General features: G+C 45.4%; 1 protein-coding gene and 1 non-coding gene across 5 annotated transcripts; both read right to left on the reverse strand.

Moving 5' to 3' along the window:
* Positions 1 to 36,474: 36,474 nt before the first annotated feature.
* DAAM1 (dishevelled associated activator of morphogenesis 1) lies at positions 36,475 to 230,810 on the reverse strand. Of its 4 annotated transcripts, XM_075531933.1 has the most exons (26): positions 230,678 to 230,757; positions 205,555 to 205,594; positions 157,736 to 157,955; positions 135,392 to 135,481; positions 99,618 to 99,689; positions 91,754 to 91,848; positions 89,966 to 90,299; positions 89,322 to 89,432; positions 89,100 to 89,203; positions 87,560 to 87,626; positions 87,207 to 87,324; positions 86,654 to 86,792; positions 86,324 to 86,382; positions 83,377 to 83,564; positions 82,571 to 82,867; positions 82,116 to 82,223; positions 72,985 to 73,091; positions 65,270 to 65,354; positions 59,874 to 59,980; positions 57,346 to 57,434; positions 56,358 to 56,526; positions 51,118 to 51,225; positions 49,470 to 49,530; positions 45,095 to 45,226; positions 39,673 to 39,843; positions 36,475 to 38,793 (listed from the first exon to the last, which is right to left on the reverse strand). In XM_075531933.1, exons 3-26 carry the CDS (start codon positions 157,916 to 157,918, stop codon positions 38,584 to 38,586), a joined length of 3,204 nt encoding a protein of 1,067 aa, XP_075388048.1. In that variant the 5' UTR covers positions 157,919 to 157,955; positions 205,555 to 205,594; positions 230,678 to 230,757; the 3' UTR covers positions 36,475 to 38,583. The 4 variants fall into 4 exon arrangements, with proteins under 4 accessions (XP_075388048.1, XP_075388046.1, XP_075388047.1 ...); XM_075531931.1 differs by lacking the exon at positions 205,555 to 205,594 and having other exon boundaries at positions 230,678 to 230,810; XM_075531932.1 differs by lacking the exons at positions 205,555 to 205,594; positions 230,678 to 230,757 and adding an exon at positions 230,531 to 230,671.
* Positions 230,811 to 259,692: 28,882 nt separating this feature from the next.
* LOC142427095 (small nucleolar RNA SNORA31) lies at positions 259,693 to 259,825 on the reverse strand. Its single transcript, XR_012779923.1, has one exon. It is a non-coding gene; the product is annotated as a small nucleolar RNA SNORA31 (small nucleolar RNA).
* Between the last annotated feature and the right edge of the window lie 28,533 nt (positions 259,826 to 288,358).

Raw genomic sequence — 288,358 nt, forward strand, 5'->3', positions numbered from 1 at the left:
ATTCCCACTGCCCAGGGGTGGCCCACATACAATTACTCAGCCCGGGGAGGGTCCAAAAGCTAGCCCTCTTGCCTCAGTTTGAAACAACCTGAAGGGTCATCCCGGTTCAGAGCTCTCATGGGAGGAGCTGAAATTGTTCTTGTAATTTTATCAAGTTCCACTTCTCCTTTTGCCCAATCCTACTTCCTTTACTCTCTCACAATTTTTATTCCTGAGATCACCAGACATGAACTTCCTGCACACAAACCTCTGGTTTGGTATCTATTTTTCCTGGGGAAACCAACCGTAGAGAACTTCTTATAAACTCTTTTTAAAATAAGTGGAAATGAATATGTTTGTGACACACTTATCAAAACTATGCTAGAAATGTGCTAAGCTTGGGTTTATGTTCACCAGTTTAGCAAACTTGGTAAAGAAATGCAAAGAGATTGACAATGGAATAACACTTAGGCAGTTAGTTGCAAATCAATGGCAGACATTCTAAACATGCTGTTTTTAAGGCTAGGCTTCATTTTTAAGTAATTTGTGTATGTTTCATCAAATAAAATAAGCCAATTTAGTTCTTTTCAAAACATTTGAGGTACTTATATAAATACCAATGATGGTATTGCTTTCATGTTTTTAATTTATCAAAATTTTTCTTTTAACTGAGCTTTGTAGTCACAAAATGCTTGTTAAGTCCAAGATTTATTATTTCTCAGCCTCAATCTTTCAATACTTTGTTCTACTTTGAAAAGCTCTAGAAATCATTCACAATTATTTTGCTGAAGTTTTATTTTTCTACAAGGGGGGTTGTGCATCAGAACTCACCAGATTTCCATATTGGTGTTAACTTGGAGGTACTAAATAATAAAGTAAAAGTATAATTTAATTTTAAAAATCTAGGCAACAACTTCTCCAGAACTCAGTTTGTTTCCTTTTTTCCTATAAATCACATATCAGATCACAAAATTGAAGGGAGAAGAGTTACTGTTTCCATTGTCATTAAGTATACATGTAGGATCGATATTGCTGGGATGTGATGGCTTACAATTAACATTTTGAGAAGCTGCTAGGTTGTTTTCCAAAACTGGTGCGTTCCGACCAGCAATGGATGTAGGATCCTGTTGGCTGTAATATTAATGGGTGCAGAGGCCAGGCCTTTCTTCCATACCACTGATTAGTGGGCTTGAACTGCCAACCCTTAAGTAACCTGTTTGTACCACCAAGGAACCTTCAAGGTCATTAAGAGTCTGGGGCCCAAGAGAAAGGTTTGGGCTAAAGAAGCAGGTTGTGAATCGTCAGGAGGCCCGTGAGGCTGTAAGTGTGCCCGTCCTTCTTTCCCTCTCCACACACCCTTTCTTTGTGTGCGTGATGATGCTCAAGCCGGGACTCTGCAGACCGAATGTCTGCTCTGCTACCTAACTGGCTCCTTTTGAGGCTTTACCAATGTCAGGGGACTGGGCAACTGGAGAAAAGTACAGGGCAACCAGCCTCAGGAAGCCTTGGTTCCAGCAGTTCATTCCGGTAGCATTTGAAGGGACAAGTATGCAGCTTTTCTAACCCGTCTGAACTGCTTCCTCACACTGGCCCTCAGAAACACAGGTGGGTGGTGTTGTTAGGTGCTGTTAGATCTCTCGTGGGAGAGAGAGATCTCCGTCCTGGGCTTCCAGTGAGAAAGAATTCACTCTGAAAACCGGATTGTGATCCAAGTGAGTTTTATGAAAAGAAGAAGAAATTTCAGGTTTACACAGGCACCGCCATGGTCCTTCACCCCCTTACAGCCTGCCTGGAAACTGCTGGAGAGAGGAAGTCACTCGGTGGGCTCCGGATCCTGCCTTTTCAATTCCTCCGCTGGGAGGCGTGGTTGACAATTCTGGTCCACCCCACTGGCTGAATTGAATTCACCTGGATGGGCCAATCCAGGAGTAATGCCCACCTAGGTGTGCCACCCCTTCCTGGCCATAAGCTTGAGCCTCTGAGCATACACATTGGATGCCCCAGTCCCTATGCTAAGCTCCCTAACAGTACCACTGAATTCGTTCTGACACATAGAACCCTGTGCACAAAAGAACAAAGCACTGCGCAGTCCTGCACCATCCTCACAATTGTTATGCCTGAACCCAGTGATGCAGCCCCTGTGTCAATCTGTCTCACTGAGGGCTGTCCTCTTCCACTGCCCTTCTACTTTACCAAGCATGGTGTTTTTTTCCAGGGACGGGCTCTCCTGATAACATGGTCAAAGAATATAAGATGAAGTCTCATCATCCTTGCCTCTATGAAGCAGTCTGGCTGTACTTCTTCCAAGACAGATCTATCTGTCCTTTTGGCAGGCCAGCCCCACAATTCCAATGCATCAATTCATCGATGGTCTTCTTTCTTCACTGTCCAACTTTCACATGCATGCGAAGCAATTGAAAATACTATGGTTTAGGTCAGGTGCATCTTAGTTCCCAAAGTAACATCCTGGCTTTTCAATACTCTAAAGAAATCTTGTGCAGAAGATGTACCCAGTGCATTGCCTTGTTTAAGCTTTTGACCGGTGCTTCCATGAGCACTGATTGTGGATCCCAGCAAGACAAAATCCTTGACAACTTCAATCTATTCTCCATTGAGATAGTTAGTTTATTGTGCCAGCCTGGCTGATAAACACATGTGGGGTTAATTGAAGGGTGGAGAGATAAATGGCTTGCCAAGCCTCACCTTTGTTTCTTGTTCTTCGATCATCGGACCAGTGTGCAGCTGCCTTGCTTGTTCTGTGCCTCAATTTGCAAGCTACACTACCTGTGGGACACCTAACCTATGGACTGTGTTGCTGTAATTTGAGGTCCCTTTAAGACTTGCCTCACCAGAGAATTGGAATGTACATCTCTGGAGTTGGGGACTGACTGTTGGTGACCTGCCTTGCTGTTTGCTGCCTGTGCCGGGATAGCCTGGATTTCTCTACAGAGGACGACCTGGCAGCTCTCAAGACTTGAAGGACTGCCAGTGTCTCACAACTCTCTTGGGAGTGAGTTGCACTGAGCCATTTGTACTGCTTTATAATTTAAGTGTTCATTTCTTGTATTATATATCTATCTGCATATAATTTAACAGTTCGTTTCTTGTGTTATATATATATTAGCAATCTGGTTTTGTCTCTCTAGAGAACACTGTCTAACACAGACATTTATTATGATGCTCCCCACGGTTCATTTGTGAGGGTTTCGGTCTTCTTGACATTGAGTTGTAATCTACACTGCAGGCTGCGAGCCCTCATCTTCATCAGCAAGTGATGCAAGTCCTCCTCACTTCCAGCAAGCAAGGTGCATCCTCTGTACACCCCAGGTTATTAATAAGCCCTCCTCCTATCCCGATGCCATGCTCCTCTTCATGTAATTCAGCATCTTTCCCTCAGTAAAGCGATCACTTAAAACTAATAAATTATTATTATTATTATTCAGGAACCTGATGATTTGCACATGGTGAAAGATACAACCCTGTCATACATCTTTCCTGATTTTAAACATGTAGTATGTCCTTCTTCTGTTTGCACAAGTAACTCTTGATCCATCTACAAGTTCCACATGGGCACAAGGAAGTGTTCTGGGTTCTCATTCATCTCAGGCCTGTCCATAGATTGTTATGAACCGCACAGTTGAATGGCTTTGCAGTCAATAAAGCACAAGTGAATCTCTGCTTTGAGCCAAGATTCATCTGACGTCAGCAATGACATCCTCTTCTGAAGTCAGCCTGCATCTCTAGCAGCTTCCTGTCAATGCACTAGTGCAACCGCTGTTGGATGATCTTCAGCAAAATTTTACCAGCATGTGTTTTGGGATCTCTGTGTTTATTTGCTGAAACATGAATAGCAGCCAGCCTTATTCCTCTCTGAAGTGCCTTCCTCCAGCCCCCCCCGCCCCCCCCCACACACACCAAAGCATCTTCTCTAAGTTCCAATTTTAATATCCAAACTTTGCCCTCTGCTCCTTCAACCCAAGGGGTGGAAAAGACTTACCCAAGGCATGGCTTCTGCCATGCTTTAGTGTGCTCTCCGCCATTGTACTAACCCAGTTAATTGCTGTGTACCGAGTTACCAAGTCTGTATAGTAATTTCTCTTGGTTTCAATAACTGGTGCTGTCCCGAGTCCTAACTGACTATTACAGAATTAACGTGAGAGGCCTTAGAGCAAGTACAGAGGGGGAAGGAAGGAGAGGGGTTACGAAGAATCGTGGGACCACCAACCCTGTAGACCACAGAGGTGGTGAGAAATCCCAAAACGTCTGCACTGGCTCAAGCAGGAAAGGTGGGGTGTTCAGGCCAGGGAGACCATCATGAATGGAGGACTAGCCTTGGCCCCTGAAATAGCAGGAAAAGACTGAAGGTACTGAGGAAAACATAAGCAGACATGTGGGGGTAAGCCATCCTCCGAGAGTAACGGATGAGACGCGAGGAAGGTGGAGGAGGTTTGCCGGGCCCCAGAGGAGGATAGAAGAGAAACAAGACAGAAGGCCAGAGAATTCAATTTAAAGTGACTTCTATTTATATGACTGTGTTTTATTTGTTTTGTTTTGTTTTGAACAATTAGGGCTTAGCAGACATTTGTAGGGCATGGAAAATGCAGATAATGAGATTAATCTAGGGATGGAATTTGCCAGGTGACCAAAACAGAAGCGAGTGTTGGCCAGAAAAAGATAAACCTGAGGGACCTTTTGACATAGGTTGATTCAAAAATAGGATGGCGCTTATGGGGGATGGTGTGGCTGGGGGAGACATGCATACAAAAGCACACAGCTAGCGTTTCTAAGGGTGTGTGTGTGTGTGTGTGTGTGTGTGTGTGTGTGTGTGTGTGTGTAACCATTGAATTCTTTCCAAGAAGCTGGAGAAGAGTCAGTTTTCAAATGTGCTCAGACTGGAGAGAAGACAATCCCCCACAGAGACAAATACTAGATTTAATTTTCTCAAGAAAATGAGTGTTTCAACCTTAGGTCCAACCTAATTTACACACTGCCCTAATCAAGTGGCATCTGCTGCTGTTCTTGTGAGCCAGTTATTGTGACTTACAGAAACCTGCATGCACCATATGGTGTCCTAGATTTTACTCTCTAAAAGTGGGGATGACACGGCCTTTCCTCCCATGGCGCTGCTGGTGGGTTCAGACCATCAACCTCCCGGTTAGCAAGTAACTGCCTGACCCTTGTGCGGCTAAGACCCCTTAAAAAGAAGACATAAATCTGTAGATTTCAATTCCTTATTTATTCTAGATAAGGGACCCGACATGATTCGCTGTGTAATACTCGCTACATAAATGTGACTGTCGTTATTAGCCAACGATGATCCATGGTGACCATATGTACAATGGAAGAAAAGGTTGCCCGATCCTTCACCATCCTTAGAAGGACCAGCGGGTTCAAGCTCATCGTGACAGCACTCTGGCCCATCCATCTCCCTGTTGGCTCTTCCTCACCCTTGTGGACCCTCTACTTCACCGAACACGAGGTCCCCCTTTAGTAATTGATTCCTCCCCGCTGCTGAGTGTGCAGAGCAAGCAAGCTGGACAGCGTCCTGTTGTGAGCGATAGGTTTTCATTGACTGGGTTTTACAAACAGAGTGCTAGGCCCGTCTTTCCAGCCTGTCTTGGTCTGGAAGCTCCATTGAAACCTCCAGTTTGGGGACCCTGCTGGTATTAGAAATACTGGTGACACCCCCACAGAATCATAGCAACACAATAGCCACCGCAGAACAACAGAAGAACAGCGGGAGGCTGGTAGAAACCCATGATGGTTGTGACCGCTATCAGGACTGTTGAGTCGGTCCGGCCCTAGTGACCGTGCGTGCCTGGGCCTCGGCCGTCCTCACGATCGTTGCCTTGCTTGAGCTGGTGGCAGACACTGTGCCCATGCCCCTCACTGAGGGCCTTTCCTGTTCTCTGACTCTCTCTTTTACCAAACATGAAGTCCTTTGTCCGGGAACTGGTCTCTCCTGATAACATATCCAAAGTAGGAAGTCTCCCCATCCTTGCTTCTAGCTAGTATCCTGACTGTCCTTTGTCCGGGATAACAAAAAACAAAACAGATACAAACTCACGGCCATCAAGTTCATTCTGACTCATGGCCACGCTGTAGGCCAGATAGAACTGCTCCTGGGACTGACTCTCCCTGGGAGAAGGAAGCCTCATCAGCACAGCAGGAGTGAGTGCCTGATGTTTTCAAACTGCTGACCTCGCGGGCAGCAGCCCGACACGTGCTTCACCCGCCCCCAGCTCCTCGTGTCTGAAACCACCACGGCGGCGTCATTGTGCGGATGTGGGTCTGCACGGCCTGTTTCACCACTCTACATTTTCTTTGGATTGACATTAAGTCTGATAAGGACGTTAACTTAGGCAAATGGTGATGGTAATAAAGTATTCTGCCACTGCAAAATAGATGCCCGGGCTACGGAACGTTTCCAGCTGTTCGCGTGTAACTGCATTTGCACGGGGTCACTTTCCCCTAGGACAGACCCTAACTTTGAAAACTTCATTCGCCACAGTCCTGTAAATCACCATTTCCCTCTTATGTTGGCAAGGAGTCACTTATTTTAGTAAAATTGCAAACCTCACTAGGCAGGCTTTGCTGTGGATGTGCTTTCCTAGTGCAAATGGAATTGCTTCAGCATATTGTTAGGAGGCATGAAAGTTATTAAATTAGTAAACAGTTACTCATATGTTTACTATATGTTTATGGCAACATATATTTTGCACAAGATATATTCATATGACAGACACATAAGCAACTAAATAAACAGTCATTGATAATTCCTACACTGTAAAAATAGAGCTTTTAGTTGCTGGGTATTTTAAAATTTACTTTTTGGTAATACTGATGATTGGCTACTTGTCTGTCAGTTGGTCACAGTGTGCTGGCTTGGGTGTTGCTGTGATGCGGGAGCTCTGTCGCTGGGATTTCAAATGCCAGCGGGGTTACGTAAGCCTGCTGCACAGACCTCTTTAGAGGACTGAAAAGCAGCGATGGTACTTTGAGGACTAAGGTGAGTCTGATCCAAGCCGTGCTATTTTCAATTGCTCCACGTGACGATGGAAGCCGGACACTGATATGGAAGACTGAAGAGGAATCCGTGCATTTGAACGGCGGAGCTGGAGAAGAATGGGGAAGGTACCATGGACTGCCGCCCAAGGGACAAATCAATCTTTCGGGAGGAAGTACGGCCAGAGGGCTTCTTGGAGGCAAGGACGGCCAGATTTCATTTGACAGACTTTGGGCATGTTGTCAGGAGAGACCCGTCCCTGGGGAAGGACACCATGCTCAGCAAAGTGGAGGGACAACGAAAAAGAGGAAGGCCCTCAACAAAATGGGCGGACACAGTGGCTGCGCCAATGGGCTCAAGCACAGGAACCATTGTGAGGATGCTCTCAACCAGGCAGTGTCTTGTTCTGTTGTGCATAAGGTCGCTATGGGTCCGAACCAACTCAATGGCACCTAACAACGTGAACAGCAGCAATACCAGTCATAACAAGCCTTTATATGGTAGGCTGGATCAGAGACCCAGAAGTGATTCCTGGCTAGAGCGATTCATACACAGCTACCACCCAACTGTCAGGGGAGACTTGAGTGTTGCAGTGATACTGAACTGGCTTCATCAGAGCTTTCAGACCAAACCAGAATAGGAAGACAGGTCTGGTGAGCTACTTCCCAAAGCCAGGCAGTGAAAACTCTATGGATCACCACAGTCTGATCCAGGATCCATCATGGAGCCAGTACACGATCACGATGCACCTCCCTCTGTCATGTGTGGAGTCCTCATGAGCCGGGAAACTCAATGTCAGCTAACAGAAGCATTTCAAATTAATACCCCCCTTTTTTTTCATTTACATGATATTTATTTTAATCTTTCTTTAGAAGCGGAAGGTTTTCTGGTCTAAGAAGTTTGTAGGAAAGATTAACCAGAGTAGATGCATTTAAAAAAATCAATCACAGAAGCAGTAGAAATGTTACATTTATCCAGAAAAAAACAAGATAAGATAGTGAATTTTTCATTAAACGATAAAGTGCTAAGTTATTTAAGAAAAAAACCCAAAGTTCTAGTGCTGTGAATTGTAGTTCTACATCACCTGCAGGACCCGCGCGTGCCTCTGTGGGTGGGAAACCTCTGCAGCATCCTTCACAAAGTCTGTAGCAAGAAGTTATTTAGTGGGGAAACCATTGCAGTCAACCAAATATAGATTCACTTCCTCACTCAGCCATTTACTATCAACTTGAGCTTGGTCAACTTAACTTTTCTTAGTTACAACAACATTCTGTTCTTAGTCACAATGCCCTTGTTGGATAATTGGCGACCCTGGTAGAGTAAAATCCGTGAAAGCTGGAGCCCTGGTAAAGCAGGAAGCTGTTGGAGAAGGGAGCTCGGATCTTTCCCATGAGGAGGAACATGAGAAAAGTCACATACTTTGAATATGTTATCAGGAGAGACCAGTCTCTGGCGAAAGACATCATGCTTAGTAAAGTAGGGAGTCAGTGAATAAGAAGGCCCGCAATGAAATGGATTGATACAGTGACTATAATAACATACTCAAACATAGGAGAGATATATAATTGATCAAGGATTTGCAAGGGCTCAAGTAGGAAGAAAATGTTTTGGAAATCATGATGGCAACATATGTACAAATGTGCTTGATACAATTGAATTATGAATTGTTAAAAGATCTGTAAGAGCCCCTAAATAAAATGATTAATGAAACAATTATGGCCCTTATTTGTTTTGTCCTCTATATCTGTATATATATATATATATATGTATATATATATATATATATATATATGCATACACACATTTTTACTGTTCTGAATAGCGCAGCTGTGAGCATTCGTGGCCAAGTTCATTTACCTTGGAGATATGTCTAGGGGTAGAACTGCCCCTAATTTGGACTGCCTTCTGGTGTTCCACAGATGCCATGGTGGTGTAGTATCTACATGTTGGGTTATGATCCACAAGGTCTGCAGTTCGAAATCACCAGCAGCTTCTCAGGAGAAAGACAGGACGTTCTACTTTCACAAAGAGTTACAGTCTCGGAAACTCACAGGGGCAGTTCTACCCTGCCCTAGAGGGTTGTTCGGAGTTGGCATTGACTTAATGACAGTGAGGTTGTTTGTTGTTGTTGTTCTATGAGGAGATCTCCAGGTCTCATAACTAATGAACACGGAAGAATGTGATAGTTAACGTTGCTCTCGTACACTTAAAAAGAAGTCCATTTTGTTGCCATTTTCAGACTATAACCCTTTTGTACAAGAACTGGGTCATAACTTACCTTGACTTAGAGCAGAATAAAGGTCGAGCAACCAAATCTACCGATAATCTAATGAAACGCCTACTTAATTAAATGTACAAATACACAAACTAGGTATTTAATGTCAAATCATTTCAGCGAGACTCCTCCTCCTTTGTGCCATATTTTCCACTGCAAAATAGGACTCCATACTTTCCAGGGAAGGCAGGAAGGCTAGGGAGTCTTGGAGATGATTTTGATGACACCGATGTTGCATATTACCTGTTGACTTGTCGAACTATTCAATATTGAGAACCTAGAATATCCCAGGTGCTGTGCCCATGCTCAATGCAGAGTCTAAAAGCTTTACTAAGACATGGCTGCTCTCTTCAAAAATCCCACAGCCCAGTCTGAGGAAAGCTCACAGACAAGGACAGAGCCCGAGCAGTACAGTGACATTGACATATACACTGGAAGATAAGTCAGATTCAGGTAAGCAAATACATTTGGAAGAGACATTGCTGAATTACACACCAAGAAAACATGTGACTGAAGCTGGCTATGGAAGCAAACAGAGTCTATGCTGAGAGTTCACATTTAAATTCTCAGACTCTTACTTTATTGAGTAGTACTTTGGGAAAGTCACTTGAAGTCTCCAAGTCTTAGGTTTTAATTTTAATATGTAAAGTGTGTGAAATAATATCTGGTATATTAAAGACATTCATCTCACTCTCCAAAATGTGGCATTGTTCAGTAACAAGTTGTTTCCAAAGGCTTTGGGGGGAATATAGGGAGTCAGAAGAGATCATCACACAGTGGAGGGGCATCAGAGAAGAGGAAGGCTCTCAACGAGATGGATTGACACATGGCTGCAACAATGGGCTCAAGCCTAGGAACACTTGTGAGGATGGTGCCGGACCAGGCAGTGTTTCCTTCTGTTGTGCATGGGGTTGGAACTGACTCTATGGCATCCAACAACAGCCAGGGAGTCCAGAGTAGACTAACTGCGTCCTGCAGACAGCCTTGATGTGAGAAGGAATCACAAAGATTTGGGAGTAGGGACCCACATCACAGAGCTTTGATTAGCCTGGTGTGTGTGTGTGTGATGGGATGGAATTCTGTTCCTTTTCAAAACAGCACGGCAGTTGACCTGGACAATGGTAATGAGGAGCTAAAATAAAGTGAGGAGCATAGAATTAAGATTAGGGATCAAACGGAGGAGCTTTATAAAGGCCCAGTCAAACACTTGCAGCCATTGAGTCAATTCTGACTCCTAGTACCCCTATAAGACAAGGTAGAGCTGTCCTTGTGGGTTTCTGAGACTGTAACTCTTTGCATGACTATAAAGCCTCATCTTTCTCCCATGGAGCACTTGGTTTCAAACTTCAGACCTGGAGGTTAGCAGATCAATGCACAACTTAAAAAAATTACTGTCAAGTCAGCTTTGACTCACAGCCATCCCATGTGTGTCCGATAAGAACTGTCCCCCCATAGAGTTTCTAACTTCTGATTTTCCAAAACCAGATTGCCAGGCATATCTTCTGAGGCATTTCTGAGTGGACTCGAACCACCGTCCATTTGGTTATCAACTAGATTGTAATCACCTCACAACTCAGGTACTCAATGCAGAACACATATTATTGTTGCTCAGTGCCATGAAGTCCATTCTAACTCATAATAACCTCATTTACTATAGAAAAACTTTGCCTGGCCTTGAGCTATGCATCTCTCCTATGTTTGAGTACATTATTATAGTCACCGTATCAATCCATCTCATTGAGGGTCTTCTTATCACTGACTCCCTACTTTACCAAGCATGATATCTTTCACCAGGGACTGGTCTCTCCTGATAACATATCCGAAGTACTTGAGACAAAGTCTCACCATTCTTGCTTCAAAAGACTATATGGCTTCTATTAGAAAAGGAGAAATATGGAACATAAAATCTAAACTTACTGGACCAGTTGAGATTGAAGGAATTCCCAAGACTGTTGAGATACTCTTTAAACCTTGACAAAACTATCCTCTGAAGCATTGATTCTCAACCCTATTTTGCCTACCACCCCCTTTTCAGAAAACTAAAATTTCTTGGCATATTACTCCACCCCGTGATAATGAAAAAAAACATGTCTACTAGTCTAGGATAAAGTGTAGGCATCTGCTTCTGCAGCCCTTGTGGATTGGTCCATCAGTCCCCAGGGGGTGGTATTGTCCACTTTGGGAAGGATCGTTCAGCTAATAACCACGGAATTCCTAAGATGAAGAATATCGCCTATGAACTGTGCTTCTGTCAAAAATCGTTCACATGAGGCCCATTGGTGAACGAGTACTCTAAAGCAAAGTTGAGAAGACAGGAGGTGAGGGAGACTGGGTTATTGGAAACATAACAACGGTAACAAGTAATAATAAAGATAATGTTGGCACAATGTAAATAATGTAATGAACGGCACTGAACTAATGTTCAGACATTGCTGAATGGGAACCTATTTTGCCGTGTTACAATAAAGTATTATTTAAAAAATAGTAAAAAGGTAGAAGCAACCTAAATATTGTACATCCATAGAGTATTTTCTGTCAGTAAAAAGTAGATGGAGTACTAATGTATGCTCTTACCTAGATGAAACTTTACAATGTTATGCTAAGTGGTCATAAAGGACCACATGTTGTATGGTTTCTTATGGAAAATGCAGAAAGTAGATTAGTGGTTGCTTAAGGACAGGGTAGGTGTAGACCAGGGAGAATTCAGAGTGGCTGCTGCTGAGCACGGGGCTTTTTTTAAGGTGATAAAATAATCTAAACGGATTTGCTGTAAACAGCTTGATGGTTATGCTAGCAACATTGCTTGTACGCTTTAAGTGAGTGAATTGAATGGTTTCTGAATTCTACCTTGATAATGCTGTTTTTAAAGATCAGTCAGTCATTATTAGGAGAGCAGGAGCTATGGGTCCATAAGCCACTGAAGATTCTCTTCAAAAGAAAAAGTAAATATTTGAATGGGAAACTAGCAAAATCTCCCCTTCTCAAAGCAGCTTTTACGAAAGCAACAAGGCACTTGACTTTTGCTCATTTCCATGGGACATGTTACTTCTAGTCAAGATACGGTAGTTACATCATCTGGTGTCAATGTCAGCCGACTAAGAGCGAAGGGGTGGAGTTTAGCCTGTCAATCAGGTCGCCGCTTGATGACCTCATGTGGAGGTGCTACAGTGATAAATGGCTCACTGGAGGCCAGACCCACACTCTCTGCTTCGTCTTCCTGCTGACAAGACACATGGAATTATGCTGATGGAGCTAGAACCCTGTCAGTGCTGGGATGCACTACCACTGGATCCACAAGACTTCCCACCCACTGGCCTGTGATCTTCCTGTATTCAGCATCATTGCATGTGTTTCGTGAGTCTGAAGAGGGATTACATATTGGTGTCAGACACATGGCCTAATACTGGGTTTATGGACTTGATCCGGACTGGGCTGGGATGTTTTCTCGACATACAATTGCTCTTTTATATAAAGCTCTTTCTTATGCACATATGAGTGTCTCTAGATTTGTTTCTCTAGTTAACCCGGAATAACACGCAAGATTATACTTAGATGTAGATTAGTCAGTAAATAGCATTATTATTTCACTCTTCTGTATCTTGAAAAAGCAAAGATGAATGTTTTACCATTTGGGTAATGGGGAACTTTTATTTTCAGCTTCACGATACTTATTTTGAAAGGCACTTAACCAAAACGAGGATCCCTCCATCCGCCCCTCCCCCCCCGGCTGACTAGATACGAGTATTTTAACACAAACACTTTAAAACTTATCTAAGAACTTTTAGCGACTGGGCTGTGCACAGGGCCTCTAAAGCAAGGCAGCCGTGCCGTTCATCACCATGACGCACTCCAGGCCAGCTGGGACTTGACAGCGCATTGGGTCACAGACACCCTGCAGTGAATAGCCTGGGAAGACAGTGTCTGGTTGGGCAATCAATGATTTGCCAAAGCACACGCGGACTGTGGTGTGACCACACAGAGAGGGGCAGAAACACCGATAGGATTTCTGACAAACCGAAGGCACCTTGGACACAAAGACGGCAATCAGATCATCTGTTCTCCTGAACAGATGTCAGGGACTGGCTGAAGAGCCTCCTGTCTTCATTGGGCCGCTTTCCAAATCTCCAGGAAGAGGAAAGGAGCGCCTGGGAATGCCGGCTGCCTGATAGCAAGAGCCGGAACTTGGTGCCAGCTGCCCTGTGCACTCTGACAAGTCACTGGGAGGGATGAGAGGTGGCGGGTTCCAGGTGGCCAGCCTGGTCCCGGGGCCCAGAGATGCTGGAAGAGTCAGGAGAACCGGAGAGCCTTCCTGAGCCGTGGCATCCAAATGGGGTGGTGTTGCTGCCCTGTCGCAAGTCCTCGTAGTTTCCAGATAGAGTTTGCTCGATGTTTCCCTGTTTTGGCACCAACTATGCCTTTTATCAGAGTCTCTGGCTTCTTGTCTGGTCACCTCCTACTCAGCCTGTCCAGCTCACCTCCGCAATTCCCTCAGGCCAAACCAGTCGCCCCTCCACTCCACTCTGACAGCTCCGTCCATCACAGCCCTCCGCCGCACCCTCACCAGACCGGGGGAGCTTCCCACACAAGGAGTATAGCTTCTATCTTCAAATCTCGATCACTTTGCTTATCTGGCATATAATAAGAACGTAATGCATGTTTTGTTATATTGCACTAGATTGAGAGATGAGTCTGTGGCCTGAAAGTACGTCGATGAACAGAGCCAGCTGCTCAGCCCCAGAGAAGCAACAAGAGCATCAAGGGTATGTACGTGAGCAATTAATTAAGAGAATATTAAACTGAACTAAAGCCAGGGCCCAAAAGACGTACTCTCTCTAACAGCAGTGTTCCAGGGGCAAGGAGAGAGAGATGGATTCAAGAGCTGCTGTAAGGTCACTGCCCATTTTGCTTGAGGCTAAGGCTTGCCTTGGGCATCAGTCCTGCCTTGGGCATCAGTCCTGCCATCGCTTATCTTCTTCGAGCTTGCCTTCTCATCTATGTTCAGTGCATGGCCATCAGAACTGCTAACACCGACTGGTGCTTTTCTCAGGACTTGACCAGGGCAGATGGGCTGGGAGGCTCTGGCCTGAGGGGCCCTTCACTCCTGGTACCCTTATGAGCCAGACTCATCCTGTCCCCACGTCTGGACTCAACTCAAGGCTGGCGCCTGCAATAAATAAATAAATAGATCAATGGCTTTCCTCTTTGAGTACTGAACTGCATTTCCAAACAGAAAAGAGTTTTAAAGAGAGACGGTCATAATAAAATTTCAGAGCTGCTCAGAGGGGACACTTCATGGGAAGAGTCAGAAGCAGAAACAAAAAAACCAACCCAAACCACTGTCATTGGGTCACTGATTCCCATTTCACTGCCACCCTAGACAGGGCTTCCTGGACTGTACATCTTTATGGCAGCAGGCAGCCTCATCTTTCTCCCAAGGATCATTTGGATTTGAACCCTCAAACTTGAGGTTGGCAGCCTTATGCTTATCCCACAGTGCTACCAGATTTCTGCATGGAAACAGCAACACTGGAGCAATTTCCTGGGATAAAACAAGTGAATTTCTACAACTGTCACCCTAGAGATGTTCTTCCACTCTTTCCGTTTAGATTTCTCCACTTGAAGTCTCAGCCATCTCCAATGGACTCGCATGGGATTCTTATTTAAAATGTCCATTCCTGTGCCCCCCCCGAATCAGAATCTCTGCGTGAAGTTAGGAGACTGAGTTTTAACTCCCGTCTTGGATAACTCTTATCCACACTAGCAGGTGAGAACCACTCTGTCTGCCTGAAATGTTGGTGAGGCGAGAGAGACCAGGTGCATAGTCTGATCCACGGAGCCTGGAGCACTGAGAGATGAAAACAGCCACCTAGCTCATGCCTAAGTGGTAGGCACTGCCAACCCAGCCCCGATGCAGAGTCTGCGGCTCTGCCCACACAACTTCCTTTTGTCTCTTTCCCTTTGTTCTTCAAAGTCACCGTTTGATCGGTTCTTAGTTTTAAAAATGCCTGAAAGTGTTTTAATCCCGTACTCCTCAGTGGTGCTGATGATGTACGTGGTTAGTAGAGAGAAGCTCTCACATCCAGCTGCTGAGAAGGGAAATGGGTAGATACCTGCCAGAGGGCATTCTGGTGATCTGTAATGAGAAACGATGAATTCTATTTCTAGAAATGACCTTCAAGGGAAAGAAGAGAGTCTCTGAAAGATTTATATTCTAACGTTCTCATCTGGACCTGATTTACAATGGTGGCACATGTCCGTCATGGATAGAATTGTGTCCTACCCCAAATATGTGTCAACTTGGCTGGGCCATGAGGTCAATGGTTTGGCAGTTATGTAATGATGTTATCACCTGCCTCCCCCTGATGTGAGGGGGTGCGGGTGGAATGCAACAAACACCCTTAATTGGGTCACAGCCCGGATTCATGGAAAGGGAATTTGCCTGCATCGCTTTGTATCTGATCAGAGGAAAACAAGGAGAGAGAGAAGCATGTAGCGCTGGACGGGCCTGGCTCCCACCGAGAAAGAAGGGTTGGGAGCAGAGCATGCCCTTTGCACCCACCGTGTCTGCCCTGAGAACTCTGAGACCCAGGAGAGGATGGATGGGAGCACACATGTCACTTCCCAAGGAAGGTCTAGCCCAAAGACATTAAAAGGAGACAAGGGCCTTCTTCTGTAGAGCCGCCAGACGAGAGTCTTCCCGAGAGCTGGCACTCAGAGCTTGGACTTCTAGCTCCAACCATGAAGGAATAACTGTCTGTTTGCTAACGCCACTCACTGGGGTATATCTGTCCCAGCAGCACTAAACAGCCAAGACAATATGGTATAGAGAAGGGATTGGTTAAATACATAATATAAAAATATCAGGTACCCAACACCTAAACCTACAGCTACGGACTTACTTCCCACTCACAGCTACCCTACGTGGGGTTTCCAAGGTGGTAAATCTTTATGGGAACAGGTAACCTCATCTTCTTGTGGGCAGAGTGGCTGGTGGGTTTGAACTACCGACCTTGTGGTTAGCAGTCCAAGGCTTACCCAACAGCATCACCAGGGTTTCTGAAAATATTAGGCCTCAAACCAAACTCATTGCCATTGAGGTGACTATGGTTCATAGTGGCCCTATAGGGTAGGATGGAACTACCTCATATGGGTTTCTGAGGCTGTACCTCTTTTTTTTATTTCTATTTTATTGGGAGCTCCTACAGATATATGACAAAAATCCATACTTCAGCTAGATCAAGCATGATTGTACAATTGTTGCCACCATCATTTTCAAAGCATTTTCTTTTAATAAATCATTTTAATGGGGGCTCTTATAAAAATCCATACATCAATTGTATCAAGCACATTTGTACATAGGTTGCCATCATTATTTGCAAAACATTTTCTCTCTACTTGAGCCCTTGGTATCAGATCTTCTTCCCCCACCCCATCCCACCCTTGTGAACCCTTCATAATTTATAAATTATTTCTATTTTCATATTTTACACCATCCACTGTCTCCCTTTACCCATGTTTCTGTTGTTCATCTCCCCCCCCCCCCCCACCGAGGCTGTAACTCTTTACAGGAGTAGAAAAACCTCATCTTTGACCCACTGAGCGGCTGGTGTGTTTGAACTGCTGACCTTGGGGTTAGCAGCCCAGTGAGTAACCACTACTATGTCTACTTGTTAGAAATGGTCCAGGGTTTCACAGGGAAAGAAAAAGGCCATCATCTCAATCTTCAATAAATGCAAGTTAATCCATTGCTTTCTTCTTCACTACAGCCAACTTGAATTTGGAAGTGGGAAATTAGATACTAAAACACTTAGGGCAGTAGCTAAAAAAAATTTAAGTGTGTATAAGAATCATCTGGGGAAAATACAAATTCCTTGGCTCCACTTCTAGAAATTTCAGAGCGGTCCGGGTGGAGCTTAGTAATCCTGATTTTTAAAAGCATCTGAGGTAATTTTGCTACAAATGACTTAAGGATCACCCCTGAGGGAAGTTCAAGTCTGACAAAAGCCCAGGGGAAACCCAGAGAAGCAAAGAGTCATGGGAAGCTGGGGTAAAGGACAGCGAAGTGATGCCAAATTTTAAAATCTTCCCTTTCTTTCCCATTAAAACCTTTACAAGGAGTGCTAGAACAGGGCTGTCTGGGATACTTGTGGAGGGTAAACTTGAGGACACAATCATCATGTTAACATGATCTCAGTGGAAATATGCTCGAAGTTTTAACCAACCAACTCCCATCTGAACGTTCATCATTTGACTCATTCCTGTGTGTTAGCCCGGATGGACGAGAGAAACAAATTCATAGGGACACATACGTGTATAAGAAAGAGCTTTATGTAAAAGGGTAATCATATATTAAGAAAACATCCCAACCCAGTCCAGAGCAATCCATATGTCTGGTATTAGCCCATATGTCCGATACCAATCTATAAGTTCCTCTTCAGACTCACACAAAACATGCAATCACGCCAAATGCAGCAAGATCACAGACCAGTTGGTGGAAAGTCCTGTGGATCCAGTTGGCGGTGGAAACATCTCAGCGCTGGCAGGGGTCTCCACGTGGCTCCTCCAGCTCCAGAGCTCTAGTGTAGCTCCATGTGTCTCATCGGCAGGAAGACGAAATAGAGAGAGTTTATCTGGCCTCCAGTGAGCTATTATCTCCTTCACGCCTCCCTGTTTGACAGGTGGATTCCACCCCTTTGCAAGTTGACAGGAGATTATGTAACTGCCACGCCGATAGCGGTTACTATTAGCTTTGGCCCCCCCTAACATCACCACCATGTGTCTGTCTCGGTGTGTTCTGCTGTGGGGATTTGCATGTTGCGTGATGCTGGAAGTATTTCAAATGACAGCAGGGCCACCCACGGCGACAGCTTTCAGCAGCGCTTCCCGAGGAACAACATGCACACGACTCCCCCACTGGTAACCTCTTGCATTAGTGTATGGTACATTCGCTACAGTCGAGGACGTCATCATGGATACATTGCTGTTAGCGAGTATCTGTGGTTTATATATTTTTACAAACAATCTTAACCCAGAGCTGTGCCGCGTGTGTCAAAGTTGAATTGTCGAGGGCTGGCTTTGTGGAAGCAGATCACCAGGCCTTCCTTCGTGGAACCACTGGGCGGGCTCGAACCCTCAACCTTTAGGTGAGCAATTGGGTGAAGACTTTGTACTATTTTAATCCACGTCCTGATTGCTATCCAGGTAAAAGACCTCACCTGAGGAGAGGAATCGCAGAAAGTTAAATGGCCGTATTTCAGCAAGTTCATGTCCACAAAGTCATCGAAGCTTGACAACATGCTCAAGATATTCTTGGAGTCTCTACGGCCAAGCCCAGCAGGAGAAGGCACAAGGTTAAGGATCCACCCAACAAGGGATCGCAATTCACTGGGGCTGCAGGACTGTGTTCCTTCAACCCAAAGACGTTGTGCAGGATTGTGGCCAAGCCGTACACCGGACAGCCCCAGGAGCAGCACGATAGAAACGACAGCATGATGACTCATGACATGGAAGAGTCACCCCGGCTTTTCCTGAGCCTCTCCCCAGTGCAGTTCGTGGCCTGGCTGGGGTGCTGTGCTTCTGTGCACATGCCATTCCATCCCGTGGCAGACCAGAGCGGTTGCAGTGACCCTGGTCTACATGCGCTTCAGGCCGACACTGGGAACAGGCATTACGAAACCACAGGCTTCCGGCAGCACCTCACGAACCAGGGCTTGCAAACCAACAAAGCCTCTGAAGTCTGGGGAGAGCTTTCCACACACGTACTTCATCACAAGCACCTTGTGGGGCAGGGGAAGTGGGGAGAGGGGCTGTTCTAATGCATATTTACAAATTGTCCTGGTGTGACCAGAGTTATGTCTGAGAGGAACAGACTCCTGCCGCACCCCCCTCCCCCGCCCTTGACCCCAGGCACTGCCTGGACATACATCCTTCCTGTGGAGGCTGCGACATGGAAACTGCCTTCCCTCCCAGAGATGGACGCACGTATTCCAAATCTCAGTGTCAACCCTCTGGAAGCCACACATCTCGTTTTTTTAAAAATCCCATGACCTTGGTGCCTCGTTCACCACCTGTCTACTCCTAATTCACCCCTCACATCAGTAGGGAATGAAAACCCCTATTTGTGAGTCACCAGCTCCAGAGGGTCCCACAGCTTTCCCAACTTGACCTTGAGCTCAGTCAAACCCTTTCTCGGCTGGAGGAGATTTCAGCACCTCAGGGAACAGGGTCCACATCGGTGACCAGGCGGCCATGTTCAAAGGAACAGGCAATTTATTGAAGTCATTTCGGATGCAGGAAATCCTGTGTTTACTACCTAGGAAATTCTACCTAAGGATTTGGACTTTTTTCGACACCCCTTCTCCCCCACCCACTCACCCTGTGTAATGCTTTTTTGAATTGGAATTTGGCAACAAAGCCACGGCTAATAAGTACTTCATAGGAAATGACAACACGGGCAATAACAGATCATACAGAATGGGCTCTACTTTTTTTGTTGTTGTTCCCAACATTAGTTCTCTGGTTCTCAAAGGCCATTGAGACAATTGTCTTCCTCAGGGGGCCCATTCATTCACAGTTTTTTCCCAGGCCCATGTCTCAAGGACTAGCATTCGCATTAGAGGCACCTTGAAAATACTGAACACCCTTGAGCAGGAACAGGAGAGCGGCAGTGAGCCTCCCTTCGTGGTGTTGTGGTTGTGTGTTGTGAATCAGCTCCAACTCCCAGCGGCCTCCTGCACCACAGAAGGAAACACCGCCTGGGCCCCGGTTGCCTCGCAATTGTTGTTTGCAGCCACTGTCAGTCCATCTCACTGAGAGCCCGCCTCTTTCCCCTGCCCCTCTACTTTACCAAGCATGATGTCCTTCTCCAGGGACTGGTTCCTCCTGATGAAATGCCCGAAGCAGATGAGCTTCCCAGCTTCGAAGAAGCACTCTGGATGTATTTCTTCCAAGACAACTTTGCTTCTGCGGCAGTCCGCGGTATGCAGAGTCAGCGGGCTTCCTTGACACCATACTTTAGGTGCATCAAGTCTTCACCGGCTTTCATCAGCCACTGCGCGGCTTCTGTTAGCTTCTCCGGTGGGGAACACCTCGGCTCTGGGCATCACACCATGAAACAATTCATGCGGAGCTGGAGCCAAGTGTAATCCAAGTGGGCTTTTATGAAGGGCAGGACAAGTTCCAGGTTTTACAGTCCCAACGGGGTCCACAGCTGGCAAGAGCAACCTCGTGGAAATGAACACCTACGTGTGTGGAACTGGTGGGGAGGGGAGATCCCAGGGCCCGAGGGGTGGAGGGAGCAAGGGGCAAGAGCATGGGGACAAGACAGCAAGGGGCCAGAGTGGGGGCAAGAGAGGCCGTGGGCGCCAGGCAGGCCCTGAAGGGGTATGCCCAGGTGGCGCATGTGCACCCCCACTCTCCGACCAGCCACTGACCAGGAGCTGGGGTAAAAAGGGGAGAGTCAGAGAGGCTGTGGGCCCTGAGGAGGCCCGGAGCATGCGCATGTCCCGGTGAGGGTCTCCCTCCCCTGCGGCTAGGAGGCGGTAAGAGAGACAGCGGTTCTCCCACAGCCAGGATATTTCAAGCCTCTGGATGGGGTGGCGTGGTTGATGGTACTGGTTGACCCCATGGGCTGGGTTGAGTCCACCTGAGTGATTTCATGGGCCTGGGCCTAGTTTGGACCACCCAGGTGTGCCTCCCACCTGGCTCGGGTGGGAGCATGCTTGGTTTGGGGTCTTCCTAGGCATTAAACAGTTGTCTGATTTCTTTCCAACCTCCTTGAGGGGGGCCTTTGCAGGCACGGGAGACAACCCCGTTCTGTACATTTGAGACAAAGAATACCCTATTTCAATACATTCTGCACATACAATCCAGCGACATTGTTTATAGTCTACATGACATGAGGTGTATCATTTTAAAATTTTATTAGTATTAAAAAGTTGAACGTACACTGATAAAGATAGGAACTGGAAACACAGGGAATCCAGGACAGATGAACCCGTCAGGACCAGTGGTGAGAGTGGTGATACAGGGAGGGTGGAGGGAAGGTGGGGTAGAAAGGGAGAACCGATTACAAGGATCTACATATAACCCCCTCCCTGGGGGACGGACAGCAGAAAAGTGGGTGCAGGGAGATGTCAGACAGTGTAAGACATGACATAATAATTTGTAAATTATCAAGGGTTCTTGAGGGAGGGAGGAAATGAGGAGCTGATACCAAGGGCTCAAGTAGAAAGCAAATGCTTTGAGAGTGATGAGGGTAACAAATGTGCAAATGTGCTTGACACAATGGATGGATGGATTGTGATAAGAGTTGAACGAGCCCCAATAAAATGATTTAAAAATGTTTAAAATCTTTGCGCTAGTACCTTCCTAATATTGAAAATAAAAAATGAAAGTATATCCCCCCCCCCACATATGCCTCTGGGAAGATTAGGCTTAATCATTTAGTTTCATTTGATTTGGCTCTTCAAAAATGCTAATTACTTGGAAGATGGATTTCCATTTTTAGTCACCCATTCACATCTCTATTTCTGAAAACTCTGTGAGGGCCTGGGATGGATCTCATTTTCTCTGGCTTCCCTATTGCTACAAGGCAGAGGTCAGATAGGCCTCCTTCCTATCTCTCTACCTATTGTGGCACCAACCCTTCCTCCCACAGCACTCTACTGCTGTGCAGTGGCCACACAGACTCAACAATTGTCTAATGCTCACAATTAAGGGGGTTGTGCTGGCTTAATTAATATCCACTATTTTATCTCTCTAGTTTCTCTCATCCATTGCAATGGCTACACAGAACTCCCAGACAACATCCATTATTAAAGAGTTCATTAAGGACGTTAGCAAGTTGTAATGTCCGTGAGAAAGGCTCAGGGTTGAGTGATTTATCAGGAAATGTCACAAAATTCTTTCAGGTCTGCTAATAAATGCCCAAAAGGACAGATCACTGTACCGTAAGCCTCAACTGGAAGGCATTGAGTTCAAGCTCTGTGGGTCAGCAAATCCAACTCCCCCAATTAAATGCCCAGGGACACCCCACTCTGCAAGCAGCATCCTGCACAAAAGCACTCATTTTTTCTTGTTCCATGGGTCGGAGGTTCATCTTTCTGTTCCATGCTCTGGCTTCTGGCTCTGCTGCTGCTCCCCTGATGTTATAGCTGTCTTCTGGATCCAGGAGGTTCACTACACAGGGATCTTGAATCCAGAGGACATGCTACACACACACACACACACACACACACACACACACACACACACACACACACCGCCACCCAATTCTCAGAGCATTCATTTTATTCAAAGCAGGATGGCATCTCACAATTACTCACAGGCAAATCCTATCTATCAGTATCTTCCCCACCTTCTTACCAGATCTACTCAGGAAATGGTGGTTTGATGGGAGTTAATTCACTGCCCTTTATTAGGGAATTTAACAGATTACCCCAAATCAGGATTAGTAAAGATTCAGTCATTGGCCAAAACAACACTTCTCCTCAACCAGTAGTTAAATCTCTCTGGTCCTCAGCCTTTCAGCCACATGGTCCTTGAGTCTCTGCCTCCATGGGACAGGAAGCCCACCCACCCACTGCTCACCTTTGTACAGACTCACAGTCTTAGCAGGGGCTCCTGTGCTTGCCCAGGCTTTGGTCTCTGCCTGGATCCTCTGCTCTATTGCATGGTCTCCATGGGAGTCTATGGTGCCTCTAGACTTGGCCCCTACTCCTTCAGAAAGAGATTCTGAATATGCTAGCCTGGTGGCTCTTCTTCCAATGGCCCTGCGATTTTTCTCTGTGCATACAAGAGCATTGCCAAATGCAGAGGAATGTCTTTGATGGACCCTTTCAGCAGGTCATTCATACCTCACAGCAGCAAAGGGTGGTGACTTAGTGCACAGCCTCCACTAAGGCCAAGACGTCATCTGAGCGTGATCCTGACTATTAGCACAGCAATGAGATAACTCCCTCCAAGTAGGGATTGTAGGCACAGGCATGGATTCCAGAACTGACAACACATCAGATTAGAAATTATGGCTAGAAGGGTCATACGCAATGGGCTATATTTTGAAGTGTACCCTTTCTTAACATTTTTACCTACTCATCTCCTCCCTAAGAATTATTTCAAATTAATCTGTCCTTTCCATATATATTGATTTAGTTGAGTTGAGTTTTCAAAGTTCAGTTTAATTTTGTTGTTTGGATTCTTAACTTTCTCATGAAAATAAATTTTTTTTTTACCAGTTTCCTTTTGTTTCTAGAAACCTCACACTCCATCTTATTTTCATTCATCTGCTATCTTGCTTCCTCTAATGTGATAGCGCCTGCGTTCCTGTAATTTCAGAACGAATGTAAAGTAGGAGCTTTCTAACAAGGACTTGTTTCTTGGAAGGGCCCTCTCAAAGGGCTTTTTTCCTTTTTTATCTCACTTCTGATTCACCAGGACTTCAAGGTACACACATTTTCTAGGTTGTAATACTTAGAGATGAATTCTCTCCAATTACCATTGAAAATGGTATTTTCAATCATCTCCTATGCATCTGAAAGCGGGTCTTTGAATACGGAAGCCGTAATAAGAATTGATGCATTTGGATTAGGGTCCTGGCGAGGAATTTTGAAACTCCCAAGGACTGCCAAAAGGACAAATACGTCTCTCTTGGAAGAAGTGCCACCAGCATGCTCTCTAGAGACAGGCACGCTGACACTTCAGCTCGCACATTTTGGAGAAGGACGTCATGCTTTGTAAATTAGAGGGGAAATAAAAAAAGAGGCCGCATTCCGCCAGATGGGCTGGCATGTTGACTGCAGGAATGGGCTCAAGCACAGGAATAATTGTGAGGATGGTGCAGGACTGGGGGGTGTTTTGTTCTGTTGTGCACAGGGTCGCTATGGGCTTGTGTTAGTCTGGATACATTAGAGAAACAAATCCACAGAAACTCATATGTATAAGAGAGAATTTTATATAAAGGGTAGTGCATATCAAGAAATCATCCCAACCTAGTGCTGCCCAAGCTCACAAGTCCAATATTAATCCATTAACCTATATGTCCGACAACAATCCACCAAGTCCTCCTCCATCTCACAAAACACACACTATGATGCCAACTACAGGAGGAAAGCTGAATCAGTGAATGTGTAAGCATCTCAGCACTGACAGGGGTCTCCACACAGCTACTCCAGCACCCAGGGCTGCATTGGGGTAGGTCCGTGTGGCTTCTCCTTAGGGATGTATTGCAGGAAGTGAGCCTTGCCAGCTGAAGCAGGAAACTGGCTAAGGCAGCTTGCACCCTGGTCCGACCATCAGAAAGCAAGAGACCCAAGAACTAGAAAGGCGAGGCTCATGGAGCCATGTATCCCTCTACCCTTCAATTAACCCACATGTGTTTATCGGCCAGGTTGGCACAATAAACTTTAACTGTCTCAGGGCTGGAACTAACTTGATGCCACCTACCAGCAACAGCAACATCTAGAGGAGCTGCGCACTGGGTAAGTGCTCAGCTGCTAAGCGGAAAGTTAGTGGTTTGAACCTAGCAGTAACTATGGAGAAAGATGCGGCATAACGATGTAAAGCCTCGCCAACCTTATGAGGTGGTTCTACTCTGTCCCACGGGGTCACGATGAGTTCGAATTGACTCAATAACAATGGGTTTGGTTTGGGTTAACTTCATGTTAAGGAAATAAAACATGGGGGCCAAGTAAAATTATGACAGGAATGCAAGGATGGTTGTGTTTTAGGATCTATCTTAATATAACTCACTTGACTAATAGATCTTCGGGAAACTGCCCTGCGATTAGCTCCATAGACACTGAAAAAACCTTTGACAACACCACTCAGATTCACACATTTTTGTGAAAATAGAAATGGATGATTATTTCCTCAGTGCGATAACACACATGCTTCGGTTCTAAGTTTTACCTATTGGCGCAGATCTATTGGGGTTCCCTAATGGTCAGAAGCAAGACATGATTCAGACTGTCTCCACTACGACTGAACACTGTTGAGTAGCAATTAAACTACAAAAGGATAATTAAAGCTTAAAAATAGGAAAAGTAACAGAACCTATTTCTATTTGTAGATGGCATGAGAGTATCCCTGGGAAACTCTAGAGCAAGGGCAGTGAATGCAGAGGGCAGGTCAAATCCAGTTTGGTGCCTGTTTTTTCAAGCAGAGTTTAATTGGAACACAGCCCACACCCACTAGATGTTGTCGATGGCTGCCTTTGCACCACAGGAGCAGAGGTGAACTGCCGTGACAAGACTGGATCGCCTCTAAAGCCTAAGATAGTTAACTATCTGGCCTTTCACAGAAGAAAATGCCAACCCCTGCTCTAGAAATTAATGATAACATTAATGCAAATAACAAACCCATGGATCAAAGTAACAGAATACAAAATTAATATATAAAGAATCACATTAATATGCAATAATAATGGTCGCCAGAAATTAGAAGAAATGAGGAAAATCCATGCATGCGAGCAACAACAAAGGTAATGTTGGAAGGGGCACATTTAACAAGGAATGCTCAAAGTCTACATCAAAGAAAACTACATAACACTCCTGAAAGGCAGACCAGACCTGAAAAATGCAGACACATTTTGTTTTGGGCTAGGATATTTCAATATCAATTTGCAATTTAACATCCAACCCTAATGAGATCCCAATAAAAATGCCAATGAGCATTTTATGGAGCTAGACAAGTTGATCATATGGAAAACTAAACATACAAAAATATCTGGGAAAACAGTAAAAAGCAAAATCTCATCTGGTATTAAAACACACTATAAACTCTCCATAATTACAACAATATGGTACTGGAACACATATAGGTAGAACAGAAAAATCCCCAAATAGAGTCTACTAAATACTGGGAGCTTTTTTCTGTTTCTTTCTTTTTTTTGGGGGGGGGGTAATCTCCTTGTATGCATTTATGAGTTAATTCAGAAAATATGTAACAATTGCCGTATACATATGAAAATATGTCAAATTCACTCATAAAGTAGAGAAATGCAAAATTAAAGTATACTGAGATATGTCTCACACGTCAGACTGATAAACATTCAAAAGCTTGACAAGGTGTTGAGGAAATAGGTGCACTTACATGGTACTGACAGGAACACAAAACGGTAAAACTCTTATGGGGGAATTGGAAATATTTACCAAAACAACATGTGTTTACTCTTTGACCTAGCAATCTCACTTCAAGGAATTCATTCTGGAGCTACCCCTCTTTCTTAGGCTGGGCTCTCTAGAGAAGCAAGACCAGTTCGCTTAAATGTGTATCTACAGGATGCTTATCTAAGGAAATTACTCACACTGTTGTAGAGGCAGGTAAGTTCCATGTCTGTGGGTCAGGTGTCAGACTGAGGAACCCAAGGCCAGCAGGCTAGCTGGCAGGTTTCTGGCAACTCTTAGGATGGGCAGGCAATACATTTCAAGGCAGGCTGCTGGCTCAAGTCCAAAGAACTGGAGGCCAGATGAAGGATACCGGCCCCACAAAGACAAGCAAGCTTTGCGGAAGCATCCTCCTATATTGGAAGCAGGCCACACCTCCAAGGAAACTCCTTTTCAATGGATGGATTGCTCCTAGCAGATCTCATCATGCAAATGTTACATTGTATTGGATCTCGTTGTGGGAAATGATTACATCTTAAATGTCAAAACGCTGAGAATGCTGGCCCAGCCAAGATAACCGTAACTGTCACAACCCCAACAATTTAAGGTACATACGCATCACAAGGCTGCGTGTAAAGTGAAATGTAGGTTACTGCTTAAATAAAAAGAAGACTGAATTAGTTTATTGTGCCAACCTGGCTGATAACCACATGTGGGGTTAATTGAAGAGCGGAGGGATAAATGACTCAGGGAGCCTTGTGTTTCTAGTTCTCAGATCTCTTGCTTTGTGATGGTCGCTCCAGGGTGCAGCTGCCTTAGCCAGTTCCCTGCTTCAGCTTGCAAGGCTGACTTCCTGCAAGACATCCCCAAGGAGAAGCCACATGGACCTACCCCAATACAGTGTTGGGTACTGGAGCAGCCATGTGGAGACCCTTGTCAGCGCTGAGATGCTTAAACTGACTAGACTTTCTTCCTGCAGTCGGCGTCATTGCCTCTGTTTTGTGAGGTGGAGGAGGACTTTGTGGATTGGTGTCAGACATGTGGGTGAATGGATTAATGTTGGACTTGTGAGCTTGGGCAGCACTGGGTTGGGATGTTTTCTTGATGTGCACTTAACCTTTATATAAAACTCTCTCTTACACATGAGTTTCTGTGGATTTGTTTCTCTAAAGTACCCAGACTATTACAAAAATTTAAAACCAATAGAGTACTATACAGTTATGAAAAAGACTGAGTATGAACATAGCTGTGAATTGATATTGAGCAATTACAACAGATATTATTCATTTTAAAAGGCACATTGCAAAACAACACATATTAGATGTCTTAAAATTTTATGGAAATGCATATTATGAAAAATACTATGTGGAGATTTTAGGGTTTTGCACAAAAATAAGCTTTTCTTAAATTATAACATAGCTGACCAGAATTTCGTTTAAGCCACTAATAAAGTTAAGACATCAGTTTGAAAAGAGCCCTTATCAAACCAACATGAATTAAAGCAAGAATAAGCATCAAATCACTAATGAAATCATTGGTGTTTTATGGAAAAAATGGGGGGAGTATTTTCCAAAGAGCCAAGAGCCCTGGTGGCATAATGAGTTATGTCTTGGGTTGCCAACTATAAGACCAGCAGTTCTAATCCACCGGCCGCTCTGTGGGAGACAGATGAGGCTTTCCACTCTTGTGAACAGTGACAATCTCAGGAAACCCACAGGGGTACTTTCCTGTCCTATAAGGTTGCTGTGAGTCGGAACAGACTCAATGGCACTGAGTGTTTGCCCAAAGAAAGCAGCAGTGAACGGATGGATCTCATTCGGAGAAGGGGTCGGAGGGTGTTGAAGATGAAGCCTGCCGCAGCAGATCATTCACATCAGTTTGCACGGTGACACATAATATGGTTCAAGGCCTAATGTACGGGGACCAGCAAGTCACTGCAGGACCAGTAGCCACGACCAGAGGCATGCCGATCAGTCTGGCTCACACAGTCTGACTGGGCATTCACGCTGAGCAAACCATCGCGGTACAGGTGCCAACCGTGCTGCGCTCAGATCAGCCGCAGGCACTTGTTTCAGATTCCATGGGATCAAGATCCCGGAGCAGTTCTTCAAGGAACTGCAGTAGGAGATGAAATGAGATGTTACCAATATAATCCTTGAGACAAAGCACAAAGTAATGATTGCCAGGAGGTGAAATGCTCCAGCCAAAGCAAATGTGGGCAGGTCAATAGGCAAGGTCACGGCAACAGGTTTTTGGGGATGCTCAAGGGACTTTGTGTTGACTTTCTGAAGGTCCAAATAAGAATAACGTCTACCTGTGATGAGCGTGCTTAGAGGTTTGCCAAAGCTTTCACAGAAAAATGCCCAGAAAAGCTTCACCCGAGAGTCCTTCGCCACCTTGACAACAGTCCGTGCAAGCCTCTCACGGGACGAGCAATTTTGTGACAGTTTCACAGGGAAATCTTTAGGCATCCACTTTACAGCCTTGATTTGGCTTCTTCTGATTTCCTTTTCCTTCCTAATCTTAAAAACTCATTAAAGAGCACCCATTTCTCTTCAGTTAACAATTTTTTAAAAAAGACTGTACTGCACTGTTAAATTTCTCAACATAAGTTCCATACAGTCAAAGACATTTATTTCTTATTTAATATTTTTAATAGTTTTATTAGGTGCTCATACAAGTCTTATCACAATCCATACATACATCAATTGTGTAAAGCACATTTGTACATTCATTGCTCTCATCAGTCTCAAAACACTTGCTCTCCACCTAAACCCTTGGCATCAGCTCCTAATTTTCCCCCTCCCTTCCTCCTCCCCACTCCCTCATGAACCCTGATAATTCATAAATTATTATTTTGTCATATCTTGCTCTGTTCAACGTCTCCCTTCACCCACTTTTCTGTTGTCCGTCCCCCAGGGAGGAGGTCACATGTAGATCCTTGTAATCAGTTCCCCCTTTCCAACCCACCCGCCCTCTACCCTCCCAGTATCGCCACTCACCACTGGCCCTGAAGGGATCATCCGCCCTGGATTCCCTGTGTCTCCAGTTGCTATCTGTACCAGTGTACATCCTCTGGTATAGCCAGACTTGTAAGGTAGAATTGGGATCATGATAGTGGGGGGGGGGGAGCATTTAGGAACCAGAGGAAAGTTGTATTTTTCATCGCACCCTGACTAGCTCGTCTCCTCCCCTAGACCCTTCTGTAAGAGGATGTCCAGTGGCCTACAAATGGGCTTTGGGTCTCCACTCCACACTCCTCCACTCATTAACAATGATAAGATTTTTTTGTTCTGATGATGCCTTATACCTGATCCCTTCGACACCTCATGATCACACAGTGGTGTGCTTCTTCCATGTGGGCTTTGTTGCTTCTGAGCTAGATGTCCACTTATTTACCTTCACGCCTTTAAGACGCCAGACTCTATATCTTTTGATAGCCGGGCACCATCAGCTTTCTTCACCACATTTACTTATTCACCCATTTGTCTTCAGCGATCGTGTTGGGAAGGTGAGCATCATAGAATGTCAATCTAATAGAACAAAGTGTTCTTGCATTAAGGGAGTACTTGAGTGGAGGCCCAATGTCCATCTGCTACCTTAATACTGAACCTATAAATATATGCACATAGATCTATTTCCCCATCCTCATATATAATATATTTGCATATGTACATGTCTTTAGACCTCTATAAATGCCCTTTGCCTCTATTTCCCTTGACTTTCCTCTTGTCCCACTATCACGCTCAGTTCCCACCAGGGTTTCAGCAATTCCTCTTTGTTACATTACCCTTGATCATGCCCTACCAGGTCTCCCACACCCACCTCACCACCAATATGGATCACACCCGGAGAAGGGTGCGCCTCCTCTGCAGGCCGGTAGCCCTGAATGTTAGTGAGAGGAAGCCTCAGGCAAGCGTGAGATGAAGACTACAACGCTAAGTCAAAGGCGTTGCAGACCCATAGAATTGTCACCACTGCCATCGAACCCATTCCCGTCACAGCAACAGTTCACAGAGTCTCTGAGGTGGTACATCTTTACCACAGCACAAAGCTTCATCGTTCTCGACCATAGAAATCTGTGTTAAACAAAAACATCAAAATGTGAAGCTATTCTTGCTCAGCACATCCTCCACGTAGGGTACACACTTCTGTAGGCAGAGCTTTCCCCTCTGGAACTTTTCCCAAAGACAGCTGTGCGGTCTCGGCATCCTCCAGGGACTCAGGCATGTTCCCTTGAGATGTCCTTTGAGTTTGGGGGGACAGGAACAATCTGAAGGGGCAAGATGAGGGCTGAAGGGTAGATGGGGTGCAGGTTCTCATCAAGATTCCCCGAGGACAGCCCTTACTTCCCTCTAAGAATGAGAAGGTCCATTGTTGTTGTAGAAGAAAAACAAAACAACCAAAAAACTTCTTTGGCTCAAATTTCCTGGAAACTTTTCTCACCAACACTGTTTCCAACTTTCTTAAAACATCGTCATAATAAGACCCTGCGTCCTAGAAGGACACAAGTTATTCTGCGTCCTTCTAGAAAATCTGTCCCCGAGAATAGTCACCATAAGTTGAGCCGACCTCTCTGTCCGAATGCATCTTTGAACCTTCCCAGCATCCCCACCAGCTCGAGCCACCTGAACATGGCGTTCCAGGAGATGTCACAACGCTTCAGTGATTTGGGGAGACGGCTGTTTGAATGTGCAGTGTCACATCAGTACGATTGGCTGAAATTGATGAATGTACTGAAATCATGGAAGGGCATAGACACGCACACTGGAATCTTCAGCAGTCAGGGCCATGGTGCTTATCAATTATTCTCAAATGGTTAGAACAACAGTGAAACAACACGTATGAAGAGAGCAGAGGGAAAATGCGAAAGTCAACGGGCTACGATCACACTGAGTGAAGTTAGAGAAAGGGCACTGGGTTTTCTGTATACACAGTTGACCTTTGAAGGGCAAAGGCTTGAACTGCTCGCATCCACGTACATCTGGTATGTTGGTGTGTTGGTGAGCTCACGGGGATGAGTGTTCTAATCCTCTCCTCGGGAGCATTTGGTCTTCTCACTGTGAGAAGGGGAGTGTCACGCAGGATGTAAGAGGATACTCACACACTTGAGGCCACAACTGGAGCACAGGAAAAACAGCCTGTGTATAGGTGGGCCCGTGCAGCTCAACGGCATGCTCTTTGAGGTTCAGCTGTATTTTTACTTTCCCTGCTTTTTTCTAACTTTGAAGCTACTTCCAAGGAGGAAGTTAACAATATCATCTCTCCAGCCTGCCCCTTAGTACAGAATCTCTAACAGCATCCCCTGTGATGGACGGACCCAGTCTAGAGGCTTGGGGGCACCCGTCTGTGAGGCAGCCTATTCAATGGCTGCTTGGTTATAGAAGTTTGCGAGTTCACTCAGTTAAGAAAAAGGAGATCAGTTTGTTGGTGACTTTTGCCCATTGGCTGTAGCCCTGCCTTCTGGCAAAATGCAGGACAAACCTTCTCCCTCTTCACGCATTTGAGGACAGCTACCAGATTTTCTGAATAATTGGCTTCCCAGACTCAAGGTCGCTTGGACACTTCTTCACTGGCTAGACCACCGTCTTCAGGACAAGCTTTCGTCAGCCAGTGGGGCTGCTAAAAGGCAGGGTGTGGCAGAACACTGTGGGATGTAGAAGGGCTTTCTCCAAGTTATCGCCCAAATACATGCCAAACCTAAGACGCTGCATGCAACCCATATGCAATGACTGTACCCTCTGAGGTCAGCTCCCTGAGGGTTATCAGCCACCTGGAGCAATCTCTCTCTAGTCTGTCCCACTCCCTTCTGTTATGGATCCTGGGTTGTTTCCCTGAAGGAGAGCCCAGAAACAAGGTCAAGGAGGACCAAGGTTAGGCTGCTATCTTGAATCTAGGGTCCGCCCATCTTGTCACATGCTGCCGATTATATAATCCCTTCTCGTTATGATGTAATCATGGGGGGCTTGCATGTCCCCCAAAGTGTATATATGCCGTGATTAGAAATATATTCTCTCTGCACCTGGCTGCTGAGATCATGGCCATCGGGAGGTGAGCAACTACATGCCTTATATTGTCTGATGTCTAATTTTACCCCTGTTACACAACCGCCCCTGGGACCCGTTCGAATGTGGGGGCTGGTACCCCATAGAACAAAATGCCCCACCGTGACCCCTCCAGTGCAGACAATCGCGCTCTTCCTAGGTTCCCCCCGCCCCGCCCCGGGGAAAGCCATGTGAATGATAAACATCAGGTTTATGGCTAGATCACTCACTGCATGCGCTCTTGTGTGACCAGATGAGTCCCCCCCAAGGATCAGTGTTAGCACGGTCCCCTGATAAAATAAAAGGAAGGCCTGGCGCAGGTCTGCTTACTGCTAACATGCCTGAGAACAGTGCTCCAGGTGATTACCCTTCCGCCTCGACCCTTCCCAAACAGGCGGGGCAAGGGTCCTGGTCTCTGGGTTGGACTGACAATCATTTAATTCTAGTGTGTAAGTTGGCTGTGGTGAATTCCCGTCACCCAGGGACCGGGAGCCTGGGAGACGGGACTGCAGCCTCCTGCAATGGAAAGTTTCAGAGTCACTCTGCTCAGCTCCCATAAAAGGAAGCAAAGCCAGGGAGGAGACTGACCTAGGATGTTATCTCATGCTTGCTGGCAATCGAGACAATCTGCAAACTTGGAGGCCTTAGGCTCCAACGGCTGTTTAGAAATCGGTGCCGCAAGGGACAGAATAGATAGATGCCAAGTCAGGTGGAGCAGACTTTGATGACCGGAAGTAGCAGGACGGGTCAGGGCCACTTTGCCAAGTTCTGGTGTGGGAAAGTCAGTGCCAACTGCACACGTCCTTTACAGAGACCCGGGTTAGGCGGGATCCCCACGGTCCCACTCCCCACGGTGCCTCTAATCCTTGCATCCTAGCAGACATCGGAAGGTCATTCCATTAGCGTGCATTCACCAGCCACAAAACCATCAGGTCACCAAACAGCTGCTGCTTTCCAGGGTCAAGTATATCACATTCAAGGCTGTAGACGACCGATGCAAAAGGCTCGTTCAGAGCGTTCCTCATTCTGAGGCCCTTCTAATGGAGGCTTACCGACGGAGCTGCTTGAGAGAGGGAGGAAAGGGGCCTCCTAGGGAGGGTGAACTTGGTCTCCAAATCTGATTCGACTCACTGACAGCAGATGTGAGGCCACAGAAATGGCTGCAGTGTCCGACCGGCTCAACAGCAGAGATCACCCTTCGAGGGCCAGGCTTCTGGTTGCTGTCCCTTCTCCCAGGGACAGGACCTGGAGTGGAGAACACGTACTTTATTCAGATCAAGAGGGAAATGTATACCCACACACCACGTAGGAATCCCTCTTGCCCATGCAAAGCAAAAACACACCCAAGGTTTAAAAAAATAATAAAATAAAGATCTCTTTTGCCTGAAAACCCTGCTGTGTGGTTCTGTGGGAATGTTTGTTTGATACCATGGACACACGGTTTATTGGTGTCGACAAAAGCATGCCAGGGAGAGACCAAAGGGCAGGTCTGATGTTTCCCCCACAAGCCGGATGACAAATCAGTCTGATTGGTCTCAGCTCGGCAAAACAATAAAACTATAAACATGAAGCCTCCTTCCTCCAGGTGCGCCCAACTTCCTCCAGGAGAGAGTCTGAATCCTGCTTTCTCTCTTAATTATGAACCTGTAGGTTTCTAGAGGAGAAAGGTGGATGTCAGGCACCCCCCCCCCCTGGGGGTACAGTTAATGCTTCCAGCTGTTAACCCACAGGTTGGAGGTTCAAATCCATCTAGAGCAGTGGTTCTCAACCTTCCTACTGCCGCGACCCTTTAATACAATTCCTCATGTTGTGGTGACCTCCAACCATAATTTTCATTGCTGCTTCATCACTCTCATTTTGCTACTGTTATGAACTAGGCGACCCCATGTGAAAGGGTTGTTTGACCCCCAAAGGGCTTGCGACCCACAGGCTGAGAACCGCTGATCTAGAGGCACTTTAGAAGGCAGGCCTCATGATCCACTTCCTCCAAAAATCAGCCTACTCTGTCACACATGAGCTGGGATGGACCCAATGGCAACTGATTTTTTAGTTCATGGTCATGGGGTAACAGGAGATAGTCTTAAAACAGTGTATGCATCGCAGAGAGAAAACAAGCACCTAGCTCATGGTAATCGCACATTATAAAATACCACGATGCAGGCAGCCCTAGAGCCCTCACTAAACTCAGAAGAGCCCAGTGCCATCGAGGTGCTGTCGACTCCTATCAACCCTATTGGACAGTCGAACTGTCCCTCTGGATATCCGGGCTGTACATCTTTCCGGGAGCAGCCAGCTCTCTCCCACGGCGTGACAGGTGGTTTCACATTGTTTATCGTCACTGTGCCTTCAGGGATGCTGAGAACACACAGCCCACAGATCAGTGATGCTTGGGCTTGTGGAACATCGAATAGCTGCCAAACCTTGGAAAGTTCGTAAAGCCTTGGAGAAACTTCTCCAGAAGTCGGCCATTTGAGAACATTCTTGACACATCTGCTTTGCCATACCCACCCTCTTTGCCTTGCGTTTACACACGTTCCCACCACCCACTGCCATCCCATCACGTCCAACTCTCAGCAACCCACCCCGCCGGGCAGTACTTCCCTAGGGTTGACAGGAGCAGAAAGCCTCGTCATTCTCTCATGCAGCAACGGGTGGATTTGAACCACCGACCTTGTGGTAAGCAGCCCGGTGTGCCACCCACAATACCACCTTTACACACAGAAATATGTTCACGTCCCTGACAAAAGCACAACTCCTCCCATGATGATTTCTTGGGGGAAACAGAAGGCATAAAGGCAAGTGTAATCAGCTTTGCCTGCCCATTTCTGCCAGTACTCTCGAGCACAGCCCGGAAGAAAGGTGGCTCTGCCCATAGTTCCACACTCAAATGTAAAATGGGCAATGTCACTGTTGGCATTTCGGATGGAATAGAAAATTCGTCTAGAATGGTCTCTCCCTCCGAGTGGTGGGATCCAAGAACAATGCTGCCTTGGGGCCACAGGCCGTATCCAATGACGAAACGGAAAACGAGAGGGCCCGCAGCCACAAGCTCTGCCCCGTTACCAAGTGCATTCTACCCCGAGTCTTTGCTCCCCAGATTAGAAAGACGGTCACTTGGTGTGCTTGGAGACTCCTCTCCTGGGACAGTTTATTTTGACCCTGGCTCCAAATTGGGTTGTAGGCAGGCAGGCAGAGGGTGTGGGGCCAACTCTCAAGAGGATGTTTATAAAACACACCCTTTGTTGTGCAAGGTGGCACTGCCCACACTGATCTAGATGATTAATTTATTTACGATGAATTTATTTTTGAGAGAAAAGTTTCAAAATAAAAAAGGGTTCTGATTCCAGAGATGAGAGATTTTCTATACCGTCAATTGAATTATTTTACCAGTAGCCCACCACACATAACATAAAACCATGTAACTTGACATAAGTGAATATAGAAATTGGGAGCAAATGCTACCCTGTGCACATACTGAATAACGCTGTAACAGAAAGTTGGCAGCTTCTAAGTCTCTGTAAAGTGAAACACACACGTATTTCTGATTTAGTGAATAATCTGCAGTACTTAACCTCAGTGGGGAGGAGTACAAAGAAGGTTAATGGTATTGTTTTAATAACAGAAATCATATATATACACCCAATGAATTCAACACTTTATTGCATATTGCTATTAAAAATGTACAGTCTCATAACACATACAACATCTTTTCTTCTAGGAACTGTAACGACAGGTCTTGTGCCCGAAGACTAAGTGGATCCAACGACTAAGCTAAGATACAAGACATATCATTAAGATACAAATTATAATGCTGCTGCTTTTTGGCATTAATTTAAAAAAATGAAAACTTTAAAATATACACCCGAGAGAGAAAAGTGGCTGCTTACACCAGCACCGATCTAAAAAGTAGGATTTTCTTTGTTTTGTTTTCTTCAGCAATGGCACATGGGATCACCTGCGCACAGCCTTTGGGGGGAAGGGAACCACCTAAATGGAAGTGGCACAGGAGGCCGGCCAGGATGGGCGTGCCAAAATGAGGACGACGAACAAGGGCAGGAGGGGCGTGTGCTTAACAAACTAGCTCCTTTGTGTGTCTCTCCCTGCACTTGACCATTCCTTAGACTGTGAAACACAGGCATTCCCCAAATACACTTCTCAAATGGAGCTGGACCCATTTTTTTCCTGCTATAAATAGAAAAAAAAAAGAGGCACTTTAAGTTAAGGAATAGATGAAACCTTCCATATATCCCACTCCATCTTGTCTCCAAGCCTTTTTGAGCAAAGTCTGTGCCTGTAACAGAGTGTATTTGCAGACCTTGGGGAAAATAGCAGTCGGAGCGCTTGGCCTCTACCTTATCGTTGTATTTGCTAGAGTCTTTTTACTTTGATAGAATGTGAGAAAGTCGCTAAGTTTGCAATGGGCGGGGGGTGGGGGGGCGTAGAACCACAGCTCTTGACGACTCTTAGAGTGTTATTTCACAGCTTTCGGGTGGCACAGAGACCATGCCGTCTGTGCTGAGCACTAGTTTATGCGCATTACTTACACATAGCAGGACTCCTGCACAGCCAGCACACTGGCATTCTGGTCACCCCTTAGGCTCCCTGCTGGAATCTAAGCTCCTGGGGGCAGGGACTCCGTCTTGTCTACTATTGTAGCCGATGACCGGCACATAGTAGGTGTTCAATAAATATTTAACTGACTGAAAGACTCCATTGAGTGAGTAAATAATGTTCTAGTGCAACAGACACACCACTCTTTCCACAGGAAACCCAACCATATACAACAGGATGGACGGAAAGAAAAGAGAGACCGTCGCCCCCACTGACCACAAATAAATAAAACCAAGCCAAACCAAAGGAAAGTAACAGTCCTCTTTATAGATCTTATAACTTAAGCATATTAAGAGTTTGTAGGTTAATGGTAAGCATCTATATTTTATTTTCTAATGTCTATTGTTTTTATTCATTTCTCCCTGAGAACTTTTTTTTTTTGGACTGAAATATCACAGGTAGCTTTATCGACACACAATTTCAAATGACCACATCTAAACAGCAAACCAGTTCACATGTACAGACAGACAGTCGATGTCAGCATCGCGGCGACTGCCGGGGGCTTGGCACGCACGCACTCCCAACGGGCCCTGTTCCAGGCGTGTATTTACAGAAGATGCAGTTTGTCCTACGGAACAGAAAAGAGGAACCACCCCGCACACCCACCCCCAATATATAATTAAGAAGCACCCCCATTTACAGGGAACCCCCCCCCCCACCTTTTTATAATCATTATCCTTTCAGGGAATTCTTCCTGTTAAGTCGTCGGTGGGAAATTTTGTTTCTAAAGTTGACGCTTCTCTATTGTGAGAACCACAGCACGTTCTAGCAATCGTGTTCTCTTCCCAGGAGCGTGGGCTGTACTGAGACCGCGGCTCTTTCCGAAAGCAATGTAAAGAAACCAGAAGCCCTTGGCAGAGAACTAAAGGAGCTTAGGGAAGGAGGGGCGGGATGGGGGGTGGGTGGGAGATGACGTTCAAGTTTTAAATATATAAACAATCTTGACTGACACTCTACATAATTCAGACTGCGTGTTAAGGTATTCTTAATCCACATTTACAGACGGTATCCCCACACCACCGGCACATAGCCCTAACTGGTCCTGTCACGACCCGTGCGAGATCCCGGCATCACCTTGTCAACAATCAGAAGCCATTTTTAACTCGATTTTTCCAACACCAGTTCCACCAATAATTTCTAAGTATGCCAAGCTTGAAAACCACACGATATTTCACAAGCCGGTTTGCACCTTCTTTTCTTTCTTGCTTTTTTTTTTTTTTGCGTTTGTTTTTTATTTTCTCTAGGAAATGTCTCTGTCATCTCTTTCAGGAGACAGTGTTGTGCTTCTGAACAGTCAATGGTGTTCAGGGAAAGAAAAAGAGTCACACTCAATTCTGAGCACATACATTAACAGAGTTGTTCTTATTAAAACACACATAGAGGCCTCCAGACGACACTCAGACTCTTATATACAAGGTGTGCACGGCGCGTGCGCACGCACACACACACGCACACACACACACAAGAAGGAATTGCCACTGTTTGGATTTCAAGGCAGCGTAATGAAACATTCTAGTCAATTCATAGGGCTGCTAGTGAGCTTTCTAAAAAAGTGTTCCAGGAAAATTAGAAGTTCAGTTTCGTGATGGGCCTCTCCCGGCTGCTGTCTGTCATCTGGTTGGTAATGCGCTTCCGATTCCGTTTCAGCTTCGAAAGGTCCTTGTCAAAGACTTCGCCTGAGCGCAGAGCGGAAACAAGGTCATCGAACTCGCCACCCTCTTCGCTATTCTCCTTTGCTTTCCTCGTCTTGCGCTCCCGTTCCCGTTGCTCTTTGAGCTGCAAGAGATGGAAGGCGCAGAGTGAGCTCAGAGAAGCGTCCAAACGCTTTGCGTCAAGTGGAGGTGATGCGGCTGAGGCGTGGCAACGCCATCGACCACACCAAGGTGTGTTCATCTGCAATCGCTAACGCTCTCAGTTGTCACAGGAGGAAACCCCCCTCCCCCCGCCGGCCCCACAACAACAAATTGTCAGCCTAACAATAGATCGGTCTATAAGGTGACCAATAGCACTAGGGAGGCCCAAACTCCTTAAAAGAATCCATCATTTTGTTATCAAAAAGGTAGCATTTGTCCAGCAACAGAGCTTAGGAGGCAGGAAAGGCTAGAAAACAGACAAGGCTGGACACCAATTCCGATGGTTTATGAAATATTGGTATGGATAGGTCTGCTTTTTTCCTCATGACAATACTGAAGCTGCGGTTTGAGAAGAATATCAGAGTTGATATTTCCTTCTCCTCACATCATGCTAGAAGATACGTGATATCACATGGTTTCTTACTTGTAACGTTGGCCTTGATCACACGTGTCAAGTCTTCCCTTTGGAAATAACAAAGAGTTTCCAAATCCACCGTATTTGTTCAACACCGAGTAGGTGTCCAAAGTTCTGACGGTCAGATCCTTTCCCGCCCACCCCACCTCGTCAATGAGGTTATGTTACATATTTGTCATACAATTTGTCACAGCTGACGTCATATCCTGGGGTCTTCACCATTAAAAAAATATATATTCATGAGAAAAAAAAGAAGGAAGCAAACAAGGAAGGAGGAATAAAAAGCTGCAATTGATTACAAGAAACAAAGTGCATCTAAACTGTTGGGTGGAAAACTGATTACACCTTCCGGGAGGGTGCAAATGGGCCAATTCACTGGTCTTTTACCTGCGCCTCCATGCGGGCTCGCCGCTCTTCCTCTTCCTTCCTCTTCCTCAGGTTCTCATTCTCTTGTTTGGCTTCTGACACTGCTTGAAGAAACTGATCAAAAATGCCAAAGAACTCATCTGGCTGCATTTTGCCGGCCTCTTCTCCAAAGTGCTTCACTGCTTTTGTAAACTAGAAAAAGAAGGGGGTTGGAAGTTCAGAGACGGCAAGGGAATTCCGCGATCGACGCGCTCTCCATCGAGAAGGACCAAGGGTCAGATAGTCTGGTATCAGCTTTCAATGGATTTCAGTGAGCCTGTTCCGTACCGCGGGCTGCTGAACAGATCTAACAAGCATTTTAAAAGTCGACTCTTAATGCTCCTCATCTTTAGGACCAATTCATCGCTGCCCACCTCGTTTCAGTTCAACGTCTACCATTGCCCTGAGATATTTATATATATTTTAATGAACTGACCAGTAGTAAAAAGGAGGAAGTCGGATGCTGTAGGGCAGAGTACCCAGGCCATAAAATTAATGGCAGACTCGGCAGGAGAAGGGAACCATGTACTTTTAACTTTCCTTTGAAGTTGTTTAAGATCCTGCCTCGGTGTCATCTGGCCAATATTGAAAGCAAATGGGTCCAGGGCTTTCTAACAGCGTGTTCTCGACGTAATGATGCTGCTGGCGTCTATGATAGCTCATCGGCTTTGATGAGAAAACAACAACGGATTTTGCCATCATTCATGTCACCGTTTTGGTTTTTAACCGAAGGAAGCCTAGTGGTGTGGTGAGGCTGCCAAATGCAAGGTCAGGGGTTCAGCTCTACCAGCTGCTCTGCAGGAGAAAGGAGAGGCGCTGTACTCCTGAAAAAAACATGCAGCCTTGGAAACTCACAGGCGCAGCTCTACCCTGTCCTACAGGTTTTGAAATCTACTCAATGATAGCGGTTTGTGTGTGTGCGCACACACGTGCACGCATGTGTGTTTGATTTGGGGATAATTATTTCCTACCATGAAATTTATAATATACTGTTCTTTTTACTATGGCCTCTTCACAGAGTTGTTCCTAGTGTTTTACTTATTTGGAAATATTCCACTAGAAAAGAGGTCTTAAGGGAAAAACATTTGTCACATACCAAACAAATGCGGGAGCTTCATCCACTGATTTTACAAGCTAAGTTTTAAACATTTTGGCAAAAACAAAGTATCCAAAAACATTCTGGCTACGACCAAGTTTCTGAGACACACAGCCTGTGCACTGTAGCCATCCTGAATGATCTGTTTATCCAGGCATTCTAGTGATGATGAAGTCATGCACATGTTACTTTTAGAAGTCTAAAGAAAGCTAGGCTCAAACTAAAGTTCTCACACTTGAAAAGAAAAAAGTAGACCTTGGGATTTATTTTACTTAAAAATTAATTATCTAGTTGATTCTTACAAAAGTATTTGATAAAGTAGGTACTTTATTCCCTTACAAAGTACATAACACAAATACCAAAAAAAGAGCACTGCCATCGAATTGATTCCAAGTCACAGCAGCCTTACAGGAGCAGACGGTCTTATCTTTCCTCCAAGGAACTGCTGGTGGGTTCAAACCAGCAACATCATGGTTAGCAGCAATGCTTCCCCTATGGCATCACCAGAACGTATACTGTAAAGTCATACACAGACATGGGTGGGACCCACAAAACATAGCTCACAGTGAAGGCTTGAACCATGGTTGGTGACAAGACTAAAAAATATAATAAAGACCTCTCCGCTCATGAATTGCTCCATGTGCCTACCAAGAACAGAATTGGGAGTAGCAATACCAGGAGGGTAGGAAGGTGGGGGGAGGAAGGGGAAACCGATCACAATGGTTTAATAATTGCCCCCCACCCCAGGGAGATGAACAACAGAAAGGAAAAGGGAGACAGCGGTCAATGTAAGATATGAAAATAATAATTTATCATTTATCAAGGGGTCATGAGGGTGGGGAGGAGGGAGGTTAAAAAAGAGAAGTTGATACCAAGGGCACAAATAGAAAGTAAATGTTTAGAAAATGAGGATGGCAACATATGTACAAATCTGCTTGATACAATTAATGTGTGGAATGTTATAAGAGCTCCCAATAAAATTATTGAAAAAAATATATACATATAATAAATAAAGACATTAGTAGAATGCTTTCAATCATGGAAAATTCTACTGAGATCACCAAACCAAAAGCAAACTCACAGTAACTGTTGACGAGAGCAGAAAGCCAGTGGCTGGTGGCTTCAAACTGCCGACTACGCAGGTCGCAGCTCACCTCATAACCATTACACCACCAGGGACCGCCATTAAACACCCTACTATTCATGAAAGGGTAAAATTCATAACTTCTCAAGTTTGTTTTTAGAATCTATGAATATGGAGCCTTCTCATTAATGTTGCCCTTTAGTGACTGGTAGGACATTCAGTGCCACCTTTACTTCCCACTTTCAGGTTTATGCTGCAGGCAGGGGGCCTGTATAATCATTTAAAATGGAAGAAATTGGCATGTGTAATAAATTACTGTTTAAAAATCACTGTCACCACAGGGCATGACATAAGGGGTCGCATCTTGGAGGTGTGATTGTAGCAAAGGGTTTGTCTCTTTGGGTTTTTGCGCAGCGAGAAGAGCCTTGAGCTGGATTTCTGGGTTCTTGTATGGCATTTGGAGTGCGTTTCTTGAGAAGACTCCGTGTTCGTGTGAGCATGGAATCCTTAGGAGTTGTGGGTTTTGTTGGCACCTGTGGTGGCATCTAGCGGTGATGTCATGTAAAGAGGGACATATGTGTCTCTTATAATATGAGGAGGCTTCAAAAAGTTCACGGAAAAAATATATTATCTTTTGATTTCACTGTTCCATGAAATTGCAGAAGCTCCTTCATAGCTAGTAAAACCCACAATCCTTATGAAAATTCACACACATTCAATGATTCAGCATGCCTTTCACTAGTGAAAAATATTTCACAAACAAAATGTTATTTTAAAATTTGTATTCATCCATGAAAGAGTTAATAATGTTTGAGGGAGGGGGAAGCCAACAAACGCAGGGACAAGGGAACAAAAAGGGATCTAAAATGAAGGCAAGGAGGGCATAGGATTCTTGGTGGGTTTGCTCAAGTGCAGCCGAGAGGAATTACTGAGAACCGAATGAAGGTTGAATATGACAGCGGGACAGTGGGAAAGTAAAGGACTAGAGGAAAGAACTAGGAGGCAAAGGACATTTATAGTGGTATATAAATACAGGCATGTTTATGTAAATACATTAATATATAATGATAGGGATGTAGGTCTATGTACATATAATTATATGTTAAGTATTTAGGGAGCAAACAGACCGTGGGCTTCTACTCAAGTACTCCCTCAACACAAGAACACTTTGTTCTAACCTGGTATTCTGTGATGCTCACCTGACCGACATAATTGCTGAAGACAAAATGAGTGCATAAACAAAGGTGGTAAAGAAAGCTGATGGTGCCTAACTAATAAAAGATCTAGCATCTGGGGTCTTACAAGTTTGAAGTTAAACGAGTGGCCATCTAGCAGGAAAGCAACAAAACCCATATGGAAGAAGCACATCAGCTTGTGTGATCAAAAAGTATCAACAGTATCAGGCATCAGAAGATTCAAAGAAAACAATCAATGCAAACGAGGGGGATTGGAGTGGAGACCCAAAGCCCATCTGTAGACAAGTGGACATCCCACATAGAAGGACCACAGGAAAGGACGAGTCAGCCAGGGTGCAGTATAGCACCAATGAAACACACAACATTCCTCTAGTTCTTTAATGCTCCCCTTCCCCAACTATCATGATCCAGTCTCACCTTACAAATCCAGCTAGCCTGGAACATGAACACTGGTACAGATATGAGCTCTCAACACACAGAATCCAGGGCAGATAAACCACCCAGGAATAGTAAGGGGAGTAGCTATACCAAGAGCTTAGGGGGAAAGTGGTGGCGGGGGGAGGGGAGAGAAAGGAGGAACAGATCACAATGATGGACGTACTAACTGTCTTTCTTACAGAAACATGGGTGAAGGGAGACAGCAGATGGTGTAAGATATGAAAATAATAATAATTTATAATTTATCAAGAGTTCACGAGGAGCGGAGGGGAAGAGAGGGAGGGGGGAAAGAACTGATACCAAGGGCCCAAGTAGAAAGAAAATGTTTTGAAAATGACAATGGGAACATATGTACAAATGTGCTTGATTCAACTGATGTGTGGATTGTTATAAGAGCTGTAGGAGCCCCATCCCATGATTTAAATTAAAAAAATGTTTGCGGGAGAAGGCTGATATTGGGATTAGCTGATATAGCTGAGCATAGTCCACTCCTGAACGTCCCCCACTGTGTACTCTTACATCAGCGGTTCTCATCCTTCCTAATGCTGCGACTCTTTAACACAGTTCCTCATGTATGGTGACCCCCCCAACCGTAACATTATCTTCGTTGCTACTTTATAACTGTAATTTTGGTACTGTTATGAATTAGGCGACCCCTGTGAAAGGGTCGACCCCCCAAAATCATTTTTATAACTGGACAGTTAACCACCGCGCAGTGTCATCTAGTGCTTCCGTCTCTAGGGAGGAATCAGATTAAAAGCAAAATAAAGTTTTGGCAGGACAAGCAGGAACACTAGAGCACCCCCGTCAGGGTGGAGAGAGGGCTTGAGAAACAGCACTCACACAGTAGAAGACGGAGTGAGTGTTTTCCTGTGTGTGTAGATAGGTGTGTGATGTGATGCATTTCAAACAGACAGCAGGTGCTGAGAGCCAGCAATAGAGAAAGCGTAAGAATTTGAGAAACTGAAAAGAATTTAAGGGCCTTGGAATGTTGTTTTTCCCACCCAAAAATAAAATTTTCAAGCAATCTTAAAAATAAATGTTATCGGTGAGGTGTGGGGATGTGGGGAAGACTCTTCTAACAAGGCTGTGGGTTGTAGGACAGGCCATTTAACAAGTTCTCCCAGAGACAGACGGAGACACAAGGAAGACAGAAGAGTACCTCATCTTCTGTGGACTTCTCTAAGGTGAGCATGCTACCTGGAGGCACTGGGCACACTGCTTTGTCTCACCTGACTTCCCATTTCAGCCTGCTCTTGGTTTTCAGAATCTATCCTGACTCCTGGAGCTAAGCACCCAACTGCAGTGTCAACCCAGTAAAAATAGGCTTGACACCATATAGATCTTTGCTGTCTTGCTAATCTAAAGGCAACAGGCCAACAAGATAAGAAGAGTCTCTTTCAATTGCTCAGGGACCTGGGAATGAAAATACACCTGTCATATACCAAACAACGATCTGCACTTTATTTCTTATACTGTGATGCTTGGATCCTACTCTGGAGGTCGCCTGGATGCTCAGAAATCAGGAAGTATCCATTCAAGTCCAACCCTGTCAAACAAGACTCAGCAGGCAGTGGGGAAAAAACTTACCAAATCTTTCGATTCTGCTAGAAGATCTTCAACATCCGAGAAGCTGAAGCTGGCTACTGTGATGAACTGGCTGACCACAGACACAAACTTGTCTCCGGGCTGCAGAGGCTGCAATTTCTGATATTCCAGCTCCTTCAACACAGAAAAGGGGTCATGTCACCAGAGGCTTTGATCCGGGCACACCACGTCACCTATTCCACATGCCTCAAGTCTAATGAATCAGGATGGCCAAGGCATGGAGACTTGCTCTAAGACATCCTGTGGTAGACTAGCCCCCCGTCCTTCCTCTCACCATGCCAGGGCCATGCCCCCACATACATATTTGCCAACAGCACGTCTGCCAGTCTTATGGGTACTTGATCCCTGTGCTGTCTCTTACTGACTGGCTTTAGAAGGCAAGTGGATGAACATTTGGCTAGACCAGAGCATGTACACTGGTACAGATAGGAACGGGAAACACAGGGAATCCAGGGCGGAGGATCCCTTCAGACCAGTGGTGAGAGTGGGGATACCCGGGAGGCTGGAGGGAGGGTGGGGTGGAAAGAAGGAACCAATTACAAGGATCTACATATAACCTCCTCCCTGGGGAACAGACAACAGAAGAGTGGGTAAAGGGAGATGCTGGACAGTGTAAGATATGATGAAATAATAATTAATAAATTATCAAGGGCTCATGAGGGAGGGGGAGCAGGGAGGGAGGGGGAAAATGAGCAGCTGATGTCAGGGGCTTAAGTGGAGAGCAAATGTTTTGAGAATGATTAGGGCAATGAATGTACAGATGTGCTTTACACAATTGATGTATGTATGGATTGTGATAGGAATTGTATGTGCCCCTAATAAAATAATTTGAAAAAAATTTGGGGGGGATCAAATTAAGAGATGAAGAAGTTGAACAAATAATGGGCTAGAGGTGGAAGGGGCAAATTGAACAGGAAGGGTCTGAGAGTGAAGGCGAGAGTTTGATGGTCGCTGCTCTGTGCTGGGAATTCTGCTGCTTTTATTTTCTTCTTCTCTTTTGCCCATGACAAGTCTACTTCCTCCCTTATCCCCGGGCTCAGGGCCAGTGGACTGCCAGCTGTGGGATTTGGCACCTTCATAACCACCGTTTCCTTCTTGCCCATGCTATTCCTTTTTGGTGACTAAGTGGGTGCATGACCCTAATACCCACTGCCGTTGGGCCATTTCTGACTCAGGTCAACTCTGTACAGGGTTTCTGAGGTGGTAAACCTTTACTGAGAGCAGCAGCCTCACCCGTGCAGTTGGTAATCCAACAATCCCCCGACAGCCCCACCAAGACTCCATGGTAGGGGCAAAAGGCTCTTGGTAATTATCCATAGTCTCATTACCACAAGTGATGAAAACACAGATGATTCAAATCTGTCAGCAATGAACTTCAACTGTCTCTGACCGTATTCTTTATGTAATTCCCACAGAAAGACCAGAGGCATCACTGTTCCTATTCGGTAGACCCATCAACTGAAGTTGAAAGCCACTGCTGTTGAGCTGATTCCGACTCACTGTGACCCTACGGGACAGAGCAGACCTGCTGCACAGGGCGACGGAGACGCCAGGCAGCTTCAAGGGTCTCTTGCAGAGGCACGAGCAAACTTGAATGGCTGACCTTGTGGGTGGGTTAGCAGCCCAAGGCTGACTCCACTCTCACCAGGTCTCTTTTAGCTGAACTTTAGAATGATTGCATTCTTTGCCCCAAAGTCAAGTAGCTGGCAAGTGAAAGCGTCAGCATCTGAACGCAGGCCTGCTTGACTTCAGAGCAGCAATAAGAGCTGCTGTATGCTGTGGACTCCCTGATCTTCTGAACCCCGAGACGGACCAGCACTAGGAAGTACAGGGCCCACAGCCTAGGGGTTCTGACACACTCTAGCACTAATTAGGTTCCTAAGCAAGTTGCTCTGGGTCAGTTTCTTCCCTTGGAAACGGAGGGCGAGGTCGGTTTTACTGAGCGAATCCAGTGGAATTAGACAAGTGGAACCTCTCCTAAGTTACCGAGTCAGAGCTCCCAAGGTTCGGACTTTGGCCTGGAGGAGGGAGGGAGGGAGGGAGGGAGTGGCGGTGGTGGAAGGGGTCGGGGAGAGGGAGGATGTGAAGCACAACTCACAGTGTACCACTGATGTATCATTTCATAAGAATTCCTTCAAATAATATTTCAATTTGTGTGGCACATAATTAGACGACATGAATGCCTGGACAGGCCAAAGCCTGCCTCCCAGAGTTGTCTCCCAAGGCCACCTCGTGACATCTAAGCCACCGAAGGTGCTCCTGCAGCAACTACTCCACAGACGGGGACAGGCCCCGGGGCTGGAGAGCACCCAGCTGCAGTGTTTAATCAACCAGAAACGTAGCACTTGGGCAGCTCCCTCTTGGGGCATGCTCTCCGCCAGCTGCTCAGAGCTCACTCTCAAGAGGCTTCCACCGGGCGGAAATGGCAACAGGGTAAAGGTCATCAAAGGAGGGGGGCCTGACCTGTTTCCGGCTGTCCTTATCTAGCCTAGCCTCGGAAAGCCCTGGAGGACGGGCCCTAGGAACTCACATCTCCGACTCTGGGCCCACTGGGGCTGGAGAGAAACCCGTCCACACCATCAGTTCATCTCAGTTCGTTTCTTAAGTAGCCAAAAAAGGAAATAAAACTCACATGCACCTAATTCTAGGAAGACACCACAGATTCTCCCTTATGTTAGCGGTATATCTTTCATGAGTGCTTCCCGAAGGTTGCCTCTGTGAGTAAAAAGGGTGTGTGTGTGGCCTCGTGACCCAACTGAGAAATAAATAGGAACGGTGAAAGATACTTCAGGGAGGGCCCTTTCCCAAGCTGCCTGCTCCTTCACCAGGAGCCAGAGCAGAGCGACTGCACACTCTCCTGACCAGGGTCCCCGGTGATCCATTTGGCCACCTGTCCTCTTCACTGGTGGCACTGTGTGCCCCACAAATGGTCACATTCAGCTTTCCACACCGGACCCCTCTCTGCCTTCAGTAGTCTTACTGGCTTTCTCTTTGTGGAGGCTTGGGCACAGACCTGACCAAACCAGACCAGACTCACTGACATCAAGTCGGTGCCGACGAATAGCGAACCTCAGAGCCAGGGTAGACCTGCCCCTGTGGTGTGAGACCATACCTCTTTTTCAGATGTGAAAGGCTGTCTCATTTACGGGCAACTCTCTCACACCCACACACACCTTAGTGATAGTCCTGTAGGCCAGTGAAAGAAACAAAACCAGACTCGGCCATCGAGCCCATGCTGACCCACAGGCACCATATCTAGGGCTGGGAGAACTGCCTAACTCTTTCTCTCCCGGAGCGGCTGGTGGTTTCAAACTGTTGACTTCGTGGATCTCAGCCCATCGCCTAACCACTGTGCCAACCACGGCTCAGTTCAGAGTGGATTTCTTCCAGAAAGAACCCTGCTTTCTCCAATACACGCCCATCACACCGTAATGCTCTTTCTCACAGGCTTCTTCCTCAAGGCAGTTTTGAAATCACTCTGCTTCTCTCTCGGCCCTTGCAACACCTCGAGGGCAAGGCCACTGCATCACCACGGCCCTCTGCCTTGAGTCCCTCCCCGAGTCTGCTCGTGCACACGCCGCAGAGGACGGACTTTGAAGAGACGAAACTCATTGCCATGGAGTCATTGCTGACTCACAGTGACACCCTAGAAAGCCGTCTCTCTCACAAGGAGCAACTGGTGGTTTTGAACTGTGGACCACGCAGATTGCAGCCCAAGGCATAATCACCACACTACCAGGGCTCCTTTAGAGACAAGGGAGAGGTCTAACTGATTTCTTGAGAATAAACATCATATGCTAATAGAATGTAAGAACTGAAAGAATTCTTGATAATCTAGCCCAGATCACTTAAAAAAAGAAAGAGCATTGTCTTTGTGTACTTTGTGATGTCACTTGACCCTGACGTCCGCCTTGGACTGTGAGCCCAAACCTTTGGGCGCAGTGACTCGCTCCCCACCAGTGTTTGCTTAAGAAGTTTACACACCTTTGCCCTGTTTGCTCTGTGACAGACGTACAACTATCTTTGCAGAAATTATCTGCCAGAGCTATGTATGGTCCTGAGTGTTCAACCCACTCATTTCCACGACTTCTGGCTCACAGGTGGAAAACTGGTGGAAAGCCTGGGTCCTTTCCCAGCTACTGGCCCGTGGGCCTACCCACAACATCCTGCTGCTGCCCATCCGGTTGCCAGGCCACACAGGCCCGCCCTCTGCTTCTTTGTTGCTCTCGCTCTTTTTAGTCACTGTTTACTCCTGGGCAAAGCACATGCCAAGGCAGCCGGTGGTGACTCACGTGCCAAGAGCCACCAGGGCTGGAGCAGGGGAAGGACCAGGAGTTAAGGGGGGGCAAATACTCACTGTCTCCACTGCTTTCAAGCCGCTTCTCAAGGTACTCATTTCTTTGTCCAGCTCAGTCATGCTGTGGTAAAGGGCAACATTTTAGTGATCAATACCTGACTCGTGGGTAAACAAACATTTCTTCCTGGGCGACTCAGGCAAATTACGGGGTCTCTTGCAAAGTTTTAAACTTCAGACCAGTAATAACTGGGGGAGTGACCCTCGGACCCATGGCCAGCCCAAAATGAAAGCCAGGCGGGGCTTTCAACGGCCAGATTTTCAGCTGTCCATCACCCTTCCTTTCTTCTGAGGCCCTTCTCCTTGGCCTCAAATGTCCAGCCTTCATGTTAGCAGTCAAGAGCTGGCGAGCATGGATGGCCCCACCCAGAACTCCACATCAAACACGGGGACATTTTAGAAGGCTGAAATTGAGGGATGGCGTCGTGCTTATTTTTTTCACAGCCAGCAGATGTATTTTCTTGGCTTAAAACAGGAAACTTTCTCATGCATGCATGCATGCAAAAAATTTACATTTACTCTCATAGATCTTAGGCAATTACTGTAGGTGGGCATACACATTTGGAAATAAATTTCTTGCCATGTTTAGTTCCTTTTGAACAAGTGCAAGAAAATGGCTCATCCGCAGCCATGCTCCCATTGCACGTCTCCATCATCCGTGTATTACTCTGCTCTCGAGCGCCGGGAACCTTCCAAGGTAACCGCTTCAGTTTCGATGAACAGACTCTCCCCCACCCCCTAAATGCTGTCCTGAGCAGCTTTACTTTTCTGTGTGTGTGTGTGTGTGTGTATGTGTTCTCTTTAAACAAGGTGCGTTTCCTGGGCTTTCCCCACCATGTTTTCTACTGGGTGGCTTTTAAATGTTAGAGGGGATCTCATCCTTGCGGATAATTCACGACATGTAAACAAATTTACCAGGCCTCCTTTTCACAAATTCCATGCTTTACCCAGCACACTTTCACCCAGCTCCACACACACACACAGAAGGAAAAACTTAGCCTGCTGGTCATGCTCTTCAAATTCCTTACAAGAAAATGTCGTTTGAATGTACGGTCTGCGTTTTGGAATTTGAAAGCGGGGTGGCGGGGAGGGGACACCGCAAGGAAAACGGCCAGCTCCAGGGCTTGGGACTTGGTGTGAAATTTGCGGTTAGGAAAAAAAGAAAAAAGGTTGGCCACTCTCCATTTTATTTTTAGTGTCTTTATTTGCATAAAGACTGCTTTCCATTAAACGGTTGCCTTGGCTCCAGGGAGCGTGTGCATATGTGAAAATGATTGGCAACACCGTACAGTTAGGGTTTCTGTTTGCTTATCCACCTCTCCTTATTTGACTGAAAACGCCACTACCCGTGCTTCAACAGAAAGGCATTTCAACCACTCGGGAAACCAGGGTCCTTTCCTATACTCTTAATAGCTCAGAAAATGAGGCTCGGCGGAAGGTCAAAAACGGCACACAGCACTATTCCAAAGGAGCCAGAACAAAAATCCATTCACAACCTTGACACACACCACATCTGAGTGATTTGTACGTGACTTAAAACTTTCACTTCACCTACAGCTTAGGGGAAAACAAGCCAACGGACCAACCGCCTCTGCGTTAACGCTCGGCCGGCCCAAGTGGCTAAAGCTCCAACAGTTCCCGCAGTACTCACTTCACTTTTGCTGCCGCGGGGATACCCCGCAGTTCTTCATGTAGGCTGAGCACCTTGGGGCATTTCTTTTCCACAATGGTTATGAGATAGTGCAAAAGGGTAATGTTCCTAGAGAGAGAGAGGGAAGAGGATTAACAGTCCGTGCTAAGGTCAGCCTGGGATTTACTTCCACGGGCAAGTGGCTGAACCCACAGTAAGGTCATAGCCCGGCATCAATTTCAAATTTTTGCAAGTCCCTGAAAGGCAGGGCCCTGTGATGAACGACAGGAAGGACTCTGCACTGCTGCTCCCGGGGACCAGCTGAGGCCCACCCTCTGCGTGCAGCCGCCCAAAGGAAGTGTGTCCGCTGCAAGCTCAGAGCAAGCAGTGGGTAGAATGGGCTGGGGCAGGGATTCAAAAATGTCGAATCCTCTCAAGAACGCGGTCGTTTTCTAGCCTTCATGTGCAGAAGAGCATCTCACTGGTGACGACGATTGATCATGCATATTCAAGATTTCTTCCGACTTTTGAAGCTTTGATAACCTCCCCTCACCCCACCCCCACTTGTTTTACTGTTGCAGTCCAGGGTGGTCTGAACGTCAGCATGCCCCTGCCCTTGTAGCTCACGGCTGTGCCTGGAAATACAACATGCGTGTGCAATCATGCGTGTGAGATCCTTGCGGTCGAGAATCCGCTTGCTAATCTTAGCAACTTTTCTTCTCATGACTACATAACCCTCTGTAGTTCTAACAGTTGGCTGTGCCAGCTCCCTCTGCAGTGGAGACAGCGCGGACCCCGGAAACGCCTGGACTGTGAAGGTGGGCATCTGATAACACTATCTATCCAGCAAAGGTGTGAGTCTGGTCCTGTGAGGTGTCCCTGCCACTGCTGAACATAACAAGTACAATCACCTGGCTCCCAGATGCCGGGGCCCACCCCAGGCACCTTTTGAATTGGAAAGAGGTGAGGGCAGGCATGGGGATTTTTCATAACTCCCTGGTGACTCTCACGTACAGCCAGGATCAGGAACCACTAGGCCAGGGGTGGGAACGGCCAGCCCTCAGGCTGTGTAAGGCCCAAGAAACCATCAACACTGGCTAACTCCACACACCTCGCCAGAGAAAAGCAGTCCCAGCCATCACACCGGGGATGCGTTCATGAAATGTGTGACCAAATATAGGCAGCTAATTTTTAAGTTGATCATTTTGTAGGGTTTGAGAATGTTATAAATCCCCCAATGGCCCTTGGCCTTAAACAAACAAACACACAAAGGCCCCCCTCCCACCCCCGCCCTAGTCTATTGGAGTCCCCCAACGAGGCGGCTACAAATGTAGTCTCTAAAAATGCCGCCACGGTTTCCGAGCGTGTGCCATTCTTCAAGGCAGGGCACACTCAGCCACCTACGAATAAACGAGGGGTTTCCAGTTGGCTTAGTTTTTCTGTAACAGTGACCGCCGCAGTGGATCCACACACACAGTGCGGCCCTATTCCTCTCAAGTCTCCCCAGATATGTTTTAGCTCTTTCCCCGCACCCCACTTTGCTGTTCGCAATTAACCACAGCAGCAGCAGAATTGCCCAGTGAAGGAAAACAGTGGCCAATAGTTCTGATCACTTATTGGCAGATGTTCAGGCTGCATCATTCCATTTGTTTTGCCGATCACAGAATGGGAAGGGGCGGAGGGGAGGCCCGGCTACCATGACAAGAAGCACGGGCTGCTTTTCTTCATTATTGAGGGATACTCCGAGGCTGTCAGCTGTCCACGTGCGCCTTCCCTCGGGCAGGGCAGCTTGCTGCCATCAGGCTAGGTCTCTGTACTGGTTTGGCATCCAAACACACCTTGTTTGTCTGAAGGCAAATTCTTGAAGAAGGACTGACAATAACTAGACAGACACACAAATTGGCTTATGCCCTGGTGGCTGCCAGTTACTTAAGGCTTCAACACAGAGTAAATACAAAGGGGTGTCAAAAAGTTCACGGGGGAAAAGTTACATTATCTTTCAACAAGAACTATTGGAGGCCCTGCTTGTAGGTCCTTCATGCCAATTGTCCCACTCTTTGTGTAATTTAATTAGATTCAATTTACCAAACACCTAATGAATGACTGATTATAGCAAGGCACTGTGGGTCTACTATGCTGGTGTCTTTGTAAGACACTGTAGTACTCCTGGGACACTGTAGTACTCCTGGGAACCAGATACCCACCAGTAGGAAGGCTGAACATTTAACGTATTCTTTTAGGCAGCTATTACCCTGGCTAAATTCTGTAGGAACTTCAACAGCAGATCACCATGCAGAACGTTCCAGTGGGAGAGGGAGTTGCTTTCCTGTAACGGCACCGTTGACCTCACTGGTAGTGAGGGTTTCCTTCCTCTCGAGGCTGCACACCCAGTGGAAGAGAATGGCCTTCCGCAGAGAGATGCTGTTTACCTAACAGGCTAACACGACAGGCTCCAAATAACACCCATATGTTGGTCGAGATGTGGGCATACCCACAGAACAGGTGTCACGTCTGCGGGACCCCACGCCTTGCTTGTTGGGACTTGGTTCTTGCTGCTAGGTGCAGGTGGGTCGCTTCCGACACAGAGTGACCCAGGTACCACAGACCCAAAGGTGGCCGGTCCTGCGCTGCCCTCACTGTATCAGCTGCTGTGTCTATGGATCTCATTGAGGTCTTCCTGCTTTTCCCTGACCCTCTACTACTCCAAGCATGGCATCCTTCTCCAGGGACTAGCCTCTCTTCTAGGGACATGTCCAAAGTATGTGCGATGAACTCCTGCCATTCTCACTTTTACGGAGCATTCTGGCTGTACTTCTTCCAAGACAAATTGGCTCTTGAGGCAGTCCATGGTGTATTCATTATTCTTTACCAACACGGTAATTCAAAGTCAGCAACTGTTCTTCACTCTGCCGTATTCGCTGTTCAGCTTTCCCATGCATAGGAGGCAGTTGAAAATACCCCGGGGTTTGGGTTAGACACATCTTATTCCCTGAAGGCACATTTCAAGGGGGTTTTGTGCAGCAGCTTTCCCATGGCAAAAGGAAAGCTAAACTGTGCTGCTTGAGCCTGCCTCGGTTTCATGATCTGACAGCAGGCATCACAGCACTGTCCTGAATACTGTCGGGTGAAAGGGAGGGTGGAAGTGGTCTACAAAGGAGCAAGCGCTTCACGGAAACCCATCGCACGATGCTGCTACCACATAGGGCTGAATGCAGGTGGTTTCAGTCCCAGAGGCACTTAGAACACAAACTCGGCATTCTGCTTCTGCAAGAGCACAGCTCTACTTGCCCCTGTCACGTCCCCAGGACTCGAGCTACATCAATGGCAGCGGCAACAGCAACTGCCAGAAACTGACAGCTGCCCTTCACTCATCTATCGCTACAGGAGGCAAAAGCAGGGTTTGACCTGCACCTTAATAAGCACACGACTGATCTTTTGTCAGATTGATTCAGGTTTCAATCAAAAACCAAGCTCATTGCCATCAAGTCAGTTCTGACTCATAATGACCTTATAGGTCAGGGTAGAGCAGCCCCAGTGGAGGTCTGAGATGGTAACTCTTTATGGGAGTTGAAAGCCTCACGATTGCTATGGGAGTTGGAAGGCCAAAAAAGCCCAGCAATGGGAAACAGTTAGGGTGAATTCAGAAGAATCTCGGTACAGGGAAGCATGCCTTAAGGAAACAATGGTGCAAAGGCCTCTGAAGGCGGTGAGAACTCTGAGAAACAGAGCGCTCAAGGAACTGGCCGAATGGCCTAGCCTGTTATTCACACCAAAGATGCACTTTCACATCGCGGTGAGCAATCTGTTCGTTTTCTAGGGAGCATTTTAATGAGTCTTTGGGTAAGCAACTGAATAGCAACAGCCAAAATGCTTTCATACATCAGATTTCTTTTTTCCGTCACATAGCTGTTTCATACAGGAAAATATAAGATTCCAGCACACACAAGCAGCCCGTTTCTTTCCCCCGGGACCCGGGTCTTGGCTTTGTTTTTAAAGCGCTGCCTGTCAATGGCTTCAGGATGAAGCACGCCCTCCCTGGAGTCCACACACATGGGCCTTCAAACCTCTGTCATACAACATGAGTGGGTAGCGATTGGGGCTGTCCTTGTAGCTAAAGCAAGAGCAGTCCTCACATTAAATAAAACAGCTATCTCAGCAGCTAGAAGGGGAGCCTGGCACTTCTTATGTATAGTCGGAGAGATATAAGTAACTTTTTTTTTGCTTAAATTTTTTAGTTTTATTAGCATATAATCCACATCATACAATTCAAGCATACAATCATGTCAAGAATTGTACAATCATTACCACAATTTCAGAACATTAGCTCCCCTCCCCCTCCCATTACTAAACCACCTATGTCTGTTAGTAGGAATTGGAATATTCAACTTTACAGCTCTAAGCTAGAAAGATGTATATAAAAACACAGTAAGTTGCTGTCAGTGTCTAGCAGGATCTGTATTGAACCTACGTTTGACCCGAGTCTCAGTAACCGGTCACCAACAGGAGATGGCCGCTTAGAAACTGTGGCAAATGGACGCCATCAGCTCCCTGAACACTCACTGCTGCTGCTCAGCGTAAGATTCCTCTCGGAGAATGCTATGAGGATGCAACATACCAGGAGAAACTCATCCCAAACCCAAAGGCACTTGTTTTCCTGAGACAAATTTCCAGGGGGGAGAGAAAATCACGGACTACACGCTCTCCCCCTGTATGACCTGTACCACACCTGTCACGCCCTTGTGGCGGGTTTGCCTTTCTTGGAGCAGTTCGATGCGATGGACACAGGTACACTATTTCCTCTGAACTTCCTCAAAGCCAAAGGTTAGGGCGGCTCTCAGGACTCCAGGACAAACTAACTGCCTCCTGGCTCCCGTCATTTCTGCCACGGCAGAGTTGACTTCTTGCTGTTAGGTAGGTATTGAGTTGAGCACCCCCGTATGGGTTTTCTAGGCTGCAGTCTTTAGAGCCGCAGGTCTCCAAGTCTCTCCTGTGGAGCCACTGGGTGGATTCAAACTGCCAGCCATGAGGCCGGCAACCCAGTGCTTCATTCCCCATGAAAGGCCCTTTCATCACAACCGCCGCAGGGAGGAATCCCAGCCCCACGCCCCTCCCAAGACCAACATTACGCTTAGGAGTAAAGCTCTTCAAGATGCTGAAAGTAAAACGGTCCCCGGATGAGAAAGAATCCCAACAAAACCCAAACTCTCCGTAGCATCAGGACACTGAAGCGGTTGCCCTCAGTTTGGAAAGAATGCACTTACTTGTCAGAACTGGACTTTGTATCTGCGATCTTGTTCAGGCTGGATATCTTGAATCCGTATGCATTGCCTCTTTGGCCTTTATTCATATAATTTCCAAAAGCCAAAACCACTTCGAGCAGCTGCCTCAGGGCACTGCTCCTGAAGATCTCTTCAGAGCCACACCGAATGGCTTCAAAACAAGACAAAAACAGTGACAACCAATACTTCCCAGAGATACCCGTGTTATACCCGCCCACCGCTGCACAGACAGTGAAAGAGGCAAGATTGAGCCACGAGACTACTTGAGAACCCTTTTGATACACCCCAAACTAGAGGCCACAAACAAAGGGGCTGGTGGGACCAGCGACAATTGCTCAAGCTGACCAGAAATGGCCGCAAAAGCCTGCTCTTACTCTGCTGTCGTCTCTGCAGAAGCACCAGACGTGAGCGTTCGGCATCCTACAGTCATGGTTGCCTTTCTGACATTCTTTTGCAAACACTTACTTGCCTGGCTACAGTCAGAGCAACATGATGACAGATCAAGTCCACTGACTAAAACAACACAAAAGGCCACCAGAAGCAAGGTTCCAGCCCCTGTGCTAAGGGTTGTGAGTCAGTTGCTTTGCCCACATTTCGAACCATTACAAATTTAACAGCCTCAAAAGCAAACCATGAAACAGCCTCAAATCTTCCCTTAGGAAAATCTAGTAAGGCAAAGCAACGATGCTAAAGCTAATTATCGGTTTAATAGGCTAAATTCATTCCTTACCACAGGGCAATGTGGTTAAAGGCCCAACAGTGCACAAGAGCCCCAAAGGCGTGTTAGGAGCCCCACAGCCCAGGCCAGAGGAGCACGCCAAGGACTGACCCTCAGTCATTGTTCATCGCAACTTCAAACGCACTCAAGTGACAAGTCACCGAAGGGTTGTGTTTACCATACACACTTGGGTGGCCCTTGTAACTTGGCTTTTCAAACCCACCCCTTCCCCACCTAGGCAGCTTGATTTACCTTCCACTTTAGGTTTGACTTCTGCCACACGCTCTGCAAACTTCTTTTTGAAGTACAGCGATTGCAGCCTCTGCTGATAATGGTTGATTCTGTGAGAGCAAACATGAATGGTAATGATTCATTTCCTACAGATGGAGGGACACAGAGGCACCTTGAAGCACCGCCCCCCCCCACCCCGCGGCAGCTCTTCACCCCACAGGTGCAGATACTCTGAGTGCTGAGCCTACTTTGCCTAGAGAGCCACTTCCACTTAACCAGCAGGCGAACTCAGGTGACTGCAAACACACTTAGCTCCCAAACAAATAACGTGCCTAATGAGAGATTGAGAGCTGGCCACCATTAACTCCCTCGGAATCCTCGTCCCTCTTCCCCCCCACCCAATGAACATGCAACTTGTTTTTCTTTTTAAACAGCTTTATTGGCTGACACTTCACGTATCTGTATTGGCATACAGTTTTAGTCACTCTCTCTGTGGATCACCTATCCTGAATTTCACATACAGAGAATCTCAACCATGGCAACAAAATACAACACAGAAAAACTTCAATCCCAAAGAAAGGAGTATAGAAACGAGAACAAATTAAAAGAGGTCAAAAGGGAAAACAGTACTAAATGTCAATCTCTATATATCTGTAGTGGAGTCCTGGTGGCATAGGCGTTACATGTTGGGCTGTTAACTGCAAGGTCAACAGTTTGAAACCACCAGCCATTCCTTGGGAGAAAGATGAGGCTTTCTGCTTCCGTAAAGAATTACACTTTCAGAAACCCACAGGGGCAGGTCTACTCTGTGCTATCGGTCCTTATGAGTCTGAATCAACACAAAGGCAGTGAGTTTGAGCTGTCTGCAGGAATCTGCGTCCTATTGCACGCTGTAGGAGGGCAAGCTGCTACCTCTTCTGAACACAGATGAAATCAAAGGGGTGAAAACACAAGAGATTCCTCCTCCTGCAGTGTCCTATACACTTCTTCCCGGTTTCCTAACAAGCCCAAGTTTTGTCTTTGGCAGAGGTGTAAAATCAAAATCGTCTCTAGCATCCCGAGTCTACTCACTTTCCTCCCCCATCCTTCTCTCCCTGTTCAGTTCTCTCCTGAGCTTTGGCTTTGAGAGAGCCCCTGGCACTGGCTGCGTCTCCCTCGACCCCCCTCCCCCCGCCCCCGATGACTGCCAAGAGAAGCTGCTCCACGCTGCGGAGGCGGCATGCCCATTCAAGCCTCCAGCACCCATGTCTCCCCTGTCCTGGTCCAGGGAATGAAGAGAACAACTCCTTCCCTAGGCAGGAGGGTCACATGGGATGGATACACTCCAAGATCCCAACAGTCATCAAGTGGCAATGGCAGCGAGTGGCCGCTTATCCGTGCACTCACAGGGCTGGCTGCTTGGGCACGTTTCAAATTTTCACAAAAGTCCTCTGTCCTTTGGTAGCATACACAACTACGAGTCGAGATGTAATAGTAAAAGATGAGACGGGACATGCATGAAGTGAGAGACATGCTCATTCACCTAGGCTTCATGGGAAGGCCAGGCCTTTGGCACGCAGAAGCGGAGCTGTGCCCTGGGGCTGACTGACCGTTTCAGGACCGACCACTGGCCCTTCTCTAATGCAGGCCTAGAATGGCAAACAGACTCCACCTTCACGTCAGACCAAATTACTAAGCAGAGGCTGCCTGGGGGGCATTCTGGAGAAGGGCTCCGAAACCTGCCAAGGTTTGGTGAGGGAGCCTGCCACGATTGATTAATGATGTCTGCAAGTGTCAGGATTTGACATCCTGCCTGAAGCTGCTCAGTAATGTGGGTTCTGAGGTCTGCATCTCTTGAGGCCATCATTCTCCACCCTCTCCCCGCTTTTGTGACAGCCTTGAGATGCCAAGGTGCTAGGAGGTGCAAGAGCATCCCTCGGAGTCCAGGTGGTGAGGGGAGAAACACGGGAGCCAGAAAAAAAAGGCATGTGTTGACTAGGGCAGAGCACATTAGTCTAAGAGGTCCAGAGGTAGAGATGAGAGTGCAGAAACCCTGACCCTGGTCACTCATGGCCAAGGGCTCTGCTGAGTCTGTCTGACAGCCAGTGATCGCACACTGACAGAGCAGAGCGACGTGCCGTAGGGCTTACAGGGGTACGACCTTTCCGAAGCAGCTCTCCAGGCATTACTTCCAAGGCGCCTTGGGGGTGGGGGTGGGGGTTGAACTACCAACTCTTCAATTAATAGTCAGCACTTAATATCGGTGCCACTAGGAAGCACTGGTGGCACATGGCTTAAGCACTTGGCTTGAGCCCACCGGCATTTCTTCGAGAAGTGTGGACATTTGCTTCTCTAAAGCTTTACAACCTTGGCCGCCTTACTGCGGGGAGTGGGGTGTGCTCCTGTCCTAAAGGGGGTCATGCGTTAGAGTCTCCTGACAGCGTTGAGTTTTCAGGGACTCCCGTTAGAATCATAAGAGTTTTCAAAGCCAAGCTAATAGGCCCAAGCCTCGGTTAACTCCTCCTTGAGACAGGGCAGTGGCATTTTTCTTAGAGCGTTCTCAAACTCACCGGCTCATCTCGAAGAGGAATCTGTCAGCCTTGGCCATCCGATCCAGTTCATGCTTGTGCTCCTCCAGCAGGTCAATGTCACTCTTTTCCGGGACAAATTTCAAGAGCTAAAGAGAACGCACACGTATCAAAGGGGAGTCTCTCTGACATTCCTGCGGGAATTTGTCATCCTTGCAGTTCATCTGTCCCAAGATGAAATGTTAACTGTCGTTGGCCTTAGGGGTTCTGCTCACAATATTAAGATACAATCAGAATTATTAAAGGCTTCCGTTTTTTTTTTTTTACCTGAAAATAGTTCAATGGATATGACCCCCTTTCTGGCCACCTTTTCTGCTGGATATTGCCATTCTGATTGGAATGGGGGAAGTTCATGCCCAGGAGAGACACAGACTCCTAGGGAGGTAGGTCTTCAAGACCATTCAATTCTGCTTCTCATTCTAGATGTTGAAACTCAAGTGGGGAGAACCCCACGGCTCCTTTAGGATTACAGAGCACATTCTCACGACGGTCTGTGGGAAAGGGACCTGACTTTGGACTCCTGATGTCAGCTCCACCTTTTTCTGTGACATCATCTTGCAAAAGTCATTCGGTATACATTTTCCCATTTGATCTGCTTATATATCTAGCTTATCTATCTTATTTCTATCTCCCTTTTTAGTTCCATGAAGTGTTAGGGATTTGAACTTTCTGATTCCATCGTTTACTGCACGTGAAATGAAGAAGCAGTGGCAATACTATTTAAAGAGGCAACAGCCCTTGTGTGTGTAGGCTCTCGTGTCTCATGCTGTTCGCTAAATCAGAGACCCCTGGATTTTTCTTTCTCTGTTTCTTCATTTTTTTTTAACACAGTGACCCCCTAAACTCCTGAGATCCCTCCCCATAACGTAATACTGGAAATGGGAAGGAGCCTCAAGAAGTTTGTGGGAAAATGGAATGAAACGATCATGGATTTTTTTCCATAAACATTTCGAAAATCCTCTGTAGAAAATTTGAGGTAGGCAGCCGATCTGGGTGCCACCAGCAGAGAAAGAGATGTAGAATGACAGGGAAGGAGAGAGAGGAAAGAAGTTGGAAATACATCCCAATGAGAAAGCCTTGCTGGGTCCCGGGGGTCTGGTCTACACAGCCTAGCATGTACACAGGGGGCTAATGGTGTCACTGGGGCTGGGGAAGAGCAAGAGGAACAGGGGAGGGGACAGGCCAGGGAGCAGCAAGGAATGAGGAAGAAGATGATAAGGGCCCTATAGGAAGTTTAGACTTTATTTGGGAGACACTGAGATAAAACAGATTTTAAGAAAGGGAACAAGTTTGAATTTTTAAAAGATGACCATACTTACAAAACAGCAATCCGAAAGAATCAAAAGTGCTAAGGGGTATGACTGGGCAACGTGAGCAATCCTAGTGGCCTGGCCTGGGTGAGGGCACTGGAAACATTCTAGAGCCGTTCAGAACCAGCTGTGGTCCAGGTGATTGGGACTCCAGGCAACCCCATGTGCGTCAGGGCAGAACTGTGCTTCGTAGGGCTTGAAAGGTAGTTTTTTAGAAGGAGGTCAACAGGCTTTTCTCCTGAGGCACCTCTGTGTGGATTTGAGCTTGTAGCCTCTTGGTTAACAGCTGAGAGTGTTAACTGTGTGCACCATCTGCTTGTTGCTGTGTCACTCCAGTGGGGAGGCAGTAGTTGAAGCTGAGGTCTGGCCTTCTGCCTTAGGCAACAAAGTGCACTGCAGGTCATAAGGGACTGAGGAAGAGATGGTGGGAAGTGGGGTGGAGTGACAAGAAGATGAGTTTGCTGTGGAAAATCCTAGCAAGGGAAGCAGGTGGTGATTTGTAGCAAAGATAGCCGGATCACTGGGCCTGAAATGTCTGCTGGCCGTGGCATCCAAGAGCCGTGAACGTCCTTCCGGGGAGTGAGGCAGACAGAGTGACGTGGATTGAGGAAGAGGGAATAGCTGGCGAGTGTGGGCAAGCTCCCGAGAGCTTTGGCTGTGTCAGGAAAGAGAGAGGAGGTAGCGATGTGGAGACACTGATTTTGAGGGGTGCTGGCGTGTACTGAAAGGGTGGACAGGGAGGAAAGGCTGATGGAGACGCCGTGGACTGGATTCCTGAGAGAGGTAAAGGAAGGGGGCAGAGGAGAGGCAGCGGACGCCTCCTCTTTCCCTAAAGGGATAGCAGGGTGGTGGAAAACAGAAGTGGCTGCTAGGGAGTCCACAGGTCCGGTGGCAGGAAACTGTGGGTGCTCCAGATGACAGCATCTCCTGTGCATAAAGAATGAGAGAGGACAGGGCGTGTATGTTTTCGGCCCTCTTTGGTGAGGGGAGGAGCAACATAGTAGAGTAAGGACAAGGACAAGGGAGGAGTATGGAAAAAGGAAAAAAGTCTTACCCCCCCCCCACCTTTTGGGGGCTTAGTTTAGATTTCTAGCTACTTAACAGACAAGAAAACCCATTCTGTTCACTGGGATCCTTGCAGTGCTTTACAAACGTCCCCTGGGGCCCTCGTGTCTCCACTCCCGTTAGCTGTGCCCACCCACAGGTGGCAGACCGCATAGCCAGTGGTGTCCTATTGCTGCGTCCACAGGCAGCACAGTAAGAGGCCAGGCCAGAGGCTCATCCTCTCAGAGAAGAGGACAAGGCTGTGCGGATCGTTTTCAGAGGCATGGGGCTTAAGCCAACGCTGGGGCATAGAGAGAAAGGGTTGCATTTGAAATACTAGTGTGTTCATCTCCTCTGAGAGGACCAAACCACAGAAAACGAAACAAATCAAACCCGCTGCCATCAAGTCAGACTGGCCCCTGGGCCCCCCAGGTACAGCAGGAATTGACAGCGGCTGTCATCTTAACAGATCCATCCATCGTCTGTGGGACTGCTGGGTGGATCTGAACTGCCAACCTTTGGATTATAATCAAGGGCCAGTCATTTGCACTACCCAGGCACCTAAAAGTGGGTGGGGCCAACTCCTGCCATCCAAACTCTCTGCCATCAAGTCGAGGCTGATTCACCGCGACCCAAGAGGACAGGGTGGAACTACCCCTGTGCATTTCTGAGACTGATTATGGGAGCAGAAAGCCCGTCATTCTCCCGAGGAGCAGCTGATGGTTTTGAACTGCTGACCTTATAGGTAGCAGCCCAGTGTGTAACCAGTATACCGCCAAGGCTCCCGAGTCGGGGAGGGAGTCAAGAGCGGGCGGAGGGAATGGCACCTCATTCAAGTAGAGAGATGCTGGCTCCTGTGGCCTCGGAGGAGCCAGGACCGGAGGACGAGCAGTCACGATGGAGGGAGGCAGAGCGCAGAGGGAGATGATGAGAGAGAGAGAGAGAGAGAGAGAGAGAGAGAGAGAGAGAGAGAGAGAGAGAGAGAGAGAGAGAGAGCGAAGCACCCAGAACTAGCAGGGGAGACCGGGCCAGAAAGCTCCTTGTTGGCAACAGGCTGCTTTAGTAGGCTACTTTTCCTACGTGTATGTATTTGAAGTCCGTTCTCTTTGCTCTGAAAGCCCTCTTGGCAGGGTCTGGAATCCTTCCCCTCAAGGAGGGATTTTCCTGGATGCAATTTCACAGTAAACAGATTGTGTGGAATTTCAACTCTGGCCTTGTCCACAGAGCCCAGAGGACGAAGCCCGCGAGCAGCTCCACGCACAGTCCTTTACGCTGGCCAGTACCCCCCGCCCCAGTGTCGAGGCCTCGGGTCACCGGCTAGCGCAGGCGGCGGGGGCCCACACTGGCCGCACTCAGGCCTGCTTGGCTGGTCTACAGGGCGGGAGGGGGACGCATGAAGCCCTGGCTTGAATTTCTTTTCATGTTTAGATTTAAGAAGCACTTTGAAACTTCTCACACACAGGGCAAGTGGACTTTAAACAGAGCTATCGGTTATTCTGAAAATGAAGTCAAATTTTGAAAGGACGACATGCGAGCTGTTCCCACGGCTAAGTGTCAGGGGTTGTCTCCCAGCACAGTCGGCCCGGTGACCATGCACCAGCACGTCACCCCTTCTGGCTCAGAGCCCGAGGCCCTGCACGGAGATGCCGTGCACATGCCCACATGCTCCACCCAAGGCGGCCTCACTGCTGAGATCACCCTGACTCTCCCCTGGTGGCGCAGTGGGTAAGGCCAGCAGTGTGTTCCCACCAGCAGCTGCATGGGAGAACGAGGAGGCTTTATACTCCCATGAAGAGTGACAACCTTACAAACCCACAGGGGCAGTTCTCTGCTGTCCTGCAGGGTCGCTCTGAGCTGCACCTCCCGGGGCCAGCGAGTTTTGCCTCTGCTCTGGGAGCTGAGCACCCCGAGGTGCACCAAGCAGGACAAGAAGCTGGAGCACACCTACAGGTGAAGGCCTCAGGGTCAGAAATCAAGCTTGCTTGTGGCCATGGTTGGCCCACAGAGGACCTGGGCCTCCCAAATATAGGCCTCCCGATGCAAGCCGCTCAGAATGTGATTTGGTCCCAAGGAAAGTGGGACTAAACGGCAGGGCCATTATTCTGAGAGGCCTGCCACAAAGCGCCCAGTCTGGGGGACGGTTAGACAGGTGACAATCCCCAGGATACCCGTAAGGTCAACGACACCGTTATCTGAAGGGCAACGAGCAAAGCAGATGACTCTCACATGACACAGCTGGAGTGGCTACAGAGGGCCGGGCGCAGAAACACTGCAGTGAGAGACCAGGCGACCACAGCACACTTGCTACCTGGCCACGGACGGCCATCGCGATGTCCATGTGCCAGGAACAAGCGAGTGCACTGACAGTGGGTGAGACTGCCTACTGGGTAGCCCCGGCATTTGAACCTGTTTGTGTGTATGACACAAGAGGGTGCCACACACCTGAGCCCCAAGAAATGTGCAGCCGGCCTTGCTGTCTTATCTGGAATTTGAGGATCTAGCTGCGGAGGGCAGTGCGGGGCAGTTGGCAGCGGCTTTGTGATTGGGAGGACGGTGAGCCAGGATGCCCTCTCCTGGGTAGAGCAAGAACGTGGAAATAAGTCCATGTACGCAGCACGTACACTGTGAGCTCAGAGCGCTGCTGGGAGTCCAGATATTCCAGTGTTCTGCTTGTGTTTGCAGATTTATACAATGTACCGACCGAGGCAAACGGGAACCCGTTGTCATTGTGGGTTCTCTGTTGTGCTGCCAGCTGCAAGGTTGGTAGGTTAAAACCACCAGCTGCTCTGAGGTCAGACGATGAGGCTCTCTACTCCCATAAAGAGTCATAGGTTCGGAAACCCACAGGGAGGGACCATTCTACTCTGCCGTATAGGGTAGCTGTGAATCAGAATGATCTCTGTGGCAATGAGCATGGTTTTGTTTTTGGGGTTTTTCCCCCATTTTCTCCCGTGTCATCATACCTGGGGCTTGACAGCCAGAATCTGGTAGGGCGGGGCTCATGGGCTCTGTCTGGGAGCTCACCTGTTCCAACATGTCCTTGGGTAGATCTTCCTGCTCATCCATGGTCAGAATTGCCCGTTTGATCTCATCATTGGAGAGTTTTAACCTGGAGAAAGAATATTTTGTTGTTAACCGTGGCTTGAGGACCAACATTTAGCACAAGACCCTTCATCTCACTGCTGCAGCTGCTGGTTTTCACGTAGTTGCCCACCTCGCCCCCCTCAAAATTGTTCAGTGAAAGCTTATTTCCTGACAATATTGCACTGAAAAACAGTGTCCTGAAACAGCTTCCATGTTCTTTCAGGGCTTGGTCAGGTTCTGCTGACACAAGAAGACACAGCTGTTCTGTTCCAACAGTGCATTCTGCAAGGAGAGGAGCCCCGCTCCTTTTTGTTTGACACGAGTGCCAAGAATCGCAGGTGAGATGAATGCTTAACTCCTACCTTGATTATTTTCCAGTAGAGTAGGATTAAGAGAGATTTGAGGCAGTTGAATATGATCGCCGGATAGTTGAGCAATAATCAATGCACAGAATAAAAAGACATCTGCACTTCACATATATTATTCCGCCTGAGCCTCAAACGAATGGTGGTGCTCATGTTTTTAACTGACGAAGAAACTCTGACTCTGAATGGCTCTGTGATTTGTCCCGGTCCAAGCACAACCATCGCTGGACCAACCATGACCTCTGATGGCCAAAACAAAACTCTTTTCACGAATATTGCTTTCCCAATTAATATCTCAGAGGGAAGAATGGAAGCAAAATCGCAAATCAATTGTTCTGTTCTCTGTCCACCCTACGCTTAAAGGATGCATGGATCTATTGAGAGATTTATGTCCTGCCAAGTCAGCACAACAAGGTACAGCAATCTAAGAGTTGTGAACGTGAAAGTCCTTACTGTGCATTTACAATGGGCCACCCGCTGCTTGAGCAGGCAAAGGAATCTTAGTCTAACCATTGGTTGTGAAAAGGGAATCATTTCTTGGTGTTCTTTGGAAGCGGCAGACACAGCATTCTTTTAAAAACCTTACTTCCTTCCAGCCTACTACCACGGATGTGGCATAGTAATGCCACTTGAGCGGCACTTCTACTCTTGGCTCTTCCAGAGGAACCCCACTTAGGATGGAAGATGGAGAAAAACACAGACAGACGTGCAGAGAAAGATGTACACATGTCACATCTGATGCTTGAAAACAAGGGTGTTATCATCAGCCAGGCAGGGCCCCAGTTCTGGCTCTGAAACTTACTGGCCAGCATGACCCTTTGCAAATATTTATGGAGTTTCAGATTTCTTATCTGTAAAATGGGGATCATAACTACATCGGAGGGAAACACAAAAGGAGTTTTTGGTGAGGAGTTGAAGTAATCTGCATAAGATGGCTAGCCATAGAAGGGGCTCTGTAAACGAGTAGGCTGTTAACCAAAACGTTGGTGTTTCCAGTTCACCCAGAAATGCCTGGGTGGAGACGACCCTGGAGAGTTACTTCTAGAACTCAGTCCTCAAGGTCCCACGCGGATCTCAGCTGTACTGACACACATGGGCTCACCACGAGCTAGAATGGACCTAGAATGGACGTGGGCTGGTCTTGGTGGGGTAGGTACAGAGGGAGGGACGGGCAGGAGTACTCTTATAACTTGAATTAAGGTTCGGTCATCTGGTCCTTAAAGAGTGTTATAATATGGTCATGATGAGCATGCCCCAGAGCACGCTTATTCCACTGCATTTCCTTTCTGTACACACTCCTAGGTGGCCCAAGAACTGTTCATGAAATTGGGAAATGTGGTCCTTATTTTAATCTTAGAAGCTCTGGTGGTATCGTGATTACCGCACGGGGCTGCGACCCACAAGGCCAACAGTTCAAAACCACCATGTTCTCCTTGGCAGAAAGACAAGCCTTTCTGCTCCCACAGAGTTAGGTTTTCAGAAACCCACAAGGGCAGTTCTTCTCTGTCCTTACTGGGTTGCCATGAGTTGGATTAGACTTAAGGGCAGTGAGTTTATTTTAATATTTTAAACATTGGGAGAAATCCAACAACAAGCTGAAATACCCTTGATATAAAGTGTTGTACAGTACACACTCACTCACCCATGGTTTCGTGAGAGGATCAAAAGACTGTGTATATGTGTATGGGTGTGTGTGTGTGTGTGTGTGTGTGTATGCACACTGGGCAGGTGATGGCGGAAGTGGGTGCAAACAGTACATGAGGTTCGGTGAAAAGAGGAGTAAAAAGGCCCCGAGGGAGACAAGAACCAGCCAGTGGGGCCAGACAAGCCGTACTCCACTGCAGACAGACCCCTCTGGTTGTCCTTCCCTCCAGATTGGACACGATTTTGTTAAAATCGCCCAGCTGACTACGTAAACTGCCTGCCATTTCCTCTGTCCACAAGTAAGAAAGGACGGAACCAAATTTGGGATCCTGTTGTAAATAGACTATTCCCTTTCTACTTTGTGTTCTTAAATCCAAACATAGAATCCAGCCAAAACGCTGAATGGCCCATGTTAAAGGTAAGGCTGGCCCCATCACCTAACCCTGTCAGACTCCTGTGTGGTATACACCTTCCCTGGGACTGGCCTTGCCTCAGGTGCATGCTCACTAGAACACCTTGGGGGTGAGTGGAAAGGGGGAAGAACCATAGGAAGTTGAGTGGCAGGGCTTTCTCTCACGGAGCAATGGGTGGGCTTGGACCATTGACCTTTCACTTAACCACTGTGCCACCAGGGCCCCCCAGTGAAGGACAACAGGGGAAAAACCAAATCACAGAATCCATCTCTCAGTAGCATGTGCTCTCAGGAGTACTCTTAAAGTCCAGTGCGCTAGCAGGGCAGTGTTTTGTTGTGTCCTACGTCTGTTCGCGGTGAGTCAGACTGATTTGATGGTACCTCACAACAACAGCAAAGACTTATGAGGACTCTAGTGATGCCAAATGGTGCCTAGGTCGGCTGCAAAATGAGAAGTTGTAGGTTCAAGTCTACCCAGAAGCACCTCAGAAGAAAGTCCCGAGAATCTAATTCTAAAGAACTGGCCATTGAGAACCCTATGAAGTATAGTTTTACCCTGAAACACGTGAGCCACTGGGACTCAGAACCAACATAGTGGCCACTGGTTCCTTAGAGGCAATGTAACTACAAACACCATGGTGATCATGAAAGGCGGAGGAAAAACACTACTAGGAAAGGGTTAAACCGCCATTAATGAAAACCAAATAGCTGCGCAGACATCTACAATCACCCTAAGGAACATAAATAGTAAATCAGCTCTGTGTCCTTTTCACACTGGGTTGAAGAAACCATTTTATGGCACCAGTTCTGCTGAGTCCTTCTGTTTTGCATTTAAAAGAAAAGGAGTTGAAGATTGGAGTGAGAACAATACTCCAAGTATCAGATTTGCATTTCATTAGCTCCCCATATGGAGGGCAGAACTCGGAGCTTTTGAAATTGTATATATTTATGCTTCTCGGGCCCCCAGAGGCTGTCTGGACTAAACACTGGCTCTTAATTCATAACAATTTTGGTTTCTCTTAATGTGGTCCACGACGAGACTTGAGACTTTAATGGATGGTACTTAAGGAAATCTACCTGTCAACATGCCGCCTTGCACACGGCCAGTTGGATCAGACAAAGAAATTACCTTCCAGGAAAGTGGAGAAGGATATGCCGCCCTGGGGGTGGGGGTGGGGGTCTGACTTCTATAGGTTGGTGACTTCTTAGTGTCACCTGCCATCCACAGAATGAGTCTCTAATCTCTGTAATTTAAGGACCCTACTAATTCTAACCTCTTAATTGCTTTTAAAGCTTGGCAGCCGTTCTGGTGTGCCGGAGGGCGGGCGGTAACTCCTGAGACTTCACTGGGAAGTTCTTTATGAGGCAGGAAACAAACTAGCCACCTTAAATGGCGTTTAACTCTGCCTTGCTCTACTCAAGTATTGCAAATGTTTGCCAGGAGAATTCGAACATGGAAGCGTAATTGAAAGGTGAATTGCTAGCTCCAGGTTTGGCCTCAGCTTTGCTCTAGTGGACTGAAGCCAAACCTCCCTACTTTAAAGCGGCTTTTTGTGGTTACCGCACTCTAGCTGCTGTGTTAAGTGGGTGTCTGGGAAGAAAACCAACAAGGGCAAGGCATTTTGTAAAATTGTACTTTAAATGAGTTCATCTTGTGGTGCAGCCTGTTTCCAAGTGTCTCTCTAGCTCTTCTTTCTTTCTAAAAGGCGGGCATTTGGAGGGAAGAGAGGACGGTTTTAGAAAACAGAGTAAACTTTAACAGTACTCTCTTCCATCTATGTACGGGCAGAAGGAGCTCAGTATGCCAAGGTCAAGGTCAGTGGGTCTCATTCTAAAGTATGTGTGCCCACTCAACCCCTTGCCCTCTGTGAAAGGCATGGTGCTTTTTCTGTTGCAAATGCTAGCCCTCTGAGCAATCCCGCCCCCCAGCCAGAGCCTTGAGTAACCTTGGCCGTATGCAGGCAGGAGACCTTGACTCTGACATGAGATTCTTTCCCTAGCCTACTCATCTCCTGACCAGGCCATACCAGGTGACCAAAGATGCCACCAACTCTCACATCATGTGGGTAAAGGAGAGCTTCGCAGGACAAGCAGGCACCTAGTGCAAACTGTAGTTACTGACACACACCCTGCAGCAAGGCCTCCAGGGTGGTGGGATTTCAAGTCCTGACTGCATGGCTTGGAAATCAGTTCATAGATAGATAGATAGAGGTTTGTTAGCCTGTGGGGTGAAATAAGCAGGAACGAAAGACAGGGCAGACCCTGGGTAGAAACCTTGATGTCATCTTTGAAACATTCCCATTCATGGCCCTCATGCTGTAAATCCACCACCAAGCCCACTCCAGAGTTCTTCATTCATCCTCCACTCTGTCCCTTACCATGTCTTATCTGGACAACAGGTACAGAGTGCCCTTGCCTCCAGCTTTGTATTCCCCTGGGAGAGTGGCCTTAAAACCCTGTAAAAACAAACACTGTTTTCCTGACCTCATTGCACTGAGTCCATGGAGAGGCCAGTATGGGCTGCCATTGACCCAGCAGCTACTGTGTCCAGGGACCTTCCAAGGTTGTCGGGGCTTATATCCAATATAAACTTATGAGCTCCAGTTTATCGAGCAGAAGGTGCTGACTGGAACCCACCCAGATTTCAGGCTATCCTTCCTACCTAGTCTGATATAACCCACGTGATCTCATGAAACCCAGTAGGCAATTCTCTGCCCCAATCACAGGACTGTCAGCTTTGCCTAGTCCCTTTCCACGGCTTCGCTCCTGAGGCATCCCTTGTCCCCCTCCAGACTCTGCCCTCGCCCCTCAAGGCTGACTCTGGGAAAGCCTGCTGGGCCTCTCTCTGTCTTTGAAATACTCCCTCCCTCTCCTTCTCTTCCGATGACTTGAAGCCCTGCAGGTGGAATCGACCAGCCACTCGTCAGAAGAAAGATGTGGTGGTCTGCGTCTGTCAAGATGTACAGCCTCAGAAACCCTACGGAGCAGCTCCACTCTGACACACTGAGTCAGAACTGAGTCAACAGCCACAGGGAGGGCATCCAACCTAAGGCCAGGCACCGTGCCCCCCCCCAAAAAAAAAGAGAGAGAAAGAGAAGGAAAGAAAAGGAAGCATGCTTCACAGAGGTGGGGATTAGCAAATAAAACCGTTTGGAACATACTTCCATATTAATTCCGGCCTCCTGCACTTCCAGTGAGCACCCAAGCCCCTTCTATGTGCATGAATGCACGATTGCTGAAGAGGGAAATATGTAGTCTAATAAACTGTCTGCTTAAATAAAAACAAATCAAATTCAAAACCGCTGTACTGACGCCACCATTTCCACCACACATGTATCAGTCATGTGCTTTCCTGACAAGACAGTAAGACTAATTAATGGCCACCGACTAGAAAGCCTGGACCCATTGTGAGGGCAGAGGTGGGAGAACCTGATCAATAAGGCTGGATTACTGCAAGGTCAGCTGGGACTCCAGATGATTTATTATGTGCAGTGCATTTATTAATCGTGTTCATTGTGATAGCACTCGCTCATTAAGCTGGATTTTAATTGATACCCTAACAGCTATGAGGCAGTTCTTAACATTGTCTTCCAGGGAGAGTTTAGATACATCCAAGTTCTATGTCCCCTGACACTCTGACACTTTTGAGGTAACGAGGGAATTAGATACCACAAATATGAAACAATTCCTTCTGTAATGGAAGGGGAATTTTCCAGAGAGCGTTGCAAGCTTATCTGCCACCCATGCAATTATCCTGATTGCCCCCTAGCACTGAGAGCGTCTGTCGGTGAGAAACTGGGTCACTCTTTTTACTATTCCGACAGGCGCATAAGTGCTATATTAGGTATAGAGAGATAGATTCCTCTGTTGAGTTGTTTGAATATGTTCTTCTGGACAGCAAAAGCAAACAAAATTAAACAAAACAAAAAAACCCTGTGAGCTGAAAGGTGAGGCACTTTAGAATAAAAAAACTGTGCTTTTATTTATAAATCTGTTACACAGAAGGAAGCAGCATAATCTGCATAAGCAATAGATTAGGGGAAAAAAAGTAGACCTCCATATCATTTGCAGTGGGGCCTTCTTAAGACGGACATTTTGTCTAACCAGACCATGTGCTCATGGGTCTAAAGTGGGAATCATCCCAGGCTCGGCCACGCACACAGCATCCAGCCAGATGCAGAAATGGCCGCTAACAGGACGGTTCATCTTGCCTTACTAGTTGTATCAGAATTCAGTGATCCCACGGCGCTGTGAGTTCTCTTTCGCTAAAAGGAGCACTTGCTTCCTGAAGTCCTATTCATCTGGCTAACAACCAAGCTTCCATTCTGAACACCATGCTGTAGTTCTTCAGGCTCAAAGAAGCGGGCTCAGACCAAGCGGAAAAAGAGAGTGCTGCGGTCCCTCCTCTCTCCTCCCAGCCTCCATGCACATGCGACATTCTTTCTAGACTCTAACTAGTGTGATTTATCTTTAAAGCCCCAAAGCTCCCGGTTCTTTTCATCCACCTCCGCAGCATTAGGTATCTGTGCCCAACGTGAAAGCCCCGTTAGAGGAAAGAAGAAACTGGAGACGGAGCTCCCGGAAGCACTGCACACACGGCCTGGAGCTGCAATCTGACTCCAGGCCCCAGGACTTCCTTTCTTCTTTTCAAGTCCCAAGGCTGTGACGGTTCACTAATTATGAGAAAGGCTTTCAACAGGGCGGAGCTGTATAAATTAGCATTTCATTGAGGTTGAAGATTTACGCATTGTTTTAGTTACAAACCAAGATTCAAAAAGATCATGGAATCCTATAGCCTCTAAGTATCAAAAGGCAATTATCAGAAAGCAAAATAAAGCAGAGAGCCCCCATAACCTTGATGCGGACACTGTTACGAATGGCAAAGAGCTCTCAAGCAGAGAACAGACCAAAGTAAAGTGCTATTATCTGTTTTGTCAATAAAGCCCACTTTACAGGCTCTTGGGGGCAGGGGAATCAATTTGGGACGTTCTGATTTTCAAATTTTAAAATCGGTAGAAATTAAACTCTAAGGTAGTAGCGATTCAGCTATTCTATAGTCCACCGGGAAAACTAAGCACAAGAGTTTCTCCTTGCCACACACAGTAGGAACCCAATTGTACCTCAGTAGAGTACAATTGAAAAAACAACAAACATTACAAACCATGTGGGCATGAGCCAAATAACAGCAAAAAGTTGGTCCAACTACTGAAACGCGTATTCCACAGTAACAGTACCTCGAGAGAAGGATGTTGCAGTTCTGAGCTCTCCGACCATCAATCACCGAAAGCTCCTTGACTTTAAATTTCGAACTCAGTGTGTCATCAATGGCATCTGCTTCTTTCTATAAAGAGCACAAGAGATCCATCAAAGTCAGTGACAGTCGGACTTTAGGCACAGTTTCTTTCCACGTTCTGCTTACACACACACACACACACACACACGAGCGCGCACGCAGAGCTGGTATGATGAGGTGGGGTGTAACAAGGGAGACGGGAATGGAAGGAAACAAAGGCTGAATTCTAGTCGGCAAAGGCAGACAATAAGGAAAGCTGACCACCCACATCTGAGCAGCATTGTTTGGGACTACCAAGTGCTTGGGAGTTGGAGATGTGAAGCGTGCACAAGTTATCAGGCAGTGGTGCCCTCCCTTTGTTCCCCAAGTTCCTCCCCACAGATAGCCAACAAAGCTGTCACTATGAATCAAGCTCAGCAGGGGCTGGGCATCGCTGCTGCAGGCGTTTGCAGGGCGCACTCACCCTAGAACCAGTTGTATCATGAGCACTCACAAAAGCAAAACAAACGCTCCCAAATGTCTTCAAGTACAGCACAAGGCTCCCACGGCCAGGTGGTACCTCTCCTTAAGCTGGGCTTCATAGACCATGAGGGGGTAGGGATAGTTCAAGGCATTCATTCAATTTACCGGAGTTAACAATAAGGCATGAATGGCATCCTCTGCTGCAATCTATACAGAAAGTGATTCGAAAGGATGGCCAGTCATAGTTTCTGGTGTGAAGTAGTATTTAAGTAAAATGAGCATCAGAGGTATTGAGGATCATAATTTTTTAAAATTCAAAGAAAAAATCTACTTTATATTTATCATTGTTTATTGATATATTATCAAGCCTGGTTTTAGTAGAGTTCAGGATCAATGAAAAACCATGAATAGTATTAATAGTTTAGGAAACACACACAATATGGAATTTACCATACAAAGAACCATGGGATCAAATTTCAACTGTCTCTTGCATTGCGATTTCAGGCGTAGCCCCCCCACCACCACCACCCCGCAGATACTCAGTTAAGAGCCAGAAAACCAACATGAACTGACCTATACATTGCGCTCTGCTGTCTAAAACCAAAAGGGATAACCAAGAAATCTCAAGCTTAGGGTGAGCTGAGGTTTACAGTTACCCAAGTGAGGTAGTTAGTTTATTGTGCCAACCTGGCCGATACACACATGTGGGCTTAATTGAAGGGCAAAGAGATAAATGGCTTGGTGAGCCTCGCCTTTCTAGTTCTTGGGTCTCTTGCTTTCTGAATGGTCGGACTAGGGTGCAGCTGCCTTAGCCAGTTCCCTGCTTCAGTTGGCAAGACTCACTTCCATCTCTGAGGAGAAGCCACATGGACCTACCCCGATGCAGCCCTGGGTGCTGGAGCAGCCGTGTGGAGACCCCAGCCAGCATTGAGATGCTTATACGCTCACTGACTGGGCTTTCCCCTACAGTCTGCATCATTGCTTGTGTTTCGTGAGATGGAGGAGGACTTTGTGGATTGGTGTCGGACATATGGGTTGATGTTGAACTTGTGGGCTTGGGCAGCACAGGGTTAGGATATTTTCTTGATGTGCACTTAACCTTAAACTTATACATGAGTTTCTGTCGATTTGTTTCTCTAACGTACACAGACGAATACACCAAGGTTTAGACAGTAGTAGCTCACACTTACCTGCTTGGAGTTACTGTTCACAAAGAAATCCTACAGCCATGGCAGAAGCATGGAAAAGGTAAACCAGACACATGCAGTTCAGAAACGAGAGCCATAACTCCGGGGAACATCCGAGCAGTCAGAGGAATCAGTGCTACTGGGCAAGGGGCGGTTTGTGCCTCTGGGCCCATCTCATGAGAGCTGACGGGGAGAGCCTGAATGAAGATACAGTGACTGGCACTGTATCAGGCATTCAGAGACGTGCAAGAGAAAGGCATTTTGCTCTGCAAGGGGCTCTGTGAGGGCAAAGCAAGGTCAGGAAATGGCTGTAGTTGACCTCGGAAAGACCCAAGCTGAGTAAGGAGCGACACGGGTTCCATTCACTCAACAGGGTGCGTTCCCTGGAAGTAGCACATCAAGCCACGTCACCACCGTGGGGAGACCACTTCCACAGTCATGGATGACCACTGAAACATGCTTTCTTAATTAACAAACAAACATGTTGGTGAGAGTGAGGTGAGGTGGACATGATCTCGTCTTCTCATGTCATAGGAAGGGCGAAGGTACAAAAAGATAATTTCAAGAAGACAGGTCAGTCACACGAAGGGGCTTCAAGGAGTTTGTGGAACAGGAGAATGAAAGAAAAGATCACGGAATCTGTCCACGACCTTTTTTGAAGCCCCTTCATATTAACTCTCTCGAGGGTCAAACAATGTCTTGTGGGCTCTGTGGCACCATCGGTGGGTCCTGGCCCAACAGCCTCGGGAGGGCTCAGGGATGTGCGGGCCACAGCCCCTCCTGAAATCGTTCCTAGGAAAGACATGCAGTGAAGAAAAGGCAAGCGAGACGAGCTGCTGTCCTGTGACAAGGAAGACCCTTTGGTTGCCTGTTTTGGAACGCTGGCATGTGTAAACCGTTAGTGTCTGTGCAAAACACGCCTTGGCTTATGAGCCAAAGGCTTGCACAGGCAGCACGCCGGTCAGCAGATTCCTGGAGTTCTCACTGGTCTTGGCAGCCCAGCCAAGGCCAATTTAACACGGACAAGCCGCTTCACGGAATCCGTCTAGCAGGAAACAAAGCGTGTCTTCCCTTTACTCTGCCTGTCCAAGGGGGGCTGCCTCTCTCAAATGGAACTCTGAGAACACGTGGATCACCAGAAGAAATCTTTCTTCCCTCTGTTGTCCTTTGCCTCAGCTGCAGCTTTCAAGTTTTTACACTCCCAAAGCTCCTTAGAACTTTCCCCTCCAAAAGTGGTTTTCCTTTCACAGGGGAGAAAAGACTTGGTGAAATAAATTCCAGGAAGATTTTTTTTTAAAATCGACTTCTCTTGCTTAGAGAGACAATTGCTTGCTGAATTTAAATCCTGCTCTCACTGGTCTTCAGAGAAGAAACTTGTACAAAATTCTTTGGTAACTCCTATCATTTCAGTTCCCACAGTTAGGAAGTTAAGACTTCTAACCTCTAGTGTGGTGGGTTGTGGAATCAGGCAACTGTCATTACCTGGATGTACGGCCTTGGGCTTGGTCTCTCTGTAAAATGAGGATAGCAACTGATTCTTGTGAGAACTAAATATGGCCATGCAGAAGCACATGAGTTTGTGGGACCCGAGGATTGTAAATAATAACACTCCAATCCAAAGGAGGGAATAGTATCAGAGCTTAAATGGTGAACCTCTGGTTTGCAGAAGCCTATGGATGAAAATAGAAGCCACAAATCCATCAGAAAGGTCCTCCCAAACTCAAGTCTGCAGTGCATCCCCTCCGATCATAGGTGAGAGATAGGAAGAGGCTTGCTATCCTACAGAGAGCATTAGCAAGTCAATGACGGCAGATGTAGTTAGGCTCAAACACCCTACCATTGGATCCCCTTTTGACTCATTTTAAAGATGTTGCAGTGAATTATTTTCTGCTTTCTCTTTGAGGTTTCCTGATGTTTTGTCTGCTCACTGCTATTGGTTTTGTTTGTGTGTTTGCTTTGCATGGTTTTCCGTCTATGGAACCCAGGATAAATAGATGTACACATCCAGCAACTATATAGGGGCATGGCAGGGGAGGACAGGTGGTGGTGGGGAAAGGTAAGCTAACAACTAGTACGAGAAGAAAATGCTTCTTAGTATGATTGAAGAGTTAAAACTGTATGATGTGACGTATATGCCAATGAAATCGTTTTAAAAATAAACATCATGCACAAAAACCATGTTGTATCATACCTGACACACACCCATGAGCTCAATACCTGAAAGCTATCAAACAACACAATGACCTCTTCCAGTTCATGATCAAGTCCCTGTCTTCCCCTTTTGTTGTTTTGTGAAGCATTGAGACTAGCAGGGCATGATACCCTCATTTGTAACCAGCAGCAGCCAGAAGCCTGGCATCGTTGTTTCTGTTGTTGTGTGCCTTCGAGTTAATGCACATTCAGAGTCGCCCCGTGGGATACAATGGAACCTTCCCATAGGGCAGCTTTGCCAGACCACAGTATGCGGTCTCTTCTCTTGCGGAACTGCTGGTCCCTTCAAACTGCCAACCTTTCAGCTAGCAGTCCAGTGCTTAAACCACTGTGCCACCAGGGCTCTTTCAATTGTGCCTGTCAACAGCTCAGAAATGTATCCTCTCTGTCCAGAGGTGGGCTGAGAACTTCATGAGTCGGCGTGGCTGTGTGCTGTTTCCTTCTGGTGTCCTTTGATCGACACACTGGGAGCAGAATTACAAAGCCTCTGAGTTTGAGTAGAAGGGATGTACAAAATGATGCTGCATCCAGGACCATGTCCAAAGAGTTCACCTTCTTTTTGAAATATGAAGTTACTCAAAAACCAAGAGGGAAAGAACGCTACTACTAATTGACTTGGGGCCGAATATACAAGAATCACTTCTATTTGGCTCCACCCCACAAGCTCTCTGCCTTTTCCAGATGATGCCTGGCATCGGACCAGGGCTCCTGTGGGCATCAGGGCTTGGAACACAGGCGGAGAGTTGGGGATTGAGTTTTCAGGAACCTGAAGACAGGGTCCTACAACAGAACAAGGACTGAGCGCTTCGAGGATCCGGGCAACTCCTTGTTCAAACGACTCAATTCTTCGGAGGTTGGTGCAGCTTAAGCCTGAGGTCCCACTGCAGATGATGTCTAGACTCATAATTAATATACAACCCTGTCCTCGACTCATTCTGGCCATGGTGCCCAGTTTTAGAAGCCCTAACCTCTAGCTTTAAGGGATTAAAAAAGAATTCTGTGAGGTGGCTTTTAAAAGTTTCTGAGAAAACGCCTTTATTCTTTCATTCTATCTATCTGTGAACTTTGTGAAGGGCTTTCTTTGTAAGCACAGCGGAGATCCCCTCTGCGCCTTTCAGCGCCAAGCCTCGTGGACATAGTCACTGCAACAAAAATCTTAAGTCATAACCACTTTTTCAATCTGAAAATTGGATGGACTAAATCACTTTTTTTTAAAGAGAGACAACACTCACTGATTATTTAATATCAGAGGATGCCAATGAATGAGGCCAACGAATGGTCCCCAATATTTGCAGATGGTGACGTGGTAGTCAGTGGTAGTCAGTGGGGCGGCAATGCTACCTTATGTGCTCACGGAGCCCTTGTGGAAGGGCTATCCTTAGACAAAGAGGAGACGTGGGTGGAGATAGTGAGCTGCTAATTTGTTGCTAAAGTGATATGGACTCTCGGACCTAAAGCACCCTGCCCGCACTCATTCTTCGTAACACCCTACGCATTATTGCTTGGATCAGGAGAAATTAATTGATAACACCTCGGGATGAAGATTCCCCATAAAAGGAGGTAACTATTATCCAAGTGTACCAGAGCTAGTGCTACAATGTGCTGCCTGCATCTTTGAGCGAGTCTTGTGTGGGTGGGAAGAACATACAGTGTAGTTTAAATGGGAAAGGGGCTCTGAGATTCAAGGAATTGACTTTCAAATGAACTTGTGGAATGTGAGCAGGGGAATGACCACACACTATTAAATTCCACTTCACGGGCACACAAGCTTACACAAGGCGCTCCGCACACCTTTGCTATCCATCCCGGAGAAAGACAGACAGAAAAAGTCTGGAAAGGAGAAAGTGGTCTTGTTCTTAAAACCGGAGTTAAAGAAAATCCTCTACAAAGCTTCGCATTCATAACGACTCAAACCAGGCACCAGTCAGAATAAAAGGGAACTGAGACGTGGGCTGCGTGGAACCTGTGGGGAACCAGCTAAGCCATGTTTCTGGCGTTTTCTGGTGTTAAATAAGGATTAAAAAACAAATAAGTACAAGAGGCTCTGCGGGGGCTAGATGTGAGGCTTGAGAGGGGTTTATGAGGGGACATCAAAAAGCGTGTGGAACGATTCCATTACCTTTCAATCCTATTTTCCATAAGCTTTTTGGAGCCCCGCCCCCCATCTTATTCAGCATCAGGAACGTGCTGACTACTTATACTGATTATCAAATTTTAATCCTGCATTTTGGCTATTTGCAGATTTTTCTCCTCTCTGCTATTAGGTTAGACGTGACTTTGGGAGTGTGGGTGACATTTTAGTACATTCACAACCTTTTAAATTCTTCATAGGGAATCTTGAGTACAAAGCAAACAGTATAGGAATAAAAGCCCGTTTTCACCTCAGTACTATACTGTTTCTCAAATCAACCAGATAGCTTGTTTGTGTGCATGTTCCCTAAGCACCACTCCTTAGAGTTCACAAAAATGATACTAATCTAATAGTTGCTGGGAATTTAAAAAATTTTTATTCTTGGTAGTGTTCCTGATGTGTGCCTCTCTGGGAAACTTAGCTGGCAAAACCCTTGGCTGAAGGACACAGTCTGACCAGGTTTCATAACTGGACAGTAGAACGAGGCAGCACATCGTCGGGGGAGGAAAAGAATAGGTTCCCAATATTCATTTGGGAATGGAAACGGGGGGCAGTTCAAGTGTGATAATTACACAATGTTTTGCCAAATCTGAAATCAAAATGCATACGTCTTTGATGCTGCAATTAACCAGAAGGCGTGGGGACAGTTGACGGCAGCTACCTATGTCCCCCGTGTCTTACTAGCATGCTTGCCTTTTTCTATGCTTAACCCTGCAAGATCGAGCAAATTCAATAACATGGCTCAAAGAACTCAATTGGGAAATGTATTTAATGATCAAAAAATTTTTTTTATCTCAAAATTTTTGCTCCAAGAGGGGAGGCCTACTTGAATTACTCACGCTGAAAAGCTGTGTTGAAATTTCTCCTCAAGAAGTATTATTGAAAATACGGTCACAACTGATTTTTACTTCCAAGTCTGCTTCGTGTTAAGTACAAGTGGAAAGGTTCTCGTCTATCCTGACTGGGATGACTACTGATTACTGAAACACTGACTGGTTGCTAGGAGACAATTACCCAATTGCTAGGCTCTGTGCAACCCTTCCTGCCAGAGCGCTAGAGGACTGTCCACATATTTGTCCCAGAGCATTTTTGGCAGCATCTTTCCGCACCTTCTGCTGAAAGCCAGCTAATGACGAGTCTTGTAAACTTGGGCCTTTCATCCACCTGCCTGCATAATAAGCACAGCCCACATGCTCAGACTTGAACGCTAGGAACAGCTGCTGCGTTCCCTTCTCGCTCATTCGCTCGCTAACTTCCCAGACCTCCATCTCGGGCAACCAGCAAGGACCGGTGTTTGTGACTGAAACAGAAGTGGGGAACCAACAGGTTATACAACTCGGACAGAAGGTTCTTTACACCCACCAGGGAATTTGTCAGCATGGCCTAAGACTTTCCTGCCCTGGGACAGTAGGGAGGGAGGAGGTATCCTGTGGCCGATGAGGAGCGGTCTGGTGCTGAGCACCTGCTTCCTGAAGGCGAGAAGTACCCTTTCTCCCCCTGAAAGCAGGTACCTTGCTTCCCACTGGAAAACGGCTTCTCTCCTGTCTGTGCAGCGCTGCACTACTTTGCCTTTGTGGTTCCCAGGTACCCCAGCACCTGCTGGTGTCTATGCCCCGTGGCAGGTTTTCCACTGGTAGCTTTGTTTTTGTGAAAACAGCACTGTAGGCACCGCAGGGAAACTTGGCGGCCTCTCTTGGATGAAAAGAACATCAGGATTCCCTCCCTCCCTCCCCACTCCAGGTAAAGAAAAACCACTATATAATACACTAAACCATACCACCCTTGGCTTTTGCTGCTCCCCAGCCTTGGGCCCATCTTCTGCCTTGGTGCTTCGCACTACTCTTCTACGATGCTCTCCCTTGGGAGACAAGTCAGGCCTAAGGAACATAGGAAATCTGCTCCCCATCTGAGGATGCTCCACCCTGGACGCGATTCACCGGGAGCTGAGCCCGGGGAAATCCCCAGTGCACACGGCCGGCATCTGTGAGCTCCTGTTGGACACACTCAGCTCTTTGCCCACCACTCTCCTTCTGAGGCATCAAGAACCTTTCCTCTCTCACTCCTGGGTTCCACAGCTCCTTCTCCAGGTCTCGGGTTTACCAGAGCCTGCTTTGATCCCAGTTCCACCTTTTCTCTGTCCCTAGCTGTCTACCCAGATGCCCTTCTGAGGAGTGTGGCATACCACACACACTGGCCTTGGCCTCAGCGGGCATGCGCTCCATCCTGTGCTCGTCTCCCTTTATGAAATCTCCACTTGCTTTTCAGGAACCTGGCTCGAGCCTCTCCTCTCCCCGTCACTCCACCTTTCCTCGAAGCCCTACTTCTGAATCTACCTCATGTTCACGACTGGGAGTGAGCATTGCCCTCCACATCCTTTCCAGATGCCAAATTATATTCACGTAGCAAGCCCCATGCATCCAAAGGGTCTTATCTGCTTCTAAACCCTGCCCACCTGCTGAAAAAAATCCCTGAAAAATTATTATTATTTAAAAATAGCCGTGTGCGGGGACCTGACCTCCTCTAACTTTTCGAGGCGTTCTGTCTACTGCTCTGCTGTGCTGGATAATTTGTTGCAGCGGCCACACAGAACTCATAGCTGTGAGGATTCAATAAGGAAGTAACTAGGTGTAATTCAGGATCAGGGCCTGTTCTTCCATCTAGACAGCTCCCTTTTCAGCTGTCCACACACACCAGGGTATGAAGCCCTTAAATACCATACTTATTTCCCAGACTTATTTGGCCTACGGCCTCCTTTTCAGGAGGAAAACCCCCAAACCTTCTCAGCACCCCTTGGCAATTACAATCCCTTAGCCCAGGATAAAGTGTAGGTATTTGCTATTGCAGCAACACCCCCACCCCCACCCCGGCCGCCAGTCATTCTAGCACACCGCCCCCTGGGGGGGCAACTGGGAAATCCCTTCAACTTGGGACATGCAGTGATGGGCACGCAGACACACACCCATCCTGTGTTTTAGGAAGACAGGCAAACAGTCGAGCACTGAGATGTCTAATCGTATCCGAGCAATGACAGATGGCCCAGAGACCATGGGGATGGCAGTGTCTGGAGGGAACGGCTGTTACCTGCTGTCTTTGGTAGGCGGAGAATGTTCTTTCCAGGTCTTCCAGATCTAGAATTTTATAGACTTTCGTGTCATCGATTTCAGTCCATACTGTTCCTTCCAATTTGTTCTGCAAACATCAAGTTTTATAGTTGTACCAACAAAGAAGATATATGGTTCCCAAAAATGAAAATAAAATTGTTGCTGCCCGTCCCAAATGATCTGTTCTTCCAAATGCTCGAAGTGAGCTGGTTTGGGTAAACCATGAGTCACTGTCCCAGAAGCCGTGTCATGTAGGGATCTGAGCGGTGAGGCCCCTGACACGGATGGGAAGACAGAGTCATCCGATGACAAGGACTGTTCTCTACGGCAAGGAACACCATGAGCTGCCTGTGTGCGTGTGTGTGTGTGTGCGTGTGTGTGTGTGTGTCTGTGTGTGTGTGTTCTACTAGGGGAGAAGCTGAATATGCGACTCACCTCTGGCAGCTTAGCCCAGTTGAAGGATTTCAGGGCATTTGCGGGCTGAGGAACATTCTTCTTCTTCAGGGCCAGACCCAGAGGTGCCCCAGGAGGAGGGAGGATCCCCCCTAGAGGAGGGGGCCCTGGGGGAGGCGGCGGGCCCCCTGGAGGGGGCGGTGGTAGAGGAGGAAGCATTCCGCCTGGTAGAGGTGGAGGGGGTGGAGGAGGAAGGGCAGCCCCCGGCACGGATGAAGGAAAGGGTCCCCCTGGGGCTCCAGGCGAGGGTCCACCTGGGGTGGAAGCACAGACGGCCCTCTGCAGAGACAGAAACAGAACAGGAGGAGATTCTGAGAGGCTGTCACTTGGCCTCAAATGTGGGTTACTGAGAAATTCACTTCTGAAAACACGAGTTTCTGGGAAATGCTTCAGGTAAGTGGACCTTGGGGGGTCTTCATGGATGCTATGACATGACGCCCTTTGAATTGGGGGGGTCCAGCATTTATGTTCAAAGCAGCCACGGCTCTCTCACTGCCTTTTCTAGCAGTTTGGTGTGGACGAACCCAGGCCCTGTTGTAAGATGCTCACGTGATTTCTACTGCTCCCGTCAGAAGATCTGTGTGTCAAACGCTCACAGCAAATCCTCTCGGCTGCCTAACCTACAGTCACGAGTCCCGTAACCCTGGTGATCGACCACACGACACGTTTCAGATCCTGCTCCCCCACCCCATGAGCAGCTCTCTCACGGAGAATGAGGGCTTCAGGGCAGCCAGGTGTGGGCGGCTGCTGGCATGGGCAGGCCGTCTTGGGTGGGCCCTGGTGCTCACCCTGCTGAGCTCCTGGAGCTGGGCCGTGAGGTCGGCCACCTGCTGCTTGACCTGCTTGTGCTCCGTGGTCTCCTTTTCAAGCTTCTCTTTCATCTTGTTCAGGGTCTGCATCATCTCCTCCTTCTCCTGGGTCTTGGCATCACACTCCCGCTCCTTCTTCTCCAGCTTCTGCTGCAGCTCATTGTGCTCTGCACGCGGAGGGGAGACGGGGGGCAATTGGACATGAGAACCCTCAATGCCGAAGCACATTCTCAGACGAAGGAAATTGGACTGGGACGGCTGGGGGAGAGGGCGTGGTGGCTCCACACGAGGTGAATGCCATCCCCTTTCTCCAGGAAGGGGTTCGACTTTCTGGCTAAAAGATGATCATGCTTTGGGGGGCTAGGAACTGGGGGTAGGGGGGCGGTGCGGAAGTTTCGGGCAAATCGTTTACTAATTGCATTTTGGAAAGAGTTGAAGAGAGCCACAGTTTAAAACAGAAAAACAGACAGAAAATGAGGACTGGCTTGGGCAACTGCCTGCCCAGGAGCATGGTGCCCGTGTGTAATTTCATTCACAGTCCCGCCATAGACATGGTGGCCCCTTTCACGACACTAGGAGAAAAGGCCTATTGAGAGGACCTTGTTTCACACATTGAAAACGAGGGGCGAGAGAAGTCCAGCTCTTCCTTGCTGCGTTTGCTGGCTCCAGTGGGACTCACAGAAGGTCTGCGGAGCAGGATCCCTCGCTGCTAGGAAGAGCTGCTGCCAGACCCAGTGTTTGTCCCCAGTCATCTCCCCCATCCCGGCCCCACTCCCCAGGGTCACTGTATGGACTTGAAGCATTTTATGTCTCCAGCAAACAACTGTAAAGCTTGTGAGGAGAGGCTGCTATTGCGGTGTTCAGTAGCTGATTTGGGGTTTGGGGTTGTGCAGGGGGTACTGAGGATCGAGGTCAACGGGGTAAAAAATGAACCCTCACTGTCATTTGACCGGCATCCCTGGCCACTGCCCTCAGGGAACGGAGTTCCGATTCAACAGAGCGCATATTCACACTGCCAGTAAATATGTGCTTGCCGATTCCAGTCGGGACAGGGACAGGAAATGCCGAGCTTTGGAAAACAGAACGAGTGAAGTTTAAGCTGCAGATTTTTACTTCAAATACTTGGCCCCAATTCCTATTCTTTTTATATCAATAAACCCACTAGAGACATAGTCCGCTGGGGCAGAGCTATACAAACTGGTCTCCATTACTGAACTTGATCCCACATTTAAGCCCTTTCCTTCTCTGTCTCTTTCTGTTCCCCCTCAAAATCAGAGGGTGTCGAGAGGGGTTCAAACCGCTAAACACCTTGGATCTTATTTCCAACCTGGCTCTTGACTGAGATAGCTACCAACCCACTTTTGTTTACTCAGACTTCTTCAGAGGGACATCTAGAAACCACTTCACTATTTCCCATTTCATTTCGCTTTGACCCTTTTGAAAACAAAGACCTTGCCTTCTGTGGCCAGCATTAGCCTTTGGTAAATCTGGCTGTGCCTCAGAATCACCGGAGGAGTTCAGGTGTTTGGGGGACCCCCAGGTCCCATTCCCTACACCCCACTCCACAGGGCACGGCAGAACTTCTGAGTCTGTGGATGCAAATGCTGCTTGGAAGATTCTGTTGCACTGCCAAGTATGGTGACTTCCGGCCTAAAGAATTGGTCCCACAAGTAACATCCGTTTACCATGCACTTTCTGAGTTCTTGCTCAATAACTATTCACTGGACGGATGCACGGACCCCAGTGCTTATGTTCTAAGAATTAAGACTCAGCCTGCATGGCCGAGTGCTCACGCTCTGCCTGGAAACATACTGCCAAGAGATCCGCTCATCAGCAAGTTCCTCTTTGGTGTAACAACTCTTTGCCTAATTTTGAGCCGGTGCTTTGCCTGGAATTGGTTTGTGCGAAAGCCTGGGAAGACGTCCCTGATGTGGTAGCAATCTGAGTTCCCAGGAGGCACCCACAATCTAACAGGGCCTCCCACTTGACACTTGTCTGCTGCCGGTGGTGGCTCTGCGTTTCTGCTCAGTGGAAAAGGACAACTGGGGGGAGAGAAAAGGAAGTGCTTCAGCCCCCCCTTGGCACCTCTTTGCAGCCCACCGAACATGGGTGAGAACTGGTGGATTTCACTGGCTGTGTCTGCATAACTTGGACAAGGAAAAGGAAGTCAGTTAACCAGCATGGTCAGAGCACTGGGCTGAGGTCAAGTAGGTCCATTTTCATAAAGGGCCCAGCTTAACTTGCTGGTGTTTGGAAGGGAGAGGGAACGTTGTGTCCATTGCTGTGAGTGGCTGGGGCAGCAAAGGGCACATGGGCCCCATCTGCCATCTGATGCTGAGCAAGACCATCAGAGATAAGTGTGATCACTCTCCAATCGCTGACCAGCTAATGTTTCATAACACAAATATCTGCAAAGGTCAGTGATGTTTCCTCTCAATTTCTCTGTTTATAACTGGTGCCAAATGAAGGGCAGGTGGAGAGTCAGGCTGTTGAAAGGACACTTCCGGAGCTTCTCTTGTGGAGGATCACGAAGCTGCCTAGTCCCCAGGGCCCCAGATGGAGCTTACTAACACCCAGTGTGGTTTACAGAGCAGTGATGGCTCAGGGAGAGGCTTGGCGTGATTCGTAGTTAAGAGGATTTAAATGAATGAATATGGAATAACATGCTTTTCAAAAGACTGTGCGTGGTTATGACAAAAGGGTAAGTTTCTGGACATCGGCATGACAACCAGAATAGCTTGCTGTCAGAAAAGGCAGCACAGAATGTCCTGAAGACATCTTTAGAAAAACAAAGAAGAGAAACGCTGTTGGATGCACTAAAGTCAAGAAGAATCATTAATGCAAATTTCTGAAGCATGCAGAAAGCAGGACATGCGGGACCTCCCAAGGGGCAGGGCCCCAGTCTGCTCGGGGCCTCCTCGTTTACCTTTTCTCATTTTCTCTGCTTGATCTTTCCACTGCTTGACTTCGTTTTCATTAACCAACCTGTACGACAGTTAAAAGAGCAGTTACTACAAAGATCCAAAGGGCCCACGGTCAAGTGCAGAGCTCCCCTGGTTCTCCACAGAACCGAACTGTGCTGCGGGGAAGATCCTGAGCCAGCCTGATGGTAGTTTCAGTCCGGGGGTGACTTAGGGGTGTTGGGCACAGCTCAGGTTGGAACTCTAGAACGAGTCAGTTTCCCCAACTGCCCTTTTTAAATAGGGCAGACTGAAAGCCTTACATCTCACAGGCAGCCAAGGACGGAGAAACTTACATCCGTACAACATTCTTAATGTTAAAGTTTTCCAGCGGTGTGGAGTCGGGGTCTTGCCCTTTGTCGTTCTGGATAACTATTTGCTGTATAATTCTGTCGAGTAGCAGCCAGTACTGAACAGTGTTTCCACTTCTCTTATCTGAAAAAAGAAAGTGATGGTGGGAAAGGATGAAGACACTCAAAACAAGGACTCATCACTGGCTAGAGTGCTCGCCCTCCAGAGGCACAGAACCAGAGAGCGCCGTGCCGTGCCGGCACCCGGGCCTCCTGAGTTCTGACAACCCGCTCATCATTTAATTTACTGGGTGGAGGAGCCCTCTCTACCCCTTGCGAAATGTGTTGCAAGGCAAGTATTTCTTTTGGATATTGAAGTAAATCGATATGTTGAGATTTTCATAACAAGCCGTGTGCTGACATGCGAGGCGCTCTCACAGAACTCCGGCTTGGGATCCCTACTCTGCACCCAGTCTACTCAGCACTGTTCAGAAAACAGGGCTCTGTGGATGTTGCCCAAACTTCCAAGCACACACATGCAACCCGCCAGCGCACTCACAAGGCATTTGCAGGCAGTGGTGTAGGATGGACAGGAAGTGAGGGTAGGCTTCACTGTGCGTCAGCCGCTTCCGGGTCAGCTCAAACATCTGAGTCGCACTCTTTGTGTCGATGTGAACCTAGCTCATATGAAAGGAAATCTAGGTCAAACGTAACAAGTTTCTCCATCCCCGCAGGGTGAGCAAATCCAAGGCAAACAGAAACTAATCCTGACACTTAGGTAGCAGAACAGAGCTTTGATTCGGCTCTTGGGGTAACACTGGTCCATGACAACTCTGTACCACACATTTCAAGGGGATGGTAACCTCTCTGGGAGCCGAGGAGTCGAGTCAGAATACCTGTAAGCGTACGTACCAGTTCAAATCTTTTGGCAAACTCTAGTTCGTCTTCATTTCGGAGCATTTCAAAAAAGTCTAAGTGCCTAAAAGATCGTTAAAGAAAAGTTATTAAAGCTAGAACATGCTACAAAGACAGGCAGATAGGAATCTGGACATTTATACAAGGGGGCTTCAAAACATGTGTGTGTGTGGGGGGGGGTGGAACTAAAAGATGATGGAAGTTCTCCATGGCCTTTTTGAAGCCCCCTCATGCTAAAACTTTCCCTTGATTCTCAGTGATATCTCTAAAAGAAGTACAACAAGATTTTATTGTCTTCACTTAACTGTGCTTTTGGAGGGAAAAGGCCATCAAGGAAAGGAGATCACGAAAGAACATTTGAAAACCTCCCGTGCCTAGCACATACGATCTATTACTGCAATCAGGTCAATTCCGATTCATAGTGACTCTATCTAGCACAGAGTGGAATTGCTCCATAGGGTTTCCAAGACTGAAAATCTCTACCAGAGCAGACAGCCTCCTCTGTCTCCCAAGGCGCATCTGGTGACTTTGAGCGTATAGTTGGTAGCTCCACACTGACCCCCCTGTGCCACCAGGATTCCTCAGCATATGCTTGACATCTACTCAATTGATAAATGACTCTCGAGTGGAAACACAGTGAGGTCTCGATTCTATTCATGGCTCCCTTTATGGAAAAAAACAAAACAAAAACAAACAAGCCCATATGCCATATGACTGACTAGCCACTGAATTAAAAGATCATAAAAAAATTTATGCCATTTGTTTATTCATTCAAATATTGATTGAGCCTCTCCTATGTGTTCTACACACAAGGGACGAGGTAAGTTCTACGAAGACAAAGACAACAGAGCAAATGGAGTAGAGGATGCTGGGAAGTGAGGTGAGTGGCGTGCACACAATGTTTGGAAAAGGCCTCTTTGCTGGGAATAAGGGAAAGAGCCATTTGGATACGTCTGTGGGATCTTTTGGTGCGGAGGAAATAACGCATGCAAAGGCAAAGGCAAGGGTATGTTTGGCATGTTCACTGAATGCCAAGGACAAGAGCACGCCCCAGTATGCGACTGAGAGCGGGGAGTGGTAGATGGAGAGGTCTGGGAGGTAGTGGGACACTTTAGAAAATAGTAAAGTTATTATAAACAAGAGCAAATCAACAGAAGGATGAAAATATGCACGCCAAGTAATTCTACAGGATTTACAGCCAATTTCACAGCAATCATAATCTGCCTCATCCCTATTACTATCTTTTAAGGCTCAGAAAAATCGAGTCACTTGGCCAGGATACATAGCAAGTAAGAGCCAGGCGTAGGATGTGGATTAGACTTCATGCTAAAAGCCATGGCAAGTTCTCTACACAATGTCCTACTTCTTTTATCAAGGCTACGAAAACACTGAACTAACATTTTGGTGCAAGCTCCTAAGTTAACAGGACACAAGAAGGTCATGGGCTGGCATTTGGTGACGTGATGCACTACCCAACACAAAAAAACACGAGCAAAAAAAAACAAACAAACACACGAGCTTTCTTGGTCTGACTTACCTGTCTAATGTAGAGTTTTCATGTTCCCTTAATTTATCTATTATAGGTTGAATTCCTAACATCAGAAATTCATAACGAAGATGAAGTCTAAAGTCCAAACTTTCCTGAAAACAAAAGGAAGGCAAAATATACATTTGTGATTTTTAGGTTATTAAGCGCCACTTTGGAAAATTATTATGCACCAATGGATTTTATTTTTAATGGCAGTACAGAGGTGCTTACCACTCCGGCGCCTTGGCTTAGCACGGCATTGATGAAAGACATGATGGCGGTCTTGAGGCTCACTTCGTCTCGATAGCGCCCAGTGCTTTTATCCAGGTCATTCATTAACGTCTAACAAGCATAGCAGAACCATTACTAACTTGATACTCATTAATTTTTCTGTCCTTATAAATTCATTTTTAGACCCGTGTTTAGCCAGAATTACATTGATCCAGAGAAAGCCATTTAGTTTTTCCTAATGATTAGCCCTAAATGTAGCTATCATATATACATATGTACAAAGGATGGAAGGCTGTGCTTCATTAACTCTACTTGATTCGTATAGTTAAGTAACAACACAGTGACACCCTCCCTGTTTAAATTGACCCTACATCAACTAGGCCAACCTAGAATTTTTTTGTTTAAGAAAAAATACTCACTTAATGGAGTGGAAGGATGTGGGCTCTAAAATAGGAAGCAAGACAAAGGCCCAGACCAATCAGCTGTAGAAAATGTACATTCTACTCTTTGGGCCAGAACTGAAGAGGAAGGAAATGCTGAAAGTCATAGTGTGCGGGATCACAGCAGGGGCATCTCAGGCTTCTCGGGGTCAGAAAAGGCACTGGTAAGGCCGTTCGAGTGGAGAAATCCGAGGGCACACCCACCTGGAAGCGGGTCCTTTCGCTGGCATACTTCTGGTAGTGTAGCATGGCCTGCAGAACCTTCTTGTGGCCCCCGGGAACCAGGCACACGGCGCCCAAGATTTCCAGCACAGCCACCTTCGTTTTAATGTTCTCTGTGCTCAGGCTCTGAGCAATCACGTTAATACTCTCAGAATGAGCCAGCACATGAGCCCGGCCTTGGGAGTTGTTCATGAGGGCCTTTATGCAGCCGATTAGAGAGGTATGTATCCGGGACTCCGAGGTCTCGTAGTCCATGGTCTTCAGGAAGTTGAGAATGCACGACAGGCCATCCAAGTCGATGAATCTTGTTACAAACCTGTTGAGACATCAGATTGAAGTCCTTCTGGAGTTTTGAATGGAAAAATTGGGGGTCAGTCCCTGAAGAATCAAAAGGTTTTTGTTGTGAAGTTTTCTCAGTTCTCTGGCTCATTCTTGGCATACAATATTCATACATGGCCAGGAGAAAAAGCGCCATTTGACAGCAATACATCTCATCTGGTACCAAGAACTGATGGGGTCATGTAGTAACACTGTACTTTTGATGGGCCAGCAAGATTTTGCTAGTCTATATTTTATCATCACATCAAGGAAAGGCATCTTTATTTTCTATCACTTTACCCAGTCACTTGGCCCAGAAACAGCCACACTGGTTAAGCTAGTTGGCTTCCTGTATAGCACCTGTGCTAATGTACTGTACCTTTAAGCAGCCCAAGAAACCACCAGGAATCTTGAGGCATTAGTAGAAAAGGAAGGTGTGGGAGGTACACTGTCATAGCTGATTCATTGTTGCCACAAAGTCTGCTCCTTTTAAAAATAAAAATCTGGGCTCTGATTCACACATACACACACGCGCGCGCGCGCGGCACTCCCTTAAAGTGTACTATCCAATGGTTTTCAGTTCAGCCACTGATGTTTGCACCCATGATGGCCACACTTTCTCACTTGAGAACATTGTCATCACCAATTAACGACTTCCACCCTCTGCCTCCTTCCCCTTGGCAACACGGATTCATTTTTGGTCTCTGGACTGGCCTGCTCTGGGCATTTTGCATAACTGAATCAGACAGTAGGTGATCTTTCCTGACTGGCGTCTTAGGCAGCTCATCCGTGTTGTAGCACGCATGAGTCCTTCATTCCTTTCCCCAGCTGGGTGTACGGATCCATCACATTTGGTTTATCTGTCTGTCAGCTCTCGGGTATTTTTCACTTTGGGGCTAACAACTTGTGTACAAATATGTGTGTACACATGGTCATTTCTCTTGGGAATCTATGCATAAAATTCCTGCATCATAGGATAACTCTATGTTTAACAATGTAAGAAACAGCCCAGTTGGTGTTCCAAAGTGGCTGCAGCATTTTACATCTTGACCACCAATGAAGGAGGGCTTTGATTTCTAACATCTTCACCAACACATTACTGTCTTTTGAATTACAGTCATCTTACCAACCAGTATCTACATCTCTTCTTTCATGACATTAAATTTATTGAATGTTCAATGGTTAAACTATCTCACTCATGGCTCATTTGCATGTTTTAAGTTATAGACTTCCTAGACGATCTGGCTGTGGGAGGTACACTTCCCACCCCCAAGAGATAAAGTGTGCAAAGGGAAAGGGGGAGAGGGAGGAGAAGTGTGCAAAGGGAAAGGGGGTGAGAAGTGCACAAAGGGAAAGGGAAAGGGGAGGAGAAGTGTGCAAAGGGAAAGGGGAGCATGGAGGAGAGGGAGAGAAGGGAGACTCTCAGTCCGAGCTGTCCGGGAAAAGAAGTACCTCATGGGTTTTGTCCTGAGTGCCGTCTTCAGACTCTCTATGGTTTTACTTCTCTCTTCTTCCTCCTCCTTCTCTAGAGCCAGAAGAGATTTTCTCTATGGAGAGAAAACCCAAGTTACTTTCACAAATTCCAGATTTTTTGTTTGTTTTGGTAAAATTACAACAAACCTACAATATATATATATATATATGATACCTTTGATTCAAATAAGCAATTAAGACATCTGTGACTAAGACTGTAAGTCAAAATGTAGAGTAGCAGACGCCACGAAGCCCACAAACCCATTGTCAATTTTAAAGCAAAGCTTTAAGGAAACCCTTAGAAGTCTGCATGAGCAGAGACGCTACCCACATGTCTGTCTAAGTGGGCTACACCTGCACTCAGGGGCAGTGGTTCAGCGATTAGCGCGGGAGTTGAAAACACCATCCTGTTGGTGGCAGTGGATAGCAATATAAGACAGAGGAGCAGGCGGCACCTTGTCCCTCTCTCCCCACCCTTTAGCTCAAAGTGTGACCTGGACCAAGAGGTTTGTTACATGGAATTATTTTTTTAAGGGGAATCATTAAACTGGACCTGATGTGAAGGTGAAATCTAGAAATGAGGTGGAAGTCAGGAGGTGTGTGCGCGCATGCACCTGAACATACATGTATGTGAGTCTGTGGGCATCATCTCACCCAAGGATCTGCCAGAGCAGTGCCTCTCGAGTGTGCATGCGGACAGAATGGCAGGAGCACCCTGTTACAGGGCAGGTTCTGACGCGGCGTGTCTGGTGTGCAGACTGAGAGACTGCATTTTGGACACATTTCCAGGCCAAGTGGATGCTGTAGGTCTTACAAGCTTCCCTTTGAAGAGCCAGGCTCCTCGTAAGCAAATCTAATGTGATAGATTAATCTAAGAGCACAAGGTATTTAATAAAAGCATAAAGACCAGTAAGGTTTAGATCGACCACACCCACTGCTTGAGTCAATTTCAACTCACAGTGGCACCTCTATGGAGTTTCCAAAATGACCCATCTTACTGAAGCAGGCAGCCCCATCTTTCCCACGGAGAGGTTGGTTGGCTTGATCTGCCGACCTTGTGGATAGCAGCCCAACAGCACCACTGGGGCTCCTCAGCAAGGCTAAGAGATGTGTTCTACTCCCCTTCCTGCCATGATAATCTCTACATTAAAACTCTCCTCTGTCTATGCTCTCAGGAGCCTCCACACAAGAGCTACTAGATCCTCCCTTTCAGCGTACTCTCATCACATGCTTCTCGACTTTCAATCTTATTACCTGTGAAGGAATCAGATAAAAGATTTGGCTGGGAAACAGGTTGGGACGAATCTACTTTAAAAGATTCTTTTTAGGTTCTTTCTTATTATCTTTAATCAACAGTATCAGTATTACAACTAAGCTCGGAATGTGACTTTACTGCGAGGAGGAGGGTAGAACCCAAAGCAAACCAACCCATCAGTATCATCTATGACAACTGACATGAAAATCAGTGGGCTCTTTGTTCAACGTGTTATTGTCTCTGCTAACGCTGTCTTGTTGCTGGTGATGGGTCTGGACAGCTGTCACCCGAGGATGGTGGTGGAAGAAGCTGTGTGCAGAAATAGCCAGTCAATTCCACCAGGGCTGCGTGAGACCCATCCACTGGGAAACCCAGCAGAGTAGATCTAATCTCCAGTGGCATCGCTGAACTAGTTTAGAATCTCAAATAATCACTCTGAAGCTGCAATTCACAACCAAATCTTTGATGAATATCATCACTTGTTCCTAGGCTTAATTACACAAACCTAGCCAAAATTTAAGGACACCCTAGTGGCACAGAGATATAAGCACTCAACTGATCACTGAAGGGCTGGTGGTTTCAACACAGCAGCTGTTCTCGCCACTGGAGAAAGGCGTGGCTGTCTGCTTCTGGAAAGGTTATACCCTCGGAACCCCGATGGGGGAGGTCTATTGTCTTGAGAGACGGCTACGAGAAGCTGATGGAAAAACTCTATGATCTTTTAATGTGTTTCCCTCACCAACTTGTCGAAGGCCGCTCGTGTCAGGTCACTAAGGGTCGGAATCAATCCAGTGGTTTTCAATTTGTAACCAAATCCTTAGAACGGCATGTGTTTCTAATGGTGGGTCACTAACAGCTATAAGGACACCTACATTTATTCTCTACACAATCTTGACGAGGATGGACTGCCCGAATAAAGGCAGTCTACATTAAGCCTCTCCCTAGCAGAGTTGAGAGATTTATGAAATGTCAAAGAAAATTATATTACAATTTCCTTTCCTAATATTAGAATGGAACATTATCTTTCTCGGAAAACAGAAGCGACTATAACCTTTTTTTCGGGTATGTGATTCACAATTAGATCTGGATCTAAGATTGAATTTTTTTTTATATATTAAGAAAAAAAAGAAAAGAAAATCAAGGCTAGATGGGTCAACCTGACATCCTAAGATGACTTCAAAATAATGTACATGAACTCTCAAGTTTTCAAGCTTCAGTTTTAGCAGAAAGGCTTAGCTTGCACTGCTTAGCAATAAGGGGCCATGCTTGCATTTCTTATGACTCACCATGCAAGATACCTAGTGTGCACCTTGGCACAGAGGGTCAGAGAAAAGGGTGAAGCCCCGCAGTGAGACAGACTGATGGACGCAGCAGCTTCAACAGTCGGCTGAAACGCAGTGAGTGAGAATGGTGCAGGGCTGAGCAGGGGTGCCGTGGCACAAGGAGTTGCCTGGGGCTGGAGGGACTCCCGCAATGGCCCCGACTAACTGCCACCACCCTGGCTTTTGGTGCTCTCGGCCCTGATGAAGGAGTCTCTGGGAAGTACAAGGGGCCACTCACTAAGAGCCTGGAGGTTCCAGACCACTCAAAGTTCCCCCTAGAAGACAGGCCTGGAGATCTGCTGTGGAAACATCAGAAAACCTTCTGGGGCAGCGTGAAGCCCAGGACCCACATACAGCCACTGTGAGTTGAGATGGAATTTGATGGAAATGGACTTTGCACTTACACAAGCAGTGGGCAAACAACAGAGCGCACTCGGCCAGGGGCCATCCGGTCAAAGATGTAGGAGAACACGAGGGCACATGGGGCCATGCCCAGAGCAGGCACATGGATCGGCCCAGGTTGGACTCTGGAACCAAGTGCCTGCTTTAAACATGGCCTTGTGGAGGGAGAAATAAGCGGGAGCACAAAGTACACGGACGTTCCCGTCACATCCAAAGCAAGCCCAGGTCCTTCTCAAGCCTGCTAGATGGCACTCTTTTATTAGACCATTTTTTCACTCTCTAAAAGCCCACAGATCACTCGGGGCCCCTTAAAGAACAAAGTGTTCTTGTTATGAGGCTTACATAAAGTAACTGAACTTGTTCCACAAATGGCTTGCTGCGGTTCCCAACCAGGATCGTTTACCGCACTCCTGAGGCTGTAAGGAAAACACATGGTTGCCCAAACCTCAGAACCTTGGTGGACCTGGGGGAGGGGGGGTGTTACCGGGCACCTTTTACAAGGCATCGGGTTTTAACAACGGTGTTAGTAATAGCATACGGAAAGGGGATGATTGGAGGTGGGGGAACCAGAATTTAAACCTACCAACAGACTGTACCCTTGGGCGAGGTTCCTTTTGCGGCTCAGATTCCTGATCTATATAAATGGCACAACACCCACCTTGGTGGGTAAAGTGGAGAGGGGCATCAAAAAAAGAGGAAGACCCTTGCTGAGATGGGGCTCAAACGCAATACCGTATGTAATCGACTAGATGCCGACCTGAATAGCAGCTGAGGCACCTAATTTTACCATAAAAACAACATTAAAAACGTGCTGAAAAACTTTGGCTTCTACCTGAGTCTATGCGGTAACCATGGTGCGGGTGGCACAGAGCCGGGCATTACTGCCTTCAGTGGTACACAGGGTCCCTGTGACTTGATGGCATCTAACAACAACAGCAGAGCACTGGCTGCTGGAAAGGGTTAAAACCCACCTGGAAAGGGCCTGCTATTCGGCTGTCACATGATGGGTGACAACCCTGTGGACAACGGATGGTGGCCCTTCAACAACTCTCCTAGGGCCTGGGATTCATAAGAACTGTATGCTTGTTCTTCCAGGCCCTGGGGCCCAATGTCTTGCAGTATTGTGTTGCTTTACAGTATTGTTTTCTCTAGAGGGATTAACCAGAACCATAGGAGGAGGAGGAGGAGAAGCCCTGGGGACCCTGTGGGTTATGCATGGGGATTTTAACAAGGTTGGTGGTTCAAACCCACAAGGAATTCCAAGGGAGAAAGCGAAGGCTGCCTGCTCCCTTAAGAGATTTCGTGTCTTGGAAACCCTATACACATAGGGTCACCAAGAGGTGCACAGGGGCCCTGGTGGCATGGTGGGCATGTGTTGGGCTGAGATCTGCAAGGTCTGCAGCTCAGAAACACCAGCTGCTCTGAAACTCACAGGCAGTTATACCCTGTCTTATAGGGTCACTATGAGGCAGAATTGGCTAGATGGCAGTGACCTCACAGAGAAGTCCGTGTGGGCTAGTGGGTGATGCACTGGGTGCTAACCATGAGGTCAGGAGTTTGAACCCACTTGACACTCCATGGGAGAAAGATGAAGAAAGTTATCAGCTCAGAAACCCCAAGGGCAGTTCGCCTCTGTGCTGAGGGCCTTTAAGAGTCGCCACTGACTCAATGGCAGTAGGCAGGCAGCAGCAGGAAGGGGAAGTGGCAGCAAATACGGCTGGAAGGGCAGAAATGGCATCACAGTGCTTCCGGTCTGGTCAGGCCTCCTCAAGGGCTGTCGGAGTTTGGAGGCCACGTCAGTTCATGGGCTGCTAATGCCTTTAGACGATGCAGACACAATCTGGAGCTTTAGAAAACCGTGCTAGGTGTTTAAAAAGTAAAGCAGACTCAAGTCACTGACAAGGCAGTCGCCAGGAGATGCTCTTAGGGAAGGACTTTGGATTAAGACCGAGCTGCAGACAAGGAAAGAAGCCAACGAAGTATTGCTCAGGGAAAGCTGGACGATGGCAAAGGACGTGCGCGCCATGTATCGGCACGTCACAGACGCCCCAGCACGGCACTAAGCCAGGGCCACTCCAGACAAGGCCAGAAGGGCAGGTCCCTCATGGACAAATGCATCTAACTGTCCTCAAATGTAAAAATCCACAGTGCTTTGTTCTCCACTGATAGGAGGGAATTCACTAACCAAAGAAGTAACTTCTCTTGTTAGACATCAGACAATGCTGACTTAATTAGAAGGAAAGACAGACAGCCTGGCAGTTATTTTTTCTTTTTCTTTTTTAAACCCTTAACAGCCAACAGCAAGAATTCAGAAAACAGCCTTCAGTGCAGGCGGTGTAACCAGCTTTAAAATGATGAGTGGTTAGGTGATGCACAGAGAATTCCTGACGGTCGACCCAAATCTCATCTTCTGTTAGCATCGTCCTACACATGCCGAGCTCGCCCTTTTCTCGCCTTTGGCTTTGTGCAGACTGCCTTGCAGGAGGATTTGATGAGTGCGCTCTGTTCCTTACTGATCTGCTTTTTAGCCGAGAAGCCCTCAGGGCAAACACGCCGTTGCTTTGAGAATTTATACAGCCCTGTTCACATTCACCAGGCTGTTTATTATTCATTGTAGGAAAGCAGGAGGTGTATTTTCAGAGAAAATGCTAGAAAAGAGGAAGTGACTAAACTTCAAGGTCCCTGAAGTTTCACAAAAATAGGAATGGCTCACATACTCTAGTCAGGTTTTAGCTTTGCAGCAGCAGCAAAATCCTGGACCATCTGAAGTGTTTGCTTTTAAGTGAGAAGCACACCATCCTCCACGAGGACTTCGGGGAAGGCAGGGAATAAAGAGAGAGAAGGGCATGATGGATGCTGTCATCCACCTGGATATTTATTTTATGCTCAGAGGTGACCATTAAAACCATGAGTGTTACCTGTTGAGGCAAAGTCTGTACCCCAGTGTGGGCTGCCTCCAATTCTTATCAGCCATAATATCACATAAAGCCACTACAGCTTAACGGCTGGTGATCTGTTTTCTATCTCATCCTTTAGCTGTGATCAATAGGTGCCTGTTATCAAGTTGCTTTCAATATAGACCATGTTATCAGAATTCATACAGTTTAGACACTGAGAATGTATTTTACTCAATTAATGAACCCAAAATCCTGTTGTCCAATCCCCTTACAGAAGGATCACAAGGAAGAGACAAGTCAGTCAGGGTGCAGTGTGGCACCAATGACCGTACAACTTTCCTCTACTTCTCTAATGCTTCCTAACATCCACTATCATGATCCCAGTTCTACCTTACAAATCCGGCTAGACCAGAGAATGTACTCTGGTACAGATAGGAACTGGAAACACAGGGAATCCAGGACACACAAACCCCTCAGGACCAATGATGAGAGTAGCCATACCAGGACGGTGAGGGGAAGGTAGGGACAGAGAGGAGGAACTGATCACAATGATCTACCTATAGCCCCCTCCCATGGGGATGGACAACAGAAAAGTGGGTGAAGGGAGACATCAATCAGTGTAAGACACGAAAATATAATAATTGATAAATTATCAGGGGTTTATGAGGGAGGGAGGTGGGAAGGGAGGGGGGACAAAAGGAGAAGTTGATACCAAGAGCTGAAGTAGAAAGCAAATGTTTTGAAAAGGATGATGCCAACAAATGTACAAATGTGCTTGACACAGTGGATGTGTGTATGGATTGTGATAAGTTGTACGAGACCCCCCAAAATGATTTTTTAAAAAAGGAATAGAAATACCATATGCAAAAACAAATCCGAATGGCCAATGTTTCCAAAGGACACCTCAGAGTCATTATTTTTAATGATCAGTCCTTTTCATTAAACCAGCCACTCCATGAACACCTTGTTATGGAATGTATAAAAGAGCGCCTTATTGCTACTGTCAGGTGTCATCGAGTCGATGCTGCCTGATAGGGGCCCCATGTATGACAGAATGAAATGCTGCCTGGTCCTGTGCTGCCCTTGTGGTAGTTACATAATCTGGTGTCAATTTGAAAGGATTACAAGTGAAGGGGTGGAGTCTGGCCTGTCACTCAAGATATAACCAATGAGGCTTCTGTGTTGGCCTGGCCTATTCCTGAGAACTATGAGAACTCCTGGATTTCCTCCTTGGAGTCAGGAGACTCTCTCTCTGCTGCTCACTCCTGAGAGACGTTCTACTGACAAGACACATGGTGCTATGCCCTGGGAGCTGGAGAAGCCGCATTGACCTACCCTGAGACAACCAGACCTCTGGAGCTGGAGAAGACATGTAGAGACCCCTGCTAGTACTGAGATGCTTATGCCACTGGATCTACCAGACCTCCAATCCACTGGCCTGCGACCCTCCTGCATCCGGCATCATTGCTCGTATTTTGTGAGTCTGAAGAGGCCTGTAGGACCACTGTAGTGTCCAGCAAAAGCAAGAACCAGGAACTGGCAAGTCCCCAGGCAAGAGGAGAATGCGGGGGGAGATGGTGCTGGAACAGTTGAATTACACTACATCGACATGGTATTAACTTTTGGAATAGTGCTGCCAGGCCAGAGCGCCAAATGATCGGCAGGCAAGAGCAACTGCAAGTTGAAAGTTGAACACAGGCCAGATTTAAGATTACATTTCCTTTTATAACATTAAACTCACTTATATTTTAGTGTGTGCTGATTTTATTTAAGACATACTGGAAAAAGCATTTGCCAAGGACCACTTCTGCCCTCTGTCTTCCTCCTGTGCTGGGAGCTGCAAATCACGTTTGGAAAGGCAATGCCACTTGGTTGTTCTTACGCAAAACAAGTTTATTGGGCAACTGTGTGTTCTGCACTAGACTAGTATCTTAAACTGTGTGTCAAGGAACATAAGGTATACCTACAGCAGCCATGGAGTTCAGCTGATCGATGTAGAATTCAGGCCAACTTGTAGCTCCCTTGTTTTCTTCTTGGTCCTAAAAGGAAAAGAAATGAGTTATATACCACGAGATAGACAAATACAACGAGCGCAAACACAGCTGACTTCCAGAGCATCTCAACAATGGCCTACAAAAACCACCAGAAGACCCTGTGATCAGAGAAACTTGTTGTGAACTGCTGGCTGTAAGGCATCAGGCTGTCCATTTGACTAGAGTGGTCTTTCTGATCCAGGTTCTTGGGGCATGTTTAAGAGGTAAGGTAGGTGTGACAAAGGAGCTAATTTCTGGTCATGGGCCAAAGGCAGTTTAAATGGGAACTCGCCACACCATGTTGTAAAGGTAGTGAAACGACAACACATTAGTCCTACACCCAGCTTTTATACCGTGAACGTTCGCGAGTTTAGATATAAAACACAGTGAGCTGAAGAGGAAAATAACTGAACCTAAGGAATTTGGGGACTGATTCCTAACCCGCACCAGCCAGTTTTACATCTTCCAAACCAGGGGTAGCTGGAACTAGACTCAGCGCCCGAGGCTTCTGTGGATGGAAGGCTGTGTTGGCCTGGTGGATGGAAGGCTATGTTGGCCTGAACCACACCTCGAAATCCAAGGAGGCAGCTGTAGCCTCTGCTCCCGGGGGACTTATACACACGCTTGCAAGCCTATGTGGCTACAAGCCATGGGGAAGACCCAGACAGACTGGAGGTGACTCGCTCGGAAAGGAAAATGTGGCTATTCTCTAGCTTCACACTTAGAAGGCAATGGAGATGCCACCACCATCACCCCCACCCCCACTCCCAGGAAGAAGGTGCTACCTCACAAGGAAGTACTTGCTACTCTTTTGTTTTAACACATCATTTAGGAGGTGGAAACACAGCAAAGAACTCTGCTTATTGGTGTCAGAATTCTAGTCCCTAGCACTGTGGTTTGAGACTGGGCTTTTCACTTCAGTCTCAGATTTCACCTCAAACTCCCCCCAAAACAATACTCTCTTCAAGCAAGGCTCACCAGGTAGATCTACTAGGATGGGATAATGGAGGCATGACTTTAAGATTATTATTTTTCAGTAGTCACAAACAGGGCACCGAGTACCTGCTGCCGACAAAGGAGCGAGTGCCCTATAAGCTGGGTGACTGATCTGAACTTGGACCACGGCAGGAATTTCATCTGGAGACCGAACGAGCCAGATGTTGGGGACAAAGTGGTGGCTCTGAAGTTAGACTAGGTTACACTTCCTTGGCTTTAAACAAGTTTAGGAAATGTGATGAGTTTTAGAACAGCCTTTAATGATAGTTTAGCAAGTTAATAGTTAGAACAGTAGTGTAAATGCTGAACTGTTCTCTCCTCTGAAAATGGGGTGCAAAATCTCACTGTTACCATTGCATTGAACCAAGCCAAAACCCACCGTGATGTTCAATGGTATTTGAACCTATAAAACAGAAATATGGGTGTCAGATATTTCTAGTTCTTAAATAAGGGCAAATTTCCAAAGCTAAAACAAAATCAGGGCCCCTGCCTGTAGCCCCATGAGTGCCTCCTCTAAGCTTAATTGTCATGGTTACAGAACAGAGATCATTTTAGAGGCTGAAGATCAATATGTAAAGAAACATCTTAGCACTTTGGAAAAGTCGTGATAATGTCAACAGAGTAAGGCTGAGCCTAGTTCCTGGAGTAAAAATAAGGGAGAGTGGTGCGTGCTTCAGTGCTAAGAAGATCAAACGAGCGACGGTATGTGAAAGCAGCGTGTAGATGTAATAACGACTCTCACTGCACTTGGTGGGGAGTTGATCCTCAGAGTTCTCCACTTGGCAATGCAGCCCTGGGCTCCCTGTGCCACGCCCAGCCTTCTACAGGGATGTGGGTGGTAGCCAAGTGGGACACACATCCCTGACGCAGTTCTCCCCTCCTCCGGGCGGCTGTGAGTCTGTAGTTCTGCAAAGGCAGAGGCCAGCGGAAATGAATGCAATTGGCCTCTGGGGATCCCATAAAGAGCACTGAAAGCTGAGACACGCGGAAGGGCTGGTGTGTGGGTGTGCGGGTGGGGCTCTCCCTAAAAGTCCAGGAAAGAAACTGCTGGCAGAAGTCTAGCACGTACAGCCTTCTATAACATGTCTTACTCTTTGCGCACCCATCTCATTCTATTTATTTGGAATTAGAAAACAGATGGAAAATATAGAAGGTTCTATCAATGCTATTACCGCAGTGGTAACGGAAGCAGCAGACTCTTTCACATCCTACTCCGAGCACCGCATCCTTCATTTACTCTATCCCGTGAGTTGGCTGCGTGGGTTAGAGTGGACTCAAACACCACCACCCATGGGGTCGGGGTGCTCTACCCATTTTATGAAGGAGGTCACGGGCCTGGAGGCTAGGTGAGCCACCAGCGGTAATTACTGCTACAATGTCCAAGGCAGTGGGAGAGCCCTGGGCACCCTCTTTCCTAAGCAATATACATTTAGTGCAAAACTGGCTTTTACTCTTAACTACCTCATATCACAGAATTCAAACACGGCTAGGGCCAAACATGAGTTCATTTTCCCTAAGCCTCATGCTATTTTTGCTATAAACAACATCGCTGATAATTATTCCAAGCAAGAATACTGGCTCCATTTTATTCCTTTATATATATATTTAAATACAGATGGTTGGTACCTAGAGAAAGCTATCCTGTTGATATATAAATTCTAACATTCACATTAAACACTTTTTAATTCTACACACACAATGGAACATTCCTATTAAAGTCTATTTTTTTCTTGAAAATGCTATAGCTTTAAATTTATATACCTATTTGCTGAAGGTTTTGGTTTTATTGAACTGGAATTGTTTGAGCAATTTTGAATATGTCTGCATTTCAGTTTTCTCATCTCCAATATTTGTTTTTAAAATCTCTACATACGTTTTAAGCGTCTAAAATCCACTGCCATCCAGACTCCTAGTAAGCCCAGGAAGTAGAGCCGAACTGCCCGATAGGGTTTCCCAGGCTGTAAATCCCAGGGGAAGCAGACTGCCTCATATTTCTCTTGTGGAGTGGTTACTAGGTTTGAATAATAACCCTCCTCTTTACTCACTACACGTCCAGGGCTCCTTCTTAAGATTCCATATAGCTCTTGAAGGAAGATGTTGTAGAAAACACATCTACTATCCTAACTTGATGTCCCGAAGTCAAACATCAGTCCTCAAAAGGATAGTAGAAAATTCCATCCTCTTTTAATTCCATTTTTCGATAGCCTTTTAGGAAGAAGCCCTGATGGCACTGTGGGTTAGATGCTGGGCTGCTAACGACAAGGTTGGCAGTTCAAAGCTCCATCTCAAGATCAGGTTTACAGTAGTCTTGGGGATCCTTGCTGGGGTGGGGTCACTTGAGGTCAGAATCGATTGTAGTAGGCTTTGGGTATAAACTTTTGGAGGTTCCATGCATTATTTAATGTATGCTGTTCAGACAGTCAATTTTCCATGGTGCTTTGCTTGCATGGTAGTTGAAGGAATGCCCCGTTATTTTTTTTAATTTTGCTAATACAACACTTCTTTTTCCTTTGTGGGATAAATAAACATCGCTGTCAATAGATACAGACAAGAAAAACACCTGCTAGTAAAGGGAACAGGTAGAGAAGGGGAAAGAGACTTTAAAGGGCAATGACAACTTTATGGTTAGTAGTTAAGCCAGGCTTTAATCAGATAAGTCACAGGGTGTGTGCTTAACGGGGCACAATTGCTGAGTGCCAGGCAGCTAAGCCAAAGGTCCGTGGTCGAACCCATCAGCCATTCTGAGGAAGAAATATGTGGCCACCGGTGTCCATGAAGATTACAGTTTTGAAAACCCCTGGGGTGGTTCTACTCTCTTATTAGGGTCACCATGTGTCAAAGTGCATAACAACCCCAGTGTCTGCTCAGTGACTGTGAAAGGCTTCGAATGATCTTCCCCTGCCTGCTTTAAATCACAGCACTATTTATTTTCTTCACATTCCACTGCCCGTAAGACTGCTTCTTAGATTGCAGTCTGTCTGGAGCAAACAGCCCTGGTTCCATCACCAATTCCATGCTGAATGTGCTCTGTGTCTTCCGTCACCACATGAGTACATGCACCAGCTATGTGGCTGATAGGCAGGCAGGTGAAGTAACGTTGTAATTCAGTTTGAGTGTCCTTATCTGTGAAATTGATGGCTACCTCATGGTTCCTGGGAGAATTTAGTACTTTCCAACCTCCAGGGACTGTAAATTGAAGCAGGAACACTGGTGGTGTAGGGGTTATGTATTGGGCTGTGATCCGCATGGTTGGCAGTTGAAAACCACCAGCAGTTCCTTGGGAGAAAGGCTGGGTTTTCGACTCCCATAATCAGCTCCAGCCTTGGAGACCCACAGGGGTTGCCATGAGTCAGCAGTGGTTCTCAGGAAGCCCACAGGGGCTCACTGAGTTAGTATTGGCTCTATGGCAGTGAATTTGTTTTTTTTTTCTTGATAGAGAGGAGCACCCACTGTCGGGGCAAATTTGGCAATCATTGTTCGGATTTAAGGTGGACATAGTCTTTGGTTCTCTAAGTCTTACTTAGAGATTCTTAAGTTTACTGTACATCTATGGGAATTGAGCCCATAATTAGATGCTCCCATCTGCACAAATATGTATTACAAAGATAATTAATTGAAGCATGGCTTTTATAAGTAGATAATGAAAAAGAAAACAAAAGATGTAGTGAGGGAAATGATTGAGTAAATTTATCATAGTAAAAGAATGGAGTAGAGCTATTTAAGATGATATATTTAGAAAAGCTGCAATTTAAACTTGTGTTTTTATTGACTAAGGAAAGGTATTCAACTGTGTGGATCATACAAACTATGTAGCCACAGAAGAATGGGAATTCCAGAATAATTTATTGTGTTCATGTGGGACACATGGACCAAAAGGCAGTTATTTGAACACAACAAAAGAATACTGCAGTCTTAATTGGGCATCCCCTCACAGAAGGGTCACAAGGAAGAGACTAGCCAGTCAGGGTGCAGTATAACAGTGATGAAACATACAACTTTCCTCTAGTTCTTTAATGCCTCCACCCTCCCCACTATCACGACCCCAATTCTACCTTACAAATCCAGCTAGACCAAAGCATGTACACTGATACAGATAAGAGCCTGCAACACAGGGAATCCAGGACAGAAAACCCCTCAGGGAAATTAATGAGAGTAGCGATACCAGGAGGGCAGGGGGAAGTGAGGGGAGAAAGGGGGAACCGATCACAATGATCAACATATAACCTCCCCACCCAGGGGAACGAACAACAGAAAAGAGGGTGGTGGGTGTAAGACATGAAAAAAAATAAAGTATCAAGAGTTCAGGAGGGAAAAGGTGTGGGGGAGGGGGGAAATGAGGAGCCGATACCATGGGCTCAAGCAGAAAGAAAATGTTTTTAAAATGATGGCGGCAACATATGTACTTGTATTTCTTGACACAATGGATGTATATGTGGATTGTGATAAGGGCTGTAAGAGCCCCCAATAAAATGATTTTAAAAAGAGTATTGCAGTCTTTAATGTAGATTACAACTCAATGTAAAGAAAATCAGAATCTTCACAAATGGACCAATAGGTAACATCATGATAAATGGAGAAAAGATTGAAGTCGTCAATGACTTCATCTTACTTGGATCCACAATCAATGAATGCTCATGGAAGGAGCAGTCAAGAAATAAAAGTACACATTGTAGCGGAAAACTCTACTGCACAAGATCTCTTTAAAGGGTTGAAGAGCAAGGGTGCTACTTTGAGGACTAAGGTGTGCTTGACTCAAGCCATGCCATTTTTCAATATCCTTACACGCACATGCAAGTTGGACACGGAATATGGAAGATCAACGAAGAATCCATACATTGGAGTTATGGTGCTGATGAAGTACAATGAGAGTACCATGGGCTGCCAGGAGAATAAACAAATCTGTCTTGCAAGAAGTACAGGTTCACTCTCCTTAGAGGCAAGAATGGCAGGACTTCATCACATGTTATCAAGAGAGACCAGTTCTTGGAAAATGGGCATGATGCTTGGAAAAGCAGAAGAACATTGACAAAGAGGAAGACAAGATGGATTGTCAGAGTAGCTGCAACAATGGACTCAAACTTAACAATGGCACAGGACAGGGCAGTGTTTCGCTCTGTTGCACAGAGGGTTGCTAACAGTGACTACTGACTCAACATTGGATAACATTAAAAACAACAACAACAACACATTTATAAAATGCCAACTATACTAAAATAATTTCCAAAGAGTATCATTAGTTCTCATCTATTGGAAAAATAATGTATGTCCATTTTATATAAATCTATGCAAACATTTGTGAAAATATATACAATAAAACTTAACAATGGCTACCTCTCCATTAACAAACAAACCCTCAACAAAAAACCCTCAACACAAACTCACTGCCATCAAGTTGATTCTGACTTATAGTGACCCAACAGGACAGGGTAGAACTGTAGCCGTGGATTTGAGACTGTAACTCTTTATGGAAGTAGGAAGCCTCATATTTCTCAAGAGCAGCTCGTGGTTTAGAACTGCTGACCTTGTGATTAGCAGCCCAACACATAAATAACCACTACATCAAAGGCAGTATTTTACTTACAAACTTCTGTATAATTAAATTTTTCGTTTTGTCAAGAGCATGCATTATTTCTACAATTAAACTAGGAGTAATTTCTGAAGCATTACCTGCCCTGCTAAGACAAGCACTTGTCCTTTTCTGTCGCTCGGTTGAGAAATGAATTGTGTCATGTGCACCCGATGCATATGGGTCTCTGTTTTCCACTCCGATGCACATAACCGCATACAATAAATTAAAAGAATTAAAAGCTTTTATCTATTGTCTCTGTCACCAAGCTTTCTTTTTCTAAAACACACCCAAACACCAAGACTATTTATGCAGACACAGAAATTATATGCTTTGGACTCTAAGAATTAAGTGCCTGAAGCATGTTGAACATTTCTCGAAACTTCCACAAACATATTTAGGGATTTGTGTGGCAAAGGATTTCTTGGTAGCAGCTGAAGTCTTCCATTGATATAAATAGGACTCAAAGCCCAGTTTAAGAACCCAAGTCTTCTAACAAGAATAACTTCATCTGAGCTCATCACCAGACCAACATTTTAATAGAAGCATCGTCCAAGTATACTAGACAAGCACAGGGAGAGTTGTAGTTCAAATCTTCAGTTTAAGATGCTCGTATATCAAGGCCCGAAATAGGTCAATCAATCATAAAGGACATGTTCTGTGGTTGTTCACTAGACCACAAATCACAGGCTAAAGCAACATTTACTTGGTTCAACTGAAGCCATAAATCTCTATGTGCTTTTAGCTAATACTTTCTCAGTTAGTTTTAGGATAATACTTGTCAGGAAAGACAGACACTCCCTGTCTAGATTGGCTAAAAATTCTCGAGAGCAAAGTACAAGGCAGGCTTTCACTTAATGACCTATTCAAGTTAGGACAAACCATACTGAGAGCCATTTATTTTTCCCCTCTAACAGGGCACCCTCAGGAATATGTACTACATACAACGTCCAGTGTGCCATTCGCTGGTGCCATTGTCCTCAGCTCTTTACGTGCAGATGCTCACTCTGGTAGCTGATCGTTCCATGCCTTACCCGAGAGATTTACTTTTTAAGCCAAACTGGAGGCTGCGGTTGCTTGATGGCAGCAGTCATGAGATCAAATGACCCATTGCATTGAGTAAATCTGCTGAAGACGACCTCTTTACTGTGTTGAAAAGCAAGGAGCGGGAGAAGGATGAGGGAGAAGGTGAGCCTGACCCACCCCAGGGCGTCTTCAATCACTTAATATGCATGTGAAAGTCAGACATTAAGTAAGCAAGACAGAAGAAAAATCAATGCATTTGAGTTATGGTGATGGGGAATGATATTCAAAGTGCCATGGACTGCCAAGAGAACAAATAGATCTCTCTGGCAAGAAGTACAACCAGAATGCTCCTTGGAGGCAAGGTTGGTGAGACTTCGTCTCAAGCACATTGGACGCGCTATGAGAAGAGACTAGTCCTTGGAGAAGGACATCATGTTTGGTAGACTGGAGGGGCAAGGACAAAGAGGAAGGCCCTTGATAAGATGGACTGACACAGTGACTGCACAGATGGGCTCAAACATAAGAACAATTGTGAGGATGCTGCACAGTTGGGTACAGAACAATCTCTTACATTAGGTGTTGGCAAACTTCTGTAAAAGGTTGAGACAGTAAACATTTTAGCTCTACAGCCAGGCAGTCTGTTGCAACTACTCACCCCTGTCATTCTGTTGCAAAAACAGTCACAGAGAACACTTAAAGCACTGACCACTGCTGTGTTCATTAAACTTTATTCACAAAACTAAGTGGAGAGCAAATGCTTTGAGAATGATGAGGGCAATGAATGTACAGATGTGCTTTACACAATTGAGGTGTGTATGGATTGTGGTAAGAGTTGTAGGAGTCCCTAATAAAACAATTAAAAAAATAAAAAATGAAAGTGAGGATATGCTCTGTAAATCTTCAAATCCCAAAACAAAGGACCAAGAGTGGTTTTGTTCTGTTGTAATATGGTCATTGTAAGTCTTAATGGACTTGATGGTACCTAACAACAACAGTTGCTTAAAAATACGGTCCCCAACAGAGCTCACTTTGCCAAAGACAAGAAGCAGTGAGATGGTACTGTTAAATAAAGACAAAAAGGGACCAGACAGGCAACTCTGATGAATACTACAAATGCTATCCCCGTTCTCAGAGTCCCATTCATCCCAGCTGCTCTAGTACCTTCCATAGTGGTGCTATTATTGCCACTGACAATATCCCCACATCATCCAACTCTTCATAGTAAGAATAAATTTTTATCATGTATATTTTTATGTATGTATATATGTAAGTTTACATGAGTCTCCAATGCCAAACAAGCACCAGATGAATAAAGACACTGATACTAAATGACAGGAATAATGAGAAGTGAAAAACAATGAAGTATTTTGACATACATCAGAACCAACTTAGGAGGGAGTTGCTGGGACTGAACTATGATGTAAGCTGGGGGACTTCCTATGAACACAAAACCCAAACCAAACCCACTGCCAGCAAGTCGATGCAAATTCATTGTGACCCAAAATGGGTTAACAAAAAATTCATTGTGGAAGTACTGGTATGGTCTCAATGACCTCTTGGGCAGGGGCTGGTGAGTTTTAGTCCCACACTTCCCGACAGTGCCGCCCTGGAACCTCATCTGTGGGACAGTGCCACCAATTCCAAAGCAGAAAAGACAAAGGAGTTTCATAATATCAAAGAAACACACACACATCTTCTTTAGAAGAATGCATCCATGTGGATCAGTCTAGGTCTAAGCAATGGGGGAGGAAGAGTAAGTAAGATGGAAGATGGAAAAGTATTTCATGGAAGGCCTTGCTAATAACTTCGACTACGGTTCTCTCCCAGTGACTCGTAGTGTGAACGGCATGTTCACAGTAGACGTTCATAATGAGGTACAGAACGGTCTCTCAGACTGGGACTGTTGGATGGCTGTCAAAGGTCAGGCAGTAAATATTTTAGTCTTTACAGCTACATGATCCGTACAGAGGTGCAACTGCTCAATTTTATCATTCTATTGCAAAAACAGTCATGGATACCATTGAAAGAGTTGGACATTGTGGCATCCCATTAAATTTTATTTACAAAAACAAGCAACTAGATAGATATGCCTGACTGGTCATAGTTTGTGGGTCCGTGTGCTAGACTAAGCTTGGCTCTCAAGAGGGCTGGAGAGGTCACTGTGTTCCATGATATCTACTTCTAAAGCCAGTCTACCTCCAGCAAGCCCCAGCTGTTTAAATCAGGACCAGCAGCACCAGTGTTTGGCATTTGCATAGTAACCTGCATGTCTCCCCATCACAACCACTAGTCCCCCCAAGAAGCAACAGTAACCTACCATGCCTGGAAAACCTACTGTTCTGCCACGGTCACTACTCAACGGAAATATTTTGATCCTACTTTTAAACACTGTGGAACCCTGGAGGTGTAGTGGGTCATGCGTTGGGACACTAATCCCAAGGTTAGCAATTCGAAACCACGAGCTGCTCCATGGGAGTAATTGGAGGCTTCCTACTCCTGTAAAGAGTTAGTCTGGGACAAGAGAAAAATAGTAATAATTTGTACATTATCAAAGGTTTGTGAGGGAAGAAGGGTGGTGGAGGAGAGGGGAAATGAGGTGCTGACACCAAGGACTCAAGTAGAAAGAAAATGTTTTGAAATAATGATGGCAACAAATGTAGAAATGTGCTTGACACAATGTCTGTATTGTAGTAAGAGCTGTAAGGCTCTAATAAAATGATTTTTAAACAAAAAGAGTTATTTTTAGAAACCCACAAGGGCAGCTCCGCTCCACCTTACAGGGCTCTCTATTAAGTCAGAATCACTGGAGCAGTTAGTTTGGTTTGGTTTTTCAAATAGTAATAACATTGTTGCAGTTAGCTGTCATCTAGTAGGTTCTACCTCATGAAGGAAACGTTACCCAGGTCTGTGTAATCCTCACAATGTCAAGTCCATCTCGGCAGTTCAGAAAAACTGATGTATTTTGAATTATGGTGTTGGTTAATAATATTGAAACTGCCATGAACTGATTGCCAGAAGAGCAAATAAATCTATCTTGGAAGAACATCGTGCTTGGTACATTCAAAGGGCAGTGAAGAAGGAGAAGATCATCACGGGGAAGGACTGATACAGTGGCTACAACACCAAGTTCAAACCTAACAATTGTGAGGATGGTGCATGGCCAAACAGTGTTTTATTCTTTTGTGCGTAAGGTCACTGTGAGTTGGAACTGACTCGATAGTACCTAACAACATCAGCATCATCTTAGAATTATCTAGCTAGTTTAGTTGTTAAATGTAGAGAAACACCCTAGTCCACATTTCTCCTTGCTGCTGCTGCTAAGTGTCATCGAATTGGCTCCAACCCATAGCAACCGTATTCCCCAAAGAATAAGCACACTGCACGATCTGGCGTCATCTGCACAATTATTCCTATGCCTGAGCCCATTGATGTAGCCACTGTGTCAATCCATCTCAGTGAGGACCTTCTTTCAGGCCGCCCTTCCACTTTACCAATCATGACGTCCTTCTCCAGGGACTGGTCTATCCTGACACTAGGTCCAAAGTATGTAAGATGAAGTCTTGCCATGTTTGCCTCTAAGGAGCACTCTGGGCTTACTTCTTCCAACACAGATTTGTTTGTCCCTTTAGCAGTTCATAATACTTTCAATATTTTTCTCCAGCACCACAGTTCCATCTGGTCTCCTATGGTTTTCCCCATTTGGTGTCCAACTGCACATGATACAATGGAAAATACCATGGCTTGGGTCAGGTGCATCTTAGTCCTCAAATGCAACTTGTTTCTGATCTCTTGACTGCTGCTTCCATGAGCACTGATTGTGGATGCAAATAAGGCAAAAATCCTTGACTTTAATTTGTCCCACTAACATGATGTTACCTGTTGGTCCAGTTGTGAGGACGTTGGTCTTCCTTACACTAAGCTGGAATCTACACGGATGGCTACAAGCCTTGACTTTCATCAGCAAGGGCTTCTCCTTGCAGGACTCCCGTAAACCAATGTTCTACTCAGTCATTGCTAGAAAGTTCACTTCATCCTGAAGTAATATATGCCTTCTTGTAATTTCAGCTTGTTGGTCTTAGTTTTGCTTTTGGGGACTATGAGGAACTGTATTTTCTACGAATAACTAGCAATTTAAAAATAATAATTTGAACAAAGCCATATGCCCTTCATATATCTTTTCTTTACAGTCAGATTTCCTACTGCAGCACAATTTCATTTTTCCCCCTCAATTCAAATACACATTTATGATTTTCCACGAGTTCATTACTATTTGCAAACAAATGTGGCCATTATTTGAAGACAAATCCAATAAATAAACCTAAATTGCCATGGAATAGGCTCTTCTCACATATCAACAAAGCACAACTCTAGACAGTCTCTTACTGAGAGGGCATCCAGAAGATTTCTGGAAACAGAACAGGCTCTCATTATCCTGATAGTCCACAACAAATAATATTTATGATTTATAAAAGACACATGTTATTTGGGCCTCTACTCAAGTACTCCATCAACGCAAGAACACTTTGTTCTAATAACCTGGCATTCAGTGATGCTTAGTTTCCCAACATGAGGACAAAATGGATGCATAAGCAAATGCGGCGAAGAAAGCTGATGGTACCCAGCTATCAAAAGATATAGTGTCTGGGGTCTTAAAGGCTTGACGCCAAACAAGTGGTCATCTAGCTGAGAATCGACAAAATCCACATGGAAGAAGCCTGTGTGATCATGAGGTGTCAATGGGATCAGACTCAGAACAAAAAGTCCTAACAATGTGAATGAGGGGGAGTGCGGAGTGGAGACTCAAAGCCCATCTGTAGACAACTGGACATCCCATTACAGAAGGGTCACAAGGAAGAGACCAGCCAGTCAGGGTGCAGTATAGCACTGATGAAATATACAACTTTCCTCTAGTTCTTTAATGCTTCGTCCTCCCACTAGCATGACCCAATTCTACCTTACAATACAGCTAAACTACAGCATGTACATGGGTACAGATAAGAGCTGGACACATAGGGAATCCAGGACAGATTAAACCCCTCAGGAGCAATGATGAGTAGTCGTACCAGGAGGGGAAGGTGGAGGAAGGTAAGGGTAAGGTGGGGAAAGAAAGGGGAAAACAATCACCATGATCTACATATAATTCCCTCCCAGGGGAATGGGCAACAGGAAAATGGGTGAAGGGAGACATCGGCCAGTGTAAGACATGAAAAAAAGAGATAATTTATAAATTATCAAGGGCTCATGAGAGATGGAGGGTGGGGGAGGGAAGGGGACAAAATGAGGAGCTGTTACCAAGGACTCAAGTAGAAAGGAAATGTTTTGAAAAGGATGATGGCAGCAAATGTACTTGACACAATGGATGGATGGATGGATTGTGATAAGAGCTGTATGAGTCCCAATAAAATGATTTTTAAAAAGACACATGTTGTATTAACTAGAGATAAACATGCATACTTAAGCATGTTAAGAGTTAATAGTTTAATGAATTGAAACATAAACTCAACAGCACAATTAGTTTCTTTTTAAAAAGAAGATCACGGATGCTCTAACTTGGGGTTAAAAGAACTGAAAACAGGAATTTCACTGATGGCCACTACTTGCTAAGAAACATAGCAAGGTTAGGTCCTTTTGGAGCACTGTGGATCTTTTCTTCTCGTGCCTCTGGATTATACTTCTGCTGTCTCTGCCCTCTCCTTTATACTTATCCTCTCAAGCAGAGGAATTTCCTCATTGTATGGCTGTGAAGTCATACCTTTCTGACTCCCAGAGCTCAGCTTCCCTTCTTTTCTGCTCTATGGAAATCTATAAAAACAGTAGAGCTGATATAAAATACATTTTCCCACAAAGAGCCCCTCCATTTAGCATATCATACACGAAAATATTCTGAAAGATCTATCTCAGATCGTTGAGAATGAGTTAACCTCTTTGTATCAATTCTCGTAAGCTTACAATTAGGTACCAACAAAAGGTCTGTGAGACAGGGAGTGATGTGATCTGGATGTTGCGTGAGCACCATATTGTAGGCTGGTCTTGCTTTTTCTTTAAGCCTCACACACAGAAAGTGTTAGGCCTTACCAATGACAGTCAACATGCAGGAAGACTCACTTTTGTGTTCAGCCCTTAAGCCTCATCATTAGGAATGTCTCCACATCTCATAGAGGTTCCTCTTGAATTTCCCTTAGCTTTGTAACTTTCATTGGATCAAATGACTTAGCAGCTTGGATAATTTTTTGTTTGTTTTTGAGGATCAATGCGATTGGAAAGTGCAACATGCCTAAATCATGACGAAGAGCATTCATTGGTTTTTCCACCTTCACGTTATTTAATAACTTTTTACTTCACTTCCAAATCAATAGTCCTCTACTATCTTTTTGGCTGCTGTTATCACTAGTACTGGTTTTTCTGCATTTGGGAGCCATGATGCATTTCCTAGTAACATTTTTGAAAGGAAATTAAACAGAGACAGAGCTACAATACTTGAGATATGCAATATACAGGATAATGTTTTCTAACACAAAATGACAATGATGTCTCTAAGGCAAACCAAAGGCATATATATATATATTTGGATTATGTACCAATAAAATTATTTAAATAGACAGATAAAAAGCCATGTTTCAGAGTCTCTTCCATTACCCACACTGGCCTTTTCCTTCTTTCCTGTCTGATTAATGACCTTTCGCTCTTTTAATGTATAATGTGTTTTATGTCATCCCACAGCTCATTGATCTTTTGTTATTAGTGTTTAATGCATCAAATCTTTTCTTGAGATGTTCTCAAAATTTGGGTGGTATATCCTCAAAAGATCCTATTTCGGCACTTGTGAACTTGTTTTACTTTCTTTCAGCTTCAGCCTAACTTACATAGGTACAATTGAGGGTCTGTTCCATAGTCAGCCCCTGGCCTGGCTTCAGCTGCCGATTGTAGGCTTCTCGATCATTTCTTCCCACAGATGTGCTCAACTTGATTTTCTGATTCAAAATAGCGAGTACCAGTCCATTTTGGCTCACTAATGCTTAGAACATCAATCTTTATGGGTTCCATTTCATTTTTTAGCAATTTCCAATTTTCTGAGATTTATACTTTGCACATTCAAAAGTGTGAGTTATTAATTGGTGCCTGCAGCTGTTTCTTCTCAGCTTGAGTTGTGCCCCATCAGTAATAAAAGGTCTCAAAAACTGTACTCTGGAACACTTTACCCCTTTCAAGTCATAAGGTTGACGCTACGTTGAGAAGGCAGCTCTTCCTCTGTCATATTTTTGTGCCTTCTGAACTGAGGGGTTCAGCTTCTGACATTATCTTGGACAATGTTCTGCTACTATGTGCAAGATTGTCCACGTCTAATGATGTTTCCGTGCGATCATAAGGTTTTCAGTGGCTAATTCCTCTGAAGCGGACAGTGTCGTCCTTCTTGGTGGTCTGTTCTTGATCTGGAAGCTCTGCCGAAACCTGCTCACTTTGGGTGACCCTGCTGGCATTTGAAATACCAGTGACAGACTTGCTAGCATTACAGCAACACACTAGCCACCATAATATGACAAACTGACAGCCAACCGTGGCCATAAAAGTTGACAGCCTTGGAAACCCACAGGGAGCCATTCTATCCTGTTCTATACGATCATTATGAGCCAGAATCAACTTCGTGGCAATGGTTTTTTTGGGGGGAGCCCTGCTGTAGTGGTTATGCATTGGGCTGCCATATGCATGCTTTCTACTCCCCTAAACAGTTACAGTCTCAGACACCCACAGGACTGTTACTATGAATTGGCATTGGCATCAACAAGGCGGCAATGAGTTTAGTTTTGGAGTTTGGTTTAGCAGAATAGGGGGTGCATGATCCGTGCTTCCCAGTTGAGGAGGACACACCTAATGCCTGACAGGCTCAGGCTTAACCAGAGCTCTTGCTCAAAAACATCTACTATGGAGATCTTTCTCCTGTGGAGTGGCTGGTGGTTTGGAGCCACTGAGCTGGAGGCGAGCAGCCAGATGTGCACCACTGTACCACCAGTGTCTTTAGCAAGGACCAGGTGGGGCAGATTGATGCTAGCCGGAGATGGTCAAGGAGCCGAAACTAAAGAGAAACGGGGCCCTCCCCGAGAGCTGCCAGAGAGAGAGCACCTTCTCCTGGACCTAGAGCCTAAATTCAGATTTTCAGCCTCCTGTGAGAAAATTAATGTCTGCTCAGTAAACCCACCCGTCTGAGGTATTGGTGCCAGCAGCAGCACCAAGAAGACACGGTGTGTAGCCTAACTCTATTAGCACTCGTTTGCTGGACATCCCGCTTCATATCCCAAGTATCATCAAGTCGATTCTGACTCAGTGAGACCTTTTAGGGCAGAGGAGAACTGCTCCTGTGGGTTTCTAAGATCATAAACCTTTATGAGAACAGATAGCCTCATCTTTCTTCCTCAGAATGGCTGGTGGGTTTGAACTACTGGCCTTGTGGTTAGTAGCCCAATGCCTAACCCAGTGCCACCAGGACTCCTCAATAGCAAGATAGGGACAAGGCATTACATCTTTGGATCTACAGTACATGGGCTCTGAAGTCACTGGCTTTGCTTCTCATCCTTTTACTCCTTCAGCCAATATTAACTGGTTACTTACAGCGGATGGGGTACGGCTCCAGGTATTGGAACGTGTGAATAAATCACCAGCTTCCCTATTCCATGAGGATGAACCACAAGCACCAAGCAGACTTTTTACAATGTTTTACAGAGTTTAGGAATGAGAACTTCTTAGAACTTCACAAGCTTATTCTGACAATAGGTTCTCAGTCTTTGCAAATATACCTTTAAAGATTTATACCACTTTGAGACTTCATTTCTGCATCGCACAATTCTTTTTTTTTTTTAAGCCAACTATCCTTCGTGTTTGAGAAAATCTTCTAAATCCAAAATCTCAAGGACCAAACTCACTGCCATGGAGTCAATTCCCGCTCAGACCTTCTCTCGAAGGTAAAAAGTCCTGCAAGCACTCCTGGGTTGAAAACAAAAACAAACACCTGCTTTGGCATATTTCTTTGGTAACACAAAACGTCCCGTTAGTAGGTTCTATGTCACACACTTCATTTACACTGACACAAACCCATCAGAATTTTCTGTGGCCTGAAATGAAACAAAAATCGGACTTGTGCTACATCTCAGTGAGCTGTCTTTGCTGCCCCAAATCACACCAGGGGGAGGGGGAGGAGTTGGGGGGGGGGCGGAGAGTGACTCTGTGAAGCGCTGTCGTCACCGTGGGGAACATTAGTAACAGCAACCGCCCAGAGGAGAAGCTGCGTGACCTCAAGATTATGGCAACAGTGGTTCTTCTCACACAGCATAAGGGCCCCCATTTTTTCCACCACACTTTTCTTGCCTGGGGAGCAAGGCGGGGTGGTGGTGGTGTGTGGACACCCTTGGGCTGATTTTATAGCATACGAAATCCTGAAGGTCATATGCTACAGAATCCAGGAGAAGAGTGTATCCCATGCGCAGGCATATCTTACCAGGAACTAAAGAGCTGCGACTTTGAGGTCCGCTTCCCAAACGAGGAGGCATTTATTTATTTTAGCAAGTCAGTTCTTTGGCACAGCACTCGCAGTATGGGATAGACTGAGGCCTGAAAATCCTCAGCGCACAACTCCACCGCCTGAAGCCAATTTCATCTGAGCACTCCCCTCATCTCCAAGGCAAGGGAAAAGCAGCCTTCCCCGACCATTATTTTCAGAAGCGGTACACCGCCACCTTCCCGTGCAGGCAGACATGTTGCCTGTATGCAAAGGTGTACAATGATATCTAACAAATCATGTCTAGGTAGCTTGCGGAGTCCAATCTTTGACCTACATGTCGCCATGGGGTGCTACAGACCCAGGTACAATTTGATCCAGCTGGCGGATGCATTCACGTGTTTGGATACACATCACAAGGCCCTGTGCAGGATGGAAATCCAATCAGTGGTGTCAATGGCCTTTGCTGCCTCACATCTTGCTACCAGATCGGCGGCTACCGGGCCAACTTTTGAGAGTGCCAGAAAGCAGGGTTTGATGTTCTGGAACCTGCTGTGGGGAAAATCATCAAAGCCTGTTTATGGTCTGCAATATAGTGCTTTTACATGAGCCTATAAAGAGACCCCTTGGAAAACAGTAATTAAACTAGAAGAACTGAGAAGAATAGCAGGCACATTAAAGGCATATTCCAGTCAGGGAAGCATTCTCAGGATGGTTGTGAAAATGCTTGTACAGGCTGAATTGTCCCCTAGAAGAGGAGCCATGGCCATACTTCTGATTCTAAGCCAGCATGCATCCTAAGCTGTCCTACTCAGTTCATGACAACGTTTGGGGCAAGAGAAATCAAAAGTGAAACTATCAATGGGAAGATGTCACTGTATCAGGGAAGCCCAAATGTGGGGGTGGGGAAAGCACATTTTCAAAATAAGGAAACATCAAATGCCTTTCCTTACACATAGACAGATAAAAGGGTACCGTTGTAAGTCAAGCACAGCTCTGTTTAACAAAGAGAACTTAAGACACTGTAATTTAGGGTGTTCGTCTGCAGTATACGTTCTAATTGTAAGCCTTTCCGAGTGCCACAAATTACCAGTTCATGGAGAATAAGGAATTTGGAGAGGCTCAAATTAGAAGTATCAGTGGCACCTTCTAACTTGCACTAGACGTGCAAAGCCCTCCCCATTTCTCCAGCCACCACGGCGCTAAAATGCACCCAATGCAGGGTGGCCTCAGTGGCAGCCAGTGCGCCAGGGCAATTAGAGAAAGGAATAAAATGAGTACATACAGGGAGTCTTAGGGAAAATTCTTTTTTTTCTTTGACCTCTCTTCCAAAGTGGGCACTTCCTCCTATTGACGTCTTTCATAAAGTGACCCATCTCCTGAAGACAGGGAAGTCAGGTAAGCAGGGGCAGGCAGTCTGCTGAGAGTCAGGAAGAGGTCCAAGCAAACTAAGCATGAAATGTGCTCCTTAGGGCCAATGGTTATCTAGGGGCAAGGGGAGTCCCTGGAGGAAGAGATGGCCAATCCTTTTTTTTAATGGGATATATTTGCTATCTATGCCACCTTCTCCCATCGTGTACAATGGCAACCAGCGCTAATTAATGAGTGGGCTACATCTTAATAAGACCACTCTTAAGCTCTGGGTGCTTCGCAAAGAAAGGCTTCCACTTTCAATTGTTTGGCCAGCAGTCAAGACAGTCCTTTGGGCTAGCTAGCTACCTGTGAAGTCATTTGCGGTCCAGCTAACTAGGGCAAAAGGCACAATCCTGTGGACGACTGTGCACTGGCCTGGGGAGTCTCCTGTGCTGTATGTCGCTCGGGGGTCACTGCGGCACTAATAACCAGGACGGGCGGCTAGCTGTGGATGCTGAAGTATGAGACATAGTGAGCTCCCCTTGCTATCTGAGATGTGGCTGTCTGACACCACTCACTCAGACTCCCTGCCCGAGCTCCCTAGGCTTCCAGAGACACTACAGCTGCCTGTGGTCATGCCTGGTACAAGTGCACATCTGCAGGCTGCTGGGTTTGGAGCTGAGCCTCTGCATTTCCACGACAGGCCAGGGGCTCGAAGGGCCGTGCGGAGTCACATTTAGAACCCCACTTCCACAATAACACTGTTGACAACCAGCACTCAGTGGCAAAGATTGAGTGCTCTGCGAGAGTCATGTGCTCTGACCTCTGCAATTGATACACAATGGAATGTGTCCGGCACCAGAGCGGCGAAGGGAGCCCTCAAAGGAAACCGCTCACAACATAATGCTTGGCGAGGCAGCGTTAACTCCTCGCTGGCATCTGGGAACCATGGCCCTCCAGGGCTTCCATTCAAATCTAAAGCAACTGGGCTGGAAGCAAGGAGATCTCCCCGCCAGGCAGCAGCAGCAGCAGAAGTGGCATTGGGGGTAAGCACAGTGTGAATTCTGGGGGAGGTGATTTTTCTAACTCCCATTCCAGAAAAATAGAACTCACAAGACACCGCTCCCACTTCCCCGGGTTGCCACATTAGTTGCTTTGTCCAGCTGAGGCATTTTACTTTGGCTCCGTTGTAGGCTCCTTCTTCATTGTTGTGGTTATAGCGCGTGAATACAAACACAGGGTCGGTCTCTCCTCCCCTCCTGGAGGGTGGTGTTCTCCGGCGATGGGGGCAGCAAAAACGCTGATCCAAGGGGAGCAACTAACTGAACAGTATTAGGAAGCAGAACAAGATGGCATCCACAACGCAGATATACGTTCACGGCTGGTACGATGACGCAAAGAACCAAGCAAAGAGTATGTTCAGATGGCAGAATCCACAAGGCCAAAATCCATAGGCTGACTTGCTCATAGTTTAGATATGGGGACAGGCAGCAATCTAACTATCTCACTTTGTCAGTGTCACAGTAAAGCAAGGCGTGTAAGACAGGGGTAGACTCTCAAGATGCTCATAAATGCTCAAGCTAGAGAGGCTCCGGGCCAGTGCTTTTCCATCTTCCTCACGCCGCGGCCCTGTAACACAGCTCCTTCTGTTGTGGTGACCCCCAACCATAGCATTATTTTCGTTGCTACTTCATCCCTGTCATTTTGCTACTATTATGAATTGGGCAGTGCCTGTGAAGGTTTGTTTGACCCCCCCAAAGGGGTTGCTACCCACAGGTTGAGAACTACTGCTCTCGTTAGAAGAGCCAGGAGCCCTGGTGGTGTTGGGCTTAAGCTCTCAGCTGCTGAGGAAAGGTTCCTGAGCCAAACCCATCAGCTGATTCACGTGAGAAAGATGTGGCAGTCTGCTTCTAGGAATATTGACAGCATTGAGAGCCCTGAGGGGCAGCTGTACTCTGCCCCATAGGGTCACTCCCAGTTGGAAGCAACTCATTGGCACTGGGACTCCTGGTTTGGGTTAGAAGAGGAAGAAGAGACCAATTGTGTGATTTCGAGCCACAGGACAGATGCTTGTTTGTGCAGATGTGCTGATTCTGTGCCTGCGCCCCACTAGGGGAAGCCTTAGAGGACCTTCCTCTGTTTGGTGATGACATACATCAGTCAAGAGCTTACTAAAGAGGGAAACACAATTTGCCTGCAGCTGCAGCTGAGGGTTTAGAGGAGAGGAAGTGTGAGCCACACACAGATCAATTTTCCTTTGTGGTCAGTAGTGTCACTAGGGTTGGTACCAGCAGTGTGGTAATTCATGGTGTCACCCACTCTCCATGGACCTCCTCCTCCCATACCAGACCGTGCAGAATCCTTATTACTGTTTATGTTCCATTTCAGTCATAAAAGATTGTGACAACTAGAGTTGTGCACTGCTTAAATCTAACATTTTTTTATCCATCTTTATTACAGTAGTGGTGTAGAACTGAGAGTGTCATGGACTGCCAAAAGAACCACCAAAGTTGTCTTGGAAGAAGTACATCCTTAGAGGAAATGGATGGTGAGACTGTGTCTCATGCACTTTACACATGTTGCCAAGAAAGACCAGTCCTGGAGAAGGGCATCACGCTTGGTAAAGTAGAGGGCAGCGAGGAGGCGGGGGGGCTTTGACAAGACAGACGGACACGGTGGCTGCAACAAGGACTCAGGCATATGAGCAACTGTGAGGACGGCACAGAACTGGGCGGGGTTTGTTCTGTTGTACACGGGCTCGCTGTGACGTGGAACCAACTCGACAGCATCTTCATAGCAACACCAAAATTGTTTGTCAAAGCTTTCTTCAGTGACTGACTGCATGGTAAGTGAATGAGTGGTAGGCAGCCTGCGCTTTTTCCCCTTTTCCTCCAGGTCACCCCCAAGATGAAGCTACCTGGTCCGGTGCAGAATTAGTCTCACACGCCCCAAGACAGCGGTTCTCACCATTCCCCAGCCCGCCACCCTTTCATACAGCTCCTCAGGTTATGGTGATGCCCCCCCACCCGTAAACTTATTTTTGTTGCTACTTCATAACTGTCATCTTGCCACTGTTATGAATCAAGCGACCCCTGTGAAAGGGTCGTTCAATCCCCAAAGGGGTCTCGACCCACAGTTTGGGAACCGCTGCCCTATGAGGAACACTGTGTGAGTCAAAGGCTGGGCGTCTTGGTTTCCTCCCATTGCTACTTCTTCCTCCAAAAAGTTACTGTCATAGGTTAACTACTAACTACTGCAATATTGTAGCTCAAACATCAGGAAGCTTGACGATGCCAACGATTGCAAAAACCCTGGCCACACCAAAGCAGCCTGTAGCGCATGCCGATGAAACCGTATGATGGTCACTGGGTAACAGTGGCAGCCCTGGCTCAAGTGCATCTGAGTTCATGCATCAGCACGGCATTTCAGCCTTGTAAGTGCATTAGTACATGTGAGCTGCCTTACGAAAAGTGCTTTGGTTGCTCTAACTAGCTGCAACAACAAGAGGGTTTCTGTTGAAACACTGCACAAACTATTAGAGACAGTGATTGTCGAGTCACTCGATGAGGCCTGCACCACCACCACCCCTCTCCCTAGCGGTGCCACTGTAACCAAACCAAAGGAACACAACTCGGAGCAAATCGCCCTTTTCGACATACGTCGAACACTTGCATGTAATAAATGGCTTGATGGCTATTTAAGTAAGATGCTTAGCCTTGCTTAAACCTTGGGTTGTTGCTTTTTTAATGCACATTTCCTCATCTATTAATTTTTACTTCTGCTTGATTATGAGACATATGGAGAAAATGGAAGAATTTTTAATGTGTTTCTTCCCCTCCCCCTTTAATACAGCAGTTTATTCAGAGATTATTCACATACCATGCAACCTACCAATTAAATGCACAAGTGAATGGTTTTCAGTGAACAGAGAGGTGTAGTCATGGTCACAAAGTCAGAACAGTTTCATTACCCCCCAAAGTAACAGTGAACCCAGAGCAGCCATGCACCTTTTCCCCCCAGACCTCTAACTTTAAGTGGCCATTCACCTCCTTTCTGCCTCTCTGATGTGCCTATTCTGGATATTTTATATCCGTGAAACTATGCAATGCGGCTTCATGACTGGCTTCTTTCACTATGCATGACATTTCTAGGGTTTTCTAATGTTGTAGGGTATGTTCATACTTAATTTCTTTACTGACAAATATTATTTTTGTAGAAAATCATTTGATGGATATGTTTTTCCTTTCTCTTTCCTACCCTTCACTCCTTGGGTTCATGACAGCCCTTTGATCATGAATGGTTGATTACCATAGCTTGGGATGAGTTCAGGTCTAGATCTGAAGGGTGATTAAGGACCACAGTCCTGGGGGACCCACCAGTCTTTATCCAACCAATGAGTCTGGTCTCTCCTATTTTGAGTTCTGTTTCACACCCTCCACCTCTGTCCACCAGGTTCTAATGAGATTCTTTCAGAGCACATGACTGACGTTTGTGTGGTCAATTATTCCAATGGACTAATTGTCCTCCTGTATCTTCCTCACCCTTCCTTCCTCCAGATGGAGAGACCAAGGTCTGCGCCTTACATGGCTCTCATAAACTTTTAAGACGCTAGTTGCTACCCACTAAAACAGATGTAGAGCACCGTCTGTCAACTATGTTATGCCACTGACTTTAGGGTAATGGCAATTTCTCATACCTGAAATAATGGAACTTCACAGCAACTGATCCAAATAACACACTACCAGTTTCTTCCTCTCAAATGGTACCAACACCTCAGACAGTTAGCAACTAATTCCCTGATGGTGTAAACAGTTAGCAACTAATTCCCTGATGGTGTAAATGGTTATAGCCACTTCAGAGAGCAATTAAAGGTGAGGAAGCCCGTGCTGACCAACCCAACAGTAAACGTCCAGGTGCCTATTCTAGAGCCATTCTTGAATATTTCTATGAGCGAGTTCACTGCAATTTGGGTTTTGTTGTTGTTGTTTTAAATTATGAAAATGTTAGAAAGCATTGTCCCCTGGAGATATAATGGTTTGTTCATGAAACGGACCACTATGACACAATGAAAATGAAGCAATGTGGTACACTGTTTCTGATTAATATATGAAAAACAAGTAAAACGTCAAAAGAAAACACTGCACTTTCAGACTAGATATATCCATTAAGCTTCAACTCTGTAATGATTTTTCTTAAACACTGAAGCAAATAAGGTAAAATGTTAACATTTGTTAAATATGGTTTTTTATGATAGTCTACATTTTTGTATATTTTTAAATTTTCACAATAGAAATAGAATAATTAATCAGGAAATCTCATGACTGGAGGACCAGTTTATCAGAGTTATGATTTTCTTTTTTTTAATGTGAATGTTAGAAAAGGTCAATCTATCTGGACCCCGAGCATCTGTTCTAATCATAAGGCTTCTAACAATAACAATGTCTACAACTTCACTGAATCATCCTTTCATGATCACCCGAGCACTGCTGTTACTTTGTCAGTCGACCTTCAGAAAGCACATAATGCTGCAAATTGGATTGGATTTGGTTGCCAAAACACACATTGGTCAATCTGGCTCATTACAACTTTCTAAGTTACCTATTTATGAAAATTGACTTATTTAGTGGAACTTTTTGGCGTTGCATCCAATAAAGGGATTTTTTTTCTCCTATTGCAAATAACAGCAGTTTTGCATCTAAAACTACTCATTAGTCTTATTTCAAAACCAAAGATATTAGTGGACCCCTTATCTTTTGTAGGCAATAGATAAGGCAAGAATTTTAATTTTATTTTAAAAATAGTTCAACTCGTACACCAACTTCCCAGGCCAAACTAACTGGAGTTCACAACTAACTGTTTGCCAAACTCAGCCAAGTAAGGCTCCTTCCTGTGCTGGGCTTGGTCATCTGAGCAGTATGCAGTGCCCTGATGGGCACAGGAGTGTGAGTTGGAAAGAAGAGTAGTGTCTCATGGCGTTGGTCTTCCCAAATATTACTTGAGGGTGCTCATGAAATTAGATTCAGGACCCGACCCCAAGGGCTATGGACAAGTTTGCTCACTGTTTCTTCACGAAAGACGGGCACCTACTGAGGAGGAACAGCGATTAAAGCCCAAACTGTGAGCTCAGGACCATTCTGTGTGCTATAAGGCAGTGGGATATTAAGAGCTGCTAGATGGCAATGTGAGTTTTGTGTTGAGTTGCTGACGACAAAGTCAGCGGTTCAAACCCAGCAACTTCACTGTGGAAGATATTGCCTGTCTGTACCTGTAAACATTTAATCCAAAACTGAAAGGGGCGGTTCTATTGTGTCCTATAGGATCACCATTAGTCAGAATGACATCGACTCGATGGCAGTGAGTTGGAATTTGAGAATCATCTTTTACTGGAACCATTAACTTTGGTTTATGGATTGTCAGAGAACCTTTGAGTAAAAAATATATTTTGTCCTCCAAATGTAAAATTTGGTGTACATTGTTACCACTGTAATATAAAGAAAATGAGCCACATTGACTTTGGAAATTACACACTAGTGGGGTACCGGGTGGTGAGAAACAGGCCTGCCATGGATTTCTGGGCAGAAAGTTACTGCCTAAGCAGATAACAAACATGGAGTACTAAACACTAAATGACAGATCAATTCTTCCAGGGTGTAAGAGAGGGAGAAAAGAAGCCTGATGTAGAAAAATAAAAAAATGTCAGGGTTATCTTGGGAATAGAAGGGTGTCTCAAACAGTTTATGGGAAACTGGAATGTAAAGACAATGGGATTTCTCTATGAACTTTGTGAAGCCCCCTACTAAATGTATTGGCTCTATTTCAACTAACATCTGCTTGGTTTTTCCCTCCTGATTGTAACAGAAATATGTGATGGCCTTGCTATGTTCGAATTGACCTGGTGGAAGACAGTGTGTTCTATATTTTGTCCCCAGGAAATGTGGGCAGTGAGAGACTTTTGCTGGAGATTTGGGGGAAGATGAAGTGTCACAGCGGTCCTTTGTACAGTCCGTGCATGTCTGCCATCCCTTGGGGCTCACCTTGTTGGTGACTCTGCATTGGCCCCACCTACTAGTTCCACCCCACCCCCTCCAGGAAACTCACAACAAAGGCAGAGGCAACAGAAACACTGGTTTCAGTCCTTGTGCAGGCTGACCAATCCCTGTTCTCCCTCCCTTTACGGATCTTCATCCATCCATCTTCCCTTCCCAACTGCCTCTCTGTGACTCGGAACTCCAGCATTACATGCAAAGACAACAACAGAGACTGCTTAACCAGCTCCTGAAATTTCAGGTAAGTCTCTCTCAAAAAAAAGAAAATCCGTGTGTGTGCGCCCATACCCACGTGCATGTGCATAGAGATCTCATTGCTCTTGCTCACATCTCAGTTAGTGGTCCTGCTCTCTGATTAAAGCCTGATGGATACAAAATATATTATTACATCTTTTTTATTACGAGCATTTTTGATTTTCACATTTATAGAACCAAACTTCAATGTAGAAAGTAAAAATAATACACTGTAGAAATTTTGGAAAAACATTAGAAAATGTAGAAATAAAGATAAATGAAGCCTGGAAATATAGGCTAGCAGTGGTTACATTATGGCAACTGCAATCAATGCTGTGAAACAAACCATGTATTAATTTAGAGTGGAAAACTGATTTGCTCTGTAGGCCTTCCTTTCACTCACAGAAAGTTAAACAAAAAGAAAAACCAAAACAAGATAAATGACCCACAATTCCCGACAACTGCTATTTCATCTGGAAGTTCCAAGAGTGTGAACAAGATCCTTTCTTCTCTGTGTCTTTTAGAATTTGTAGGTAAGTCAGAAGAGGCAGATAAAATGTTTATTTAGCCCTCAGTGCAAATAAAGGCCGAAGGCCTTTTCATTCAATGATTTAAAAGCAGTACTTGCAGCAAGTGAAGGTGATTGTGATGAAAAAAAACTTGTAAAAATGAATGGCAATGATGGCAGCCCATGTACAAATGTGCTGGATACAATGGATGGATGGAGTGTTACTGTGCTCCATACAATGGATGGATGGAGTGTTATTGTGCTGGATACAATGGATGGATGGAGTGTTATTGTGCTCGATACAATGGATGGATGGAGTGTTATTGTGCTCGATACAATGGATGGATGGAGTGTTATTGTGCTCGATACAATGGATGGATGGAGTGCTATTGTGCTTGATACAATGGATGGATGGATGGAGTGTTATTGTGCTCGATACAATGGATGGATGGATGGATGGATGGATGGATGGATGGATGGATGGAGTGCTATTGTGCTCGATACAATGGATGGATGGAGTGCTATAAGAGCCCCCAATATAATGATTTATTAAAATAATTTTAAATGAATGGCACATTAAGGTATTGTCTAAGTCAGAAGTTCATAACCTAGAGACTTTAATCACTCATTATCAGTTGTACACCTTTAGAAAAATTAACGTTTTATGTTGAGCCATTTCCTAGGTCATTAAAGTTTCATTGAAAATATGGCTTTTTAGTGGCTGCAAGATACTGTTATGAACATCCTTCATGAAATTTTTTATAATTACTGGTTTTGAGACACAAAATTGCAAAGGATATTCTTACACATAATTTTGATCACGTCCATGAGGTTGACCCCTAGAAGAAGAAGGTTTAAGGCTCTAGATTAGTGGTTCTCAACCTTCCTACTGCCACGACCCTTTAATACGGTTCCTCGTGTTGTGGTGACCCCCCCAACCATAAAATTATTTTCGTTGCTACTTCTTCATCACTGTAATTTTGCTACTGTTATTAATCGGGTGACCCCTGTGAAAGGGTCATTCGACCCCCCAAAGGGGTCACGCCCCACAGGTTGAGAACTGCTGCTCTAGATACATATTACCAAATAGTTTTGACTACTTTTCAATTACCATAGGTTCAAGTCAATCAATAGTGTATATACTTAGGCCAGTGTTAAAAATATTTACCAAATAATAGCATATCATAGGCATCGATGAGTCAGATCCAATTATGCAATGTGGAAATAGGGAACTAGTCCTCTGCTGTGCTATGCCAGGAATAAGGCCTTTTAGTCCCTGAACCATGAGAAAGGACTGGTCACCTTTTGAGGAAGAGCCAGGGTAGCATGGCAGTTCTTACTGCAGGGCAGAGGGATTGAGGCAGTTGCTCCTTACCAAGAGGAAGCTGTTCGTGCTCTGACAGACCGCTTCACTGGAGCTTAAATCCTGAGCACCCCGTTTGCAAAAGGGTATGGATTACAGTGAAAACCTAAATTCATTTGCAGAGTCTCCTTGTAGATTAGAAGTGCATGGAACTACCTCTGATCATTAACTAAGGATGTAGCTCATCTTCGCCTTCAGCATAGTGTATTGGAACGTGGATTGCCTTCACCCCTCTTTAGCCAGGGAGGAACAGATTTTTATAGGGTTTGCCTGGGTGGGTCCTTGATGGAGATTACTGTACTGAGGACAGTACTGGGGGCTGGGGGAGGAGGGAGTCACACAGTCAGTGACCATGCTCTATCCGCCTTGGTTAGAAGGCCCTGGACCAATCTGGTCATCTTTTCAATCAAACATAACATATGTGTCCCAATCATGGGCCTGTTCTCACTTATGTGGTCCCACCTGTAACTGTGATGTATTGATCTGCCACAATCATGAAGTTGTGACAGGTTCCTTTGTGCCATGCTTTCTGTAACTATCACCGCAAAGGTGATTCCTCACTGAATGATGTGCCTGTGTCTTTGTGTTGTTTTTGTTCCTTTTAAGACTTCATAAATATTCCTAAGTTATACTTGAGATCGGGCTCTCTCTCTTTTCTTTTTTTTTTTTTTTTACAGAGACTGTGATGGCTTATTCACTGAGATGAGGTTTGGATCTATATGCCATGTTTCACCATCTCTTTTATATTTCAAATTCGACTGTATGTTACACCTACTGCTACAAGATGAGCTGTGCTTTTCCCGATAATGACTGAAACTGGAGGACATGGCAAAAAGCAACAAAAAACCAAACCTGAAGTCATCCATGTTTGCTATTTCGTTGGTCTTCTTATGTGGAACAAAAAGTAAAGAGTTCACAATACCACCATCAAAGCATTTCAAATTTATGTTGGACTTCGGCTTTCAAAGTAATGTCTTTACAATGAAGCTGCCAACAGCTGAAGTCCCAGGTCCGCTGCTTCTTTCTGGGGAGAAATCGGCATGATGCCTGCATCGGCAGGGCTGCCCTGGGTGAGTTTCAGAGGTGGGACAGACTAAGGGAAAGCAGCCTTTCCATGTCACTCCTGGAGGTAAACTGTAGAGGAGATCCCATGCTTGATGAAGAGGGAAAGCGGCTGGATAAAAGAGGCAGGACTACCTGCTCCAGGACATAACATGGAAATGCTTGCCAAGTCTTGAGTTCAGAAGTTTTGTTTTCTTTCTGAGATGAAGAAAATATAAAAGCACCTAAAGGTCAAGGAAAATGTTCTTCTGATGATGAGGAAGCCCACACTCCGTTGGATGCAGGACTCAACGGGCCCCGGCCGCCGGCACCGAGGCCGGCTCCGCGAGGCACACCTCACTCCGCCATCTTCGCTCCTTCCCGGGCTCGCTTTCGTCCCCCGAAAAAACACTAAACATTAGCCAATATGAAAGCTTCTACCATTCTGTTAACTAAATGAAATAGTTATTTTAGTCTCATCAGTGTTACATTTGCCCCAAATGTTAAGCCTCTTTAAAGATTTCCTAACAAGCCTTAGACATCATGGCTCACAAAGATCAGATTAAACCAGTGATCCAAACTCGACCTTTTGAGGAGCAGTAAGAGCAGTAAAGGACAAAACATGGATCAAGAGCTTAAGTGTTGAGAAAGGAACCATTTTCTAGATGATGGAACGGAAGCATGCCAAACATCAGCTCTCACTTGCCAGAAAAGAGAAGGGTTGGTTGTCCCAGTTACAAATCCAACTCAGAGCTCGCTCCCAATTTCCTTGGTCCCCTAAAGTCTTTGTGCTTCCCTATCCTATAGCACTTAGGACAAGCCTGGACAATTGTTTTGTTCTATCTACTTCTCCTACCAAAATCAACTGCTGCAGGACGTCAGACTTGCCCATTTTATCATCCTCAGAATCTAGCCCAGTATCTATCCACGGAAAGAGTCAATACATGCCTGATGAACCACACGCCAATGGACCCTTGAAGCACCAGCTATCTGGTGTTGCCTGCTGCTTCATCTGGGGCTACATGCAAATCCTTGTCACTCGAAGCCAAGGAACATGAAGACAGAACAGAAAGTGTCAGAGTCTCAAGCTGTTGTCGGTCCTCCACTACTGTGCTGACTTGATGTACTCACAAGAGGGGAGGATCTAATCTTTATCCATCAGCTCTTCCACTGCAGCCTTTAACCCTTCACCAATCTGAACTCAGCATCGGGGTTAAAACTCAATGGCAGGGGACCAAATCAGGTACCTTTAAAGAAGTCTAGAAATATAGTTATCGGATCCCAATTTTCTCTCTTTTACTGGCTTCTCTCACAAATCCCAATGCCTAGCGAAATGAAAATGTACACAACTAGAGCTCACTCTACTGTATCTTTAATCAACCACAGTAAGTGGAAAAATGGATATGTAACTTCTTTCTCAATCATTCCAGGTCAGATGCCAAGCTACTGATTCTCTTCCCAGTCTACCCAGTAGAGTTTCTCATTAGGACACTGGGAACTCCGACCCTAAATCTCATCTGGTTTGTTTGATAACGGGGTAGACAACTGATGGCAACTTGCATCTTCAATTCCACTACTTCAGCATAACTCAAAAATAAACTCACTTCCATCAAGTCCATTCCAGCGCAGTGGACCTGTAAGGCAGGGCAGCGCGGTCCCTGTAAGTTTCTGAGCCAGCAGCTGTTTATGGAAGAGGACCTCCTCTTTCTACCAGGGAGTGGCTGGTGGTTTCAAGCCGCTGCTCTCGTGCTTAGCAGTCTGACTCATTATCCGCAACAGGGCCAGAGCTTCTTTACGTTGACCTATGGTCCTTTACGTCTGTGTTTAGATCAAATCGCTCTCTTTTTCCCCACTCCAAACCTGGGCTTCCAACCAGTTCGTTCCACTTTGATCTCCCTCTGAGAAGTTGCATCTCCACCCTGCAGAGGTACTGAATCCAAGGCTACATTTTCACCAGATCCCCAGAGTGACTCATATAGATCCCTACAGAATTCTTTTGTAGGTACACGAATCATCTGGGGACCTTGTTAAAATGTGGTTCTGGTGCAGCACATAGGCTGGTGGTGGAAATGCAAATGCTCAGCCGGGGCTGCAACTCAGAATGAAGTCTTCTCCCCAGGCTTCCTGCTCCTAGCACAGGGGTGCCTCCACTCTCCAAAGCCGAGCACACTGCGCCTCGATGCCTGTGCACGGGACAACTTCAATCGTGTGTGTGCGCGCGTGTGCAAAGGATTCTTTAGGTGTGGGTGGGGAGGCGTGAGGAAGTGATCCCGTTAGGGCAGACAAGCCAGACTCAAGGAGTGAATGAAAAGCACCAGCTGCATTTTCAGCCTCTTTCCCTAGATGTCTCCAGAGTGTGCCTCGCGCCTGATCAGCAAGCCCACGTGTATCACAACAGCTGCACGGAAGCCGGGGCAGGAGGGATTACTGGATGACTGAGTGAAGCTGAAGTCAACACACACTCAGCTGCAGGGCAGGGGGTTGTGAACATTCACTTTGTCCAAAGCAGGTCTTAAAGCGCACAGAGATGAAACGGGAGTGTAGAATCATTCGACGGGCATTTACTTAGGTCTTTGTTTTAGGAATCAGAATGGAAAGAAAATGGAGGCGTGGGCATCACATCCCGATCTTCACACCTCATATAAGCCGGGCCACTCACTGCAGCAAACACTGTCCACTGCCTGACTGTGTAAACCCTGTAGCCCAAGACCAGGGAGGGGAAGCATTTTTCTTGCCCCTGATGAGGTTTGGTTGGGTGACGTAACTAGGGCCATTGCTCCGGTGAACAAGCACAGTGAGGACCAGGTCTTCCTGGGCAGCTAGGCCTGCTGCCTGCACAACCCAGTGGGGGCGGCGCTTTATTGTCTCCCCCCTTAAAACCTACTCCATACTTTTCCCAGGCTCTAAAAACCAGGTTCACAATAAGCAAATACAGCATGGCCAGATGCCTTTCGTGGTCAGATGGTTCATTGTTTAAAAAGCTTCAGCTTAAAATCCAAGAGATTGTTAACAGATGCCGTTTCTGGCTGGAGACCGGGAAAAACCTCACTTAAACAAAAGAGTATGTTGTGATTGGAATGAAAAAAGGGAATTACCTTTAAAGATAAGAACCACAAACATTTCCTATTTGAACAGAGCCCTCCCCGCCCCCACCCCCCACACAGGACCTTTTGGGGACCTCTCCAGAAAGTGTTACAGTGGATGGCTGCAGATGACAAACCCTGGCCAACCAACCCAGGAACTGTCACGGATTTGTTTGGACTTCGAACAAGGCCACAACATCCATCTCTTGCTCTCCCCCAGATTACTCAATTAGGCACAATTCCAGGTAATTTCTTTCCTATCCTTGTTGCCCGAGCCGAGAAAGGCTTGTGCTGCGTTCTTTTTGGCTCTGGACATGAATTTGCAAGCAGAGAGAGGCGTTTCCAAAAGGAGCACAGAGCTTGATAAGCAGGGAGCCACCGCTGAGCCCAAGACACTGCAGGCCGCGCAGGTCCTGGGCTGCCTTCAGTTCCCAGTCTCCTTGGCCTCTGCACCTTCGGTTCGCTTTTACCCTGAATGCTCGCTTTCCTCCATCTCGGGCTGCCTGCGTCTGTTGGCTTTTGGTGGGGGGTTTCCTGCACGGCTTCACTATGTGTGAGCATCTACGTAGTGCTCTGGGTTCTAATCTGGAAAGATGGGAAACCACAAGGAAGCCATGAGTTTAAAGCTGTCCCTTGCTGTGGGAAATGGTCCTGATTTTACTGGCTGGTGTCAAAGGCCTTGATGTGCAGAGCTACCTGAGCCATGTGCCTCGTCTTAAGAAGATCGTGAGCTCAATTTTGAGAAGGGCAGTATGTTCTTCAGCAAGTGACTGGTCAATAGGCAGGCCTTTTCCCAGGTTAAGTTTCTGTCGGCTCATGATCGTTGTCCGTGTTCTTCTGATTTCTTAGGGTCCGAGTTGTCCATTGTACACCAAAAGCATAGAAATGTTTACCATTTGAGATGCTCCCATGAAGAAAACTCTTCAACAAGCCAGGCTTCCTGTTAGAGTTACAGTGAGTGAGTGGCTATCAGCCCATGAGGTTCCACAAAGATACAACAGCTTTCCTGCTCAGTTCACACATCCCCTTTCAAGCTGCTGGGATGTGGCTCGCCAGAGGGCTGCCTTCAGTGTATCTGGCCAGGTACTGTGGGGGGAGGGGAGTCTCACTCACCCAGGAACGGGGGTCTGGAGCTCAGGCCATGGCATCTATTTCCATCCGCCTACAAAAGCCAGCCTGCCCCGTTATGCACATGAGCTGAGGATTGCGAGGAGCGGAATCTGATAGGCCTGGAAATTGAAAAAGGAGCAGCAGCTGGGAGCTCAAGGTCATTACTGTCCTCCAGGGCGTTTCTCGAAGGGGCAGGAGTTTCCATGATTAACTTTCAATGGCCGTCAGGGGTGTAATAAAATCTGGGAAAGAAGAAAACTTTCCCCTGCAGTAAGCTGCCCCCATTTTCCTGCCCTCTCCTTTCCCCCACATCTCCAATCCCCCCTGCTTCTTGTTTCCTAATGGTGAGAAACACGGGTGCCACGATGGGCCCAAACAGGCCAGGGCCGCAGCATACGTCCTCAGAGTCCCTCGAGGGATCCTTCAGTCTCAGTGGCCGCCGGGTCTTTAAGATGAAAACGGGAAAAGGCTCCATGGTTGGAAGGGCCATCCGACACCATCCGTTTCTCTAATGAAGGAATTTTATTTTCATCCCATACTTCTTTCCGAGGATATGACAGTGCTCTCTAAGCCATGACAACCGATTTAACAAACGAGTGCACCCTGCTTGATAAGAGGTGTGCCAAAAGAGAAGGAGCAGATCGGAGGACACGTTTCTTTGCAAAGACATACTGCTGGACTCTGCTGGACTGGGAACGTGTGCACGCCACTGTGGTCTGCTAGAAGGCGGGAGACCAACCAGAGGCGTGACAGTAGAACCGTTCTCAGCGGCGGTCACTGCAGTCAAACCTAGAACTCACAGGTGGAAAAGAAAATGAACTTGACCATGTTGCACGGTGTTCAATAAAGCACTAGGGACAACTGAATGGTTCTGTCACCAAAGCTAATTTCATAATAACAGATGCCAGAAACACAAAGATGGATAAGACGTGGTGCTTTGCCACCAGAGCTGTTCACACCTGCTGGGAGAGAGACAGGCTCACTGGTGGGGCGGGAGCCTCCACTCAGCCATAGGCGGACTCTCCTGGGAAAGCAGCATGCAAACAACACTGGTACCAACCAGGGCGCAGACGGGCTGGGGCAAGGCAATGACCCCTCCTCCCCGAGGGAGGCTCCCAACTGCACACTTTGTTCTTAGCTGCTGTCAGACTGGCCCCTTACCCGCAGGGACCCATACACAACCAAATAAAATGCTGCCCGGTCCTGTACCACCCCATGACTGGTGGCAGATCATTGTTTTCAGGAGTAGGTTGCCAGGCCTTTCTTCCTAGCCCTTCCGGGTCCAGAAGCTCCGCTAACCCCTACCTGTTCAGCATCATGGTCATACATAAGCTTCCACCCCCAGACGAGGGGTGACTGTGCTTGAGGCAAAGGGGCTGGGACGTGAACCCAAGTTTCCCTCATGGAAGATGAGAACTCTTCCAATGAGCTACTGATGCCCCATTAACTGCATGTTGAGAAACCCAGAGCCATTGAGCTGATTCCTGCTCAGAGAGACCCTACAGAGGGTTTCTGAGACTGTCAATCTTTATAGGAGCAGATAGCCTCCTCTCTTTCCCACGTAGTGGCTGTTGGGCTTGAGCTACCGCCTTTGAAGCTCAGTGGTTACCTGACAGCACCACCTAATAAATATATCCCCGACATGCGGGTGTCGTGAAATGATAGCGCATGGTAGTTTGTTCCTGCTTCCCTGAGTCAAGAGGAAGAACTGTATTGCCTACTGGTTGTTGGAGAGAAGGATCCACTTCTCTTAGGGCCCTTTCTACTTATCCTGTTTTGGGTCAGGGACAAGTGGCAAGATGTGGTCATGAACAGAACTGGTTCCAAAAAGTTAGTGTGCCACAGGGTTTAAAAGACGGACGAGTAAACCTGACCGCATGATGTGGTGAAGCTTACTGCTCTTGGTGCTATGTTATATGTATATAGGAGCTACTGGCATGTTTGCCACCTTGGCACCAACAGAAGGCTTCTCCTAAAGTAATACAGCTCTCAGCTTTTAACTGGGCAGAGGCTTCCCAGACTAACTACATTAGTCCATGCATCGAGGTATGGCTCTGTGAGTCAGCTCTGTCCAACTGGATGTAAAGGATGGATCGACAACATGTGGGCCATGCTCCTAAAGTGGACATCCTTGGCTTGAAAGGAAAAATGGCTACAGTGCAATTTGAACCATGAAGACAAGACGCACCCACTGCCATCAGTCTTTATTCAAGTAGAAAGTCACATCTCCCCCCCCCCCCGCACCCCCAGAGTAGCTGGTGGTTTTGAACTGCTGACCTTACAGTTAGCAGCCCAACATGTAACCACCATGTCTTCTTAAGGATTCCTTATGAAGAAAAGGGATATGGATAAATGGAAAGTTAGAAGTAGGTGGGCCACAGAGAACTGTGAAGCCACAAAACTAGTCCTAAAATGCCTAAATTAAAATGCGTATGTGAAAAATAGAGGGATAGAACACTTCTATTTTCTCATAGAGCGGTTAACCACCAGGTCTGTTGTTCCAACTTACCAGCCGTACCAAGGGAGAAAGAAAAGACCACCTGTCCCTGTAAAGATTTAACATCTCTGACACTCAAGGGGGCAGTTCTACTCTGCCCTATAGGAGCTACAAGTTTCAAGAAATTTATTTGAGGTCTGAGTTATAACATGGTTACAAACATGGTTCCAGGTGCTCAGTGACCACGAATAGGCTGCAAAAGGGTTCAAGGAATTGTGGGTATAAATAACATCCCCACATCAGCCCCTTGTGCATTTAGCCCCAAGTCTATAACATGGCACATTCAACCCATTTTTCACATTATAAAGAGCGGTGAGAGTCTAGTGGTCAAATGAGAAAGCAAAGAGAATGAAAAAGGATAATTTTTCAGTTTTCCATAAACACAAAGAGCATCTTACCTTCTTCTTGCTACAGTATATTTGCCATTTTTTCTCTGCTGGAAGTGCAAACATGGCTTCCCGGTGTTTGTCTGTGAGGTCAAGTTCATCCTGAAAAGAAAAAAGATAATTAGTATATCATTGATAAATTGATAACTTACAATAGGGTAAGTTATATCATTAAGGAAGAAAATAAACCCCAAAACCAACAACATGTATTTAAGTGAGTTTGGAAAAAGAGCAAGAAGCTAGGAGAATGTGAAGGCCACACTGTAAAGAAAGCGTGTTTCTGGCACAGGTATGGTACAGCAAGAGAGATGAAGCCTGCTCATACCTAAGGCTGGGAACTGGACCGTGCCTTTGCACAGTTCACAGGGGGTTACTGTGTATTGTTGTAGAGGGCCCACTGAGCAGTGATGGGCATCAGACCTTGGAGGGTTAGAATCAATCACAATAAAACCAAACCAAACTCATTGCCATTGAGTCGATTCTAATTCACTGTGAGCCTGCAGGGCAGGGTAGACTGCCCCTGTGGGTTTCTGAGACTGTGCCTCTACAGGAGTAGAAAGCCTCGTCTTCTTCCCGCACAGCAGCGGGTGGTTTCAAACTGCAGACATCGTGGTTAGCGGTCCAACACATAACCACTATGCCGTCAGGGCTCCTCTAGTCACAATAAAGATGATGGCTAGGTGGGAATGGCTTCACAAGCACGGAGTATCAGGCTGGGTCTTAAACGGAAGGTCAGACCAAGAACAGGGATAGAGATGGGAAGGGAAGGGAAAGTCTAGGAAGGGGATCATAGAAACAATGGCCAGGGTGTGATAACTCACTAGTGTGCAGGGGACAATGACCAGTTTAACTGATACACATCGTTTATGCAAAGTTAGGGAGTGGCCAGTTTGTGGAAGTCTTATCTGACAGACCGTGTTCATTCTCTGGACCAGGGGTCCTCAAATTATGGCCTGCAGGCCACATGCGCCCTACTGAGGACATTTATCTGCCCCGCCGGGTGTTTTCACCTGTTTTGTTTTTAACTTCAAAATAAGATGTGTGCAGTATGCATAAGAATTTGTTCATAGTTTTTTAAAAACTATAGTCCAACCCTCCAATAGTCAGTGAACTGACGCCCTGTTTAAAAAGTTTGAGGACCCCTGCTTTGACTATGGAGAGTCAGTGAAGGTTTGGGGGCAAGAGTGACATCTTTGTCACCCCAAGCCCCACTATTATTTTTTATTTTACGTTCCAAACATCATGTAGAAAAACATCCCCCCCTTTAACGTCAACACTCATAAATAGCACACATAAATAACACACCTGTTCGACAAGAAGGTGACTTGTCCAAGACCACGTGCCTGGTATATGATGGGTCTGGTTTTAGAGTCTAGAGCTCTCTGACTCCAGGGGCTCGGGCTTGGCGAGCCTCTCAGCTCGGCATTTGGAAGCATTAATTTTATGGTGCTGTGCAGTCATCCGAAAGGAAGGCAGTGCACAAACACCCATAATTAATGAATAATAAGATAATGTACCTAAAGTGCTTACAGAAAAGCTATTGGCACTCAGCAAGAAGTCAATCCATGGCCAGAATTATTACTGATGGTGAGCCTCTGGTACATGTTATTTCTACAGGTAGTACTAGATAGTGGTAATAAGTTATACCCTCATTAACAAAAAGAAAAAGAGCTATAAATTAAGGCTCATAGCATTAGATCCCTCAAGAGTATAAGCCAAGTCCTTCCTCACTCCGACTCCTCAGCACTTTAAGTGTATGAATGGACAGCAGGCTTAGGACATGGGCCTCTCATTTTAGCGTTATTTCCATTTAAGGCAGCGGTTCTCAACCTGTGGGTCGCAACCCCTTCGGGGGTTTGAATGACCCTTTCACAGGGGTCGCCTAAGACCATAGGAAAACCCATAAATATTTCACAATATGTAATTACATAGTTCTGTGATTAATCGCTATGCTTTAATTATGTTCAATTTGTAACAATGAAAATACATCCTGCATAATATTTACATTACGATCCATAACAGTAGCAAAATTACAGTTATGAAGTAGCAATGAAAATAATTTTATGGGCTCATACAACTCATCACAATCCACACATACATCAAGTGTATAAAGCACATTTGTACATTAAACGATTAAAAAGAAGAAGAAAATAATCTTATGGTTGGAGGGTCACGCCAACATGAGGAACTGTATTAAAGGGTTGTGGCATTAGGGAGGCTGAGAACCACTGATTTAAGGCGTGGTGGTCATGTGGTTAAACGCTCATTTGCTAATGCAAAGGTTGGCCATGTGGTCCCCCCAGTGGCTCTGTGGAGAACAAAATGAAAGATGGCTCCTGTAAAGAGCAGTGCCTTGGGGGCACTGTGGGATCTGTTCTTCTCTGGCCTACAGGGTGCTGTGCATCAAAGTGGACTCAGTGGCAATGGCTTGGTTTGGGCATTATCTCCTCTTACTTGTAGTCACCAAGTCCTATGGTTCCTTTAAAAAAAAATCCCATGACTTCACCTTTTTTTTTTCTTATTCCCACTGAAACCATCCAAATGCATGTCCCAGTAACAACTTCTTGGCTTCTTGCCATGAGTGTTCCTCCTTCCCACGCCTCCCTACTCAGCATGGCCAGAATCCTCTGAAAACAGTGGTTTGTTCTCAGACTTGGCCATCCACCAGAATCACCTGGAGGACTCACGAAAACAAAGATGCTGGCCCCCATCCCCGATATTACCACTCAACAGATATAGAGAAGCTTCAGTTTTAATAAGCTTCAGGTGCCGCTGATGCTGCTGGTCTAGGGAACACACTTTATGGCACTACTGCCTTAGAAAACAGAGCACAGACGCAATCTTGATCTCCCAATTCAAAAACTGTCATTAATTCCACATTGCCTACAAAACTAATTATACATTCTTCAGGCCTTGGTTTATTTTTCATCATGGCAAAAATATACATCGCACTCGTCGGCCCTCCCTTTTGAGACATTCCACTTATGATCTCCATTTACCCTCTTTCTTCCTTGTATGCTTACTGCCTGTTTTGTAAGCACCTACAGCTACAGGGCCTCCCTCCCTCACTGCCATCAAGGCCATGCTGACTCTTCGAGATCCTAGAGGGCAGAGCAGAACTGTCCTTGTGGGTTTCTGAGAGTGTAACTCTTTACAAGAATAGAAAGCCTCATCTTTCTCCCTCAGAATGGCTCAGGTTTGAACTACTGATCTTGTGGTTAACAGCCAAATGGGGAACCCACTATTCCACCAGGACTCCCTCTCCAGAGCCTAGCTACTGCCTGATATATGGTCATTTCCCTGGGGACATTCCTTATCTCTTAAACCTCTATGTTCTCAGCTTCAGGATGGGCATATCATCCATCTTTCTCTAAGAGTTGCTCTTTGGACTAGCAAAATCAATTAAGCCTGTAGCATCAACTGGCTCAGAGTTAACTCTCCTGTTATTGCAGTCATCATTAAACACAAATTAGATGCCATTTTCTTTTAAGGGCAAGGTAACACATGGTTGTGATGTTGTTATTGTTGAGTGCTGTAGAGTTGGTTCTAGCTCAGTCACCCCTACATACAACAGAACAAAATGCTGCCCCATTGTGACCAATCCTCACAGTCATTGCTATGTTCAAGGGCATTCCTATAGCTACTATGTCAATCCATCTCATTAAGGGTCTTCTTTCTAATGCACTCTCTACTAAACCTGACGCCACTCTCCAAGGCCTAGTCCCTTGTCACAGCACGTCCAAAGTACATGAGAAGAAGCCTCACCATCCTCACTTCTGAGAAGCATTCTGTCTGGACTTCTTCCAAAATGGACTTCATTTTTTTTTTGCAGTGCATGCTATACTCAATATTCTTTACCAACCCCATAAGTTAAAGGCTTATTCTTTGGTCTTCCTTATTCATTGTCCCATTTTCACACAAACTCATTAAAATACCCACTTGAATACCCAACCACACACACACACACACACACACACACAGCTATTAGGAATTTCAACAATGAACAACCAGGAAGGAAATAAGAGATTGTAACCACAAATTCCATTATGGAGGGAAAATGTTTAAGTTTTGACATGAAACTATAATGTATGTGAAGTCATTATTTTTCTCTTTCTTTTCTCAATTTCCTGTACTTCAGGCCTGCTCTCACCCCTTGATGAATGAAGAAGATAATGATGATATAAATCATTTTCCAACAATTTGAGGTGTCTTCTGGGGGGGGGAGGGGGGAGGCATCCATTAGGTCAGTCATTCAAATAGGTCAATAATGTGGTGCTTTGTTTGTTTGTGGGAGAAAATTGAGCTACTGTTACCACCTCCTTTACTATGCTCCCTCACTGGTGTTTCCTCGCAGTACAAGCTGCAGGAGATGTGCAGAAGCTGTGGGCCCTGCAACTTCACCAGCTGGGACAAAGGTTGCCTTCTGTTGTTAGAGGGAGGCCAGTCCCACTCTCGCAGAGACGGAGAAATGACAGCTTTGAACTGAGAGAGCACAGTGCCCTGGGATGTAGGCACAGGTGGCTTCATGCAAGATGGGAATTTTTATAAAGCTAATATTCAAAAAAAGCAGTCAGAGCTCTGTACCTAATTTTAGATTACAGTAATAAAGTAAGGAGGAATAAATGGTGATGATAATAACAGTTAACAAGTATTGAATGCTTCCTCTGTGCTTAACAGTCATATTTTACCTGGGTTAATTTCTTTGAACCCCACAACAAAACAGTGGGTGACACTATCTCCCCATATTCCAGGGAACTGAGTCACAGAGCGACTGAGTACCTTGCTCAAGGAAACAAAGCTAGTAAATGCTAGAGGGCAGATCTGAACCGGGGCGTGCTGGTTATAAGGAGCCTGTGTGCTTAACTATTGGACTTTTCTGTTTTTCCTGCTGATCCAGGAAGGTAGAATTGTGGCACACGCACCATCTGCTGCGTTCCTGAGTGCTTCTTAACAGAAAGAGGGGGAGGCTTTGCTTCAGGTTTGGATCTTACAGCTTATGCAAGCATGGATATGTGACTTCACCTCTGAATTGCAACTTCTTCCTCTGCAAAAATGTTAACAATTGTATATACCTGGTAAGAGTTATTGTAAGGATTAAACTGTTCAACCGAAAAAAAAAAGAGAAAAAAAAATTTTTAATGTCTATGAGCACGAGACATGGTGCTAAGATCAGCGAGTAAAAAGAAGTATGTATCAGAGATCTCAGTCCCACAGAGGGAAGCAGGAAATTAAATGATCGTGCTGAACACTTGCCGGATGATGCTACATTGAGTTGGTTGGAGACCGAGCAGAGCGGCATTGTTCTCTAAAAAGGGGAGGCGGTGCTGGAGCTTTCAAGAAAGTGAAGGTGGAGCTGGAGGAAGCAAAGGAGTTAAACAGGTGAAAGAGACTGCAGATAGGGAACAGAGTGAACTTCGGTCTTCATCCTGAGGGCAAATGGAGGTCACGGCTGATGTCAGAGCAAGGAAAGTGACAAAGATAGAACTAAGAGATTAGTGGGAGTGGCTAGGAATAAAGCCCAGAGTGTAGAAAGCACCCCCTCCCCCACTCTCATTCCAAAAGTACCTGTGCTCTGACTCATTTTAAGAGTATGACTGACTCAAGCAGGGGAGACTCTTAAGAGGCTATCGCCGTCTCGCGGATCAATCAACGCTTATCCGCTGCGCTCTCTATTCCTGGGCCATGGCCAGGTAATTTGTAACAAGACAAGGATGAACAACAGACCCTGCTTTCATACAATCCACTTAGAAAGAAATGGTTTTAATGTTGGTCTTTCATTTCGGGCTAAAGTCTAAGATTGCTAAGCATTCCATGGCTATCATGACACACCCTTCTCCTGCCTGCCCCACCTTACCGATCGGTCAGCTCTTTCTCTCGCTGCCATTGAGTCAGTTCAGGCTCAGCAACCCTATAGGACAGAGCAGAACTGCCCCCTGTGGGTTTCTGAAACTATAGATCTTTACAGGTGTAGAAAACCTCATCTTACTCCCTCAGAGCAGCTGGTGATTTTGAACTGCTGACTGTGTGGTTAGCAGCCCAACGTGTAACCCATTAGGCCCACCAGGGGCCCCTCATCTTCTGACAGCCGTCACCACCCAGCACTTTGAACCACAAGTTGACCAATTCTGCAACTTTGCAGATGCTGTTCCTGTTCCCTGCACGATCCTTTCAACTGCATCTAAGAACCAATAGGCTTCATGCAAGCTTTGACAGGGCATCGATTGCTTCCTTCATGCCACCAGTCCATCAGACTCTCCCAGAACCAGGGGCTCCTCTGTGTTCTCCTTACCTGGTGGCACTTAACACGTCACTAAAGGTATGCTACTGACTGGTCTGTTCCAGAGGACAGGCATTCAAATGGTTCTTGTTTGCTAGTCTCCCAACAAACTGACACTGGAATAGCCACAAATTCTAAAGAAGGTGAGAGTGGGAAAGTTGGGAGAGAGCAAGAAGGGAGAGAATGTTGTGGGAGACAGGAGGACTTGCATTCCCAAGGCTACAGGCTCATCTTCTCTTGATCACTCTTTGGAGGGCACAATGCATGAAGGGTGAGATGGCTAGGTTCTTAAGTATACGATTTTTCAGGTTAGCAAAGATACAGCCTGGACTGGTGATAGCGCTCTACATTTGTTAAAATAGTCATGGCAACCACTTTATATATCTTCCAGTCAGCAACATACATGGAGAGCATTTCTCCACATTCTTACCAATCTTGGATGCTAGGGCTTTTTCATTGTAGCTACCTTAGTTTTTGTTAAGTGTTATCTCAGTGGGGCATTACTTTGTATTTCCCAATGAAAATCAATCCTGACTCTATCTTTTCGTGTACTTATTGGCCACTCATATATGTTCACTGGTGAAGCATTTGTTTAAATATTTTGCCTACTTTTATTGAGTTACCTGGCTTGTTACTGGGGAGCCCCGGTGGCTCAGTGGGGTATGCCTTGGGTTGCTAACCACAAAGTCAGCAGTTTGAAACCACTACCTGCTCAGCTAGTGAGGCTTTTGACTCCTATAAGGGGTGGTTACAGTCTCAGAGGAGGTTGTTCTACTCTGTCCGGTAGGATAGCTGAGTCAGAATGAACTTGAGGGGCAGTGAGTCTGGGTTTGTTTGGTCTTTTTATTGATTTAAAGGAGCTTTTCTATATTCCGGAAACACTTCCCTTGTCGGGTATACATATGTAGCAAGAATATTTCTCCCAATCTGGGACTAGACTTTGGTTTTGTTTCTTTTTAATTTAATATCCATGGCAGTGAACTTGGTTTGAGTTGATTTCCATTCTACTTCTTTAAACATTGAGAGACTCTGAAACCTATAAGGTGGCTCTGAGTTGAAATGACCTTGATGGCAGTGAGTTTGAGACCTTATTCTTAATTACGTCCTCCCAGCCCATAGCTCACCACGACCACCACAGATAAATCAAATCCTGAGAAGGCAGGGCAGGGAAAGGACTAAAAGGTGATATTTAGGCAGGAGGGAAAAAATGAAGGGAAGAGGGAGAGAGAGAGGATGGGAGGGAGGGAAAGCATGCTTTTTATAAATCCATGGAGAAAAGTACTGGGCTGTGATGATTCATTACATTTGTAAACGTCCATCCCCACCACAGAAAATGACCAAACACCTCCAAGAGTCATGAATTACTAGCACCGCCTTAAAGCTTAACCACCACAAGCGACGCTGAGAACAGTATGTTGTTTTCATAGTGTCGGCTAGAAATCTGAACATTAGATAAGATTCTTTTTTTTTTTTTTTGCTTTTTTTTTTTCAGAAATCCCTTCTGTCCACTACTCTGAATACCATCACAGGCTTAGATAAGATTCTTGTCGGTTGAAACAGAGGTGCAATCAATCATTACCTGCTCTGAACTAGTCAGGAAAGACAGACCCAGGAAACAGCCCAGAGCTTTAAACCCCAAAGTGTATTGCGGACACACAGCAAACCTTGAAGGCTTCCGGCTTGCTACATTTCTGCCAATGTACTTAGTCACTGCAGAGCATATTACAGTGTGACTCACCTCCACCTACACAGAGTCTACTATGTTTGACAGACTTGTTTCCACTTGATATATAAAAATAAGAAATGAGAAACCCCACATTAACAGGCCAACTAATCAAAAGTCATTTTGAGTGTCTAATTATTTCTTAATAATTATATATATAATTGGTGTATATATACACACACAATTCCCAGTTCTCCCCACAATAGTAGGCCATGCAATCTATGTAGAGTATGCTGGGGAAAGGCTCATGCTAACGCTGTGGTGGGGGTTCCCGTGAGGGGCTGTGGAGCATGCTTCAGCCCCCGTGCAGCCCCTGCGCAGAGATGGACTGCTCCACAGGGCTGACAGAGGCAGTGTGCGGCCTTTCAAAAGCAGAGCACAGACCTGGCTTCAGGTTACATTGCCAACCTCTCAGGGAGTGGCCAGGCTCTTAACCATGTGCACTACACTCAGGGTTCCATGTTAAACCGAGAGTATTCTTATTTAGCGTCTTCATGTTGTCTCAACCAGAAACAGAAAAGCGGCTAACTTTGAATGGGTCTGCCTCACCGTCAGAAGTGCCCAGTCCTCTAGGGTCAATCGCACTGTTCTAAATCTAGCACCCTCTTCCAAAGGCCAACTATCCTGAATTTTCATGATTTCCAACTGTTACCCAGTACAACTTCCTCAACACGCCTTAATAGAGGGAATTTCTAAGCTGTGTGTTTCCTAACCGAATGGAGGGGGACTTCACCTCCTGGGACTCAGCGCCAACTGTCAAATGAGACAAGAATGGCACCCAACGCCCCATGGGTGTGGGTGAAGCCAAGCTCCACACATGCTTCCTCCCTTGATGACACCAGCACTCTGCGGGCAGCCGGGGCCCTCCCAGTCCCAGCCTGCTCAGCATGCTCTCCAGAGTCTTGTTTGGCAGCTTAGCCACCAGTGGTGAGTTTTAATTGTGTCAGAAGTCACCAAGAACTAAGAGTCTCTTCCCACGGGCAGCTGTTTGCATATTCTACCTTCACAGACAGGACTACTCCTTAAGCTTTACCACACTTGTTCTCTTAATCTGCTGGCTTTCACGCTGGCCCCCCGGGGCCCCCATTAGAACTAGGGATAAGGGATAGGGATGGCTACAAGTGGGTAGGGTGCGTGCAGGAAGAGCGGAGGGTTCCGCCCAAACCTATCTTCCTGTCTATGAGAACAATTACAAATACAGGTCTGACAGCTGTGGGATTTAGCAATGATTAATTAGCAAGTGGATTCAAATACTTATAGAGCATCGCATATTTTTCAGTAATTAGTTTTTCACCCATTCATTCAGGCTACACCCACTTATTGACCTCCCCCCACCCTCAGAGCCAAGCACTGCTCTAGGACTTTAGGATCCCAACAGTGTAAAATGCATAGCTAACTGGGTACCAGCCAGTGTCATTCTGCTCTCTGAAGGTGTGAAGGTGCGCAGTCATAGAGGAGTGGGCACAGGAGGATCCAGCAGGATTCAAACAAGGTAGTTTCAACAGTCAAATTATCTAGTTATCTGGGGTCCCTGGGTAATGCAAGTGGTTAGCATGCTTAGTTGTTGACCAAAAGTTTGGAGGTTCATGACAACCTAACGGTGCATTGGCCAAAAGCTTTGGGGACCTAGTTTTGAAAACTGACCCACACTAAACTCTAGGGGGCGGGGGGCAGTATCAAGAAAGCCTATAGCGCAGTGGTTCTCCACCTTCCTAATGCCATGACCCTTTCATACAGTTCTTCATGTGATGGTCACTCCCCAACCATAACATTATTTTCATTGCTAGTTCATAACTGTCATTTTGCTACTGTTATGAATCAGGTGACCCCTGTGAAAGGGTCATTCGACCCCCAAAGGGGTTGTGACCTGCTGCTATAGAGCATAGTTCTCCCAGGAAAACATGGGCTGGCAACTGGTTTTACCGGATTATTTAAAACATGGCAAAGGGCTTTCTGATTTTCCTCTACACCCAAGAAATGCCTATCTTTTCTCCAAGTAACCCATATATACAAGGGCGCTTCAATGAATTTGTAGGGGGTGGGGAGGGGAGAATTAAAAGATAATGGAAAATTTCTCTTCATACGGTTAGATTGTTAAACAGTTTGGGGCAGGGTAGTCTGTGATTCCAATCATGTGTGTAGTAGAAAATGCACCAATAATTTACAGTAGACCCTTTAGCAACACAGATCTGAACTGTACCCGCCACTTATATTTGGGCTTTTCCCCCTCCCCCTTGCCCTTGGGGTGAGCTCAAGGGTGGTGAGAAGCCACTTAAAATTTCTGTGTGATGCCTCATCTGCAGTTCCTGGAGAGACTGACTTGGCATGGGGCAGATTAGCATCACAGGATGTGTTAAGCAGAGACTCCGATTGAGTTCACCAAAAGAGAAACAGGAAAGGAAAAAAAGAAATTCCACATATTAATGAACCCGTGTTGTTCAGCAGTCAACTGTATATGTAAACCGAGTAAATTTCCAATCATCTGACGCAGGTTAGCGCTCACCTATTGGGTGGCGTATAGGGATATTAATGGCAGGCAGCGGCTCCAGGCCATCCTCAACAGATGCGTTTAAACTTGGACAAGATTAGGAGATTCGTCAATAATCTGATGTTCCAAACACAGATCAAGGTTCTCCATCTGTGAGTCAGAAAACTGCAGCTAAGAGATGTTCCTGCTCACTGCTCCGGTAGCGGGCATCAGGACATGCTGGACGAGAGGACTTCTGGGGAGAGGCACATAGCTACATTGCAGAGTAGGGGGAGGAGAGGCGTCTCAGCAGTGAGAGGCAGGATGTGGGAATCTAGAGTTAAAACACACTATGAAGCGGGCATCTGCCTCTCACGGGCGCTATGACATATGCTTTGTGGAAGCAAATGGTGTTTACATGATTCCCATTAAGATACAGTAAAACTATCGGGTAAGGAATACCAGACTTAAGGTCAACTACTATTTCCCTTTTAATGTTACATCGATGTGCCCTCACTTTGAAAGGATTAAACCAGGGCTTTATGTGGATTCTTTTGGGTTCAAACCCCGGCTGTGGATTTATTTGCGTTTCTGCCACAGATAGACTGAAACAGAAGCCGCTTAAGAATCACCTGGGGACCTTGTTAAACTGGAGCTTCTGCTTCGTCTCTCTGGGGTGGAAAGGCAAATTAAATTCTCAGTAAAGGTTCGAACCGGAATGAAATCGTGTAAAGCCCTGCATTAAACCGCCCCTCTTGCTCTCAACAAATTCTTCATCGCTGTCACCTTTGCTCGCTGTGCCTTCAGCCTTTGCATCACTGCAAGCCTTTCCTTATAGGAAACAAACAAACAAAAACACCCATTGCTACGGAATGGATTCCAACTCATGACCCCGTAGGAGTCCTAGGCCATACTTTACAGGAGCACATAAGCCCCGTCTGTGGGTTTGAACCACCAGCCTTGCCGTTAGCCTGACACGAACCCACGGCACAACGAGAACACCTCCTTTGCACAAAAGGAAAGCTAAACAAGGAGGATGTACCTGTTCACCTTACACTTAGGATCAGATCTCATTCGTAACCTACAGACTGCCTCTACAAAGACTTGAGAGTGACTCTGGAAGACAGAGTAGACCTGCTCCTTCAGGCTTCCAAGGTTCTGAATCTTGACAGGGGCAGAAAGCCTCATTTTTCTCCCTTGGAGCAGGACACAATACCAATGGAGACCAAATTGTCCTCAAGCTTTTAAAACTAGGATCGACTTATACAGGACGTTTAGAGAGCTGACGTGCCAATACACTACACAGACAATCATTATCATTTGCCCACAGTCTAAGGTCAAAAAGCAGATCCTACATTGAAGCCCAAAGCTAAAAAAGATAAGCACTTCTCAGCTTCTCTAGGATTTATATAAATGGAAAATCACCAGGGTCTATGAGATCCACATAACTAGTTTCTTCATAATATAATTATTTCAGAGTTGGTTTTGGAGCATTTGTGGATGCGAAAGTTCCTCGTGGTTCTTTTCTCCATTTCTCCAGGTGCCCTTTCCATCTTCCATAGCTGACCTATTAGTCTAGTATTGAGAAGCACCTGTAAATAAATGCATTGACTAATAACAAAGTCTCCAACAGGAAGCCAAAACGCAAACTTAGCAGTATGTACACAACAGATATAGAATGATCTTACACAGATAAAATATAAATTTTGGAATCAAAGAATAAAATGGCCTTGTGATCTTACTTGAAGTTTTACCGGGTGTGTTTAGTGAATCAGAAAACTAGGAGGGAGCCTACAGTAAGAAAAAAACAAATAGCCCATGGAGTCAGTGAGCAACGGACCTGAAGAGACGTTTCACAAAGAGCAAATCCGAATGGCCAATACACATGAGAAAAAGTTCCCGATCACTAGCCATAAGGGAAATGCAAAAAACAACAACTATGAGATACCACCTAACACCTCAAAGGTAGCCCAATTCAAAAAATCAGAATTCAACCAGTGTAGGAGAAGGTGTGCTGAGATGGGAACTCTCATCCACCCCTGGTGAACCTGTAGGTATGTGTAGCTGCTATGGAAATGGATTCGGTGATACCAAAAACAAATGGAAATCAAGCTACCATGTGACCCAGCAATCCCCCTACTGGGCATAGACCCAGAAGAGGCAAGAAACAGACATCTACACTCCAATGTTCATCGCAGCGCAATTCACAATTGCAAAGTGTTGGAAACAACCTAAATCCCCATCAGTGGATGAATGGATTAAAAAACTGTGGTACATACATACAATGGAGTACTACGCATCCCTAAAAAGCAGTGATGAACACATGAAGCACATCATCACGTGGGACGAGGTGGAGGAAATTATGCTAAGCGAAGTAAGCCAAGCACAAAAGGACAAGTACAACACGAGGCCACTGAGGTAGCTTAAAAAGCACAAGGGGCAACAGGGAAAAAGCCACTAAATGCATAAATTCCCAAGGCAAGGCCCAGGCACTCTGGCAAGGGTCAGACCCAATCCAGGATGCATATGGGAGCCAACTAAAAAGGAGGGGGAAAGAAAACAACAAAGAGGATGTGGATAGTGGGGGAACAGGGCACTAACCCACCCACAGGGAAGGTATTGTCTATGTCTCCACAGGAAAAGGAGAGAGAGACCAAGGTTGGTAAGCCAAACCTTGAGGGCAACACACCAGCATGAAGCAGCAAACTAACAGAGGTCTGCGGGGCCTGCCCCAATACCAGCTATATGACCCCCTCCCCAGAAGATTGCACTGCAGAGGATGGCACTGATGATACAGCCCGAGGAGAGTGGTGGGTCTGCTCAGACCACACAGGAGCAAAGTAAAAGGGGGCAGGGGAGAGAGAGAGATCCAACCGCATTCTGGCCCACCAAGCCTGGAGGATGACACTCCTGCTGAGCAGCTAAGGCACAGAGAGGACAGTAGGGCCAGCCTCACCACGAGACACGACAGACCCTCACTGATCCATAGGACTGTAGGAAACAGCGCTGGAGACACCGTGCGGGGATTGTGCCCCCACACTGGGGTGAAACATTTAGGGAGAGCAACAGAACAACAAGGGGAGCAAAGCAATGAACCCAAGGAATCTTAAAAATAAGACTTCAGATTCAGAGGGCAGGGCTTGGTACCTCATCAGACTTGATCGGAAGACATTCATAAGGGTCAGCAGACAGACCTGGAACTATTTATAGTCCCCCCCCCCCTTTTTTTCATGTCTATCTATATAAGATGGGCAAGATAAACAATCCTGAGGAGAAAGTAATGAGACCAATGATGGTGGGGTAGGGGTGGGGGGACAGACAGGGAAGAGGAGGAGGTGGGGGAAAGGGAGGGGCTAGCCAACAAACCCAGGTACAGGGGGAACAAGAGATCTAAATTCGATGACACGGAGGGTGTAGAACGCCTGGTGGGGTTTGATTGAGTGCAATGTAGCTGAGAGGAATTATTGAGAGCCGAATGAAGGTCAACCATGATAGTGGGACAGGAGGAAAGTAAAAGGAAAAAGATGAAAGAACTAGGAGGCAAAAGACATTGATAGAGGTCGAAATATAGGCACACATATATGTAACTATATTATTTTATAAGGATAGAGATAAAGGTCTGTGTACATATATTTATAGGTTCAGTATTAAGATAGCAGATGGACATTGGGTCTCTACTCAAGTCCTCCCTCAATGCAAGAACACTTTGTTCTAATAACCTGGCATTCCGTAATGCTCACCTCCCCAATACGATCGCTGAAGACAAATGGGTGTATAAACAAATGTGATGAAGAAAGCTGATGGTGCCTGGCTACTACAAGATATACCAAGATATAGCATCTGGGGTCATAAAGGCTTGAAGTTAAACAAGCAGCCATCTAGCAGGGAAGCCCAAATGGAAGAAGCACACCAGACTGTGTGATCACAAGGTGTCAATGGGATCACATATCAGGCATCAGTAGATCCAAAACAAACAATCATATCCAACAAGAAAAGCAAACTATGGGGAACTCAAGAAACCATTCTGACCATCTTAGTGTCTAGAGGAGCACCGGAGGTACACAGGTTATGCATTGGGCTGCTAATCACAAGGTCAACAGTTTGAAGCACCAGATGCTCCACAGGAGAAAGCTGAGGCTCTCTCCTCCTGTAAAGACGTACAGTCCCAATGGCAGGGAGTTAATATCTCTAAGCAGGCAGAACTTCAACCAAATGGAAGATGTATTATAAACTAGGTGTGGGGTTGGGGGGAGTGGGTACTCTATTGCCCTACTTGGATTCTTACAAGCAGTGCAATGTTCTATTCAAAAGCATGGAAGATAAAAGCAAATAAAAATAAAGTCACCTACTAAACATCGGTTTGTACATCACAAGCCAGTGGTTGTTCAAACAGCCAAAATAATATCTTTATAAATTTTTGGCCTTAGGATTTCTTTCTCACTGTCTTTAAAATAACTGTATTACTGAGAGAAATTCACATCTACTACATAGGAATTTCAGCAGGGCTCGTATTATTCTAAGCATTTTTCTATAAACCCATCAAGTTGCTTTATAAAAAAAAAAAGCCACAGTGCCAAGGGAAAGCCTATTCTATTTTTTTCTGCAGAATTTCTCCATGAAATTATGAGTTTTGACTTCCAGATAATTGGATATTTTATGAGAATTCCAAATATAGTCTTGAGTCTTTATAGAAGTTTACCGGCTTAAAGAACAGTTCTTTACACTCTAAGAAACAATACTTGAAACTCATGACTCCTTACACCCAGTTATTTTCTTTCATCATGGTAAGCTAAAATGTTTCCACTTCCCATCTTGTTCACCTTTCTTTGAGACAAGGAAATGAACAGCTCTTTTACAAAACTTTCTTAGTCCTGAGCTCAGTGAACAAAGGCACATTTTAAAAATAAAGATAAAAACTGTTGAAGCTTTTTGATTCCAGTTACAATGGAAGAGTTTTATTATTACTATTAAAGAGAGTTTAAAATAGCCTTAGTAATAAAAGAAATTATGTTGACATCCTGGAAAAATGGTTAACACATGGCTAGTGGGGCTGTACAATTTGTACACTGGTGAATCCTTAAAATGAGCTTGGATTCCTATAGCTCCTTTCATACCAAAGTGACTTCAGAATATACTGAAAAATGAAGTGATTACTGATATAAGTTCCCAAGTGAATTCACTTGGCACTGCTTACCTTGACTAAATTCTTTCATTCTTGCTATATCTTCATTTCTTAAATTCTAGTCTGGTTACTAATGCTGAGAATGTTCTGAGTACTAAAAATAGAATTGACCTATAGCAAGTAATTTATTATGATTTTTTAAAAATTATCAAAACTATGGTACGAGTGAGAATTTTTTTTAAATGTTCAGTGGTAATCCTCAGTAGTATAAATGGTGGTTTCTCGATTTGTAACACTGGCCAACACACATTTTGACGCCTCAAATATCAGAGCTGTTTCTGGGTATATTTGACCTGATGAGTCAAAAAGCAGCACCAGTCTTCCCCTACCAGCTCTAGTCTCTGAGACAGTCTATCACTCTTCACATTGCTCACCTACACACAGTCTATCACTCTTCACATTGCTCACCTACACACACAAAATCAAGTGATCTTAATGTAGTGTTGGTCAGCCCGAGATGGAGGATGTGCACACTGGCACATGTTTGTTTAAAGTAGGTTGTGTTGCTAAATATCTAAGTTAGACTTCATATGGTGTCCTTAAGTCCATAGGAATATCTGAACAGTGCAAATTACATGAACTTGGAATTCTCCCTAAGAATCACTTCACCTTCGTTAGGAACTTTAAAAATACTTTTCATCGTAAATTTGCTATCTTCAGCGGGACCAGTAATAAGAACGACTGCACAGTAAATAAAGAGCCCTGGTAGCTTATTGGGTTATAGTTTGACTGATGTCCACAAGGTCAGCTGTGGTCACAAGGAAGTGAAAGACCTCCAGCCTCAGGACAGCTACAGGAGTGGCACCCTGTCCTGTACAGCCACCACGACTCATAATCAACGGACTGATAGGGAGTTTGTTACAGCAAAGAGAGAGTCAAGTGTTCTGAAACCCACGGTGGGTCTGTCCGAGTTCAAACTTTTGAGTTAAAATTAAAATGTTCCAGTCTTGTTATAAGATGCCTTGACAGTGGCTGCAACCAGGGGCTCACACACAGAAATGACTGTCGCACAGCAGGGTGGGGGGGGGGCAGCGTTTCACTGGTTACACAAGATTAGGCAGAACCAACTCCACAGCACACACCAACAGCAGTGCTCTTCAAATAGGTTGTTGTAGATAATGTAAGACGCTGAAAGGCCCATCTGGGAAAAAAGTGGCAGGGAATCTTCCAGAAAGAGAGCTCCGACCTAGTTGGTGGCTGAGGCAGAAGACAAAGTAGAGGGTGGAGGCAAAGTAGCCACAAGGAAAAAGTACACATGCTGGAAAAGTATAAAATAGATGATTATCGGAAGTCACAAAGTACCACACCTGAATATTTTTCTTAAATATCCCAAGTAATTAAAAAATTATGCGCAAGGAGACATCATCATTTGATCACACACACACACACACACACACACACAGAGTGATATGTCCTCCATTCTTTAAGAAACATAAAGTGACTTCTAGTTGAGTAAACAGGCCCAGCATCGATGGATAACGTGTGTTAGCAAAGATGTGGAGAAACGGAGCCCCTCAAACAGCACTGGTAGAAATGCGAAAGGATGCTGCTGCTTGGGAAAACCGTCTGGCCAGCGCTCAAACGGTAAACATGGAATTTCCATGTGGTCCAGCAATAACACCCCCAGACCGATGCGCAAGAGAACTGAAGACATGTCCACGGAAGACTGTGCACAACGGTGCTCACAGCAGCACTGCCGACAACAGTGAAAGGGTGCAAACAAACCAAATAGCCATCAGCCAATGGATGGATAAAGCAAACATGGTCTGTCCACACAGTAGAGTAATAGAAATAAAATTAATGTCAATAAAATTAAATAAAGTACATAGTGGTTGTACATTGGGCTGCAATCCTCAAGGTCAGCAGTTCGAAGCCCCCAACCTCTGCTGAGGGAGAACGATGGGGTTTTCTATTTCCAAATAGAGCCAAGAGTCTCAGAAACTCACAGGGGCAGCTCTACTTTGACCAATAGAGTCATTAGGAGTCAGCATCGACTCAAGGCAGTGACAATGACTGGCAGGTGCTTCCAGAAAACATTACACTAAATGATAGAAGCCTGTTGCCAAAAGATCACATATTACATAACTTCATTTATATGAAATACCTAGAAGAAGCCAAGCAGTGAGACAGAAAGTAGATTAACGGTTGCTAGAAAGTGGATAGAAGGGAAATGAGGTGATAATAAACATTCAAAAATCTATGGTGGTGATCATTACACAGACACAGCTCTATGAATACACCAGAAGGCATAGAGTTGTATGTTTTCCAAGGGGGAATTACATGGTATGTGAGTTAACTCTCAATAAAGTTGTTACGTTAAAAAAAAAAAAAGTCAGGGTGTGGGAGTAGGATCCCATTCTGCTTCCACAACCAGTGGCAGGGAGCCCAGTAAAGACCAAGATATTCTCTGCTGCGCGTTTCTTGAGAGATTCACAGGGCTGACCTCCCTCCAGGCGTGCTTTATTTATGAGACGATAAGGTTGTGGTAAGCACTTCTGGAAGAAGCCAATTTGGAGTCGCTTTTGAAAATGTCAAATGAGTGACTCATCTCATGAGGCAGAGGAAACAAGCTTTGGCTGATCAGCTCCGGTGAGATGTTTCCAACAGATATGGAGGAAAAAGGGTTGCATACTGCGCACAGCCAGGCAGAAGTGGCTTTCGAGACAAAAACAAACCAAAGCTGAGATGTATACTCCCAAATGCCTAAATGGTCTTCCATCCTTTCCAATACCCTAAGAAGAGGGGCATAAAGTACCTAATGAGCACAATTTTCCTCATTTGTAACACTGTTCTTTAATCCTCGCATGTCTGTCAAAGAGAGGGCATGATCCTTGTTTTACATAGGCAAGAAAGTAAACTCAATTCAGGATGAGACCATCTGAAAGCTAGGCGTCCTAGGTTACAGAGCTGTCAGAATCCAGAGCCCAGGCACTCTCTAATACCAGCACCCCTCTCTTGTGCATGGGCAGAAGCAACACGGCTTCTGCAAACACTCCAGAGCACCCAGGGCAGAGGCTTCCAGTGGCTTGGGCCCACCTCCCTTGCCCCAAGCCACCCATGGCAGTTGGATGGATTTGTGGTCTAAGTCCCTGAAGACAGGAGCAGACAAAAATGTATCCATCACTCACCAGGACAGGCACAAACCTCACGATAATTTGTTTTCCAATGGTTTCAGCTTCAAGTTTGGGTTTGGCATGGATTTTTTTTAACAACGAACAGCTGTAGGCAATTTTCACAGAGAATAAAGACATCAATAAGGCAGGGAGAGTGGAACAATAGCTGTCTTCAAGATGAGCATGGATCAGCCACGGTAAGAGCCCATTCTCTGGGCCTCAGAGTCAGGGTGAAAGGACCATGGGTGGGGATGCTGTCAAGCTACCCACTCTGCCCAAGAGTTCCTCTACTGAAGAAGAGATTTGCATCTATCAGCAAAGCCCATGAGATTGGCTTTAAGCTTTAAAATACTGTTCAGTGGTAAATAAAAACCAAGCCATAAACACATCTTTATTGCCCTCTTAATAGTCATAAAAACACATGACTCATTGCTGCTTTCTGGGGAGCATTGTGACCCTGCACCTCAATGACCTCTAGTTTGCCCATCTAACTTGTGGTACCAGTGCATGTAAAAGGATGATACATCATCACTCTGTGAATTCAGAAGAGGCCATGCAATTTGCTTTGGCCAATTAAATGTGCGCAGGAGTGACATATGTCAGTTCCAGCATACGCTTGAAAAACTGCTAGCAGTTCAACATGTTTCTCTTTCCTATTCCACAAGGACTGGGTCTTGGATAAAGGTCAGCAAGAAGCAGAAGTGCCGTTGACACACAGCGGACATGCAGCATTAGCAATGAATAAACCTTTCTGCTGTCACCAGTGTGCTTTTGGTATCACATCATAAACTAGCTTACCATGACTAGATTTGGTATCACATCATAAACTAGCTTACCAGGACTAGATAGCCGCCTTGTGTTGATCCCTTCCATCTCTCTTCTCACTACGGGCTCCCTCCCTACATGCCAGTCACCTCCTCCCGAAGCCTTCCTTCAGCACTTTTCTCATCACCTTGTTTTGCCCTCACAACGCACGTACTCATAACCTCTATAGTTATATCAGTGTGTCTTCTTCAATATCGATCTTCCTTTGCTACTGAAAATGCCAGTTCTTTGGAGACAAAGATCTGGTTTTCTACTGTGAACCTTCACATAGCACCTAGACCAGAATTCTGCATATAGTGGAGATGGGAGGAGGAAGAAGTCCTTAAATGCTGATAATATTCAACATATGCAAATATTCATAGAGTATAAACATGCTATTAAGAATCGCCACTTATTCCTAATCAATTATGGTTGGTAATAGGCCCATTACTTTACTCGGGAGATCAGAAGTCACACATTAACTTCATGGCACTCTATCATGCTGATTTATCATGGTACTTTCTGGATGAATTTTGTTCTCTAAGACAGGGGTCCTCAAACTAGGGCCCACGGGCCACATGAGGCCCACCAAGGACATTTATCTGGGCCGCCGGGTGTTTTTGCCCTGTTTTGTTTTTCACTTCAAAATAAGATATGTGCAGTGTGCATAGGAATTTGTTCATAGTTTTATGGTGTGGTCAGTCCAGGTAATACCCCTGTAGGACTGTGAGACAAGTCTACATTACTTTATTGACTTAAGATTCAAAACAAATGACTGTATTCTCCAATAAAATCTGTTGAAAAAAATAATGATCTAGCTATCAATACATTCTATGACAGAATGCTAGTGGTGGTCAAGGGAGCATAGCATATTCATGTGATGCAGTCCCATTATTTATGTTCTGATTTAAACATCACATCAAACCTAAGAGGAAAGATTCTGTTCACTCTCTCTATTCCAGAAAATAAGTTTGACAAACTTGTATAATTTCCTCATGATTACCCAGATAACAAAGTCAGAGGAGTGATTTAAACTAAGGTCTTCCCGATCTCCAGACCAATGCTCTTTGAACTACGCTATATGATCTTCTAAAATAGAGAATGGAAAGGAACACTACTCCGGATACACTTGCTAAGGTGAGGATACACGTACGTCTCTTGATGAACGGGTCCTGCACTAGACCCATCCCTATAGTATTTGAGGATTCCAAACTATGATATTATCTATAAAAAGTTTCCCACAACAGCTATTATTCCAACTCTATCATTAAGCTAAATAATAATACTGTACTTAAGCAATAATGTCTTTCATCAAAGGACCAAGTGCAGGAGAGATAGTTTGACTAATTTCTTAAAAGGCATATTAATACTCTATTTGAGAATGGAGGCGGGAGGGGAATTTGGGAACTCCCAGGGGTGAAAGGTAGATGAGAAAATGATTTAATGCACACAAAAGTATAGACTTGGCTGAGATGGGGAGAGATTAGATGAGGAAGGGCCACTAGGATGCAGTCCTGCTGCATACATGAAGGCCTAATGGTCTAACGTCATCAATCCCAGAAGCGCAAATGGCTTTCTGGTTCTGTAAAGATTTCAGTCTTGGAAACCCAAAGAGATAACCCTACCCGGTCTTATCAGGTCACTATGAGTCAGAATCGACCCCATGGCAGTTAGTTCTTTTTGTTTATTTGTTTTTTCATATACACAGTGATGATCTACAAAGAGACGCTTGGATAGACATACAGTTTAAAGAAGTGGAGGAGGGAGAGGGGTGGATACCCATGGATACATGTAGGTCCGGCAGAGTATTTACCTATGCTGCAAATATATCCATGAGTGTGTTAGAGCACACAGGGAGCAGAGTTGTGAAAACTCCTTGGACCGAACAAACACCTTGAGGAAATGAGTCACTGGGCCTGGAGGCTCAAGACTAGGTCTTGGAGGACACCAAGGTCAATTGGCATAACGCAGTCCAGAACAACAAGGCCTTAAAAGCTCATGAGCAGTCATCTTACATGTAAATATTAGTCTCTACCTGTCCAGAGAAAAGAAGAGCGAGGAAAACCAAAAGAGATCCAATGGACTAATGAGCCGTGCAAGTATCTCACTCCACAAGCCTGAGAGCAGAAGCACTAGACGGTGCCCAGCTACCACTACCAACTGCCCTCAAAAGGATCACTTTAGAAGGTCCTAGAGAGGAGAGGAGGAAAAATGTGGAACAACACTCAAAATTACAAAACAGATCCAGCTTACTGGCTACACAGAGATCGGTGGGACCAAGAAAGACTATGACCCTTATTGACCCTCCAGGTCTGGAAGGGAACTCACCACCAGGTGAGAATAACCACCCATGTAAGATGGAGCAAGGAAGCATTTACCCAAAACCAAAGCTGTGAGGGTTTGCAAAGGAGGGAGAATAAAGCAGTCTGGGATAAGCGGCAGGTCACTGAAGGGATCAAAACCCAGGAGCGGAAACAAAATGTGTATGAATTGTTGAACGTGAAGCTGATGACGGGCTCTATAAACCTTCACCTAAATCACAGCAGATTTGGGGAGGCTTTGTTAAGTCTAAATGTTAAAAGGTCTACCTGCCCCCAAATCGAACCCGTGAAGCACTATGATGTAAAAATGTGCCCTTCTTTTTCTCCTCCTTCTCCCCCTCCCCCCTCAGTGCTGAGTCCGTGTGGACTTAAGAGGATAATGGGGCAGTGTCCCCGAGGATGAGAAGGCCCCTGGCTACCCATCCTCCCCTCATAGGCCCCCGTGATGGGCGGGAAATCGGAGACTCACCACCAGTTCACTGAACATGACATGCAGCTCCTCCCCTGGGGGCATGGGCAGCGCCGGCTCCATGGTCTGAAGGGCAAGGTTGCTGTTGTTCCGCAGGCGGTACGTGATTTCGGGGTGATCGTTATTCCGGAAACAGCAAAAGATGAAAGAAATCCCCCGGCCGCCTCTCTTCCTTGGGGCCATGGCTGAATGCTGTCCTGTTCCGTGGCGTGGCTAGAGCCTGTGGAACGAGACATGAAGCGTGTAAGAAGAGATGACAAGAAGTTAAAAGAGCGATCTCGGGCCAATTCATGAACGGCCACCCCGTGCCGCAATGAAGACCAGCCACGAGGGGATTTGGCGTCTAGCTGGGCAGAGCGCACATGTACATCTGTTCACTTGTTCAACTCTTCCTATGGCCAACTGCTGAGCAAAGGGCACAAAACTGCAGCCACTCCACCCCACGACGTCGACGCTGATGGGTTTGGGCTGCTGGCCATGCTTTGGGCACCACATGCTCTTTCCCGCTGATCTGTTTTGCTCTCGTTAGACCGCCGGCAAGAATGACCTTCTCTTCCTTGTCCCCTTGGAAACCCTTTGGGGATCTTCCACTCATCATTTAACGTCCATTTCTAATTTCTCCGCCTTGCCTTTCCCCACATGGGACTAATAATATACATATGCTAAGACATATGGATCTGTTCCAGCACGTGTCACACTCTAAGTTATTTATGGACGCGTCTCCCCGTGACACTGAGAACTCAAGGGGAGGGACTGCGCACCAAGCGATCTCGTGTCTCTAATGCCCTGTGCGGTGCCAGGAAGAACGGAGGCACTCAGCAAATGTTTATGATATTGAATAATTTAAACTCCTAACAAAGAAAGAGGGAACAACATGAGCTAAATGGGTCAGAGAGCTTCAAACAGCAAAGTTCAAGTGAGTTCACCAATAGGGAAATGGTTAAATAAATGACGGTACATTCACATAATAGAGTTCCAGGTAGTCATTAGGAAGAACAAGATACCTGTTGGTGGCAAAACCTTCAAGGGACCAAATGGTAGGCATACGACGTATGTGTCATATGCTATCGGGGTGTACTTTTTAAAGTGCTTCAAAACATTCGTGGAAAAAATTCCATTATCTTTGGTTCCATTTTTCTTTGAAATTTTTTTATCTCTCTCAGACATATCAGTTATGAGTAGATGCAAGAAAAAGTGAGAAGCAGTAATCTCCGAGACAACATGGAATCAGATAACTTTTCCTTTCACTGCACACCTTTAAATTTTAAAAAAAAATGATTTCACTTAGTTATTTGTATAGTCCTACAAAGTTACAGCCATAGGCATTATCTTGGAAAAAATTCAAAGCGACACTAATCCAAGGTCGTAAGCAAATCACAGGACAATGTGTACAGCATGATGTCATTATGTCTTTTCAAAACAACTTCATACAGAAACCTAGATCACTTATGTGTAGCTCTGAGAAGGGGGACAGGGAAAAGCAAAACAAGGGAAGATTATTTATGCAATTTATCATTATTATTAATTTATCATGAGCACATGGTCATGTATAACTTTTATAGATGCTGAGGGACAAAAAAGATGGGGTTTGGGTGGAAAATGTAGAACATGAAGTGGCCCTTCAAGAGTCGAAAGGACAGAGGAAAGACTTCAACAACAGGGAGGAGTACAGGAGCACAGGCGCATTTCAAGGGAGGTTAGCAACACCCCGGAGGTCAGCTTGGAGGGCGGGCTGGTCGTGACTTGGTGTACCTTGAACGTAGGCTGAGAAGTCTGGATGAATCCCCTGGGACACAAGAATCTAACCTGAATGCAAACTGGGTCCACGTCTCACTTAAAAACAAACACACAAGGAAAGCAGAGGTCGCTGAGTCTTTCTTCTTTGCAGGTTTTAGGGTTGTGTGCAACTGGCCAAGCTAGAAAAGAGCTCATGAATGCTGAGCACCTCGTGGAGAGCAGACTGCTGTCACAGAAAACTAGCCCAATGATGTCACTGATGCCATCTTACTGGCACAGTTCAGAGTGGCCAGTGGATGAGCCCAGGGACTTTCTACTCCGGTAGACATTCTACCTAAAGGGTCGCTCTGAGGTGGCTTTGCTAGATGGCAGTGAGTTTGGGTTTTTTTTTTTGGTTTTCAATCAGTGGTTTCAACCTTCCTCATGCCATGACCCTTTAATACAGTTCCTCATGTTGTGACCCCCAACCATAAAATTATTTTTGTTGCTACTGTTATAAATCAGGTGACTGTTATGAATCAGGTGACCTGTGAAAGGGTCCCCAAAGGGGTCGTGACCCACAGGTTGAGAACTGCTGATTTACACAGAAGCAAACACCTGTCCCAAGAGACAGAGTGGTAGCGGTAGCTGCTGCTACTGCAGGTGCGTCCCTGAAGGAGAAGAGGAAGATTTCAGAGCCTGCGGCCTGCAGGGATGCTTAGATGATTTTTAGGGCTGCTAAAACAGATACAATATCAGAGCCGTGTCACCCTCAGGTTGAATTTAAATCTAATGGATAAGAACTCAGCCGTGCCTGTGATTGGGAGATGGTAGGATACAAGGAGTACAGGGCTGTAATCTTTAGACCAGTGTCTCCAGATAGAAACTCCTGGGGCATTTCACTGCCATCGAGCAGATTCTGACTCCTGTGGACCCTAAAGAACAGTAGAACTGCCCTATGGGTTTCAGAGACTGTAAGTCTTCACCGGAGTAGAAAGCCTCAGCTTTCGTTCCCCCTCAGAGCTGCTGGTGGCTTCAAACTGCTGACCATGTGGTTAGCATCCCAATGAGTAATCTACTATGCCACCAGAGCTCTAGGGCAGAAGATACTCCAACCATGAGATAGGAGATGGGGACCGATTAGTGATTTTCAGTAGATTCTCAGTTCAGCATCAATCTCAACAGTTTTTTTCATCCATCTTGAGCATCAGAATATTAGCCACCAACCATACATACCCATACACGCGCACTCTTCTGTGACTTTTCACTGCAACTACAAGGATATGCAAATAGCAACTGGTTCCTGCCTCTGCATGGTTGATCCGTCTTTATCACTGAGGCTTCATCGAGAATTTAGCCGTTAACATTCTCAGGCCACCTTTATCTGTAACACGCAGTCCCCTTCCCTCACTCCAGTAAGGTGTCCATCACGGAGCCGTCAGTGCTGCCCTGTCTGGCTCTGAAACTGACTGAGTCAACACACTCAACAACCCACTGTGCTGAGGCATTCATGTCTGGGTCTAGATGTACATGTGCAAGGCCATCTGAGAAAAACACAGTAACATGCTGCGTATCAGAATGAAAGATCCTGGGCTCTGAGAAGACAGCAAGGACTGAGTCACCAGGAATGTATAATCTGGAATGCACCACATAAGTATTGTTCTTGTGAGTTACCCTGGCGGAAAGCCCGACTCCTGGGTGCCCCACCAGCACTGTACAATCCCAGCGGGAAGTGCCCAGGGGAGTATCTGGGAATGGAACCCAGGAGGGTTGATGGAGTTCTGACAAAATATAGGAGGAAGTGCTTTCAGGCAGAAAGAACAGCACTAAAAAAGAGTCTGGGGTAAAAAGGACATGGAATCTAAGAAGTGACAGGTGTGTGGTCACAGTTGTGTAATATGTCACCAATTCCCAAAGCAGAGCCCTAGGCTTTGCATTCAGGGTGCATCAAATCTGGTGCCAAGTCGATTCTTCTGCCCTTTCTATTTCTGTTAAAAAATAAAATGAAATGAGACCCCACGTTTTAAGTTAACAGCTTGTTTTCCACCCCTCCGTAAACATGTTGCATTCTTCTCATCTATTACCCACGCTGTCCACTCGTTCCTTCCTGTCCCGTCTGTGTCCTGCCAACATCCTCCCCACAATGACGGCAACACCCCGAGAGTGCCCAGTGTGGGCACGCTGCAGCCACTGCTGGGGGTGGCGGAGAACTGGCTGCAGCGTTTCTGAAGTGCAGTTTATCACACCATAAAACAGCCACCGCACTTTAGGACCTGCCATTCCTGCTTTGGAAACAATAAAGAAACGCACAGAGATGCCGTCAAAGATGCTTGCACAAAAGTGTTCGTTGCATCATAATAGCAAATAAATGAGAGCATAGACTGACTGCCGAGGACTAGATGGAAGGAGTGAGAATGCCTACATATGTACAGTGGCAGCAAAGAGCAGGTACACACCATCCCATTTTGTAGGGAAAATGGCATAAATGAGTGAAAAGAAGCCACGAGAAACTCACCCAAATGGGCAGCAGCAGGCTCTGTGTCAGATTTTGGATTAGCTTATTTCACTCACCTGTACATTCCAATTTTTTTCACATCCTGAAGAAATAGCTTTTAGGATTAGCTCAATGAGATAAAAATTTAAAATAATGCTTTGTATCATTATTTGCATCAAAATAATGGAAATGTGTATCTAAAATGTTCCTTTAAAAAATATCAAAATTCCAGGGATTGACCATCCGTTTCTCAAACTATTTGTGGTGGAACACTAGTTCCACCTGTTACAAAGTGATATTTCTGCCAAATCTGAGGGAGCTGCATAAAGTTCCCTGAAAAAATGTCTTTAAAAAAATAATGGCATTTTCCATGAACTTTCTAAAGCCTTCTTCCCCTCCAATGCAGCACAATATCTTAGCTATGTTAAATTGCTATAAAAAGTTCTAAATGTTTCATCTCAATTCTGATGCACTATGTGAAGCAGTGTGGGTAGACAGTGATAGCACAGCTCTACAGCAGGAAATGGGCATTAAGACCAAGCTCATTAAAATAGAACTGCTAATGTTGGCATCCGCTGTGTCCTCCAGGCAGGAACTACATTCCACTCCAGGGCCAGACCCAGTGGCCTGCATCCACCATCAGTCAAAGTCTATGTGACTGAGCACACATGCCTATGGGGGTACAGATGGAGGCACAGAGTCCAGGCTACTGGAAGATAAGGGCTAAAAATTCAGGTAGGCCAGGGACAGCTCATGGAATGCCTATGGTCTATGCCCAGCCTTCAAGTTCTTTTCCAGCCACCTCCTCCACGTAGTCTGGTCCCTACGCAACTGAATAGGGGCTAGGCTCTCTTAGCATTTTGTGAGACCCATGAGGCACAGTCGTCACCCAAAACTCAGTCTCACTGCCAGACGTCCATTCCGACTCATAGCAGTCTTACAGGTTACTGTCATCTGTCTTCTAGGTCTTTCTTGCCTCACTGATGGCCCAAAGCCAAGGGGGCAACGCCTCTGGCACCTGTGGCTCAGTGCTTTCCACTTGAGAGGACAGCCAAGCATTTGGTAAATGGATGAAAAAAGAAAGTTTCTGTTTCACAATTTTCAACTTGTTTCACTTAAACATAAGCTATATTGCATTCTGGTGGCATTATGCAGAGGCGCGGAGGAAACATAGGATCTAAAACTCATTCCAAAGCATTTCTCAAGTCTTAAAAAGAAATGCCAGCAGCCCAATAAACAAAAGGGTATGAGGATCTTGGCTAGATTCTTAGATGGGTAATGAGATACAGCGCCTAATACGCTTAAGAAACAGTAAAGTCCCTTTAGCAAGGACCAAAATATTACCCCTGACAGGTGATTTGTGTTTAAAAGCCCAGCTAAGCTCAAAGGGCGAGTTTTTCTGATGGTTCCTCCATGAAACCCCAAACACAAGGCCTCAGCTTGAACCCCCCTCAAGCGGTAGGCGATGGCAGGCCTTCCAGATGTCCAGAAAGCAACCACTGCTAACACACACTCTGAACGCCGCTGCTCGGAGTCCAGTCTCCTGGACACAGTTCAAAACAGGAAGCAAAAGTGCTCAAGCCACTTGTGACCCACCCTCCGTAGCACAGTTCTAGCACTTGGCTAACAAGTGACTGCAGCATCGGCCTTCTGCCTGTGATTTTAATAAGTGCATCCGCACCCCTGGTTCCGCTCCATCATTCCCGTTTCACAGATGGGACTTAAAAGTCTTGGGTGGGAGAGGAGAGGGATCAAATGGAAAGAAAGAAGGTAAAGGGAGAGTTGATTTGTTAGCAAAGGCTTAACATATGTTTATTCAAGAAACCTAATTAATTGGTTGGGAGTGGGGCCAGGGAAGTGGGCAGGTTAATCCTGCTGGATTCCAGTCCACCCCTCTCCAAGGACAAGGTCATTACCTTACTTCAGCCTCCACTCGTCTTTCATCTGCAAAACGACAATGATTCATTAACTTTTCTTCCTAACCCTTTGTTTCCTAGTCCAGGGGGTGGCAAGATTTTTCCTGAAAGAGCCAGAGAGTAAATATTTTAGGCTTCTGGGGTCACACAGGCTCTGTTGCAGCTACTCAGCCGCGCCGCTTTACTATAAAAGCTTTCACGGACGATCTGAAAACAAGTGTGTTGCAGTGTTCCGATAAAACTTTACTTGTGGACACCGAAGTCAGAACTTCATTTCATGTCACAAAATATTCTTCTTCATTTGCTTTGTTCTCAGTCATTTAAAGAGGCTGACAACTGTCCTTAACTCACAGGCCATGAACAGAAACAATAGGCTGAACTTTGCCGACAGCTGTCCTAAGCTGCCTCGGACCACCATGTTCCTTTACTTAGTCTATTAGGTCAATTTTTTTTATCGAGCATACATATGTCCCAAGCACCGTGCTAGGCACTAAGGAAAGGGGGTAAGAGTTGAGTGCCCTCGGAGGCACCTATCTCCTTAGAGGAGCAGAAAAACTCCAGACAGCGAAAACCAAGCTCACTGCCCTCAAGTCGATTCTGACTAAGATTACATAGATTGTACAGAACAAAAAATATATATAAACAGATATATAATTTGGCAATATATATTGACAAAATATTCCGGTTATATATAATCACATACATAATATATACATATAATTTTGGTTATATATAAAGTTTTGGTTAGAACGATATGGAACAAAGAGGAGAAACTGAAACAAGCAGTGGTGGTGGTGGTGGTGGTGGTGGTGGTGGTGGTGGTGGTGTGGAATGGAGGCTCGGGAGCAGGGGAACATCTATTGCCTCTCCAAAGATGCATTTAAACTGAGAGTAAATGTAGTGCGCAGAAGTCTAGCACAGTAGGGGACTAGTCTAGGAAGATACATCAGTATGACTGGGATCTAGCAAGGAATGAAACCCGGGAAGGGTAGAGGCTAAAACCCAGGGCCCACTTTAAATCTGATTGTGTCACCTCTTTGCTCTGTCTCCTGAATACAGTCCAACTCTCAAGCACGGGCCGGAGGACTCTCCATGGCCTGTCCCTTGTCTTTTCCAACCACCGTGTCCTACCACCTTGAACGCTGCCCATAGATACGTGTGCCCCGATCATCAGGCCATGGCACACCCTGGACATCCCCTCTGCCTAGGGCGCCCTTTCCCTCTTTCTCTGAGATTCTACTAGTGACCAGCCAAGACCTGGCCCAAAGACTGCTGCTTTTCTGAACACTAATGCCCGCGGGATGGGCACCCACTTGCTCTCCACATCCCAGCGCCATGTATCTAGTCCAGTATAGATTTTAACCTGTAACAATTGATTTGGAGGCTTAGTCCTATTATGAAATCCTGAAGGCAGGAACCCAATTTTGTTCAAGCCTTCGCAGTCAGCACGTTCTCAACGCGTGTTTGCTGAATGCGAAAGTATGAGTGCCTGAGCGAGCAGATGGTCTCCACTCGGATCTTCAGAGATGTGTGTCCTTCCCACAGTTGCCCGGGATCTGTTTTACACGACCATCAAAGCATGCAGAGCCATCTGGGCCGTCAAGTGCTCCTTCGCCACTTATCCAGATCTCTGATGCTGACAGCAGGCCACAGTGGACTGGGTCCTCTGGGTATCTGCAGGGGCCCAAGAGCGAGGCAGCGTTCCAGGCAGAACTAGGTGGTACTTGTTTTTCCCACCCTTCCCCGGGGCTCCACTGGAAATAGGCCCAGTGACGTCATTATTTCAGGCTTTTCCTTAATTTCTATTCAGTGAACACTTTGCCGCGGACAGTACTCACTGGCTCAGCTATCATCCTCAGTTTGGTAGATGCAGGCGGAGGTACCAGAGACGCAGATGAAGAAAGCCGACTGCCAGGCAGGAAGGCCCCAGCCTGGTGGAGCCTTGTAGGGAGCAGAGGAGCCAGCCCTTCTCTTTCTGGTGGAAAGAGAATGCACACCTCTGAAACCAAGATGTTCCCTCATCCTGGCCCAGTTTCAGTCGGATCAGCTGGAGAGAAAGGACTAATTCCAGCATGACAGCTGGGCCCTCAACCAGAACACATCTTCTAATCTCGGCTTCTGGCATTTTGTGCAGAGGGGAAGAAGTCACTTCTGGGACATCCAAAATGCAATCCATCGATACCATTACAGATGGCTATTGCTATGCTGTGCACAAGGAAGCAATTTAAAAGCTACTTAGGATTCTGGAGCAGGTGCATTTTGCTTACCAAGGAATAAGAAATGTAATCCATCTGCAGGCTAGCTTGAAGTCAGAGTCATTTGTACTGTACTGTAACAAAACAAACAACGCTCTCAATGTGGCACCAGTAACAAAGTAAGAAGTGGCCAAATGTTAGGGAGCTTCAATGATGATGATGATGACTAAAGAAAACATCGAAGAGCAACTTTCAATCCAGAACAAAACCCACCCATCGTTCTCCTTTGATAATGCCAAGACACGATAGAGGTATGATATGCAAAGTTTGCTTTCCATGAAGCAGCACGCTAGTACCAAAGACCGGTGGAAACTGAAGGTCATGAGGACAAAATAGATTCACATAGAAACTTCCACCACTTTAACTGGCTCATCAGGGGCTTCTGCCACATTATTATTTAGGAATGGCTTTCTAGACTGAGGGAGAATATCAGCAGTAAGTCATCCAGGCTTCCTCCTCTAATCTCCATTATTACAGGGGAAACAACAGCCTAGCTTCTCAGGGAGGAGGGAATGAGACACAGTGAGTTTGTCAGCCACGAACTTGGTCAATGGTTGAGAATGTTTGCATGGGGTCTCTAACAGCAGAGGAGCCTTCGTTTCTCTCCCCTTACTTGCACCATGTTCAACAAGACAGTGTCGGTCTCCTAGAACCGCCAGAGTACCATAAACTAGATGTTTGCTTGTTGATTGTCTAAGTCCTGGTGATGTAGTGGGTTATGCGTTGGGCAGCTACATCGCGAGGTCCATTATTCAAAACCACCAGTCACTCCTCAGGAGAAAGAGGAGGCTGTCTACTCTGGGAAAGAGTGACAGTCTCGGAAGCCTACAGGGCAGCTCTACACTGTCCTCTATGGCTGCTGTCACACTGAATGGCAGCGGGTTTGGTTTTCTGGAGTTGGGCAGGGCCATGGCTAAGTCTAGGAGATGCTCCTTGCCTGTTGCTCCCGGTTTCTGGTGGCCCTAGGCATTCCTTGGTGAGCAGATGGCTCTTCACATGGCTTTCCTGTGTCTTTCTGTGACTCTGGTCCACTTTCAGAAGGATGCCACTCATATGAGATTAGAAACCACCCTTGTACTCAAGTTAGCAGCTTCAAAGGCTGTTTCCAAACAAGGTCAGATACATAGGTTGCATGGATTAGGACTTCCATAAATCTTGTGGGGAGATGCACGCCTATCAATAACAGGCAGTATTTCCCACTTATAGCTCAAAAAAAAGGTAATCTCAACACTAAAATAATATAAACCACCTTTAACATTTCTAAAACAATACAAACTGTCACAGACGTAGAAAGGGAAACCAAAGAGAAAATGTCCGCTACGAAGTAACGATGGGGGAGGTCTCCACTGAGCGGCACGGGCTATCATTTTCAGAGCTGCAATTGACTCCACATCTTGCAATTTTCCAAAGGATCCTGACATACAATTTCAGTTTCAACAACATGATAATTAACCCAAATTCCCTTATCAAGAAAAATGTGAAAAGAAAAAGAAAATGCTTTGCTTCGCTCCTTGGCCATCTCTCTCCCCTTCTCACATTCCTCATGTCTGGTTTCATTTCCCAAGCACACCAGATGCCAAATACTATTTGCAACTTAAAAAAAAATCATGGAATACAGTCTAAAGGTTGTATGAGAAATGTTTGAAAGGGAATTGTGTTTTCCCTGAAAGTTGCAACGTCCTCTCCCAGCCATCAGGAAATGGAAAAGGGCGTTTCTCAGCTAGAATGTCCAGCGGTGGGACAGCCCTTCCCACACACTTGGTCCCCAAAGGGCACTTCTTGGAGTGGCTCCTGGAAACTCCCCCAGCAGCCATTTCTCACAATCCAGTGATTTTTCGGATGGAAGGGGACACAAGGTGAGCACCTCCAGGACCCCAAAGCCTAACATTCAGGAAAGGCTCTCCTTGGCAACATGCTGACACACAACGACCCCTGTGGGGTTCCAGGACTGGAACTGTTTTTTATGGGAGTAGAAAGCCTAATCTTTTCCCTCCTAGGAGCTAATGGTGGTTTTGAACTGCCTATCCTGTGGATTACAGCCCACGGTGTAACCAACCACTACACCATCAGGGCTCCCCCTCCCCTCTAAAATGCTCTACTGCCCAGAGCAGGGCAGGAAGGGGAAGCACACTCCCTGTCCTGGGTCTACTCCTGCATCCAAGAAAGCAGAGGGTGGGTGGGTGTGGCCGTGAGGGTGTACCCATGTACATGCAAAGCGGAGGTTGGACCAGATACTCTTCCTTCCTCAAATCCTACGTAGAGAAGGGAGGGAAAACTCCAATGAGGCATAGCCACAGCCTGAAGTCACCAAGTCTCAGCCAGCCTGTAACTACTGGCCTTCCTTGAAGCCTAACCCCCCCTCCCCCCACCCAGGCCACTGCCAGAAAACACCCCCCTTCCTCCTGTTCAAAAGAAAAGCAGGGGCTCAAAAAGAAAAAGCTAGCAACAATTGCTGTGCCAGGACCCAAGAGACTGACCCCGGGCTCAGGCTCAAAATCCCTCAAACCAATAGAACAGTTCCTGGGTTAGGCAGTTGGCACTGGTCATGTGACAGAAACCCGAGTCTGGGAGCCAGGACATCTCGTCTCGATCATCTGGGAGAAGAGCCAAACCAAAAAGTGTGTCTGGAGCTCCCACCAAGGAAAACCGTGCCTGTGGGAGCAGGGAGATGGAAGAAGCCCCTTAGCCTGCTGGCCCGCTGCTAGTCTGTGAGCCAAGCCAATGAAGAAATGGAAGCTGAAGCCTACAGAAACGCCACTCACTCTTCCCTTTGGGGCTCCTCTCTTCCGGGTCTCTCTGAAGGATCCCAGCAAAGCTTTTACAATGACACACCGACACCAGGGGGATACACAAACACAGAAGACGACAACCCAGGGGCCAGTTTCCTCACATCAAAGCTCTCGCTCTTGCAGGAGGCCAAACTTGTTTGTCAACAAACACATGAAAGAATACAACTTCCTTGAACCATCTACCGGCTCTTTCAAAACAGATCTAAGAGTGAGACCATGGCCCACCCAAAACCCACAGCCGTTGAATCAACCTTCCATAGGTTTCCAGGACTAGAAACCTTTCTGGGAGCAGATAGCCTGTCTCTCTTCTGGGGAGTAACTGATGGGTCTGAACAACTCACCTTGACCAAAGTCTAGGCCACGGGGCCGCCGGCACTCAAGACCATGACAATGCACCGTGCTTATGTGCTGTACGACACTAGAAATCACCTACACGCCCTGTCCCTCATGGGCCCAACTAGATTAAACCCTGGTGAAGAATCCTCACCACCACCACTGAACCAAGACTGCTGCCCAAAATGCCCCTTGGCCCCACAGCAGTGCTAATTGTTGAGTTTCCCAAACAGCCCCGCCTTTGGTCTTGTCCACACAGAAAATGCAAGTGCTATGAAAAGATTCTGTCTAAAAAGAAATCCAATGTTATTATCATTTTTAATCCTCATATTGGAAATAATCTAGGCAAATCCTGAGAGTGAAGATAACATGTTGAACAGATATATACATAGTTTGAAAAACTGTTTTCCAGATCCTCAAGCCAAGTTCACTTGGGCCTAAAAGGAGACACTGGGGGTACTTGGGCCAAGTACTCCTGACCCCATCCTCACAGTCGTATAAATCCGTCTCTTAACCGATCACAAGGATCTACGTATAACCTCCTCCCTGGGGAACAGACAACAGAAAAGTGGGTGAAGGGAGACGTCGGACAGTGTAAGACAGGACAAAATAATAATTTCTAAATTATCAAGGGTTCGTGGGGGGGGGGCTGGTGGGGAAGGAGAAGAAAAATGAGGAGCTGATACCAAAAGCTTAAGTAGAAAGCAAATATTCTGAGAATGATGATGGCAATAAATGTACAAATGACTTGACACAATGTATGTATGGATAGATTGTGATGAGTTGTACAAGCCCCTGTTTTCCAGATCGTCAAGCCAAGATCACTTGGGCCTAAAAGGAGACACTGGAGAAGTGACTTCTGCTACCAGCCCGCACAGTCCCGCACCCCCATTAGCTCATCCGATGCCCCACAAATAACACAGCACATTTCATCGAGGCATTCTGCTGCACACTAGATATAATTCTTTGACTTCTGCACAGGCTCTGTGGAGAACATGGCTGTTTGTGGCATCCCGGGGGAAAAAGGGCAGTTCTCCGGCCTGGAAAGGACAGACTACAGACTTGCCCAGAAGGCTTTCGACCTGCGTGCTTACTAAAAACAGAATTGTAAAACACACTAATTGTTTTCCTTTTTCATGTTCTTTTGATGAACTCCTCTGCCAAGATCATTTTCATACAACGGCAACGGGAGAAAATGAAACACCACGCAGAACAAAGATTGAGAGTTAAAATCTGCTTCCCTGTCTGCTGTGATCTGGGCTTTTGACCGGGGCAGAACGGAGGAGCACACTCCGGACGGCACCAGCAGCTACGGAGTTGCAGGCTTGGATGTGACATCTGACTCCCCAGGTTCAAATATCAGCTCAGGCCCCTTTGTGTGTGAAGCGATTTTAAGAAAGACACTTGACTTCCCTGACACCTAATTCCCATCATCTGGGACAATGGAGACATCTAGTGTATTTTCCCCTTCTCGGTTTGTTAAGAGGATTCCCCTTCAGTGGTGCAAAATGGTTGAACCCGTCACTCTCCGCGCTGCAAGGTTGGTAGTTCAAGTCTGCCCAGAGGCATCCCAGGAAGCAGACCTCGTGAGTCAAGTAGCACTGGCGCAATGAAAGCGTGCAATGACCTAGAATAAAAGACAGGAGCCACATGGAAAATGCCCGGGAGGGGATGGGGTAGTCCTTGGAGAAACATAAGCCTGGGAAAGGTGGAGCACAAAAACATTGGTGTGAGTTTCCATGCCAAGGTTCAAACATTCGTTTCTCTCTGTCCAGGGGCAAGATGAGAGATGAAAAGTGAACAATGTATGGAACCCCAGTAAGTAAAAAAGAAATAAACCCCATTAAAAACCAACAACAAAATGAAAAAAAATGGCATGCCTCTCGCTAACCAGTTGAAAGGAGTCGGCCAGTTCACCCAAGTTGGCCCAGGGAGAAATGAGATAGGTGAAGGTGGGCAGAATGAGATAGGTGAAGGTGAAGGTGGGCGCTTATGTCTCCTCGGTTGCCCCGCATCCTAACGAGCTCAATAAATAGTGGCTGTGTGTCCTTAAGGGGACTCTAAAGAGACGTGAGAACCACATGAAAAATCTAGAGGAAGGGCTTTATTTGTGAATGTGAAGTACCATGGTTTGGTGGAAACTTGCTAACTAGACTCCTTTCTCGGGCATTCCTCTGTGTATCAGCAGAACAATTTTCTGGAATGGGGCTGGTTTAATCTCTATGCGGCAGTTGTCAACACTAAATCAAGGGCTCTCTCTGCACGTCAGCTAATCTGAAAATTGTGGGAAATTCTCCAAGAGTCTTTGGAGCAGGTTGGGAAAAGTCATGGCAAAAATCTTAGTCTTTTTGTGTATCCTGAAGCACTCAACAGATCAATGTTCCGATCCAACCCCTTGTAGAACAATGACCCCACAGCACACACAGCTTAGCGAGTCACTGCAAGGAAGCTGACATTTCGGATACTGGCCTGGTCCTCGTCTCCCACCCCACCGCCCATTCACATTCTCCTCAATCACTGAGTGCAGCTATTTATCATCCTATTAAGCCTGAAGTTATCTTGTCTGCCCAGGAAACTAATTATGCATCAGTCATCAAGCCAGAAAACCTAAAGGACAGACCAGTGTTAACTTAGGTGAAGGGGAAGGCCATGCACGAGAAGAGGGAGGTTTGGGGGGAAAGATGGAAGCAGGGGAGACAGTGGGAGGTTTGTAGGAGTTAAACGCAACAGAGGCAAGTATGGTTAGATACACAGTCCTACACTTGGTAAATGAGTAGTTAAGCAACAGACTGAACAGGCGTGGGAGTATACCCATAGGTTTGACGGAGAATACCATATGTATGTCTTGGCTTTTGCTGCTGCAAATCCATTTGTGTATGTGTTAGAGCACACAGAGGGCAAAGTTATGAACACTTCTTAGCTAGAACCAGGCACCTGGAAGGAGTGCATCCCTGGGCCTACAGGCTCAGGACCACAGTCTGGGGAATACCAAGGTCAATTGGCATAAGAATTCACAAAGACAATGTTCTATATATTACTTTGATGAGTAGTGATTGGGGTCTTAAAAATAGTCATCTACGGTTCAAACATTAGTCTCTCTCTGTCTAGGGGCAAGATGAGAGATGAAAAGTGAACAAAGTATGGAACCCTAGTAAGTAAAAAAGAAATAAACCCCACCCAAAAAGTGGGCAAAGGATATGAACAAACAGGTTTACAAAAAAAAAAAAAAAAGACATCCAACTGGCTAACAAACATGAAAAAATGCTCATGGTCCTTAGCCATCCAGAAGATGTCATTCAAAGCAAAGACTAGATATCACCTTACACTGACAACGACAGCATGATTTTAAAAAACAAACAAATGCTGGAGAGGACATGAAGAAACTGGAACCCTCACACACTGCTGGTGGGTCTGTAAATATGAACAACCATGTGGAAAAAACAGATACCGCTGCAAACAACTGCGACTGGAAATTCCATACAGTCCAGCAACACTTCTGCTGGTATACACCTAAAGAAGTAAGAACCAGCAGTGAAATGTTCATCTCTGCACTGTTCCCCATAGCGAGAGGTTGAAAACAGCCCACATGGCCATCTGTTGAAGAGTGAATAAAGGACTAGTATTCATAAATAGAATACTATGCCTCACAAGGGAAAAAAAAAGATGAATCCATGGAGCACCCTCTTGGCATAGGTAAACCTGGAGATCATTATGCTGAGCGATGTTAGCCAATCACAAAAAGGCAGGTATCATATGATAACAATAGCAATGAAAACAAACCCCATAAATAAATAGATAGATAGATAGATAGATAGATAAATAAATAAATAAAAACAAGACAAAGATTTTGATATGAGATGATGAGAGAAGAACTAGATGGGGCACAGCTACTCCTATCTGTTCTAAAAAGGATATTAGGAGGTCCTGGATAGTATGGGAGAAAAATTAAGAACAAAACCGTGAATACAAGGAGATGAGACTTACTGGTCAGTCTGGTGAAATCCCTAAGACTACAGCCCTGAGTCATCCTTCAGGTGTGGAACTGAACTCACCCTGGGGTTCAAACAATCACCAACTAAGACAAAAAAGGCGGCATTTACCCAAGGATCAAGTTCAGAGGTCAGAAAAGGAGGGGGAATGGAAAGGGGTCTGGGGGGCCGGGTGGGGGCGGAGCGGGCGGCACCGGGCGGAAGTGAGATAGGTGATGATGGTGCTCAGAGGACTGCAATGCATGAGCTGAATCAGAATGGGCATCCACCACTAAGCGTAAAACTACCATCTGCTCTGTAACCGCCTTTCACTTAATTCATAATCAAAAGTTAAAAACAATTAAAATGCAAGAGAGAGAGCACCTATTGTAAACCCTCAAGATACACTACACTTTCAATTCAGAAAGACAACTCTAGACACTTGTGTGCACACCTCCCTCATTTCCCATTACTAATGTAAAATCATGCTTGTATAAAGCAAAGTTCCTAGTGATCCCTGGGTTTTAGATTACAGTGTGTTGAGACGTTTACTGGGTCTTCCACTCTGTAAAATTCCCGGTGCTCAGAGAGGTTCATTTTGAACAAAATGCCAAGCTTTGCATTGTGGCCAGTGCCACACCTAGGCTGGGTTGCTCCTAATGAAGCCTGTTCACAAGGAGGCAGGGAGAAGTCACCTCAAGAGAATAAGGACAGATGACAGAGTCGCATGATGAAAACTAGAACTCCCTGGAGAGGAGAGCCCAGCCCATAATAAAATGCTATTATAAATCTTACTTGGTGAAAATCTTCAAGAGAGAGGTTATGGAAAAATGCTAATAAAAGCTTCAACTGAATGCACATTTAAATGCAGACGTGAGGCAATAAAGAGAAAACTCTGCCTCTAGTTTTGTCCTGTTTCAAGTGTTAGGGAGCTGCGTAAGGCAGCTCTTCAATTAGAATAGCCCAAGCCCCTGAGCAGAGACGCACATAACCTCTAAGATTAAGAGAAGGCATTCATTTGCTAGGTCAGCCATCGTATCTATTTCCAAAGATTCAACATTAAAAAGGGTCTGGATAAAATGAAGCTTTGTGATTATGGAACGTCCATAGTCACTTAGATATCAACATTCTAGAAATATTTTTATTTAAACCAGAACAAAAATCTTTAGCTTCCCAATATGGGCTATCTAGTCACGAGGGACTGGGAGAGTCAAGTGAACCCTCTGAGTCAAGAGTAATGTAGCAGGGTCTATGGGAGGTTTTCTATGCTAGGCTTTTCATCTAGAATTTGGGTTCCCAAACTTATTTGATCTACTGCTTCTTTTCGGGGGTGGGGTGGAAATTACCCAGTGCCTCGGTGGCAACTAAAACTTCTGTACTACAGCCCCTAATCCAAGCACAGTGGAATCATGTGCTTTTGTAGCCTCCCTGCACCACCCTCATGCCCGCCCCATCAGGAAGTGGCATTGCCCACTTCGGGAAACACTGGACTCCACAGTCTAAAATTTAGCCTACAGAAATGTTCACACAGGGGAACAATGTTTCACCATTTATGTTAAAATGAATTTTTTTAATGACACAGTCATCACCCACAGCCATCAAAGTCTTTGACCCATCATGCCCATTGGACAGAACAGGACTGACCCCTGCAGGGTGGCTATGGCTTTTAATCTTTAAGGAAGCCAATTGTCACACCTTTCCTCCACAGAGCATCCAGCGGATTCCAGCATGCAATCTCTATATAGCACAGAGTGGGAGAAGAATGCAGGCAAGGCTGCAGGTAACGGCAGAGGGATAACATTGTAACAAACTCTTTCATGGGTTTTTGGTTTTGTTTTTGTTTTGCTTTAAATTCTGCATGTTCCAAGGGACAACTTTGGGGGAATGTTTTGGTCCATTATGACTAGTTTGAGAAACTGAAGACTTCCCTCTCCCCACTTATAATTGGATGTGCTTCAGATACAGTTCTATCATGGATCAGTGATCAGACGGGTGTCCAACGGGAGTTTTTAGAATGCTGACACTCAGTATTTGGTACATTTTGAAAAGGCCATCAAATATATTTTAAATTTTTATAGGCATGAATTCAATACTATTTTTAAAACACTTGTACTCCATGTTTGAGCCTATTTACTTAGGCACTGAATGTCTGGCTACACCAACTTTAAAGCTAATTTTCTAGCTGTATTTTACTTCAAGTTTGGCTGAGGGAGCTTCAAAACGTTTGTGAGAAAACCCCATTACCTTTTAACTCCATTTATCCACGAACTTTTTGAAGCCCCTTCATATTCCTGTTTGAGGTCCTCCTATCAGTCAATAAAAAGCCACCACATTGTTTGCAGGTCCCAATGAAAACATTATGATGGTGTGAACAGAGATGGTCTTTCCACATTAAGATTTTACCATGGAACCTTTATGAAATTGAGATATAAATGTTGACAATATTCCTATGAGATAAGACTTTAATTACTTCCTACCTATACATCCCAAAAGTTTATGAAATAGAAATCTGATTCCTTCCATTATGGGCACCAAATATCCATTACAGACAGCTGGAAAAGATATCAATGACTATCAGTCACAGGGGTGAAAAGTTACCATTACTTTGGAAGTAAATGTCCACTGATAGCAGAAAAGAGCAATAGCTATTTTCTTAATTATTACAAGAGACTACAAATAGTTACACACATAGCTCATAAGGCAAGGATGAGCAGGTAAGTAGCATACCATCAGTCAACGGGATCTACCAGGCCTACCACGCTTTGAAAGCATCAAGATATCAGGACTTTGTTCTGATACTTGTTGCATTAGTTCACTGGCTTCTTTGGAAATGAATTCCAAGTAAATTCCACAAATTCCAAAGACCTAAGACTTGCAACATTTCCAGGTGTCAAAAGGCTACACACAAAGTTAAAGTCTGGAGACGCTAAGATGTGTTACGCTCTTATGAAAATTACGTGTTTCTATTTTATGTTTTTTCTGGCACCATGAAAGATTCTACAAATAATAATTTTATAATCAGCAATTCATGCACATTCTACTTAAATTCGACATTGCAAACCGTCAGTATGCCAACACTTAGGCTACTTTGACCTATGGTTTCTGTTTCCATGTCTCCTCTCTTTTGCTTTTTTAAAAAATAAATCATTTTATTGGGGGCTCTTACAGCTCTTATAACAATCCAAACATCAGTTGTATAAAACACATGTTGCCATCATTATTTTCAAAACATGTTCTTTCTACTTGAGCCCTTGGTATTAGCTCCTTTTTTCCCTCCCTCCCCTCTTCGTGAACCCTTGATACATTATAAATTATTTTCACACCTTACACCATCCACTATCTTCCTTCACCCACATTTCTGCTGTCCGTCCCCCTGGGGCAGAGGGTTGTTATACGTCGATCATTGCACTCGGTTCCCTCTTTCTCCCCTACCCTCATGGTATCGCTACTCCCATTTCTGTTCCTGAGGGGCTTATCTGTCCTGGATTCCATGCGTCAAGAACTCTTATCTGTACCAGTGTACATGCTCCTGTTTAGCCGGACTTGTAAGGTAGAACTGGGGTCATGATAGTGGGGGGTGGAGGGGACAGGGAAGTATTAAAGAAATAGAGGAATGCTGTGTGTTTCATCAGTGCTAAACTGCACCCTGGCTGGCTTGTCCTTTCCCTGTGACCCTTGTGAGGGGATGTCCCTTTGTTTACAGATGGACTTGGGGTCTCCTCATCGACCCTCTTTGTTTACATCGATATGATTGTTTTGAGTCTTCTGATGCCTGATAACTGATCCTGTCAACACCTCGTGATCACACAGGCTGGTGTGCTTCTTCTATGTGGGCATGCCTCCGTTCTGAACCCTCTGAACATACACCTGGGTAGATGCTGCCACCTGAGGAACTGTATGGGAGGACTGCAGCATTAGGAAGGTAGAGAACCGCTGCCCTAGGGGTAACATGTGAGTGCCTCATGTGGTGACCCCCAAACCATAAAATTATTTTTTGTTGCTACTTCATAACTGTCATTTTCCTACTGGTATGAATCATTCGATCTCCAAAGGGGTTACAACCCACAGGTTGAGAGCCACTGATTTAAAGAATGATGTTGGAATCTGGGTCGGGATTTCATTTAACTATAATTGCTTTGAGTGGTATTGAAATTGTCATAATGTTAAAGTCTTCCTTTCCATGAGCACGGTATTTTCTTCCATGTATGTAGGTCTCTCTTGGTTTCTTACAGAATTTCTCTTTAGGAAAGGCAATATACCATGTGGGGAAAATCAGCACAACCTGACCAAGTCAAAGAAGACACTGAGAGGTACCCAAGAAAAAAGACAACTAGGATAAATGTTAAGACATACACCGTCCTGCAAGAGAATAACAATTTATGAGTAGAAACTGAGTAAACACATGCTAAATAGGTAAAGAAGGCTATATGGGAGTATGATGATGGGTATGTCTACATATATATTTGCAAATGATGCACTTATATGCACATGGGTCTTATAAAGTTCATGGGAAAATAAAATTGAAAGACAATAGATTGTTTCCTATGAATATTTTATAGACCCCCTCATAAACAAGAGAGCATATAGAGGGCACAGTTATGTAACTATTTGGACATTAAGGTTGAACCACTAGGCCTGAAGGATCAAGGGCACGCCTTGGGGAACATCTAGGTAAACTGGCAAAACACAGTTCATAACTAATATGTTTCTTCTCCTAGGCTGGTGAGCAGCATGTGGGCCTTAAAAGGCACCTAAGAAACGACTGCTGGTTTCTTCCCACTCAGAGCACAGGAAAACGGCCAATAATAGAGGAGTCCATCAAACAATAACACCCACAAAGAACTGCTCCTCAGAATAAGCAACTATGTGAAACCACGTGGATATTGCCCAAAACCAAAACTGAAGAGAGAGAGAAACCAAGTGAATGGAAATGAGGGATCTGGGTAGGAAACAGGGAGAGGGATGACACATTTCAGGTTTTGCAACCAATATGAGAGAACAAGCTGTGTATGAACTAGTGACTGGGAAAACTAATTTCTACACAGACTTTCACCTAGAGCACAACAAAGAGGTATTTCCCTCTCAGCTTTGAGTGTTGCAAAATTAACATGCTGGCTGCTAACTGAAAGACTGGAGGGTCTAGTCTGCCCAAAAGTGCTTTGAAAGGAAAGGTTGGTGATCCACTTCCCAAAGAACTCAGCGGTTTAAAACTCTATATGATGTAATTTCTCTGAAATAAGCAGGAATCATTTTGACAACAACTGGTTTGTGTTTTTAATATGCAAATCGAGATTACCTAGGCTATTCAAGATGAAGGTGATGCAGAGACTGCGAGAGGAGGAGCGAGCTGGGGGAAAGCTGGGAGAGCTAGCAGGCGGTGCCAAGGACCTAAGAGCTCACAGACGGAACACACATGGTTTCACACAGTTTTTTGAAAGTCCACGTCCATGGAAATTTCCCTTGTCTTTTCATTCCATTTTTCCACGAACTTTCTGAAGCCCCCTCCTATCTCCTCTCTCCACTACACAAAACAAGCAATCAGCTGAAAGAGCAGTCGCCAGCAGCTTTTTCTCACTGGTGATTTCTCTCCCTGCGATTTCTCTCGTTCTCCTTAGGAAATCATTAACATGGCTAAACAAACAACCCTGAAACTGCAGGAAGCAAACAATAAGTGAAGAAATATCTTTGCTGGATTTTAATTGCTTAAGTGGATTGTTACCCTCTTGATTTAAGCCCAGGCCCCAAAAAATAAATCTTTCCACAGTCATCAAAAAGGGAAGTGTGAAGAGAGCTGCTCCCATCCAAAGTGTCCACTCCACCCAACTCTGTAATTTTCTCTATAATTAGGTGTGAGCAGTAATTGCTTTACTGGGTAATTCAAGAAGACTAGACAACAGAGAGACTGTCTGCCTGGAAAATTTATTCTAAGTCAGATAAGAAATGCTCGTGTTTTCCCTTCTCATTTACCTAGCTAGACTAGAGCGCCTGGACTCGGCTGTCATTCAGAGGACAGGTGTCATCACCACGGGGGCTGGTCCTGGACTGATCAATGAGGAATTGGCCAAATGATTTGGGGACTTCTGCATAAAGAAATATCATGGAGTCATTGAAAAAATGAAACAACTGATGCTAACACGTGTCTAGCACATGAAAAGTCTAAATTGCACAGTAAGTACAGTTTTTCCTAATGAGAAAAGGATACATTTGTTTAAATATGCACAGACAGTTCCCAGCGTATGATAAAATAATGGACAGGAAAAAATCAGAGACAACTCTGAGAGAATAAAAGGGAGATAAGAAAGGTTACTATCTGGGCTCCTTCGGTTCTGAATTTTTCCTTTTCCTTACCATGCTATTACTGTTTCCATCCTCAAGTAGTTTCTTTAATTTTAGAATGGCTTGGCCAGATTTATAAGCTAATCTTTAGAAATTAAATAACTTTCACTTTTTAGCGATTAACCCAACAGGCACTTTCAATATGCTTTACATCTCTTTATCATCTCGATTAATCAGAGATAGGCAGAGTCCTTAAGTGTCTTGTTTCTTGTCTCCCTGGGAAAACAGTTCAATTTCTGCCATTTTCCATTTTATTGTACCCAGCCTGCCCATTGTTAGTCCTCAGAATGAAAACATTAAGTTCCATTGTAAGGCACCACCTTGAGCAATGATCGCTTCTCCTTTAAATATGTGGTTACTTTAGAATGATTGATGTAGAAGTTAGCTGTCACACTATTCCCTAAAGAGTGTGAAACCCACTTATCACTATAGCAACAGAATGTATATCTGCTTGCTTTCACCAAAAATGTAGGATTTAGAATCTCTTTAAAACCAGTTATTTTTTGCTACAGAAATATAGCTGTCTTTTTTCCCCCATAACATCAACTTTCCAGATTGTAGCCCTAGACAATTTTACAAAAAAAGATTCCAAATGTTTAACTCTTATAGCTTCTACATACCCGCCCATCCTGCTCCCTGTACTTCATCCCCATCCCCCTGGATTATCACTTACCTTTTAAGTACCAGTGTCCATCCCATGAAAATAAGAGCAACCAGGACACCCTGTTTCCATGAATCGCTCTCCTACTCATCAGGAGTAAGTATATGTTCTTGCTAAGCTGACTGGTTGCTAGCTTCTCCAAGGTTACTCCTCCGCTAAACATTGTCCCACCTCAATGGGTGGGGTCACATAAAATCCAGCCCCTTCGAAGAGATGCATGTTGATTAACAGCTGTACTTGCTCATACTAGAAAAGCAAAGAGAACAGCCATCTACAGATGTCTCACCAACCTAAACACACACACACACACACACACACACACACACACACACACACCACCCCACACCATCCCCTACCTGGTTTCTCCCCAGGCACAATTTACAGGAAATCAAGAATCACTCAATCCACACATACATATGTAAGATCTCTATATCCCAATTCTGTGTGTGATAATTTATACATTTGTATTCATTCCTTCCTTCAAAATGTGTACTGTGTACTCACCCCTTAGCCCCGAGGCACAAAGGTGAACAAAACAGAGAGGGGTGGTGGGGGTGGCGGTGGGGTTGCTTTGTCCTCCCTGTTCTTGCAGTTAGTTTACACCTACGGGAGCCCCTGACTTGACAAGCCATCACAACATTCCAGCTGGTTTTGTGTGAGTGTGTAGTAGGGGCAGTCAGTTTTTCACATCATCTTTCATAGGCAAGAACAAATAATTTCCTTGCTTCAAACTAAGTTTACCAGTAACTTTCATACTTCCTCAAATAGAGAGCATTCAAGTAAGGAGGCACAAAGTAATATTGAATGATGTCTGTGTTCTTGAAAAATAATAAGAGGACACAGAATTACCCACAGAGACATAGAGGAGTTGTGTGTGTGTGTGTATGTGTGTGTGTGTGTGTGTTTTAGGCATTGGACTGCTAACTGCAAGGTCAGCAGTTAGAAACCACCAGCTGGACCTTGAGAGAAGGATAAGGCTTTCTATTCCCACAAAGAGCCATCGTCTTGAAAACCCAGGGGCATTTTTACCCTGTACTACAGGCTCATTAGGAGTTGGAAATGACTCAATGGCAGTGAGTTTGGTTTTTCATTTGAGAGGTACCCATAGTAGTACAAGGGGTTACCCCCCAAAAACCACAATTGCACTGGGCAGAGCAGAGCTTTCATAGTACGCATTTTTCCTGCTAGGTGAGCATTCGGTAACTGACTCTGAGTTAGTGCACCCAGTGGCGTCACCTAGGAAGGCTCTCTGTGGTCACAGTGAACTTTTCGTGAAGGCAGTTTCGCTCGAACCTCCTTTTTTGTGATGGCCGATTTAAGAGAACAGAGTGTGGCTGTGAAATTGTGTTTCCTGCTTGGGAAAAGTGCTGCAGAAACTGTTGTGATGTTGAACACAGCTTACAAGTACAGCACTATGGGAAAAGCTCAAGTGTACAAGTGGTTTTCTGGTTTCAAAAAAAGGTGAAATGTCAATTGATGATAAACCTCCTTCTGGACATCCGTCAACTTCCTAAATGGACTAAAATGTCTACTTGGAATGCATCTGGAGTTCATTCCACCAGGTCAGACTGTTAATCAAGCTTTCTATTTAGAGATTATGAAAAGATTTCATAACAGTGTGTGACCAAAAAAGGACTGAGTTGTGGCAGACAAGGGACTGGTTTTGCCACTACAACAATGCACCTGCTCACACAGCCATCTCAGTGCACCAGTTTTGGGCAAAAAAAACAGCATGCCTCTCTTGCCCCTATGCACCTGACCTCACACCGTGTAACTTCTTTTTGTTTCTTCCGATGAAGAGGGACACAAAAGGACAGTGGCTTGACACATAGAAGAGGTGAAGATAAAAACAAGGGAGGTGCTGTCGGCCATCCAAACAGATGAGTTTGAAAAAATGTTTCCAAGAATGGAATTGCAGATTTGACAAATGTATTAAGAGTATTGGAAAGTACTTTGAAGGTGATGAGATTGTTTTGTTTAAAAAATTCATAGACATCATTTGAAAATTTTTTCTGGGTTTTTTTGGGGGGTACCCCCTCATATGCTAATGTCTGAAGCTTCAAACAGAACATTGAGTTCCCTTTCATCCATGAAGGATTAATGGCTACAGGGATTGCCCTACCACTGTAGACAACTAGAAATGTGGACAAAATGTATGAAACCGCTGTATTCAGTCCCTGGGAAAAGGCATTGCAGGACAGTGGCCTGATGGAAGGGAGCATATCTTGAGTTAGGGAAGTCCTAAAATTGCCCCAACTTACTGGCTGGAGGCAGTAATACAGGAAAAGGAAACCTAAGCCAAGTTCAGTGGCCTTACTGAGCAGAGAAATCAGAGATAAAAGTTCAAGGAGGATGAGGCAGCTAGAGCTCTGGAACTTAAAGGGAGTCCCCTCAAATCCTAGACTGGCTACTTATCCTACATATATGTATACGGTAAACCTGCATGAGGCTGGAGGCTGCAGGGAGAGAGGAGAGATCAATTCCTGTGGCTGACACAGGGCGAGGAGTAATTTTCATTTCAAAATCATCAGGAAAAATGCCCCCAAAAGTGCTACCTTAGCGGTGGTGGCTCAGCCTCAGGCTGCTCAGGAAAAAGCGTATGTGCACTCCTCAGAAGGACTCAATTGATCCCGACTACCTTTACTGCATGCCGGAGCGAAGGCAAAGGCTTTAAAGGAACACAGTAGACTCTATCACGGACCGGGGGAAATGCACAGTGGCCAATATCCAGTAAGATGCCAAGGCACGCAGAGAATCAGGGAAATGACCCATCACCTAAAGAAAGGTTAATCCATAGAAGCAACCCCAGAGAAGGCATGTCATTAGCAGACACCGACTTTAAAACCGAAACCATTGAAGAAAGAATGTAGGGAGGAAAAAAACCATGAACCTGGTAATAAATATAAACATTAGACAAAACCCACTATCATTGAGTCAATTACAGGTTTATAGAGCAAACAACCTTATTGGCTCCCATGAGGCAGCTGGTAGATTTGAATCGCTGACCTTGTAGTTAGTAGTCCAGTGCTTACCCCACAGTGCCCCCGGGGCTCAACCATTGTCTCCAAAACGTTGTGGAGAAAGTCCATTATCTTTTCATTCCAGTCTTCACGGAACTTTTTCAAGCATCGCATCAAAAACATGCAAGCCAGAAAACAATGGTGTGATCGTTTTTAAAGTACTGAAAGAAAACCTCTCAACCTGGAAAGCAATACCAGAAACACTGTCTTTCAGAATGAAAGTGAAATCCTGAATGTTTCAGATAAACAAAAACCAAAAGAATTCGCAGCGAGGAGCTGACACCAAGGGCTCAAGTAGAAAGCAAATGTTTTGAGAATGATGAGGGCAACAAATGTACGTACATATATATGTGTTTGACATAATGAATGGATGGATGGATTTTGATAAGAGTTGTATGAGCCCCCAATAAAATGATTAAAAAAAAGAGAGCATTCACAATAAGCAAACACATACTTCAATAAATCAGCTTCACTTTATATATTTGGAATTAAAAGATAGCACAAAACTCTAGTATCTGGCGAGGGAAACTAGAGCATCCATTTTAGAATCATGTTACTGTGTTTAGTTGAGAAATATTAAGTCTCATAGCATCAAATGTCCCATAAAGGAAACAAGTAACTCTGAGGAAGTCAGAAGTAAGTTCTAAGACTAGGATAAAAGCCTCACATCTAGAACCAAGATCTGATTCATTCACCTAAAAATAAAAAGGAGTCCAATACACAGTTGGGTTTCCCATTGTTGGGTACGCCAGCATTTTGATGTACGAGAAGCTTGTTTGGATTGGCCACAATTATGCAATTGAGATGAGAACTGGTAGTACACTGTAGAAGTCCTTTACACATGGGAGAACACACGGGAGAGCACACGGGAGAGCACACGGGAGAACCCACGGGAGAACCCACGGGAGAGCACACGGGAGAGCACACGGGAGAACACACGCGCGGGCTTCAAAAAGCTTGTGGACATGACAGTGAAAGGTAATGGAAGTTTTCCATGGATATTTTAGATTCAGCTACCTGTTGCCTACTCATTGTTAGCACTTGTGTGCCTTGCACTTTGTGAGTCCTCAACGACCAGCACAAAAGCTCCCACAAAAATCAATGAATTCAAGCGTTACAAAGATGAGTGTAGCAAAGTCTCAAAAACCAATGTTTTCCTTATTTGGTAAACTTCATCCAGGACAATTGTTTCACTGGAATAGACAATGAGATAATCACTTAACCAAGCTATCACCAAAGCTTGCTGCAGAAGTCCTTCAAGAGAACAAGCAGGTGCCCCCCACCCCCCCTCAACGCACATACACAGCACTTTGAGAGTAATCCGCATCTATCATTGGGACTGATGACCACACCTCTGATGGACAGGTCTCATCTTTTTGTCTACAAACTCCTTCTCTACATAATAGTAAAACAGGGCTGTCACCAAATAGTTCTTCTGCCTCCCCAGCAAGAGGCCAGCAGGCAGCATTCGTTTGGTCAACCAAAGCACTGTCAGCCCGGCACAGACTGATCCAGGAATGTGCACACACACAAGTAAGACCAGGGTCTTTGTGTGGAGGGATGCTGATAAGGACAAAGCTACTCTCGTTCCCTGGAACCACAGAATTTGTCAGAGCCATCCTCTACTGTGTGTCAGCATCTGCTCAATGAGGTCAGCATGGAGAAAGCAGCATTGAGAGAGAGGACAGGCCCTTGAGGAGTCAAGACAGCGTTGATGCTACTGGATCCAGCTGAGCTACAACTCCTTGAACTGCTCACAGCAGGATACGGGGAACTGAGGGTCCCCCTGCCCTTTGGGCCAATTTACCGGAAGTTGGGATTTTTGTCTCTCAGTGTGTGAAGAACCCTGACTTTTGTTCAACTCCCTTCAAAGAGATGGGACACTCCCAAGTGTCAGGGACATTCAACATGCACATCACCTTAGCTAACTGTGAGACACACTGAGAAAATACCATAATTTTAGACTAAAGTCGGCTTTCAAGAAACGAAGTCAAACTCAGTCCACAGAAGGAGAGGCAGCAATAAGGGATTCCAGCTCTCCCTTTCACATTCGCTTTCTCCCTCACTGTCCCACTTGGAACCGCAAGTTCTTTCAAGCTATTGTATTACTATTTACTAAGAATCGACTTAATGGTCAACCAACAAACACAAATATCTCATTTTTGCTATTCACAAATCGATTATGAATAATGTAACATCTCTTAAGAGGATTCCCACTCGGAAACAAATTTTTCCAGATTGACTTTCCAGGAAACCTTAAATAATGTTATTAAGGCTAATTCCTTGACGCTTAGAACTAACAGACGTTCTAGATTATATGGTTGAGCAAATGGATGGCAGGGGGCGAAGGTAGGGGGAGACGGAAGGGGGTTCGGGGAACAAATCTGGCCTCCTCCGGCACCCCAGCCTGGGGTCAGACATGCCTTCACCTCCATCATTCTTAATCCTGTCTTGACACCAACTGCTCTGCCCACAGCACTGTCTCCCCACGCTCTGCACTTTCCTGCACCGCTCTCCCCCACAGCACTGTCTCCCCATGCCCTGCACTTTCCTGCACCGCTCTCCCCCACAGCACGCTCTACTTTGTAGGTTGGTTCAATGATTCACTGCAATGACCACAGAGAACTCACAGACAAAACAATTAGGAGATTAAAGAAGTTCACAAGCTACAATTCAGGTGAGAAATGCTCAGCATTCAGTCATTCTGTCAGAACAACTAATTTGCCATGCTCCACAGGCTGGCCTATGCCTGGTCCTCAGTCATTTGGCCCCCACCTCTGCCCTGCTCAGGCAAAGTTACAACGCTCCTTTAGAGCTCCCAATAAATGCCTAGAGCACACAGCTCCACCGGAAGCCTCAACCCAAAGTCACTTAGCTGCAGCTCTGAGGGTCAGCAAATTCAGCTCCCCCAGTTAAGTGCCGAGAGGCACCCCTAGTCCCCACAATCCAGCCGCTGGCCCAGAGCACTCAGTTTTACCAGCTCTGTGGACGGGGAGTCTACTCCTCTGTCTCATGCTCTGACTCCAGGTTCTGCTGCTGCTCCCCTGGTTTCAGAACTATCTCCCGGCTGAAAAAGGTTCAATGCATGGTTATCGCAGGGTCCAAAGGATTCGCTCCACTTCTGGCTCAGGACTCTCACTGGCAGTGAGATCTAGGGCTGCCTCTGAGGTGCTCCTCTGAGATCCAACAGGATGGCAATTACAGCTGATCCTGTTCGCAAGCCCTCACCGCTGAATCATATGCCCAAAGGGTATCTTCCTCTGCCTTCTTGCCCAGACCCATCAGGAAAGCCAAGGTCAGACAGAGTAACAAAGGCTAGAAAAGCCACACTAAATAATTCACTGCATTGCAATGGTGCTGATAAAATTTTTTTAAGTTACTAGAATGTGAAAGTTACCATCATTACTAAATGGAATCCCTCCCTTTCTCAGAGAAGGAGGGTACTCTGAAGTTTAGCCATCCACCACTGATTCTAACCCTGGCAGTGGAATTTGACAGAGCCACTGTGTGGCGAGAGAAAGACTATAGCAAAGGGGATGGGGTGGGTGTGGGGTTGTTGGATCGGGCAAATTTTAAGAAAATTGCCAAGAATCTGAAAATTTTAATATCAAGACTGCGAAAGATAAAGTGTCCCAGGTCATCTGAACCCAGTTATCACTCACTAGAGAAAACAGAGGCTTTCTAGTGCCTTCAAAGAAACCCAAAGGAGCATTTCTACTCTGTCCCATAGTCACTAAAATCTTAAGAACCCAGAAAAGAAGTAGCATGAAAAGAAGGTGACTATGTTTAGCTGGGAATTATTAAACCCTGCCTTTCTGCCAGGATTTGAGGGTGACAGGTGGAACTTGAGGCCCCTATTTGGGTAGCAGCTACTTGTCCTAATTATAGATTGGAGTAGTTATTTTAAACAACCACACAACAAAGTAAGTGTTAAAACCATAGGGTGTAACCCTATATCTTAACAGTGTAATAATATATTCCCTTAGTAGGGTAATTTATAGTTTTCTAAGTATTTTTACATGCTTGAATCATTCCATCTTCCCAACAACCCTGAGAAGTCACCAGAGTTCCTTAAGGAACAGCAGAACAGGGACTTGAACTCGGACTGTATATCTCAGTCATCCCAAGGAGCCCTGGTGGTGAAAGTAGATTAGGTGCTGGACTAACCACAAGGTTAGCAGTTCAAACCCACCAGTGGCTCTGAGGAAGTAAGGTGAGGTTTTCTGCACCTGAAAAGATGGAGTGCCTCAGAAACTCCAAGAAGCAGTTCCACTCTGTCATGATGAGCTAAACCGGATTCGATGGCAGCTTTGTTTGGGAATGTCGGGCATCCTTTTTCTAGTGTTCTGCACTGCCAGACACCCTTTCATCTAGCAAAGGGTAGCCCAGGGCTTCCTCTTAAAAGCACGGCTGACCCAACACAACGGCTGGAGCCAAAGTGGGTGAACAAGTAAATGTGGTGAAGAAAGCTGATGGTGCCCGGCTATCAAAAGAGATAGTGACTGGGGTCTTAAAGGCTTGAAGATAAACAAGCGGCCATCTAGCTCAGAAGCAACAAAGTCGACATGGAAGAACACACCAGCCTGTGTGATCGAGTGGTCCCAAAGGGATCAGTTACCAGGCATCAAAGAACAAAAAATCATATCATTGACTGCACACCTCCATGATAGGATTGCTGAAGACAAATGGGTGCATAAGCAAATGTGGTGAAGAAAGCTGATGGTGCCCGGCTATCAAAAGAGATAGTGTCTGGGGTCTTAAAGGCTTGAAGGTGAACAAGCGGCCATCTAGCTCAGAAGCAAATAAGCCCACATGGAAGAAGCACACCGGCCAGTGCGATCACGAGGTGCCCAAGGGACCAGGTATAAGGCATCATGCAAAAAAAAAAGATATAAGTGTGTGTATGTATGTGTATATATGTATGTGTATATATGTATATATATATCATATTAAATGAAGGGGGAAGTGCAGAGTGGAGACCCAAGGCCCAAGTGTCGGCCAATGGAGATCCCCTCATAGAGGGGTTTAGGAGAGGAGATGGGTTAATTAGGGTGTGAGGTAGTATCGATGAAGAACACAGCTTTCCCCCAGATCCTGGATGCTTCCTCCCCCCAACTACCATGATCCGAATTCTACCTTGCAGGGCTGGATAGGACAGAGGCTGTACACTGGTACATATGAGGGTTGGAGGTACAGGGAATCCAGGGTGGATGATACCTTCAGGACCAAGGGTGTGAGGGACGATGCTGGGAGAGTGGAGGGTGAGTGGGTTGGAAAGGGGGAACTGATTACAAGGATCCACATGTGACCTCTTCCCTGGGAGAGGGACAGCAGAGAAGGGGGGAAGGGAGACTCCGGATAGGGCAAGATATGACAAAATAACGAGGTATAAATTACCAAGGGCATATGAGGGAGGGGGGAATGGGGAGGGAGGGGGTAATGGGGAGGGAGGGGGGGGGGAAAGAGGACCTGATGCAAGGGGCTTAAGTGGAGAGCAAATGCCTTGAGAATGATTGGGGCAGGGAATGTATGGATGTGCTTTATACAATTGATGTATGTATATGTATGGATTGTGGTAAGAGTTGTTTGAGTCCCTAATAAAATGTAAAAGAAGAAAAGAGAAAAAAATGATTAGGGCAAAGACTGTACAGATGTGCTTTATACAATTGATGTATGTATATGTATGAACTGTGAAAAGAATTGTATCAGCCCCAATAAATTGTTAAAATAAAAAAATTTAAAAAAAAAAAAGCACGGCTGAAAGACCATCATTTAAATTATGGCTGAAATAAGTGATATGATTACTATGTGCCAGCCACCATCTGATCTTTTAGAAGGTAATAATACAATTGACATCTGGGTGCAATTATAAATATTCTTCAATTTGGGGGGGTCAATTACAGTGTCCGTCCTTCATTCATCTATCCGTCTACACAATTATGAAGCAGCAGACTGTTGTTGGTGTCATGTGCACTGTCAGGGTCAATTCTGATTCAAGGTGACCCTCGGGGACAGAACAGAACTGCCCCCATGGGGTACCTAAATTGTAAATCTCACAGGAGGAGAGCACCAGGTCTTCTCTAGCCTCTCACATCATTGTGGCCTTTGCCACTCCTCTGTGAAAGGTGGCTGCTATTGTTGTTGAGTGCCATGGAGATGGTCCCCACTCCTAGTGACCCGGGTCCAGTTAAATGAACCCCTGCCTGATCCTGCACCAGTTCTCACAGGTGTTACGCTCAAGCTCCTTGTGAATGATAAGAAATCTAAAAGCAAGCCATGTTTCATGCTTTCAGAAGTCACACAGATCCAAAGGAGGATACAAACCCGCAGACAGTCGCTGAAGTCCCAGCGCTACGAGAACACAGAGAAAAGAGAAACGAATGACAGCAACATTGGCTGGACAGAGTGGAAAATGAGAAAGGTTTCATTAGGTTCAAGTCATTGGAAATGTAAAGTCTAACAGAGGACAGACTCATGAACACAATGAAAGTGCAGGCAACAGACAGACATGAACGATACAAAAGAGGCATTAAAGTAGTATAAGAGTTCAAATGGCATAAAAGACGGTTGTAATTAGGATGATCTCAGAAATATTTTTAAAGATGAAATATGAATGAGGCTTTCGATAGCCAGTACATCTTAAAGGACAGGAAGGAGGGAGAGTTGAAAAGCTACAAAAAGTCAGCTGTGTGCTCCCTGTAGAAAAACATTTTGAGGCGCTTTTGGTTCCATGTGGGTCTGAGGCAGCTATCAAGCCAAGGACATAGGGTGTTACTGACCATGGGAGTGGAGGGGGGCTTTGATCTTTTACAAGGTCACAAGGTCATAAAAAATATCTAGAAAAAAAACCTGATGAAAGATATGCAAGAGCCTCATCTTACAAAATCTGAGCCATTCTATTAAGAACATGAATCACTTGGCGTGCAACATTTCTCTGTGAATGGCCTTCACACCCACAGATGAACAGAACCCATTGTGACGACAAATACTCGAGCTCTTTAAAATCCCCAGTTATCACTTCACAGGCCTCGCGAAGGAAACCATTTTCTTTTAAAGGAGACGCATATTTTTAATAGCTCATCGAATGCTATGCTAGTAGCAGCTTCAAGGGATGCGGTGGCTGCACAGATTTTCACATCCAGAGCACCACTGGAGCTAGTGTCCGTGCTCAGCCAAAACTCACCAGAAATGATACACTGTTATAAAGGGGGCTTCAAGTCATCTTGCCTATCCTCCTGTTAATAGATACTGCAGCTATGAGAAATTAAATGATTTCATAAAGATCACCCACTAATTCCACATCAATTAAATAAGATACAAGGAGTGCTTCTTTTTCCCTTTGTGTGTGTGTGTAAGAGAGAGTTTTACATAAAGGTTAAGTGCACATCAAGAAAACATCCCAACCCAGGAGCGCTTCTAAATAAATAGATTCTGGATAGCTAAGAAGTGTGACCTAGAAAATAAATCTCAAAATCCTACATGAGCGTTTTTGGGTTTGATTAAGTCTTCATCAAATGATTAAGTTGTGATTCCTAAGATAATGATGTTTTAAAGGTTGTTTGGAATTTTAAAAAGATTATTATAATCCAATTCTAATTTCTCAGTAGAATAAATTAACTTTGATTTGATTTTCTTGACACCTTCCAGCCAAAGAAGAAAAGTAGAAACTCATTTCCAGAGGCAAACTCTTTGGGGTACCACCCACAAGGGTAGCCACTGTGATCCTTTAAATGACGGAAAGAGCTAAGCCAGAGACTGCCCAGTAACCAACTGGTCCTGCTTTAGCGAATGGTGTGGCAAGAAGGGGGAGCAAAAGTTTCCTGGGCTATAAGGAAAGCTCAGCTAGAAGAGAGCAACCTACTGAAGACAACAGCCTGGTACAAAGCATTTTATAAATTCGCGTTTTCCAAGGTATGCCAATAGTATCTACTTGAATCTTCTTCTGGGAGGAGGAGGCTATAATGTGCCCTATGGTCTCATCTTTCCATTTCTTCTTTGGCAAATCATTCCACTTTAGACCCAACTGTGTACTCTATATTGGCCTCACCTGACCAAAAGTGCTCATAATACATTTTTTCATCTTCTGATTCTTGGCAACATTTCTCCTACTATGGTGTTTCCACTGCAATGCTGAACCAATCTAGAGTTTTCTTTGCCATGCGTCTCCAATATGCACTCAGAAAGTTTTCTTTGCCATCCGAATCCAGTGTGCACTCAGATGCCTACCAGCTCAAGAAAGGACGCTCTGTTAGAAACTGTTTCTGCTGAAGAGGTAATTACCCAAAGCAACTACATGCCTTTCCCTTTACAAAGACATAAAGTGACCATTAAAATGGGATTTTTAAAGAAAGGGTATTTCCCGTTATTAAGCATAATTAAGTCTATTTTACTGAGTCTACAACGCTACCCATTCAGTGAAGTCTCTCCCTCTACACCTCTGTGTACCAGCTGTGTGCAGTTCTCCGATCACTCTTTCAAAGCAGTTGGCTGGTTTTTGATGAGATACAATACGCCTCTAAATCCTATGAAGCTATACCCTGTGGTTTAGTTTACCACCTCCAAACTAAATGAAGAACTGTTTCAGGGGAAAGAATGCTAGTGAAACCCCAAAATATAAGCCACTGCTATCGAGTCAATTCTGACCTGTTAAAAAAGACCCACCAAATCAAGCTCCCCCATTCATAGCTTTAAAGGGATTTCCATTTCTGCTCGTGTAAAGATTTACACACGTGGGCACTCCATACAGGGCAACTCTGACTCAGAATCCACTCCGTGGCAGTGGGTTTTATGAATCAGAAAAGACAACTTGACATTTGTAGGTCAAAGAGTAGAGGAAATCAAGGGCATCCTAAAGAAAGGTCAAAGCGAAGATGTTCTGATGAAAGCATTAACTCCCTATGAACTGCCTAAACGCAGGAAGAACCAGGAATTACAAGGTATTGTGGAATCATCACATCCAGCTGGTTGTCAATAAAACTCAATACCGCCCAAATCTGCAGGAGCAGCTCTCAGCACAGTGTTCCTCTAATTTAAACAGCACTTTGGAAATCCCACATCCTCTCCACATACATTCCAGAAGGTATAGACTCACGGAGTTGCCATGAGTTTGGAGTCGGCTGGACAAGCAACCAGTGGTCGTGGTGAAGGTCTATGCGGGTAAATTGGCAGTCCAAATGGTACTTTTTCTTATCATTGTTCCATTATCTCATACATTCTACTATTAAAATGGGTGGTGATGGGGGGAAAGTTCACAATCACTGCAACCCAGGAACTGTTATCTATAGCCAGAAAAATAGTCACAGTGGCCTTTGGGGATGGAAACCACCTCCCAGGGCCATGCCTTCACTGAAAAGTCTGTGAAGCTTGATAAAAACAGATGATGGCCCAAACAACGAAGTGAAGCCTCCTCCCATGTAATTTCAAGCAAGCAGTGTAATCAAGCAGGCTTAATTAAACCGAACCTTCATTAACCTTACCAAGTCTTTAGAACGTACGACTACATGGCTGACCACCTGTGAGGAGATAGGGGGAGGACTGTCTACTACATTTACTTCAAAAGTGGAGGCACAATGGAAAGACATAGGGCCAGGAGAGATTACAAATAAATGAGTAAATGTGGGTCTTACTTGCCAGGTTTTGATTCTTGGTTTACCTTTATGTAAAGAATTGTGTGAAGTGTATTGCTAAATCTAAGATACTGCAGACTTAGTATGATCTCAATATGTCCTAAAGACAAGTTGCTCAAGTGTACATTCTTTAGGGTGATGTGTACAGCCAGAAGCTGCCATAATAACATTACAGTTTAAGGACCACACTACAGAAGTAAAACTCAAAACATTCCAAAGCCAAATGGTCTACTGCTCTCAGGAAGGTCTCCACACAGAATGGGATGCAAACGACAATGAAGAGCAGGAGAAATTTGGGGGGAACAGGTCACATCCATCATTTCCACTGCGGATATGGCAGCCGGAGAAAAATCAAACAGAAAGAAGAGCCACCCTGAGGGGAACTTCCAGAACCTAAATAGTTATGGCCCACCTGAAGCCATTGAAAATATGCCCAAATCCATGATGAGTGGGGAGCTACAACTACTCCGAAGGAAATTCTCATAAAAAACCATCTTCCCTGACACAATCTCTAAAGACAAATGGATGCACAAGCAAATGTGATGAAGAAAGCTGATGGTGCCCAGCTATTGAAAGATATAGCGTCTGGGGTCTTAAACGCTTGAAGATAAACAAGCGGGCATCTAGCTGATAAGCAACAAAGCCCACATGCAAAAGCACACCAGCCTGTGTGATCATGAAGTGTCAATGGGATCAGGAATCAGACATCAAAAACTGAAAACAAAACAAAAAGCAGCTCAATGGGAATGAGGGGAGGGCACAGTGGAGCCCCAAAGCCCATCAGTAGTCGACCGGACACCCCTGTCAGAAGGGCCACAAGGAAGAGAAGAGCCAGTCAGGATGCAGCATAATACCGATGAAACACACAACCTTCCTCTAGTCCTTTAATCCGCCCCCCACCACCACCTCCACCACGACCACCACCACGACCACCACGACCACCACGACCACCACGACCACCACGACCACCACGACCACCACGACCACCACCACGACCACCACCACCACCACCACCACGACCACCACCACCACCACCACGACCACCACCACCACCACCACCACCAGCACCACCACCACCACCACCACCACCACCACCACGACCACCACCACCACCACGACCACCACCACCACCACCACCACCAGCACCACCACCACCAGCACCACCACCACCAGCACCACCACCACCAGCACCACCACCACCACCACCACCACCACCACCACCACCACCACCACCACGACCACCACCACCACCACGACCACCACCACCACCACCACCACCACGACCACCACCACCACCACCACGACCACGACCACCACCACCACCACCACGACCACGACCACCACCACCACCACCAGCACCACCACCACCACCAGCACCACCACCACCACGACCACCACCACCACCACGACCACCACCACCACCACGACCACCACCACCACCACGACCACGACCACCACCACCACGACCACCACCACGACCACCACCACCACCACGACCACCACCACCACCACGACCACCACCACCACCACCACGACCACCACCACGACCACCACCACCACCACGACCACCACCACCACCACGACCACCACCACCACCACGACCACCACCACCACCACGACCACCACCACCACCACGACCACGACCACCACCACCACGACCACCACCACGACCACCACCACCACCACCACCACCACCACCACCACCACCACCACCACCACCACGACCCTAATTCTATCTTATAAATCTGGCTAGACCAGAACATGTGTACTGTTGCAGATAAGAGCTCGAAATATGGGGAACCCAGAGCAGATAACCCCCTCAGGACCAATAAGGGGAGCAACATACTGGATGGTAAGGGTAGGGGGGAATAAAGGGGAACCGATCACAATGATTGATACATGGGCCCCCTCCCAAGGGGATAGACAGCAGAAAAGGGGGTGAAAGGAAACAGTGATTGATGTAAGACATGAAGAAAAAAAAAGAATAATTTATAAATTATCCAGGGGACATGGGGAGGGAAGGGAAAGGAAGGGAGAGGGAAATGAGGAGCTGATTCCAGGGGCTCAAGTAGAAAGAAGATGTTTTGAAAAAGATGATGACAACCTTATGTACAGATGTGTTTGACACATTGGATATATGTATGGCGTGTGGTAAGAACTGTTAGAGCCCCCAATAAAATAAAAAAGAGTGTATCAGGTCATTTCTCTAGCAAAAAACGTCGCTAAATGAATAATTTTAAAAATCAATGGAAGTTAAATGTGTTGTAGAATTTAAGAGAAAAAAATGGAGAATTCATTCTACCAGTGGCAGGAGAAATAAATGACTTGAAACCAGAGTTCAATCACAAAACAAACTTTTGCTCTACGACACTGGGGGAGAGGCAGAAGGAAGCGTCAGCAAAGGAAGACACAGCTTGATTCAGTTACAAACTGCCGTGTGCCGGGGACATGGCCTCCAGGTGGTTCTGGGCAAAGAGGAGAGCAAGGAAAAGCCATCAAGCGCATAACACACGAGCATGACCTGGCTCTGGGGGAAACATCTGAGTGATGAAGGCCAAATATGGGAATGCAATCTAAAAATAACCCCTCTGCTTATGCCGAGGTAGTTTCTTTTAGTATTCACTCGAAACGCGTGGGAAGACAAAAACAGTCGGGAGTTAAGTGAATTTCCAGATTTCATCAAAAGTCAAGCGATGCTCTGAACCATTTTCACCAGCAGTGAAACTGCAATTTCCCCCTGTTTAATTTTCTCTTGTAAGCGGGTGGTGGGAAAAAAGGATGTATTGGGCAAGCGTGGCTTTTCAAACTTTTATGAGGATTTGATATCATCTCTCCATATAAACATCTTACTATCCAAATTATGTCATGGGAAATCATTGGTTTCTTGGAATTTTGTCAGTGAAAACCACTGTAATTCTTTTTTTTTTTTTTTTTGGCCCCAGAAGGAAGATGACTAGAACATGACAGAATGTTGACACTGTGATTACATTTTCCTATCGTGTCACAAATTTAAGAAATTTCACATTTCATTACCACCGCCTGAGGAATTTGAGGGTTACCCACCCTCTTATGATTTCAAATAGAGAGAGAAAAGCCTGTGGTAGACAAAACCAATCAGCGGTTGAAATATGTTGTAATCCAGCACTTGTTAAAAAAATATTTGAGCTGCAGCCTATCTCCCCCCCAGTGGCAGCCTGACGTCTGTCCCCCACATCATGAAAAGCGCCTAACTACAATCGCAGTGCAAGCAAGAGACACTGCAACACCAAGAATCCCATTCCACGTCACCACAGGGGAGCAGAGGCAAGCAGCGATGGCCTTTTGGCCATCCTGGGATCAACAGTTTCCTCTCAACTGTTTTAGCACCTGGCAAAGATGGAGCTCCCTGGTTGTAACTGAGGGCATGAAGACACCATCATCCCAGCATGGTGCAAACAGTTAACACTCAGCAGCGAAACAAAAGGTTTGAAGGTCCCTCGGAATAAAGGCCTGAGGAAAAAGCAGCCATTGGACAGACACACTGGAGTGGAGCTCTAATCTCACACGCCCATACCCGGGGGAGATGAGTCGGACCAACTCCCCACTGAGGCCAGTGGGACAGAAGGCACCGTTGGCACCAGGCCCTTAGGGGTGGTGTGCCTGTGGATGCTCTGCTGAACCCAGACATATATGTTGTTTTGATTTAAAATTCTTTACTGTGAATTCGGTGGGAGTGTATCTATGAGATCATCATCTTTTTATTTTACAGCTTTGACTACTTATCATCAGCCCTCCCATTATCTTGTCCCGCCCTTTCTTTTCCACTTCCTGGCTATCAGGTATTATCTCCCCCTTCAGCAAGGTGCGAACTGTCCACCCTGAATCCTATTGCTTCCCCTTCTTCTCCATCCTTTCCGATCCCTGGACCCCATCACAGTCTGTTTCTTTGGTATGACAGCCTTTATCTTATTTATTTTGGATAGCAGTGGTTTCTGACAGTATTTGTCCTTCTGGGTTGGACTAACTTCATGCATCCATCCATGGCATGAGGTCTTTCAGTTTCATCATTCCTTTGCAGTGTGTACGATTCCATTGTGTGGATGGACCATTGTCTAGCTATCCATTCTAGCTATCCATTGATGGCCATCTTAGGTTTCTGCATCTTCCGGCTTTTGTAAAGAGTGCTGAGATGAATGTGGATGTGTTTGGTATCTGCGTGTGCTTTGGTCCTTGTTTCTTTGGAGTAGATATTGAGGAGAGGGATTGCTGGATCACATGATAGTTCCCTTCCTAGTATTTTTTAAGAAAGAGCCACACATCATCTTCCACAGTAGTTGCGGTTTTACAGTGTCATCATCAGTGTATGAGGGGAACCCAAATACCATTTTATTGAGTGTCCAGAACTGGTGTTACAACAATATCAAGAGCCCTAACCCTGTCCTCAAGAAGAGTCAAGTTTAGTGGAAGCATTTACAATGTGAGCCACTATCTAATTCCAACTCATAGTGACCATACACACAGAACTGTCCCATAGGGTTTCCATGGCTGTAATGTTAAGGAAGCAGCATTCCACATCTGTCTCCCTCAAATAATTGACCTTTTTCCCAGCAGCTTAACTTTAAGTTCACAGCTTAAAGTGTGAACAGCTTCTCTTGATCATGCTAAGAAGCTACAGCGCTGAGCTGGGGAGACATTGGGGTATGGGACAAGCTTGAGGTTGAGCCATTGTGAGAACCCTCCCATATATCTGCATGCTTTCAAAAACTCAGAAGGAACATTCCAGGAAAGCTAGGTGTTGTATCAAATTAAACTTGAAAATCACACTTCTAGTACCCCGCCCCCCCCCCCCCATGAGTCCTTCAGGACCTTCACACAAAGACAGATGTCACAATTGCATGGTGAGCTGTCTTGGTGAAACCTACATAGCTGGTTTGCAATGGAGAACTCGGACACCATGCCCTCTGTCCTGAAAGCGCATGTTTGGTGTGAGAGGCACAGGAAGGAAATGAAAGGCATACCACACCCCCTCCCTGCTTACATGCAAACCCATCTCTGTACAATAGGTCACTTTCTGAACACACTAACAGCATTTGTACGGCAGTCTTTCTAAAGGATCAGAAGCTAAAGCATGGATATAAAAAAGTACATTCAAGGGATACCATTTATTAGAGTCTGCAGAAATAAAACTTTCAACTCCCAACAGTATTTAAATGTTTTTTTGGAAATTCTGCAGACCTATATTGAATACTTTAATTAAGGAAGTAGGAAAAGACCCTGAGACACAGCCAGTGCTATGGGAAGGTAGAAAAGGTGACTTCGCACCACACTATTGGGGCACCATTCCCTTTGTTACTGGAGTGGGCCAGTGGCAGCTTGGGCTGCTCTTTACAGCAATACATGTTTTGAGTTAAGATGCTCGTGTGCCGAGAGTTTGGTTCTCCTTCTCCCTTGTGAAGTCAGAGGAGGCCAACTGAAATACTTTTTCAGTCTATCCTATTTTGGACTTCTGTGGGAAGGATGGGGACACAATTTGCTCTTGGTTACACAAATGCTTTAAGGCTTGAGTCTCCTGGCACATGGAGAGTTCAGTAGGTGCAAATACTGGTCCATGGAGCTACAGAGGCCATTTATAAATGTCTGTGACCGCGAGCTCTTACATTCTATAGTACTGTGCAAAATGCTTCCAAGTGCTGTCACTCCTTTGATCTTCCCAAGTCCTAAGTAGGTAGGCAAGTCGCCATCTCGATACTCATTTTACAAAAGAGAATTGAATCATACCCTGCAGCACAGGAGAGTAACAGCAGATCTGGTTCAAAAAGAGGCTTACATCAAGATCTCTGCTGCCAAACGTAGCCCTTACGCATCATCCTGACAAACACAGCATCCCTGAGGCCACAGGGAACCCAGTCTCAGAGACCCTCAGTGAGAATGGAAAGAAATGAGACAAATCTATGGATTTTGGTGGAGGGGGCCAGGGCAAAGCAAAGAGAGAAGACTCCTAAGTCTCAGCCTGAATTAGGAGAACTACTAATACTTCATGGATACTGCCCCACTAACCCAACCTACTTTTGGCCTCATCATGAGAGCCATTAACTCTCACGCATAGATTTACCTTGTGGGTTGCTGCAACAAGGGGTGTGGTTAATGAGGAAATCTTGTCATTCCTCAGTTGGTCATGCAAAATTGTGCAAAATGACTATCCTCCTGGAGTACCAGTAAAACAAAATGCTAAGAAAACAGGAGTTGAGACTCACGTGTTTAAAATAAATCAAGAATCAACGCCGAAACAATACTTTTCACTGTGGTTCATTAACAGGGTGGTGGGCAGTGAATGCCATGCTGGAAGATGTTTTTCAAAGCAAAGAGCAACATCCATAGTAGGATCCACTCTTGGGTGCAGACAGGATCTATGGCTAAGCTCTTAACACAGCTAAGAAAGAATAAAGGCATGCTTAGATGGAGGGTGTGAGGCAAGAGAATGGGCACCGAAGAAAGGTTAGAAAAGCAAGATTCTGACAGTGAAACAGCCACAGTGCAAGTAAGGGGCGAATGAATCAGAATACAAACAAACATCGCAACCACGTAAAAGAAAAGGCCTTAGCACTCAGTATCGACTAGACAATCCGAGATCCGGTTCGAGAAAACAGAAATCCCAATTTTCTAGACTTCAGTTTAGTCCGGCAGTGAAGGGGGCGAACCGTGTGGTAGTCTGCGGGCACATTTAGCTCACACTAAGAGAGAGCGAAGCACGGCTGCACCTCTGCAGCCAGGGTATGTAATAAAGCACTATGGGCCCACTTCGATGGTCTCAATTAGAAGCAGATGTGCAATCTACCGAAGAAGAAAGATCATGAGCGACCCTTCCCGAAGGGGAGAGGAGTCACGTCTCAGTATGTGGTGGGAGGAATTAAAAGTGCTCTGGCTTTCCCAGGACCAGCGGGCAGCAGGGAACAAGAGCAGGGTCGTCATCCTGGCCGGCCAATGGCCTCTCCGGGGGGTTACACCAAAGGCCCACTAATTGGCGCAAAGCAAACTTTCTCAGTCCTCAGATAACCGCACCACTACTACTACTGACAATAAAACTCAAACAACAACCGACAAAATTTCTTAAGATGGGCTGGAGATGATGGTGGGAGAAGGGGAAAGATAAACTGTGATTGGTTGTTGATGAGGACTATGTTTGGAGAGGGAGTTAGATATAATTCCATCATTGCTCATCAAGTCAAATTCTGCAAAGCAACAGAACCAATATGTAAAAAGAGCTTTATTTTAAGGAATTGGGCAACTGTGGCAAGTCATAAGCCATGAGGCAGGCTTAGATGCTGCATCCTTGAGCTGGCAGACTTTCCTTACCTGAAAAGCTTTTTAAACTGACTGAATAGGGCCCACTAATATGACTTTACAGTCAACGGATTGCAGCTGATTAGCCACAGCAACATAACATCGTCAACAGCTGGATTAAAAGTCAAATAAACCAAACTCGCTATCACCTACTCAATTCCAACTCATAATGGCCTCGTGTGGTGGGTTGTCACTTGGGCTACTAACCGCACTGTCAGCAGTTCAAAGCCACCGGTTGCTCTGTGGGAGAAAGATAAGGCTAACAGTCTCCCAGTGGGTTACACATCAGGCTGCTAAGCACAAGGTCAGCAGTTCAAAACCACCAGAAGCTCCAAAGGAGAATGACGAGGCTTTCTATTCCCATAAAGCTTGCCAGCCTTGGAAACCCAAAGGGTCACTTCTACTCTGTTCTACAGTATGGTTATGAGTTAAACACCTAGATTAGTGTTCAATTAAAAATGTGCCTAGTACATCCTAACCATGTCGGCACATAAACCGACCATCACAATTACCAAATGCCAGCATTAGAGATGGCAGTTATATATTCTCAGACTCAGAAGTACTCGAGTTCATGGAAACGGCTGAAAGAACCTGGCAGGAGACTCGGGAAGGGCTTCTTTCAAAAAAGTGTCGCTCTGTTTTTCAGAGCTAACATGTTGCATGTCTAGGTTACATGATCTCAACCCTTGTTGGATAGTCACACAAAGGCATGAATAATTTGGTAGCAGCATGTGGAGGACTAAGGGAGAAGAAGAGCCGTGCCTAATTCTCCTGTTTACAAATTTAACATTTATGAATTCAGAATCCAAAGTGGATAAAGGTAGTCATGAAATACCCAACTGTTTATCTCCAAAGAACTAGAAGACAACAGATTCTAATTTTAACCAAAATGAAAACTAGACCCCCAGAGTATGCTAAATAAAATGAAATGCATATCTATGTGTAACTTTCAAAAAAAAAGTGATCTTGGCATCATTTTAATGAATCCTCATTTCACTCCTGAGCACAGAATCACAATCAACTCCAGCTGAAAGGAGTAAGAGATGTACATACCGTAAGAACTCGAGTATAAGACCGAGTTTTTCAGCACATTTTTCATGCAGTTTTTGTGGTAAAATTAGGTGCCTCAGCTGATATTCGGGTCGGCTCCTACTCAAGGATATACGGTATGTACAGTTTCAGAATATTCAACTTGCACAGGAGTATCAGCAGGTCTGGTAGGCATTCACGGCCTTCAGAAACATGTTGAATCATAGCAAAGACTATGACCGGAACCATCACACCCTTCATATTCTACAACGGCGGAACTCCTCTAAGTAGAACCTGTTTGGCACTGACGAAAGTCGCACAACAGTTGAGCACTCAGCTGCTAAGTGAGAGGCCATGGACTCAAACCCACCCAAGCAGCTATGTGGAAGAAGAAACTGGCAATCTGTTCTGATAAATGACAACCAGGAAACCATAATAAGGCAGTTCTACTCTGGCCCATAGGCTTACTATGATGTGGAATGGTACCCAGCGTCAACACTGTGTTTGCATCTTCCAGCGCAGAATCAAGTCTACAATCAGCGGTGTCCAATAGCATCATCTGCCATGGTGGAGATGTCGCCTCTCTGCCTTACCAGTGCAGTGGATGTTGACCTCAGGCTAGTGAAAACACCTGAAATGGTGTTAGAAATTGACTTTTACATTTAGATTTTAATTAGAATTTAAATAGCTACATGTGGCTACTATTAGACAACATTAAAATAAGTAAATCAATAAAAACCCAAACTCACTGCCATTGAGTTAATTCTGACTCATGGGGTCTCTAAAAGACACATAGAACTGCCCCTGTGGATTTCTAGGGCTGTAAATCTTTAGGGGAATAGAAAACCCCATCTTTCTCCTTCTGAGCAGGTGGCAGTTTTGAACCGTTGGCCTTGCAGTTAGCAGCCTAGTATATAACTTTTAGACAACACAGAACTCAATTAATAGAATCAAATCTCAGACTTCGTCCTCTACTGAGTCTGGTTACTAACAACTCTGACACCATCAAGAAAGTATAAGAAGTAACAAGTCAGAGAGGTACAAGGACGATTTGGGAAGAAGATAAATTGTAAAGCAGATATTCCATTCACGGTACTCAAACTAGAGTAGCTGTCTGCAGTGCTCCAGGGACCATTGCTTTATAAACACTAAGTCCTTATTGCCTTGGCAATCAGTCACAGCCACGTCAGGTGCTGCTCCTGAAGTCTGTCCAGAGGAAGTGGGGCGCTGTGGTCAGCTTGGAAAAGACCAACTTGCTCCCATGAGGACCAGTCCTAGAGACTCTGTGAGAAATGGACCAAAAAGAAAAGAGCTCTTAAAACCAGTTCCTAGTTTCCCAAGATCTGGTCGAACACGATTCCATAGAGGGGGCGGGGCATTGGAGACTGCTGAAACTCCTGTTCCGGGGGTTTAGAGAAGGCCTCATCAACTCTCAGCGTGGTCAAAGCAGTTTGTAAACCGCACACAAGTCCAAACAAACTGTGTATTGTCTTGTATACACTGAAAATGAAATTCTTTGTGGCTCCCTGTCAAATCATGAAACCAAATGACTAGAATTCACACAAAGGGTACATCCACAGGAAGCTCATCAAGTGCTACTCCCATTGCCCAGCATTCCCAATATTCCACGGTGCCATGAAGAGCAGCTTACGCCTTGACTATCACTCGACTAACCACTCAGAGGCCCGGTGATGGGCTTCTGAGAGGTCACAGACACGGGACCGCCACGAGTTGCAATCGACTCAACAGCAACTGGTGTTTTGTTCGTGGGATGTATGCGTAAGACCATGTGCATGGGTATATACTACCTCGGCAACTGTCCAAGGTCACACAAAAATGCACGCCCACATCCCAACCTCAGTTTAATGAAACCCAAACACGGGCTTGACGCAGGGCGAACACAGGACACCGGAAGACTGTGCCCGGAGGTGGAGGTGGACAACTTTTCATGAAGACGGCGCAAGACTTGTGGGCTTGATCCTGATTCACACACCCATGTCCGTGAGCGACTCTGGGAACGTGGAGGGGTCCAGTGTGGGTGGTGATCAAGGGGGTCAGCTGCAAGGAGGCTGGAGAGGCCTTGGGGACCAAAACTCGCCTTTCAGATCATACTATGTGTCATGACCGAGTCTCACACACTGGGGGTGTGTGAGGGTGTGTGGATGAAAATATGGAAAGCATCTACCTTTGCAAATAAGCCCATCACTCAGAGAGTTCTGCTTTCGGGGGAATGGAGGAAGGCTGTCACAAGAGCAGGGCCATGTCGTGTGGTTTCAGACAGCAAGAGATCTAGTTGCTTACAGCCAGATAAGATCCAAAGTAACCAATAGTGGCCATAAGACAGTGGGCTTTGTTTTGTTTTGTTATGTATCAAGACCAAGAGACATTTCCTGGTGTTATTCCTCCCTCCCTCCTCCACCCCCCACTCCAGCCAAGCCCCAAGTTTACTGTGCAGCACAAAGGAGCTGGGATTTTCCCTTTTGGCTGCTGTACAGGGCGGTTTCCAGGACCCCAGGACTTGTCTATTTTCTGCGGTGGTGGGTCATGAAAGGCCCTGTTATCCTGAGCTGAGGCAGGGTAGTAAATGCAAACACCACGGCCTGGTGCAAGCCTTTAACAAGTCTGCAACGGCTGCCGCTTGCAAATAAACATGGTCAGCAGCCAGCCTGCCAAGAGCTCAGAGCCAGCTGACCAGCACTGAGCCAGTTTCTTTTCCAAACACTGACTGAACAACCTTGATTCAGCTCTGACATTACGCTCTGGTGGAGGACGGTGCAGAAGCAGCGCTGAGAAAACGGTTTTCGAGAGGCAATCCTGGGAGTACCCAAGGACGTGTTCTGATGGATTTGATCCATAATGCAGGCTGTTCTTTGTGTATGTGTGGAACTCTCCTTGCCTAGCTTAGGAAAACATAGGTTTCTTTTCCTTCTGCAGGCAGTGGAAAGCAGGAAAGTAACATTCTGAGTAATGTCATATCCCATCAAACAGGAAAGTTTGTAAACTGTAGGCTGAAAGGTTTCCAGAGCGACACCGAGCCCATCAGAAGCTAATTTACTCAATTTTCGACACCGAGCCCATCAGAAGCTAATTTACTCAATTTTCATTTGTTTCTTTTTCCCTAAAATGTATCATTCGGCCCCCTAAGCAGACATCCATTGAGCAACCATGAAGGAAATGTTTAGTAAACACAATAAAAGTCAGTGCTTAAGAAACACCCGAGAAATTGGGAGTCTCACTCATTGCTGGGGGAACTGTGAAATGGGTCAGCCACTTTGGAGAAATTGTTTGAGAGTGTCTCAGAAGGTTAAACAGCTACGATGCGCCCCTGAAAATCCACACTTAGGCATTCACTGATGGGAATTAAAGAGACGTCCCGGCACCAAAATGTGTACATGTGTTCACAGTAATATCATAATATACCCAAAGCAGAAACCACCTAAATGACTAAAGAACAGTAAGTGTGGCATATCACACAACAGAATATGATTTGGAAACGGAAAAGAATATGTTGATATTTGCTACAACATGGGTGAACCTTGAAGGCGTTATACTATGAAAGAAACCAGTCGTAAGAAATGACATGTTCCAAGATTCTGTTTAAATGAAATGTCCAGAGCAGGCCAGTGCAGAGACAGTGGTCGGGCAGGTGGGAGACCGTGGCTGTTGGTGGGTGGGTGGTACCGGTAGTTGCTGGCTCAGGGCAACCTCGGGTGTACAGTGATGAGTGTACATGTGTACCTCTCCGTGGGTTTTCAAGGCCGTGACCTTGTGGAAGTAGCATGATGTGCACCTTTGGCTAATAGTCAAGTGCTCAACCATTTGAAACATCGAGGGGTGGAGGTAGACTCTCCAATTAGACTGTGGTCATGGCTGCACAGATCTGTAAATATACAGGTGTCCTGATTGAAGATGTATTGGAATTATGATGGCCCATGCATCATCCTTTTGTTGCTTTGTGCATTCTGTCATTAGTAAAATATAAAGTATACAATGTTGCAGTATAGGTCATTCTCCCATCTCATTATATATGGAGCATTAAATGTAATGTTTTCAACGCCCAAAGACAAATAAGGATTGGATTTCAAAAGTTACTGATCATAAAAGGCAACAAAATGAAAATTTTTCAACAAACAGAACGGTTAAAACAAAACCCCATCATTAAATCAGGGGCTACTTATACCAAAAAACATTTTAGTGAGGTGATTTTTTTTTATGGTTTATAAAAAACAGCTCAAGAAGACACAGATAGACCTGGAATAATTAATAATCTTTCCAGTGTATTTTCCCCTGATGCTTTTGCCATAGTCATATGCTCGTAGAGAGGGTGCACAAAGAACACAGAGAGGTCTTACTTACCTATCTTCCCACTTCCCCCAATGGTTGCAGTCTTACATGCCTATACCAAAAAATAACAACAACAATCACAAACCCACTGGCATTGAGTCGATTCCAACTCATCGCGACCCTATCTCTATAAAGTTTCCAAGACTGGAAGTCTTAACCGGAGCAGACAGCCTCATCTTTCTCTAAAGGATAAAGCCCTCTGCAGACTCATCAGACTCCCTCTCTGGTTTTAATTTACTAGGTCACCTACAATCCCCAGTTGCGCAAGGTAAATTAAGGTGACCGAGTCCCAAGGAACACAGCAAGCTTCAGAATGACACCTGGCTTTGTGCTAACCGCCCTCCCCACCCCCTAAACTATAAAGGCAGCCCAAAAGGGAACATATATTTTAAATACCATGCTTAGTTGCCATCTTGACAGCATATTGATGAATGACAATGGCTGCCCACTGCAGAGAAATGAATCCCAGTAATGCCATGTGAGAAGCCACAAAGTCCAAAACAGAGACCAAGACCTTCTGCCTGAACGGTAAACCAAGACAAGGGGAAGATGTGATACGATTACAAGGTAGGGGAACAGGGCTGAGAGAAAAAGCAAAACACTTGATAGCAGCATCCTCTCCTTTTTAATAAAATTTAAAGTTAAAACAAAAACAAAAAACTTCACCATAACTCTCCCTATCCCAAATGAGATAAGGTCACTCTCAAACAAGACAAACATTTGCAAATGTGTACACTCCATTGCCTTGAATTCGACCGTGGAAATCACAGATTGAGCCCCTGCTTTACAACACAAACACTTCTTCTTGCCATGTAGGTGTGTGCTGCACTCACAGCTCTGGGGGTGTCACTTTACAGCCGCCCACAGTCCTGGACGAGCACCTCAACTCGGTGGCACAGAGACACATAGTGGCCTTCAAGTCAGACACTCAACACCCCAAAACACTCACACGCCTCGTACACGTAGTCATGTGTAAAATGAGAATGTGGGATTATCAGTGATTTCCAATTTTTTAAAAAGCTATGAGCCTTTTATCTAAATGAAATCTCATAGAGTATGTACATATGAGCTTGAAGCAGACCAACTAACTGCCATAGAGTAGGTTCTTACTCCAAGGACCTAGACACCCTGGTAGGAGAGAGAAAAACTGCCTCCCGTTTCCACAACAGTAATCTGTATGCATTTCACTTGTGAGGACAGAATAGGCCCAGACAGTGTTTCACCCTGCAGTGCACAGGGTCACTGTGTGTCTCGTCCTGCAGTGCACAGGGCCACTGTGTGTCTCATCCTGCAGTGCACAGAGCCACTGTGTGTCTCATCCTGCAGTGCACAGGGTCACTGTGTGTCTCATCCTGCAGTGCACAGGTCACTGTGTGTCTCATCCTGCAGTGCACAGGGTCACTGTGTGTCTCATCCTGCAGTGCACAGGGTCACTGTGTGTCATCCTGCAGTGCACAGGATCACTGTGTGTCTCATCCTGCAGTGCACAGGGTCACTGTGTGTCTCATCCTGCAGTGCACAGGGTCACTGTGTCTCATCCTGCAGTGCACAGGTCACTGTGTGTCTCATCCTGCAGTGCACAGGGTCACTGTGTGTCTCATCCTGCAGTGCACAGGGTCACTGTGTCTCATCCTGCAGTGCACAGGTCACTGTGTGTCTCATCCTGCAGTGCACAGGGTCACTGTGTGTCTCATCCTGCAGTGCACAGGGTCACTGTGTGTTTCATCCTGCAGTGCACAGGGTCATTGTGTGTTTCATCCTGCAGTGCACAGGGTCACTGTGTGTCTCATCCTGCAGTGCACAGGGTCACTGTGTCTCATCCTGCAGTGCACAGGTCACTGTGTGTCTCATCCTGCAGTGCACAGGGTCACTGTGTGTTTCATCCTGCAGTACACGGGGTCACTGAGTGTCTCATCTTGCAGTGCACAGGTCACTGTGTGTTTCATCCTGCAGTGCACAGGGTCACTGTGTGTTTCATCCTGCAGTGCACAGGGTCACTGTGTGTTTCATCCTGCAGTGCACGGGGTCACTGTGTGTTTCATCCTGCAGTGCACAGGGTCACTGTGTCTCATCCTGCAGTGCACAGGTCACTGTGTGTCTCATCCTGCAGTGCACAGGGTCACTGTGTGTCTCATCCTGCAGTGCACAGGGTCACTGTGTCTCATCCTGCAGTGCACAGGTCACTGTGTGTCTCATCCTGCAGTGCACAGGGTCACTGTGTGTTTCATCCTGCAGTACACGGGGTCACTGAGTGTCTCATCTTGCAGTGCACAGGTCACTGTGTGTTTCATCCTGCAGTGCACAGGGTCACTGTGTGTTTCATCCTGCAGTGCACAGGGTCACTGTGTGTTTCATCCTGCAGTGCACAGGGTCACTGTGTGTTTCATCCTGCAGTGCACAGGGTCACTGTGTGTTTCATCCTGCAGTGCACAAGGTCACTGTGTGTTTCATCCTGCAGTGCACGGGGTCACTGAGTGTCTCATCCTGCAGTGCACAGGTCACTGTGTGGTTCATCCTGCAGTGCACAGGTCACTGTGCATTGATATATTGCGTAATACAACAAAATGAAAAATCTTTATGGAAGCAAATCACCTCTACTTTTTCTGCTGGATTCAAAGCACTGCTGGAAAGAACACTTTAGCCAGTATACCATCAGAGTTCCTTTTAACGCCAACAAACTAGTCAGAGCTGAGTGGAAAGAAAGATTAAAAATAGTTGGCCAACGTTATTAGATAGCAACCCAACCCCAATGCCATCAAGTCTATTCCAAGACATAGCTAGCCTACTTAGGGTGTAAATCATTACAAGAAGCAGATAACGTCAACTTTCTCCCTAAAAATGACAAATGGGTTTGAACTAACAACCTTGAGATTAGTAATCCAATGCTTTCCCAACAATGCCATAAAGGGGCTTACATTCCCTTACGGGGGGTATTTAGCACCTAATACGTGGTTCATAACTTTGATTTATTGATTTGTAATAGTTTTTCTCGGGACAATTGACTATAGAACTTTCTGTTCGATACAATTTTAAAGAAATAAAACTCACTTCAGAAGTCTATTCCTTTCAACTAGATGATTGTACTAAGTGGATAATGGTGCTATCGCATTATTACATACTCTGTAATTTTTTAAAGCCTACATATTAAAATGTTTCAACAGGTCTGAATTTAAAAACTTCTTTAAATACAATACAAGTAACAGTTGCCAATCTCAATAAAAAATGAAGGCTGCTACATATTATCTTGGAAATTGTGTGTCAGAGCTTTGCCACTTAGGCCTAACTCCTTCAAGATCGAAAACCGATATAAAAAGAGTTAGCAAAATGTAAACCCATCAATCATATATTCTGCCTTAAACTTTTATAAGTATTAACAAGAAATGGCTGAATGTGTAGTGTTCATATTCCTTAAATGGATTTTTGATAAGTTCATCAAACAATATGGAACTCCTTACTATTAACAAGAAAAATATGTTTGAATATTATTGATACAAAACTTTGCCAGCCACAGAGAGGGTAGAGACTTTATAATCATTACACTGTTTCATATTAACACCATTGCACAAGATTTCATTCTTGCAAGTTAAGAGAGCACACAGAAGACTACCATGAAACATCTCATGCCCATTTTACATTAGAAGAGGGGACAGCTCACAAGATGAGTGAAATGTGTGATTCCCAGCGCAGAGAATTTTGTACTCTTGGAAATCCCACACCTTCAGTCATTTTATAATGAGGCAAACCACCGGGACTTGCATGGTCCCTTGGTGCTAACAAGGAGTCCTGGTGGGTCTGTGGGTTAGGGGCTAGGCTGCTAACTGCAAGGTCAGCAGTTCAAACCCACCAGCTTATCATCTTCAAGAGAAAGGTGAGGTTGTGTGCACCTGTAAAGATTTAGTCTCTGAAACCCTGTTAAGGGCCACCATGAGATGGAGTCAAGTTGCTGGCACGTTTTATCTTTGTTTGTTTGTTTGGGAACTAAAAAGCCCCCCATAGCACAATGGTTACATGCAATTAGCAGCTTACCAAAAGTGAGCAGTTTAAACCTACCAGCTACTCCACAGCATTTCTACTCTGCCCTACAGGGTCATTATGAGGCCGAATCAGCTGGATGGAAAATGGGGTTTGAACTAATGAAATCGGTTGGGTAGAAATTAGTATTTCTCTAGGCTGGAAATCCAGGAAAGTGGAAAAGTAAGCTTCTTTTCAGCATCTTAGGCCTGCTTTCAGAGAATCCTCTTACAATCACACATGCCACAAATACCCAGGGAACTCCCTGTCAACACCTAACTATCTTATAACTGAGTGTGTGTGCGTGCGTGTGTGTGCGTGCGCGCCACAGGAGGGAAAGACTATTTGGACAGAGCCATGATGATGAATACGCTGCCTTACTGACAAGTGTGCTAAGAAACATAGCATTAATAACGTGACTGAAATTGTCAGGACTATGAAAAATTAGTTTAAAACTGCGAGCTTCTTGTTTGAAGAGAATATAATTCTTTTGCTTAAATCAGAAAAACCTAGAACATTTAATTTATGAGAAAACCCGTTTCTTCCACAATATTGACTCATGATAGACTGGCATGAAGACAATCGCCCTGTGACAATCGAGCATTTCTGTGATATTAGGTGTTGCAAAGGTAATGCCTTAAATATTTTAACGAAGCAGTAGAGTGTGTTTTAGGACACCATTTATAAACAAAAAGTACCAGGGATAGTTTTTTTAAATCATATAAACCATTCTAATATAAACTTCTGCCTCTCTCCTTATAATATTTGGATTATTTCATTGTTCTTTATCCCTCTTCCAAACAAGTTCAGTCCAGTGGAAAAACTGCACATCATCGTCTCCGAGCCGTGTGTGCCGTCAGAAAAGCCTGCTCTGCAGCACTCTCTCCAGTAACAGAATGGTGAAAAGCCACTGAGGCAAACCCCGGGAAACGCCAGTTGGGGATAAAATAAAAGGCACTGGCCTGGCATTTCCCCTCCAGATAATGAAGAAAGGAGCCAGTGAGCATAATTAATTTACCCAAGAGTGCAGTCAGAGAGCTCTAACCACAGGAAAGTATTGTAACTTCAATGTTCCTGGAGTCTCACGAGCACTGTGATTCTTCACTGTACCTGTGAAAGGTTCTTGAAGGGTAAGATCTGCAGTGCTAGCTAATCTCTTTTAGGTTTTAAAAAAACGATGAGATTCAAATAGATAATTGGGCAAATAGGCCATTTGAGAAAGGAAAAATATAAATGGCATCAGAGGAAAAGCTCTATGTAACAAAGAAATGCAAGCTACAATGCAATGGGATAGCATTTGCCAGTGACTGCTTCTGAGACAATGTTCAGTGTATAAAAGGCATGAAAGGTCTGAAGCCCTGCAGAAACTGGCAAAAGCTTTCTTGAGGACAACTTGGCAGTACCTAAAAAAATAATAAAAATAATAATTAAAATTACATACCTCTTGACCCAAATATTTTGTTTCTAAGGTTTTAAGAAAATAATCTGAAATATGGAGCATTATTGTTCATGATTATTTTTAATGTGAAAACCATTATCCTGTATCACACACTCAAGAGGAGGCAGCCATTTCAGTTTATTAAAGAGTTTTCTAAAAGTAAATAAACAAAAGAGATTTAACAACATGGAAAATGTTGATGGCAGCATTTTGAAGACAAAAGAATGTAAGGACTATATGAGCAAAAGTATTTTTTTCATTTCATAGAAATGTCTTCTCGTGATATTAACATCGTCTTTATAAAAATGTGTCTTACTTCTTCATCCCTTCCCCCACCATACTGTGTCTGCATTGATTTGCCATTAAAAATAAATAAGTCAGGTTTCTGACTCAATAGTTTCACAATGAGCTTGAAACTTCCCCATGCCAGGTAGGGTAACATTTCTCAGGAAAAAACACTGCTAGGGAAAATCCCAAGATTTAGAAAAGGCCTAACGGCACTGCGTGGGTATATTCTTTCATAAGAAGTGCTCTCTGTGGTCCAGCAGACCCTCTGTGAGTTGTTTTGTTGTTATCATTGTGCGTGTGTGTTGTTGTTTAAATCAAGCCAGTGGTTCTCAAAGTGTGATCTGTGGACCCATAGTGAACCGAAGCTGTTCACAGTCGCATTCAGAAGTAATGTGCCATTTCACTCCCCTTCTCTCAGCAAGTGCACCATGGAATGTCCACAAGCCAGGAAGTCATCACTCTGAAGGCAACGGGAAGCAGATTTTGTTATTGCTATTTTTACATGAATTGATAGTTTTAAGGTTCCTCGGTGCTAATGTCAAATATGACAAATACGCCCCGTAAATCCCTTTGCAGCCCTCAATTTCTAATAGCTTCGGGGACTTTACAGGAGCCCTGGTGGTGAGGTGGCTGCACGTGGTAGGCTACTAGCCAACTGCAAGCTCAGCAGTTTGAACCCACCAGCTGTGCCTGGGAGAGAGAGGAGCTTTCTAGTCTTGTAAACATTTCTGGGCTCACAGGGACAGCCCTCACCCTGTCTGACAAGGCCCCTCTGAGTCAGTATCAACTTGAAGGCAGTGAATTTGGTTTATGGTCTTCAAAAGTCCAGCAGAACTGAGACGTTTGAGAACCTGCAGAACCAGACTCGTAACAACAGCTTAAGGGAGGCAGAAATTCACATGCTAAAAGCACACAGTCATGCCAAGACTCTGTCCTTAGCAATGGCACAAAGGGTTTGTGCTGGACTTCTAAATCTTCAAAGGTGGGAGATTTGAACTCAACCAATAGTGCCGAGGAAGAAAAGCCTGGAGATCCACTCCATGAAGGTTGCAGTCTTCCCAGGAAAAACAAACAAAGCAGTTTTTACCCTGTAATGCATGAAGTTACCAGGTGCCAAGGAAGTCAATTCACCAGTCAGGGTTTAGTGTTAAGGTCCATAATTCTCAAAAAATCAAAACCCACAGTACTGCCATGGAGTCCGTGCAGGTTCACCATGACGCTCAGGGATTCCAAGATCATAACTGTTGCCGGGAGTAGAAAGCTTAGTGTGTCTCCCTCAGAGCTGCTGGTGGTTTCAAACTGTCAACCACCCAGATCACAGCCCAAGGAGTAACCACTGCACCTCTGGGGCTCCGGGCAGGGTCCATAGCAAAGCACATTGATTTTACTTTATGTGTCTAAAGAAAGCGTAAGCACTCATGACATTCTCTTATCCTTTAAGATAATAACCAGTTTTGTGTCTCTTGGGTACAATTTCCAGTATGTCATATTGGTTGTCCTCAATGTAGTTTCATTGTAATGACTTCCTGGGGTTCACATTTTGTATTTTAGGACCTCTAGTTGCCTTGATAGCAGTGAGTTTGGAATCTTTTCTATGCATTTTCTTGTAAACGTGAGCAAGTGTTATCCTCTCATTTTGTAGATGAAAACTCCGAGGCACCCAAAGACTGAATATACAGCAAGAAAGGCTAGAGGAGCGGCTCTCTGGGGTTACCATCTGCACATACCTAAGGACACTCTCAGTAAAATGTTAAGAGTCCCAACACACACACACACACACACACACACACACACACCATCATCATCAAAACTGAGACATTAGAGAGAGACCAAACTGAGACATTATATAAAATTAGATTACTCTGAAGTAATATAATTTATCAATTATATTTTTATGTTATGAAGTAAAAATTGTAACACACTACAATGTTTTCATTAAAGGTCTTGCTCGCAACTATATATATAAAATATAACAATACATATAAAACACAGTTTCAATTAGTCACAAAGCAGCCATGTTACGTTTCCAAGACAGGCCAGAAGCATTGGAAGGTTAGACCTCTGCACAGTATCCTCCCTGTAATCTGCCTGAGTTGGTTTTATAAACAACGTTTGAATATAATTTACTTACACCTACACCTGTTTGCTAGCACAGTGTCTACGGTGCTGGAGCACTGCAGTGGCAGAGGAGAGGGCAGAGATTTACAAACGCACTCACTGCTATCCAGGTGATCAGAACAACTTCCTCTGGGCTTTCAAACTGTAACTGTAGAAAGTCCCGTCTTCCGCCAGAGGTGGTGGTTTCGAACTGCTGACCATTCAGATTGCAGCCCAACACATATCCCCGTACTACACCACCAGGGCTCTACAAACTAGAAAAAGCTTCCAATCCTCTATGCTAAATGATGCTGTATCTCAATACAGTGCTATTTTTTCCCTCTAAAATGAAGGTTAGATAAAAATAACCTTTTCTACCTTTTTGATGGCAATTATTTTTAACTATTTCTTAAAACAATAGTGTTGCATTTCAAAATATATATTTTCTTAAAAAATTATATATATTCCTAATGGTGTTAATTTAAAATATGCATTATATTCTTTGAGGACTTTTTTCCAAAGTAACTATTCCATGATACTACCAATTTTAATAATCTGGTTGCTTCCAAAATTCAAAACTGGAACAACTTTCTAAGATTTTTGCCCCTCTTTTAAAGAGGCTGAATTTGCATTTAACAAAATAACCAAATAAATAACCATGCCAAATAACTAAGCAAATCCAAATACCACACAGTAAATCTCTACATTCTATAATTTCTATAAGAATTTTAATGGAACTAATCTATGGACAGTAAGTATATAAAGCTCAGATTGTTCTCAAAACACCCCCATCCTCACGATCAGCTATCTCATGATCCAATAGTTATAACAACAATAAAAAACGACTGCCTGACTACTTTGTGCATGAATGACATTGATCTGGCAGTAAAAAATGCCCCAGGGATGTAAGAGTTATGCAGGCTGTGATGGCTAAGATTACGAGTCAACTTGGTTGGGCCACTGAGCCTCAGTGGTTTACAATTATGTGATGATGTAATTGACAGTTATTCAATGATATAGCCATCTTCCATTTTTGTATCATATCTATTTGCACATAATGTCCATCTTGGGAACTTAAACCCTGTCAACAAGAGGGGAGTAGCTGTATTAGCAATGTGAAAACCCTGACAAATAGTCTCTATTCCCAAGTGAATGTATTTTTCTAACTATCTACACACACATGGGCATCTATGCCTAGGTCCTAGTAACAGAATAGCGAAAGAGTATCTAAAGACTTACTTTTGCATGTTAGTTTATGGTCCCTTTGGCACCAAGTGAAATTACTGCCCATTCAGCAATTTAACTTTTAATGTGGTGCTTCTCAAAGGCACATGAATCAAAACTTGAAACCCTTTCAAAGGAAATATTCCTTACCCGGCACACACAGTTAGCTTTACAAGCATGATTACATACTTGGGTGCTTTTTACAGTCTAAAAGCTTATGTGGCAGAAAAATCCTTCAAATAATCAAATGGAACAAGTTTGAAGCGAATTGTAACTAAGCCAAACATGTCTCAAAAACCTTAGCTTGTCATCACTGTAGGTATCAAATGGAGCAAAATGTTTCATCTACTAAAAACCCAGCTCACGATTAAAAGGTATGGGGAAAATATGGGCCATATTTCATTACCATAAAAGCGTCTTCATAACAAAGCTTAGTGATTCATAAATAAGAAATTAACACAACTTTTCTTTTGTCTGTGTTATACATCTATTGCTTTAGAGGGAACATTGTATAGCAAACAAGAAATGGAGAATGGATATTGCCCCTCAAGTCTAAAAATGTGTTTCTAAGTTTCTATTAGTCTAGTTCTTATTTGATCTTAAACAACTAAACTAAAGATTGGCCTTACTGAGATATAAGTTGCAAAATTCACTCACCAAAGCGCCAAGTTTAGTGGGTTTTCGTATAGCCACAAATTGCATGGCCATTAGCTCGTAGTTTGGAGCATTTTCATCACCGCTAAAGCAACTTATTCATGTCATGTCAAGGAATTCCCCTGCAGGACTAGAAAATCTTGATCGGCAGAGCCTCAAATTTAGCATTTAGGGACGAACTGACAGAAGATTTGACCTAAGAAACAGCAAATATTGGAGAAGTTGGGATTTGGAATCATAGAGTGTTGCTTCCTCTGAAGGGAAGGCCATTCTTTTTGTAAAGCCAGACGTAATCCAAGCACACAAAACATGAAACTATTTGCCAGATAAAGAAAAAAAAGGACTTTTGGTTTGTTGGTTTCAGAAGCCGAAGATAAAGAGGATGCTCTGAGCTTTATTTAAGTGAAACAAGACTTCTAAACTCCAATGGGAGGAGGGAATGTGGTATTCCTCCAAATCAGCATTCTGAAATGCTCGCACCCAACATTAAAAGCCATCTTTGCATGCCAAATGAAAGAGCAGATGATGTTTTAAAACATTGCTTCCATGGCTTACGAGAGTCCATAAAATGCCTAGCAGAATATTTTCTCCCTAACATTTAAGTCATTCCCTTGCCTCTGCGATGCTCACTGGAAGTCTGGATCTAAAATTCCATCGAAAGGTGATGCCAAGTTAAGAGTCACTTTATTCTCTTTTCCCTTTGGTGATTACAGCTCTAGGGTGAAGACAAGGTCCTCCCAATGGGGTGCAGAACAGGCACAGGACATAGGCGAAGGAAGGAAACCGCCAGCAAACAACACTACCCCATCTTTATGAAGGCAGCGTCTGACAGGAAGCTCAGAGACAGCAGTAGCTGTGAGACCATCGCGGGCCTTCCTAAGAGCTGTAATTTTCTGGGAGAAGCTGGTAAGAGCATTGACTCCTTTCCGATCCACTTGATCTGACGGGTGCTTATGGTGGTGAGGGTTGTTGATTGGGTGGTTTCTGTCTGCTTGCCTTTTAAGCAATAGGGCAGTATATATTGAATCCTCCCAGGTAAGCATGTGAAGAAAGCAATCGCTTCCAAGCTTTTTAGCTAAGCCTGCCATACACACACACACACACACACACAAATACACTAACAACATTCTCCAGAAGCAATAGCTTCTGTGTATTAGATGAAGCGTCCTTTCCGGAGTGCAACCCAGGATGCTAGCAAGTCACTTCTGACTCACAGACACCTCCTCTGCACATCAGATTATGGAGATGCGCCATAGGGCTTTCCATTGCTAGTTTTTTATAATTTCAATAAATCATTTTATTGGAGACGCTTACAGCGCTTATCACAATCCACCCATCCATCCATTGTGTCAAGCACATTGGTACGTTTGTTGCCATCATCCTTTTCAAAACATTTCTTTCTACTGGAGCCTTTGGTATTAGCTCACTTTTTTCCTCCCCCCCTCCCTCATGAACCTTTGATAAATTATTATTTCCATATCTTACGCTACCTGCTCTCTCCCTTCACCCATGTTTCTGTTGTTCATCACCCTGGGGTGGGATGGGGGGGGGTATAGTTGATCACTACAATCAGTTGCCCCTTTCTCCCCCTACCTTCCACCTACCCTCATGGTATCACTACTCCCATGACTGTTCCTGAGGGGTTTATCTGTCCAGGATTCTGTGTGTTGAGAGCTCTTATTGGTACCAGTGTACATCCTCTGGTCTAGCCCAAACTGAAAAGCAGGACTGGAGTCATGATGGGGGGAGGGGGCGAGGGGCGGGGGAGGGTAGGAAGCATTAAAGAACTGGAGGACTGTTGTGTGATTCATTGGTGCTATACTGCACCCTGACTGGCTTGGCCCTTCCTTGTGACCATTCTGTGAGGGAATGTCCCATTGTCTGCAGATGGGCTTTGGGTCTCCACTCCACCTCACCCCACCCCCAACTAACCAACTAATCCCTGTGCATGTTTACAACTATAACCAACCAGCTTCATTCCCACTTGCTTGGAACCCAGGCTAAACAACAGAATCATTTAGAGAGTCTTAGAATCCTGTGGAGTGGGCCTCAGTCTCAGATCTACCGAATCAGCATGCCTAGGTACAGTATTTTGTCTAAATCAACCACAAAGAATTCTGATGCATATCTAAGACAGTACTAGTAGACCAGACCAGGCGGGCCCAAGGGATGACAGGTGGATCCCTTCACAGGTCCCACCTCTGAGAAGGGGCTGGGTTTGTGGGTCCAATGTACACTTTGCTGAGCATTACCTTTGCGCTAGTTGCTCAGGAAGAGAGACTGGGTTGGATTGCGAAAGCTCTAGAACATTTCCACTTTGGACACCGAAAATCCTATCAATGCTTTTCTGAAAGGTACAGCAAGTTGAGGGTTGTCAAAACTCAAGTTTAAAAGGTATGCTTGTTTGGGGGAAGGAAAAAGAAAGAGGCCATCCTCTTTAATCCTTTTCAGGGCTCTATTCCCACACTGCTGATTTGAGATAAACTGTCGTTTTTAAAGGCTAAAAGGCTGTTTGTTTTGTTTTGTTTTAACCATTTTGGCCTTTGACGATAATGACAGAGCTGACCTTTCCCCAAAGCTTCAGTGTCCTTATCCATAGATACCATTACTGACCTGCCAACACAGCCCACAGGCTTCAAAGTTGTTTAATAACTACTTCTGGTGGGCTTGCCCTGACCCAGCATCAGTGTCTCAAGAGGTCCCCTGTTGTGACCAAGGACATGTCCTGAAAATGTGGCTGGCCTCCCAGGCTGTGGTCATGGAAGAATGAAGAAGTGACCCTGAAGGGTCTAATCCACTGACCTTTACTTTGCTCTAACCAACTGCCCAAATAAATAAACAGAGCAGGGGTGCTGGGTTTCCCAGATGAATTCTAATTGATCCCTAAATATCTAAGTCTAGTCCAATGTTGAAAGTTCTCAGGCCATACAGAATCAGTCACGTCAGAGCCTAGGCTCTCAACTGGGTGCCATTTTGCCCCCAGGGGACATCTGGCAAAGTCTGGAAACAGTTGTGATTGCCACAGCTGAGGAGGGGGGTCTTGGGCGCTACTGGTGTCTGGTGGAGAGAGGTCGGCAATGCTGCTAAACATCCTGCAAGTTAGGACACAGCCTGCCCACCAAAGAATGTCAACAGTGCTAAGGTTTCCAAGAATGGGCTATTTACCAGCCCACTTCTGGACAGACCTTCCAAGACACTCTCGTCCAGTTTAATTTCAGTTTAAAATAAAGATTACCAAGTCAGAAGCCAAACATGTAAGGCAATCTCCCACAAATGAAGTGGCTGTGCATGAGGCACTGGGGGTGGTGAGACCCATGGCAAATCAGAAAGCATACTCGCTGAAGTCATTCCCTGCTTAAAACAACACCGTGCTGGCCAAACAAAACATGGCGGCCGGCTGTGTTTATACTGCAGACCACCGGTGGCCCAATTCTGGTGGGAAGAGACTATCGGAACAAAGGGCGCTGGGTGACCAGCAAAAGACCCGATCTCACCACATCCTTATGTCCTGTGAATGGGAAGTGGGACGAGAAGCTGTTAAGAGGAATGGCTTAAGGACCAGATGCTGGGGCTCTAGCTTCAGACAACAACAAGGTCTCTGGTGTGGTGTGCTCCGAGTAGAGGACAAGGCTGGCAGCACAGTTAAGTGAAATTTCCATTCTAGCAAAAGCCAGCGACGATCACGTCAAACAACACACTGCTGTGCGTGATGTCATTAAAGATACCATTCTTATAAAATTTGAGATTGTTTCCCAAGGAGATAGCTTTTTCTATGTAAACAGTTTCACAGATGAGCAAACAGAGCCCCCAAGAATGTCCTAGGAATTGCCGAGATTACCTAAAGCTGAACTTCAAGACAACTGGTGTTTCTTTTTCCTTTCCAAATGGAAAGGGTTCCATTCAAGGTGTTAGATAGTTGTGGCTAAACTCTCTACCAAACATAAATACAGTAATCTATACAGTCCCTTGCTTTCAGGTCTCTCTTCCAAACAGCAGAATACTTGGAAGCAGGGCCAATGCCTCTAGCCTTCCTTTGGGGAGCAGGCTTATAGAGAGGAAAAGCCAGACCAGCAAATGGAAACACAAGAAGGAGGACGCCATGACATGATATCCCTGGGTCCACGCCTGCTTTCTGCTGGAGGAATTCCTGGCCTGAAGAGACAGTATAAACAAAGGCAATCCAGAGGGAAACAAATGATAAGATAAGTGAAACCCAACAACTCTGTGTCCTCCTCCCCTCCATCTACTCCCTTCAACGTGTTCCGTCAGAAAAACAAGTGAGCTGGGGAGAATTAAAATGTAAGCTATCTTCTCTGCTCCTTCCCTGCCTCAACCCCCACCCGCTATACATTCACAAACCCCTTGCTGTCCAGTGGATCCCAACTCATAGTGATCCTTTAGTGAGAAAGAGTGGAACTGATCCATAGGGTCTCTCCCATGCTGTAATTATTTTTTCAAAAGCACGCTGTTACATCTTTAAGCTATGGAGTTGCTGATGGGTTTGAACTGCCAACCTTCTGGTTTGCAGTTGAGAGCTAGGGCTCCTTCTCTGCTGCCACTGGTCCCCCTATTTAATCAGGAAGGTGTCTTCTTCATGAGATCAGTGATTGTAGCTCCTCTGCTATGGAACCCGGCTGACTGAAGAGGGCCATCTCACTGCCCACGTGGAGACCATGAGAGCAGAATTGACAAGGAAGACACGGCTCCTCCAGACACAAATGATAACCCCTGCAGGGTGTGGAAGAGAAAGAACTCCAAGTCACAAGCTGAAAAGAAATTGGGTCAAATTGAAAAATCATACATTGTCTCTCTCTTTTTTAAAATCAACCCTTCAGCCCAAAATATCATAGGCTGGGCAGTTTCTTGCCACAGTCCCTGGACACGTCTATAGTTGGAAGTGTTATCTACTCATAGAATTTCCGACCCTAAATGGGTTGTAGCAGTTTTCTGTCCCTTGATTCTTGATTTTTAAAACACAAAAACAAAGTCAAGCTGTTAGTTTAACCTGCTCAGGACAGGATGCCACCAATTGGGCCACTGGCTTCAATTCCAATGCTTACTCTTTCCACACCCTCTCTCTGACTTTTAGTCCAACTTGGCCTTGAGTACTGAGCATTGGGGAGAAGCTGCCTGCCCTCTAATTCAGTTCCTCTAATTACCACACACGAGCAGCATGGGAAACAAACAGAAATGTTCGTGTTGCTTGCTTTGCCATTTCCATCCTAAATCAAATTAAAGCCACCAATATTGTGTTAACTACTATAGGCGGCCCTAAAACAGAGAAAGAGAAGTAAAAGATCCTAGATTAGCTGCCTAGAACAGACTGTTTGATATTTTTTTGCATCCACAAAAGAATAAGGTAGAGAATACATCAAGGTCCTTTGAACTGGTTAAGTTGTCCATTTGTTTTCATTTCTTAAAGTAAGTTTTGCACTACATTCTGGGAATTTCAAATAGCCGCTAGCCTAACCCTCTGATATAGAACTGTAGATTCCAACTTAGCTCATGTGTTGGCATCTCACTGCCAACAAATGAACTATTTCACCTGGCAAATAACATGTGAATATCATCCTTCTTCCCTTTTCTCAACAACAACAACAAAATCAAACTTATAGCCATTGGGTAGATTCCAACTCATAGTTACCCTATCGAGCAGAGCAGAGCAGAGCTGCTGTCTTGACTCAACCTTGTAGAAAGAAGGTGCTCTGTGAAGCAATACAGACAGAGCCTTGGCAAATTGCTGGCCATGCCTTCCTTCTGTTTGATAGGGTCTGAAGAAATGAAGACTTGTCTCCATCTCTGCAGATCTAAATCTACCACCTAAAACTATAAAGATCGTAGAAATGCAAATAAAGGTAATATGGGAGCCCCTGACATATGGCATACACAGTATTACAAACTTTACTCAAAGCTCACATACAGAAGAAGATGAACTAAGTAAATTGGGACTTCCTAAAAAAGTAAGTACATATGAGGTGCTCACCACGCGCCTTCTTCACAAGACTGACAAAAGAATCTGCTGGGGAGAAAATTGAGCTGGCAACATAGCCAACAAGGGTCCAAGTCCTAAAACTGATCGCTTTGATAGCTCAACATCAAAACAACAAATGATCCAATTTCTAAAATGGGCCAAGGATGTGAATATACATTTCACCAAAGAACACACTCAATCACCTAACAAAACGCCTGAGGAAATCACGATCAAATGCAAGTCAAAACTACAAGATACCATTCACCCCAACAACAATGGCACTAGTCAGGGGGAAACACAAGTAAAACAGAATGTAACAAAAGCTGGTGAGGCGGTTTGGGAGATTAGAACTCTCCTACACCGTGGGTGGGATGTAAAATGGCATGGCCACTATGAAAAACAGCGTGGCGCTTCCTTAAAAAACTAGCAACAGCAACACCATATGAAGCAGCTATCCTACCCCCTGGGAATAGACACCAGAAACAAGAGCCATGATCGGAACAGATGCAGGTGCATGTTCATGCTCATTGCAGCATTATTCCCAATAGCCAAAGATGGACAGCACCTAAGTGTCCATCAAGGGATGAACAGAGACCAACACAAGGACAGAGAATTCAGACCAATCTGTGAAACATCGCACAACTTGGATGAATTTGGAAAATACTGAGCTGAGTCCATCACAAAAGGGCAGGTATTTCATGAGGCCACCATTAAGAAAAAAAGAAGAGGAAGAAAGAAAAGGTTTACATACGGGTTTGGGGAAACTAACAATATGCTTTGATAATTAACTAGGACGAGAGGAAGGGAAAATTACTAACTAGACAGAAGACACATGTCAATAATGGTGAACAAATAGGCAGTACACAATATGGGGAAAGTCAACACAACATGACCAAGGTAAAGGAAGGAGGCAATAAAGGAAACCCGAGCCCCAACTATTGTTCTCTCTCCATCCAGAGGCCAGAAGAGTGATGATAATGGAAAGACATGGAAGCAAATAGTCCAGAGGACTAGTGCATCAGGCAGACATCAATCTCCATAACGCTAAGACCAGAAAGAACTAGCTGGTGCCAGGCCACCACTACCACTGGCTCTGAAAAGGATTGAATCCAGAAGGTTCTAGGTAGAATTGAAGAAAAATGTAAAACAAAACCTCAACCCATAAAATGGAGCAGGCTTACTTACTGGATAGACTGGTGAGCGCCCCCTCAAGATTATGGCCCTTCCCCACTCTTCAGGTCTGGCACTGAGTTCACAGCCCCGACCTCCTGAGTTAGAATCATGAACCTTCTGAGCTCAGAAGGACAGCATTTACCCAAGGACAAAGTTCGCAAAGTTCGCAAACAAGTGTTAAGAAAGGAGGAGGGATGGAAACAGGAAAAACAGGAAGGAAGCGGGATAAGTCATGTAGATAGTGGGGATTGCAAGCAAAACACATATAAACTGTTGTAGGTAGAATGGATGAGCTGCTATGTAAACTTCAAATTCACAATTAAAAGTTAAATAAACAAAAAAAATCAAATAAAGGATTCTGCATTGAGCTGCTAACTGAAATGCCAGCAGTTCAAATCCACCAGCTACTCTGTGAGAGAGAAATGAGGCAACTGCTCCCAGAAAGATCTACAGTCTTTGAAAGCTATAAGGTGCCTATTATTTGGAATCAACTCAGTGGGAGTGTGCTTGGGTTGGGTTATGGTAATTACTATAACATAAACAATCATGCAACAACAGATTTAAATAATACAGACGGATACACTGGCAAATAGGCATGCTAAACAGAAGGGCTCACTTACAGATGTAGGTTTGGTTATGAATATTTCTACACGTGTAATTGTAAGAGCTATAGACAACAGAGCACACAAGGAGTACATTCTTGGAATATTGGAGTACATTCTTGGGTATTTCTGCATAGAAATACCCAAACACAAATACAAAATTCTGAGTTTCAATGGTGAAGGACCATTGGCTCAGGGGACATCTAAGTCAATTTGAACAGCACAGTTTGTAAAAACAGTGTTCTCCATCCCACTTTGGTGAGTAGCATCTGGGGTCTTAAAACTTACAAGCGGCCATCGAGGACATAACTATTGGTCTCTTCCCATCAGAAGCAAAGAGGAGTGAATAAAACCAAAGACTCAAAGAAGCAATTAGTCGAAAGGACTCCTAATGAACTGCAAGTCTACACAAGTCGGAAACCAGAAGAACGAGATGGTGCCTGGCCACCACTCCTGACTGCTCTGACGGGGATGGCAACAGAGGATCCCACCCAGAGGGGAAGAACCATGTAAAACAAAATTCAAATGCACACGAGAAGACCAGACGTACTGGTCTGACAGAGACTGGAGGAATTCCGGAAACTATGATCCTAAAGGCAACCCTTCTGGCCTAGAACTGAAGTCATTCTCAGAGACCACCTTTCTGCTAAATACTAGACTCATAACATAAACAAAAACACTCCAGAGAAACATGCCCTTTAGAACAATATGAGATCAAAGGACACAGCAGAGCGGGCAGGAAGGAGAAAAGTTGGACGTAAAGGAAATGAGGGACTCCGGCGGAAATGGAGAGAACGCCAAGACATTGTGGGGAATACAACTGATATGTCACTGGACACTCTGTGTTCGAAGTAGCGAGTGGGAAATGAATTCCATCCGTAAACGAAAGCGCAAAAATTGAAAAATTTAAAAAGGAGCAAACAAAAATTCCCACCATTGCCTCACATGATAGAGCGTCTTCTCTTGCTTCTAGTAATGAATTTGCTCTGATCAATCCACAAGGTACTGTCTAGTCTCCTTTGTGGCCACAGAGAGGAAGGTGAAAAAGAAAGAAAGGTAGGTCAACTAGGATTACGAGTGGTTTGTGGTTCCCACGCAAAGCAAGGCTTAGCCCATGCCCTTGGCCTGCTTCACACGTCACTAACCAAAGCAACTGAGCCAACACGCCAGCATATAGGAGCCCAGCTCTGAAAAAGAAACGTGGGTATCTGTATTGCCCAGACAATGGTGGAGGCGTGGACTGGGCTCTCTGCTCCTGGAGGTACAATTCAGAAAGTCCATCAGATGGGCAAAGAGCCCTGGTCACAGTGGTTGAAGCACTGGCCTGCTGACCAAATGTTTGGCCGTTTGAATTCACCTGTCAGCCACCGTGCAGGAGCAAGATGTGATGGCCTGCTTCTGAAGAAAGGATTTAGACTTGGAAATCCTGGGAGCAGGCTCACAGAGTCAAAATCCACTTCAAGGGTAGTGGATTTGGGTATCAGATGGGCAATATTCTTTGCCAATCACACTGCAGATACTTTTCTCAAAAATGAACAAGACAGAGACCAGTTTAAGAGGTGGCCCTAATTGTGTGCCTGGCAGAGCTAAAGGCCAGCTTTAACTCCGGGCCCCGTGCAATGTACAGGGCACAAGGAGCCCACGTTGTTGCCACAGCTGAGTGGCGACCAGGCCTGCCTGTTCTCTCTATGCTGGGTGCCACCGGGCCGCGTTCACAGGCCAAAGGTGTATGGCCGTCCTGAATTAAGTGGCATTTCTTTAGGGAGTATGCATTCCCTTGGGGTCTTTAGTCACGCTCTGGTAATTCGCATACAACTTCAGATTTTTTCATAATGCTTTTGTCCATTTAAGACGTAAAACATAGTAGAGACGTAACTTTTATTTACACAAGAAAGCAAAAAGTCTGCATGACTTGCTTTATGGTAGCAGTCTAGAACAGAAGCAGCAGTGTCTCGGACACATGCCTGAACTTGGAAGTGTAACAGAAAGAATGGGAAAGGGGACATGAAAAAGCTTCTAAGCGGATGGGTGCTGGATGAATATTGTGTTTAAGTAGCCTAATGGCTAGCAGACTGGTTTGTTTTTTTTTCCATTTCCAGAACTTTCCTATTATTTCCCTAACAGACAAGGTTTACGTTTTAGTTCATTGTGGTCATCAAAATTTTTGAAAGTGGCCCAATATTCAGTGTGAGACCAAAAGGAAAAGTTTTATTGGTAGCCAGGAAATCACAAGGACATGAGGAAAGGGACATCCCCCCAGTTTTACACGTTTAATTCACAATGGTGGCTAAGGTTTAACAGAAATGTCATTGTGGGGTAGGGGTATTTTAAAATCTGAAGATACCCCAGATTAGGTTACTTTCTGACTACTGCTCAAGTTTTCATCTTCTTTTCAAAAGAACATGCATATGTTATGTTAAAAGACAACAGGGAAAATGGAAGCTAAGAATGATGGGCCCTCTTTCCATACAGGCTCTGGGGCACAGTGGGCTGCTAGTCTCCAGGTCAGCACTTAGAGACAGCCAGCAGTGCTGTGGGAGAAAGATGAGTCTCCCTGTTCCTGTAGATGGTTGCAGCCTTGGAAACCCATGGGGGCAGGTCTGCCCTGTCCTGTAGGATTGCTTGGCAAGTTTAAGTTGAGAATCCTCTTCTGGGTGGGAAGTCCATTATTTTGTTCCAGAGAAGGTGTTCAACCTAATGAGAAGTTTTTCAAGTACAAATAGAATCTAATGCTGGATGGCAGGCTCCCGGGAAGGTTAGAGATGGGATGTAAGAGGCACATTTCCCTTTTAAATCATTCGCCTATCATTCAAATAGCAACCACAGAGGCAGTACAAAGATGTTCGCATCCAATACTCAAAAGCAACATTTTACATCTCAGGCAACATTTTCTGGTTTTCATTTGAGGGAATCAGACTTTTTTTTTTAATTACGAGATGAAGCCATTTTACTCTCAATCAACCACTAGCACGTGCTGTGTAATGAATTAGACTCCTTGGCGGAGCTCTACCTAACCTGTCACCCAGCAGTGTGGTGATCTGAGCGAGGCATGTTCTTGTGTTTCCTCCTGTTTGCTGCCCTCATCTGTAGAGTGGTAATCTGCTTCGCCGGCTTGTGAGGAGTCAATGATTTAGTTAGCGTACAGCACTAGAAAGCGAAGGTAACCACCAAATGTACGGTGATGATTAGTATCGCGTGAGCTCTAAGTGTAACGTTGTCAGGTGCTAAGGAGTTAGGAGTAGAGTAGGAAGAAAAGAGGCTTCCTGGATACTCCGGCACTTGAATTGGATCTGAAGGTGCAAGGAGAATTTAGATCCCCAAAAGGGTCGCCACTCTAGTTGGGGGGCCCATCACCACGGAGAGTCAGAGATCAGAGTGTTCAACCATCAACAAGGCAACTGTGCTGACCAAAACCAAGGACATACTAGGTAAAGGGGGTTTGAGTGGGTGGGAAGAGTGGGGAGGGGCTCTGCAGATAAGCTTGCAATGCTTCTAGGGACTTGGCTTGTTTTCACACCTATGTACTATGAATTCTCTCTGAAATGCTCCTCTTTCTGCTCCTGGATCAGTGTGGCAAGGATACCAGAAAGCAACAACAGAATTTAGCCACAGTATGAGTCTCCTATAGTGGGATGTACGATGCCAGAATCAACTTGGATCTCATCTTCATTTGTGCCTGACTGACTCTTCAAGTCCAGTCTCTTATCCTCATCTCCCAGCCACTGTATACAAACCAGTCTAATTGCAAATCAAATCACCATTTCAAGAGAGGGACCTGCTACCCCCAGCCTACCCTGTCCACTTGACCCTAGCCCCCTAAGCCCTCTGTACCAGTCCCTGCCCTCTTTACTGATTTCTTAAATAGTACCTGTTCTACCTGTAAACTTTGTGAGTTCTTGGGGAAGCCACTAAGAACAGATACTGGAAGTGTTCCATTTTCCCCATTTCAAGAGAGACCATGTCATACTGAGAAAGAGTGATAGTAGCCCATATTCTTCATCCCAAGCAAATCTCTAAAGAAAAGTGGGGGGGGGGGGTGGACAGGGTTCATGTGTGGTCAGAGCCTCCTGCTAAGGGAGCACAAGTTTGCTAACCTGAGTTGGCCCCGTTGCCTTTCTGCTTCCTGCAATACAGGGATACATTTAACACTTGGAAACAAGAGGGAGACACAGCCAGGGAGCGCCCCAGCACTTACAAGCTCTGTGGTTGTTTGCTGATCCAAACACCTAAGGCTCTTAATGGCACCAGGCTTTGCTGGAAAAGCTTGCTTGCCCTGGTCCAACAACCGCTGGTCAGTTTTTAAGTGATTCCACAGAACACCTCAAGATTCTCAAGCCAAAGCCATTCTTTTCAGTCCGCCCTCAAATTTTATTCACCAAATGAAACTTGTGTTCAATAGTCACCATGTTCTATTTGTAAACACCTCATTTGTTTGAACAACCATGGTACCAAAATTCAAAGCAGCCTTTTAAATGAAGGAGCTCGATCAAATAGCACAGAGACAGACACACATTCTTAGCTCCGCAAGCATGTCCACAAAACCAGGCTTCAAATTCCTTGACATCTATTCACAAAGCTCCTGTGAGCACCACCCAAGGATATAACCTGCCGCGCCCTCTTTACTATCACACCTCATCACTGACTTACACTTCCGAAACCCAGAGAATCCAACTACTGGAAAACAGAAAGCTACAGAAATTGGACAAATGCCCCCACACTCCTCTTCCCGTCTTCTCTCTTATGGGCCAGTCGGGAACAACACAGCTTGTCCGTAGAACAGTCCCGCCCCAGACTGGAGAACCACTGTCTCCTAATTCTTCCCAAAAGGGAAGACAGCCTCAGGGCTGTCTCTTGGTGTCTTCGCCTTTGTTTCTCTCTCTCCCTGCTCTCCTGTCACTGACCTCCTGGGAAAGTTATCTGGGCCAACTGCAGGGCAACGGAGACATCTAGAAATCCCTGCTTTGGAGAACTGATAGGAAATTATAACCAGAAAAATATTTTATGCGGGTTAATCTTTTCCAGAAGCTAAGTAATTAGGAAACATGGCTATATCAAACACACTGAAGGTTTTAAATATACATCAAGCCTCGTGCCATACAGAAGTTCGGTTTATGCTGAGATGAAACCTCTTGAAAGAGAATCAGAGGAATGTTACAGCTGATGACAGAACTATCCATGGAGAGAAGACAGGCCTTGGAGCGACAGCCCTGGCTCCAAATACCAAGAGACAAGACAAAGACCTCTGCCCTCGAAGAGTTTACAGTCTAGTGGGGGAAATCAGGAGTGATCAATTCTAGGACAAAAACAAACAGTAAATCACAACTTCTGAAAGTCCCTGTTTCCACACAGGGATGTAAACCACCTATTAAATGATTCCATGAATGTCAAGCATGTGGCCCGTTAACATTCCCCCAAGCATTTATCTGCGTAGCCATGTAAATACATAGGCAGTCACAAACACACTGACCAGTCCCCTCAGCCCCCTTTGGCATGAAATGCAAGCAAAGGGAAAACAACACATCTGTATCACACAGTCAAGTTACAAATGACTGCATTTGGTAAAAAGGCAAGGCCAGTTAGTGTCCAGCTACTCAGCACAATACTGCCTTGCCCCTTTGAAGGGTTGCCACAAAGAGCCAGGCTCAGAGTCACAACTCCATACCTGGAATCGGGAGACGCCCTACATATCTAACATTACCAACGAGGAGATCAAGGACCCCCCACCCCCACCCCGCAGGCACAGAGTGAGGTCGACACAGTGGCAGAGCCACAGAAGGACCCAGCTGCTCCAGTTCCCAGTCCCGTGTTTTCTCCCTCCAACACCTGCCTCCTGTGGGCCAGCTTGAAGATCTTATGAGAACCACAATCTCATCACCAGAGGAAACACGCTTTCAGTTCTTAATGGTCCTCAATCACTTCCGACCATCTGCACCTGGAGCAAATTGACCTGTACTGGTGACCAAAGAGCCCTCTTCACGAAGAATGAAGGGTGCCCATCATGAGACAGCCAGCTGCCTCGGATTCTAAAGACTCCATTTTGGGGGTGGGTTCCGGCGAGCATGTCTTTCCATTGTCATTTTCAGAGCTTGTCTCAGGAAAAGGGCTCCGAACAATTCGTTTGTGAAAGCGGGGTGGAGAGGTGCGGCAGGGGCAGAGAGAGGTATCGATCGAAGATGTGTGTCCTTCCAAGCCATTTACAGGAGAATGAGCACAGTCCTGGGCCAGCGAAAGGGGAGAGGAGTTGAGAGCAGCTGAGCCCAGGACAAGCATTTGAACACACCCACTGACCACGCCCTCCCAGCTGCCCGCAGAGCCGCGTCGAATCGAAACAGCAGTGGGAGCTGTTAGGATTCCGACGGCAGGAGTCGCCATGGCAACAGGATTCATCTCCCGCAAACTCCGCTCCAATTCACCGGATCCTGCCGGAATCTCATAAGCTACCGGTCCAATGAAAGGAACCACCTCTAATGCGAGCCAGAGTCGCGGGGGCGGGGGTGTGGCACTCGCTCTTGATCTCTCCCAAGGGATAAAAGGGGGTCCACTGAAATATTGTGTGGGGGCCGAGACGGAACGCCCCCAAACCCAAACTGTGAGCGCCAGAACAGAGCCCTTAGCGTGGTTTGATGAATGAGCGAGTAAAGCAACGAATGAAGGTGCCAAAAACCGGGAGAGGAAATTCAGAGGGCTTGGGGGTTCTGGGGCCTCGTGCCTTTCTCCAGTCGAGAGGCCAAGCTGATGGCAAGCGGTTGGCTTTTCCGCACCAGCTGGGAAAACCCGATTATCCAGCTCCGCTGCCCCACAGCGAACCTAATCATTAGATTATTAGACACACACACACACCTCCCTTTTTCATCTCCCGGCCCCGGGCCCCGGTGCAGGCGCTCTGGGCTCTGTGCCTAGGAAGCCAGCAGTGCGGGGGAGAGGTCCATGCGCCCTGCCGAGAGGGGCCGAGAGGCGCGCGCTCTGCGGCGCCTCGAACCTAGGACGCAGGAGGCGCGGTCCCCGAGTGGCTGTTCGCCAACACCCTCCCTTTCCTCCGCAGCGCTGGGCACCCCTCCTCTCGGTTAGAGACCCTTGGCTCCCAACTTTGCCTGAATTACAATCACCCCGCCCCCTTTCGAATGGGGCATCGGTACGGGTGCCAGGGACGGTAGGGTTCCGCTCGGACGCAGACGGGTACGAGAGTCCCTCCCTCCCTGTCGCCACCGTCGTGCCCTCGGTTCTCCCTCTCGAAGCCACCGAACCAGGAGCTTCCAGCCGCTCCAGGGTCTGCAGCCTCGAGCCGAGGCCACGACCCCAGAGCTCCGGCCCCAGGTTGCTCGCCGTAAGGCGGCGAGTGGTACCCGGCCGGCTTTCCGGCGTCCCAGAACCTCGAAGAGGAGGGACCCCGTCCTCTGGGGCGCCTTCCTCGGGGCTCGCCTAGCTTTACGGAGCGCTGCAGCCATTTTCCCATCCTCAGCTTGGCAGCTGGGAGCTGTCTCCGTCCCGTTCCCACCCAGACCTAACCTGAAGGACGGGTTTAATATTTACCTACTGGCCGGGGAGCTCCGAGGCGGCAGCTGGAGGGCGCGCCGGGAGCCCAGCGCCTTAGCCTGGGAGAGTGCGCTCAGCCCCGCGCCACTGCCTGGTGCCACTTAATGAATGAGTGGGGCGGGTAAGGCGGCGTGTCCCCCTTACCTGAGCAGCCCCGGCATGCTGGAAAGGCAGCTCTGCGCTCTGGGTACAATGGGATCCGGTTAAACAGTTTCCTTCACAGCCGCTCGTAGGTTACCAACTCGCAGGTGACATCACCCTCTCTCGGCCTGATAGGGTACAAAGTGGCGCCCACTGCGCATGGACTCCCCAGCCAGGCCCGCAGACTCCTGGGAGTTGTAGTCCACAGCGGCCAAGCGGAGTCCAGAATGTACTCCTGCCGTGCTTCAAAGAACTACCCTTCCCATGCACCCCTAGGAGCCCCCGGCTCCACCCCCCGTGGTTCCGCCCCCTACCGGGACCCGCCCCCTCCCCGCCCTCTAGCTTTGGTGTTTTAACAGGAGTGGTTCGGACCCCAAGCCTCTGGGCTAGCGCAGGCCAGAGAGGGGACGCGCTCTGGTCTTGCCCTTTGACTTGACTCTTAATGTATCCCGCCCGGGCTCTGGGGAGTTCAGTGCTCAAGCACGCTGCCAGGGAGCTCTGGCCAACAGAAGGGAAGATTAAGCTTCCCACTGCCTTTCCTGGGCTGAGCAACGAATTAATAGGGTGCTCTGGTTTCTGGGTTAATGCGGTCCTGGAATTCCCCCACGACCCTGGGGACCAGCCCGCGCCGGCGCCGCAGGGAAGAATTCCCGCGTGCCCTACTTCTCTCCGCTCGCCTTTCTTTTATCTCCTATCTCCTAAGTCCCCCCCAGGGTGACCTAGCAGACGCGGGGAGCATTGTAGTTGGCTGAGCTGACGAAATAACGGAGGCTGTCATTAATAAAAACGCGGTGTAACAGATAGTCGCCGCAATCCCCATCCGGAAGCCGCCTGCTACTGCAGAGATAATACTATCACGCAGACATGCTTTTGTTCATCTCTGCAAAAAACTGCCCGAGCCCCGGTGCTCTAGACTTCAAGGAAGATAATATCTTTGCTTAAAGTTTTAATAATAATGTGTTTGTGTGCGCTTCACAATACTCGCCCTTAGTTTATCCGTTTACCTCTGAGTGTGTGTGTGTGTGTGTGTGTGTTTAAGGATACTAACGCAAACATCATGTTGAGCTAGTCTGCCATGATGTTAATAAACCTAAATGCTTACCAGTTGTTTGGAGCCCAGCAGCCTGCGCCCTTTCACAGCAACCCTATGTACAAAGCCAGGCAACCAACACCACTCTCACCAATTTCAGGCTTGAGCCTATTGTTGCATCCATTATGTCAGGGCATTCCACTAGAGGCCTTCCTCTCTTTCATCGACCCTCTCCTTTCTCAAACATAGTGTCCTTCCCAGGGTCAAGCCCCTTGTGTTAGCATGACCAACATATGTAAGACAAGTCTTGCTATATTGACTTATAATGGGCATTCTGGCTGTACTTCTTCCAAGACATGCTATATTCAACATTATTTGTCAACACGGTAATTCAAAGGCCTCCGTTCTTCCATCTTCTTTATGCAGTGTCCAGCTTTCCGAGACATAGGAGGCTATTGAAACTCTCTCAAAGCGACATCTTTGCTTTTGAGTATTTTAAAGAGGTCTTGCACTGCAGGTTTGCCCAATCAATAGGTGTGATCTCTTGAGTGCCACTTCCATGGGCATGGGGATCCAAGTAAAACAAGATTTTTAAAACTCCAATATTTTCTGGAGGTATCACTTTAAAATCTGAATTTCATCTGTAACTTGAGTTCAAGTGAAACATTCGTGGGTGGATTTGCAGATCTCAGGGGAGTGGAAATGCTGTAGTTTGTTGTGAGAGGGTTTTATTGCTGAATTCTGCTTTTAATAAGCCTGTTTCTTGTAGGTCGGGCACTATTTTTTTCACCCTCTACATTAAAGGAAGGTAATTTTTAAGATTGCTCTTCTGTTTTGAGACATTCAGTCCATTTTAAATCTTACCTTTAAAATAACCCAGTATGGTCAATGATATTCCAGCTAGGGGGTGGGCATAATTTGTTGGAATTCATTTCATGGGAAAATATTTAGAAAAAACAACCCAAGGTAATTCTAAGGCAGCAGTCCTCAACCTGTGGGTCTCAAGAGCCCTTTGGGGGTTGAACGACCCTTTCATAGAGGTCAGCTAAGACCATCGGAAGACACATATTTCTGATGGTCGTAGGAACCCAGACACCTCTCTCTATCCGTCTCCAGGAGGGTCCACCCACAGGCAGATGTGTCCACATACAAGTACCCGGCGTGAAGACTGTTACCCATGCTACACCATGCTTCAAGACAAAATTTAATTAATTTGTAATTAGAAATAAATATTACACATTATGTAATTACATATTGTTTTTGTGATTAATCACTATGCTCTAATTATGTTCACTTTGAACAATGAAAACACATCCTGCATATCAGATATTTGCATGACGATTCATAACAGTAGCAAAATGACAGTGATGAAGTAGCAATGAAAATAATTTTATGGTTGGAGGGGTCACCACAACATGAGGAACTGTATGAAAGGGTCGCAGCATTAGGAAGGCTGAGAACCACTGTTCCAGAGAATCTCCTCATTTTATTACTAGACCCAACTTTGAGATGGATACATAATCAGAGCCTGAAATTTACCGAGTCAATAAATTGGAGATTGAATCTCTCTTAAGTCAAGACGTATCAGCAGTTTGAAACCACCAGCACTCCTTGGGGCTTTCTACTCCCATAAAGAGTTACAGTCTCAGAAACAGGGGCAGGTCTACCCTGTTTTATGGGGTCACTATGAGTCAGAATCAACTTGGCGGCAGTGAGCTGAGCTAGAGCCATCAAACAAGGTTATCCTTCAGGGTAATTAAGGCACACACTGAAGGTAACATTTGTCGGGAAATCACCTTACACCACGTTCTCTTGAGTCTTCAGCAATGAAGGTGGGGAAAGAATTGGATCTGCCAGAAGGAAGAAAGAAAACCATTCTCTATATTGATTAACATTATAAATCATTATGTAGTCATTTAATGTACAATAAATTGGAGGGATAGATAGATGATAGATAGATAGATAGATAGATAGATGATAGATAACCAGGCATTGTGGAGGTGTTGTTTTGTAGAAGTAGTGCTGGATTTGAACTGATCCCTACACATAGTATCCTTGGTAACCAAGGAAACAAAGATGGCTCTTCAGCATCAGAAGTGTGATCCGTGGATCTGAGGCCAGAAAAGCTGTAACAAGTACTACGGTGCCAAAAGAGAGCTCACACGCGTGCATTCAAGTTCACAGACACTCACGGTGTGTGGGTGTGTTGAATTCTTTCTAGGTGGCTAGTCTCATAAAGCATCCAAAACAGCCACTCTGTCTAGCTTGATTTGCAGTTCTCGTCAAAATAGCTCTTCTTTTCACACAGCTGCTGCTGTTCTGGAATAATCTTATCGAAGAGCCCCCTGCCTCATCCCATAATCATTGTCTATTAATTAGGAACCTGTGGGACCATTAAGTAGAATAGATTTTATTGACCGACTACAGGTGGGGGAAGGGAAACTGCACCATGGATCTTTCTGCTGATGGTTCTGGGGACAAGGTTTGACTCTAGATCCTGCATTTGTGTATTAGACAGGGTTCTCTAGAGAGATAAAACCAGATTGCTGATAATTTTTTGAGATAAGGGAGGAAATCAACTGAGAGAAAGAGTTTAAAATTTGTATGCTTATGTGTGTTTTTCAAACAATACCTTGGTGTTTGGTAGCAATTGAGGTTGTGTGCTGAGGCCAGGTTTGGGTTGGTGCCATTTTACCACTTTTAAACAATGTGGCTTTGCTTATTCAGAATTGCTCGTTCTCTCTGAGCCTGTTTCCTTATTTGTAAAATGAGACTAAGCATAATGCTCCCCAAGTTGTTTGAAGATTAAATCAGAAGAGATATTCAAAGACACTTCAAAATGACAAGAACTCGACAAAGGCTAGTTCTTTATATCATTTTCACCTTTCCCCTGAAGATTATCTCAGAAATATCAGGCCTACTAATGGAAGGAGTTCATAAAAACCTATTTGAAAGTTAAAATCCTTAGTCTTAGTAAGGAGCCCTTGGGAATGATATACCATACACATATTATCGCACTCTAGATGGTAAGTAGGCACGAAGTACTTTGAGGAAAATAATGACAAATCCAGGGTTGAACCGTGACTGTCTTTGGTTGTCTCACCCATAGCTTGTCCTTCCTTGGTTTCAAGCTTCCCAGCATGGGCAGGCACAACTAGGAGACTGGTGGTAGGAAGCTGGGAAATGACAAGATATTAATCCACCCCTCCGGCAATGGCAGCAACAGTCCCTTCATGAGATTGGCATAATGGTGGTTCTAGCTTTGGCCAAGTCCCATGGCCTCTCTCACCACCAGCTCTTCCCTTTGTCCGACCTGCCTGCGTGGAGGCAGTGGCCTGCTGTTGCTAATTTCTGGGTTGCATGTTTGGCTCCTCAATGCTTCTCTCAGCTTCTGTAGAACCAATTCCCTGACTATATCATCTCTGTTTTAGCTACTTAGCATGACTCCTGGTTCCCTGACAGAACACACTTACTGTTAAACTCATGTGAGGTTGGCTAAACTTATTTTAGAGACAGGCAACACGAACTTTCTGTGGCCAGTTTATGCTAATCCAAGATATAGAGGGGTTGATGCCAAGGATTTGGAGTATCCCCCATAATCAGAGAAGGGGCGAAATGACCAGGCTCAGGAAGAAATAGGGCAGGTCTGGGGACCTAAACAGTCGTGGTTGACAGTGGCTTGAGAGGTCTGCTCTACTGCCCCTTCGTCTGTTTCTTTTTTCCAAATTTCAACCTCCTGAGAGAAGCAGACTTCCCTGTCTCTGGTTACTCCCCCTGACTTAACTAATGATAGCACCTGAGAACCTGTTAGGCACCCCAGCAGCAGTCACCCCAATCTGTGTTTGAACAATCCTCCAGGTGATTCCAACACACAATAGATGTTTTGAACCAGTGATCTATAGCAAAGATATAGCATGTTGTAGCAGATAAGGGCACTCAGGCCCTTTCCTGTGTATCTGGGAGCCTTCCCTGAGAGGAAGATGGTTTCTGAATCTGGCAGCCACCCCAAAAGGTGTCAGATAAAAGCTGCTAAATAAGTCAGGGTCTTACAAGTAAAATTCGATTCTTCCCGAGGGAGAAGACTTTGTAGCATGCTGAGTCAACTCATCAATTTAGTCACTGCAAAGGTATTTGGGAAGACTTGTTTTGCTGTGTTTAATTGAGAACTCAGAAAACAATGAAACACCACGATCAAATCGGGACAAGGGTGATAGAATCTTACAGAATTGTAAGCACAGTAACACTAGCAAGGTCAGGCTCCCGTGAAAGGCACACTGAAAATAACTCCAGCATCCAAACTCTCTCCAGACCAGCCGCCTCTGAACAGCTTCTAGGAATTCCGAACCAGAAACCCTCTCCCTTGATGTATCGTTGTATCTTTCTGCATCAGCTTGTTCATACTGGGCTTGCTCTTAGCCCATATCTGGGGCCTGCAGTGTTCATATCTGTAGTCACTAGCCTCCATGTGGCTGTTTAAGTTTCCATTAATTAAACAAAATTAACTAATCAGCTCCCCACTTGCACTCAGTTCATCTCAGTGCCTAGAAGCTACAAGAGGCTATTGCTGCTGCTGTCCGGCGCCTTGGAGCTCATGGCAGAGTAGAACTGCCCCGAGGAGGCTCTAAGCTGTGACCGTCATGGGAGAAGATCCTCAGTCTTTCTCCCACCAAGCTGCTTCGGGATGAGGGTGGGGGTTATGAGCTTATACCTCTGGGTGAGCAGTCAAGGGTTGATGGGTGTGCTACCAGGACTCCCTCACAAGGTGCTGGTGGCTACCACGTGGCCACAGACAGGAAACATGGGCATCATTTCACACAGCTCTGCTGGACAGTGTTACTCTAGATCTTCTTTGACCTCACGGGTATTCAGCTCCTGTTCATGCTGAACCCCATCGTATGTTCTGCATCTTACTTGCCTCGAATTCCAGAGAGAGGGAGAGAGAGAGACCCTGATTGATCTAGTTCATCGTTTCAAGCCAGATCATACCTTACAAGGCACGAGGAGGCACATAGCACAACAGAAAGATGGGTAAAAGATGAATAGGTCCTACACATACGGAGAGAGAGACTATATTCAACTGGCCAAAAAAAGGTATGAAAAAGTTCAAACGCATTAGTCATTAGGAAAATACAAACACAGATCATAAGGGGAACTTCAATCCTACACTCCTCATGAGAGTGTACACGGGCATCGTTCCTTTGAAAAGGTTTTTAACAGCGCCCATGAAAAGCGAGCATATACATAGTTCACGGTCCGGCAATCGTACTTCTAGGAACATACACAGCAGAAGTAGGTCCACATATTCAACAAAAGTCAAATTTATGAACATTCAAAGCAACGCTAGGGTCGCCATCCACTACTGGGATGCGCTTACACTGTCAGGAGCTGTGGTGGCATCGTGAGTTACACATTGAGCTACTAACCTCAAGGTCAGCAGTTTGAAAGCACCCACCACTCTATCAGATAAGGACAAGGTTTTCTACCCCTGGAAACAATCACAGACTCCGAATCGCACCGGGGCGTTTTATTCTGCCCTACAGGGTTGCCATAAATCGTAATGGCTTCAAAGGCAGTGAGTAAGCGCTTGTACAGTCAGCACTCTATAACGAGTGATTGGGCAATGTCCCCTAGGTTTTAGAGAGTCAACACAGTGAACACAATGGCTTCCTGATGCAACATGTGTATCTCATGTCTCCTATATAAAGCCGCCACTCATATAATGGTGCAGCACCTATATAACCTATAATACATAAATCTAGATGGTCATAATAAAGCCATAACCTATGTCATTGGCTTATGGATAGATTGTGCTAGCTAAAAAGTTTAGTGCTGAAAAGCATGGATATTGTTTTGAGGACTAAGGTGCACCCGACCCAAGCCACTGTAGTTTCACTCGCCTCATATGCACGTGAAAGTTGGACCTCGAATAAGGGACACAGAAGAAGAACCATGCATTTGGATCGCGGTGCCACGGAAGACTATGGAAAGTGCCACGGACTGCTGAAAGAACAAACGCGTCTGCTTTGGAGGAAGAGCAGCCAGAGGGTTCTTAGAAGTAAGGATGCTGAGACTTTGTCTCATGTATTTTGGACATGCTATCAGGAGACACCAGTCCCTGGAAAAGGCCATCATGCTTGGTAAAGCGAAGGGGCAACAAAGAAGAGGAACATTGTTTTCTTCTAATCATTTTATTGGGGGCTCGTACAACTCTTATCAAAATCCATACATCCATCAATTATGTCAAGCACATTTGTACATTTGTTGCCATCATCATTCTCAAAACATTTTCTTTCTAATTGAGCCCTTGGTATCAGCTCCTCATTTCCCCCTCTCCCCCCTCCCCCCTCCCCCCTCACTCATGAACACTTGACAATTTATAAATTATTATTATTTTTGTCATGTCTCACACTGTTCAATGTCTCCCTTCACCCACTTTTCTGTTGTCCATCTCCCAGGGAGGAGGTTATATGGAGATACCTGTAATTGGTTTCCCCTTTCTACCGCACCTTCCCTCCACCCTCCCAAAATCGCCACTCTCACCACTGGTCCTGAAGGGATCTTCTGTCCTACATTCCCTGTGTCTCCAGTTCCTATCTGTACCAGTGTACATCCTCTGGTCTAGCCAGATTTGTAAGGTAGAATAGGGATCATTATAGTGTGGGGAGGAGGAAGCATTTAAGAACTGCAGGAAAGTTGTATGTTTCATCATTGCGACACTGCACCCTGACTGGCTTGTCTCTTCCCCATGACACTTCTGTAAGGGGGTGTCCAGTTGCCTACAGATGGGCTTTGGGTCTCCACTCCACACTCCCCCTCATTCACAATGATATGATTTTTTTGTTGTTGTTCTTTGATGCCTGATACCTGATCCTTTTGGCACCTCGTGATCACACAGGCTGATGTACTTCTTCTATGTGGGCTTTGTTGCTTCTCATCTAGATAGCCATTTGTTTACCGTCAAGAATGTAAGACCCCAGATGCTATATCTTTTGATAGCTGAGCATCATCAGCTTTCTTCACCACATTTGCTTATGCACCCACTTTGTCTTCAGCAATCGTGTCGGGAAGGTGAACATCATGGAATGTCAGTTTAATAGAACAAAGTGTTCTTGCATTGAGAGAGTGCTTGAGTGGAGGCCCAATGTCCATCTGCAACCTTAATACCACACCTATAAATATATGCACATAGGTCTATTTCCTCATCATCATATATAAATATATTTATAAATGTACATGCCTGTATTTAGATCTTTATAAATGCCCTTTGCCTCCTAGTTCTTTCCTCTATTTCCTTTGACTTTCTGAAGAGGAAGATTCTTGACCATTGTGGCAGTGACATAATCTCCTGACAACTTTTGAAGGGGTGGACAGGCCTGTCAATCAGGCCCTAGCCAATAATGCTTCTGTGTGGGCATGGCCTTCTCCTGAGGGTTCTGGGAACTCCTGTCTTCCTCCCTGGAGGCGGGACACACACTCTCTGAGAGACATTCCTGTAGCACATGGAACTACAGTGATAGAGCCAGAGTCCTGGAGCTGGAGGAGACACGTGGAGACCTACGCCAGTGCTGAGATGCTCCCACGGCCACTGGATCCACAAGACTTTCCACCCACTGGCCTGTGATCTTCCTGCATTAGGCATCATTGCATATATTGCATGAGTCTGAAGAGGAATTTATAGACGGGCATAGGATATGTGGGCTAATATTGGACTTATGGACTTGATCTGGACTCCCTGGGATGTTTTCTTAATATATAGATCTCTTTCTTATACACGTATGTGTCTATGAATTTGTCTCTCTAGTCAATCTACACTAACACATTATATCTTCTTTATGTGTGCTTATTGAATATCTTTCCTTTGTTCATGTAGGACATACCAGATACAATTAGATTCAGTGTGTTTCATTCACATGTATGCTAGATGCATGATGTTAGGTATACAGTCATTCCTGAGTTATGAAAGCACCAGAACAGATACAAATACACACACACAGACAGATAATATGTGAGGATCATCTGCAGAGCAACATCAACAATGAACGGCAAATAAGAGAAAAACACTCAGAAGTAATCAATGTGGCTGATGCCCTGATTAGGACTTAGAGCCTCCAAGACTGGGAAAATAAGGATCTGTGCCTTAAAGCCATCTGTCTACATTGGTGTGCTGCAGAAGCATTTGAAAATGACAACCCTTTGGCAGACAGAGGCCTGACTACCGGGGACGTAGTCCTGTCAGTTTGGGCCAGGAATTCTCAGATGAAGACTCTCCTGACTTTTCACTGTGAAAGTTCTCAGGCCACGCATTAGAGACAAACCATGTCCAGTTAGCTTTCAAAATATCCCCTACTGAGTATGTTGTACAATTTCTCGTTAGCTCTTCAAATGTAAAATCTACATGGACTTTTTGATCTGAAAATGGGCAATCTATGTGTGGCAAAACTTTATAAGTTAAAAAAAAAATGATGGGACATTCGAAGGAGAAGAAGAGCTCCTGTGTATTGATTGAGTTTCAAACTTGGTAACTTTGTTAGGAATTCTCCTGGAAGACGTATTCTCCTTGTGGCTAGAATCCGGCGGCATGTCTGATGTATGTTGGAGCCTGGTTTCACAGCAGGTTATGCCAACCCTCCGATGCTGGCTGTGAAGAGTAAGGCCGACTTTGGGCCTGTCTTACATGAGAACCTTCTGATGTGGAATTTCTCATGGAAAGCCACGCTTCAATACAATAGGTCATGGCATATTATCTCTGTGAGTGTATTTTCTCTTCACCAAACTGTGATTGTAACCTTTTCTCTCAGCTTGTCTGTGCCTCTTCCTGCGTCTCATGCTCCTAAGCTAATATTTTGGGTTGTCAGGAGACTGGCCACCCCGTGAACCGCGGAAAGGAGATGTAAGCACGCCTTCTTCTGGCTTCACTTCCCTACAAGTGACAGCTTCTCCTTGCTGAGATTGATTCTATTGCTTTAGAAAATTATTCTCATTTGAATCTAAACATAGTTAAAGCAAGTGAACTATAACCCTGTTATTTTTTTATGCATGTGTAACAGAGATTCTGAATAACAGTCATCTCCCCGCTGACTTCCACATGTAAGTTAACTGCATTTGAAGTAATACCACTTCTGGCGATGAGCCCACGAGAGTGTGCAAGTTAAGTAGCTTTGAGTTAGGTCAGTGGTAGGGTGGGAGATCTCCAAAGGAACCCAGATGGCTCAGACGGAAATGTACGCTGTTAAGTACGCTTGACTGTGTCTCTAATTTAATAGTGGTCAACCCCTATAGCTCGCACTACAAGCAGCCTTTGCATGAGACATGCCCATACTTAATGGGCAGGTGAAAAGCCAACTGTTGCAGGCTGATGCGGGCTGGGGTCAATGGTACAGGCACCGTGCAGGAGAACTCGGTGTTAAGTTTTCAGAAAACGTGCAAGCCAGCTGTTAAGCAGAGCCAATATTATCAATGAAATGATACACATTTACAGTGAACTCTGTATTGAAGAGTATTGTTGTTGTTTGTTGTCTATCCAGCTGAACTCTGGCTCACAGCGACGCAGACTCAGAGCACAGAGTAAATTACCCTGCAAAGTGTCCTAGGTAGTAATCTTCAGGGGGCAGATCTCCAGGTGTTTAGTCCTGTGTAGATGCTTGCTGGGTTCAAACAACCAACCTTTTGATCCACAGCTAAGTGTTTAACATGGTGCCCCCAGGACTTCGTTTAAAAAGGGTAAAAATGTGTAAAAATCATCATCTCCTAATGGCTACCTCATTTTACTACCATCTATGTTCCTTATATTATTATACTGAACCCAAGTGATGGAGACACTACATGGTAGTGCACTTTTCAGCATCTTTTCCCAACTCCGCATTTAGTGGCATTTCATTGGTAGCTAGAAATCAAAAGGGTGAGAATATTTATATTGCAGATTTCTGTGAATGCTATAAATCAGTGCTTCCCACTGGTACATATGAGGGCTGGAGGTACAGGGAATCCAGGGTGGATGATACCTTCAGGACCAAGGGTGTGAGGGGCGATGCTGGGAGAGTGGAGGGTGAGTGGGTTGGAAAGGGGGAACTGATTACAAGGATCCACATGTGACCTCCTCCCTGGGGGAGGGACGGCGGAGAAGTGGGGGAAGGGAGGCTCTGGATAGGGCAAGGTATGACAAAATAACAATCTATAAATTATCAAGGCCTCATGAGGGAGGGGGAACGGGGAGGGAGGGGGGAAAAAAAGAGGACCTGATGCAAAGGGCTTAAGTGGAGAGCAAATGCTTTGAGAACGATTGGGGCAAGGAATGTATGGATGTGCTTTATACAATTGATGTATGTATATGTATGGATTGTGATATGAGTTGTATGAGTCCCTAATAAAATGTAAAAAAAGAAAAGAGGAGAAAAAAAAGAAAATGATTAGGGCAAAGAATGTACAGATGTGCTTTATACAATTGATGTATGTATATGTATGGACTGTGATAAGAGTTGTATGAGCCCCTAATAAAATGTTTAAAAAAAATCAGTGCTTCCCTAAAGATCCACTTTTAAAACATTTCCCAGCAGCATCTTCCTCCTCCATTTGTAATATAACTAACACGCCATCCCCTGTAGCTTTCCTTTGTGTCTTCATCCACTGTTGGGTTCCAGAAACGGAGATCCTAAGCCATATGTCATCGTACTCTATTTGGGCAGAAGTGTGATGTTATGGTTTACGTGGTGAAAAGCCCCCTTCCCTGTTGGATTCGAGAAGCTGAGCATTTTCCTTCAAAGCACAGAGAGAGGAACTTGGTGACAGGTTTAGGAAAGGGCAGTGGCTTGGGAAGCAGTCCTACTGGTGCAATGGTTAAAGCACTTGGTTGCCAGCCGAAAGGTCAGCAATTCTAATCTACCAGCCACTCTGGGAAAGGCAAAAATAAAAGCAAATCCTGGAGATCAGTTTCCATAAAGATTACAGTCCAGCCTTCTGGAGCACTATTCCTCTACCCCATTGAGTTGGAATCGGCTCAACAACACTGGCATAGCTTTGAGAAGGCGGTAGGGTGCAGTGACGAAACCCTTCCCTTCCAGGTTCTGTTCCTGGCCAATGCACCTCAAGTACAGTGAGAACATCTGTCAGTGAAAGCTGGTGTGTTGCTTTGATGCTGAACATGTCTCAGTGAAGCGTCCTGAGATAGATGAGCCTAGGACGAAAAGCCTGGAAATGTACTCACAAAAAAACCAGACCATGAGAATCCAATGGATCACCAGGGTCTGATCCTGTGCATGAGGTCACCGCCAGTTGGTCTGAAACATGAGGAGAAGGATGTCAACCTGATGCTCTCACAGGTATCAAAATGGGGTGCAGAGAGGATCTGGAATAACTGTGTCCACACTGGCGGCGTCTGCTCATGCAGCAATTTAGGCCCTGCTGTCCTGGAGAACGCTCACACTCATTGGTGAAATCAGAGTTAAAATATGAAATGGACACTGCAGGGAATTGGCTTTAAGGAAACAAAATGAATTATCTTTGTATGAAGGACTTTTAAATTCTGCAATCATAGGTTAATTATATCAAGAGCAATGCAATCAATATTTTTAGAAGCATGAGACCAATGAGGCTCTACAGCAATAAGGATGTGCCCTAATGGAACTACGCAAGGGGGCTTCAAGAAGCTCATGGAAGAACTAAATGGAAAGATAAGAGGCTTTGCCCATCAACTTTTGAAGCTCCTCTGTGTGTCCACCAGCACACGCTACCGTTTTTTCATATGGCCTTTTAAGAAGAATTCTGCTTCTTAGTCTATTTGGTACCCACTCCCTAACTCACTGCATTAGAGAATACTTTTTTATTTCCTTAAAAGAGGATAAATGTTCTAAATTGTAGTCAGTTTCCCAGGCTAGACCAAAAAAAGCAACTGCACCTTGAATAAAGTTTAGTCTAAGTTGAGTGGTGATGAGAGCAGGTGTGCATTACAAGAATAAGGAGGACAGCAGAAAGAAAATAGCATATCTTTTTCTCTTGCCCAAGCCAAAGGCAAGTGCCTTAGAAAAGTCTGAGCTGCTGAGTTTGTCCTTGTCTGTCAGGCATCTCAATTTATACCTAGAAGCCCTCTCATCAGACCCTGTGTCCTCATGGTACATGACATTCTTCACAATGTTACCTTCATAGATCTACCTTAACTTCTGCTACAAGCTAAAAAAAAGACTTGTCCCCTCTCTTTATTTTTTAGTCACAACTCTTCACTTTTCCCGCACAGTTGCTCTCGGGTGCCACGTTTACATAAATTTATACAAATATTTGCATGACCAAAAGCCCGTAAGCTTCCCAGCCTCATTGGAGTTGTTGTTTTTTTTTTGGAATGAGTCTTGCAAACACAAATTATCTCTAATTACTGTGAAATTAAAACCGAACAAGAGAGAGTAGGCACATTGGAAAAGTTAAGCGTGGGGCAGGTGCCCCACACAGAGATCAGTCACATTGCTAGTGAGTGGTTTAATCTTTGAAAATGTGTTTGGGGTGTAAAAGCAATCAGCCCTCTGACCCACAGATTTTCCTGCACTGGTCAAAGCTGACTTTTAGCTAATCCTTGTTTTAGTAATCGCCCTACTGGTACAGACAGCCCCAAAAGTACAAATATGTCCAGATTAAACATTAAAATCCTCTAAATCTTCTTGGATTCTTACTGGAACTGGAAGTTGCGTGTGTGTGTGTGTGTGTGCGTGCGCACGCGCATACAGAGAGCTTCAAAAAGTTCATGGGAAACAGAGTTGTTTAGAGAATGGATATTTTCCCCATGACTTTTTTAAGCCCCTCGTATATATACTCAAGGTATCCTTTCGCAAGAAGAGAACGATAAATCAACACTTAAAAGAGTTGCAACAGATATACTCCATTTACCTAAAGCCTATGCCCTTACCAAACAAAGGCCTCCTGCCAATGATATCTGAATATATATCCTTTTTACAATTCCAGTCTCATTTATTTTTTCGTTTTTTCCTACTTACTCTGCCAAGCGTTCCATAGAATAAGGGCCTTGACTTCTCTTTTGATCTCTTGTTCAGCGTTAAAACATTTACTACTATGGAGTTGATGGGATGGACTATTCCCCAGAGTTTCTGAGATTGTAAATCTTTACCGGAGAAGAAAGTCTCATCTTTCTCTGGAGGAGTGGCTTGTGTTTTGAACTGCCAACCTTGCAGTTCAAAGAACCACCAGGGCCCTTCGGAGCGATCTAGAACTCTGTATATCACCTCTATATCAGCCTTTGCTCATCAGTAACAAATGCTCATCAATTTTCTATGGTGGTTCACTTGCAAACGTAAACCCCAATGAAAAACCACTAATGTCGACTACACCACCAACCTTCCTACCCCCCCCCCTCCACCACCACCCCACCTCTGGCCAAATATAAGCAATCAAGGGCATTTTCACAGATGGTGATCCCTGTGGGTCATCAGTGATGCATGTAAAAGTTTTATCTTGTATTCAAAGTGGGTGAGGAATCTTGCAAAACAGAAAGCACAACATGGCCCCCTGACCTTAAGGAATTGAGAGACTGAAAACAATAAAAATAAGAAGGCATCTTTCATCTCAATACAGGGAATTTCCACAGAGAAAAGTGAAGAAAACATTCAAATCCGAATTTCTGAAAAACCACAATTATTTGATGAGCCTTTGAGAAAGGTCTTCAAATGTTAATATGTCCAGGAGTCTTTGAAGGCTTTTCTTCCTACAGATCCCAGGGCCTCACATGGGTGGTGGTGGGTTAGGTTCAATAGGTCTGATGTGGAGCTGCCTTTTTAACAAGCACTCTGTGAAATGCTGGGACAAGCATTCTGTCTTAGAGACTCTGGTGGGTCCTAGGGAGGTCCCAGGCTAGTGCGAATGGTTAGCACTCAAGAGCTAACCTAAGAGTTAGAGGCTGGGACCCAGCTAGGAACACCGCAGAAGAAAACCCTATGGACTAGTTCTCTGTAACACTCGGGGTTGAGAGGAGTGGTCATGGTCATAGGTCTGTTTTTATGTTCTGGGTCTGGTGGACAATGACTGATTTGGGGCTCATTGCTCTGTCTCACCAACCATCCACTTGAGGTGGTGACACAGGGAATTCCTTGCATTGTACGAAATTGTGTCTATTTTTACATCTTTTTGCCTAAGATTTCCCCAGCAGTATGAAATTCTGACTGTCTTTTGAAAGAAAGGAGCGGCTAGAAAGACTTTTCAAAAGAGGCACCAGGGCGAAATAAAGACACGGACAATTGCCTAGGTTTGCCATTGATACGTTTCTTATCGATCCTCTCCAGGTGAGATTAGTCATGCAGTTATGCTAAACAGATACATGTATGAAACACCAACCAAACCTGTCTTCTAATCGACTCCAACTCGTAGGAACCCCATAGGGCAGAGTAGAACTGCCCCTGTGGGCTTCCCAGGCTGTTCTTATTGAAGCCCGATGGCTAAGCCCGATTACAATTGTCTGATTAGATTATTAAGGGAAAAACAATCCTATCTGGCCAAAGGCTATATTTGAAGGCTCTCAGAATGTATTTTGAAATTTCTATCCAACATTTTTAGAACAATTTATACTCTTGTCAAAACCACTTTCCACATATAAAGATATGGATTATTCATTTTGATCGTTGCCAATCAGATAAGTGAAAAGTATATCTTATTTTAGTTTTTCATTTTTCTCACTCATTTGTCTTTTTCTATAGCTCATGGCTCCATCTAACTTCACGTCGGGTTTTGTTCCCCTCGTCCCGTCTCTCTTTTACGTCCTATTGTAAAAGTTACAAGCAACCTCTCCTTGCCATCCCTTTTAACTTTGTTTACGTACATTTTGTTTTGTACACACATGCTTTGAACTACAATTTTTAAATATTAAAATTTCTCATGTTTTTTTGCCTTCCTTCTTATCTTGTTTATTCTGGGGGAGAAGGGTTTGTGATTTATCTATTTATGCAAAGAGAACATTTATTAAGTCTTTTTTTCAGGTCATATCATCTTCTAATCTTTTTCTTTTTATTAAGTCTTAACTGGGAGAAAGACGTCTACAGATACATAGGATCTGGATGAGGAACAGGTCACAATGGTGCCGAAGGGTTTGCTGAGATCTGCACCATTAAGGACATCAGAGGTCAAAGAAGACTCACGAAAACATGGTTGGAGGCAGATCGCAATAGACCATAGTTGCCGGTGGGACTCCCAGAGCAGAATGGGACCGTGATGGGGACATGGCATTATGTAAGCAAAGGAGCTTCCTTGGGAAAGTCAGGGCATGACTCATGCCCTTTGGATCCCCAGAAGGTGATGTCTTCAGGGAAACCCCAGAGGGAGATTACTGCACCCTGAACTGGTCAGCCTTCCCTCTTACTCTAAACGCTAAAATCTATTTGTCAGAAAATTCACGGTCACTGTGAAAAGTGGCGCGCGCGCACACACACACACACACACCATGAAAACTTCATGTACTTTTACTGCCTAAAGAGAAAATTCATTAACATTTTGAGAAATATTCAATTATTTTTGTATATATATGTTACATATTTAAAAGATAAAAGGAGACATCAAGTACATTCAGACCCTGAATTATTTCTTCTCTCTCTTTCTTTAAAAATTATTTTATGTGAGTCCACAGAGAGAACAACATGGCTGGCCCCACTATGAGACATGATGCCCCTCAGTGACTAAGGGCGATACAGGGGACTGCACCGGAGACACAGTGTGGGAATTGCACCTGACCTGATCCCACCACACCGAGGCAAAGCACAGGGGGAGTGCAGCAGAACAGCAAGGGAATGGAGTGGCAAGGTCCCCAGGGAATGCTGAAAGTGGTGCCCCAACAGACTGGACTGGAAAACACTCCTAAGGGCCAATAAATGATCCTTGAACTAACTACAAGCTTTTCTTTTGTGAAGTGTTTTGTTTTGTTCTTTGTCAGTGGTTTGTTTGTGTTGTTTTGTTGTCTGGTTGTATACTGTTGCTTTGTTTTCCTCTGTCTTGTTTTCGTGCATGTTAGTGTCCCCACAGGTCTGTCTGAATAGGACAGGCTGGATGAACTATCTGGAGGAAAAACAATGGGACTGACAGTTCGGGGGGGGGGGGACTTGGGGTGGTGGTGGGGGAGTAGGGGGGCAAGGAAGTGGTGTTAACAAACCCAGGGACAAGGGAACAACATGGGGCCCAAAATGGTAGTGAGGGGGGACTGGCAGGCCTGGTGGGGAATGATCAAGGGTAAGGTTGCGTAGAGAAGTGGTATAGCTGTAGCCCAGGTGGGGACAGAGCAGGGTAGTGGGGCAGGAGGAAAGTCAAGGGAGAGGGAGCAAAGAGCTAGGAATCAAGGGGCATTTATGGAGGTCTAGACAAAGACATGTACATGCAAATATATATATGAGGATGGGGAAATAGATCTATGTGTCTATATTTATAGGTTTAGTATTAAGGTGGCGGAAGAACCTTGGGCCTCTACTCAAGCACTCCCTCAATGCATGAATACTTTCTTTTATTAAATTGGCACTCTACGATGCTCACCCTCCCAATACAACTACTGAAGCCAAAGTGGGTGAACAAGTAAATGTGGTGAAGAAAGCTGATGGTGCCCGACTATCAAAAGAGATAGTGACTGGGGTCTTAAAGGCTTGAAGACAAACAAGCGGCCATCTAGCTCAGAAGCAACAAAGCCCACATGGAAGAACACACCAGCCTGTGTGATCGCGTGGTCCCAAAGGGATCGGTTATCAGGCATCAAAGAACAAAAAATCATATCATTGGCTGCACACCTCCATGATACGATCGCTGAAGACAAACGGGTGCATAAGCAAATGTGGTGAAGAAAGCTGATGGTGCCCGGCTATCGAAAGAGATAGTGTCTGGGGTCTTAAAGGCTTGAAGGTGAACAAGTGGCCATCTAGCTCAGAAGCAATAAAGCCCACATGGAAGAAGCACACCAGTCTGTGCGATCACGAGGAGCCAAAGGGACCAGGTATAAGGCATCATATATGTGTGTTTGTGTGTGTGTGTGTGTGTGTATGTGTGTATACCATAGTGAATGAAGGGGGAAGTGCAGAGTGGAGACCCAAGGCCCATGTGTCGGCCATTGGAGATCCCCTCATAGAGGGGTTTAGGAGAGGAGATGGGTCAGTCAGGGTGTGATGTAGTACCGATGAATAACACAGCTTTCCCCCAGATCCTGGATGCTTCCTCCCCCCAACTACCATGATCCGAATTCTACCTTACAGGACTGGATAGGGCAGAGGTTGTACACTGGTGCATATGGGGGCTGGAGGCACAGGGAATCCAGGGTGGATGATACCTTCAGGACAAGGGGTGTGAGGGGGGATGCTGGGAGAGTGGAGGGTGAGTGGGTTGGAAAGGGGGAACTGATTACAAGGATCCACATGTGACCTCCTCCCTGGGAGATGGACGGCAGAGAAGGGTGGGAAGGGAGGCTCTGGATAGGGCAAGATATGACAAAATAACAAGGGGGAACCGAGTACAAGGATCCACATGTGATCTCCTCCCTGGGAGACAGACGGCAGTGAAGCGGGCAAGGGAGACTCCGGATAGGGCAAGATATGACAAAATAACAATCTATAAATTATCAAGGGCTCATGAGGGAGGCGGGAGTGGGGAGGGAGGGGGAAAAAAAGAGGACCTGATGCAAAGGGCTTAAGTGGAGAGCAAATGCTTTGAAAATGATTAGGGCAAAGAATGTACGGATGTGCTTTATACAATTGATATATGTATATGTATGGATTGTGATAACAGTTGTATGAGCCCCTAATAAAATGTTAAAAAAATATTTTATTGGGGGCTCATACAACTCTTATCACAATCCATCCATCTATCCATTGTGTCAGGAACATTTGTACATTTGTTGACATCATCATTCTCAAAACATTTTCTTTCTACCTGAGCTCTTGGGATCAGCTCCTCAAATTACTTCCTCTCTTGACCCAGTCTTCAATCAGAGCTTCCAACCTGTTCTTTCAATTTCAGCTCTCTGCTGAGAATTTGCATCTAAATCCTGTTGTTGTGAAGTGCCTGCTGCAGGTTCTGACTACTGGCACCCTATCTGCAAGAGAACTAAGCACTGCCAGATCCTGAACCAGCCTGGCAATTGTCTTGTGTTTGAGTCCACTGTGTTTGCAGACACTACGTCAATCCATCTGGTCAAGGATCTTTCTCTCTTTTTGCTGCCCTCGACTTGACCAAGCATGATGACCTTTCTGGGACCGGTCTTTTCCGATGACATTCTGACTGTGCTTCTCCCAGCACCCATCTGTTTGTTCTTTTGGCAGTCCAAGGTCCTTTCAATATTCTTCAACATGTCCTAGAGGGAAATCATCACAAGATTCTAATAGTTGGATAAAACAAAATATTATTCAGCATATGAATTGAAGAGAAAAGATTATCCTGAGAAGAAGCAAAATGACACATCATCAAGGCTGTGTCTGACCAAGTCTGAAAAGCCATGCACAAGTTGTCCTTTTAATACAGAGTTGGTAGCGGTGTGGTTCTTTCAACAGATGATATAAACAGAAACGGTAACTTCTGTAAAACCTTCGTCAAATGCTTGATGATCCAGATAGTCAGGAGGGTCTTTTGTTGGTCCAGGAGGCCAGAATTAGGGAGGACAAAGGCGATGGCTCTCTCCGATTTGCTACCCTCATTCTTTGGGTGCGATCTGCTTTCACCTATTTGTTCTTTGTCTCTGCTCCTGCCTATTCAATGTGCATATTCCTCCTGCATCTGGCTTCTCTGTAGGTAACCAGCTATTCCTGGTCTTTCCGGATTACCAAGGAGATTGCTAAATGCTATTGTCCTTTCTGGTCTCCTTGGATTCCACGTTGGCCGTGTGGCAGTCAGAATGTGAATGTGGGTTAATTAAGATGGCATTTGGACTAATGCTAAGGCTTAGGATGAAACTTGGGTTCTGTCAGGGCGCCTTGGCTTTGGGCACTAGCCCAGCTGGCACCATCATTCAAATGCACCAATTCTCCTTTTGTCTTCCTTATTCAATGTCCCTCTTCCACATGTATATGAGGCCATTGAACATTCCATGGCTTGGGACAGGGACACTTTCATCTGTTAGCTTGTCATGCTGTGGGGGCTTGTGTGCTGCTGTGATCTGGCAGCTATATCATTGCTGTTTTCAAATACTAGCAGGGTCAGCTAAAATGAACAGTTTCGGTTGGTAGAGCTTCCAGAATAAGAACAGACAATGAAGAAGGAACAGACTCCGGAGGAACTAGTCAACGAAAACCTTTATGGGTTTCAATCCTAGTTGTACTGAATCAGAGCCCATCTTTAACAATATCCCCAGGGAATTCTTAGGTTGACACGTGGTGAACTCTAGGCATCGCCTGAGGATCTTGTTAAACTGTAGATTCTGGTTTAGTTTACCTGTCGTGGAAATAGAAATTCTTAGCAGGGGCTTGAACCAGAAGGAGCCGGTTTGAAGCCTTGCTTCGAACATTTTCACCATGTTCTCTGCCCCGGGGAGGGACTTGGACTGTCTGTATCAGCAGGTTTATGTGCTCTCTGAGCAGAGAGGAGATTGCATACTGGCATGAGAAAGAAGGCACAGTACTTTTGCCCCAGGCTGTTTTCCTGCTGGGCCTAGTTGAGCCACGGCTCCTTTGTGCAGTTACAGCTCTCATTGCTCTGCACCCTCCAGGGACCCACAGGGACCAGCTGTTGTTAAGGCCCCAACAGCTCAGCCTCCCTTTTGGGGTTCCCAAACTCTGTCACGCCTCTGTGGCCATGCTCTTCAGTAGGGTCTCTTCAATGACCCTTTAGATGGGGCTTTCTCTTTCCCGGTTGGGCACTGGCTCATCCACACCCTCGTTTTCCTTTCCAGGCTCATTCCTCACTGCCCTCTCTTCAAGTATGGGCACACTGTCCGGACATTTCCCACACAACGGGCAGTTCACAGACTACACTTGCGACTTTCGCCCATGCTTCTCCCTCGGGTCGAAAAGCCCTTTCTCCTGCCTCTGTCTGTGAAGACGACTTCTCATTCTTTAATCTCTACATGAAATGTAATTTTCTTCGCAATGCCCTGCCCCCTTCTCACTCATAATAACTCTGTTTCTAGGACACTGTACACACACACACACACACACACACACACACACACATGCACAGGAGGGAATGTCACAAAGTACTTCCACTTGGGTTCAGGGAATACGTGTAAGGGTTTATTCTAAACAAAACATGTTTAAGATGGGGTCTGCAATCAGCAGATGGCTGCAGACAAGTTCGCGAAGCAATATACTGGTATTAGTCTCTTTACTGAATCTTCACCAGTAAAGGTCCAATCAAAACAGTATCTTCTGAGAGATCTACTGGGCCAGCTAATTTCAAGGCAGAGAGGTCAGCTCAGAAGATTATGGTCACTGTTTTCTGTGATTCCCAAGGGGGAGCTTTACTATATTTCCTTGAACAACACAGCATAATCATGAGGGCTTACTAGGAAAAAATTAAGTTTTAAGGAAATTGAAAACTGCATTGATAAGAAAAAGGCCAGGCAAGTTGCTCTGTCCAGTCCGGCACCATCTTCACAATTGTATGTTGAGAGGTCTTTGTTACAGTCACGGTGTCAGTCCATCTCATTAGGGGTCTTCTTCTTTTTCACGTGACCAGATAATGTCCTTTCCCAGGGGCTCATCTCTCCTGATAACACATCCCAAGCATGTCTGGCAAACTTGCCATACTCAATTTTAAAGAGCATTCCAATTGTACAAGTTCTTTTAGCAGTTCATGGTACTTTCCATATTTCCCAGCACTATAATTCCAACGCATTGAATCTGCTTTGATTTTCCAAATCTGTTGTCCAACTTTCACATGCATAAGAAACCAATGAAAGTACTATGGCTTGGGCGAGGTGAATATTAGTCTTCGAAGTGACTTTATGTTCTTGAACACTTTAAGGAGGATTTGTGTAGCAGATTTGCCCCATGCAATGTCATTTGATTTCTTGCCAGCTCCTTTCATGAACATTGGTTGTGAGTTCAAGCAAGATGAAATCCTTGACAACTGTTACTTATCTCCCTTTATTGCGTTGTTAGTGGTCTAGTCGTGAGGACTCTTGTCTTCTTTCTACTGAGCTGTAGTCCATTCTGAAGGCGTAGTCTTTGATTTTCACCAGCAAGTGCTTCAAGATCGCCTCCGTTTCAGCAAGCAGCAGTGTGTCATCTATCTGTATATCAATATTGCTAATAGGCCTTTCTCCCATCCTGATGTCAGCTTCTTCTTCATATGGCTCAGTTTCTCTGATTATTGCCCAGCATGCAGCTCGAATAAGTATAGTGAAGGGATACAATCCTGACTCATGCCTTTCTTGATTTTCAAACCCACAGCATTCTCTTGTCATGTGAGTCTGTCTGCCTCTTGGTCCCTGTACAGGCGCCACAGGAAAACAGTGACGTGCTCGGGAACTCCCATTCATCTCGGTTTGATCCACGATTCATCCAATCAAATACCCTTGCATAGCCAATAACACACAAGTCAACAGTTTTCTGGTAGTCTTTATTTTGAGCCTAGATCCATCTGACATTTGCAATGTTACAACGCTGCCACACCCTCTTCTGAATCCAGCTTGAATTTTTGGCAGCTCCTTGCCAATGTACTGCTGCAACTGTTTTTAATTATCTTCAGCAAAATTTTAACTGCCTGTGATGTTCATTTTTGCATTCGGTTAGGTCACTTTTCTTTGGAATGGACACAGACGTGGACATCATCCAGTCAATTGGCCACATTTCTTGGCATAGATGAATGACTACTTCATTAGTGTGTTGAAGCATTTCAATTGGTAGTCTGTCAATTCCTGGAGCCTTGCTTTTCATTCATGCCTTCGTTGATGCTTGGACTTCTTTTAGTACCACTGGTCCTTGGTCATGTGCTATTTCTTGAAATGATTTGATGTTGACAAGTTCTTTTGAATACAGTGTCTGTGTATTCTTTCCACTGCCTTTTGATGCTTCCTGTGTCATTTAGTATTTCATCTATCAAAGTCTTCAATATTGCAACTGAGGCCTGAAGGTATTCTTCAGTTCTGTCAGCCTGAGATATGTCGAGCAGCTTCTTTCTATTTGACATTCCAACTCCAGGTCTTTGCATATTTCACTTTAGTGTTTTATTTTGTCTTGTAGAGATTCCCTTTGACTTTTCTACTCAGTTCTTTCACGCCATCATTTCTACTATTTACATTCAAGAGTAAGTTTCAGAGTCACTTCTGACATCCACTTTGACCTTTTATTTTTTGTATTAATGATCTCTCTATATATGTATGATGTTCTGGATATCATCCCACCGCTCATCAGGCTTTCTCTCAGGAGGGCTCTGAGTCAAATCCATTCTGGAAACATTTTCAAAATTCAAGGGGGATATACTCAAACCATCTTTTGGCTTTCATGAACTTGTGTTAATTTTCTTCAACTTCAACAAAACTAAAAACTAAATGCACTATCAAGCTGATTCCAACTCCTGGCAACCCTGTAGGACAGAGCAGAACTGCCCTTGTGGTTGTCCAAGACTACTACTCTACATGGGGTTAGAGGGCCTCATCTTTCTCTAGAGGATGGCTAGTGGTTTAGAACTGCTGACCTTGTGGTTAGCTACCCACGATTCCACCATGCTGCAACTTGAACTTACAGATGAGTCATTGATAATCTGTTCCACAGTTCGCTGCTGGCCTTGGTTTGGCTCCTCCACCATTTACTCCCACAGATGTAGCTAATTGGATTCCTGTGTATTCCACCTGGAGAAGTCCATGTCTATAGTTGCCATTTATGTTGTTGAAATAAAGAAGTTGTTGGTCTTGCAAAATTCTATCACATGATCTCTAACTTTGTTTAAATCATCAAATCTTTATCCTCTTTATTTCCAACTTTTGCATTCCATTCTCCAAAAAATATTAAGGTATCTTGATTGCATGTTTGACCAATTTCAAAGTGAAGAAGTTAGTAGAATACTTCAATTTTTTTCATCACTCCCTTTAGTAGTTAGTGTGTAGATTTGAGTAATAGTTGTATTAACTGGATTTTCTTGTAGAAGTATAGATATTATCCTACCACAGACAGCCCTTTACTTCAAGAGAGATCTTGGAATGTTCTTTATATGATGAATGTGATCCCATTCCTCTTGAATTTGTCACTCCCTGCATAGTAAACCATACGATTGTCTTATTCCAAATGTCCAGTAGCAGTCCATTTCCGCTGACTGATGCCTAGGGTATCAGTTTGTATGTCCGCTTCAATTTTAATGACTTCCAGTTATCCCAGTATGCTTCATAGATTCCGCGTTCCAGTTAGTTTTGGACTTTGGTAGCTGTTTCTTCTCATTTGGAGTCATGCTCCATCAGCAAATCAAGGTCCCGGCAGCTCGACTCTAGCTATATCATCATAGCTATATCGTTATTTTGAGGGGGCGACCCTTTCTCATCTCATTTTCCATGTTTTCCAACCTGAGGGCTCATTTTCCTGCATTGTATCAGACAATGTTTTGCTGCTTAGCTACAGCATTCTCAATGAGTCATCCCTCAAAGTGGACAGCTTAGTTCATCTTGTGGCACTGTGTCTGACAATGTTCCCTGCTAGTCACACGATTTCAGTGTCAGCGAACAGGAGACTAAAAGAGGCCCTGGTGTCGCCTTGGTTAAGTACTTGTCTACTAACTGCATGGTCAACCGTTTAGACCAGCAGTTCTCAACCTATGGGTCACGACCCCTTTGGGGATCAAATGACCCTTTCACAGGGGTCGCCCAATTCATAACAGTAGCAAAATGACAGTGATGTAGCAACGAAAATAATTTTATGGCTGGGGGTCACCACAACATGAGGAACTGTATTGAAGGGTCGTGGCATTAGGAAGGCTGAGAACCACTGGTTTAGATCCTCCTACTGCCTCTCAGGAAAAAGTTGGGATGTTCTTCATCCATAAAATGTACAGTCTTGGAAACCCTCTGAGAAAGTTCTACTCTGTGTTACAGAGTTGCTATGAGTTGGAATCAATTCAATGGCAATGGATTTTGTTTTCCGAGGACCCAAAACTGAATTAGGTGCTTTCGGTGTGGGGGTGAAAGTTGCCAACTGTGAGCTACAATGTGGGGATATCTGGATGAATCACTTCATGCCAATAACTTTACTGGTAGGCCTTTCAAATTACCGTTGGAAGACTTTCCAATCATGCTAGTGTTTTTTTCAAAGGACTCTAATATTTCTATTATTTACTATGCAAAATATATGGATTCTTCCTTTCCAGTTCAGTACCCCTGCCTTCAGTGGTGCTTTGTAATCCCTAATGAATTTCTAGTCTTTGACTCAGCAAGACTGGACCAGCAATCACTGGCAACAGCTATAGGGAAACAACAAAATTATACCCCTTGAGATATGGCCATATATCATATATTATAGCTTCAGTTTCATTGGCCAGCACAGACAAACAAACCTTGCCCCGCTCTATCATTCCCTTGAAGTATTCCCCGCCTACTCTCCCATTTCATTCACCAATTCCCTTATTCTCTCCTACTTCTATTTTTCTACCTCCCTTTTCTCTCAAGATTCAGCTCTAGCATTATATATTTTTCAAAGTGGCTTTGGGGTCTCATCCTGCCCCAATACTTTCACACACTCCTAGGCCACCCCACATAGATTGGGAACTTCTTGGGGTAGGGGCATACATTTGGGTCTCCTCTGTGTCCCCCATACCTAGCGCTGGCACATACATGTGATCAATGTGCATTAACTGTCTGCAGAAAGCATGGCTACTAGAATGCCCACCTCCAACATATTCTCACAGCAACTCTGCCACTAAGGCGCTTTCTATGACTCCTTTTCAATTTCACAAAGGACTGTGAAAAAAGACTGACAATGGATGAAATGTTTACCAAGTGAATGTACTGATAAGCCAAAAAAAAATCCCCTTCACTTTGTTAGGTAGGTTTGAAGTAGAGAAGTAAATGACAAAGGAGGGAGAGCCCCGGGGAAGGGAACGCTTGATACACACCTGGCACTGAGCTAAGCAAGCCCCGAAGCTAAGGAGGTATCCATTTTATTTCCCAAAGCAACCCATCGATTTACGGTGCGAAGCTAAAGTCTAGAAAGGTAAGACACTTGCCCAAGATCACATATTTAGGATATGTAATCAGGTCTTTCTGGTCCCCTGATTTGTCTCTAGGGGATCATGAGAGGGTAGAAGCTTTGGTGGAACTTTTGGTCCACTGCTGGGAGAAGACTGCCCCTAGTCCACCCAGCTCCCGAGGCTCAGAGCTTACTGCACTAGCATGCTCTTTATTTAGAAGGTTGCCCTGCTTTGGGACGGAGGCTTTCAAAAGAGCCATATAAGCAGCGTTACTAAGTCATTTTATAACAGAACCCCCCGACTGAATCTCTCTTGCCATTCTGGCGAATGTTGCACTGCTTGGGGCCCAGTGCCCAATAAATGTCCACTTTGTATTTATCAGCATGACTCCCGGCTCTAGCAATCAATAAGCCAGAGCCTTCATTTGCTAAGGGCTGTGTTGAACGGCACCTGTCACTTTGCATTCAGAAGCCCCTGTACGTGCCGACAGTTGATTGAAATCATAAAGTATCTCCAAGAGCTGTGCTTCTTTGAACAGCTTTTCTCCGGGGCCGGTAACCAGAAGGTAGAGAAGATAAACTGAACGAGATGATTCATTCCCTCATCTTGCCCTTCCTCTGGGGCTAAACAAACAAATGAGTTTCTCGGGCCTAAATGTCAGAGAGCACCAGCCATACAGAATGCTCTAGAACCCTTTTCCACATGCCAATTTCTCCGTTTGGCATTGACAGGGAACTCACTCAACAAACAGGACTGAGCCCAAGAGCCAGGGAAAATGGATAATTTGTGTATTAGGTCACAGGTGATATTTCTGTTTCTCAGTGGGTTCTACATTGGCTTGCTAACCACAGGTCCGTGGCTCAGAACCACCAGCTGCTCTGTGGGAGAAAGCTGAGGCTTCCGGCTCCTGGAAACACAGCCTGGAAAACCCATGGGGCCACTCCACTCTGTCTGGTAGGAGCTCTGTGATTCAGAGTGGAATGGATGGCAGTGCGTTTGGTTTTTGGATCCCCGTATCATTAGATTGAGGATCAATCTCAATTTGGATAGCCCTAAGGCTAGACTATTCAGTTAAGATCTTTGTTAGCAAAGGCCCATGTTGCGCATTTTTTCACATCTGACAAGTGGATGATTACCTTAAATACAGTATCGTTATTTTTCTCAAACCATTGCTTTTTTAACCTTTCCCTCAGGCACAAGAGCAGGTTCCATTTCCATCCTTCTTAAGAATATCCTTTGGATAGACTAATTCATGGAAGCTCAAGTGCATTTGTTCTCTTTTCAATTTGAGGACCTCGTCTGCCATAAAGCATCGTGACTGCAGAGAGAAAGGAATGCGTAAAAATCACTTATTACTAAATGCAATGCATCCTCTGGGCACATTTGCCAACCAAATTATTACATTCTTTTCAGAAAGTGCTTGGGAATTATTAGTTTGTCATTCAGTTAAGGATTTGCATGTGTAAAAATACTCTGATCAAGGTAACGTCCTGCAATGTGAGGTCACACGTAAGCTTGCAAAAGAGATAGTTCAATATTTGGGGGTCTACAATTTCTCTTGTCTGGGAGGTGGCCTAATTTTCCTTGATTACTGGAGCTAGAAAAATATACTTTCACTGCAATAGGCCAACCCCGGAGAGAATCATCAGCATCCCCTCAGTTTGACACGATCAGTGGCCAGGTTGAATGATTTTGACTTTCCACATTTCCATTGGAAGACATTGCCTGCATCGACTACAAGAAAGAAAGAAAAAGAGTCAATGAAGTGAACTACAATGATGCCATCACTCCAAATAAAATCACTGCCTCGATGTGTCTGCCCTAGAGGCTCTGAATATCATGAAGCTTAACTCTCTCTCCCTCCCTCCCTCTTCCTTTTCTCTGAAGTCAACACTTGGAAACTCATCCGGCCTTTTAAAGTCTAGAACTGGGAGCCACACTCCCAGAACACCCCCAGCTCAAGCTGGGTTACAGTGAATTTGTGGCTGGGCAGCTCTAGTCAGGTCTTTACCTATGCTCCTGCAGGGGCTGGACAGACACGCCCATAGGCAGGCCTCCACCTATGCTCCCGCAGGGGGCTGGACAGACACGCCCACAATAGCACAGCATCTGTCACATCCAGCCTTGCTGGGTCAGCAGAGCACCAAGGGGGAGAACACTCACCAACCCCAATCGATCCCAGTATTTTTTTTTTCTCCAAAAGGGCAAGCTGCCTGTCTCCAGCTCACCCTTGTCCTCTTTGTCCCTGGGGCCAGTGAGGCTCCCCAGCCCCACGCAGACAGCCAGTCCCACAGGTTTCGAAGGTGAAATATGAAGCAAGAGGAAGCAGTGAAATAGTAGACCTGAGACGACGTCGTTAGATAACGGCTACATTAGCCTAGTACTTTGAATTTGTGTGTTTGCTTCTTAAATGGTTGTTACTATAGTTACCCTGAGCAACAGATTGAAAAGTGATACCGGGAGCGTTATGAATTGCATTTTCATTTTGAGCTTCTCTTGCGCTGAAGGGTAAGTCAAGGATGCATACTTTAATTAATGGTTAAATTGGAATTGGAAATGAATCATAATTAGCCATCTGACATTAATCATCTGTAACCTCAGAACAAGACTTTCGGTACTTGAGTTTCCTGCCAATAGCTCTATGCATGTTTTAGAGCTAATCAAGAAGAGAGTCTCAGAAACCCATTTTAACGCTTATTAACATTATTCTTCCAATCTAAATGCCCGGTGTCAGATCTTAGCATACGTTTAATGTGAAGAAACAATACTAATTACCATTCTCTCTACTCATATTAAATGATTCACACCATACCAATTGCTGTCATGTCAATCCTGACTTAGGGTGACCCCATGTGTATCCAGGGAGAGCCCTGTGCTCCACATGGGTGTTGTTTTTTTTCTGCAGAAAAATCTTTTTTTTTTTTTTTCAGACTGGCTCTGTACTCCCTCATTCAATCTGGGCCTGCCACAAAGACAGCCAGAAAGCGCCGGGACTTTGTATTCTTTCTCATCCTAGTGCAAACCAGAAGAACAACGGTCAATTGTCCCAGGTCTATCAGAGGATGCTCGCAGAAAATTTTCATTGTCGGGTTTTGGGAAATTAGATTGCCAGGCCTTTCTTCTGAGGCACCTCTGGGTAAACTCAAACTTCCAACCTTGCAGTTCGCAGTCAAGTCTATCAGCTGTTTGCACGACCCAGGGGTGAGCAGGTTTTCATCTCACTGGACATTGTAGGGTTCCAGAGGATATTGTTCCATAGGGTTTTTCTCATGAAAACCCAAAAAAACCTCGCTGCCATCAAATTAACGCCAACTCACAGTGACCCCATGGGACAGAGTACAACAGGCCCTGTGAGTTTCCGAGCCGTGGCTGTTTACAGGAGTCGAAAGCTGGGTCTTTGTCCTGTGGAGAGGCTGGAGGTTTAGAACTGTGGACCCTATGGATGGGCTGGGAGCCCAGGATACAGCTGTGGGATTTACATAGGAAATAAGCCTCCAGTGGTCTCCCTCTGTCCATAACAGAGGGACGGGAGGAAAGCGGTCACTAGACAGAGTGCACTGGAGAGATGACTGTAGAAGACCAAAGGGACAAACCTGACTTGAAGGGTTAAAACCTTGTCAGTTGATGCCCGCTCTGACCCACACTGGACCTGATCTGACTTTCAACATTCTCTGTATTGTTTGTTTTCATTGAATTTTTGTTTTTTCATTTTAGGGCTCATCTCAGAGGTGTTATACCACTGGGGGGGTGACCCTCTTGAAGTTGTGTTATATGTCTTTCTGTCTTTTGGTATCTGAACCCCAGGATGGAGGAACCTATAGAAGGAGCAAGTGGAATAAGAGTTTTGGGGGATGGGTGGGGAGGGGACTGTAAAAGGGAGCTGAGGTCAAGAAGTCCAGGAAGAAAAAGAACGTTTGGAAACTGACTGTGGTAGCAATTGTACAATCCTGCTTGACGTGATGGAACTGTGGATAACATGATATAGGCATCAACTCCAAATTCACAATAAATTAAAATAAATATAAAAATAAAAGATCTTTGTGAATAAAAAGTTACTTTGAACTTCAAAAAAAAAAGGCACTATGGATATTGAGGGTAGCAGTCCAGTGTGTGACCACCACACTCCCAAGACTAGTGGCACACAGACGGCAGAAATGTTGGTTTCCTCTGTCTTGTTTTTGTGCATGTTATTATCTCCACAGGTCTGTCTAAATAAGATAGGTTGGATGAACTATCTGGAGGAAAAACAACGGGACCGACAGTTCTGGGGGGACATGGGATAGTGGGGAGGTGGGTGTTAAGGAAGTGGTGTTAACAAACCCAGGGACAAGGGAACAAGGGATCCAAATTGGTGGTGAGGTGGGAGTGGCAGGCCTGGTAGGGAATGATCAAGGGTAAGGTTATGAAGAGGTATATCTGTAACCCAGGTAGGGATGGAGCATGATAGTGGGACAGGAGGAAAGTCAAGGGAAATAGAGGAAAGAGCTAGGAGGCAAAGAGCATTTATAGAGGTCTAGACAAAGACATGTACATATGAAAATATATATATGAGGATGGGGAAATAGATCTATGTACCTATATTTACAGGTTTAGTATTAAGGTGGCGGAAGGACCTTGGGCCTCTACTCAAGCACTCCCTCAACGCATGAATACTTTCTTCTATTAAATTGGCATTCTATGGTGCTCACCCTCCTGATACAACAACTGAAGCCAAAGCGGGTGAACAAGCAAATGTGGTGAAGAAAGCTGATGGTGCCCGGCTATCGAAAGAGATAGCATCTGGGGTCTTAAAGGCTTGAAGGTGAACAAGCGGCCATCTAGCTCAGAAGCAACAAAGCCCACATGGAAGAAGCACACATGCCTGTGCGATCACGAGGTGCCAAAGGGAGCAGGTATAAGGCATCATCAGAAAAAAAAAAATCTTACCATAGTGAATGAAGGGGAAGTGCAGAGTGGAGACCCAAAGCCCATTTGTCAGCCGCTGGAGATCCCCCTCGCAGAGGGGTCTAGGGAAGGAGATGAGTCAGTCAGGGTGTGATGTAGCACCGATGAAGAATACAGCTTTCCTCCAGTTCCTAAATGCTTCCTCACCCCCAACTACCATGATCCGAATTCTACCTTGCAAGTCTGGCTAGACCAGAGGATGTACACTGGTGCAGATAGGAGCTGGAGGCACAGGGAATCCAGGGTGGATGATACCTCCAGGCCAGGGGTGTGAGGGGCGATACTGGGAGGGTAGAGGGTGAGTGGGTTGGAAAGAGGGAACCGATTCCAAGGAGCTACATGTGGCCTCCTCCCTGGGGGACAGACAACAGAAAAGGGGGTGAAGGGAGACGCCGGGCACGGCAAGATATGAAAAAATGATGATTTGTAAATTATCAAGGACTCATGAGGGAGGGGGTAACGGGGAGGGAGGGGGAAAAAGAGGACTTGATGCAAAGGGCTTAAGTGGAGAGCAAATGCTTTGAAAATGATTAGGGCAAAGCATGTACAGATGTGCTTTATACAGTTGATGCATGTATGGATTGTGATAAGAGTTGTATGAGTCCCTAATAAAATGTTTAAAAAATATAAATAAAATTATGGCCAATAAAAGTGATTTTATTGAAATGATGGTATGACTTCATAAGATGAGGTGCATTTTGATAATCTGTTCTCTTCAGTGATCTGCCACTTTCTAAATGACCATTGCAAACTTCTCAAATTTCCCTTTATTGCGTTCACCAGCTCAGGGGTCAGAGACCATGCTATCTATGAAACTGTATTTTTGTAAAGTGTGCACTGTAAAACAAAAAAATTCATAGCTGTTAATGATATCTTCAAATGCAACAAGCAATGAGTAAGACACGTTCTCTGTTCCTCATGGAAATGATTACCAATTTAAGATTACCCACTCTGATAGATAAGGTCATATGTCAAGTTGGGTAGATCACGATCTTCATTGGGTTAGCAAGTACTATACCATCACCCTCTACTTTGTGATCTGACGTGAGCAGTCAATCAGTTGAAAGGGGAGTTGCTTGGAGGTGTTGCTTGCATTCAATATATATGGGTATTCTGGCAGAGCTTGCCCTTTCTCTATCTTGCACCCCATCTGTCATTGTCTGATCTTTGGCATTAGGGCTGTGAGCCAGCAGCTTGCCATCTGACCTGCTGACTTTGTGTTCATCAGCTTTTGCAGGCTCCGTGAGTCAGGAGAAGCTTCTAGCCTGATGGCTGACCCGTGGATTTTGGACTCACCAGCCTCCTCAACTGCATGAGCTATTGCCTTAGAGTCAATTAATATATTTAAGGAGCCCTGAGCGCACAGTGGATTAAGCATGATCAGCTCACCAAAAGGTCGGTGGTTCAAGCCCACCAGCCACTCTGGGGGAAAGATGAGGCAGTGTTTCCTTGTACATTTACAGCCTTGGAAACCTTACGGGACAGCTCTATTCTGCCTCATAGAGTCACGATGAGTCAGAACTGACTCAACAAGAGTGGGGTATGGACATATATTTATAATTGGCTTAAAATCAGGAAAGATATGTGTCAGGGTTATATTCTTTCACCACACTTTTTCAATCTCTATGCTGAGCAAATAATTTGCGAGGCTCTCCGAGCTGAAGAAGAATGTAGCAGCAGGGCTGGAGGAAGATTATTAACAACCTGTGATGTGCAGATGACACGCTTGCTTGCTGGTAGCAAGGAAGACATGCAACACTGGCTGATGGAGAGCAAGGATTGAGGGCCGCATAATGGATTACATCTCAATGGAAAGAAAATTAAAATCCTCGAATTGGACCAATAGACAACATCACGATAAACAGAGAAAATAGTGAAGTTTTCAAGGATTTCATCTTGCTTGGACCCACAGTCAATGTTCACGGAAGCAGCAGTCAGGAAATGAAACGACACATTACACTGAGCAAATCGGCTGCACACGGCCGCCTTAAAGTGTGGCAGAGCAAGGATGTGACTTTGAAGACGAAGTGCGCCTGACAAGTCAGTCTGCTTCCAATTGCCTCAGACGCATGTGAACGTTGGACCGCGGTTAAGGAAGGCCGCCGCATTACTGGTGCATTTGAATGACGGTGTTGGCAAAGACTATTGAAAGTGCAGTGGGCCGTCAGAAGAACAAATACATCTGTCTTGGAAGAAGTTCCAAGCTAGAATGCTTCTCAGAAGTGAGGATGCCGAGACATCACCACACGTGCTTAGACTTCTTGTCCAGAGAGATCGTCCCTGGGATTGCCTCGGTCACACCGGGGGGCCAGTGAAGAAGGAGAAAGCTGCCAATGGGGGCAAGCAGAACAATGGCGAGGACGCCGCAGGACTGGGCGGTGTTTCCTGCTCTCCTGTACCCAGGACCACTGTGAGTTGGAACAGATTCGATGGCAACCAACAACAGTTGAATTGTAGCCAAATAATTGGAAGTACCAAATAAATGCTCCAACAAACCCGTCGCTCACATTGCTAGTGGAAACCCAGAGTGCTGACAGGTTTTCCTGTCACCCAGTGCAAGTCACAGCTGTGTATCCAATTTCAGTGATAGCCTTATCAGGTGTGGCATGTCATTGTGGGTTTCCATAGGAAAAGACGATGCACAGAGAAGGGATGTGGTTTGCCCAAGATTATTTCTCACAGAGAGGCAACATTTATTATGGATCCAAGCATCTGCATGCTGGAGTCCAGAGGAAGACTTGGGATTTACTACGCCAACCCTGCCCCCCCCCAAAAAAAACACCCCCAAACACAAAACCCAGCTATTGAGGTTCCTATGGAGCACTGTTCTGCTCTGACACACACGGGGTCACCATGGACCCTGATCGACTCCACATCAACTGCTAATGATGGGTTAAGCACCCACAACTTACAGACGACAGACTATCAGACACCCCTTCTTCCTAAAGCTTCCTACTTTACCTCCAGACAAAACCAGGCAAATCGTTCTCCGTCGAACCGTCCCTTGAACGTTGCAGTCATTTCAGCGGCAGCAATATCAACAGGCAGAATTTTACCGTTGGGGAAGGAGAAGGGAAGAAGGAAAGTTGAACGCTCTGACTAAATACGAGGATTATCCATTAGGAGAACAGCCCAGCTCCGTCCCATGCCACAAACGCTGGATAGAAAGGTTCTCCAAATGCCAAAGCAATAGAAAGCACTCTGCGTGCAAAGGGACACATTGTGGAGAATGAACTGTGAAGGTCAGATGATCCGCTAAGAAGCCACTTGGAGAAAGAGAACCCCTGGTGACAGAGTCCCATCAGCCAGCACGATCAGCCTTGAAGTATTAGCTGTCACAGGATATCATGAGTCTTTCAAGGAACTGCAAATCTCCTTGATCTTTCTGCCTGCAGTATTTTGGCGATGTTTACAGTAAAACTGTAACCTAAGACTCGCCTTTCAGGAAAAGGATAACTGGAAACTTGATCCTAGAAAGCTTTCTGCACTCAGCATTTTAAATAATAAGTCAAAGGATTGCTCTCTCACCATGGCCTTGATGGAGGGACCGCAAAAATCGCATTGCCATTGCCTCGACTCTCACTTGTAAAGGACCAGAGGATAGAGTTAGGAGCCTTGGGGACGCAGTGGTTACGCTTTGGGCTGCAAGCTGCATGGTCGGCAGTTCTGGCGACTCTGCAGGAGAACAGTTTCTCCTCCAGTAAACAGTTACCGTTTCAGGAAGTCACAGGAGGATCCCTATGGGTCAGCATTGACTCGATGGCAGAGGGTTTGGGTTTAGTATAGGACAAAGCAGAACTGCCCCATAGCCTTTCTAAGGCTAGACATCTTGTTGGAAGCAGACTGCCACATCTTTCTCCTGCAGAGAGAGTTGGTGCATTTGAGCCACCAACCTTTTGGCTAAGAACTGAGCACTTTAACCCCCTGTACCACCAAGTTACCTTGATGGAGGGAAAGAGGACAGGAACTCACATGCATTCATTCAGGTGTCTCTGTAGCTGGCTCCGTGCTAGACATTCTACATAGTCAACCTCCCAACAACCTCAAGAATGATGCACTGTTCTTTCATTCTATAGAAGAGGGAGTACAGGACAGAGAGATTTAAGAATGTACCCTGTCATATCCATAGGACTCCTGCCAGAGACTCGATTTGAGTAGTGTCAAACTGCTGATTATATAAGCTGTTTCCGCCCCAACCACCACGCAACGTATTTTCAAAAATCCCCCTCTTAACTGGCCCAGATCTTGGGGATCTCTCCTTACCAAAAGCACAAATCTACATCACGTAGGCAAAGGTGCTTTGATGAGTTGAAATCCTGTCCTTCCTCAGGGCGGGAGCCCTGAGCCTATAGGCAAGACGTCCCCTCTAGCTTCAGCAAAGCTCTGCCTCCTCCGGGGACTTCAAATTCTGGGGGCTCATAAGCCTATGTACTTTGTAAGTGGCCGTCATATGGAACCTTTTGGGATGGAAGCTATTGAAAGTGGTCTTTGTTGCTCAGTTGAGACAGGGGTTTGCTTGACAAACTTTTTAGGGACACAAGGCTCTTTAGACTCAGATGAGGAGTGCTAGAGATTAATAGTCAAGTATGATTTCAACATCACGGCAGCTCCAGGAACTCTATGAAGTGATTACAACCCTAATAATCACGAAAATTAAAATCCTTGTACTTCCCTTTTATTGCTCTCACTATGCACATGGCAATTTCTGCCTAAACAATACATTGTTTAAATTCTCTTGTGATATTCTTTGAGATAAGGATTATTCCCATTCATTTCTTCTTCTACTTAAAAAATCATTTTATTGGGAGCTTGTACAACTCTTATCACAATCCGTATATAACATTCATTGTGTCAAGCACATTTGTTGCCATCATTATTCTCAAAACGTTTGCTTTCTACTTGAGCCCTTGGTATCAGCTCCTCATTTTCTCCTCTCCCTTCCTGCCACCCCCTCCCTCATGAACCCTTGATAATTTATAAATTATTATTATCTTAACATGTCTTACACTGTTCAACATCTCCCTTCACCCACTTTTCTGTTGTCCATTCCCCAGAGAAGAGGCATATATGTAGATCCTTGTAGTTGGTTTCCCCTTTCTACCCCATCTTCCTGCCACCCACCCAGTATTCCACTCTCACCACTGATCCTATGTCCTGGATTCCCTGTGTTCCCAGTTCCTATCTGTACCAGTGTACATCCTCTGGTCTAGCCAGATTTGCAAGGTAGAACAATAGTGGGGGTCGAGATGGTGGAAGGAAGCATTTAAGAATTAGAGGAGAGTTGTGTGTCTCATTGATGCTACACTGCACCCTGGCTGGCTTGTCTCCTCCCTGAGATCCTTCTGTAAGGGGATGTCCAGTTGCCTACAGATGGGCTTTGTGTTCCCAATCTAAACTCCACCCCATTCACAATGATACGATTTTTTGTTCTTTGATGCCTGATACCTGATCCCTTCAACACCTTGTGATCACACAGGCTGGTGTGGACTTCTTCCATGTGGACTTTGTTGCTTCTGAGCTAGATGGCCGCTTGTTTACCTTCAAGCCTTTAAGACTCTAGACACTGTATCTCTTGATAGCCAGGCACCATCAGCTTCCTTCAGCACATTTGCTTATGCACCTGTTTTGTCTTCAGCAATTGTATCGGGAAGGTGAGCATCATAGAATGCCAGTTTAATAGAACGAAGTATTCTTGCATTGAGGGAGTACTTGAGTGGAGGCCCAATGTCCATTTGCTACCTTAATACTAAACCTAGAAATATATACACATAGATCTATTTCCCCATCCTCATATATAAATATCTTTACATATGTACATGCCTGTATTTAGACCTCAATAAATGCCATTTGCCTCCTAGCTCTTTCCTCTATTTCCTTTTATTTTCCTCTTGTCCCACTATCATGCTCAGTCTTCATTTGTGTTTCAGTAATTCCCTTGGTTACATTACCCTTGATCATGCCCTACCAGGCCTCCTACACCCTCTTTACCACCAATTTGAATCACTTGTTCTTTTGTCCCTGGGTTTGTTAACACCACTTCCTTTCCCCCACCTCCTCCTCTCCCATTTCCCCCTGAAAGCGTCGGTCCATTGTTTTCTCCTCCAGATTGTTTATTCTGCCTATCTTATCTAGATAGTCCTGCAGAGATAATAATATGCACAAAACAAAGCAATAAAAACAAAACAACCACAACAAAAATGACACACAAAAAGAAAAGCCTATAAATAGTTCAAGGTCTATTGGTTGACTTTTAGGAGTGTTTTCCACTGGAGTCTGATAGAGTGCCACGCCCTGGCCCCAAAGTCTATTTTTAGCATTCCCTTAGGACTTCCTTGCTCTGCTCGCTTTGCCGTTCTGTTGCATGCCTTGGTGTTTTTCCTTGGTGTGCTGGGGTCAGACTGGGTGAAATTCCCACACTGTGTCTCCAGTGTTGTCCCCTGTAGGGCTAAGGGTCAGTGAGGGATGTCGTGTCTCATAGTGGGGCCGGCCATATGGTTCTCTCTGCATTGGCTGCTCTGAGCAGGGATATTGTCCTCAAGGCTTGGTGGGCCAGGATGTGCTCCACTCTCTCTTCCTCCCCCTTCATTTGTTTCTGTGTGCTCTGATCAGACCTGTCCTTCTGTCTGAGCTGTAGCTCCAGTGCTGTCCCCTGAAGTAAATTCTCTTGGGGGGAGGGGCAGCTGTCCAAGTAGTTTGGATTGGGGCCGGCCCTTCAGTCCTCTTTACTGGTTCCCTGCTTCATGCAGGTGTGTTGCATTCACATCTCGGAGCAGCCGGTTGAAGTCTGGTCCCTCTTTCCCTGTAGAGATATAAACAATACCTTCCCCTTGGGTGGGTTAGTGCCCTGGTTCCCCTGCTACCCATTTCTTTTTTTCCCCCTCTTCTTTTTAGTTGGCTACCATATGTATCCCTGGATTTGGTCTGACCCCTGCCATACTACCTGGACCTCACCCCAGCTTTGTCATTGCTGAATAATCCTTGCATGTCTGGTAGGAATCTCACATGGTCATGATGATGTCTTTTCTAATGAAACACATGGAGTTAAGCTTTGCTTTTAAGTGAGTCTGAGACTCTAGAGAAGAAACTAAGACAAAGAATTGGGATCCCAGTTTTCGTCAAACTTTAACATCTAAGAACAAAAGCCACCAAACGAACTGAGCGTCCGGCCACATTTATATTATGAAATGCCCAGAAGGAGCGTGCTAACTGCACAGGCCACGTTGAGCGAAGCCAAACCAACTGAGCAGCACATGACTTTCCCTTGTAGCATCGCTTACGCTAAGAACACACCTGCAAAAGACACACCTACAGGAAACGAAATCAAGAAAGGCATTTTTTTTTAAGGATGAAACCGGATTTTTTTTAAACTGACAAAATGTCACACATTTTGGTTATATACATGTTGGTTTTGGTTGGTACTAGAAATGCAAGTTTGCTGATTCCCACTTTATGGCATTCTATAAAAGCAGACCTATAGAGATAGTTAAAAGATAACAGTTGACAGGGGTTCTGGTTCCAGGAGAAAGGGATGAGCAGGGCATTTTTAGAATCGTGTAACTATTCTGTATGATGCTGCAACATGAATGTATAAAATTCAACATTTGTTAAAATCAGTAGAGCTATAAAATACAAAGAATGTACACTATATACTTCAGTTAATCATAATAATATATTAACACTGGTTCACCAATTGTGGCAAATATTTCAACACCCCCCCTCCCTGTATCCTCCCTTACCTCCACCTTGAACGTCTCATTACTGCTGATTTTATTTGATTCACTTGAAACCTTACAGGATAGAGCAGAACTGCTGTATAGTATTTCCAAGACTGTCATCTTTGTGGAAGATCTCTGGTTACTTAATGGATTAGGCATTGGGCTGTTAATTGCAAGGTCAGCAGTTCAAAACTGCCAGCCACTCCATAGGAGAAAGACGAGGCTTTCTACTCTTGTTGAACATTACAGAATTGGAAACCCACAGGGGCAGTTCTCCACTTTCCGTTAGAGTCATTGTCAACTCTGTCGCAGTGAGTTTGGCTCAGTTTGGAATCTTCATGGACGCCAACAGTCGCACCTTTCTCAGATGGGGCATGTAGTTGCAGGTGGCCTCTGACTTGCGGTTAGTGACTGAGAACCTGATCCCTACATCCCCGACGCTCTTTGAGACTCCAGCAGAGTGCAGCATGGTAATAGGAGTGGCACAAGGTGATGCATGATGGAGTTGGGGACGGGAAAGAGGGGACAGTGATGTTAATGAGAACTCTGTACTTCCTGCACATTTTTTCCTGTAAACTTAAGATAGCTCTTAGAAATAAAGTCTATTAAAAAAAAAGCAAAGCAAAGACAAAAACTATTTCTCCAACATGATGGTATGCCTAAGAATGATTTAATTATTCTCTGAGGATGCTCTACAGGGGCTGTCCTCTTAGCTATGTATTCATAAAAGAGCATGGCCATCCAGGAGGCCATGAAAAGGTGTCTCTTCAGGGAATGGGAGCCTTTACACTAAAAGGCGATGTGAAAAGAAGGACTAGGGAAGGAGAAACATAATGGATAAACGTAACTAGGAAAATGTGTGCACAGCTGATGTTGCATTTCTACTGTATCTGTTCTGAAGAGGAATGGACAGAAGAAGTCCCATAGCCGTCTAACATTACCAGTACATCGCTCCCTGCCTTTATGTTTTCCAGTGGAAATGCACACTACACTTTGGGTCAAGGAGGCAAATGAGTTTCACACCAAGAGCCTATTAAGAGGTACATTGTGATAAGAATTGTACAAGCCCCCAATAAAATGATTTTTTAATAAAAGAGGTATAGTAAATATATTTATTATGGTAAATATTCATTATAATAAATAGTTGGTATCTAGAAAGATTTTTGATATGTCAAATTTCACTGATCAGACAATGTCATGATCAAGAAATGATTTCTAACAAAGAGGTAGGGTGACTCCTGGCACAATTGCCGAAGACAAAATGGGTGCATTTGATTAAAGCTGAGGGTGGCCGGCTACCAAAAGATATAGTGTCTGGGGTCTTAAAGGTTTGAAGTTAAATAAGCAGCCATCTAGCTGAGAAGCAACAAAGTCCACTGGGAAGAAGCACACTAAGCCTGTGTGATCATGAGGTGTTGATAGGATCAGGTAACAGGCATCAGAAGACCACAAACAAGCATATTGTTGAGAATGAGAATGAACCCATCTGTAGACAGTGGGACATCCCCTCGCAGAAGGGTCACAAGGAACAGATGAGTCAAGCAGGGTAAAGTATAGCACCAATGAAACACACAATATTCCTCTGGTTCCTTGAGGCTTCGTCACCCCCGACTATCCTAACCCCAATCCTACATCTCACTGCAGGCTAGCCTGAAGCATGTGCACAGGTACAGATAAGATCTCAGGACACATGGAATCCAGGTCAGATCAACCCTTCAGGAACAGAAATGGGAGTAGCCATACCAGGAGGGTAGGGAGAGAAGTGGGGAAGAAACCTTGGGGGAAGGGAGACAGTGGTAGGTGTAAGATATGAAAAGAATAATAATTCATAATTTATCAAGGGGTCATGAGGGTGGGAGGGAGGGGAGGTAGAGTAAAAAGATGAGCTGAAACCAAGGGCTCAACTAGAAAGTCGATGTTTAGAAAATGATGATGGCAACATATATACAAATATGCTGATACACTTGATGTATGGATTGTTATAAGAGCCCCCAATAAAATGATCTTTAAAAATAAAAAAAGGGTGGCAGGTGAGAGGAGAGAGACACAAAGGCTCTATCCATTTGCCAGGTCTTTCCTATACCAGCAGCAGATGTTTAAACCTGCTCCTGCTTCCTTCTTCATGGAGAACGGGAACTTTGCTCTTCCAGATAATGAGATGGTGGGGGGTGGGGTGGGGAGGGGTTAGGGGCCATCGAGTCAGTTCTGACTCAGAGAGATGCTGTGCACAGCAAAACGAACCAGCACCAAGTCCTGGGCCTTTCATCCGCCAGTTCTTATGTTTGGGCCCATTGATGCAGCCGTATGTCCATCCATCTTATCAAGGCTAACGTGTGTCTTCTATTTAAACTAATAAAGTGATTCATCTAAAAACACCTATATAAGTGTCCTAAAGTGGAGGGACAGTGGACAGAGGACGACCCTCAAAGGATGGCTGGACACAGTGGCCGCCACAATGGGCCCCAGCACGGGACCAGTGGGAGGACGGTGCCGGGCTGGCTGCTTTGTTCTGGTGTGCAGAGGGTTACCGTGGTCTGAACTGACTCCATGGCACCTCGCAACAATAAGACATTTGATGACATTAGTCATGAGTCACAAAAACTTAAATCAAGCAAACTATTAGTAAAAAAAAAATCCCCGTCTCCCTCTCACTGCCATCCTGTCTGTGCTGACTCACAGTGACCCACCCCCCCGATGGGTTTCAGAAATGGAAATTTTTGTGGGAGTAGAGAGCCATCTGTCTCCTATGGAGCTGGTGGTTTCCAACTGGTGCCGGTGCCGCCCAACAAGTAACACCACACCACCACCAAGGGTCTATACGAAAGGGTAAGGATGAAGGAAACGAGAAGACAGCATTGGTGGAGAAAGTTCGGGACTTGTGTGCTGGTGCCACGCAGCCCAAAATATGGGGGAATCCATAACGTTTCTCTCAATGTTTTATATTTGGCTTTAATAATCAGAATTCATCTTAACCACAGAGTTAGAGCTAAAGATTTGTATCTTAAAATATTTAGTGTAACTCATTTTCAAGTTAACTAAAAACTGAATTTCTAACAAGGGATGGAGGTAATGAGTAATGCTACACGTATTCAGTAGAACGAAATAGTCACCTCCAAAAATCTACAAAGAGTGTTCTCGTTAGGTTAGATGTTATCAACTATGTGGGGGGGAATGAGGCTACAAAGCACTGTTCATGGTATGATAATAATTTACTAAATTTCACTTTTTAATAGCATTTGTGGTAATTGCGTGTTACGTGCACCGGCACAGAAAAAGGATGGAAAAGAACTACAGCAAAAAAATGTCAGCAGGGGTTATTTCTGGATTTTCCATGTGGCGCAATTACAAATGAACTTAATTTCCTTTTACTTGTCTGAACCTTTTGGTTTTCTTTCACACCAAAAGGCAAGCTAGGGGGGAAAGATCATCGCTTCTAAGAACTTCCCCTTGCTTTCAGTTCCTCCTGGGTGGTCCAGCCTAGCCGGGCCTCCTCACCTAGGGCTCCACAGAATGCTTTCTCATAGCTGATATTTCAGCATGCGTGGGACAAGCATGCTACAAATGATCTTGCTCCCACCCCCAATCTGATTTCTAAAGATGGAACCCCTGGAGAGAAAGAGGGGGCTTTAGTAATTAGGGGAAATCAGGCTGCGAGTCCTTAGCAAGATCTTAAATAAATTTTCAAACTTCAGTTTTCTAGCCCCAAACTTGAACCCCTCCCCTCCACCCCCCCACCCCCTGTTCTATTGTTCAAATGCGTTTGGCTGTCATGGGCACTCTAACCAGCCAGAAATCAGTCTTGGCAGAATTGGAACATGAATGAAACGTTATGTTTGGGATTTTTTTCCTCTTCCTCTTGTCTTAACTGCTGTTGTTGAAGCCGGCTTCTCTGAGGGCTACAAATGAAACAGCTTTCCAACTTCAAAGGGTTCCTCCCATTTTCTCTGGCTGGGGATTGTTTGCAGCTGGGCATGCTCCGTGCATCCCTCCCGGGCCCAGCCCGCATCCATGTTCACTTTGTTAGCACGTTCATATCAACCTGGCACGTATTATTTAGCACATACTTCCGGGGTAAGATAGTTACCCCCACTAGTCACTGCACATGAACATGACAAACCAAGGACTTCTTTTATATCTAAACAAAGCAATCCATCAAATCAATCCCATCAAATTGGTAGGACTGGTTATGGGTGTAGAGGCAGCCTGTTTGTGGTGTTCACAAGCAAAGACAAGCTGGAAGCACAGAGAGCTGCTCCGTTCGGTGTCTGATTTAATCTCTGACTTGTCCATAACTCAAGTTGTTTTCCACATTCTCAGAGACTCAACATTGCAATTGTAAAACAGAATAATGGATGCCTTTCCCATAAAGCACTGGGCTTGGATGGGTGGCCAGTTAACGTGAAAATTAATGCAAAAGAACACAAACACCTGGCAAGTTTTATCAACCTCTTAAGGGAATATATTGCTTTCGAATGGAACATCTTATGTACGTGACCCTCAGAGTGCCCGTAGCAAGTTAGGAGGGATTTCATTGAAAAAACACCAACTCTGAGAAAAAACACATAAGTTATGTGCTGTTTGTCTAAAACATGGTATAACAAATAGTAAGATGAAATTAATTGACTTTAATATCTTGATTACAGATCATGCCACTATGCCTTACATTGTTTACAAAATAATGAGGTAAGGTAAAAATATATCCTTAATTACACTTGTCCAATAATTACTTCTAAGAAGTACCTATTAGGCATTTAGCATATAAAGTAGCAATATTTAATATAAACAATGTGGATTATATTTTGTGTGAGTTTAAGCTCTCGGTATTTAAAATGATGTCATACAAAAAGTTACCTTCAGTGTGCAAAGACTGAGAGCATGAGAATCACCAAATTAAAAAATATTAGCCCAAATCACTCAATTTCAAAACTAGGGGGCCCTGGGGTTCTTTGATACTGTTAACCTTGAATGCATGCCTTTGTTCTAGTCAGAAAAACAAACATACATGCTCTCCCCCTTTGAAGGAGTTCTGAATCTCCCAGGTCTTTTTATACGTGAGTGATTCAAGGTCTCTGAGAATCTATACTTTGTAAAATGTGCTCCTGTTCCTTATATAGAAACATATCTGAGTTGCCAACCATTTATTATTATGAAAGCCCTTTCGATTTAAGACTTTGAATTTAAATTTAAAAAAATTCGATTAGGCAAGGCCAGTGTTGTGAATCTAGTTAAACACATAGTCTGAAGTTTTAGGAACACCACAGGCTCGGCTGATGCTTTTGTACAGCCACGGTTAAGCCTCCTGTAGGTTCTGCCATTGAGAAAGTAGTTCATATGAGAGGGAAGAAAACATTTTGAAAATGATTACAGCTGTGACTATACAGAACTGCATGGTAAGACCGAACTACTGAATGGTATGATGTCTGGATTATGCCCTAGTAAGATTTTGGTTGGGTGGGTGGGGGAAGAAAGTAGTTTATTCCTAATTCAAAACAAACAGTGACAACGCTAAAATGATGGCAGCTTCTCTCTCTCAACAGAGCCCTGGTGGCACAGTGGGTAAACATTTGGCTGCTAACCAAAAGGTCAGCAGTTGGAGCTCACAAGCTGCTCCTTGAGAGAAAGATCTGGCTGACCTTGAAACTCTATGGGGAAATTCTACCCTGGCCAGAAGGCTCCCTGTAAGTAGGACTGGACTCGATGACTCTGTGTTGATGACTCAGATGGCCAATGAGGTTGACTGCCAACAGGGAGCCTGGCAGGTTGAGTTCACAGCTCAAGAAAGGTCATCTGCCACTAAGCCATCAGCCCCTGGAAAATTCTATGGTGCAGACATCTGCTCTGACACCTATGTGGCCGTTATGAGTGCACCCAACAGCAGCTGGTTAAATGACCCCTTCAGGACTAAATTCAAACCCCAATGCTGACTAATGACCCCATAAGGCAGGGTAGAACTGTCTCTGTGGGGTTCTGAGACTGTAACTCTTTACAGGAGTAGAAAGTCTCCTTTGTCTCCCAACAAACAACTGGCGATTGCAGACTGGGGGTCCTTTATTTAATGGTCCAATGATGGAACCCACTGCACCACCAAAATTCCTTAGGACTAAATCTAAATATTTTTATTGAGTCCACTTTTGCTTGAGTTGATAGAGAATCATGTCCTTCTTGAAACCCCTCCCACTCTTCCCTGGTCACAGCTCTCTCTCGTTGTCCTCTTACATCCAGCTGTCTGCTTTTAGCAATCTTCGCATACTCCTCCTCTGATACCCAGACCTCAGATACTGCTGTTCCCCAGCGTGCTTGCCATTGGACTTCTTTCTACCCTAACTCTGCAGCTCTCACTGGTGCTGTCACCAGCTCCCTGGGCTTTAACTTCTGCCCGTATGCTGACGGCTTCTGGGACTTGTGCTGCGGTTGTCATTGCATGCTTTGAGTTGATTCTGATTAACGGTGACTCTACAGCACAAAGCAGACCTGCTCCCACGGGACTGCCTACGCTTTCATCTTTGCAGAAGCAGATAAGCAAGTTTGATCTTCCAGAAGGGAGCTTCTGGTGTTTGGCTCGGCACATACGAGCAAAGAGTTCACAGAAAAAATGGAATGGAAAGTTAATGGAATTTTTGGAAGCCCCCTCCTAAGAATTTTAGACAACAAATCTTGATCTCCTTGCCCATGGCCCTTTTATCTCCCTATACTTGCTCTTGGAGGTGTAGTGGGTTATGCATTGGGCCGCCAACCACAAGTTCAACAGTTCAAACCTACCAGGCACTTTGCGGGAGAAAGCTGAGGCTGTCTGCACTGAGTCTCAGAAACCCACAGGGGCAGTTCTACTCTGTCCTCATGTGCTGCCATGTACTGACTTGATGGCAGGGAGTCTGGTCTGCTTTGGTTCACACATTTCCTCTTCCATCGATGGTATCTGTCAGACTCCCACGTTCAAACGGCCAGTGATCCGCAACAACCCCCGACCCCACTCTCCTCTCACTTTCTACTTTCTCATTGACTCTTACTAATTCTACTAACAATTGTTTATCTGGCATGTATTTCCTCTTTTCATGTATCACAGAGACTAGATTAGCAGAGGTTTTCTTCATGTCTTGCTCAGACTATTGTAATAGCATCGTAAATGTTGTCTGCCACCAGCCTTATCCTCTACTTTGTTCCTCCTCTGCTCCACTGCCAAAGTAAGCATTTAACAAGCCAAATCCGATCATGCTTTTAAAATTCTGATCAGCAGAAGTGTTTGAATGAACACTGGGTTTCCTTAATAGAAAGCTAATATTGCATGAAGATTAAGAATTCTAATTCTGGAATCAGACTTATTTCGACTTAAGAGTTTTGCATGTATTATTAGAGTTGACCTTGGGCAATCTCTCCCTGCTTGAGTCTGGGAATTGATAAAAAAAGGCTGGGGTGGATAAAAATAGTGCATACTTCATAAGTTAGTGTGAAGATTAAATAAGATAATGCATGGAAGGCACTTAGCACAGTGTCTGGGTGATAGCACATGCTATGCAAATGACAGTTTTAATAGTTATTATTGGAGCTGAAAACTTTATGGGCTCAGTTGCATTACTTCCTAGTATAACTACGATCAGACTGTAAACGGTTGAATTTACTATAACTTCTCCTTGACTTGTGATTGTGCGTAACATTTTCCCTGATGCTTATACTGGTATTTCTTAGGTACTACACACAGTCTGTTTTATACATACCTATTTTTATTGTGCCCTTTCCCCTGATTTTTGAGTAAAAATGTATTACAGCTCTTCATTGACTAATAAATCAGATTTTAGACTCCTTTCCCTTCTTCGGCTAAAATTTTAAGTAAAGTAGGTAATTTTTAATTAAAAGGGTTAGTTGCCTTTTATGCACAGAGAGAAAAGAAATAGATGCACACATAAATATTCATGTGTGAGTTTCACAGATTCATTGTTATTCGCCTCACCATGTTGACTGTCTTAATGTTGTCATGGGTGAAATGACTGTTCATGTCCTTCATCCCCCTTTAAGTTGGATTCTTTGACTTTTTTCTTGTCGAGGTGTTGAAGTGTTCTGTATATTTTAAAGATTAGTGCTAGGTCAGATACATTGTTGTCAAACAATTTTCCCCAATCAGGTTCTCTTTTTACCCTTTGGGGGGAAATTTTTTTTTATGTGTATAAGTGTTGAATTTTTGAAGTTCCCAGACATGAAGTTTATCTTTTGCTGCTTGTGAATTTTAGTTATGCTTGATCCAACTCGAAGCCCACTGTCATCAAGTTGGTTGACTTATAGCGACGCTATAAAACGGAGTAGAACTGCCCCCATGGGTATCTGAGATGGTAAATCTTTATGGGATTCATAGATTATGCTGTAAATTAGGGCCCCTATGTTTGCCCCTATTTTTGCTTCCATGAACCATTTGTTAAAAAGAATATGTCTTCCGGTGTAGTGGATTTGGGCTGTTTGTCAAGATCAGCTGCCCATAGGTGAATAGGTTTACTTCTGGGCCTCGATTCTGCTCTGTCGGTGTGTGGACCTGGCATTACACAAGTTCTAGGCTGGCTTGACTACCGTGACCACATCAGGAGGTTCTGAAATCAGGAAGTGGGAAGTCTCCTACTTTGTTCTGCCCCTACTCTCTTTTTTGGGGGAGTGAGGGGCAGGAGGGATGGCATTACAAATCTTTCTTCTATAGCAACATCTCCCCCAAATCCCCAAACTCATTGCCATTGAGTTGATGGTGACTCACAGCGACCCTACAGGACCCTCAACTTTCCAAGACGGTCACTGTTTACAGGAATCGAGAGCTCTGAATGCCTCCCTAGGGAGGGCCTTGAGAATGGCAGTCCAATGCCTAACCACCAGACCTCCAGGGCTCCTGAGGGCCATCTTTAGGGGTCACAGCCACTGAGTGCCATTCTCTTGCGAAGCAGCATGAGCATGTGGGAAAGGGCCATGGGTTTTGAGTTCAAGGTCTGAACCGATCCCTGCTATCTGAGAAACGTGGGTAATCCTTTCTGTGTGACTTTTTAATCTCTCCCCACCTGATGCTGGGAGAAAGGTGGAGCTTTCCACTTGTGTAGAGAGTTACAGTATTGGGAACCCACAGGCCAGTGCTACCCTGCCTCCCAGGGTGGCTATGAGTTGGCACGAACTGATGGCAGTGAGTTTTTTCCTAATGTCATCCTTTCAAGCATCTTTTAGAAACTCGTGGCCTCTGTTGCAGTACTCTCCTCCTCTTACCTTTTCTCCCACCCCTCCATTCTTCATTCTTCTTTTTCTCCCTCCTCTCCCTTCCCCTCTCTTTCTTTCTTCTTTTTTTCCTCCTATCGTGTTGCCTTTTCTGTTCCGATTTTAAAGAGAGTCGAGAGGCCACGGTTTAAAACTCAGCAACCCTCTTTGGCGGTTGAATGGAAGACCGGCTCCTAGAGAGCAGCTTCAGGATTCTACTACGGAGCTAATTTGCACCGTGTTTAGCTGACGCGCCTAACCAAACGTGTTTCGGGGCAAAAGATCATTTCCAAAGGACCCTAACTAGGAAGCTGCAATGCTTCTGGTTGCCTGAATCCCTAGCCTGTCTTTTCAGACACAATACTTACTCCTTTCCAAAGGGTGGGTGAAGATTGGCATCGTCCACGTATTTGGTTATAACTCTGAAAAGGGCGTAGTGATTTTCGGAGGATTATAGGCACTTAGTGAGATGCTAGCTCTCCTTTAGTCCGCTTCCAGATCCCTCTCTGTGTGTAGCTCCGCAGTCCTAAGTCATCCAGAGCACCCCGGGCCTGGAGTCTGCAGGGCTGTAGGTGATCACGTGAACATAGTTCTCAAATCTCCAGGCGCCACTCTGCATGCTCCGGTCTGAAGTTACTCTGTCCTCTTCTTTGATGGCCCGAAGTTGGTGTCGTCACAAGGCCGTCTTCAGTGAAGCCCTGTCTTCTGCCTTCCGATGGATTTCTTCACGTGCTTGTAGACCAATTACGCTCCTCTTCCAGTAATTACTTTTCATGAGAAAGTTGGGAGGCATTCACATGTCTCACCTCGTCGTTCAATGAACGTGAGTTAGAAACACCAAACAGCAGTGCTAGAAGGGGCCTTCAGAGACCACCTAATCCAGCCTTCTGCCTTTTGGCTATTGTCACGGCCTTTTCTAGTTGGGGAAAAGTAGATGATTTATTTGCTTCTACCCCACTTGAGTGGTATTCAGTATAGTGTAAAAGAGAAAAGGTTCAGACGAGTTTAAGATGAGCTGAGCTTTGGTCAAAGGACAAGCCATACTTTTTATGTCAAAGGAAATGGATGTTGGAGGCGGGGTAGGGGAGCATATATCACAGGGTCTGAATAAGTTTCCCCAGGGGGAACTGGAATTCATGGTTCATTATCCTGTCAAAACCAAGTGGTTGAGAGAAATAGGCTCCAGATTTCTCCCAGTGCAACTGAAATCTGCAGATGGTAGTCAGTGCTAAACTGAGAGAAATAGTAGGACCTCCATTGTCTCCCATGTAAATTATTATTATTTGCAAAGGAAAGTAAAAATTATTGATCATTGGGTGACAGCTTCCAAGGGAGCAGGTGTTGTATGGAAAAATCACTTTGGCTGAAGCAATGACACTAATACCTGCCAAGCCATATGGTACAGGACGGCAAGTGCATTAACCACGTGGGATCAGTCAAAGGAATCTCATTGTTCTATAAGGTCCTGGTGTCAGTCCAAAACTATTTGATAGGGTTTCTGGTACCTGAGGCTGCGGTCTTTTATGTGTTTCTCTTACAGCGACCATCTGCTGGGGCCTGTGCGGTTGGAGTTAATTTATTTCACATGTCTTTAGACTTGAAAGAAACCTTACTAAGAGGTGATCTGGTCTCTTGGTGGCCAATTCATGGGCCTTCAGGGGTTAGGTGGTTATGTAAATTTATAATGTTGAGCATGGGTAAGACAGAGTGTGTGCTAAGGACTGAAGTGCATTGGATGGTGGAACACACACATGTGTACAACACATGTACACACGTACAATGCATGCCAAAGGGTGGAGCCAGATTTGGCACTTAGGCCACAACTTTGCAACTGTAAATCTCTAAGACGTGATTTTACAGAAAGAGAAATAGAGGCCACCTGTATAGTGAGCTGAGCCTAAACTCTGGGTCTTCACCTTTCAGCCCGGAGGCTTGGGAGGGTGCTTGACAATGAACCAAGAAAATGTATTATCATCAAGATATGTGATTACCTTGTGTGGTTGGAAGGCAGGCCATAGAGAAAGGTGAGGTGCGATAGGAGGCAGGGCTGGGCCCTGAAGAGCCCTTGCTGACACCTCAATGAACTTGGAGTCGTGCCCACCAAGAAAAGGAGAGGAACCACTAAATTGTCATACAGAAACTTGTTCTTGAGCAGAGGCGGCCGAGGAGTTACTCTTTCAGCACTGAACAACCCTCTAGAGGGCGCCGGGCACAGACACCCTTAGGCCCGGCCACAGGGCCAGCTTTCAGAAGGCTTTACACGCTCTTCACAGCCTGCTTGGCCCCATGGGCCTGGGCACAGGACCCGGCGCCCATTCCATGGTTACACTTCCTTATCGGAAGAGTTGGGCATTCTGTTTGCTGGGGGATGAGGACATCCGTGATCATAGCCAAGATCAAAGAAGACAACTTTAAAGGAAAGCAGATACCTTTCAAGCGGCGGTTCTCAACCTGTGGGCCGTGACCCCTTTCGGGGTCGATTGACCCTTTCACAGGGGTCACCCGATTCAAAACAGTAGCAAAATGACAGTGATGAGATAGCAATGAAAATAATTTTATGGTTGGGGGCGGGGGTCACCACAACATGAGGAACTGTATTAAAGGGTTGCAGTATTAGGAAGGTTGAGAACCACTGCTTTAAAGAGTCACTGGTCTTAAAGAGATAATCCATCTAAAGAATACATTGATCTGAGATAGAAATTCCCCCAAATTAATTTCCTGTATCCTTCTTGAGGTCACCATCAGTTGAAAATCCACTTGACAGCAAGCTCTGCATTGGTTGACATGATTCAGATCTATCTTTTTCGCCACTATCCTAAGAGAATGCTTCTGTTTCTCGCAATTGCTTTATTGATGCCAAGGAGAATTATAAACAATAACAGCATGGGAAAATGGCAAATTATGAGTCGGACAAGAAATCCATAGCCTCTACATCTTGTTTGTCATCACCGTGTTTTACAGGCTGAGTCACAAAACACTGTGGCCGACAGTGAAATGCTTGAGAATCCCCAGCTGTTAATGCAGAGATATAGCGCTTCGCATTGGGGCCCTTCTTCTCTCCATTCTTCATGCACCGTGGAAGAACATCTCTGAGTGGTGCTGATGTTCAATGACTATGGGTAGCTTTATCTGGTCTGGCAGTCCTTTGGAAAAGAGACCTGGTGGCATAGTGGGTTACACATTGGGCTGCTAACCTCAAGGTCAGCAGTTTAAAACCACCAGCCACTCTGCAGGACAAAGATGAGGCTGTCTACTCCAGCCAAAATGTGTAGCCTTGGAAACCCACTGGGGACAGTTCTCCTCTGTCCTACAGGGTTCCTATGAATCAGAATCGACACGAGGGCAAGAGGTTTTAGTTTTTGGTTTTTAGTCCTGGGTCAGTCTGGGTTGACTAGAGAAACAAATCCAGAGACACATGTGTGTATAAAAAAGAGCTTTATATCAAAGAGCATTTGTCCATTAGGAAAACACCCCAGCCCAGTCTAGATCAAGTCCTTAAGTCTGATATTACCCCATCTCGACCCTAGTCCATACATTCCTCTTTAGACTCATGCAGCCATGCAATGATGCTGAACGCAGGAAGATCACAGGCCAGTGGGTGAAAAGTCTTATTTATTCAGTGGTGGTGGAAGCATCTCAGTGATGGCGTGGGTCTCCACATGGTTCCTCCAGCTCCAGGACTCTGGCTCCATTAGCATAGCTCCCTGTGCCTTGTCATCAGGAATACCAAGCAGAGAGAGTGGGTCTGGCCTACAGGGAGCTATTTATCTCTGTCTCGCCTCCAAATGAGGTCATCAAGCTGTGACCTGATTGAGGGGCTAGACTCCACCCCTTCCTCAAGTTGACAGTAAATCATGTAACTGCCACAGGTCCATTGAGAATTCTACTGTTTAATTACCATAAAAATATGACAAGCATTTCTGGGGCATCCTTTACAATAAACGTAAAAACAAACAAACAACACAACCAACCAGGCATGTTTACCCTTCTCCATATAAGTTTCGGTTGAGAATGAAAATATACCCTGAATTCATTTTATCCAAAGCATGGTATTGGTATTCTTTCTCTACTGCTGTGTTCTTTGGCTTTTCTGGGCTTACCATCTACTGAGCTCTGTACTTTTTCTTTCTGAGAGGCCTTGTGTCTGCTCTTCTCTCCCTAACTTGGCTGGGATTCTGGTGTCCATCATTTCCATCACCTCCTTGCTAACCCCGCTGCAAGTCCTTCTTTGGTGGCACTCACCTGGTTGGGTGGCCTCTACCTGGACACTATATATCCCTGGGGAACATCTTCAGTTCACCCCCCCACCTCCTACCCCAACCCAGTACACAAATGTCTCACATTTTCAGAGCAAGGATCTCTGGGAGAGAGCCTATGCATGAGAAATTTTTTTCTCTTGAAATTTCCATTGTGTTTCTCACACAAATCCGGTCAAAGGACCACTCAATGTTGGCTCCTCTAGCTATCTGTGTTCTCTACAATTGCACAAGATTCCGGAAGCATGCTGGAAAACTTCACAGGTCATTATCACTACAGCTCCATGGTCATCCACTGGGTACTCAACACGGTCCATGCATCCTACGGCCTACACTCCTTCATTAACATTTCAGGTCTTCTCTCCTCTTTGACTTCCTCTTTCCTCGTTTATAGTTTCAGCAGACACTTTGCCCATTCTGTGAGAAACTCACCTTTCATTTGCAATAAAATATACAAATGTACTTGGATCGACACCCCATGCTACCCTCCTGTGGTCATTGAAGGCAACCTGGAGGTGGTGTTGGCCGTGTTTGACTGCCAACCTCACAGTCAGTGGTTCGAACCCAAGAGTCGTTCTGAGGGAAAGGGTAAGACTGTCTGCTCCTTCAAAGATTCACATCCTCGAAAACCTGGTGCGTTCGCCTGAGTTTTCTAGAGAAGGAAACCCGTGATCGAAAGATATAGTTATAGATGCATATCGAGAAAATGGCTCATTCGGTTGTAGAAGCCAGCAAGTCCAGTCTGGTTTCAATTCTGTGGGTCAGACTTTAAGCGGGAGACCTGTGATGCGTGTCTCTTCAGGGGCTGATAAGCCTCTGATAAGCCTAGGACCAGCAGGAAAGCCACAGGTATTCACAGGTGGTTGCATCAAAGGTCAGCATGTTGGGCTTGTGAGAATGAATCCAAGGTTGGCAGTCAGATGGCAGGCCACTGATGACTCCCAGGACGGGCAGACAATGTGGCAAGGAGTCCAAAGAGTTGGAGGTTAATGAGCCAGATGCAGGATCCAGATCCAGATAGCAGCAAGCAAGCTGTCCACAGGGACTACGTAGAGGAAGTGGGCCTGGAGGAGACCATTTTTCCATCACATCAGGGTTGTGACCTGAATAAAGGGTTTGTATTCACCCCAATTGTCTCACAGCTGCTTGGTTGCTCATAAGAGATCCATCATGGAGTTATATCATGTTAAGTCACATAATAGACGCTAGGCTTGAACTGCTAAGTCACTGAGAATTCTACACCAGCCGAGGTGACACCAAACCAACTCTCACATCGGTATAGCTTTGCTATGAGCTAGAATCGACTAGATGGCAGTGTTGTGGTTGGTTTGCTTTGGTTTGGTTTGGCTTAGTGGCAATGAAGGAAACGTCTCTTATACTCCAAGTTCACACTTTCAATTATTCTCCAGATTCCTCTCTCGCCACCTGCTCTAACTAGCAGGAGACTGACCTCAGCGCATGTGTACTTCTTAGTGACGGTCTGAAGCTCTTAGCAACATGGAACACACTTTGCGCTCTGTCTTTCTGAGTCTGTTCTCTCCCTTCATGTTGGGGCATCTCACATTCTGGTGCTGGTACTTTGCTGACCCGCCCCGCCCCCAAGAATTCTTTACTGGTTTTCTCACCTAATCTTTAAATGTTGAATTTCTCAGGTCTGTGTCATTTCATGTCCCAGCTCCCTCCATCTCCCAGCATGGCAGTGCGGGGTGGTGTGGCTGTTGCCTTTTCCCCAGTTCCAGGAAGGGAGGTGGGACTTTAATTTCCCAGCCTTGAATTTAACATGGCGAATTCCGCTGCTGATGGATGGTAACTCAGTCACTTTGGCTCAGAGCTTCTTAACCCAACACTAGGACTATTCCGAGCAGGATTGTGCTTCATTGAGAGCAGCCCCTGTGCATTGTATCATGTTTCCCAGCATCTCTGCCCTCTATGCATGGGATGCCAGCTGTCACTCTCTCCTTCCAGAGTGGATCGATAAAGCAACATCGCCTTAAATCACCCCTGGAGAGAACCATTGCATGTAACTTCAAACCCACCTCTGTGTGGTAAACAGCCATTTCCCCTTCACTTCTTGCTTCTCCTTCCCCCCTTCTCTCTCCAGGAGTGGTCTGAGGCTTCAGAGAATGTGTTTAAATTCTTGCCCCGGACAGAGAAAACTCTGGTCTGCAATCACTTCTCTGCTGGCAGCCACTGCTGATGCAACTCAAAGCTTGTTCTCGCCACAGACATGCTGCAGGGCAATGGCTCGGAGGGGTTCAGCCGTCTGTCCTGGTGACACGGCTCCTACTTCAGCTACTGTTCTTCAGCAGCTCAGCCACATGTCCCACGCCTCTCTGCCTCTGGGTGCTGCCTCACAGGCCCGATTCTGCAGTCTGGCCCGTGACTTCTCTCTCTGCTCCCTCCTGGGGCTTCCTCCGGGTCCTGTAGGTGTTGAGGGAGATTCTGGGAATGGGACTGATCTGTCTCATCTCTTTCCTCTCCTGCACCTGCCCCGCCAGTCTGGGGTTGACTGTGGCTGTTCCATGGGGGTCTGGAGCACCCTGGAAGTTTGGTTTCTCACAGGAGTGCCGGCAGGAAGCAGACCGTAATTCTCCTCCTTTCCTGTCATTCCTTCGGCCCTGCCTTCCCAGGGACGTGGGCTCCACGTCATCACCAACTTTCAACGCCATTCATTCTCTCAGGTCGCTCCTGGCCCCCCTCTCAAATGTTCTTGTTACTTCATGCATATGAGGAAAATTACTTTCAAAACCAGACGTTAGACTTCATGGTTAAACCCTGAATTCTGAGTACTGCATGCTTTTCTCCTTCTGGAATTTAAGAAATCCTTTTATGTTTTTGATCTTGAGCCTGTTTCTTTCAGAGCCTATTTTGCAATTTTGCAATTCAGAATAGGCTTTTGAACCTACTGTTCCATTCTTTTGTTGGGTTGGGAGTTTTTGGTACCTTCCCTTCTTGAGGAAGATAAACCCCAGCCTTAGGGTTCAGTATTAATACTAGAAGAACCAAGGAAGGGGAAAAAAAGGGTGGGAGTTGGGGCTGCTGGGGAGATAGTCTTACATCCAGAAACACCGTCTTATAGTAAGTAAGTCCCTCAAATGACCAACACCACAGGCTAGAGGGGCAGCATCTGCTCTATGTTCTCTGGGCCTTTTAGAAGACATGGGGTGGAGGCATTCTGTGATGCTCAGCTTCCCGACATGATCTCTGAAGACAAAGTGGGTACATAAGCAAATGTGGCGAAGAAAGCTGATGGTGTCCAGCTACAAAAAGATAGAGTCTGGGGTCTTAAAGGCTTGAAGATAAACAAGCAGCCATCTAGCTGAGAAGCAACAAAGCTCACATGGAAGAAGCACACCAGCTTGTGTGATCACGAAGTATCAATGGGATCAGGCATCAAAGAACAAAAAGATCTTATTATTGTGAATGAGGGGGAGTGCGGAGGGGAGAACCAAAGCCCATCTGTAGACAATTGAACATCCCATTATTGAAGGGTCGCAAGGAAGAGACGAGCCAGTCAGGGTGCAGTGCAGCACCGATGAAACTTACAACTTTCCTCTAGTTTTTTAATGCTTCCCCCACCACCCCCCACTACAATGACCCCAGTTCTACCTTACGAATCCAGTTAGACCATTTGTACATGAGTACAAATAAGAGCTGTAAACACAGGAAATCCAGGACAGATTAAACCCCTCAGGACCACTAATGAGAGTAGGGATACCAGGATAGTAAGGGGAAGAATGGGGGAGAAATGGGGAACCGATCACCATAGGAAGCCCCCCCTGGGAGGGGGTTAGGCAACAGAAAAGTGAGTGAAGGGAGACTGTGATTGATGTAAGACATGAAAAAAATAAATTATCAAGGGTTCATGAGGGAAGGAAGGTGGGGGATGGGAGATGAGCTGATACCAAGGGCTCAAGTAGAAAGAAAATGTTTTGAAAATGATGATGGCAACAAATGTACCAATGTGCTCGACACAAAAGATGTATGTATGGATTGTGATAAGAGCTGTAAGAGCCCCCAATAAAATGATTTAAAAAGGAAAGAAAAGAAAACACAGGGTTGTTCCTCTGTCCACATGTGTGGGGCTCTATGGTCAAGGGAATATTGTGTCTCTCAAGGGAACGGGCACCGCCCCAGAGGGAAGGCTCCCCCAATGTTCTCATGGCACAATAGCAAGGGTCTCTCACGTTACCAGGCAGCCATCATATGTTCTTGGCATTATTGTCAACAAATAAGCTGAGGGTAAGATTCTTGCCAAGAGAATTAGTGAGCATATTAAATCCTCTAAGAACCAAGACAAGTTTTTAAACCTTGTGAAAGAAGAGGATGAAAAAAAGAAGCCCAAGAGAAAAGTCCGTGGGTTTCCTGGTAGTGCCCAGCCTGCACCTTCGGGAGAAGCAAGCGCGCTTTGTGGAAACCAGTGGAAGGGAGCTTAGCCGCCAGAGGCTGCTCCGTAGGATGCATCCCTCTCAGGCCGCCTGGTTGTAAAACAGAAACTCAGAAGACTCCTTCGATGTAAAAAACGAAAGAAAGAAAGAAATAACGAACGAAAGAAAGAGAGCGAGAAAAGAAACAAAACTCCATAAAAATAAAGGATGCAAATGCCATTGCTATCGTCCTCCCCACCTGCCTGTTTACCCTTCCACTCCCCTTTTTAGAACTCATCACGCGCCATTTCTTACAAGTCTTGTACTCACTGGGGATGGCAGGGAATGCTGTCTGTGGCTGACCTTGCCTGGGGTTTGTGGAACGAGGATGGAATTTGTCATAAAACAGTTTGGGGCCTCCGGGATCCATTTTGAGATGTACCCCTGGGGCGGAGTCCTCCGTCTACTCACACAACCAATAAAAAAGGGCGGCAGGGTCATGTGTGTGTATATGCGCCGTTCGTGGTATTGGCAATGCCTGGTCCTTTCACTGCCAGCGACGGCCATTCATTTTTTCCTATACTTTTATTCAGCTTCACTCTGGACTGATTCAAATAGGAAGCCGACACAATGTCTACCCCGGATCATTTTAATCTCCAAGCTCCATAAAACACCCATATAAGTCAATTTTCTGGAATGAAGGTTGTAGCAACCATAGTGTTCCCGATTTTATTTTTAGAAGCTGATTTATGCATCTGACATCGCATTACCTCTCGTTCATCTCTGTGGCAGTTGAGTTGTTTGCAAGCTCCGCCAGATGGTGACTATAATTCATCGTGAAGGCTTATTGACACTGCGAGTGAAGAAAACGTTGCTCTCTCTACCTGGTGGAGGAGAGGCCAGCATCAGGCTGCGAACCACAGAGACCATGTGTCTACTCCCAGCAGACAGTTACAGTCTTGGAAGCCCCTCGGGCAGTGCTACCCTGTTACACAGGGACACTATGCTTTCACAATGAACTCGACGGCAGCAGTGATTTTGTTTTGTTTTGTTTTTGGATTTTACCCTGAGAAAGTCTCAGGCTTTAGTCTCGGTCGAGACAAAAT

This window comes from Tenrec ecaudatus, chromosome 14 (genome assembly GCF_050624435.1).
Source record: "Tenrec ecaudatus isolate mTenEca1 chromosome 14, mTenEca1.hap1, whole genome shotgun sequence".
Classification (NCBI taxonomy): domain Eukaryota; kingdom Metazoa; phylum Chordata; class Mammalia; order Afrosoricida; family Tenrecidae; genus Tenrec; species Tenrec ecaudatus.

What these genes read in the sequence shown, in the direction of transcription:
- DAAM1 (XM_075531931.1), bottom strand. Translation starts at nt 157,918, where the DNA reads ATGGCCCCAAGGAAGAGAGGCGGCCGGGGGATTTCTTTCATCTTTTGC. An exon ending in CCGCCTACCAAAGACAGCAG is followed by an intron (nt 73,092 to 82,115) that starts GTAACAGCCGTT and finishes TGCTCTTTATAG; the next exon opens with AAAGAAGCAGATGCCATTGA. An exon ending in AGTCAAACCTAAAGTGGAAG is followed by an intron (nt 56,527 to 57,345) that starts GTAAATCAAGCT and finishes CTTGTTTTGAAG; the next exon opens with CCATTCGGTGTGGCTCTGAA.